The sequence below is a fragment of the Leopardus geoffroyi genome, chromosome C1, assembly GCF_018350155.1.
Source record: "Leopardus geoffroyi isolate Oge1 chromosome C1, O.geoffroyi_Oge1_pat1.0, whole genome shotgun sequence".
In the NCBI taxonomy this organism is placed as follows: domain Eukaryota; kingdom Metazoa; phylum Chordata; class Mammalia; order Carnivora; family Felidae; genus Leopardus; species Leopardus geoffroyi.
The window spans coordinates 165,694,858-165,938,650 of record NC_059328.1 but is presented as its reverse complement, the minus strand read 5'-3'; the positions used below and the strand labels follow the sequence as shown (position 1 = coordinate 165,938,650).

Here is a 243,793-nt window from a genome sequence, read left to right as displayed (position 1 = left end):
AAGTCAGAAATCATGATGCAAATAATGACTTCTCTCTCTGGAGTGAGGAATTCATTAGTATTAGACGTAAAGTCCTGCTGGGGCCCTGAAGCACTTGCTTTCACAGCCAACCTTACAGGCCACACAGTATTCCATTCCATGAATTTGAGAGTTGAAGCCCGTGTCTGTTTAATGACATTACTGATAAGTGAACTGTATTTTTTGGAGATGCTTATCTTTTCTCTTTGCTGCCAAACTGTGTCAAATCCAACTGACCTGCAAGCCAATAGCATTTGGATGTTTTCTTCATGAAAGATGTTATAGATGCCACTAGTACCATTTCTAGGCCAATCCTTTTCTTCTCTCTGCCTGCTTAACCTTTAGAGCATGCTCCCAGGTTCCTCTCTGATCTTCCCATCATCCTTGGGTGCTACCGCAAGGCATGTGCCTGACAGAAGCCATCTTCCCAGAAACCTTATTCAAAGGCTTCAGTGTAATTAGAGGCTCTCTCCTTGCAGATCCAACCTTAGCTTATCTCTCAATCCTCATTGGCAGCCACCAAACTCCTTGAACAAGTCATGCTCTACCTTATTTCTGGGCCTTTGCAAAGACTGGTCACTTGGGAAGAAATACCCATATGTTAAGGTCAGCAAGGGCTGTCATAACCAAATACCATAGACTGGGCAGCTTAAACAGACATTTATATCTCACAGTTCTGGAGGCTGGAAGTTCATGATCAGGGTGCCAGCATGGTCAAGTTCTGATAAGGACTCTTTTCTTGGCTTGCAGATGGCTGCCTTCTCACTATGTCCTTACAAGGTGTAGAGAAATCGCTTTCTCCTCCTCTTATAAGGAAACTAATCCCACCCGGAGGGCCCTCCCCTCATTACCTCATCCAACTCTACCTCCCAAAGGCTCTGTCTCCAAATACCTTCACGTTGGGTCTTAGGGCTTCAACTTATGAGTGTTGCAGGGACACAAACATTCAGTTCCTAACACCATTCTACTATCAAATAGGCTTTGCTTCAGGACTTCACTTAAATGCTACCTCTGCTGGGAGTATTTCCCAAAATGCCCAAGGCTATGTTCTCGTACATCATCCTGTGTTTATCGTGGTACTTCTCACACTGTAATGCAACTGTTGGTATACCTATAGGTCTTCTGCCAGGCTGAACTCCTTGAGGGCAGAAACTGAGTATTATTCACTGATGGATCCCTACTACTCAACATAACAACATGCATACAGTAAGCATTTTAACACCTGTTGCCTGACTGCATTAGTCAGGATCATACTAGTTGTTTCAAACAACAATAAAATGTAGGACAAAGAAGTGTATTCCTCGTACATATAACAGTTCAGTGCAGTTGTTTGGCAAGAAGCATTCCATGGGGTGATTCAGGAACTCAGGCTCCTTCCACCTGTGGCTCCACCAACCCCTAACTAAGGCTTTAGAGTGCTATTCTAGTCAGCAGATGGGAAAGAAAGGATGGAAACAACATACCTCTTGCCTAATCACTTCTGCCTGGAAGTGACATGCTTCTCTTCCAATCACATCCCATTGGTAACAAGTGGCTCCAGCCATATACAAGAGGGGAGAGGGCAAGGGGAGCAGACTGATAAATATGGTCTCTGATGGGCAGTTGCTTCCAAACAATCACTCCTTATTACGGAATGAATGAATAAATGAACAAACAAATGAATGACATCAAAGACACAGTACAATGGAAAGAACACATGAATGTTGGGACCAAGAGGCAATATATTAAATCATCCAACAACCTGATTTTATAGGAGAAGCAAGAGATTCAGAGGAAATGACTGGCCCCAAACTGTTTAGTGGAAGACCTGGGGTTTGAATTCAGGTAACCTTGGTTCTTGCCCTAGTTTATTGAATGGAAAAGCCACCCTCCCCCACCCCCCACCTCTCTGAACTTCAGCTTTGTCATCTGTAAAATAGTATTGTGCTAAATGCTTCCTAAGATCCAGTCCAGAAAAGGGGCCACAACAAAGATCTTGAAGGTTTGTTCTGAGAATGGTATAGTTCAGGTCCCTGGGATCACACTTGACAGCCAAGAAATAAAAATGTGATCTATTGATTGGTTGTTTGACTGAACATCCTCTGTTGATCAGAAATAATCCTTCAATGAAATGAACTACATTGTGAAGGTATTTAGAACAGGGTGACAGAACACTATCCTCATACCTTTATTCATCCATAATTAGCCTGGATTTGCACCTGAGGTCAGTTGAGCATGGCCTGAAGGTCTGTGCCACTCCTCAGGCAGACCTTAGACCATCACACAGTGAGAATGAGAGTGAGACTGTTTCTCAGTTATTTGAGATGAGAATTTGACATCTGATGGTATTCTGATTCTTAACAGCAATCGTGTTCTTTCTTTGTAAACATTTCTAACCATGCATTTCATGCTATTCAGATGTGCTCTAAATCTCAAATTTTAAAACAACTGGGTAGAAAAGATAAAAGAGGACTGAAAAGCATGCTAACTTCATTAGGAGCCTATTTTAGGAAATAAAAATAATAAACTTGAATGACAGTTTTCAAAATGAAGTTCAAATGGGGATAAACTCAACTAATCATTTCTGAGAAGTTACTGTGAAACTTCAAATGTTTCTTAGCCCCAAGACTTTCTTTTAGCTATAATGACTTCCTAGACTCTCATTTAGCTAAATGACTTAGGCTTAAATTCTCAAAGTGCAAATCAGTAAGAAAGTGTCCTAGAACTCTTACAAGTTTTTATTTTCGTTTAGACCATTACATTGCCTCCGGGAAAAATAAAAGGCATCCCCAAAGTTCTGAAACTTTGTATTCCCATGCATATGACTCAATAAACATGATCACAGCCTCCTTTATACCTCCCAAACTCCAGGTCCTCTCACTGTGAAATCCTGTTCTGACTTATATGCCTTACCTCCTGTCTTATTACCCTCCATAAATCCCTTGGGAAGAATATCCCCTTCCTGAGGGTGGCAAAAGGGTAGCATAGAAATGATGCTGCTTTGAGGGTTACCGGCAAAGCACTTCCTAGGCTCAACTTCACGAGGGAGGCCTCCCCACCCTCCTCCAGCCCCACCACTGCCATTTCACACAATGTACCTTCCACCCCAAATCTGGAGCACTGATCTATAAAGAAGAAAGGGAAAAGAAAGCTGTCTAAAGAGTCTTAATTCTTCTTCATGGAATAAAGCAACATGTTACTGTGGCTTTTGACCTCCAGGGGTTGGATTAGATGATTTTCCACATGGTTTATTGTGAAGGGTTTTATTGCACATTCACCTCACAGATCCCCCCAACAATTTAATTGCCATAAAAATAGCTAACATATGTGGCAGGTTTTAAAAATGTCCGCCCGCCAAATGGATTTGCTTTCCGTGCAGCCACCCAGCGCTGGCAGCTTTTCCTCCACACACCTCACTAAGGTTCTAAGCAACAGGGTTAGAGTCACCCTGAGGAGCTGTAATGAATGTGGCTCTCAAAAGAGAGGAGACAGACTCCCTGGTCCTATGACCCTCAGAGACATGTCTTGGTTGTCATTTGTCTTTTTCTATGCTGGTGGGAGTTTTGTTTGCTTGTGTTTCTTCTTTGGGAGGTGACTTTTTAAAGAACATCCTGGGAAGGTGCGTAGGGGGATGGGCTAAATAGGTGATGGGTATTAAGGAGGGCACTTGTTGGGATGAGCACTGGGTATTGTATGTAAGTGATGAATCACTGGGTTCTACTCTGGAAACCAATACTATACTGTATGTTAACTAACTTGAATTTAAATAAATAAATTGAAAAAAAAAAGAATATTCTCTGTGGAACATCAAAAGTTTGTATAGTCCTTGATTCCATGAACATAGAATAATCTAAAAGGGCCCATGGTCACTGTCTTAGTGGGCTAGTCCATCATATTCTCCCAAGTGTTTTCATTTGTATGCCAGCAACATTACTAACCTATCTGTTAAAAACATAGAGAAAGAGGGGCGCCTGGGTGGCGCAGTCGGTTAAGCGTCCGACTTCAGCCAGGTCACGATCTCGCGGTCCGGGAGTTCGAGCCCCGCGTCGGGCTCTGGGCTGATGGCTCAGAGCCTGGAGCCTGTTTCCGATTCTGTGTCTCCCTCTCTCTCTGCCCCTCCCCCATTCATGCCCTGTCTCTCTCTGTCCCAAAAATAAAATAAACGTTGAAAAAAAAAATTAAAAAAAAAAAAAACATAGAGAAAGAAATCTATCATAATCTACTAAAAGTAATGCAATCATTTTCTTAGTAGGAAGTCACATCCCATTAGCTAGTAACAACAATACTAAAAAAAAAAACATGGATGCGGGGCGGCTGGGTGGCTCAGTCAGTTGAGCATCCGACTCTTGATTTCAGCTCAGGTCATGATCTCAAGGTTCCTGAGATCCATGCTGCCAGCACAAAGCCTGCTTGGGATTGTCTCTCTCCCTCTCCCTCTGCCTCTCCACCGCTCATGTGCATGTGTGCATGTGCTTGAGTGTGCTCTCTCACAAAATAAATAAATAAACTTAAAAAAAAAAACAAAACCATGGATGCACTTCTCTTTACATAACAGATGCTACTTCTTAGAGTAAGGCTGCCTTCTGAGAATTCCTTCTAGTTAATTAATGTTCCTCTACAGACCCAATAACCAGGTATGATTTCTCCCTTGACCTGTCTTGTCACTTGCCATAGTGTCTCCTAGTTATTACTGGGCAATCCAAAAGGCATCTTCATAGAAGTCCTAGAACAAGCCTGTTAACAGCAGTTCCCCATCCTTCTTCAGTCATGGTACCCCCTTCAGCTGCCTATGACCCAGGCTGAAGAGGACACTGCCCATCAGAGGAATGCCATTGTATGTCCCTGGGTGCCAGCAAGATTTCTTAAGCTCCAGGTATGAGAAGAAAGTTGGGGAAGATCAAGCAAGCCCTCCTCCTGTCCTGTCCCCTCAGACCTTCACCTTATCACCTGTTTCAGGCCCAGTGAAGTCTCTCTTGGGCAACTCCATCAGCTTCTGATCTCAAAATTAACCCAAAGGACCACAGAGGATCTTTCCTTTCTTTATCCTCCTGGCCCAACAGACATTTTTTTTTAATCCCCTCCTCTTTCCCCTTTAGTAACAGCATCAGAGAGAGGAATATTGTTTTAGGAGCCAGTAGCAGAATTCATCTGGTGGAGACTTATTTTTTTTACACCAAAACATCTGGATAAGCCACTTTGGCTGTAGCAGATGGGCTACAGAAGATGGTCCATAGGAGATGAGCTGAATGAGACAAGAAGGTTTATAAAGTGAGAAGTTTTGAGTTTCTAGGAGCAGTGCTGGAAGAAGATGGGGCCTGAGAAAGGGGAGAAATTAGGAGAAATGAGAAGAGGTAATGTGAAGAGATGACCCAGGAAGAGAGCAGGGAGTCTGTGACTCAAGAGAAGCCAAAGTGAGTGAGAAACCCCCAGTGCAGAATATGACAGATGGACTTTTTAGAATAGGAATAGCTAATCTTTTCAATATAAAGTTGTTTATTCTGTCATGGACACCAGTCTTATATTAAAAGGAGCTGAATTAAATCCATTCAATGAAACAAGCAGTAGGTTTAAAAATAATGAAGATCATTACTAATTAATGAAGACCATTTTAATTAGCTCAATATATCAAAACATGTCATATATATAGGCACCCAAATAAACTGAAATTCTTTTTTATACACAGCTATACATTGTACCTGGGGTAAGAAATAGGGTTTAACTGCTTCTCTTTAACACAATCATTCTCACATACATCGTCTTAGCCAATGTTACTCCTACTCAGTACCTAGTGGGAATGGTACGGGGGAGAGGGGAAAGAAAATGAGTGTCTTCCATATTTGTATAGCTATTAGATCTAAAGAGAGGATATGCAATGAAAAGCAATAATTGAAAAAGTCAGTGGAAGTGAAAAATCTGAGGATGAAACATTGGGGGTGGGTTAGTCAGTTGAAATCCAGAATGCCCAGTTAAATTTGAACTTCAAATAAACAGGTGACTTTTCAATATATATCCCAAATATACTTCTCCTTATACTAGATGTCTTCCAGTTTTATTTGCAAAAGCTGGCAAACCTAGAGTAGGGGGATGCTGAATATGTTAGCAGGAAAAACCATTTTAAATGGCACAGAAGAGTATGATTTGGGTACAGTGAACATCTGGGTTAAATAATATTGTATAGTTTCAAAGGTACTGAATTTAGAATCAGGTTCAAAGCCCTTTAACTATGAAACACATAATCTGAATATATCCTTGCAACATCAACACCAGCTATGAGACCATCAAGGAGGTCCTAACATGACTGTCTTAACTGATATGTCTAAAAAACAGCTATTTTATCTTTCAAGGGAATTGCTACTTAGACCCTTAAGCTTAAAGAAAAACCAATTCCTAGAGAGGCAAGTCAATAGCCTCTCCTTTGACTTCCTACCTTTAGGATCAACAGAATGAAATGCAGCCTGGGGACCCTACCTACCAAAGACTGCAATTCTCAACTAGCTTAGTCACCAAATAACCAAGTTGGAGGCCCTCTCCCCACTCTCCTACTACCTAGCCTTATCAGGCAACAATCATCACACTATTAAAATGTACAAATTTTGTTTTAAAAAAGATCTAAGCCATCCACAGAGGCAAAGTGAAACAATAGGAAATATTTCCCAATTAAAAAAAGGTTATTACAAAGGTGCTTAATAAAATACAAGGTAAATGCACTTAAATTCATAGCTTAAAGTGAAATGTGGGGAACCTATTTCATTTTTATTAAAGCTGGATTTATTGCTTTGGTTTATTGGTTTATGTTCCCAGAATTTAATTTAGTCTCTAGATGATTTGCCCAAAGGTAAAGCAGATGGGTCAGCTGGGCGTTAGACTATACTAGCCAAGGGGTTGTGATATAGGTACTACCTCTGGCCCACGCCAGCCACTCCCAAACAAAACGCATTCCAAAAAATCTTTCCAACTCACTCCCAACTTCATCAGGATGAGCTTTTTAAAAACATACCTGTGCTTTTTACCTTTGCATTGGAACCCTACCTTTCTCTCTCTCATATTTGCAAACTTAAATCCTACCCATCCTTGAAGGCTCCTTGATGGCATCACCCCACTTCCCTAGCCTGTCAGCCCTCAGTGGGGGCTGCACTACTCTAAGGGGGCATTTTGAATATCTGTGGGGATGTTTTTCTGGTGTCGTCATGGCCTAGCATTTATATGTATATTAAACTACATACTGTTTTATAGAAATAATTTTCCTTTTATGTCTTCTTCATATTACAGCAGGAACATTATGTTGGTAGTGTTGATTTAAAAATTAGACATATAAGAAAAAAGTAAAGGACCAAGAGTAGCCATGACACTTCACTTCTGAAAATGGAAAGTACAGAAGGGGTATTTACCCAGCCATATTTGGATTTATGATGGAACTGTAGACAATGATGCATCAGTCCAAAACTTGATAAACTAACAATGGAATAGAATAGAGAGCCCCAAAATGGGCCTGTATACATATGGAACTTTGTATACTACAGAGAAGGCATGTCAAATTGAGGTAAACGGAGAGAGTGTTCAATAAATGGAGCTGAGACCAAAAGGTTTCCATTTGGAAAAAAATCCGAGTCTCTACCTCACATAATGTACAAAAATCAATTCCAGATGCATTAAAATTTTAAATAAAGAAACAAAACTTTAAAAAATATATATGAATAGGGGCAGTTATGTGTCTGACTTTGGCTCAGGTCATGATCTCACAGTTCATGGGTTTGAGCCCTGCATTAGTCTCTGCGCTGACAGTGTGGAACCTGCTTTGGATTCTCTCTCCCTCACTCTCTGCCCCTACCGTACTTGTGCTTTTTCTCTCTCTTTCAAAATAAATAAACTTAAAAAAAAAATACACGTGAATATAATGTAGCCATGAAATAAAGAAGTTTTAAAAAGAAGTCATAAAAAGCATTGACTATAAAAGATTAATAAATCTGACTACATTAAACTTAAGTACTATATCTTTAAAAAAATTTTTTTTTATGTTTAGTTTTGAGAGAGAGAGACAGAGTGTGAGCAGGGGAGGAGAAGAGAGAGAAAGACACACACACAGAATGCAGAGCAGGCTCCAGGCTCTGAGCTGTTAGCACAGTGCCTGATGGGGGGCTCAAACTCACTGACTGTGAGATTATGATTTAAACTGAAGTCAGACGCTTAACCGACTGAGCCACCCAGTCACCCCTAAGTACTTTATCTTAAAGAAAGTGAAAAGTTACAAACTGGGAGAAGAGGCTTGCAACTCATATAACTGATAAAGGATTACTATCATAGGTATACAAAGAACTCCTAAAAATCATAAGAAAAACTAATAAGCTAATTTAAAAAATGAGCAAAATGTAAGACTGGGCTTTCCACAAGAGAAACTATAAATGGCCAATAAATATGAATTCTGACAATATGAAGTATTAGAAATAATGTGGATTTCTAGAATCTCTTATATGCTGTTGTGGGAATATAAATAAGACCAACTATTGTAGAAAACAGTTTGGCTTATATACTAACATTAAATATCCAAATACTCTAACAACACAATTCCACTTCTAGGCATATATACAGAAGACGTCTTGGACACGTACACCAAGGAGTATGCATCAAAATGTCACAGCAGCACTTTTCAAAACAGCAAATATTGAGAAACAACCCAAATGCCCATCAACAGGACAGTAAATGAGTAAGCCATGGAATGTTCACATAATGGCATACAACAATGTAGTTGAAACCAGTGAACCACAGTGACACGTGCAACAATATGGATGAATCTTAGAATTATAACATTACAAAAGAGATACATGTGAATCTTTTTCATAAAGCTAAAATAAAAATGTGCTCAAGAAACTCATATAGATTCAATGAAACTGTATAAAAATGGAAGCAAGACAACACCCAACATGGGATTCAGGTTTTGGCTAATCAGGATGAGAGACAGGAGGATGGTTTGGAAAACCTCTCCAGAGTCAGATGTAGATTATGGTAAAGGTCCTACCTTTTATTTTGAGTGGTGGCATCACTGGTGGTTTTTACTTAATTAAAAATAGCTAAATAAGCAGAAGACTACAAGAGGACCATGCATGGACCAATAATGGAGATTGTGTGGGTGATCAAGGATTATGACTGATCAGTTCATGAACCTAAGGTTTTTTTTTCCTTAAAAGAAGAAAAAACACGGGGTGCTTGGGTGGCTCAGTCGAGTGTCCGACTCTTAATTCCAACTCGGAACATGATCTCATAGTTCCTGAGATTGAGCCCCGCATTGGGCTCTGTGCTGACAGCATGGAGATTGCTCGGGATTCTCTCTCTCCTTCTCTCTCTACATGCCCCCCCTTGACCCTCCCACGCATGTGCTTTCTCTCTCTCTCTCACTCAAAATAAATAAAAATTAAAAAAATAAAAAGAAGAAAAAAGGGAAGGAAAGAAGGAAGAGAAATTATGTGCATAGGATGCTATATATTGTATATAAATTTCATTTCAAAACAAAAAAGAGGGCCTTGGAAAATATTTGCTATAAAAGGGAGAAGCAAAGTACCTAATACAGTTATAAACCACCGCCCTAGCCAAATGCTGGTTTGTTTTTACTATAAACTCTGAACCTCTATGTCATGTTTTACCACTCATGAGGCACTGCACATATTGTCTGGGTTGTAAATTTTTAATGTACTTATAGTATCTCCCCTAGACTATAAGTTTCTTGAAGGTTCTGGATTCTCCACAATGCACAGCGCCTTGGGTAAAGTAAACACTCACTAATTTGATGAATGAACAAATTGTACTATTAAATCTGATGCTTTAATTTCTTAGAGAAGCAGGTTTAGTGAAGAACAACAGATAATAGCTCCTCCACTTTCTGGAGTTTATCAGGCACTCTTAGGAATACAGCATCTGAAATGTCAGGAGAATGTCCACTCCTGGATGCAAACGTTCAACTTAATAGTTTTGACCTATAGTTATTTAAGCTTAAGATACTCTAATAAGAATCCCAAGGAATCTCAATATCTCCATTTATGTAACAAAAACTGTTAAAATGTATTAAGTGCCTACTATGAGCCAGATGCTTTGTATTATCTTGAACAAAGAAATTATTTTGGTCCCTGTATTGCCAATAAGGGAACTGCAACTTAGTGAGGTTAAGAATCTTTTCCATGGCTATATTGTTGACCATGGAAGGACAGGTATTTGACTTCAGATGGTTTTATGCTGAACTAGTAGCCTCTTTAAACTGTGTTATGCCACCTGGGGACCTATTTATGTCTTCATTCAGTTTTTTATTTCTTTGTTGCTGTTTTTGTTGCTGTTGTTGTTTTTAAGGGTACTTTACAGATAAAAGGCAAGGTCTGCAGGGTTCCATTTGCTGAGGCTAGAGAAGAATAAAATCATTTCTATAGTCACAGAAAAGTCAAAGAACCCCTCTATGCACAGAAGTCCAGAGGTAAGAAAAGCATTTGATGTGCTTATAAAACAAAATAATGTTATTAAATTATTCAGTAGGAGAAGGTGATTAAATCAATTGAAGTTCTACATCATTCTCAACTTCTACTACCACATGTAGCAACCATCCCTTTCAAAACCATTTGGAGTCTCAGTCCCAAGACATTCCCCTACATTCAGGCAGCAAGAATCATTAAAATGAATGACAACACTTACACACCTGAGACAGAAACTCTGACTGAGGAAGCAAAGCCCGTGGGAATTCTGTTTTGCACAAGGAGATCCCCAGAGTAAAACCCTTAATAAAGAAGGGAGATAAAGTGCCTTGAAATCTTTGTAAGGGCCCTAGGAAGAGATGAAGGGAAGTCATTTAGGAGACTTGTTGCAGACCTGGAAGAGAGATGGTGGTGGCAGAAAGCAGGGCAACAGTAATGGAATTTGGAGAGAAATATACAGAGTTAATATATTTCAAAGGCAGACTGTCAGATGTGTACTTATTGGATATGGGGAGTTTGGGAGCAGGAGGCTTGAAGGAGAGGCTGCGTTTCTGAGTTGGGTCTCCTAGTCCATCAGCACAGGCCCTAGGAGTACATTCCACAACTTTCTGCAGAGAAAGCCTTAAAAAAGAGTACTGTACTTTTGAACTTTTGAGACAATTGGATGGCTGGTTGTCAAAACCATCATGGATGGCTCCTGGTAGAAAAACAGTTTGGAGGCGTTGCAAGTCAGAAAATGTGTTCTGAGGCTGATAACAACTTTAAGAATATCATCCTTTGAGGGGCACCTGGGTGGCTCAGTTGGTTAAGCGTCCAACTTCAGCTCAGGTCATAATCTCACGGTTCGTGGGTTCGAGCCCCGCGCCGGGCTCTGTGCTGACAGCTAGCTCAGAGCCTGGAGCCTGTCTTTGGATTCTGTGTCTCCCTCTCTCTCTCTGTCCCTCCCATGCTTCCTCTCTTTCTCTCTCTCTCAAAAATAAATAAAACATTAAAAAAAATTGAAAAAAAAAAAAGAATATCCTCCTCTGACCATTGACTTCACAGACCTTTCCCATTCAGTTTAAATGCTCAAATGAAGTGATGTGGGCACGAGCCCCAGCAGTGCATTCCACATCACACTCCAGCTGTGGGGAATACATTTTTCAATGGCAGTACCACAACTGTGTCTACTCCACTAATTCCTTTTTATAAACCGTGTTATTGCGTTCTGCCTAATAAATTAGTTTGGATAATAACACCATAAACCTCAAAATAGAAACTATTTGATGAAAAGAAAGATATATGAAGAAGAAAACATATTAATTACTATATAAAATATTAATAGAGCTGGAGCTACCAGAGAAAAAAGATTAAGTCTCATTGAGGTTAAATTTCTCACCATCTGAGCATGTATGTTCCCCAGTGTGGATTCAGCATACAATCTTTTCCAAACGTCTTAAAAGATTGAACAGATGCCCCTAAAGGTCAGTGAACTACATTGCAAATTTGGCAGTAATTTATTCTTTTCTTCCCTATTTACAGATAAGAGGTGAGAGGTGGTAGAAAGAGGGTCAGTTCTATCATCATCAATAGACACAGAGGAACAAAAAAATCAAGCTGGACTCTAGAGGAAGCAAGGAATCTGAGCCTCTCAATCTGGCCATCCTGCAGAAAATGGCCTGGAATGGACGGGAAACAGAAATAATAACTTGGCAAATGGTTTTGCAGACGGTTTTCCTTCATTAAGGAAAATGTTTAATCAGAGCTAAGGTTGAAACACTTATAAATAAAGTGTTTACTAAGAGGAAGTGGCTATTTTTACAGGATAAATAAGAAACAATCATTTCCAATTAGCTTTACAAGAGAATGCCAATAGAGATGGGATCTGATCACCTCTTGTTTTGGCAGGGAGAAACACAAGCATATGAAGAACCAAACATCATGCTTTTAGCTCCTACACATTTTGCCTGAATGGAATTCTTCTATATGGTGAACATGCTGCCCTTTATGTAGCAAAATCCACCCTGAGTCAAAGCCTAAATCCTTTCAATAAGGCACTAAATCATTTCATTGCAACCACCAAATGCTTTCTTATTGCTAGGAATGGTACGATACACTTACTTTTTGATACATGCTCCAATTTTTCAAGATTTTGTTGGAAACAAAACGGTCCTTTATGACATTTTATAATATTCCACCCCATTTGTTGCTTTCCAGAATTTCTCTCATTAATTAAAGGGCCTTCTTTCACTGCGGCCCCTCCCCCCAAACTAATCTATTCCCCAACTGCCCATCATAGACTAAATAAAAGTCAGTCTATCACAGCAGCAGTGATGGTCATGCCAATTTCACAGTGTGATTTGTGCATTCATTTCATTTTGAAAATGACCCTGCCCTCCATCTGTCTAAGCCGAGTGTCCTGCTTTTTTCAAGCCAGGCCTCAGGAACAGCAGCACATGAAATAAGGGGGAAAACATAGGATGGCATCCCTCTTGCCCCCACTAGCTGCCACACTCACAGATAGATACTGACACAAAGAGGGGACCGCAACTGATGCCTGAAGGGATCAGAGAAATTTGGGGAAGACAGTTCTTCAGTTTTTCATACATTTCCAAGAAACCATTTGAAGGTGAATGCTTTCATGATACAACTCTGAAACAGACTAAAGAGATAAAAGGCAATTTCCAATTTCCATGTTCTGTCATTTTACCTTGATTTAATAGCAAATTACCAAAGGTAACAGCTTAATACATAAGAATTTAAACTACATTAGGATTTTTAAATATTGAGTCTTGTGGATGTTAATTTTTTTTCCCAAGAGGTGTCAATCAGGCAGTCATAAAAGAGAAGGCACCCTATTTCCTGATTACTCAGGCACACTAGCTAGCATCCCTCAAATCATGTACCTCCTTTAGCTGAAGACCAGAAAAGACTGCAGCCAGAGATTGTGTTGGAAGAAGTCTTTGAGTAGGGTTATACTGGTCTTCCTCAGCTGCTTTCTCTGGAAATCTTGAGTGGCCCAGAGTCCCCCTCAATTCCTCTGAAATGGGTGGAGTTTGTCCTTTTGTCAGTACTCATGCAGTAGAAGGCTCCTCATCCAGTCCCATCTAGAAGAACACAAGTTTGACAAACTTCTCAGCAAGGGAGAATAATGTATAAATAGATGAAATCAGTTTCTTGATAGTATAGCATCCAGATGCCTTATTGAAATCTCTTTTTAGCTATAATAGGTGACTAGAAACTATGCTGCCATCCACCAATCACTTCTTAACATCTACTTACAGATGCATCTCAGGCCAGGAAGTTCACACTTTACTGCTCTAACCAAGGTGGCTTGTTTTTTGGGTTTTTTTTAAAATGTTTATTTATTTTTGAGAGAGAGAGAGAGTGTGTGTGTGTAAGTGGGGGGAGGGGCAGAGAGAGAGGGAGACACAGAATCTGAAGCAGGCTCCAGGCTCTGAGCTGTCAGCACAGAGCCTGATGTGGGGCTAGAAATCACAGACCATGACATCATGACTTGAGCCGAAGTCGGACGCTTAACCAACTGAGCCATTCAGGAACCCCAAGGTGGTTGTTCTAATGGGAAAATAACAACCAAAAAACCAACATACTAGTATTCCCTTAAAACTAAGCCCTTAAAGGGGAACCTGGGTGGCTCAGTTAGTTGGGTGTCCAACTTTGGCTCAGGTCATGATCTCACAGTCCGTGAGTATGAGCCTTGCATCAGGCTCTCGGCTGACAGCTCAGAGCCCAGAGCCTGCTTCAGATTCTGTGTCTCCTTCTCTCTCTGCCCCTCCTCCTACTCACACTCTGTCCCTCTCTCTCAAAAATAAAATAAAAACATTAACAAAATTAAAAAAAGAAAAACTAAGACCTTAGCTAATAAACATATATTGAATTAATTCAACAGTCACTCTTTCCTAATAACTTAGCTTTTGGATATCATGGTCCAGTTGTTTCTTTTCTCTATCTACTAAGCAGAATACAGGGTGCTTATTAAGCTTAGAAAAAATATATGTAAATAGTCTAATAGAGTGCTCTATAATATGGTTGATATTGGCACCAAAATTTATTTATAGAGAAGACTTACGGGCTGCAACACTATTGAGGCAATAAGAGATTTGCATTGAATTCTTGAATTATATAGCAAAGACACGCTTTTACCTGGACTATGTTTATCTTGGATTGTACCAAGGCCAATGGAAATCTGAAAGACTGTGGAAGGCTATGAAAGAAAACCCCCTTACCTTAGGCCACCAGCAGAGGCACTGCCTATTATATTCATAAGTTAGAGCTAATTTTATTATCTTAAGAACTGCCACTACCTGAATGGGATAAGCCAGTTTTGTCTTCTGCTATCTTGTCTACTTTTCTAATTCTTGACTGATAAAATTGTGTTCATCCCCCACAAATTTTACAGTCTCCACATCAATCTAAATTATGGGTATGTTTTTTATTAGTAATCCATTATAACTTTATAGAATAACTAAGTCCCTAGTGTTCCACTGTTCTATGAGGGGCACCATTAAATTCAAAAGGATTTATACAAAATAGCTCTGAGGCTGTAACACAGAATCTAGAGCATCTATTCCAAATAAAGACAAAGTAACAAAAGGAAATTCAGAATTTGTGTGGTGTGTGTGTGTGCAGTAGCAAATTTCCAGAGATCTTCAAACTAAGAATCTGAGGGGCAAAAATTAAAGTGTACGAAATTTTCTTTTTCTTTTTACTAAAAGAAAATCCAATTTTTATCAGTTCAGTGATATCCCAAACATCATTAAAGCCTGACAAGTACAGGCTGGATGGATCTCTCTCTCTCTCTCTCTCTCTCTCTCTCTCTCTCTCTCGCCCCCCTCTATCACACATACACAAGCACACACAAACTAAGTGGGTTTGGAGAGTTAGAAGAGAATACTTTTGGTCGTGCTTTTATTCCCACTCCACCTTGGAAAAGACTAGGTCATGGATTTTTCCATTGTCTCCATCTGGTAGTGAAATTTGGAGTAAGGCAAGGTGTAGGGCCAGGTTTAAACGCTAATATGTGCTTAATAATGTTTGTCGTCGTGTAAAAGGGGGAGTAGCGTAAGAGGGAGACACTTGGAACTAAAGGCAATCCTCCCCAGTACCAGATAAGATCCACAGCACTCTTTCCTTCTGTGAACCTCTGGAAATAACAAAATAAGGACTCCTGGTCGCTGCACTATTTTGTTCTTATTACGTCCTCAATGAGGCCTGAAAACTGAACCTTCTCTATTTGGAGAATGCCAAGTTGACATTCCGCCTTTTCAGTTCCCGTTTCTTTCACTAAAACAACGTGCAACGAAACTACTGATATACACCACATAGTCTATAAAGGATCAAAAACGCAAGGGACTTCAGCCCTTAAACCTTCCTCTCCGCGCCAGAGACCTAAGTGACAGAACAGGGAGCCAGTAATCCTGCTGTCTGTAGAGAGAAAAGGTCCCTGAACTTTCACCTTCTGACGACCGCAGGTCCTTCCGGCAGAGACTACGCCTCCCAGCATGCAGCGCGGCAGCGTCCTGGGCAGCTGCGCGATTGGCCGGTGCATGCCGGGAAGTGGAGTTTCGGTCACTGAAAACCGGGGGAATTTCCTCTTTGCTAACGCCGCTCACACTCTGGAGTCTTCGGGGACGAGTCCATATATGAGACCCTCACATTAGTGATTCCTTTCCAACCCTAGTCTGGTCTTCCCCCAGCAAAGTAACTTTGGGAGCACGCAAACCAACAAATATAAACCCGGAATAATCTTTGTGTCTTCCGTTTCCGGTGGGCTTGTTGCCATGGTAACCAGCACGCACCACCAGCTTGGTGGTTATGGCCGGGCTGAGCGGCGCGCAGATCCCCGATGGGGAGTTCACTGCCGTCGTGTACCGGCTCATCCGGGATTCGCGCTACGCCGAGGCCGTGCAGCTGCTGGGCGGCGAGCTCCAGCGGAGCCCGAGGAGCCGCGCCGGCCTGTCGCTGCTGGGCTACTGCTACTACCGCCTGCAGGAGTTCACGCTGGCGGCCGAGTGCTATGAGCAGCTGGGCCAGCTGCACCCGGAACTGGAGCAGTACCGCCTGTACCAGGCCCAGGCCCTGTACAAGGCCTGCCTTTATCCAGAGGCCACCCGGGTCGCCTTCCTCCTCCTGGACAACCCCGCCTACCACAACCGCGTCCTCCGTCTGCAAGCCGCGATCAAGTACAGCGAGGGCGACCTGCCCGGGGCCAAGAGCCTGGTGGAGCAGCTACTGGGCGGGGAAGGGGGAGAGGACAGTGGGGGCGAGAACGAGCCCGATGGTCAGGTCAACCTGGGGTGTTTGCTCTACAAGGAGGGACAGTATGAGGCCGCGTGTTCCAAGTTCTTTGCGGCCCTCCAGGCTTCGGGCTACCGGCCTGACCTTTCCTACAACCTGGCTTTGGCCTATTACAGTAGCCGGCACTATGCCCCGGCCCTGAAGCACATCGCCGACATTATTGAGCGTGGCATCCGCCAGCACCCGGAGCTAGGTGTGGGCATGACCACTGAGGGCATCGATGTTCGAAGTGTTGGCAACACCTTAGTCCTTCACCAGACTGCCCTGGTGGAAGCCTTCAACCTCAAAGCAGCCATAGAATACCAACTGAGAAACTATGAGGCGGCCCAGGAAGCCCTCACTGACATGCCACCTAGGGCAGAAGAAGAGTTAGACCCCGTGACCCTGCACAACCAGGCGCTAATGAACATGGATGCCAGGCCTACAGAAGGGTTTGAAAAACTACAGTTTTTGCTCCAACAGAACCCTTTTCCCCCGGAGACCTTTGGCAACCTGCTGCTGCTCTACTGTAAGTATGAGTATTTCGACCTGGCAGCAGATGTCCTGGCCGAGAATGCCCATTTGACTTACAAGTTCCTCACACCCTATCTCTATGACTTCTTGGATGCCTTGATCACCTGCCAGACAGCCCCTGAAGAGGCTTTCATTAAGCTTGATGGGCTAGCAGGGATGCTGACTGAACAGCTCCGGAGACTCACCAAACAAGTACAGGAAGCAAGACACCATAGAGACGACGAAGCTGTCAAAAAGGCAGTGAATGACTATGATGACACTCTGGAGAAGTATATTCCTGTGTTGATGGCCCAGGCCAAAATCTACTGGAACCTTGAGAATTATCCAATGGTGGAAAAGATCTTCCGCAAATCTGTGGAATTCTGTAATGACCATGACGTGTGGAAGTTGAACGTGGCTCATGTCCTGTTCATGCAGGAAAACAAATACAAAGAAGCTATAGGTTTCTATGAACCCATAGTCAAGAAGCATTATGACCACATCCTGAATGTCAGTGCTGTTGTGCTGGCTAACCTGTGTGTTTCATATATTATGACCAGTCAGAATGAAGAAGCTGAGGAGTTGATGAGGAAGATTGAAAAGGAGGAAGAGCAGCTGTCCTATGATGACCCCGATAAGAAAATCTACCACCTCTGCATTGTGAATTTGGTGATAGGCACACTTTATTGTGCCAAAGGAAATTATGACTTTGGTATTTCTCGGGTGATCAAAAGCCTGGAGCCTTATCATAAGAAACTGGGAACTGATACCTGGTATTATGCTAAAAGATGCTTCCTGTCCTTATTAGAAAACATGTCAAAACACACGATCGTGCTTCGTGACAGTGTTATTCAAGAATGTGTCCAGTTTCTAGAACAATGTGAACTTTATGGCAGGAACATACCTGCCGTGATTGAACAACCTCTGGAAGAAGAAAGAATGCATACTGGAAAGAATACAGTCACATATGAATCCAGACAGCTAAAAGCTTTGATTTATGAGATTATAGGGTGGAATATATAGAGATGCCTGATAATGTCTTTTATCATAATAGCTTTATATATCTATATTTGGTATTATTTTATCTATATTTAGCCATTGGCAGGGCACCTGGGTGGCTCAGTCGGTTAAGTGTCCGGCTTCAGCTCAGGTCATGATCTCGAGGTTCCAGAGTTCAAGCCCTGCATTGGGCTCTGTGCTGACAGCTTGGAGCCTGGAGCCTGCTTTGGATTCTGTGTCTCCCTCTCTCTCTGCCCCTCCCCTGCTCATGCTCTGTTTCTCTCTCAAAAATAAAAAACAGTAATAAAAAAAATAAATATATGTAGCCATTGGCATTTTTACATTTGTCATATGTTAAACTTTGTACATTTGCAAATCATAAACCTTATTTTTAAAATCTTCACAAATACTGAAAATTTGAAACCTAGAAAGATACGAAAAATTCAAAGCTGAATTGGGACTCTCTGTTTATTAGAATTTGTAGTGCCTATGTTCCCTCTCCTTTGTTATCATTTGTGCTTGGTTGTATTTGGAGAGTCCCTTGCACACGGATTACAATTTACAGGGACTTGGCACTATCAAGTCCAGAACAGAGTAGTTAACATATAGGATTTCTAGGCATTTAAGAGGTTTAGAGATTGTGCTCTATTCTCACTATTTATTTGGAATGCACACATTTTGCAGAGAGTGTAAGATGTTTTAGCAGGGTTTTTCTACATAGAGGTAACACTTAATGTAACCCCAAATTCCTTAGGTGGTAAATGTTTGGGTTCCTTGTTTTATTTTTTTAAAATGCAAGATTCAGTGGGCAGTCTTGTGCCCTTAACAAAATTATGGTGCTATGGTATAAAGACAATAAACAATTGTTTAAGAAACAACTTTATGTAGTTTTCTTTTGTTCCATTTGTTAATAATTTGTACATATGAACAAGATGTACTGTTACTATTTTTCGTAACCATGCTCTCATTTATCTCCAAATAGCAACTAATAGCAGAGGTAACCTGAGAACTTAGTTCTTAATTCCTACTTTTGTGTTTGCCACTTAGGATAGGTTAATGCTGGAGTTATTTCTGTGTTGTCACCACTCTGTTATGGAAAAATCTACCTTATTCCCATGACACCACCAAACTTCTACCTCTATTACAGATGAAAAGTTCTGAAACCTTCTCTGGTAGATTCAGAATGCTGGTTTCACACCTGCAACATTCCCAATTAGAACTCCGCTCATTCTGCTTAGGCATTTTATTTTCTGAACTATATAAAAACTATTTGCTCACCTACCCCCTTTCTCTCCATAAATGTAACTGTGAACCCCAACTTGACATGGCTTAGAAAAAAACAAAAGTTTTAGGTTGAAGTATATGAAATTGCTGATCTTGAAAGTTACCGACCTACAAAACTAGCAATTTCTTATGGTTCAATCTAATAGCTTTCTACTGATAGTGAACCCCTCCCATAATGAGATGATGATTTTTTCCTTCAAGGAGAAATCACTTAGGCATGTAGGTTCCCAGACAAGTTATGCTCAACATAAATCCTCTAGCATGAACTCCTGGGTGCTCAAATTCTGTCATATCAGAAAATCTGACTTATCATGAAGTCCAATGGTTTTGAATTTCTAAGCATTTTTAGTCTTTATTATGTACACTGATACCATTCACTATTTACTATTTACTGCTATTTACTATTGACGTTTGATCCCATGTTTGGAGGACAGTGTTTAATGACCTCTTCAGTGTATCCCATAGCACAGTTCTATCTCTGGGAAATGGTCTTTGTTTAACAACTTTTGTACTGAAAGTGTTGCTACTTCTTTGTGCAGTAGTAGCTCTATGCCCCTCTCAATCTCCATCACTCCTAGGATTTGGAAAGTAACTGAAATCTCATTTTCAACAGCCATGTTAAAATTCTGATTTTTTTTTTGCACATTTCCTCTATTTTCTTTTTCTTAAAAAAATGCATAAAGTGTAAGTAATGTTAACCACCCAAAAGCAAATGTTTTCCAGATTCCCTTTTGCAAATAGCCTGGCCTTTATTCAGCCACATTTTATTTACCCAGGTGCTATGTGTTTGTGGTTTGCATGTATGTGTAATTTTGCTCTCCAGAACATAAAAAGCTTTTCAGAACTGTTTTTTAACCCCTTGCCGCTGGGCAGCTGGGATTTCCTGGTTAGCAATGAATCAGGAAATCCTGACTGCTCCTAACACTGAGTACAGGGATAAAGGTCAATCAAGGCATTTGTCCCCTTCCTTACCCATGCTCTCTGGAGAGGCACCCCCTCAGATTGACAGACTGACTGTTGCCTAGCAACAGCAAAGACTCCTGAACCACACCTACGAAGCTGCCTAGCCTTCTGAGTCCTTGAGGAGACTGAAGGGTGAGGACATTCCTAACTCTCCAGAAACTTATTGTCCTTTATTTTTAGGATATATTTCTTTTAAACTCACCTTCGGAAGTACTTAGCTCTGCTTTTTGATACGATGATACTAACAGACTCTATATTTTGCCGTTTAACCAAAGGCTTTCATCCCTAAAGTTCTGATGAAAAGCTTTTTTCTATGCTCCTAGAACATTATGTGTTCAGTGCTAAGGCACTGTTCTTGACAAAAAAAAAAAGATTTCTGTGTATTTCTAAAGCTTTTACTTTTTCATTCTATCTGCATGGCGTCTTTTATTTTTATTTAATGTTTATTTTTTAGAGAGAGAGAGAGAGAGAGCACACACAAGTGGGGGAGGGGCGGAAAGAGACACAGAATCTGAAGCAGGCTCCAGGCTCTGAGCTGTCAGCACAGAGCCCGACGCAGGGCTCAAACCCATGAACCACGGGATCATGACCTGAGCTAAAGTGGGACGCTTAACCAACTGAGCCATCCAGGCACCCCTGCATGGTGTATTTCAAAGGGATCAAATATTAAATCTAGTATCTCGTGATCTTAGTCAAACCCCCATCTTCACACATGTCCAGAATATAAGCATGTGTTTGTAAACAAGTAGTTATTTCCATTTTCTCAGACATGAGTAACAATTTGATCTTCCCAGGACGACGAGCAGAGACTCCTGTGATCAGTAACAAGACTGTCAAAGGATTCCTATTCCTCCAGCCAGCCCTTCTTTGAATTTGGCCTCAGCTGTGGCACAAACGTTCACCCTAACTCCATCTGTGAGGTCAGGTGTACAGTGGCCATCCCTGATCCATTCATAAGGAGCAGACAACTGGGAACTGGGAGTGTGGGGACTGAAGGAGTGGGGTCATTGGGCAATGAAATCCTAGATGATACTCCCTTCTTGCAGGGTGAAATAGGAATATATAGGTATGGCCTCTCAGACCTCAGAAGAGCACCTCAGATGGAATCCATGTAGAACTGCCAGTGATAGGCGTGGCCCAAGATTATAACAATTTGTTTGTTTGTGTATGTAGGGCTATGGGGGTGTGGGGTGATGCCCAAATAAATCAGCTTACTAGGAAATGTGAGATAAGAAAAGGTAAATGGCTTGGAGGGGAAGCTTTAAAGGAATAACTTTCTGAAAGTGAAATCTTTCATTTCAGGTGAACACCAGCATTTTTGAATGTAAGTTTTTGTCTTAGGTTCCCTCGTCCTTTTCTTAATGGCTATGGGTGATCTGGAAACATGTGGGAGACTGTGGTTTCGTGATGGTATTCTCTGACACACGGAGTAGCTTCCTAGAAATGGTGTGACTTACAGCTATCTACCATTCCCTAACTGCCTTTAGCTTTTGTTGACCTACCACTGGGACTAAAGTGACATCTGGGCTTTTTTGTATTCACTTATTGGGCTGTACCCATAGTATTAGTCAAACAGCACATTTTGTGACATGACCTCCTGTCTAGGGTTAAATGCTCAGCACAGTGTCTAGCTAATAAAGAATGAATTAAAAAGATTATTAATGCAATAGTCATTTTAGGGTAGTATTCAGCAAAAATATCTAAACTTAATCAGAATCACTGAGACCAAATTAGAAGGAACCTTAGAGATTTTCATTATAAAAAAGAAATCAGGTCCAAAAGAGAAAAATGGAGTACACCCAAAATTCTAGAACTCTTTCCATTGTGTTCTTAGACTTTAGAACTCCATCTTCTCTTATTTTACAGCTTCATTGTGACAAAATTTGTTTTTAAGAAGTACCTTCCCAGGTGTAATACGGACGCAGTGAGATACCAAAGATGCGACAGAATTGTGTAAGAATGAATTAAAGAGCTTGTCCATCAGCCAACACTAGACCCAATCAACAAGTCACATCAGAAAATGGGTTTATGATTACTATTGCAAAGAAAGAGACATATCCCTGAGGCCAAACACAGGCAAAAGTAAATGTGATTGGCAGTAAGACCTCATTTGCTTTCCCGATAGGGTAAGAAGCTGGACCAGCAAGCTTTATCAAAGGATTTCACTCTGGCAGCTGACAGTGTTAAGTGAAACTGCATGTTTAATGTTATCTTTTTTTTCAACGTTTATTTATTTTTGGGACAGAGAGAGACAGAGCATGAACGGGGGAGGGGCAGAGAGAGAGGGAGACACAGAATCGGAAACAGGCTCCAGGCTCCGAGCCATCAGCCCAGAGCCCGACGCGGGGCTCGAGCTCACGGACCGCGAGATCGTGACCTGGCTGAAGTCGGACGCTTAACCGACTGCGCCACCCAGGCGCCCCATGTTATCTTAATAGTTGATTCATCATTGAGAAAAAAGGGCTTATCTGTGGACAAAATGTAAACATGTAAGTAAGGTAGACAACAGCATGTCAAGTGGAAGAGCAGCTGCCTGAGCCCTGAATGCTCTCTCACGGACGTGTTGTTGGGCAGGCCCTTGTGTACCATAGCTATCTGCCATTACTGGCAAGGGAATCCAGACATAACATGTCTCACTTCCATGGACCTAAAACTGGATGGGACAAAAAATATTCTGGAGAAGAGTCAAGATTCTAAAGTTTTGAAAATCTGGAAATAAATCCAGTAAGACACAAATTTTAGTAAGGATATAGGTAAGGGGGCTTTGAAAAATCAGCTTCCAGGGAGGTGTGGCCAAAATGGCATATGCAGAAAAGACAAGCTTTGTGAAATTCAAGTTCAGTGTGAGGTGATAGTGCAATGTGTCCATCAAAAATGCGTTTATTAGTGACAGAAAAAGGGAATCATTGGCTCTACTCTGGCACATTCAGGCCTAGATACCTCACTTTAAGGACATCAAAGAGGCACATACAAAGAGCGATTGGGATGGTGAAGGATCTAGAACTCATAGGAGCAAAGGTTGGAAATGTGGGGGAACATGAGCTGCCTTTAAACACTGGAAGAGCTGCCTTTCATTAGAGCAACTGGACAGTAACTTATGACTACAGAAGACAAAAGTTACATCAATGGATAGAGGAGACAGATTTCAATCAAATAAACAAAAACCTCAACACCTCTTTAATACCTTAAAACCTCTTAAGATTTCAAGTTGGAAAAGGCTTCCCAAATAAGCAATACACTCCCATTTGGTCACAACAAATGTTCAGGAAGACTAGTTATCTGTGGCCTGGGGGATAGGAGAAAGTAGTCAATTATGTTTGGGAAAAGATAAGATGAGATGATTTCTAAGGGTTTTTCAGTCCAAGTTTATATGAGCCAGGAAGAAAATTTCTTTAATTAATTACTGTAAGAGCCAAAATCTTAGTGACACAAGTGATTATTTCAATGTACCAAGGAAGACTAGGTTCAACACAAAGTTCAGTCATTTCAGAGCCCAGAAAACTACAAGCCGCCCTCTAGCATAGGAGCCACAGGCAGGGACAAAACCAGTATCTGTGCACATGTCCTTCACTAACAGAGAGGCTACTCATGGGTACAGATTATATTCTATCCATTCTCTGTGAGTATAGCATGATGCTGCCAACAAAGGTTACATGGAATTAACATGAAATAAGCAACAATTTCTGTAACAATGAGTGGTTTTGGTATTGTTTTATTTCTTCCCAGCACGTCTTAAAAATCACACATGGGCATTTGCTTATAGAACAGTACAGTCTAGGAAAAGCAATAAAAGGAGAATCCAAACATACACCAAAAGCACAGTATATAGACCATGTGTTGAGCCCTTGTGGAAAACAACATGGCTCAGTCTGAACTGACAAAACTATGTTGAGATCTCTCAGGAATTTCCCTTTCCACTACATACCAATGTTTAAACCATAAATGTAAAGAGAAGAACTGTTTGTATGCATTAGTTACAGCAGTATAATGGCTTACATACAAGAGCTTACCCACATGTAGTTCCCAAAAGATTACTACAGTACTGGCAGGAATATGTACTGCCTTGGAGGAAGACTCAGGATAAGATATTATTCAAGTCAAGTTGTATCAGAGCCAAAGTATTCCACAGGCTTAGCTAAAAAGGACAAAAATTAAGAAATATAATCTACACATATTTCTCATAAGATTTATCATTGTCCAGGAACAGAGATACTCATTTTTCTGAAGGCACCATCACAGAAAAAAGGACTGACACGCAACATAAGGAATAGAACCCCCCCTCCCCCCACAGGCTCTGCTCCACAGGAGCTGTGTGAGCAAACATCCAGAAGCATATAGTGGGTGTCTCAGGGACTGAGTGAGTATGCCACATCCACTAAGCCACATCTTAGGGCTACGAAGTTGGGACAGTAGGAATGAAAATCTAAGAATGAAAGTACATATAAATCCCATTGACTGAACAGATATATGAGAGTACAGGTCCACCATATAACTAGTGAAACATACTAGAATAGGTGATCCAAACCCACACTGTGGAAAGGATTTTCAGTGTTTCTACCTATAACTACTTAATTCCTGACATATTCTTGAAGAGGAACAGCCCTGAACTACTAAACAATCTCAGTCTTTAAACACTTACCCTCTCCCACCCATTTTAAATAATGGCTATTTCATGGGGAAAAAAAAAAAAATCCCAACAAGGCACTGTGAACTTTTGGGGATATTCTTTAAGTAGCCCAAAAAATAATTATAGAAACCGTATACCAGTAGAAGAATTTCATGTCCTTCATGGATATGTGAACAAGGTTACTTTAAGGATTAAACAACACGTTTTCAAGGGTGCTCATGTTCATGAAAAACACTGCTAACAATAAGATGCCTGAAAAACAGGTATGCATGCTGCTTAGAAATCCACACTAAAGCATTTTCTTCCCTTCTCTTTCCTCTTTCCCTCTTAGATTTGGAAGTTCAGTCTCTGAAAAATGTTCTTAATGATGCTTAATATATTATTTTCTTCCTTGTGAGAAAAAAATGTGTAAGACAATCTCCTTTGGGAACCAAAGAAGAAATCTTTTTATGTTCACTGAACTAAAGTTACTTTCATTCTGTGATGGTTCTTTGGCTTGAGTGTTCCATCATCTGTCAGTGGTCCTCATTGACGTTTGTTAAGGAATTATTGTGGTCAGAAGAGCACAGTGCTCATTCTCTGAGGAGCTTTCTAGGTTCAAACTGGAATGCTTCAGGTTCACAGGAGACTAAACACCTCCAAGAAATAGAACACTGATTTAAAAAATAATTAGGGTGATAAAACCTAGCTAACAATATACTCTAAAGGGACTTGATTATGCTTCATCAATAAAATTATAAAAATTTTGTTTTCAAATCAGAAATATGAAAATGAAAAATTAAAATTGAAAGAAAAACCCATATGCAAACAGAACAGTGAGCTTCCCACTCCCTTTGAAGAAAACAAAATCTCTTAGACCCGGGTGCATTTTATTAGTAATATATGTTAATATAACCTGTTGACGTTACAAGTAGTTTTTACAAATTCCAAGCTAAAGACAAACACTGTGGCTTAGGAAGCAGAAAGCCGAGTAACTTACATCCTTCATAGTAGACACCCTATTCAATAGTTAAGAAAAAGACTTACATTTTCTGAATTTTAGCATCAATGTATACATTAATTCAGGACACTGAAATTAATAAGAATCCAATGAATATATTGACATATGGCTCATTTGGAGCCTTGAGCAAAGCCTCGCTTCCCTAACTTGTAAAGCCAAAGGTGATTCTGTATTCTTCAATCTGAAACTGGCACTTGTTTTCAGCTTTTCTCCCACCATGAGTTAAGCCGTAATTAAAATCAAAGTTACCAAAGATCAAGTGGTAAATGAAAAGCTATTAAAGCTGTCCTTAATGCCCATCTCAGTATTTCTTAAAATGTAGAGAACACTTTCCACAGCATTCCATTTTGGCTGCTTCACGTACCAAGCACATGCAATTTGTGAATCAATCCATAATAAATAACTATTTGTGTTTCTACATTTATAATAGATGTTCAACCAAACCCAGTCCCATTTTTAACAGCTGAGGTTACACACTTCAGCTTGAGACTACAGGACTTCTTTGATTAGCTATGGTTAAGAAGTTGTAGCTATGAAAGAGAATGACGAAGAAATATCTCTGGAGCCAACATGCAGAAAGGCATTTTCAAAAATGCAAGCTAGGACTTAGCAGTTACTAAGGAAATACTCTGAAACACAGGTTTCCTTGCAACCATCTGTATCTGACACAGTACACATACTGATGGAAGCTCATCCTTTATTGCACTTTTGTTTTCCAAAATACGTCAACACAACTATGTGCACTAGAAAGCTTCCAGCTTCATAAATAACTCTTAAGTAATAGTGTAATCTGTAAGCAGTTAGGAAGCAAACGCCCAATTCCTCCGAAGAGGAAAGAATTCAATCCTCTTTCTCTGTGGTAAAATGCTGGGCACAATAAACATGTGGCTTCTACAATTCTTATGAAACTAAAAAAGCTCAAGTTACTCATTATAAGACAAAATTCACTTGTGCCTGTACTTGTGCACCAAACATTAAGGCAACAGTTTCTCTAAGGGTCAATAAAGCCTGTTCATACTGAGTCTTTAGTATTCAATGCCACTTCTCACTAGCAGCAAGTTCCTAGTCCCACTAAAACCTCAACCCAAATGTGACATCAATGAATTATTAGAAATATGACTGATTTAAGAAAGACAAGTCAACGTTTATGCAGTACTAAAAACCAGATAGGATATGAGATTTTAAAATTTTAAACAAACTTATTCAAAATGAGTTTAAAAGCCTCACATAAACCATGTTCTCCAGGCTTTAACTTTTATGAAGCCATTTTCAGATATTTCAGAAATACGAGGCAAGGTTTAAGTGCTTCTGTGCATATTCAAGAACTCAGTTCTCCACGGAAACTAAGTACATGCCGAGGTACCTCTCAGAAGCAGGTGTGAGAAGTGGGGAAAAGGCTTTCTGGTTTACTAAATCAGAGGGAAACAGCACTGGTGAGTGTTTGTGTGTTTCAAAATGATCCCTGTAGAAATGATTCCAACAACAGAATGTAGTCATCACTATAAAATCAAGATTGGGGAGTTCTGCATACATGGAAGAAGAAAAACAAAGACATAAATCACTAATTTCCGTAAGGTTCATGTAGAACAGTGAACACAACTTTCAGCTGTGACATTTATAGTTTCCTAATACCAAATACAGATTTCTGAGGTTGTTGAAATCTGAACTCCCTGGGAAAGAATGTTATAACAATCACTTGCAAAGGAATGGATCTGCTTATGAATCTGTAAATTTTATTGAAAAAAAATTACTCAGAAACAAGTATACACTTCAGTGAGATATTAGTACTGTATTAAATTTTACATTTTGATCACCAGTTAGAGAAATTACCTTCATGAATAGATCCATTTTATAAAGCTGATATTTTTTTTTATAATTCTAGAGGCAAGTGTAATTTCCTCATCAAGCATCCAACTATTTCAAATATCAAGGGCTTTTAATGCTAAGATTTGCTGGAATTTTTATAACTAAAAATAAATCACCAATGAAGAGAGGCAGCTTCTAACAAATATTTAGTTTTTGTTGTTAAACTAGTATTTAATTTTGATTTGCTTACAGATTTTAAGTTTATTAGTTTGAGGCCAATTTTATTAAAAATTGCTTATCATTTTGAAGTCTTAAAAATACTATTTTGTCAATTTAAATTTTTACTTTTCTGGTTAAGTATACTTCAGATATAAAAGGTATCAAACTGCCCCAAAATACTTTGGAGCTGTTGCTACATAGACAGACAGTGTGTCCTTTTAAAGGATCGTCTGCATCTTGACGTACATTATCTGATCAAATATTAATTTAAAAAAATTATCAAAAGTTAGGTATTGCATTAAGAAAAGAATCCATTCCGAAATGTGAATCATGACATGAACCTTGACAGATAGTGATTCAAAGTAATCATTTCACTTCTTGTAACATCCAGGCTTGAATGTAAAAATGTTTGTGAAATGTGATTAATGTTCTCCCTATTACTTAAGAAATATGATATTTCAAACTTTTGATTATGGTTTGTGTATTAATACATTACATATTTTCAAAATTTAGGTTAAACCAGTAATTCAAAAAAGGCATTAAACCACTATTAAAAACTAAATTGAAACTTTACTTTTATATGACAATTTATCAGGTTGTTTGGGTTAATTAAAAAAAAAATTGTCATTGAAACTCTTGAGGTTTTCAAATTCAACAGCTAAATGGTAAGTGTGTTTCATTAGTCAAACAATTCTTCAAACTGGAGACATTAAGTGTAAGGAGTCTTCCTTCTTCTGCTCCGGTTGCAGTTTCTTCTGCATCTCAGCAACAAGAATGTGAAATCAGAGACATTAGGATTCTAAGCTGAATAAAGGCATTCATTTCATGGTAAACCTGCTGTTCACATACAATGAGTGATAAGTCAGCTTTCTTACAAAACATACTATGAAGGAACTAGGATATAACAAGAAGTTATCTCGGTGATACACATTCAACTCATACCCCAGTAGAAACAGAAACGTGGAGAATAGAAACATGTCCCCTAACAATAACTTTTTGCTCATCTCAGGTTTTATAAACGTATACTAATTTCAAAGAAAAATGTAGGCCAAGCATCTCACCGAACTGAAGGCATCCTAAATAACAGGTTGCCTATATTCTTTCATTAGTATTCTTCTTAATGACCTACTCACACTAGAATGCACTCTTAAAAAACATACATGTGTTATCACTCCTCAGTGGCATCCTTCCCCAGATGACTGCTTTCCAGAAACGTCCTTAAAAGGGAGGCTAGATAAGCAGTGGATGACACCAAAATCTCCCTTTGTTCCCAAGGGGAAGCATCAACACGAAACAGCTGGCAGCATCTTCCTCTGAAATAACAACTAGCAGCCCTGTGCCACCTGACTAAAATTTGAAATGACAACCAGTTGGCTGTAAACTGATGCACCTACAATGAGAGAGATTTAGGAATACCATCTGTCAATCCATAGATGTAGAAACAAAACAAATACAGAAACAACTTATTTAAAACCAACAAAAAAATTTTGCTGAAATACAATCCATGATATATTTGATTACTGGTATAACCATAGTTGAAGACTTAAAAAAAAAAAAAAAAGTGACATTTTTTTGTAACAACAGTAATGGATTTATAAAAGGTTTTTGTTTCCAAAGATGTTATTGGGGTCCACATATTCCTTGACGGACTTCAGCATCCCAAAGCCGACATCAGAGATACTTTCCTTTAGCCACTGCTTCCGTAACTTGCCCACTGGAAAAACAAAATAAAAAATGCTTCAATATACACTATGATGCTGGGAACCAATCAATCTTGTGACCATGAATGAACAAACACTGTGTGATAAATGCTTTTATTCAAAAATGAGAAATGTTTTGCTTTATTTGATTTATTGAGCCCACCAGACTATCAAGCTCATTAAGCCCAGTGTATTCCCAGGGGAAGCCTGTGCTCCAGTGTCTCCTTTCTCTAGAAACTATGAAATGGAGATGAAGGAAGCTTGGGTTGAGATTGCAGCCCATTTTACAAATAACAAAATGAGAAAAACATGCATTTCAAAAGAACCCACCCCCTGTCTGAACTACCAAAACATGCCAAAGTTTCAGAGAAAATGAAGTTAACTAAAGAAAAACATATCCAGATGAATTTGTTGGGTATACTATAGCAAAAATGGCAGGATATACATCCACAAAATATTTTAAAGCTTAAAATAACGAAGAAAATCTGAACCTTTAATGGGTTTAAGAAAAAAATCTGGTTATAAAACTTATTTGCATTTTACTTTCATATTACTTTTAAATAAATTTGCATGTTCCCAAATAATTCTTCCTATTATTTTTCCAGGATTAGAGATTCTTCCTAGGCACTAAATAAATCAAACACCTAATCCATCTTAAACTTAATCTTCTACTTTTATACATTGTATAATGTTCTGCTTCGTTGTTCCTAGCTCTTGCTAATTTATTGAGAATAAATTAATATTTTATTGAGAATATAATGGTCCGTAGCATAAATTATATTTTAAAAGGCACCCAATAAAAAAACAAACTTTTCTAAGTAGAACTTTCATAAGAAAGGATATGTACTTAACCTGTAAAAAAAAAAAAAAAAAAAAAGTGAAATGTTAACCTGCTTTGGCATTATGCAAAGCAATGTGCTAATTTATCTGTGGCAAAATGGATAAATCTTTTAATTTACAGATAGGATTCTTTGTGGCTACTACTTTTCAAACATATTGTAATAATTGAATTCAAGTGGTCATTTTCCACAAATGTTCATTAATGATCCAAAGTCATCAACAGTGATTTACTTGGACAACTGAAATGGGAAACCTTCTTTCATTAAAGTATTCTGCCTGTCATTCTAAAACGCACTGCCATTTATCAGGCTGCAGTGATACACTGTAGCACCTGCCATCTGGAACGTTAAATACCATTTCAGGCTCAACTCAAATCATCTTTTGTGTCCAGTTCTCCAGGAAGCCATCAAATTGTCATTAAAATTATAGCATGAAATCCTTAGAAAGCAAGATATTTCTGCTTGGCTTCTAGAAATAAAAGAGTTTGCTGTGTTAATATTTGGGGGGGGGGCGCGGAATGATGTACAGAAGAAAAGAAATCTTAAATTCAAAAAGAAAGTAACGTTTAAAAGAGCTCTCAAACTGGAAGCCAAACAGAACAAATTCTTACTCATGCAATCTCTACCACCTACAAGATGTTCTACCTGGTCCTCCTCCTGTCTCTCAAAAGGACAACTCACCACAATGCTCTAGCCTTGGTTTTCTCATCTTCAAAGGGACTGGAGTCTATGAAGTCTTTCACCTCAAATAGCCTATGATTTTAAGCACCCAAAAAAGCTGCAAATCAGTTATTTCCAGATTTGCTCCAAGGGATTAAAAAAAAAAAAAAAAAAAGCAACTACTCTCTGAGTGACAGAAGTGGCATTATTACTAGCTACCCACAATGAGGTAGCTCAAGAGACAGGGGTGAAGAGCAGTCAATGCTAGTCTCCACTGTTATCTGTAATATAGTTTCACTGAATGTGTCCTGTTGTTATGGATGTAATTGTCCTGAAAAGACTGCAAACAACTGCTCCAACAAGATGGAGCACATTAGAACCTCAGCAGGATGCCCAACAGCTAGCTTGTCTGCCTGGTTTTACACCTCTAGTAATAATGCAATTCCACAAGGAACTGAACCATCGGCTGAGAAGCCACCCAACAGCCATTGCATATTTAATGAAGTTGCTCACCAAGCGCTGGAAAACAGAAGGTGCTTGGAGTGCATCATTAGTTCTGTCAGAAGGATAATTTACACATCTATCTTGTCAAATTTTCTATGGTTTATACTTTTACAATAATCAATCTAACATACATTTGATTAGTGAACTAGAAAGTAAAAAAAAAAAAAAAAAAAGACAAGACAGTATAGGCAGCATGGCTGTGGCCCCTCATAAACATATTTAATGGAAGAATTTAACCCCTTGATGGCAGAGGTTTGTGAGCTTCCATCAGTGATAACTGAGGTCAGAAATCATGGCCTATGTAATAAAGCAACTAGGAATCTTTTCAGTTTTGCTTGACAATTTAAGTCAACTACAGAAGTGCAGACAGAAAACACAATTTAAGTAAAAATGCTTCAATGAGGCTTTTAAGCCTTTAAGATGATTATCAGAAATAGTCTTCACAAGGGTGACTGGGTGGCTCAGTCAGTTAAGCATCTCTTGATCTCAGCTCAGGTCATGATTTCATAGTTTGTGAGTTTGAGCCCCATGTCGAGCTCTGCACTAATAGTGCAGAGTCTGCTTGGGATTCTGTCTGTCCTTCTCTCTCTCCCTCCTCACTTGTGCTCTAAGTGGGTAAATAAACTTGAAAGAAAGAAAGAAAGAAAGAAAGAAAGAAAGAAAGAAAGAAAGAAAGAAAGAGAGAGAGAGAGAGAAAGAAAGAAAGAAAGAAAGAAAGAAAGAAAGAAAGAAAGAAAGAAAGAAAGAAAGAAAGAAAGAAAGAAAGAAAGAAAGAAAGAAAGAAAGAAAGAAAGAAAGAAAGAAAGAAAGAAAGAGTCTTCATAAAATGCTAAAGAACCTTTGGTGGCTGTCTCTGATGAATCAATAAACTGTAACAACAGCAACAAAATACCAAAGACCCTAATCTCAAAGAGAGAATCCCACTTCAAAGTAGAAGACCTTTATTCTAGAGCTAAATAACAATAATAATGCCCTTTGTACAATCCTTATTTGCACTTATAGGCATTTAGACATTAGCTGACTATACCGATCTAGATACGTGTAACACCCATGTGTGTACAACTATATTGTAGCTCCAGAGCTACAAAAAGTTAAGACAGGGATCTTGTATTCCACAATTCACAATTATTCTAAATATATGATGCCCAAAGTACGTAAGCCAGATATTTAAGAGCGTCAGATATATTTTTAATTTTTTTTTTCAACGTTTATTTATTTTTGGGACAGAGAGAGACAGAGCATGAACGGGGGAGGGGCAGAGAGAGAGGGAGACACAGAATCGGAGACAGGCTCCAGGCTCTGAGCCATCAGCCCAGAGCCCGACGCAGGGCTCGAACTCCCGGACCGCGAGATCGTGACCTGGCTGAAGTTGGACAATATATTTTTAGAGATACAAAAAATATAGACCAAATACTGAACATTACAGAAACTAACAGGGGGAAAAGTTCTTTCTCTGCTTAAATTAAAAGTAGAATTCATCTTTTTACAATTTAATATCTAACAATATATATATACATATTAGACAAATATTTTGTGTTCCTCCACAACATACAGTACATTAAAAAAAATTACTTTTGGAACAGAGGAAATGGATGCTTCAGGGATAGTCTTTGAAATCACAGGTTCAACAGTCCCCTTTGGATGCTAACGGCTTCAAGAAAGAACACCTGGCTTAAGTACTTTGGGCATCATATATTTAGAGTAATTGTGAATTGTGGAATACAAGATCCCTATCTCAACTTTTTGTAGCTCTGGAGCTACAATATAGTTGTGCACATGTGTGTTACATGTATGCATTTTGTGGTACGAATGAACAGATGTGTACGGGCAGTGATGGGAGTGTCGGGTGTGAGATATGTGGACATGGTAGCCAACCTAGTCACCAAGAATTATCTGGAGCTACTCTTTGTGGTCTAAGGGACTGAAAACTTAGCAGAAGCTACCAAAGAGTCCCGTTTTAAAAGGGAAAAATCTGGGGTCTGCTAGCCAGAGTTCTTTTTAGCTAGATAAATTAAAAACCTTTGAATTTGAATTATGAATTTAATTATAAGGTTGAAAAGATTATATGCTTATTTAAAAAACAAACTATGAAACAGATTATATATTTTGATTACCAAAGCTGGAGCTCAAAAGCAGAATTTAGCCAAAGCAAAAAGCACCTAACCAATATTATAACAACTACAGTTTGAAAGTTCTAGTTTGAGTATCCTGGATATCACTTTAGCACTATTTTATCGGTCAGATTTTATTTTTTTTTAATTTTTTTAATGTTTATTTATTTCGGGGGAGGGGAGGGAGGGAGAGGGAGGGAGACACAGAATCCGAAGCAGGCTCCAGGCTCTGAGCTGTCAGCACAGAGCCTGACGCAGGGGTCGAATCCACAAATCATGAGATCATGACCGGAATCGAAGTTGGATGCTTAACCAACTGAGCCACCTTCTCAATAGGTGCACCTCTATTGGTCAGATTTTAAAAAGACAATCTAGACTTAGCTGCTTGTATGAGTGATCTGAGCATTAACTTTGTATTTCAAGATTTAATTGATCCAACCAATTAAAGTTGGAAGGACACCCAACAACCTCTTGCCAGATGAGGTTCTGGCTCCATGATACTTGTTAGGTAGTGGTAAGAACAGAGAGCATGGGTAGTTTCCACTCTTTGAGGTGATCTGACTGCAATGATGCTTCTTCAGAGGGAGGTTTCAAGCTGAAAAGAGGATGTAGCTGTCCATGTGTTTGTGCTCTACAGCACATTTTTGTATGTTTGGTTCTGGTAGGGGTACATGCTGAATGTTGGCCAACAGATCACCAACTCAGGAATGCTAACATCCAGGCTTTAAAGGCATATGAGTTGGGACTATACCTACCTAAGAGTTTAATTTAGTGCTTCGTGGATGCTTAAAGTCATGTTTCCATTTCTTTACTAAGTCATTTGACTTATTTTCTACAAATGAAATTTCTGATATTGAGATGACAAATTCATGGCTACAACAGACTTTAACAAAACAATTAAAATCTAATGGGATTTTTATCTTATTAAATAATTTAAAATGTCAATTTTCTTCATGCTAAAATTTCACCTGTGCAGTTCACATAATAGCTCTAAGATCTTATAGATCCTTGAATAGGTCTTTAATGATTATGAAACAGAATAAAAATTTGAATTACTAGGGCAATCACAGGAGATCTGTCATCAGAACACAATGAAGTGCTAATTCTGCTACACGCCCCAAAAGATGGCTTGACCCACTTGATATTTAAACCCAAGTGGCAATTACTGCATATACAACAGAGTAAAGTAAAAAGCAAGTAAACAGGTGAAATAACATGCGATAGATAAGGACAGAAAAGGATAGACAATATCATATGCTCCCTGAAGCCTAGAGCCATGTTTCACTCATTCTTGCATTTCAATTTCAAGACAGTATGCCACACAGTAAGAATTCAATAAATGTTAGTTGAACTAAAAAATATTGAGCCATGGTTATGTAGAAGTCATGTTAGATAAGGAGCAAAATTCAAATATCAAGGAAAAGCAATGTGGGTTTCCTTAATTTCCTTTGCTTCTATTTGCCTTGTACTCCCTGTATTCTGACATTATCTGTTGGATATAATCAGAGCTATTTTACAGTAGCTAAAACAGAAGGTATGGCACAGAACCTAAAACTCTTTCCTTCAAATCTCTAGGACTCTTTGGACTATATCAGTCGTTCTCAATGGGGGCAATTTTGCCCTCCAGAGGACACTTAGTAATGTCTAGAGACGATTTTGGTTGTTTATAACTGGGATGATGTTACCAGCATTTAATGGGTAGAAGAAGCCAGGGATGCTGTAAACATCCACAACAAAGAATTACCTGACCCAAAATGTCAACAGTGCTAAGATGAAGGAATCCTGGACTATGTGCTTCCAAAGGGCTATCTCTTAGAAGCCCAAACAATTTCCATAAAGGCAACATACCTTCACTTCACTGCTACAACCAACTAAATTAGCAGCAAATGGCTGACTGCCATTGGCAAGGTGAACTTGCTCTAAATCGAGGCTACTGACCAAAGAGGGGAATTCTGGAGAAAGTGGTAGAGTAGATAAGAGTTACATCTGAGAACATCAAGCATTAATGACAAATGCTACTTTATTTTTTTCAAATGCTACTTTATTTTAAAAGTTAACTCCTGGGAGCCTGGGTAGCTCAGGCAGTTGAGCGTCCAACTCTTGATTTTTGGCTTGGGTCATGATCTCATGGTTTGTGAGCTCAAGCCCTATCTTGCTACATCAAGCTTGGGATTCTCTCTTTTCCTTTCTCTCTGCTCCTCCCCTGCTTGCTTGCAAATGTGCTCTCTCTCTCAAAATAAATAAAATAAATGTTAATTCCTAAAAACTTGAATTTAGTATCTACTGAAAAAAACTTATAGGTCATTTTTTGGGCCATTTTTCTAGACAAATGGGTGAATATAAATATGAATATGAATATGAATATATATGTTCACATAAATATATGTGAAATAAAGCTTCACAGCACTATCCAATATAAATCTCTATGATGACAGAAATGTTCTTTATCTGCACTATTCAACACAGTAGCCTCTAGCTGCATGAGGATATGAGCACTTGAAATGTGGCTAGTGCAAGTGAGAAAATAAATTTTTAATTTTAATTAATTTTAACTGACTTAAATTTAAATAGCCACAGGTAGCCTAGTGGCTTTTGTATTAGGTAACACAGAACAACATTAAAAATAAATTTTGAAATAAATAAATTGTAACTAAAGTCACTTTTTATAGATTCACACCTGAAAATATCTATTAGCATTATCTGTTTACTAATTATTCTCTAACAATATAATAATGTAGTACAGACATTCTTAGAGTAAACAAACATCTTACTGAAAAGAGTCTTGGACATAAAATTGCTGGGAAGAAAAGTTCTCTTTAGAGGTCCAAGATGCTCAACATCACTCCTTATCAGGGATATACAAATCAAAACCACACTCAGATATCACCTCACGCCAGTGAGAGTGGCTAAAATGAACAAATCAGGAGACTATAGATGCTGGAGAGGATGTGGAGAAATGGGAACCCTCTTGCACTGTTGGTGGGAATGCAAACTGGTGCAGCCGCTCTGGAAAACAGTGTGGAGGTTCCTCAAAAAATTAAAAATAGATCTATCCTATGACCCAGCAATAGCACTGCTAGGAATTTACCCAAGGGATGCAGGAGTGCTGATGCATAGGGGCACTTGTACCCCAATTTTATAGCAGCACTCTCAACAATAGCCAAATTATGGAAAGAGCCTAAATGTCCACCAACTGATGAATGGATAAAAAAAATTGTGGTTTATATACATAATGGAATACCATGTGGCAATGAGAAAGAATGAAATATGGCCCTTTGTAGCAACGTGGATGGAACTGGAGAGTGTTAAGTGAAGTAAGTCATACAGAGAAAGACAGATACCATATGTTTTCACTCTTATGTGGATCCTGAGAAACTTAACATAAGTCTATGGGGAAGGGGAAGAAAAAAAAAAAAGAGGTTAGAGAGGGAGAGAGCCAAAGCATAAGAGACTCTTAAAAACTGAGAACAAACTGAGGGTTGATGGGGGGGTGGGAGATGGGTATTGAGGAGGGCACCTTTTGGGATGAGCACTGGGTGTTGTATGGAAACCAATTTGACAATGAATTTCATATTTAAAAAACAAAAAACAAAAAACAAAAAAACCAAAGAGAAGTATTAGTATCTAAGCCACTTCTTCTACTCCAGTGACACACCTGAGGCTGGAGGCTACTACAAGTATAGCACATGGACAACTGTAATTGCATACGTGGAAAGGTGCAGGGATTAATACATTTTTAACAACAGATTTTCTGTCAGTTTTCAAATCTGTTTATCCTAGGATATAGCTTTAATAGTTAAATGTTAAGCTAAATTATGGGTTAAATTGGCTTTTATAGTCTGCTCTTGGAATCTATTTACAACACTGCTTCAGTGGAAAAATATAATCAACTAATACGTTTCGTGAGAAAAAGCCAGCCACAAAGAAGAAACCAAAGGAAAAAAATTAATTTAAAGGACAAAACAAACTTTCTGCTATAATATGGTAATCTGATATTCAATATTGGAAAGGCTATACTCATCTGGTAGGCATCAAAAGATCAAAATCACAACCAGGATACTGATATTGATATAGTCAAATACAGAACAATTCCATCACCACAAGGGTTCCCGTGTTGCCTGTTTTACAGTCACCTCTTCTCCACAAGGGACTCCTGGAAACATTGTGTTCTCTATTTCTGTAATTCTGTAAATCATTTCAAAAATGTCACAGAAATAGAATCACACTGTATGTGCTTTTTTGGGATTGGCTTTCTTTTACTCATCACAATTATCTGAAGAGTCATCCAAATTGTTTCATGCGTTGATTGCTGGTTCTTTCTTATTGCTGAGGAGTTGTCCATGGTATAGATGTACCACGGTTTGTTTAGCCACTTACTAGTTGAAGGATATCTGGGCTGTTTCCAGTTTGGGGATATTACAGGTAAAGGTGCTCTGATTATTCATGCACAGGTTTTTGTGTGAACACAAGCTTTCAATTCTCTGGTATTCAATTCTCTGGTATACACAGGAGTACAATTGTTGGGTTGAATGGTAGCTGCATGTTTGATTTTATAAAACACTGCCAAAGTCTCCACAGAGTGGCTGTACCACTTTACATTCCCACCAGTAATGTATTACTAATCTAGTTTCTTCATATCCTCAATCAGCATTTGATATTGTCATTTTTTAATTTTAGTTTTCTGATAGATGTGTAGTGATTTTCCTTGTGGTTTTAATTTGCATTTTCTTAATAGCTAATGATGTTGAACCTCTTTTCAAGTGATTATTTACCATCTGTATATCCTCTTCAGTGAAATGACGCTTCATATCTTTTGCCCACTTTCTAATTGGACTGTTTTGCATCTTACTCTTGAGTTTTGAGAATTCTTTATATATATATTACATATAGGCCTTTTGTTGGATATGTGGTCTGCACATATTTTCTACAACTCTGTAGTTTACCTTTTCATCCACTTAACAGAATCCTTCACAGAATAAATGTCTTTAATTTTGATGAGATCCAACTTATCAATTTTTCCTTTAATGGGCTGTACTTTTGGTGACCAGTCTAAGAACTCTTTGCCTAGCCTAGCTCTAGACCCTGAAGATTTTTTCCTGTTTTCTTCTAAAAGTTTAATTATTTTATGTTTTACATTTTAAGCCCATTATCTACTTTAATTTTGATAGAAGATTTGAGATTTAGGTCAAGGATTTTTTTGTTTGTTTTGGTTTTTTGAGCCTATGGATGTCTGTTTACTCCAGCACTGCTTGTTAAACACACACACACACACACACACACACACACACACACACACACGCACACACACTTCCTCCCTTGGATTGCTTCTGTATTGTTGTCAAAATCAGTTGGACTTCTTTGTGGGGGTTTTCTATGCTGTTCCATTGACTGATGTCTCTCTCTTCCAATAGCACAGTAATGATTATTGGAGCTATATAATGTCTTAAAATCAGGTAGATACATTCCTATGACTTTAGCCTTTTTTTTTTTTTCCATAATTATTTTGGCTATCAAGTTCCTTTGCCTCACCATATAAACTTTAGAATCATCTTTTCTATGCCTACTAACATTTTTGCTGACATTTTGATAGGAATTGTATTAAATAAATAAATCAATCTGGAGAGAAATGACCATCTTCACTATGTCTAGTTTTCTATCAGTCCATGAACACAGTACCATCTCTTCATTTATTCAGGTCTCTTTTGACTTTTTTCATCAGCATTCTATAATTTTCAGAGCACAGATCCTGTATATATTTTGTTATATTTATGCCTAAGTAGGTGCACACTTTCTTAGATATATGCTCATTTCATTTTCTTTGGAGCAACTGGAAATGGTATTGTATTTTAAATTTCAGTTTCTATAGATTTGTTCTTAATAATAGAAATGTGACTGTTTTAAACTCTGCAATCTTGCTAATTTTGTTTTTGTAGATTCTTTGGGATTTCTACATAGACAATCATGTCATCTATAAGTAGCAACAATTTTATTTCTTCTTTTCCAATATATATCTTTTATTTCACACTACAGGTTTTAACAAATGGCTTCAAAGCCAATATTTTCCTCATTCTTTTGAGAAGTCTCTTTTTACTTTTAAAGTTTCTGATACTACTGGATTTCTGTTAATATTACAAAAAAAGTTTGGAGAGGAGGCCTATAATTATTCTCTGAACAATAAAAAATAATTTTGGTTAGGCAAAGACACCAATATTTAAACTAGGGCTGGTTATATCCAATCAAAGAATTTTACTCTCTGACAAGGACTTAGGTATAAATTTAGCCAATGAACAACTTAAAAAAGTCATAAATTGAAATTAAATACGTGGCTGATATAAACTCTGCTCTTTAAACTGACCAGCTCGTCAGTTACATAAACAAGCACTACGAAGATTAAGTTAAGCAGGCTTTATATTTCCTATAGCCTCCAGTTCCAGACTACATCTGTTTTCTTTGATACACAAAACCAGAGTTAAAATAGCTCCATTTATCACAGCATGATTGTAGGCAGACAAACCAGCCTGTCTGTTTCCAGATAGTGAAAGCAACTGTTATTAATCACAATTACAGGCCAAACCCTCTAAGAGAAATTGCATCAATATTCTCCCAACCCCCAGCCCTTCTACTCTCAAACTCAAAAATGGTACTGAGAATGTCATGACACTGCCTGAAGGTCAGTAAATAAAGATGACACTAAGAGGTCAACTTGAGTTTTCAGTTCCGGATGCAAATCAAGGAAAATCTTTTCTTCACATAAAAAGAAGTGATCTCTCAAAAGCTCTAGCATTAGTTAAGTTTAGCAGGACAATTAAACCCATTCTATTTCAAATTTATATAGAAAGGTTTCTGCTTTATGAAACTATACTGAATAGCACAGGGTATTTGACATTTACAAATTAGATGATTAACTTTAAGCAGAGAGGCATTTATGAAAATAGACATTTTCTATAGTATATTTTGTAGCCAAGAGTGTGAAGGAAATTTATTTCTCTTTCATATATATAATAATAGAACTTCCTATAGAACGAGACCAACTGCAGGTTACAGTTGAAAACATGTTAAGACAATTGTATCATATCCCTTGAATGTATGAATCTTTTTCATATAAACAGTAACCTTTTCTTCAATGGTTAAGAATACAAGCCAGAGTTTCCACCTGGAGTTGTCTATTGTTATTTTTTTTAAGCTACTGTGTTTTTTTGTTTTGTTTTGTTTTGTTTTGTTTTGTTTTGTTTTGTTTGAGTACCTACAACATGCAAGGCACTTTAGATGCTCTACGTACACTATTACATTTAATTCTTATAATAATATACAAGGTAGGTACTATTATTCCTATTTTGCAGAAGAGAACACCAGCTCAGAGAAGTTATTTCCTTAAGGTCACAGAGCTAGTTAAGTGAAGACACAGGAGTCAAATACAGATATGATTCCACAGCCTATGTTCTTTCCCCTTTGTGTATAAGCCTCTTGACCTTTTATTTGCTTTAAGACAAAGTCTGAACGGGATCTTACATACATAATGCATCTATGGAAGAACACTAAAATGGCTGCTGTTGTGCAGTTGTAGAGAAATGCACATTATTTTACCCTATTTTTCTACTGAATAACTGGCTCTTATATACTTTCTCAGAAATATTATGGGACAAACTGAGCCTTTCCACGATTAAACATGACCCTATATTCAAACAAGGCCTGATTATTAAATGTTTGAAGCTAAATTAGTAATGAGACTTACAGCCATTCCAATATGAAAGACTCAGAGCTGCTTAAGAATTTGCAAAACTGCCCCAAATTCTGTGAACACCTGGGCCCTTACCCACTCACTTAACATATTCATTGAGCATTTCCTATATAGAAAGAGACAATCACTGTTCTAGGGACTGGGAAACACAGTGACAAATAAGATAAAGTCAGTAACCTCATCGAACTTATTCAAATGAGAAACACAGAAACTAAACAAGAGAACAGGGAAGACATCTCAAAGAAGGTGACATTTTTATCAGGGAACTATATCATGGCAAAAGTGAGCCATACAAATATCTGGGGGGCGGGGTGGGGGGACAAGAGAACGAACATCAGAAAAAGAGGGAACAAACACCAAAGGCCTTAAAGAGGAAAGGTGGTTGGTATGTCTGAGGAATAGCAAGGCGGCCAATGCCGCTAGAGTAAAAAAGTAGTAAGAGATACAGACGGATAGACACATGTATATCCTTGAAGGTCTTGATAAGGAGTTTGGATTTTATTCTGCCTTGTGAGGAGAAAACACTGAGTTTTATAAAAAAGATTACTCTAGCAGTAACAGAAATGGCCTGAGGGGAGCAAGAACGAAAGCAGACAGACCAGTTAAGATGCTGTTGCAGAAGACTCAGCAGGAAGAAATAGTGATTTGACCTAGAATGTCGTGGTGGTGATGCTTTCTGGTATTTGAAAGTCATCAGGATATACTTGGTGTTTTAAATCCTGGGAATGAGGTAATCACTGAGGGAGTGAACACAGAAGAACAGACTGGCTCAGCGCCAAGCCCTGGAGCCCACCAATATTTACCAGTTTAGAAGAGGACAAGCTGGCAAAGGGAAAGCATCTTCATTTTACCAGCACACATGAAATATATTTTGTATTTAGGCTTACCTAGTTTCTTTTTCTAGGCAATGGAGGAAACCAGGTAGTTTAGAGTTCGTTTCTATGCAGTTATATTTCTGACCACATAGAAAATAAAAATATGAGAAATACAACAGAAGTAAAAGATTTCTATTTAAATGAGGCAGAATTTCTTAATAAATTAATATGCAATCAAACCTAGATACATTCAAGTTCAAGCCAATAATTTCTAAAAATATATCATTTCATCAAACTTGGAGTCTTCAACAAATAAAGACCAATAGGCCTAGAAACTGAAAATGCACATAAGTTTTAGAAGTCTTATCATAACATGATCTGACCTATATTTGTTTTATTACCTGATACTGCCAACATGTTAGAAACTTACAACCAGGGAGTATAAAAACCACCAGAAAGTCAAACTGATTTACATGCAAGACAGAAAAAAAGGAAAGGTCTATGATGCAAAAATTAAAATGTTGACTCATTTCTGTTTTAACATCTAAAGCAGGGCAAATAATTAACTTCGTTTCTAAATTAAAGAAACAGAGGTTTTATACTCGAAAATAAAAATGGTAATGTTTAGTATTTCTTCTGTTGGTTACTACCACAACTTAGGCTACCTCAGTAACAGACATAAAAACTCTCAAGAAATATCAAGTGCCTTCAAATTACGTACTATGGCTCTCCCCAACATTTTATCAAACCAATTATTTTTTAATAGTAGGTACAGTAGAAATTCTACCCCCAAAAAGAATACCTCCGTGGTGATGTGAGAGGCTCCCTCCATTAGCAAGGATTTCTTCTCTAGCAGCTGCCTGTATTTGGAAACAACACAACAAATAGTTGCTACTTAGGTTTCACTCTGAAGTGAAAGTTAAGACCAAGCCCCCAAGGAGGCATGTCCTTCCTAGGTTAAATTACAAACTGGATTTCTAATTTTCCTTTATCTTCCTTTGGTTAAGTACATTTAAAACGCAATTAAAATATGCAGCCTAGTTTTATACATTTTTTCTAGTGAATGGTCACAATGTCTACAACAGTCACTTCAAGATTCTAGAAAAGAAAAAGAAGATAAAATGATCAATTCAGCAGCACAGAATCGTTAATAGTAAGTTTTGTGAAGATAGTCAAGTCTTACTCTGAAGTAAACACCTCTCTACACCAACAAATGTTAGTAACTAACATGTACTGACTGCTTATTTCATATGCAGAAAAGTACTAAGCAATTTACCTGTAGTAACTTATTTATTTTATACTATAGCCTTGTGTAATAATTGCAATTATCCTTATTTCACAGACAAAGAAAATGAGGCTTAGATGTTTAAATTACTCCCTAAATATCATAAAGTGGGTATTGGACCCAAAATTCCTTGCAAAGCTATCAGAGATCAACCATAAAAACCCTTATGGAGACCATTTCTTAGGTCAATGTCTTGGAACAAGTTACTTGTCAGACCGATGGATATCTAAGTGTAAAAAAACAAACAAACCTTATTTTCTCCTCCTAACATGTTAGGTCCTAAGCTCCTTATAAAGCAACTAAGGTTAGAAAAATAAACACAGCAAAACAGAGAATGACTAAAGTGAAGAGTGGAAAAAAAAAGGGGAACAGAAGTAGAATTACATTCAGTTCATGAGTATATATCAGCCATGAGGTGAAGTATCTAGAGTGCCTAGAACCTCTCAATTACTCAGGTGTGTATACAGGAGTTAGACCAGGGTGACAGGGCTCAGGCAGGACAGATGGACCACATCTCACAGCAAAGTAACTTATATGAACATTCATCACTTAGGATTTAGGGTTTTTCAAATGAATCAAATATATGCCAGTGTTGTACCTTCTAACAAATTATTTTAAATAACATTATTTTAAATTTAATAAATGACTGAATTAAACAAATGATTTTAAACAAAGCAACAATTACTTGAAATTAGTAGTACTTAGAGAATGGCAGTTTGGATTGGGGAAAAAGGAATAATCTCACTCTTATAGTAGTACAGGGCCTTTGAATACAGGCCTTTGAGTAGCCAGGGGTCAACCAAAACACTGAAAGGCTAAGCTGATGGGGAAGTAAGTACTCCAACTTTTGAGGGTGACAGATATGTTCATTATTTCAATTGGAGTGATATTTGATTTGGGTGTATACATATGCAAAACTCATTAAATTGTACACTTTAAATATGTGCAGTTACTTGTATTGCAAATATACCTCAAAAAAGCTGTAAAAAAAAAGGGGGGGGGGATGAGGCATAGGAGGGAGCCAACCAAACCCTGTCTGTGCTTTGAGTCTAAAAGCACATTGAAATCACCACATGGTGCTGCCTTTGGCAGGCATGCAATAACATTAAGACACTAGGTTTTAGACACTAGTTTAAACACTAGGACACCTGAGGTTTTAACAAACCTCAGTCTCCTCCCAGTTCCTCCAGTCCAGTCTGTCTCTTCAACTTTAGGCATACTTACAAGAAATACCAGCAAACAGAAGGCTTTATAAAAACTGGAATCTTAAGGCCAGTTAAGGAATGTAACGAAACTAGTAGCAAATGAACCTCTATAGTCTATGTATAGCTATAACAATCAAACAATTATAAACCCAGAATGAGGATGTTACAGCAACACAGACCAAGAACATTAGGGCTGCTGACCTCAACTGCAGCGAGCATCTGGAAATGGGTGAACTGCCAAAGTGATATCAAGAATTCCTATAGTCCTTTGTTATTTAATACGGTCTTACAAATTGTAAGTAACAAACAAAGAATCACAGGTTACAGAATATTAATTTTAGAATCTTAAATCTAATATCTATAGATAATATTAATTTTAGACTCACAAGTCAATATACGACTCAATGCAACAAATATGTTTCTAATTTCTATTGACTTATCAACCAGGTAAGTCATTGAGTGATTAAACAGAGTTGAACTAAAATTCATAAATTGATAGGAAAGTTTATTTAAATAAAAGAATGTAAGAATACATTCATGTATGCAAAATTACCTCGGTTTGTTCAAACACAGTCAGTGGGTCACTTATTCCCCTGTAGTTAAAGGCAAAGTAGAAATAGATACATGCACCTGCATCATAAGTCTGCGTCACCCTAAAAAACAAACAGACAATCCCCAGAAGGCTTTAAGTTAAGTGAAATCAGATTTAACATCTAGAACTTTAAAGGCAAAATCATCTGATTTGCTTAAACCATAATCTCATTCTCTACCCACCTTCTTAATTCCATGGAAGGAATGTAGATTGGCTGGCTGAAAGAAATACAGGAACTATTTGTACTGTTTTTAACAACTTTTTTGAGGTAAGTCTGGATTATTACCCAAAGAGTTTAAAGTTTTAAAAACAATGTAAATGTTTCTCTAATTGGCCTGAAACAACCAACCTCCTCAGAGGATTTTTTTTTTTTTTTTTAATGAAATAGATAGCAAAGTTAAAGAAGCCCCAAACAGACTAGATGGGACATTATAAGTCTTCTAAACTTCGTTGAGTCAACAGAAATAGGCATGAGGACTTCAAACTCAGAAACAAGAGAAATGTTCAAATATCAAAAATGATCAGGCTGGGTAAAATAAATAAAGCATCTTCTCCAACTTCACAGTAATAATTACTAAGGACTTTGGAAACAAATTTAATGATCATATTAAATGCAGCAATATGGCTTTAAAGTACTGTCTCTGAAGGTTTTACACTCTGGGCCCCATACGTGTGCATGTTGTATGTGTGTTTACAAAAGACATCAAGATCATTAGATTATTAAATCATATATATGATATATACTTGGGCTTTCCAAATGCAATTAGGTGAAGCATTTAAGAGAGCCTCAGGGGCATCTGGGTGGCTCAGTCGGTTAAGTGTCTGACTTTTGATTATTGGCCGAGGTCATGATCTCACAGTTCATGAGATCAAGCCCCATGTAGGGCTCTGCACTGTCAGCACAGAGCCTGTTTGGGATTCTCTCTCCCCCTTTCTCTGTCCCTCCCCAGCTTGTGCACATGCTCTCTCTGTCAAAATAAATAAATAAACATTCGAGAAAAAATGTAGAAGAGTGCCAAAATAATCATAGTCAAATCTGTGAATGCAATTTACAGAGGTTCCTACGAAGAATTTAATTTAACAGAAGGAGAGAATACAGAGGAAATACTCTTTTTACTACAACAATACAAACAGAATCTAATCTAAAATTTTAATGGCCTTTTAGGCCAAATGTTAGGTGCCTCAGAACAGAAGAAATGAACTGTTTAACAATGCTACTGTCAATTTGCCAGCTGTGTTTTTCTTCTAGTGTTAATTCACACTCATAAAAAAGATCCCTTGAATGTTTACATTTTAAGTACCAGATTTACAAAGTTTAAGAAAAACTGGAAAACCATCCTAACTATGAGGGCACTATCATTTAGGAATAACCAAATATAAATAAATTGAAAGGATACCTGAATGAAACAAATTTATTTATTTTTTATTTTTTATTTATTTATTTATTTTTTTTTTCAACGTTTATTTATTTTTGGGACAGAGAGAGACAGAGCATGAACGGGGGAGGGGCAGAGAGAGAGGGAGACACAGAATCGGAAACAGGCTCCAGGCTCTGAGCCATCAGCCCAGAGCCCGACGCGGGGCTCGAACTCACGGACCGCGAGATCGTGACCTGGCTGAAGTCGGACGCTTAACCGATTGCGCCACCCAGGCGCCCCTGAATGAAACAAATTTATAGCAAGTAGTAAAATATATATCACTTATATTTGAATCAATATCAATAAACAGAAAATGCAGTCAATATTAAGAAAGCATTGCTACCTTCCAACAAATCCAGGATGTATACCAAAGAGTTCAGTTTTCAATAGATAAGCAGGCTTTTATTTTTTTTTATTTTTTTAACGTTTTATTTATTTTTGAGACAGGGAGAGACAGAGCATGAACAGGGGAGGGTCAGAGAGAGGGAGACACAGAATCGGAAACAGGCTCCAGGCTCTGAGCTGTCAGCACAGAGCCCGACGCGGGGCTCGAACTCACAGACTGCAAGATCATGACCTGAGCCGAAGTTGGCCACTTAACCGACTGAGCCACCCAGGCGCCCCGATAAGCAGGCTTTTAAAAGTCACAACAAAGCTTCAGTGATCAGTATCTCAAGAAAAGATAAAGTAAAAATAATACAAAAACATTTTTGGGAAAACCTCAATTTGGGTGTACTTCAGAAAGTGACTCAAATCCAACACCTTTTAATAGATCAGTTTTATCATTTAAGACCCTTACCACCAACCTCTTCCAAAAATCATCTGGACAAGTGATAGCATGGCTACCAAAGTCATAGTATTATTCTTTAATTTCTAACAGGTTTTTGGAGTACTTTACTTATGTTAGACACACTAGCTAGAAATTCCTTCCCATAAAACTTCTTCGGAAAATTTGGGTTAGAATTTATCTTCCAATATACAAAATACATTTTAATAAATGAAAATGAAATAAATGAACTCAATAAATGCACCCTACAGCTAGTTATTTTCCTTGGGATCTTCAATTTCAATGAGAGTTAGAATTATTTCAAGTCAGTTTTGGAATAACTTTTTAAAAACTAGTTTACAAAATGGATTTCACACATTCAACATTTATACTCAACACACAATAACCTCCTTGGCCACACTATTAAGCAGCTCAAATCAAACTAAACTAAAATCAAACTCTGGTGAAATGTTAGTTTTTATCAAGTATGAGATGTAAGAACTATATTTAAAGCTCCCATTTATTAAAACCATTGAAATAACTAGACTGTGTACATTCAAAATTTTGGTTTTATAAAATGATCATAAAAGCTGAGTATATAAGTTTTTATCAGAAAATCATTCTTAAAAAATAGCTACTGAATAAAAGACATATCTCAAATTTACTCTAAGTCCATCTACCTATAATACATAATGAAGATCCTTATTTAGACTTTATGAGCTCCTTCTGAAAAACCAAGACTTGTGTTGTTATAGAAGGTGTCCTGAGGCAGAATATTTTACTTCCCAATAATGTTCAATAAGTACTGGTTTATCACAATGATATTCTGATAATGGAAGGGGGGGGAGTCTGGAGAGATAAACAGGGAGATAGGGCAGAAAGAGAAAGTGGGGATAAAATCTGTTAAATTGCTATTTAATAAAAAATAAAAAAATCCTCAGCTACACAAAAATAGATTCTACTATTTAAAATGTTTCAAATTTTACTTGTAACAAATGACTTGGATTATTAGGCCTGATCTGTTTTCTGAACTATAGTAAAGAGGCCTGACAGACTAGACTGTCAAAAGAAGAATTAAGTATCAATTTGGGTTCATAATAAACAAACACAAAATTTTTTCTTAGACTTTAAAATAAAAGGTTTATTTTTAAATATATCTCCAAATTAAAAAAGAAAGAAACAAAGAAACAAAGAACATGTACATTCTTACACCTTTATTTGGAAAGGTTCTCTCCAAGATTAGTCCTAAGCCACCAGTAGGTTTACCAAGTTATAAGCTTTTTGTTGTACAGAACAAGACCCCTATTTTCTTTTCTTTTTTTTTCTTTTTAACTGGCTTTATTTTTTATTATTTTTTTAAATTTACATCCAAATTAGCATATAGTGCAACAATGATTTCAAGAGTAGATTCCTTAGTGCCCTTTACCCATTTAGCCCATCCCCCCTCCCACAACCCCTCCAGTAACCCTCAGTTTGTTCTCTGTATTTATGAGTCTCTTATGTTTTTGTCCCACTCCCTGTTTTTATGTTATTTTTGTTTCCCTTCCTTATATTCATTTGTTTTGTCTCTTAAAGTCCTCATATGAGTGAAGTCATATGATTTTTGTCTTTCTCTGACTAATTTCACTTAGCATAAAAAAAGACCCCTATTTTCTCATCCTTCAGATATATCAAACGACCAGTCAATAATCTCTAAGTCCACATTTTTAGCTTACATATTCTCAGATTCAACCTCAAATATACTTGCTCCAAATGTTCTTTAAACCCTGACTGTCTCTCCCACACAGAAGCAAAAAACACAATTTCAAAGAGATCCTTCTGGTTGACATGAACAGTTAATGTATACGAAAGATGATTTCCTCACATTTGTTAGAGTTTTGCTCTCTTACTCCAATGGAAGCACAAACATTTAGCAAATTCTAAAAGGTATCTGTCCCAATGGGGGCAATAAGTAGAACTAAGAAACACAATATGGTACCAGGGAAGTACAAGATGAGGGTGTAAAAGATAGAAGAAAAAAAAAATCAGAAGAGACAGCAGTTTGAAGAATATAGAAACATTTCTGGTCTTGCAAAGCAAATACATGCAAATTATCATGCTATATGAAAATATCAAAGACTTAAGAATTGGATACCTTCATGAGGATTTGTCATTGGAGAAGAAAAATATTCAGATTTCCTTTACTAGCTCTAGTATAGGTTGTCTACCTCAAGTTTAATGTAATGACCTCACAATAATAAAATGACATTCATACAGCCCTTCATATGCTTTCTCAATTCATTCTCACAAGAGTCTCATCAGGTAGATGGTATTACCACTGCTTTACTAATAATCAACTTAGAGCTCAAAGGGATTAAATTCTTTTTTTTTTTTTAATTTTTTTTTCAACGTTTATTTATTTTTGGGACAGAGAGAGACAGAGCATGAACGGGGGAGGGGCAGAGAGAGAGGGAGACACAGAATCGGAAAGAGGCTCCAGGCTCTGAGCCATCAGCCCAGAGCCCGACGCGGGGCTCGAACTCACGGACCGCGAGATCGTGACCTGGCTGAAGTCGGACGCTTAACCGACTGCGCCACCCAGGCGCCCCGGGATTAAATTCTTAATAAACAGCAAAACAGTGCTTTCACTTTTCAGACACATATAGTATTACAAAACAAAGAAATTCAAAAACTAAGCAGGCAGTTGCCACAGTAATACAGTAGGCCAGCAAGGCCTGGTTCTTGGGCTGGAAGAGGCCCAAGTCTGCCCTCTTAGGCTGAGATTAAGTGATCCCAGGCAAATCAGAACAAGCATCATGAATAGAAATACACAGAAATGCCATTTTGGTGAGGCATATCTGCTGTTTCAGAGTCAGCATCTGGTGCACTTAACAATAAAGATATTATATTATTTCCCAAATTACTTAATTTGCATTTGTGCTTATATTGAAAATTTTTTTTTTCTACAAATTAATTGAGTTATATTCTTGAAACCCCCTTCCCTGACACATGGGGGAAAAAAAAAAAAAAAAGAAGCAGTTATACACACAGAATGTTTAATAAATTTTAAAGTGCTAGATTATGACTGAACCATCTACTTTAAAGATCCCCTTCACATAATCTGTCCTGATTTCCCTTTATTCTCCATTCCAATTAATTCTATAACTTTATAGATAAGTCATATGTTTGATTTAATCTTGATACATTTAATCTTCTTGTGTTTATACAGGTCTTTTAATTATCAGGTGATTGAATACAAAGTGCTCCTTCGCAAGAAAACCTCCTTTTGGACTGCTGCCATTTAACAAAGAGGACAAGATTTGCAGTTAACTGTCCACTATGGAAGACACCAGCTACATGCAGTGTTTTACATTTAAATTATTAGAAATTAAATAAAATTTACAATTCAGTGCCGTGGTCACACTAGCCACATTTCAACAGCCCCACAGCCACATGTGGCTTGTGGCACCAATACCAGACAGGACAAATAAAGAGTATTTCCACTACTGCAGAAAGATCTATTGAAAGCAAAGAGTTAATCTTCATTTGCATATTTTGCTCTACTCATTCCTTTACTCCATGCCCATTCATTGAATCAGTAACTAATAAAGTGGTTAAAGTGCTTTTTGTCTATTGAAGAAAAGGCTATGTTGACTATGTATTAAATTATAGTTTCCTGAATATATACATGATTTATAATTTCAGTGAATTAAAAGGCACTCCTTTACTTATTCCTGGGGCTCCAAGGTTTGGCTTTTCACTGTCCTGCTGTCCTGAAGGGGTAGAAGGCTCACTTATGGAAGGGTATTCTACTCCTAAAGGGCTCAGGACTGCTCTAAAACCCTAGTGGCACAACCCTAAGAAGGTGGCAAAAGTGAAGTTTAGGAAAGGAAAGCTTGCTAAATGGAACAGACTGAAGCTATTCTTCTGGTGGCGAATTACATTTCTCCATTAATTAAAACATGTTTTCCCCCAGAATAAGCAGTAAAAGAGCAACAACAACAAACAACCTCACCTGCATGTAGAAAGAGGAGCAAACTGAACACCCTTCTCTTTGCATTCCCTTGTTATTCGTTCTTTTACATTTCTACAGAGATCCACAACCCTAGAAAACAAAATTGAATACAATATTAAGTTTTCAAATAAATTACAAAATTCTAACAAATGCTAGTTTATCTGGCATCCTTCAAGTCAGAAATTCTAAGAAACTTTCATACTTATTCCGTCAAGAATGAACAAGAGCGTTGATCATTCAAATGGAGTCTTCCATTCATAGCTTCAAAGGGGCAAAGTTCTCCCTTTTTTTGCCATAGAAAAGACAGAAGTCAGAAGAGCACACTCAAGCTTCCTGAAGGCAGTTTCCTACACTTAGGTAAACCCAATTTCAAAATTAATTTAATCACAAGATTTTAAAAGCTTTTTAAAAAAGCTATAATGAACATGTTAATGAAAATTCAATTCTGGGTTTACAGGAATACCAATCTGTGTCCATGTCTAAGATATTTCCCTTAATATAAAAATAATTTAGTCAATAATCGTGAGGTTATACCAAATGTTCAATAGCCTTTTGTCAAGCTCTGAGCTAAAATCTACTTTAACAAAGACTTACTGGATGTTAACTGGATGTCAGCAATGTATAAAGCTGTGCTAGACTGGTATTAAGAGTCAGTGAAAACAGATAAGTAAGAAATAGTTCATAAAGGGAATGGGGGGATTGATAATATTTAATAATATTAATCCTTTTTCTATCTTTTAAATAAATTTTTATTTGAAATAATTTTATTATTTTTTAAATTTTTTAACGTTTATTTATTTTTTTGAGAAAGAGCATGAGTGGGGGAGGGGCAAAGACAGAGGAAAACACAGAATCTGAACCAGGCTTCAGGTTCTGAGCTGTCAGCACACAGCCTGACGCAGGGCTCCAACTCACAGACTGCAAGATCATGACCTGAGCCAAAGTCAGACGCTCAACCGACTGAGCCACCCAGGCTCCCCTTGAAATAATTTTAGATACAGAAAGTCACAAAGACAGACAAAGTGTTCCTCTTTCCCTGATTTCCTCTAATGTTAATATATAACCATGACAGATTTGTCAAAACTAAGAAACTGACTTCAGGACATCACTATTAACTAGAACACTTTATTTATATTTCACCACTTAATTTTGAATCCAAGATACCACTGTTTTAAAATATAAAGGCATCTGATTTCTTTTGTTGTTTAGTTTTTGATATAATTTTTAAGGCCCTATTTTGGAGTGCAAGAGATCTAATAGTGATGCATTCATACTTTGGGAACATGCTCAGGAAAAAGTTCTAAAATGGAAAACAGATGTCAATCAGAGCTTCTAGGCTGGAGATGCAGAGACAAAAGATTTGGCTGACAAAAGATAAATCTATTTTTTAATGTGAGCTGTAATATTTTGTTATTACTATATATTGTTTCATTTGGAAAATAAAACTCCTAAGGTACATATAAGCCATCTTATTCTTCAATAAACATCCTGACAACATACTGACGCTGATTCTGTGTTTCAAATCTTAGTCTGTTTAGAATCAGGAGAATGGAAAAGGTAACAAAGAAGCACAAAAGACTGGGCCATCTCTAGTCTAAAGACTGATTTGACTGTGTGAGAGCCAATTGGATAAAAGCCATAACATTTACATGGATTATGCTTTGTAAGACACATTAAAGTTATCCATATTTCCAATAAGAACAAAGATTATATGGTTAAAATATAAATATGGAAAGGGGTTTAATGGTTTGTTAGCTATTTTATTAGCATGTCAAATTTTATTTTTTTAATATATGTGTCTGAAAGTTTTATAAATTCTAATTTTACAAATCAATTCTCTTCAGTTAAATTGTGCTTAATTCTATGAGAGTGTAGACAAACACAATTTATCAGTGTTATTTATGCCTCACCTATGGAATGGTAAGGATGCATGTTTTTAAAATATCTCCTACTAAAGTATTTAGATTATTGGAATTTATTGTGTCTTTATTTTGAAAATCCAACTTGTAAAACAAATACTTCAAACACAAATAAAACCTACTAAGTAAGCTTTAATAGCTACAGGGATTAATGAATATTATAAATTTATAAATAAGTTCTTTATCATGACTCTAGAAAGTGGAATTTAAGTGCTACATAATAATATATGATAATTTACAATAATAATGAGGAGGAGATGGGACAAACAACATGACCAAATAGTTAAAACCCTTAATAGGATACTTTCTAGAAATGATTTGTACAGAGGATGTTCTTTTTTTCTTAATTTTTTTTACTTGAGAGAGAGAGAGAGAGAGAGACAGACAGACAGACAGACAGACTGGGGGAGAGGGGCAGAAGGAGAGAGAATCTTAAGTAGTCTCTATGCTCAGCACAGAGCACAATGCAGGGCTCTGGTCATGGTCATGGGATCATGACTTGAGCCGAAATCAAGAGCTGAATGCTTAACTGACTTCAGATACCCAGGTGCCCCCAGAGGGGAGTTCTTTAAGTATTCTGGCATAGAACTTGTACGAAAGCCAACACAGTCCACTTGGACCAATCATTCTATGTAAGATAAACATAACTGTGTATACATTTAACTTTTCACCTGACCTATTGGCAAATTTAACCCTGTTGACAATTTCCTACTTGAAAAAAATTTTCCTGGGCTTCTTTCACATCACTGGTTTTCCTCCAAATCCTCTAGATATTATTCTCTTTTGCTAGCTCTTGTTTGTATATCCAAACAAAATAAATTTTGGGGTTCCCTGGACTTCCTTCTTAGGTCCTCTTTCTTTCTTCATCCATACTGGCTATAAGGGTTTGTATCTACTTCCTTGGTTTTAATCACAAGCCTCATGCTAATGTCTCCAAAATCTTTAAATCTCCAACTCAGACTGTTTAGACAGCTATTTTTATAGGCTACATTCTTACATTATTCCCAAGTTCATTCATAGGAGTCTATTCAGAATATTCATTGTGCACTCAACAGATACAGTTATTTTGGTAGGACTACTGAGAAATACACAAAAACTAGTAAGGCAAATAACCCCTTAGGAGACTTATACATGAAAAGGCTAAGCAACCTAATAAGGTGTGAGACTTGAAGACTCTGACTCCATGGGTTTCTGCTAAACATGGTCTCTACCTAGGTAAATGTTAGAGAGAAAAAACAATTTGTTAAATGGGTAACAAGTAAAGTTTCTATCAGGAATGTAGCTGCTTTCCATTCATTTTATTTATGAAAACTTTAGCTGATGAAGTTGTTTTAATTGAAAAGAAACCAAATATATAACCTGTATAAAACAGTAAGATGTCAGTAAGTTGATAATTTTTTTTCTTTACAAGATTTATCCCCTTGTTAAAATTTAGTTATCAAAAATTGTGAATAACAGATACTATAAACTGTTGTTTTAGAATGCATGGAATATGAACATCAATGCACCAAAAGTCATAACCCATAGTAGACAAAGAATGAATGCAGAAAGTAAAAAGTCCTCTGGGGAAGGGAAAAAAAGAGTTAGGGTAGAACAAAAATGTTAAGATATGTAATATCTAAAAGGTAGATTCATGGGAATTTGTCATGTACTTTATTACTGATTTAATTTGTAAATTTTATAAAGAAAACATAAAATGTAAGGCATACTAGAATAAAAATGTACTAACAATCTTAACAGCTTTTATTACTGAGTTAACTCATGAGTCCATTTAAAAAAAAAATTTTTTTTAACGTTAATTTATTTTTGAGACAGAGAGAGACAGAGCAGGAATGGGGGAGGGTCAGAGAGAGGGAGACACAGAATTTGAAACAGGCTCCAGGCTCTGAGCTGTCAGCACAGAGCCCAACGCGGGGCTCGAACTCAGGGACCGCAAGATCACGCCCTGAGCTAAAGTCGGACGCGTTACCGGCTGAGCCACCCAGGCGCCCCTCATGAGTCCATTTTTAATAAAACCACTTCACATTTCCTCATCGGTTTTTATTATTAATTCCCTAACCAATATTTGTATACCAACATTTGTGTATATGTGTATGTGCATAACATAAAAATAGAAATTATACATAATATCTTAAGTTGGATTTCTTATAGAAATCACTTAAATACAAGTTAAGATCTTGCTTAATAGTAACCATCCAAAATCAAAAGCTAAATCATATATTACAAAAGAAGTTTAACACTGGGTTTATAATTTTGGGGGATGTTCTAGAGAACCTTCAAACATATTAAGCACTTAAGAATTTAAATCAAAGCTAGTAAAACTATAGACTGACACTTAAGTTTTCACTAAGATTCTTTAAAATATAGACTTCAATAACACCTTCCTTCTATGGGACATGGACAAATCTGTCTAAATAAAAAAAAAAAGCTGGCAAATATGACAATCTGATGAAGGTGTTAATCTAAATAAAAGTGATCACCTTGTTTCAATGTTTCTTTATAAAAATTTTAAAATTTGTATATTTGTGCACAAAGATATATTATTTCAACAACTCCTATAGCATAATATGAGACATTTTATTATATTTTACCTGTCCCAAGGAGCAGAAGTCTCAAAAGACTCTCCTAATATATAGTATTCCAAACCCAAGTCCTATTAAAAAAAAGACACAAAAATCAAGAAATTACAACAGATGCAGAAGAATCAAGAATACTGTCATATTGTTAGTATTTCACATAATTGTTAATATCACATGTTTCTAATTTAACCTCCACTGTTCTTTACTCTCCACCCCATAAAAGCAATGGAAAGTGGCCCTGAGTGTGAGCTACAACCTCCAGGAAGACAGGAACTTTGTCTTGTTCTCTTTTGTACCTCTGGCACCAGGCAGTGTGCCTGATACATGGCAGGAACTCAAATATTTCTCCAAGGAATAGAGCCTCTGAGAACTGTCTATGTACATGTAGAGGATACTAGCAGAACAGATTTTTTTGGAGCCTAAATAGTAAATTAAACAACACTAAAACGTGGTCATCAGGATGGAAGGACCAGGGCAGCAGGAAAGTAGGAGCAGGGGGGACTAAAGGAAGAAGGTAGATCTCCCTTTCCTGAAATCAACTTTTCTTTAAAAAACAAATTAGAAAACATAGTGCCTCTCTTTGTAGTAACTAAATAAGATAGGATATCTGGAAGCACTTCTGCTAGGAAAATATATTTTATAACACATAAGATATAATGCTTATATGATAAGTAACTTATAATACCCAGAATACAATTCTGTTTTAATATCAAAACTGGAAAGAGCAATTCATAAGCCACCAGAGATGCAAAGATAGAAAGAATATTTTATAAGCAGAAAAATCAATAAATGTTAAGTTTTCACTTCTAGTAAAATGATTCACTTCAACTCTACCACTGGTTGGCAGGAAAAATCCCCAAATTACTGATCTAAAATGTGTCGCTTTTTTCTTGTGCATTCATTTATGCAGTAAACACATATGTGGTGACAAAGGTATTAAGCACTGGGAAAATAAAAAATAAAACAATCCCTCCCATCTCAATACTGCTTCTGATTCAGTTTTAACAGTGTGTAAGCTGTATTTGTTACAGTTACACATCATTTTCTAGAATTCTGAATTTAGTAATATGGGAAAATGGTCAATATACTTAGAAAATGCTCAACAAACAAAAACTTGTGGATAACCAAAATGCTTACTATGGGAGACCCTGGGGTAGTAACAGTCTAAGGAGGTAAACATTATTATAATACCTAAAATCATCTATTACTTTTCATGATCTGTAAATCTCTTAATTACAATTTTTAACATAGCAAACAAGCAATAAATGTAATTTCCCTTATCAGCGTGGGGGAATGGAGTGCCCAGAAAAATGCATATACTTCAAATTCACTGCAACCTAAAATTTAGATCTTACCTAAGATTAGTTTTGAAATAAGAATACAATTCAAGCTTTCTAGAGAAGTAAAAACAAGTTTTATATAAATTTATGTAAGTATTTCCTTCAGAACAATTTCCAAGTGAAAAATTAGAAAATGCAGTATTTGGGAAAGTCAAATTCTCAATAGGATATCTGAGAAATGATGTTTTAAAATAAGACCTTTCAAATTACATAAACAAGCAATATTTAAAAAATATAACCCTAACAATAGCAGAAAACAACTAAGAAACTTGAGTTTATTACAGCCAAAGTAGAAAAACAAAATAAGTAAATAAACTTTTGAAAGAATACTTTCATATCAACAAGTATAGTAGACTCTTGGACTAATAAAGTTTCTCACAAGGAGAAAATGTGGAATTAGAAAAATTTTAGAGCCCAAATACAGACAAATTATTTCTTTAATTCTACATAGTAATCATCACCAGTGAACCAACTACTACTTAGAATCAAGTTAAATACCAATTTTTAATGAGTTAAAGAAAGATTATACATATTTAAAACTTGATTATGAATCAAGTGAGAAATGGTGCTAAATAAGACAGCTCGATTCTAACCAAGCAATGTTAGGAATGGCATGTTCAACTTCCAGACAGAGAAAGTCACCATTCTTTTAAAGAGGAGAATGATCTATATAATCTTCAAATTCCTCAAAAGCAATATATGGAAGATTTAATTGGTTTTCTGAAGGTTTGTGGCTAGTCCTACATTCATGTCAAATGATGTGCTACATCATACTAGGTTAAAACTTAAGAAAATAATTTTATTCATTCAAAGTAAGAAAAAGGATTATTTGCAATATAAACTGACAAGGAAATATGAGATAACTTACTCGAATATACGCAATGACATAGGTCAGCAAATAACCTCTCTGTCCATTATCTTCTCCAATTGCCAACCCACTGTAATTAAAGAACAAACTGTTAATATATTTCATATGTATTTATGAAAAATATACAAAAATAACCAAACTAATATAACACCTCAAGGTAACTGTTTAACAGATTAACATATATTATACTGCATCTCATTTTTATTGTAATCTAATTTATCAGAAATGTATCAAAGAGTTGTCAAAAGAATAAGCTTGGAGAACAAAAACCTAAAGATACTTTTAATATTTCAGTTTGGTCATTAATTTCAAACTTGCATCCATCAAACTAATAAAACTGACTCACGAACTCAACTACTTCTACCAACATTGACAAAAGTACAGAGAACTAGCCATGAGAAACAAGCTTAAGTAAACTTTAGTAATCTTTACAAGCATACCAAGATACTTAAAATACTTATTTTATTCATATATTTTATCCATATATTCATGTGTTACTATAGCCCTATTCATATTTAAAGATGTATAATGATTGACTATATCTTCCAAATACCAAGAAGTTTTCTGAATACCTGGGTACATAGTATATGAAGTATTAGACACACTGTTTATTTTATGAAAATATGAAAAGTATGACAAAACATACTTACACAGAAATATTAAAGTTTATGAAGCAGCATACAGATAAGTACCAGACAAACAGGTAAGGTTTTATTACTATGAACACATCAACTATCCATTTCAATTTGAAAGTAGTTTTATCCACAGAAATTATATTTGGTGATCTAATTAGAACTAATCCCATATAACATATAATTCAGTCCAAGCACTTTGCTTTGTGAAAGTCATTCTTATGTTAAAAGACTAAAAATGATTATTGATTTTACTACCTTCAGTAAAGAGCTTTTAATTTTGCTTGATTTCATCATCAGGCAGAAATTAAATTTTAACTATTCTTAGTCAACTAAAGAAAACTTACCACAAACTCCCAAAGTATCTACCAAAAAAAAAATCCCTCAATAAAACCAGATAGAAAACTGTGACTTTCTTGGGTCATAATGGATGGTTAACTTCCATGCCTCTCCCCTCAGTACCCTAGTTGCTCCTCCTTCATCTCAGTATGCTGAACCCTTAACCATGGTGTTGCCCAAGACTCAGGTCTTGAGCCTCTGTTAGTTACACCTCTTCCGGAAAAATCATTTTTCTTATTACTTCAGTTAACACCTATGGTGAAGTTCTTCCCTCCCCTGAAGTTTTGCTTGGATTTGGCAGTAAGTAAACATAGTAAGTGAACAACATAGATGTGCCCTTGTGCTATACAAATAATGTAAGGCAACTGTAGGCTAGGATGTATAGGCCAAATCAGATATCCTTATAGCTGCATACACACGAATCAGTATCACCCAGAGAAGTGGCAAACACTTGATGGAAGTGGCTCTAGTCTAGAACCACTTGGAGATGGGGTGCAAAGAGATGAAACAAGAGGAGTTGTTTGTATTACTAGAATGTTAATGAGAAAGAAGACAGAACCTAGGTCAAGCAGTTGCGAGTGAAAAGTAAGAAGCAACAATATAATTCTGGGTTGGATACAAATGGATTTGAGGTGAGAGGTAGGAAGTCAAAGTTCCAAAACAAAAAGGCAACTAGTCAGAAAATTGCTGTGGCAAGCACGGGGAGGAAAATATCTGAGCCTATACCTCACATAGATACGAAGCAGTCAGATACTGAGTCCAAGAAAGAAAAAGCACTACTGAGCTGGGAAATAGGAACAATTCATTCTGGGCCTAGTGGTAAAAAGAGAGTGAAGACTAGCAAATGGTGCAAGAGACCTGCGCTGGGAATCCTTGAGAAGGTGCATTCTAAGCGGATATTTGGTGAGAAATAACAGATATGAACCTTCAGTAGGCTTCTTTTATATTGGATGAGAAAAAGTCCTTCTTGCAGTTCCAGGTCAAGCCATTTTTCTTTAGATACTCTTCTAGAATCTCTTGGAGCAGGGAGGGGTGGAGCAGTTCCACTTTGGAATTCAGTTCCACTTTGGAATTCAGTGTGACAAACCACACAGAAACATGCATTTTCTTATCCCAAACAGGAAGAAATTGATGTTCATTCTAAATTCATAAACCCCAGGGGCGCCTGGGTGGCTCAGTCAGTTGAACAACTGACTTCGGCTCAGGTCATGATCTCACGGTTTGTGAGTTCGAGCCCCACGTCAGGCTCTGTGCTGACAGCTCAGAGCCTGGAGCCTACTTCGGATTCTGTGTCTCGCTCTCTCTCTGCCCCTCCCCCACTCATGCTCTGTCTCTCTCGGTCTCAGAAATAAATAAACATTAGGGGCACCTGGGTGGCGCAGTCGGTTAAGCGTCCGACTTCAGCCAGGTCACGATCTCGCGGTCCATGAGTTCGAGCCCCGCGTCGGGCTCTGGGCTGACGGCTCAGAGCCTGGAGCCTGTTTCCGATTCTGTGTCTCCCTCTCTCTCTGCCCCTCCCCCGTTCATGCTCTGTCTCTCTCTGTCCCAAAAATAAATAAACGTTGAAAAAAAATTAAAAAAAAAAAACATTAAAATAATAATAATAATTAATAAATAAATAAATAAATAAATAAATAAATAAACAAACCCCAAAGGAGAAGGAAAGTCATTCTGGGCTTGCTTTTCTGAATCATAGGTTTCCCTGCAAATTTAGCTTTTTGTAACTTCTTTCTCACTTATTCTCTGTCTTACATTTTTAACTTTCAGAACTCCATCTTCTAGACAGGATTGCCTTAAAATACAACATGTAAACAATAGTAGGGCATTGAAATTAAATGCTTCTAAGTTGCCAATTACATAGCAGCCACTCCAAAAAGGTATACGAAGATTCAAACTGCTTTATGTTAAAGTAGCAACATCGATTCCCTACTTTCTGCTCCCCGTCGCAAATTTCAAACATCAATTAACAAGGTTCTTAAATTTAAACCTGTTTCATGAGAAAGGGCTGGGAAGACTAATGAAAGAGGAATGAGAGACAATCTTTTTATATAAAAGAGCCATCTGGTGAACCTAATCACTCTCATGTTGAATTACATTAAACAACTTAAGCACACACTTTAAAAATAACAATAACACATTACCTTAAGTTCTATGGTAAATGTCAGTACATCTGTCATGACTGCTGACAGGGAATGTTCATTCTGTTTAGCTCTTAGAGAAGTTAAAGTATATTACTAGCAAGCATAGATAAACAACCGAAGTATGATTACTCAACATTTGCCTATTATTTTCCACTGGATCATATGTATTCAAAGGTATTTAACAGTGTTAGGGTAGGGGTGGAAGACAAGGAGGAAAATGGCTGAAATGACGCATAAAAATGTCCTAAACTGTTGGGAGTAGTTTATTTAAAAACAATCAATTCAGAGTTAATGAGGGGGTAGAACAGAGGATAAAACTAAAGAACAGAAAATAAAGGATAGATTAATAATGCCCTAATTCAAAATAAAATACATGAGCTAAACTAACTTATGAAACTTTAGCAGAAAGGAATTCTCAGTGGTACTTTCCTCCTTCTAGTTATGTAGAAGAAATCATTGGGGAGCAAGGGTTGGCCCAGTGGCATCATAAGTAAGAAAAATATGTCTGACGGACTTCCAAGCTGTATTACAAAACTGTAATAATCAAGACCGTATGGTACTGGCACAAAAACAGACACTCAGATCAATGGAACAGAATAGAGAACCCAGAAATGGACACACAAACATATGGCCAACTAATCTCTGACAAAGCAGGAAAGAATATCCAATGGAATAAACACAGTCTCTTCAGCAAGTGGTGCTGGGAAAACTGGACAGTGACATGCAGAAAAATGAACCTGGACCACTTTCTTACACCATACACAAAAATAAACTCAAAATGGATTAAAGACCTAAATGTCAGACAGGAAGCCACCAAAATCCTCAAGGAGATCCTCTTTGACCTTGGCCACAGCAACTTCTTACTCAGCATGTCTCCAGAGGCAGGGGAAACAAAAGCAAAAATGAACTACTGGGACCTCATCAAAATAAAAAGTTTCTGCACGGTGAAGGAAACAATCAGCAAAACTAAAAGACAACCAACGGAATGGGAGAAGATATCTGCAAATGACATATCAGATAAAGGGTTAGTATCCAAAATGTATAAAGAACTTATCCAACTCAACACCCAAAAACAAAACATCTAGTGCAGAAATGGGCAAAAGACATGAACAGACACTTCTCCCAAGAAGACATCCAGATGGCCATCTGACAAATGAAAAAATGCTCAGTTTCACTCATCATCAGGGAAATACAAATCAAAACCACAATGAGATATCACCTCACACCTGTCAGAATGGCTAACCTTAACGACTCGGGCAACAACAGATATTGGTGAGGATGTGGAGAAAGAGGATCTCTCTTGCACTGCTGGCGGGAATGCAAACTGGTGCGGCCACTCTGGAAAACTGTATGGAGGCTCCTCAAAAAATTAAAAATAGAACTATCCTATGGCCCAGCAATTGCACAACTAGGTATTTATCCAAAGGATACAAGGATGCTGTTTTGAAGGGGCACATGCACCCCAATGTCTAGAGCAGCACTATCAACAATAGCCAAAATATGGAAAGAGCCCAAATGTCCATCGATGGATGAATGAATAAAGAAGATGTGGTATAGCTATACAATGGAGTTTTACTCGGCAATCAAAAAGAATGAAATCCTGCCATTTGCAACTATGTGGATGGAACTAGAGAGTATTATGCTAAGTGAAATTAGTCACAAAAAGACAAATATTGTATGACTACACTCATATGAGAACTTTAAGATACAAAACAGATGAACATAAGGGAAGGGAAGCAAGAATAATATAAAAACAGGGAGGGGGACAAAAACATAAGAGACTCTTAAATATGGAGAACAGAGGGTTACTGGAGGGGTTGTGGGAGGGGGATGGGCTAAATAGGTAAGGGGCATTAAGGAATCTACTCCTGAAATCATTGTTGCACTATACGCTAACTAACTTGGATGCAAATTTAAAAAATAAATTAAATAGGGGTGTCTGGGTGGCTCAGCAGGTTGAGTGTCCAACTTCAGGTCATGGACTCGCGCGGTTCATGAGTCCGAGCCCCACGTTGGGCTCTGTGTTGACAGCTCAGAGCCTGGGGCCTGCTTAGGATTCTGTGTCTCCCTGTCTCTCTGTTCTTCCCATGCTCGTGCTCTCTCTCTCTCTCTCAAAAATAAAGATTAAAAAAAAAAGTTAAAAAAAAAGAAAAGAAAAATATTTCTGAATATTTCAGTGATTAGAACCAAGAACTAGTGTGTACAGAGAAACATGAGGAAAACCAAGAGTGCTAGAAAACTACATGGAGATATTTCCAAGTATCAAATCAAAATCAAAATAGCCCTAAGCCATCTAATTACAGCCTGGATTATCAATACAGAAGATTTCTGCAATCTAAATGAAGGAAGACAGGATGAAAGCATATTAAGAAATTATAATTATAACATAACTAGTAAGTAGCAAATAACAATAGCAAAAAAAATGAGACCTCAATCAGAGTCTGAGTTTTAATGCTTTGCCCCTGCTTTAAATAGGTATCTCATTTACTATAACCTATTTTTAATGGATGAATTTGATATAAGTTTTGTTTGGTATAAACAAATTGCTGGAATTAAATCAAGAGTTCTGGGGCTTCACTATCCGTATCCAGAGAGACCTGGATTCACCTTAAAGAAGTTCATTCTTACTTTTAAGTTGTAAATGTCTGGAATCACTTGAGAAAAACAAGACTTACATTACATGACAAGGGAGTTCGTGACAGTTGGTGGCTCAACTTAAAACTGACAAAATGGCTCTAATAAATACCTAAAGATTAAAATATGCTCTTTTAAGGGTGGCACAGCAGTTAGACATAAATGAAATAGAATTTAAAATGTCAGGGAATGACATTCAGCTTCATTAATTCTTTCAACAAATGTTCAATTAAGTGTCTAGTATATACCAGGCATCAACAGTGATGTCCAAGAAGAGACAGTTGAAGAATTACGTCTTACCTCACACAAAAAGGCATTTTGTCATCATCCTACCCCAGTCCAAGAGGAAACGTAGCACATTACTAACTAGTAATGATTTTGTTGGCTACTCTGAATTTTAATTACAATTAGAGATACTACAAAGTGGAATTTCTCTGCATCTGTATGCATGTGTTGGTGTGTATGCTGGAGGCAGGAAGGGTCACTGGGGGGACTGAGGTGAAACTAAGCAAATTTAACCTCATATAAAGTAATTCAAATATTATAGCATCCATTTCCCTACAAGTGCTCCTGAATAATTTTGACATCCCAATTAAATATTTCAATATATAAAAAACAATTTTTAAAAGTTTCAGCCTTTAATATTTAAGGCTATAACAGAAATTAAAAGATTTAATTTATATATAAAAGATTTTAATTTAAATCCCCTTAATTATTTCTAATACCATGGATTTTAAGAAAAATGTTTTAAAAATCAAATTATATATATACTTCACATAACTTAGAAACTAAAAAATAGGTACATGTATATTTCAAAAATAAATTCAGAGATTAACCTGAAATCTAAGTCTTCTGGCTATTAAATGAATTTTTATGGCACAATTACTCTTAATTAATTTAGTTAAAAAAATCAGTTAATTCCCAAAAAAGGTACTCTGAGAGAGGAAAAGTAAAAGATTAGTGAATTTCATCTTTTACTAATTCGACTTGCCAATTTCAGAATAAGGTAAGAATAAAACTGAGAGGCTGATTTGCAATACTCAAACACAGTACCAAAGTAAATCAAAACTTAAGCCAAAGATTAGATCTTTTTCTAAGAATTCTGCACTTTAAACACAAAGTTCAGGAAATCCTAAAAATAAAGAGCTGAATATCATAGTGAGAAAAATATATAAAAGTGAGGCATTCTAAAACACAAGGCTACAAATTAAGTGCTCATTTGTTCTCATAAATAGCAAAAAAGGGAAACTAAAGTAAATATTTACAAAGAACTCAGATTAAGCATACATACATATTTTATACTCTGAAATTATAATAAAATAAGAAGAAGAAGAAGAAGAAGAAGAAGAAGAAGAAGAAGAAGAAGACGACGACGACGACAACTTGTATCCAGGAAACTTAGTTTACGTATTTAAAAAGGGAAGGGAAAAATGTAGTCCTGATAAATGGCGTTTTCACTACAGTTCTCATCGATCAATCTCATAATCCATCAAGCAGACAGACAGAAACCACCCAGTCATTATTCAGTTGGTTATATATGTGAAATGTTTTCTGTTTCTTTATACCAGCAGAAAACAGTAAGTGACAAGGGGTGGAGTATAGATAATTTATCAAATTCTTTTGTTTAAAAAATTTCCTTTCACAAACATACTAATAACATGTTTTATATATATATATACTATTACCATTAAATAGTAAGATGACTATGAATTTTTTCATATTTTACTCTAGCATAACAAAAGCAAATATTATAAAATTAATGGAAAAATGTAATAAAATATTTAATATATCCTAATATATATGCTTACACAAGTAAGAGCAACATACCAATCAAATTTTCTGCAAATTTTGGAAGTAACCAACACAACATTTTAAGTTGACTATCATATATTGCTACAAATTTAATCCTTTAGGGGTGCATTAACAACTGCTTACAGATACCAGAATTTTCGATTAACATTCTCTTGGCATTATGAACTTAGAGCCATACCCAAATTTTGCAGCAATGTCATACACTTGTTTTTCATGTTGAAGAACCTTCTCACGGTCCCCTTCAAATAGTAATGTAGCAACAGTTAACTGATTTGGATCAAATCCTTTAAACTACAAAAAAAAAAAAAAAAAAAGACATATACTTAGATAGATAGATAGATAAATCTTTACCTGCGAAACAGTAAATCAAAAACATTTTGCTCTTTTTGTCCTTCTGACCTGGGCTCAAACATACCAACTCTAAAAATCGAGCTTTGGAACTTCACATGTCAATCAAAAAGAATGTTTAATATACCTGTTCAGGTTGTTATAAACAAAACTACAGAAAATACCTAATTTCAAAGTATGCCATGGTGTCAGTAGAAATGACATATTGATATGTAATATAGCAAATAACTTGTAAGAATTATAACTGCAATAAAGAAACAAATAAAAATACCAAAATAATAGAACATAATGAATTAGCAAGATATAGGATGTAGATAAAAGTAAAAACTAACAGGGACCATTTCTTCTCTAACATACCAACTATAACTTCTTAATAACATTTTCAAAGGAGATCTTACATATAAAATTAAAATGAAAAATATCTGAGAATAATCATAAAAGAAAATATATAACCTCATTAGGAAAATGTGTCTAAAATGTTCTAGAATGCCTGAACTAAGTAAATAAATCTGTGAATTCTTGCTCAAACTAATATACAGATTTATTCCAATTCTGATAGAAACCTTAACGGATTCCCTAAAATGGTGAAGAGTTTTTAAAAGTTTTCTATGTTGATAAACAGGTAGGTAATGATGGGTAACAAGAAAAATTCTAAAAACCAAGTAGATTTATAGTAATTAAATCCACTTAATTTTTCAAGAATAAAAACTCATTTTAAAAAAGTGATACCTTTTTTAAAATTCATTTAAACTAAAAACAAAAACAAAAACAAAAACAGTTCACCCGCTCCTTCTACCCCTCCACCCCTGAAAACAAAAAGTTTGCCTTTTTCTCTTACCCTTCACCCCATCTCTGGCAATCACCAGTCTGTTCTTTGTATCTATGAACTTAGTTTTTTATTTTTTTTCTAGATTTTATGTATAAGAGATCATACAGTATTTGACACATTAAAATGGGGTCCACTTTTTGAAAGTACATAAGAAGATGTCTTAGACATGACAAATCAATTGTAAGCAAAGTAAGGAAGTTAATGGTGCTGCTACAACTGGTTAGCAACTGGAGCGGAAAGTGAAGTTTAATTCAGATCTTCGTCTCACACCGTAAAATTGAAATAAATTCAAATAGTAACAAAGATTAAAAATTTTAAATTCATACTTAAGAAAAACCCAAGAGAGAGAAGAAATGGTCCCAATTATAGCTCTGGAGAAAGGGAGACTTTTCTAAGCTTACAAGTAATTAAATAGGGGTGCCTGGGTGGCCCAGTCAGGTAAGCATCTAAACTCTTGATTTCGGCTCCGGTGATGATCTTGCGGTTCATGGGATGAGATCTGCATCCAGCTCTGCACTGACCACCCAGACAACGAGGAACCTGCTTGGGATTCTGTCTCTCCCTCTCTCTGCAAACCGCCCTCCACTCCGCATGTGTGAGTTCACTCTCTCTCCCTCTCTCTCTCTCAAAATAAACAAACATTAAAAAAAAGAAGTGATTAAATAATCACAGAAAAATATATAAAAACTTGAAACTTTTGCACCAAAAAGAAAAACTCTTACTAAAAACAGAGTCACTTGGGGGCACCTGGGTGGCTCAGTAGGTTAAGTGTCCGACTTCAGCTCAGGTCATGATTGCACAGTTCATGAGTTTGAGCCCTACGATGGGCTTGGTCCAGATAGCTCAGAGCCTGGAGCCTGCTTTGGATTCTGTGTCTCCCTCTCTCTCTGTCCCTCCCCCGATTGTGCCTGCACTTGCTCACTCTCTCTTTCTCTCTCTCTCTCTCAAAATAAATAAATAAATATTAAACGAAATTTTTAAAAAAGGGAGTCACTTGACTCAATTATTTACAACATTTGTAACAAAGGCATCTAGCAATTCCATTATTCAAAGGGTACACAGCAAAGCACCAAGAAAAAAATACCATGAAGCTGCCACCCCTGGCAAAATAATCACATTCAACTACTTCACACAAAAACTACATCCAGGAAATACAAGGAAATGATTAAGTCTCATTGGAGTTTCAATGAGAAACATTAAAAATACCACCTTTCCCCCTGCATTCAGTAAATCTGAAACAACAAAAACAAAACTCCTACATGAATAGCAAGGATGCAACAAAGAAACAGCACCTGTGTATCATGAGAGTGTAAGCTGGTATAACCCTTTAGAAAAGGAATTCAGTGAAAAAAAAAAAAAAAAAATCCATACTCTTAGTACACTAGATATCGACATCTACTATAAAAAAATCAAACTATAAAAAATTGTACATGCATGAAACTGTTTAATGTACTGTTATTTTTAGAAACTTCAAATCTGGGGAAAAAATGAAAATTTCTGAAATTAAATGAATAACTGATTTACTCAATAAAATATTTATTCCAACATGAAAAATAATTATGAAATTTACATTCATGAAAAAACATAATAATAGGTACATGTGAAGGGTGAGAAGGCAGGAGACAAAATTAGTACCATAAGCATTTAAAATTTTGGCAGTTAATAAAAATTCTTACCTTTGTAATATAAAACTTTTTTAAGCCATCCAAAAATGATGTAAAAATAGAGGAAACCTGAGGTTTAAGAGCATGACCTAAGAAGAGAAAAGTTCATATTTTAAATTAACAGCAAATTCTGTTTTTCAGAAGATTAAGAGGCTAGTTTAATTTAGTTTCCTAAAAAAAGTGAATGTTTCATGACTCCAAATTTTTAAAATCTTCCTATGTTTTATGTATAACATACTGATATTAAGATTTACATCTTTCATCTTTATCTTCTTTCAAAAGTCACAACTATTTGTTTATTAAACCTCTCATTTCTTTTTGAACTCAAATTACCACATGTAATTAATACTACATATAGTTTAGGTTATCTTTCAGTGGTATAGTTTATACATAGTAAAATCACTTCATTAATTTTTATTTCATTAAGAACACCCAATGGTGGCTGGTTTTACTTTTATTTTTTTTAATTATGCAGAAACCATTCAGAACTATAACCAAATATGGAGTCAATGCCAAGTTTAAGGTTGTTTCTTAATTAATTCCTAATTCTTCCAGAATTCTTGGCATAAAACTAGTAATTGCTTCCTTAATCACACCCAGAGAGTTAAAATTGCCAGAATAACATAAACGGTGTCTCAGAGTCTGTTAAATTAACATCTTTGCCTGCGGATTGAGTTTAATTGAGTGAAAGTCTTTTACTGTTTTCTCATTGTTTTCAGAGCAACTTCTTAACTCCCGTGACTGTTAGATTTAAGAGTCAGATACATCTGGCTTTAGTGCTATAAGGCCAATTCAGAAAAATGGGGCATACCATTTATATAGAATTTTTATAAAGAATTTTAAAGTCTCTAGTAAATCTGAAATTATCTCCAAGTAAAAAGTTTATTTTTTTAACAAGCTTTAAGATTTGGGGATTTTGTTTGTTTTTAAAGTATAGATCTGTTCTTTAAGATTGGTGCAAATAGCAAACTAGTTTCTTTGGGGGTGAGAGGGTAGATTTCTAGGGGGAAAAGACTATGATTTGTATGTAGTCTTCCCCCCCATTCTTTTTTTTTTTTAAGTTAGATTCTGAATCTGTAATACTTATTGCATTTTTACTGACTACAACAGGAAACTGTGTGATATAAAAGACCAAGGAACATAAGTCTTAACCAGAGATTAAGAGTTAGATATCCATGCTATAACTGAACAAAACAAAAAACAAAAGACAAATGAAGGCCAGATTAGATAGAGATCAACCCAGAAATCTTTTTGAGTACCTGGATCACAAGCAAGATGTTTGGAAATTTTTTTTCTTTTACTGTAACCTGTCAAAAAATGCTTTCCCAACATAATCAGTGCCTTAAGAGATACCATTTCTAACAAGTATAAAGTTAGAAATAACATATCAAAATATTCACTTCCTGTCCTAAATAGAATTCTTCCTACTTAAACAACTGGAAATACATAAACATCAATGTATGAGTGTGTGAGTTGTGTTCTTGCAAGAAACTGGTCCACAATTGATCCTTCTGATCCACACATCTTTACACCATGTATGAGGACTCCAAATGTTACTACACTGATGTGGAATAGTCCTTAAGGGTAAATGTTCGTAACACATGGAAATTCATTTGCACAATTTCCATTAACACTAGTGGGACTTAGTCACCTGTATCCCAAATATAGAGTTGACACATTAGCTCTGAAGAATAATATTATAAAAGTGATACTAACTTTAAGTGGGTCAGCATTAGTATTAACCTAAGGGAATATTATTATCTTTTACTTATTAAATTAACATTGTCTTTCAAATTAATTATGTTCTAAATATATTCTGACTACTGTGTTTTATTTTTTATAGTAAATGAAGGAACTAAGTTTTCAGATTTACTAAACAGTATGATTAGTAAATGCTGTGTTGTTACAGTGTTACTTTAAAAATTTTAAATTATTGGGGTGCCTGGGTGGCTCAGTCCGTTGAGCGGCCGTTCAGCTCAAGTCATGATCTGAGTTTGATCATGATCTAAGTTTGTGACTTTGAGCCCCGCGTCAGGCTCTGTGCTGACAGCTCAGAGCCTGGAGCTTGTTTTGGATTCTGTGTCTCCCTCTCTGACCAATCCCCCACTCAACACTCTGTGTCTCTCTCTCTCAAAAATAAACATTACAATTTTTTTTAATTTAAATTATTTAATAAATATCTACATTTCAAAGAAATGATCTCAAACAGTGGCAAAAGTTTTGGGCCTTGGAGTCCGACAGATTTGGGTTCAACTCCTGCTCTACCACATATGACCTGTGGGCTGAAATATCTAGCCTTTGAGTCATCTCTAAACTGAGAATATTACTTTTAGGGACAGCTGTAAGGAGTATTTGATAAATTGTGCTATTGACATTGTGCTTAGGACTACACTACGTGCTCTCCAAGATTTATTCATCCTCTTTGGCTAAGTAGATGATTAAGTCAATCAACATGTCAGTACCTGTCATATGACAGGTGCAGGGGATATAAAAATGAATAAAAAACATCCCCTAAATTTGACAAAATTTAGTGTTTCAGAGGAAATTCTACAGATCATTTCAATATACTCAATGATACCTATTACTTCAATACACTGAAAACAAATCATTTCAGTATAATGAACTAAGGGTTGTGTCAAGAGGTAGGAATGAAATTTAAAATATTAACATCTAATAATAAGACTTGTGATTTGTTAAGGAGTATGGTACAAACACTGCCAATAAGCCATATGGCTGGTACAAAGTCCTGGACATCCCTTGCTGTGTTTAGCTGCGTGATCATGGAGCCATGGCAAGATATGTAGATGGCAAGGCTTCAACAGGTAGTGAGAAATCAAAAAGGTTATAGATAGCTGAGAAGCAGGAACAGATCTGTCTTTCCAAAGAATCACTTTGGCGGCCAAGTAAAGGGTGGAAGGAGACAAAAGACATAGTCAAGATAGAGAGGGTAGAGCCTACCTTACAGCATGTTCCTAGATACAGCAGTGAGAATGTGGAACAGGGATGAGAGATAGCCAGAAGGACATTTTCTTTAAACCTTCATCTTAAATTGCTATATATCCCAATTATAAATAAAATCTAGTCAAATTATAGTTAATTTTACAAAGGTGTTTATGACTATAACTCACTATAATAATAGCATATAAATGGGTAAAAGCATTATTAATCAGATACATGGCTCTCTTAAGACCTAGATCTCTAAAGGCAGGCCAAAACACAGTAGGCTTGATTTCCATTTAACTATTTAATTATTTAAAGGATGTACTTATCTTAAACTTTTACCAGTAGTATAGTATTTTGAAAATAATTTACTTAAAGAAATAACAGCTATGACTTAAAAGAATCAAATTTTAAAACTAACTCTTGATATATTATGAACATGACTTCCATAAGCTTCTTTAAAAAAATTATTTTTTAATGTTTATTTATTTTTGAGAGAGACAGAGTGTGAGAGGGGGAGGGGCAGAGAGAGAGGCAGACACAGAATCCGAAGCAGGCTCCAGGCTCTGAGCTGTCAGCACAGAGGCCAATCTGGAGTTTGAACTCACAAGGCGTGAGATCACAACCTGAGCCGAAGTTGGAATGCTTAATCAACTGAGTCACCCAAGCACCCCTGACTTCTTTCAGCTTCTATACTATATAATCACTCTTCCCTAAATTAAAACCTAAACTACTCTTAAATAGAACAAACAAAAGTCTGCCTATCTTAGCCATTATTGTTTACTATTGAGCAATCATTCCTATAATTTCAGGGACTGTTCTGAAGATACTTAAATTCTATAAACGTAAGTTCCAAACTCAATTTCAGCATATGGAAAAAAATATAAAAGCAATAAAATGAGAATTAAAAAGATGATAAACAGAGTCAGAAAGTTTAATACTTTAACGCAAAAAGGGGGAAAAAGAAACATGGTTACCTGCTACTCAATTCTCTACCTGAATATTCCAACAGTACCTTAAAAACAACCCATTGTAATGTCTCTTCCCTCAAATCATCATCTCTCTCCTAGACTGTTCATCAGTCCGCCCAGTCAAATCAGCAATCTTGGAGTTGCCCTCAACCCACCTTCCACATCTAGTTGGCAAACTGAGCTCTGGGAAATCTATGCCTTACTCTCTATCTCCATCGCTGCTTCCTTGATCAAAGCCCCCAAAATTGGCCTCTTGAACCATTTCCACTCCTCTTCCCCGCCTGCACCATTCTACTCCACCCTGCATAATGCTAGCAGAATGGAGCATTCTCAGATGTAAATCCCTTTGCTGACATGGTAAAATCCAAATCGATCCTGCAAAGCCCTATTCCACCCATCCAGCTTCATCTCTTGTAACAACTCTCACCCACCCTCTATTTGAGCCACATCGAACTACTTGAAGTACAAAGATGCCACTGAGGTCTCACAATTTCATATTTTTTTCCTGATGAGTGAACAAATTTGGTAGGAGGGAAGAGGAAAACATCCCAAGCAAACTTCTATTCCCCTTAAGATTTAATGTAAGCATTACCCTCCTTTAAGAAGCCTTTCCTAGGGGAGCCTGAGTGGCTCAGTCGGTTAAGCATCCAACTACAGCCCAGGTCATGATCTCGTGGTTTATGAGTTCGAGCCCTGCATCAGGCTCTGTGCTAACAGCTCAGAGGCTGAAGCCTGCTTCAGATTCTGTGTCTCCCTCTCTCTCTGCCCCTCTCCCACTTGCACTCTGTCTCTATCTTAAAAAATAAACATTAAAAAAAAAAAAAAAGCACCTTTCCTGAATCCCCATATTGACATCCAGCAAAGTCCAGCAGGTTCAACCATTCCTTCATTTGCACCCAGGGCATCCAGTGCACTCTTCTTTCATAGCATCTCTAACAATCCTGCACTCATTCATTTCTGTAATTGTCTGTCACCATTAGACTAAGGGCTTCCTGAAGGACAGGGACTATGACATTCATCTTCCTAGCTCTGTATTCAGTACTCTTCCTGGCATGTAACAGCTGTTTCGCAAATTTTGGGGCTTCATGAGCAGATTTTAAAATGACCATTCCTTACTTACCAAACTGAAACTGTTGGTTGTCCATGAGGCGAATAGATGCAGGAGCACATCTCTATTTTAAAAAGAAAAAATGTGATACAAATTTAATACTGTAAAGAAGCTACACAGGTAGAATGTAAATGCCATCTTTCTGTATGTGACATCAAGAGCTTAGTTCCTAAGAATATATACAGTAAAAAAAATCTTAACTTTTTATACAATTTTAAGATGATAAAACATCACTGACTTCTATAAAGTATTTGGAAGAGAAATCTATATATATAATACACATACATATATGTTGCCAGATCTTTGTCAGCAACAAGATCTTCTCAATGCCTAGCAAAGATCTATGGAAATACCTAAAAGAAATATTGGGCCTTGAAGTAGATTATTTTAGAACAAAGTAGAAATTTCAAAGACTACAATCAACATTATACCATTTGTGAATTATAATGTATCTTCAGATTCTTATATACTTTTAAAATGAAGAAGATGATGGTAGAATTTTTCTGAGCAAAAACACCTCAAAAAATTATCTGTGATGTCTTCATACATAACTCTAAGAACTGTTGTTTTCCTTTTATCCCTTTCAATAATCCATTTTAAAAAGAAAAACTATCAGTGACCAGAATTCTAAAATCTTTCAAGGCATGAAAATAGCAACAAAATTCTGAAGGGTAACATTATATATCTAGAACTGTACCAGTGTTAAATTTAATCTAGTCACCACACTAAAAGCTGCAAGGAAAGAAAAATGAGAACAGACAGTCATATAAATTTTGTATGCTGAAATACTACAATACAAACACTAGCAAGATTTAAGTTAGCTACAGCTTTTCCATAGTATTAAAGTGAGCTGCACCCTAACGACAATTTTATTTTCTATGCAAATTTTTAACATGGTTAAACTTCTACCAAGAGGTTGCTTTCACATGACAAAATTTTGACTGTCATAAACTTTTTAAACATTTATCTTCTGCTAATAACATTTATAAATAAAATTTGTATCCATACAACATTAAGATATATGCAGATCATTCAAAAGAACAAAACACATAACTGCGCATTACAACATTTTTGCTATCATTTACTTTTAATTGAACAAATAATTTTATAAAACCACTCACAATACACATTTTATTTCATCCAACAAAATAACTGAGTAGATTCTTATTTTGAGCACTACACAATTTACTCACCTTTGGTACTAAACGTGATATTATTCAATCTATATTTTAAAAAGTCACTGCCAAATCTAAAGAAAACAGTATTAGGTAATTTTACATATATACCATAACAATAACCTATTGCCTTACTTTTATAGAATCTTGTGATGTCCAGGTTGTTTTCACGTCTCTAATATAAGAAATAACCCCATCAGGGTAGCAGAACTGGTGTTATCCCCATTTTTCAGATGAGGACATAAGAACCAGAGAGATTAAAAGACTCGTCTGAGGTCATATGACTGTTAAGTAGACAAACTAGGACCAAGATATCTTGACTGCTGGATGAGGAATATTTCAAATAGACCACAAAGCCTCCCAAAAAATCACCTAACACACACATACATACATCACACACACACACAACACAAAGAGCTTTAAAGTCATACCTGAAACAAAAATTACATGAAAACTATGTGTTATACAGTTATTATACACACACACACACACACACACACACACACACAACCTGAGTAATTTCAAATCTTGGTATAAGGGTATCTTTGTAATTAGGCTGTGCTTCTAAAAGCCAAACCAGTTTCCAAAATACTACAGAAAAATCAATTTTCGTAAAATGCTCTTATTCAAACAGGTGTATCAACTTCTAATAACACATATGATGCCTAATTAGACCAAGTTTCTTTTCTGCATGAAATAAACAATATCATATTACATACATATTTATATGTTTTGGCTCAAGCACACCAGTAACATATGCGAAAGAATTCAGAGCCCTTCTGTCATTCTTAGAAAAAAACAAAAAACAAAAAACGAAACTTTTTTTTTAAGATTTTATTTTTAAGTTCTCTATACCTAATGTCGAGCTTGAACTCACAATCCTCACTCTACTGACTGAGCCAGCCAACCATCTACCCTCCCCAAAAACAACTTTTAAATTTGTACCAACAACTTGTAAATTCCATCTCCTACCGTCACCTAGTTTCTACTACCCCTGTACCTGTATCAAGTGTTATTAGGGAAAACATTCAGCACAGAGACACATATATCAGAAAATGGGGGAAAGTATGTTTAGTACAATAAATCTGTAGTGGAAATCAATCTCTGAAACAACTAAAATACAATAAATATGCAGGCCTTGATAAAAACTTGGTTTGAAAAGACTATCCATAAAATACATCTTGGGTAACTGAAATAATCTGTTTATAGAATGAACACTGGATGTCATTAAAGAAATTACTGTTGATTTTCTTCGACATGATAACAGTATTGTGGCTGTGAAGAAAAACACCTTTATTTTTAGGAGATGTATGTTTAAATACTTAGAGATCAAGTGCCATGATGTCTGCAACTTAATTTTAAATGGCCCAGAAAACACATACAGAAACATTTAAAACAAACATAAGAAAAAGTCAATTGTTGAATATACAAGATAAACATACAAGTGATCGCCATCCTCTTCTTTCAAAGTTTCTGTATGCTTAAAGGTTTCAAATTAAAAAGTTGGAAAAATAAGTAAGGAAGCTTCAGGACACTTGGTACACATAACAACAAATATTCAATAATATTGAATATGATTTTAACTTGACAGCTGAGTCATATAAAGCTGAGTCAGTCATGGACTGTTCCTATTTGTACTGAGGCAGAGTAGATGGCTACAGACACTTATCAAATGAGAATAACTACTAACACTTATCAAAAAAGAATAAAAAGCTAAAGAGAATTTGTTGTATGTAGATAATAAATATTAGTTTTCATTACTGGCTTTTAAAAAATGATCAAAATGAAACCACAGCTTTATTAAGTCTCATGTTTTAATAGTGTCATTTTTTAAAAAGTCAGTAAATGAGTATTTTAGTTATCATCACAAGAAAATTCTCATAAGTAAAGCACCCAAATTAAAGAACAGCATCTAGATTGTTTTATGATCCTCTGGCCATTGATTATTTGCAAATCACTGTGCATCATTCTAAAAAAAAAAAAGCAGAAAAGTCTCTTAGAATTTTATATGAAAACTTGCCAGTATCACTAATTGTAAGTTCCTATAATCGAAAGACCAAAATAATGTTTCTATTCTTAAAAAACAACATTCAATCTGGGTAACACTACCTATGGTTAAGACTACATTATGTTTCAATTGCTATGAAACTAATTTGAAAACCTAAAAATATTTCCTTTAAAAGTTAGAGACATCACAAATTCGGAGAATTTGAGCTCTAAATTCACTCCCATGCTTTTCAATTATACTGAGTATTCCATAGATGAAGAAAGGGGGAAAAGGGTTCTTGAGTTAAAGTGACCCCTAGTGGTATGGGACCAGAAATAACCTGAGAGAGAATAGTTTTACCAAGTAATTTTTTTGGTGGGTTAATAATACATTCAGGGAATTTAAGGAACATCAAACAAAAACTGTTTACTCAAAATGGAGTTAATAAAATAACTGATTTATTTCCTACTATGATAAATTTATTTTTACTAGAATATCTAATGTCATCTGACTTGTACCCAAGTATACTTTATATATAATAAGTAGTCTGAAAAGAGATGAGAAACTCATTATGGACCTTAAGGAAATATCAATGATCTTTGTTTTACCCAAGGAAAGAAGAAAGAAATAATCACATTGACCTCAAAGCACTAGTACGAGACTAAGTCAAACTGCTGACAATTTCTTCCCTTTAATGATGTTACAACCAGGAATTTAATATATAAACCTGAAAAATAAATAACAACCACTCTCATTAGTCTTATTTAATTCTGAGTACAATTCTCTTTACTAACAACTTAAAAAAAACAACAGATTTCTCAATCTAACCATTTTCTCCAAAAAAAAAAAAGTCCCTATAAGAAACACATCAAAAGATTTCTGCAAAATCTGTTTTTATGGAACTAATTCGTATCTCTTTCTTATCACAGAGAAAACCAGAACTTGCACTGCAGATGTGACACATTATTTGTGAGGGTTTCCCTTAGTTTACTAAATACTAGCAAAAGAAATTTTAACACCTTTGAATTGAAAAGGCTTGTTTCTTCAAGAAGTAAATCACACATTCAGTGTAGACTCTAGAACAGCCCAAACTCCTAAACCTTGAGTCTATTTTGGACATAGTCTAGTAACCTCACACTATATCAGAAGCCAAAACTCCAATACCAAACTCCTTGTACCTAGCCATACAAAAGTTTAAACATATAAAGTTTATCATGATATGCAACATCTTTAGTGATTACTAGAAGACAGGAATCATGTCTATTTAACTTACACAATATCCAATATACTTTGTTGAATATAAAGTTAAGAGCACACTATCTCACATACAGATAAACAAAAAAATGTTTAAAAAAGGATATGTGAAAAGAATTCTGCTAACTGCAAATTTCTATATATAAAAACTTAAAATGTAGACAGATAATTGGTTCTTCCTCAGAGCTGGTACCACAGATAAAATCAGACAGTATTTAAGGCTATTCGTATAACTGGTTAGTCCTACTGGAAGTCACATACTGGCTTACAGCTACATATTATACAGTAGATATTTCCCTCCATTTATTTAAGGGAAGAGCCAATAATGCCAAACAGTCTCTAGTTCATCATTTTCATTTTTCACTTTGTACATGTATAATGACTTGTTCTGAGTAGCTCCTGCTTAAAAGCATGTCTTGTAACTGTCCTCAAGTTTAACACATTCTGCTGGATCACATAGTAAAGAATCCAATTAATCAAACTTTTGGCTAGGGGCTAGGTTATTTTCTCTGCCTCAGAGGGAGAAAAGCATCACACACACACACACACACACACACACACACACACACGTGCATGCACACACATAATGATTTAAAATAACAATGCCTTTTTCTACACATAACAAATTATTATTTCCAAGAATTACCACTGAATATAAAGCAGTTTTAATTATTTTATAATGTAATTGCTAAACCTAACTCCTTTCAATTTATTTCAACCCCTCCAGGATAAGTCAAGTTTAAGACAGAATAATTCAGAATTGAGACATAATAGTCTGAGGTGTCAAATATGAACTATGTATTTCTTTCCAAATTATGGTCTAAACTCTCTAGAAAAAACAACAACACCCTATCAGTTTAAACTGTTTAAAATAAAAGTGATGGTAGGTAGAATGGGCCACACCTTGCCAAAAGACAGGGAGAGAAAAACCTCCCTTTTCAATCTGTAATTCTACAAACCTAGTTCTGATACTGAGAAAGACAGTTTTCGGAGGAATGCATATGGAAATGTGCCACACATACAGTGTTTCCTCTTAATGGAACATATGGTCCTCCCTCAATACTACAGGGCATAACTCTTAAGTTTTTACTGGGAAGGGAAAATCCCAGACTTCAAAAACTGCTCAATTTGAGCTTATTTCAACCCTTTTTCCCTTAAAACTTTATAAAGATATCATTATTTCTAAACAAACAATAAGAGAATAATAAAATATACCTGAAACTGATATTCTGATTAAAAAACAATATTTCCTCTCCCCTGAGAGGCTACAGTAAGAAATCTATTTTCTCAAAGTCTTAAAAATCACTTACTTACCCATCTACTGAGTTAAGATGGAGATTATACTGGACTGCCATTTATTAGATAGAATCACATTAATCTTCTACTAAATCTTCCTTTCTAGCTCCTCACAAGGCAGTGAAGTATTGAAAGAGGACAATCCTCACGTGGACAAAGATTAGATGAGAGACCTTAGTAGAATCCTTCTGCTGTCAGCATAAAGTTGCTTAATTTATTTCCTTCAGTAAGAATAGTGATGAAAATATACAAAGAGCCCACTTTGCTATTTGTAAACAATCATGTATACTCCTTTCCAAAAGATACATATCCAAAATACAGTTTCCCATTTCAAAAGCAACTTGAGTCTGAAAATACCGTAAAAATGGAAGTGCTATGAAGTGACAGTGAGGAATTACAACCAGCCAACTCATTATTCAATCAAGAATTTGGCACAATCATAAACCATGTATCATCTATTTTAATGGATCTTAATTCTCTTCCTATCAGCTGAAATTCCAAATTGCAAATTGAACAACTAGTGCCAAAATCTGATCATTTTCTCAATTTTTCTGCCTGAGAATACTGTTACAAAGCAGGGCAGCACACGTCGTTCCATTCTTGACATATGAGATTTGTACATTCCGTAAACTAATATGTAAATGTCTCTAAGCCATAATACAAGCATTTGCCCATTTCCAGGGCAGGTAAACATTCATACTTATCTATCTGTGCAGAAGTAAAATATATATGTTCCTCAAACAGTGGAATATCTCCAAATCACAGTAACTATTCTTAGCAATTGTTTCATTCATACAATATTTGAAAATAAAATAGTATCTATCTAGGCTTTTTAATCAGTTTCAAGAAAGACAAACTTTCTAGTCACGTGGTATGTATGCCTTTAAAAACTGTCTATTACCAAGTACACAGAACCAATTTATTAAAACTATAGATTAGAGGGGAGCTTTCCTTTAAGGTCTTTAACCACAGGGTAGCACTTTCTATCAGCTATCACCTTTGTTTATTCCAAACTACATACCCAATACAGTTTTGTGTAGTCAATTTAGATTACAGTCACTGGTGAATATCCAAAGAATTTTTTAAAACGAGTAAAAGCGCAATTTTTACTGACTTATGCAAGGGTGAAGGAAAATTTCACCCCCTGCTTTTCATTAGCACAAGTAGTTCTCTATTACTTTCTATCAGGGGCATATATTAAATTGTAACAAAAACTGCATCAGATTATAGCAACTATGTTTAAATCCAATATTTCCATTTTAATAAAATTATAAATTTAGGATTCTGATATATTTGTACATCATTTCTCATTAATGAAACCTAAGATATATTTACATATTTACAATGCAGAAAAGAGAAAAGCATAAATATGTCTACCTTTACTTCCAAGATCACCTAGCAACATTTTTTCACAAGTCTACTAAATCTGTGTTCTACAGAGTGGAGAGCTTGTGAAGGGGCAGATTTGACCAACATAGACTGAATGTGACCTCATCAAAGATCTTTTGTTGAAAATACATATAAATCAGATAGTTTTATCGATTCTGTAATTATTTTTAAAAATCCAATGTGGCATTCTTGCTTATTTTGCCATAAAAAATGGAGACAACAATAGCCAATTAAAAAGATGTCATATTCAAAACTTGAAAAAGAGAGCTACTACGAACTATAAATTTTATGACAAAGTTTTTTGGGGAGGGGAAATAATAAAGCTTAACAAAGACAGAAACAAATAAAAGTACTTAACACCAAGAATAAATTATAATACAAGGTGAAAACACTTAAAAAAAATCATTAAGGGAGATTGAAATTGATAAGAAAATATAATCTAATAATGGGAAATGTTTGGTTTGTTTTGATTTTTAATAGGCGAACTTACTTGCAGTAATTTTCTAAACAAAGCAAAACAAACAAACAAAAAACAACATGAAAACTTAGCTTTCCATTCTTCTAGGTTTTAACTCACAGGCAAAACCATAACACTTTGCAATTAGTTCTTTTATTCCTTAACATCTAGGCTATCTTAAATTTGAAATTGTCTTCCTTTGCCTTTAAATGTGGAAGGTTTTAGTGACAAGTATCAGAACACGCTTGAACTTTACTACTCAGTGCTCAGATATCATGTCAGAATAACAAATAGTATTTACTCCTGAAACTTATTTCCACTTCTCCTTTATTCAGTAGTCCTGCTTTTAAATATAATATTTAATATTACATTAAATATATGATGTATATTGATATTTAATATGTAATGTATATTACATATTTATATATTAAAATAATATTAAAATATTATATCATCTCATTATTTTAGCAAATAGCATAATACTTAACTATATATTCTAGCACCCTAACCATAACATAATATCCCCAAGGTTCTAGGAATTAGGAGCTCTTCTTGTAAAAGTTTCAACTATTAACATTTGTTTTTGCTTTACCACCACCAAAGTAACCTGCCAGTAGTTTAAGAATGTTCATTCTAGGACTATACTTCTTTTTTAAATTATTCTCCCACCCAGCAGGAAGACAATCAAGACTAAGGGGCCTATGGTTAAATCTTAATGCAGGAAGCAATTTAACTGATAAGTAACTGAAGCTACCTGGAAATTATAGAAATTATCCTTGTCAACTGTTAGATTAAGTGACATATAGCTGAACCTCCTCCAAGCAGAAAACTAACGGAAAAAATGAATGTCTCAGAAAGCAAAACTGAATATATGAAAGAAAGAACCCTAAAAATGGTAAATATGTAACTGTGAAATATTTTTGCTTATTTTAAATTTCTTTAAGACATTTATGTCGTAGAATGGTGGGAAGATAAGACTCTTGACCGCTTTCCATTTCCGTACTTGAAAGAGTCCACAATGAATATGGAGCATTTGCTGGATATCATTCCTTTGCCTCAGCAGATCCTCGCTTCACTCTGCTCATGATATACCTGGAGGCTGACCTATATGGGTCAGGTTGGAAAGGTCCCTTGCCTCAAGATTCTAGTTGCATATAGCTGATGGGAAGTACTAAAGAACTCCAGGAGTTTGGAGAAAGCAAGAAGAAACAGGCTGCAGTATACTCCCTTGATTTCCTCCCCACTGTGAAATGCTGAAATGAGAATTTTTCACAAACCATCGTAGTTCAAATAATGAACCAAATACCTAAAGAAATGCAAGAATTTCTACACTGATACACAGAATACAGAAATAAAATTACTTGATACGACCTAGTCTTTTAAAAATCCTTAATATTATATCTTTTTTTTAAATAAGGGAACAGAAAATGGGAATTCTTCTTAACTTATAGCTAAATATATTATGTTATATTATGTTATTTAACTTAAGCTATAGCCTAGGTACTATTATAAAACAAAGTAGGGTCTAGTAGTAGCATATTCTAAGTATTGATAAAGTTTGATTACCTATATTTAATTTCTATATTTTTGATCACTGACAATCAGCCATTTATTTTAATTTCAATAAATGTCTTAGTTTAAGAAAAATTATATATTACTTCAAATTAATCACAAATATCTTACCTAAAAATAATTTAAGAAAACATAACATTCATTAAAGGCAGAGTCATTCAAAGCCATCAACCCAAGTATATACCTTACCTTGGCTTAAAATCACACAGCACTCTTTAAACCAAGAAATAAAGAAATAGCAACTGCACTTACAGGGATGATTTTACATTACCTTTTCATACAGAACTGGGGAAAAACCACATATATAACACAACTAAATATGAAGATTATATGTGACATACAAAATCAGTTACGCAGAATTTTTAAACTATAAATATATATGGGTGGGTTTTTGTTCTTTTTTGTTTGTTTGTTTTTACCTGTTTTGCAATTTCTCTTAAACAGGCTACTCCTTGTTCAAAATTAGGGAAAGCTACTGAGCCATACTTTTGGTATTCAGGGATTGGTCTGATTTTTATTGTAGCTTCTGTTATCACACCAAGAGTTCCTGAAAAAGAAGGGGGAATAATCCAATATATCACATGCCAATTTTCTAAGTCATATTTAAATCTATTTTATCTATTTATTCTATTAATTTATTCTATTCATATTTAAATCTATTTAATCTATTCTATGTGGGGAATAATGGCTACTCAAGTCTTTTTAGAAAAACAAACATTTTATAATTTCTGAAAAAAGTTTTTGGAATACATTTTTCTTATGTTATATATAAATACTTTAAGACATTTTTAAGGTAACCCTTCTCCAAGGTTACTTTTAAATCATTTGAAAAGCATTACAACCTACTAAAAGAAAACAAATTTAAAAACAACAGGTTTTTATATCTCATATACATTCAGACAAAAGTATATTTTGATATTTGTGCCTACTTTTACTGTGAGAACAATTTACTGGGGCAAAAAGAAACCTCTATGAGAATTTAAAATGATAGAAGAAATTAGAGGGACTATTATTATCTCGCCTTTTTTCCTAAGAATTCATACAATGACAAAGGCAACACTGGGATGCCCTTGTAAAACAGAAAACAAAAAACAAAACAAAAAGAAAAAAAAAACCAGATATTTCAGAGACAAAATAGTTACTATAAATATCTAGCACAAGAGAACCACTAGTGAAACAAATGCTCTTTTCTTTATTACACAGAGGAGAGAAAAATCAAAGAGGAAAATAGCAAGTTAAATATAAACTATATTCTACATGATTTAAATAACTATACTAAAATATTTGAAGAGACATGGTTAAAAATTACTATATTCACCATGTCACACTTTTCAAATCAGTGATTTCTGATGTACAAATGTTAGAAATTATTAACACTAGCAGTAAATTTTCTGAGAATCACAAAAAAAGAATAAAGACGGAAATCTTTAAATTGGAGAACTTAATGACAACACTAGAAATAAATAAATAAATAAATAAATAAATAAATAAATAAATAGTATCACAAAAAAAGCGTTCAATAAATTTATAATATACTCAAAATGTCAGTATAGAATACAAGATAGAAAACTATGAAACTTTTTACTATGTAAAAAGTAAATTACATTAGATCACAATATGTTCCTCACGTATACAAATGACTGGCTATGGAGATAGCAAATATGACCCCATTATGACTTGTAAAATTACAGAAACTCTGCAAGTTTGGCCTGATTAGTATTTGAATAAAAAGTAGATATATCTTGTAAATTTTAAAAGATAACAAGTGACTAGACTTTATCTTTTATTTTAGCATCTTTATTGAGATATAATTCATAGACCATAAAATTCACCCATTTAAAGTGTAAAACTCAATGTTTTTCAGTATATGCATAGATATATACAACTATCATTAAATCTAAGTTTAGAACATCTTCCTCACCCCAAAAAAGAAACCCCATATCCATGAAACAGTCATTCTCCATCACCCCCCCAACCCCACATACATATTCAGCCCTAGACAACCACTAACTTCTATAAATTTGTCTATTCTGAATATTTCATATAAATGGAATTTTACAATATGTGTTTTTTTGTGACTGGCTTCACTTAGATAATGTTTTCAAGGTTTATCCCTGTTATAACATGTATTAGTACTTCATTTTTTTAAAATTATGAACTATTACTCCAATGTATACAGAACTCATTTTGTTTACCCATTCGTTAGTTGATGGGCATTTGGGTTTCCACATTTTTTTTTTACTAGCTTGTCAATGTAATATAAAATGATACTACTCAGGAAGAGTTAAGATGAAAAAAAAAAGAGAGATGCAGAGGGCAAAGTATGGTGAAAGGGGCTGAGTTTCCATGCCCTTTCCAGATGCACCACCCTCCCAGCACTTTCATGTGTTAATCAACATGGAAGCTCTCCAAAACCTGCATTTTAGTAATTTTTATGAAAGCTTCATCACAGAGGCATGACTGATTGAACCACTAATTCAATGTTCAGTCCCTCTCCCCTCGCAGAGCTGAAAGTTCCATAGGTTTCCACATTTTGCCTGCTATAAATAATGCTACTGTGAACATAATATATACAAATCTACACACATATTTTTGTGTGGATGTGTGTTTTCTTTTCTCTGAAATATATACGTGAAGACTTTTTTCATTTCAGAAAAACCTGTGATCCTTTTCCATATAACAACACTGCCCTCATCTACCTTTTCCTAAAGTTACATTCCAGGCACATACCACCAAGATGTGGGAGAAGTGGGGAAGAGATTGGCTCACTTCTAGTACCCAACCTTAGCTGGTGGGGCAGAGGTTCTACTTGGAGTGTTACACTAATACTGGGATCCCAATCACCCTTGGCCTGGCTTGCAAAGAGTTGGTATCTTGCCAGGAGAAGCGAACCAAGATGATGTGTTTTCCTTCTCTCTTCTCCCTAGCACTGAGCTACTAAAGCAGGGATGTCCTCAGAGAAAAGCATGCCATTGCTCTGCTGCTCCTCTCTCCTCCCTTCGCCTCCAGGATCAAGGCTCAGAGATTTTACAGGAGTGGAGGAGGGAGAGGGTAAGGGAACACAAACCAAAAAATAGCTCCTAATCTCTTTCCAAAGAAAATTACTTTGTTTGCAACACAGCATGAAGAAGCTCAAGCCTAAAACACTCTCAAAACAGTGGAGGATTTGGTAAAAGGCAACTGGGAGGACATAGGTTAATTTATTGAAAATAAAGGCAATACTGTAGGCCAGTTAATTTGCCTGTATAGAAACAGTGGGAAGGACCCCAACCATGCTCAGAAAAGACTCTCAAACACTAATCTCAGGAACTATCCCTGCTAAGGGATACACTTTAAAATGGGTGAATTTTATGGTTTGTGAACTGTACTTCAATAAAGCTATTTTAAAATAACCATTATAACTTAATTCTCCAAATGAATTACAAATGAAACTTCAGAGTTATTTCCTTAAATAAGGAACTAACCATCATGCATTTTACAAATAGAAAAATTTTAAGAAATAGATATCTTAGACTATAGAAAGAGTCTAAGAGAACTTCTAAACCTTTGCCAAAGAGGCAAAAGGCTGACAGGTAAACTATTAATACTATGCTGTCTCCTCATCCACCAGCACAGAATTTTCTATCATACCTGTTCTTTCTTACCAATACAAGTAGTACTACTTTAATTCTTAATGTTGCTAATCTTCCTACTACTACAGTGACACCATCACTAAACTTATTTGTAATTCTTTCAACTCTTTTCAACATTTTTAGAAGCTTCTATAGCCTTGGAACTAACATCTGATGTTAAAAGTTCTTTCTACAAATAAATTGAAATTTGACAGGCATCGTACTCCTAAACACAGGAATCATCTCCTCTATTTAATCTGACCACAGATTACAGAAAACTTTAATAAATACTTGCTGAAACTCAACAGTCACCAGATTGAAATTCATTAAGGAAAAGGTCAATATAAGCCTTGACTGTAGACAGGAAAACATCTATTTAAAACTAAACTCCAAGTTCCCAGGTTTTTGTGAAATATTTCCTTAACATCTGACAAGTGAAGCCATTTGAAAATATTTCTTTGAATTATAGAATATAATCTAAACATAACCTAAATATAACCCAGGAAAAAAAGCCAGAAACCATTTAAATGCCAATCAATGAGGGTCTGGTTAAATACATCGGTATACACTCAAGTAGCTGTCAAAAAGAATCAAGTGGCTCTAAATGTAATGATACTTACATGGACTCAGCTTTATAAAATGAAGTGTAAAGCAAAGAGTAGTAAACTCCTGTTTGTGTTTTTAAAACTGCATACATATATACTGATATACAGCAGTTAAGTGTTTACTCTGAACAAGGGAGATGCTTGGAAGACAGGGATAGAAGGCAGATTTTCCCTTGTACATCCTTCAGTACCTTTTGAATTTTGTACATTTGTCCATATTTTAATTTTGTACATGTAATTATTCAAAAAGTTGATTTTAAAATATATATACCTTTACATTAGCAAACTTCCTTTAAAATTCTAATTCTACATCAAAATTCTAAGGTACCAGTGAAAAGTGACTATGCCTTAAACCCCTATATACCTGTACTGCCTCGTATGTAGTAGAGCAGGCACTCTGAAGTAGTAAAATCCACCATAACATTATAAGTTAGGTTAAAAAAGATGAAAATCAGTAAAGTGAGACTTTGCATTATTATAAGGTTAGTGAAATGCCTAAGGTGAGTCTCTGCAACTATCTAGCTATTAGCTCTACAGGGGGTCCCACTGTGAAAGCAAAATCATCTAGGTCTCAAACACAGTTTGAAGGAGGGCAGCTTCCATTCAGATTTACATTCAAATTAGCCCATCACAAATGGATATATCTAAATTCACTTAATCAAAACGCTCATTTCTGTTCTGTTTTATTGTATTTATTGATTCTTTTGTTTTGGGAGTATTGTCAATGGAGTGATATGAAAGACTTGGACTACTTATCACTTGATTATATGTACATTATACCACTTTATACACTTCATATTTTGTATCTACTTAGTATTATTACTTATAGATAACTCCATGGCAAGATGACATCATAGAGGTTTATATATCATTCACTTTTCTTTCTCTTTTATCCAAAATATGTTGCAATAAATTTAAATATCTTCTGTTTTATAATTTTCAAATGTAATGTTTGTTCTCAAGAAAATTAAAAGCTTCAATTGCTACTTGATATAAAATGCAAGTATTTGATTAAAGTAAATAAAATCTTTTGTAATTTGAAAATATACTTTCAGGTAACTTCAGGACTAAGAAAATGGCAGTCATTTGATTCTGAAACTTCTCCCCTCTCTACTCACCCCCCCCCAAAAAAAACCCCATAAAAATCAACAAGTAAAACAAAACCACAAATAATGCTGAAATAAAACCTTCATTTTTTTGGGGGGCTATCATTTTTTTTAAATATATGAAATTTATTGTCAATTGGTTTCCATACAACACCCAGTGCTCTCCCAAAAGATGCCCTCTTCAATACCCATCACCCACCCTCCCCTCCCTCCCACCCCCCATCAGCCCTCAGTTTGTTCTCAGTTTTTTTTTTTAACGTTTATTTATTTTTGAGACAGAGAGAGAGAGAGAGCATGAACAGGGGAGGGTCTGAGAGAGGGAGACACAGAATCTGAAACAGGCTCCAGGCTCTGAGCTGTCAGCACAGAGCCCGACGCGGGGCTCAAACTCACGGACTGCGAAATCATGACCTGAGCCGAAGTTGGACTGCGAAATCATGACCTGAGCCGAAGTTGGCCGCTTAACCGACTGAGCCACCCAGGCGCCACTGTTCTCAGTTTTTAAGAGTTTCTTATGCTTTGGCTCTCTCCCACTCTAACCTCTCTCTCTCTCTCTTTTTTTTTTTTCCCTTCCCCTCCCCCATGGGTTCTTGTTAAGTTTCTCATGATCCACATAAGAGTGAAAACATATGGTATCTGTCTTTCTCTGTATGGCTTGAAATAAAACCTTCAATACTACTAGGAGACAAAAACCACTCTGACCTTCACATTACCTGTGAAGTAGAAATCAAGCGAAAAAATTCCAAAAGACCTTCTACGGCCTTCTACTTGCTGCAAGTTTGTAAGGGTAGAAAATAATGGGAGGCTTAAAAGATTTCATAAGAAAGGGAAGAGGGTATCAGAGGACCTGAAGAAAGCATAGACAGAATCACAGAAAGCAAAAGTGCAACAATAATGCCAAAATGCTATACAGGCCCTGGCTATGGAGAGGGGATTGAAAATGGGAGGAACCAGAAATGGCAGCCTTAGAGAAGCAAGGGGAGCATGATATTCAGAGAAGCATGGTATTCCTTGGAGAAAAGGTAATGAAGGGAAAGTATAATAGAAAAAATTAAAGATCCTAAAGAAATAAGAGAGAAAGAAGACGTGCCATCATGCCTTCTCCCACCAACAATACCACCATCCAAAAACAAGTAGCACAAAAGAGAGGAGGAGTGACAGAAAAGGACATTTCCAAACTAGGAACCCTTTCTAAGTAATAAATAGCAACAGAAAAAAAGCACACCAAATCCACAAAAACTACTGCAGTAAGTCAGAAAATATAAATAAAAGCTTTTCTGCTAATAAAAAGTCTCTCCCCTAAACCAACCACGATCCTGAAGAAAAAAAAAAAAAAACGTAAAACAACATTTCAAACTGAATTAAGTATTGTCAAGCAAGCATTTGGGGATATTAAAAACAATACTTGAATCAGAAATACAACATTAAAGGGGCGCCTACATGGCTCAGTCAGTTAAGTATCCAACTCTTGATTTCGGCTCAGGACTTGATCTAAAGTTCATGAGATCAAGCCCCATGCTGGGCTCTGCATTGAGGATGCAGAGCCTGTTTGAGATTCTCTCTCTCCCTGTCTCTGTCCCTCCCCTGCTCGTGCACATGCATGCTCTCTCTCTCAAAATAATATACTTAAAAAAACACAAACACTAAAAACATAAATGGACAAAAAGCAAGAAGCAATGAAACAAGAGATGAGCGATCTCAGGGAAGAAATAGAACAGCAGCAACAACAGCAACAAAACATATAAAAAATGAAGGCTAAGTTATAAGATATTCAAAGGAGAACAGAGAACAGATTCAAATGAAAACTTAATAAAGGGCATTGAAGAAAAGCAAGAAAATAACCAAGAGAAAGAAAATGAAATAAAAAGTTGAAAAAAAGGTCAGAGAAATAGGGGCTGAAATAGAACTTATATCCCTAAAGAAGAAAAATCAAAACACTGGGAGAAAACCCCTAATCATTGACACCACAATATAAAAAAACCTTTCCAAAATAGAAGACCTAAATATAAACACAGAAAGGGTCCCATGGGTACCACGCGAAACAACCTAGGACAATCAACTCTGATCTATAAAAGTAGTAAACTTCAATAATAAAGAAAAAAATCCTCAGGACACCCAGGCAGAAAAAAAAAAAAGGAAAGAAGCTACAAGGCAAAAGAGCTAGCATTACATTTCTTTAAAACAACATATAAAACCAGGCAGCACTGGAGCAGCATTTTTAAGAAACAAGGAAAGAAAGTGCAACCCATGGATGTTATATCCACCCAAGCTGTCCTGCTGGTATCCAGGTCAGAGGAAAACAGTTTAAAACATTCTAGAACTCACGAGATACACAATGTGCCCTTCTGGAGGAATCTAGTAAAGGGTTAGCTTTATTTAACCAAAAGGTGACTAGTAAAATTACATAAAAGGACTGATAGTAAGCATTTTACTTATTTCAACACAGAGCAAAGGCTAAAACAAGGGTGCGTCATGGGTTAAAAAATACAAATGTACTTTTAACCATTTTCCAAATACAAGAGCAAGCTATTTGAAGTTACTAGTAAATTCCATACACCAGAAAAAAAATGCAAAGCACTTCAGATGCTTTGACTATTTATTATAATTTTCATTATATTGATCACATTCTAGCATCTAAAATGGGAAGAAGCTGCTTGTTGAAAAAAATCATTATGAAAAATTCGTAACTCAAAACGACAAAAACGTTAAATTTAACATGGTTAGTCACATGTACAACTTAATAGGATCAGGAAAATACATTTTTGAATGATAATACTTTCAAGGCTGTCATCACATGATTTAACTGTAGCAAGAAAAAATGTTTCTAAAGCTTGAGGAAAAGCTTATGACACGCTTAAGGCAGCAGGTTATTATTTAGATAGTTCAAAATAGTAGATGAAAATACATATTATAAAAGAATATGAACTTGTGATGAGCACGGGGTGATACAAAGAAGTGTTGAATCACTATATTGTACACCTGAAACTAATGTTATACTGTATGTTAACTAACTGGAATTTAAATAAAAAGATTAAAAAGATAAAATTCAAAAATAAATAAATAAATAAAACTTAAAAAAAATGATTTCGCATAAATTTACTTTCCCAATCATGCTGTCTCCTGGCCTATATTAAGATGACTCTATATCTACATACAAACAGAGATGGAGATTAGGGACTATAAATACATTGGAAAGATCACTGATGCCAAAGTAATACACAGCAACAATAGTAATAAATTTAACTTACTAAATGCTTATAGACTGCTTATCATAATCTCATTTAATCCTCACAAAAAGCTTATGAAGATGGATTCTTTTATTATCCCCATTTTATAGCTGAGGACACTAGCATAAAGAATTACCTAACTGACACAAAGTCACAGAAATGTAAGTGGTGGAACCAGGACTGAAATCCAGATCTGAAAGATTTCATGTTATGCTTTTAGATCAGTATGGCATTTTACATGTATATTTATAATAAGATCTCATTTAAATACAGTAATTTACCCTAGCATATATGTTTAATAAATCATATTTCTTATCTTACTTTATTATTCGTTTACCTTCCTTAAATTCATATGATAATTTACTATTGAGAGAGGTAGTCCAGTCTTTTAGATCCAGTTTAAACTATTTTAAAAGGCATGAAAGACCAAATTATCTCTCCAGCCACCCTATAATCCTTACCACTCTACCCCTAGACCTGCTGCCTACTCCACCCTACAGTTGGATCTTATGTTCCAGTTATATTGAAAAATTCACAGCTTCACAAGGCAGACATAGCTTGTTCTCACTTTTGAGTCTGCCATGCAGTTCTCTCTGTAGGCAACTCCCTCCCCACCTTATTCCCTCAACTCCTTATCAACCTTCAACGACTGCTTTAGGTAAGGCCCCTCTGGAGAGGTCTTCTAATTTTTTTTTTTTTTTTCAACGTTCATTTATTTTTGGGACAGAGAGAGACAGAACATGAACGGGGGAGGGGCAGAGAGAGAGCGAGACACAGAATCGGAAACAGGCTCCAGGCTCTGAGCCATCAGCCCAGAGCCTGACGCGGGGCTCAAACCCCCGGACCGCGAGATTGTGACCTGGCTGAAGTCGGACGCTTAACCGACTGCGCCACCCAGGCGCCCCTGGAGAGGTCTTCTTAAGCATCCATCAATGCAAACTTTGTCTATATTTCTCCTATATTTACTTCTATCACACAATTTATCATACTGTATTATAAAGGTCAATTATTACCTGTGTCCTTTAGTGTGCCAGCATAATACCTAGCAACCAAAATTTTTAAAATACTAAGTGATGGAAGAAAAACAAAATGTTTGATATGGTTACCTGAAAAGATAATATATATGTATAAAGTTGACTCCAATTGCATCAACAGTATAATTAATAACAATCACTTTTGGTGCCTGGATGGCTCAGTCGGTTAAGATCATAACCATGATCTCATGGTTCGTGGGATGGAGTCCTGCATCGGGCTCTGTGCTGTCAGCGCTTGGGATTCTCTCTCTCCCTCTTTCTCTGTCCCTCCCTGCTCACTCTAGCTCACTCTCTCTCAAAAATAAACATTAAAAAAAATTATACAAAATATATTTTTAAAAATACCTATCAGTTTTAATACCTATTTGTTATTCAATTTGACACCTGATAGCAAAAAGTTACATATTTTAGTTAACTTTTAGATGTGTTAGTATGAAAAGTTGTAGAATATTTATCAAAGAATTGTATTATTTTAAGAGAATTTAACATTTTTTATTAAAAATGTAGTTCTATTGTTTCATAGAAGAGTATACTTATCAGAAAAGGAATGAGAGTAAACTGTTGAGACATCTTGACAAAGGTTTATCATTGATTATTATGAAAAAATATCTAAGCTGTACCACTGGTCATCAAATCAATGGTGACCTCTCCCATGTCACTGAGACACAGTTTAATTTTTTTCCTCCTTGATATTACTATCAAAAGATAAAATTTATGCCCTTTCACCTTAGTTTATTATAATTGCTCTCGTATCCATGAATAAGCTAAATGTTTTGAAAGTCTATCTCTTTTTTAGCTTGTACCACCTTCTAAATTAGTAATGAGTTCTTCCATTAATTTAGAAATACTAGTTTTATCTTATTTCTCTGAATTTAAGGGATATCCCTCTCTACCATTCTACAAATTGAAAAATAAAGACTATGTTCATCTTATCCATAAAATTCACCACATAACAGTTAGTTTGCAATATAGAAGGAAGGTTAGTTTCTTCCTGATCAGTACAGGAATGAAATGTTTTGTATAAGATAAAGAACTACATTCTAGTTCACCCAGCATTAAGTAACCAAGCAAAGAATACTAGTTAAGTAGTAAAAAAAAAACAAACAAAAAAAACAAGTTTTAAAAGATATGTAAATCAACAGAATTTTAAATTCCACTTCTTCAAAGAATCAAATAGCAAGTAACAAAAGATACAACTACAGAAAGACAAGACACTAACACAATACTTTCTCAGTCCCTTCCCCCCTGATAATTCAGACAAGAATAGAGAATAATATAAAATTTTAAAGCAAACATTTTAAATCTTAACAGCTACTCTTCCTAAAATCATGGACTGAAACGTCTAAAATAAAAATAAAATACCAAAAAGACCAAGTTATCTCTAAAACTATAAAAAACCAAAATGTAAAAGGATGTTTAATAAGATGTTCTCATAATAAAAACTACTATGAAGTACTAAATTAAAGTAATAAAACTAAAAAAAAATCACCTTTAAATACATAAAACATGCCTTTCTTTCAAAGATCTTATATCACAATATCACAGATTTTCACAAAACTAGTCACTAACCTCTATTTTTTCATAATAAATTTAGTTATATTTACCTTCAGATCCCATGATGAAGTGATGGATATCAGGGCCTGTTGACATACGAGGTCCTTGACAGCTTTTTTCTATTATACCTCTAGGTGTTACCATTTTTATATGAACCACCTGTTTAATACAATGCACGATATAAATTCTACATATTTGTCAGTGAATGGTGTGTGTGTGTATACACACGTCCATATATATTTTAAAAAAACTCTACTTTTAAAAACATTGGATTAAGTGATAAATGATGACACCCTTCAGAATTCTAGTACCTTCTAATAATTCTTAGACTAAAAATAAGTTTTATATTACTTTAAAAGGGGGGGAAATCATTCTAAGAATATTAATGGTTTGGGTATATTCATCATCTTAAAAAATGAAAAGCACTTTTTTTTTTTAATTAAAAAAAAAATTTTTTTTTAACGTTTATTTATTTTTGAGACAGAGAGAGACAGAGCATGAACAGGGGAGGGGCAGAGAGAGAGGGAGACACAGAATCGGAAACAGGCTCCAGGCTCTAAGCCGTCAGCACAGAGCCCGACGCGGGGCTCGAACTCAAGGACCGTGAGATCATGACCTGAGCCGAAGTCGGACGCTTAACCGACCAAGCCACCCAGGCACCCCGAAAAGCACTTTTCTTTAAACCAAATTTAGTTTGGTTTAAAGAACTAAAGGATGAAAAAAAATAAGCAATGGTCATATTTTAACAGGTTCATTCCTTCACTCGTTTAACAATATTTATGAAGCACTATTATTCACATCAAGCACTGATCCAGATGCTTAGAATTCTAAGAAAAAATTTATTCTTGCCTTATTCCCACCCACAACGTATTTGCTTTGCCCACTTAGTAGAAAAGAGTGAAAAGAATGAAATATTAATTATGATCAGGTCAAAAATGGGATGAAGAGGGAGATGATGTGATTGAATTAAAGAGAAGAAAAGAGGGGTGCTTGGGTGGCACAGTCAGATAACCATCTGACTTCGGCTCAGGTCATGATCTCACAGTTCATGAGTTCAAGCCCTGCATGGGGCTCTGTGAGGACAGCTCAGAGTCTGGAGCCTGCTTCAGAATCTGTGTCTCACCCTTCTCTGCCCCTCCCCCACTCATGCTCTGTCTCTCTCTCTCTCTCTCTCCCCCCCCTCTCAAAAATAAACATTTAAAAAAAAAAAAAAGAGTAGAAAAGAGATATGTGTGTAGTATAGGTCTCACACCACTAAAGAAGTAAGCATATTGAAGGGTCACTCAAAAATAGTTCCTGAGATCCAAATCAGGAAATGGTTAAGTGAAAATCCAACACATTTTTGCAATGCCTTTTTGACAGATAAACAAAAATAGTCTATTTATTATTTAAGGAACTGAGCAGAGGACATCAATAATTCACAAAACAAAAACTAAAAATCACCAATAAGCACACTTTAAAAGTTTACGTTCAGAAGCAATTAAATAAATAAAAAATTAAAAGACAAAAATATAAATAAAAGGTCCAGTAAAATAAAGATTCTCATAATGCTAGTGGGAATGTTGATTAACAATTTCTATGAAGCAACTTGGCTATAAAGACCCAAAGACACAAAAACATAAACATCTTGATGCAACAAATCAAGCTCTAGGAACTTGCCCAAAGAAAGTGATTAAAAAGATGTATACTAAAGAAATTACTAAAAAGGATACTTTCCCCTTTATTTTTTACAATTTTAAAATCAAGAATAATTTAAACATTCATTAATAGGGAGTTACTTTAATAAACTATGAATTATTGGTAAAAGAATTATATGCATTCTAAAAATGATGTGTACATCTATGTTCATTTATAAGTTAATATATTGATAACAGTTTAAAGAGTAGATCAAACACAGCATCATTCTTTTTTATATTAAAAGCTAGGTATACACATGCAAATAAGCACATTAGGATATGTGCTTATAATTTGTGATCTTAAGGATTTTCAAAAAAAGGATTAAAATAAATTACATGCTTTAGCAGTACTAAATGTTTGCTTAACTATGATAAAGTTTTTAACAATCCAATAGCAAAAGGATTAAATTCTCTACTCTGAAATTGAATTTGCAAAAAAAAAAAAAAAATAGTGATTTCTAAAATATCCTCAATTAAAAAAAAACAAGGTAGTGCAAACATTTTAAGTGTTTATAATACACACTTAAAATAATTCTGTGCAGTGAATGTCATTCTACTTTATAGAAAAGGAAACTGAAATTTAGAAAGGTGATCCAATTTGTACAAGATCATACAACTACTCACTGGGAAAGCTACAGATGGAACAAATGATACCTAATCCCTAGCCAGGATGTCCATAGTTAAATTATTATCACACTAATTCCAAGACCACTGGTACCAGATGAGCTAAAATAAAATGGGGTGCACATAAACCATTATTGGTGATATTGCCACCTACTAGGACATTTTCAATCAGGCTCTTTAATTGTATACAGAAAACAATTTTTAAGAAAATTAAGTATAAACTCTCCTAAGGCACAAAAAGAGTAGTAGTGATGAGATCACCTAAATAGACTAAAACCTTGGTAGCTGAAGACTGAGGCTCCATGAGGCTTATAAAATAATATTTATACATTTTACAACTGATACTATGAAGCATCTACAAAGCTTAAATATCAGTCACTTGAAAAGGAGCACTCGTAAATAATGACCACATTTATCTTCTAACTGCCTCCATTATACATAGTCAACTTTACTATAATCAAAAAGGGTATACTTTTGGTAGGGCTCTACCATCCAACTCTAAAAAAAAGGCTTTAATCACTTTATAATAATAGACTAATCAATTATTACATAATAACCAGAAAAAAATTTACCAGGTCCTCAATATTGCCATAGATATTCTTTTTCATGCCCGATGCCCGAGTAGATACCCATCCTCCCACAGTGCTGAATTCCAGGGAATCCGGTTCATGACCTGTACAGTAACCACTTTCTTTAAGCTGAAAAACAAAAAAAATGTAATATTTTACTAGTGAAAATGATCCCATTTAACACAGCACTCAACACATTAACTCTTCACACTTTAAAATGTCTACTTGTCACTGGTATTTGGACTCATTAAAACCTATATAGAAAAACAAATACTTTTGTCATGCACATCCAAAACAATTTTTAAGCTTTTGCCTAGTGGAACACCTTACAAAACTGAAAAATGTGGACCAAAAGACAATTCCACAGGTTTGCTAGCCAATCTTCTTCATTAGATCCTTTTATTTTAAAATACCAACTACTCTCCCTACTTTGTTTTTAACCACAAAGACACAACTTAAGTACTTATGGAGATCAGATTATGCTTAAATAACTGCCAACTTCACCTAAACACTTTCAATAAATAAAGCACTTAATCTCCTGATCTCCCTACCCTAATATAATATGCAGCAGGCCTGCACAAAATCTAAGCAAATTGCCTGTACTTAATTCTCTCAAGGAGTCATGTGTTTTAATGTACAGCCATCTGGCTAGGTTTCCTGTATGTAATACCATCATTTATTTGTGATGCAGATCATGCATTCCTGTACATTAAATAGTCACTTGTTTCTCATTTTTCTATATTAGCTTGGCTTTGCCATCTGCACAGCACCTGAAGTTGAATGGATGCCCTTTACTGCAACACCACCAAAGCCATTCCACTGAAATCATTTTAAAGACTCAGCCATCTCATGTCAAATGGTACAGACACCACCATCTGCACATCCACTGTCTACTGCACTCAAGCCCATCAATCTGTATTGACCGTTTTGATAGTCATCCAGTTAAGCAACTGCTTCTATTTTTCAAGTAAGCCATGCAGAGATGTAGAATATGTCAGCTATGTTTGTATCTGTTAAGTATGGTGTAAAAGTTGTGATCCAAAGTGAGAGAACCTGGTAAGTTGCAAATTATTTATCTTTTCTAATTGTTTTGCTAGGAAAAAAAGATTTAGAAAGACATCAACTGTTAATAGATTATTTTCACTAAATATTCAAAATGTTTATTTAATTTTAAGAGGTTATTAACTACTCACAAATAAGGAGCTTAAATACATGAATGAACAATTTTAAAATGAAGATTGTCAGACTGTTATTTTATATTTCTTTCTAGTTCCCAATCTATATTTGTACTATTTACTCTCAAAAAAAAAAAAAAAAAAAAAAAAGACCACTATTACTCAATTTTTCTGAAATTAGAAGAAAAAGAAAAACATTCATAGAGTGCCAGAAGCCAAGCTATCCAACCAGCCTGATGGCAGGGCCCGGGTGTGGACGGATCGGGACTGCAGGGCGGCCCACCGACAGTGAAGCTTCTTGTACTCCTGCTTTTATGTAACTTGGCCTTAATAAAAGTACCTGGGGAATTGTCTGTTGGGGAACTGCCCTCGACAGGCTCCCTGGGAAAAGAACCATTGGGGAAGGAAATAAGGTTCCGCAAGGAAACTGTGCGGCCCTACATCTAGCCCTTGCCACCCCCTATGAAGACTCCTCTACCTAAAGGAAGGATAGCCCCATACATTTCCCAGCCAAGGAAGGAATAAATGGATTTAAAAGCCCCACTCCGGCAACTAAGGAGTGAATCTGTGGGCACAAGATACTCCAACCCCTAGGCCCACTTGGCCCCCAGGAGGCATTCCAGATGATGACTGAACCTAGTCGGTTAAAGTACAGAATGGTTCATTAGTTCCTAGGTGCATTGTCTCTCTGAGAATGCATAAGGTGTGGGTTCCTAATGCCCTCTTGGCCTCCTCCTCACACTCGGACCGAGGCGAACACTTGTTACTCAACCACAAGTGGTTCAGGAAAACAACTAAGAGGTCATGTCCTGTAACTGTTCCACTTGAGGTGTTGAGAGATAGATGACCTTTCATGAAAACAACAAAGCAAATGCTCTATAGATTATAGATAAACATAGATACATAATGAAAATAAAGTAAGAAATTAATCAATAAGCAAAGGGCAGGAGGGAATGTTATGAGAAAATAACCATGTTATTCCTTAAAGGGTGATTACACATAGGAACATTTTTAGAATTAGATAATGCTAGAAAACATAGATGGCGCATGCTACAAGGAAATTGCTAACAAATATAATGCCACGTTTGCCACAATAAAGTGGCCTGCTTTCATAAACAACACACTGCTGTTGTCTGTGTTCACTTTTATTTTTGTTTTGTTTTATTTTCACTTTTTCGCCAACGCCGTTCATCCTTCGGGAACCTGCTGGAGCTGGACTCGGCAACAGAGCCCTTAGATGCCCTAAGCACTAAACAGGGAGTTTTCACATATTCTCATGACAAAATCTCCATGTTACCTACACCAAAGCAAATTAAATCTATACTGCTTCTGTAAGTACATCAATATTAGATGTAATAATATGCCTCTTATGTCTGGTAGGCTAGTTCATTACCTTCTCCAATCATAAAGTCATGTAAAGCTATGAAATGAGGATAAAAGAAAGAAAGAAAGAAAGAAAGAAAGAAAGAAAGAAAGAAAGAAAGAAAGAAAGAAAGAAAGAAAGAAAGAAAGAGAGGGAGGGAGGGAGGGAGAAAAAAGACTGTCTCTATGCTCAGGGAACTCTACCCAGCACACCATTTTAAATCTACTTCTTTAAAACCTAACAACCTGCCTACTAGGTAAGTGAATAAGTGAATGGTTAAGAAGCTGAATTTGAAACGTGTCATTTATTATTATGCTTCCCAGAAAATTTGCACGCTACAGTACGCTAATAAGAAACAATTTTTGGCATATAGTTAAGTGCTTAATTAATGGTATCTCTGATCATATACATTCAGCCACTTCTTTTAAAAGTCTGTGCCTTTGCTATGTCTTTGTTAATGCCATTAGCTGCTAAGAAAAATCTGAAGAAAGATTTACAGATTTAACTCATACAGTTAACCAAATATCCCTTTTAAACAAAATCACCTCTCCTCTCCATCTGTATGCCATAAAAAGGAATAAGAATACTATCTTACTTCTGTACCCCATTCAATATTAAGACAACAAGTATTTACTGACTCCTTATGCTCTAAGCCTCAGAAATATTACTAAGAGCAAATCCTAGATTGTAGAGCTTGTTATTATACAAAGAAGGGACTGAAGTTAACAAGAAACATAATTAAATTAAGACAGAACAATTAGAAGTGTAATGAAAAAACTAAAAGTACAGCAGGGACATCTGCCTCTACCCAAGTTGAAGCAAAAAGGAACTAGATTTACCCTCTCACATGAAAAAAACAAAAAACCCCAAACAAAAGTCTTTAAACACTGGACATGAGGTAACAAAGGACTGCTTATGAGAAAGCAAATAAAGGAAACGAACACTATGACTGTCCCTGGCTTAACTCCCGGCTGCAATGCAGAGAAAGGGAATCCAGGCACAACTCTGGAAAACACTGTGAGGTGAGGAGATGGGAGTTTGGAGTTGTGGAAAACCAAAGCATTAGAATTCACAAGACAAAGTACCAAAGAGAAGAGAGCAGCACAGAGAGAGAACCCTGGAGACTGGCAGATGGTCCCCCTCAAGTAGTCAGCAGAGCAATGAAAAGCACATACAAGTGAGGAATCTACCCAGGACCCGAGGAAAAAATAATCCAAACTGATTACAGAAAAGTACCAGGACTCATACAGGGCCAGAAACCTGTTCCCACCAGCCTGACTTGGAATACTTTTCCTTCACAGAACATGAGGTAGAACACCCAGGATGGTCATTCCTCACTAATGAGGAATGATTAGTCTCAGATTGAGCACTTCTCTGAATCCACCTAAAAGATCATAGAAGCAATAACTAAAGGATCAAACTATTTCCAAATAACTACATCCCAGAAAAAAGCTAAAAAATACTTTTTATAGAATTGAAAAATATCTAAGACCTAGTAAGATAATATTCATGATGTCTGGTACTTAATAAAAAAATTACTAAGCATACAAAGAAGCAGGAAAACACAACCTATAATGAGGAAAATAATCATTATGAGGTGAATAATCAAAACCAACCTAGAACTAACAGAGACGTTATAATTAGCTGACCAGGACATCAGAATAGTTATTTAACTGTATTCCATATGTTCAAAGAGTCGACACAGAAAACACAGAAAGACCCAAATTAAACATCTAAAAAAAGTAAAAAATACAATGTTGGAGATAAAAAAAAAATACACTTGATGGGGTTAAGAGTAAAATATACTCAGCAAATAAAAGATTGGTGAACTCTAAGACATAGCAAAAGAAACTAAAGAAAAAACTGAAAAGAGCAGCAGTGAGCTGTGGAACTTCAAACAGCCTAATGCATGAGTAAAGAGTCCCTAAAGGTCAGGTAAGGGAGGGAGGGACAGATATTTGAAGAAATAATAGCCAAAAATTTTCCAAATGTGATGAAAACTATAAACCAAAAAATAAAGGAAGCTCAACAAATCTTCAATATAAGAAACACACAAAAAACTACACCAAGTCCATCACAATCAAAATATTCAAACCAGAAATAAGAAAATCTTAAAAGCAACCAGAGGAAAAAAACACAGAATGTACATATGAACAAAGATAAGGGTAACATCTAATTTCTTGTCAGAAACAGTAAAGTGAGACAAGAGCGAAGCAACATCTTTAGATTACTGAAGGAAAAACACTGTCAACTTACAATTCTACACTCAGTTAAAATATCTTTGAAAACATAGGTGGTGACCTCGAACTAATAAGCAATTAAAGCAAGATTACAGGATACATGATTTATACACAAAATTCAATTGCTTTCCTATATACCAACAAGGAACAAGTGGAATTTAAAATTTAAAACATAATACCATTTATATTAGAGCCCCCAAAATGAAATACTTAGGTATAAATCTAACAGATGTGTACAAGATCTATGATGAAAACTCTGATGAATAAAATGAAAGGTTTAAATAAATGAAGAGATATTTCATATTCATGGAAGATTCAACATTATCAAGATGTAAGTTCTTCCCAAATTGATCTATAGATTCAGTGTAACAATCCCAACCAAAATCCCAAGTTATTTATAGATATTGACAAACTAATCCTAAAGTCTATATAGAAAGGCAAAAAAGCCCAGAATAGCCAACACAATTTGAAGGAGAACTAAGAGCCAGGAAGTAGACTGTCACTGCACAACTTCAAGAGTTACTACAAAACTAAGGAATCAAAACAATGTGGTTTTGGGGAAAGAACCAAAAAATAGATCAATGGAACAGAACAGAGAGCCCAGAGATATACTTAACTGATCTTAGATAAAAGAGCAAAGACAAGGGGTGTCTGGGTGGCTCAATCAGTTGAGCGTCTGACTTCGGCTCAGGTCATGATCTCACAGTTCATGAGTTCGAGCCCCGCATTGGGCTCTGTGCTGACAGCTCAGAGCCTGGAGCCTGCTTCAGATTCTGTGTGTCTCTCTCTCTGCCCCTCCTCTGCTTCATGCTCTCTCCCTCTCTCAAAAATAAATAAAAACATTAAAAAAAATTTTTTTAATAAAAAAAAAGAGCAAAGGAATACAATGGAACAAAATAGCCTTTCAATAAATATTGCTAAAACAACTAAACATCCACATGCAAAAAAAGAAATGAATCTAAAAACATCCATTACAAAAATGAATTCAAGTGGATCATAGATCTAAATGTAAAATGCAAAATTATAAAACTCCCAAAAGATAACAAAGAAGAAAAGTGCAATGAACTTGGATACGATGTTTAGATACAACACCAAAGACACAATCCGTGAAAGAAATAACTAATAAGCTAGACTTCATTAAAATTAAAAATGTCTGCTCTGCAAAAATAATATAAGGAAATTATAAGACAAACCACAAGCTTGGAAAAAAAAATTGCCAAAGATAAAAATAATAAACCCACCTGATAGAAGATGGTTATCTCAAATAATACAAAGAACTCTTAAAACTCAACAATAAGAAAACAATCCAATTTAAAAATGGGCCAAAGATCTTAACAGACCTCACCAAAGATAGCAAATAAGCCATAAGAAAAGATGCTTCACATCATATATCATCAGGGAAACAAAAATTAAAACAATAAGATATCACCTATATGAATGGCCAAAATCCAGAACACTGACAACACTAAATGCTGATGAGGACATGGAGCAACAGGAACTCTCATATAATGGTGGTGGGAATGCAAAATGGCACAGAGCCTCTATGGAAGACTATCTGGTGGTTTCTTACAAAACTAAACATACTCTTACCATCCAGAAATTCTCCACTTTGGTATTTACTCAAAGGAGTTGAAAACTTATGTCCACATAAAAACCTGCACACAAATGTTTATAGCAGCTTATTCACAAATTGCCAAAACTTGGAAGCAACCAAGATGTCCTTCAGTAGGTAAATAGATAAATAAGCTATGGTAAATCCAGACAACGGAAATTATTCAGTGCTAAAAAGAAATGAGCTATCAAGCCATGAAAAGACATGAAGGAACCTTAAATGAATTATTACTAAATTAAGGCAGCCAATCTAAAAAGGCTACATACTCTATGATTCCACCTATAAGACATTCTGGAAAAAGCAAAACTATGAAGATAATAGAAAGGTCAGAAGTTGCCAGGAGTAGGAGGGAGAGAGATGAGTTGAGGATTTTTAGGGTAGTGAAAATATTCTATATAATATTATAATGTTGGATACTTATGTCATTGTATATTTGTCCAAACCTATAGAATATACAACACAAAAGTGAACCCTAAGATAAACTATGAGCTTTGGGTAATTATGATGTGCCAACATAGGTTCATCCTTGGTAAAACAAACAAACAAAAAACCCCACCATTCTGGTGAATGATGTTGATAATGGGGAAGGCTATGTTACGTGTGGGGACAGGGTACATATGGAAACCTCTGTACTTTCTTCTCAATTTTGTTGTAAACCTAAAATTTCTCTAAAAAACCATAAAGTGTTAAAAAAATGAAATGAAGATTTTTAGCAAACAAAAGTAGAAAGAATTCATGAACAGCAGACTCACACTAAAAATATTTAAAAGAAATCCTTCAAATTTAAGAAAGAAAACAAAGGAACAAAGAAAAACCGAAATGAACCAAAAAACAGATTCTTAACTATAGAGAACAAACTAATGGTTACCAGAGGAGAGGTTGGTGAGGGAATGGGTGAAACAGGTAAAGAGTATTGAGAGTACTCTTATCATGATGAGCACTGATTAATGTACAGAACTGCTGAATCACTGTATTGCATCTCTGAAACTAATATAACACTGCATATTAACTATACTGGAATTAAAACAAACTTAAAACAATAAAAATAGAGGGGCGCCTGGGTGGCTCAATCAGTTTATGTCCGACTTTGGCTCAGGTCATGATCTCGTGGTCTGTGGCTTCAAGCCCTGCGTTGGGCTCTGTGCTGACAGTTCAGAGCCTGGAGACTGCTTCAGATCCTGTGTTTCCCTCTCTCTCTACTCCTCCTCCCCCCCCCCAAATAAATAAACATTAAAAAAATAAAAATAATAAATAATAAAAGAAGGGAGCGCTTGGCTGGCTTAGTCAGTAGAGCATGCAACTCTTGATCTCAGGGTCATAAGCTTAAGACCCATATTGCATGTAGAGCTTACTTAAAGATAAATACAATGCTGTCACAAAAAATAATAAAAGAAGTCCTTCAAGCAGAAGGAAAATAACATCAAATGGAATTAAAAACATTGGAAAGGGTAACTAGATGGGATAAATATATAAGATATTTTCTTTTATTATTTAAATATCTTTAAAATAAGATAATTGATTATTTCAACAAAAGTAGTAATAATATATTGTAGGCTTTATACCATAGGTAAAAGCAGAATATATGACAACAATAGCACAAAGTAGATGAAGGGAAAATGAATATAATACTGTAAGGTTCTTCTACTAAACTCTGAAGTGGGGTGTTATATTATCACTTGAAGATAGACTGTTTTAAATTAAAGACATATACTATAAACCCTAAAACAACCTTTACAATAAAACAAAACAAAACGTTATAGCTAATAAAGAAACAAAACAGATAAAATGGTATCAAAAAACATGTTTAATCCAAAAAGTTAGTAAAAGTGGAAAAGAAAAAAAAAACAGATGGAAAATACAGAAAACAAATACCAAAATGACAATTTAAACTGAACCACGTCAATAAACTACATTGAAGGTAAATGGTCTAAATATCCCAATTAAAGGTGGAGACTGTCAGGTTAGATAAAAAGGAAAAGACCCAATTTTATGGTGTCTACAAGAAAATTTTTAAATATAAAAATAAAAATCAGTAAAAAGAATGGAAAAAGGAAAAGATATCCCAAGTTAACAACCATCAAAAGAAAACTGGAATGGCTATTTTAATATTAGATGAAGCAGATTTCAGAGGAAAGAAAATGGTTCATTAATCAAAATGAAAAGAAGAAAACTGACAGAACTGCAAGGAAAAAAAAAAAAGACAGGTCTACAATGATAGGTGATAGGTTAATTCTCCTCTCTCAATAAATGATAGAACAAGTAGACAGAAAATAAGAAAAAATACAGAAGACCTAAACAACACTGTAAATCAATTTGACCTAATCAACAATTGTAGACTACTCTCAACCAATAGCATCAGAAGACAAATTCTTTTCAAGTATAGATAGAACATTCTTAAGACAGACCTTACTGTGGGCCATAAAAGAAATATCAATTAAGTTGAAAAGATTCGTATCATATAAATGTTTTCTGAACACAATGATATTAACATGGAAATCAGTAACAGAAAGATGCCTGGAAAAATCCCCCCAATAATTAGAAATTAAATAACTTGTAAGTATCCAATGGTCAAAGAAAAAAATCAAAAAGGAAGTAGAAAAATACAGTACTTTGAAATGAATGAAAATGAATAGACATATCAAAATTTGTAGAATACCACTACAGCAGTAGTTGGGGGAAATTTAAAGTAATGAAAATCAGCTTTATTTATTTATTTATTTATTTATTAAAAATTTTTTTAATGTTTATTTATTTCTGAGACAGAGACAGAGCATGAACGGGGGAGGGTCAGAGAGGGAGACACAGAATCTGAAGCAGGCTCCAGGCTCTGAGCTGACAGCACAGAGCCTGACGCGGGGCTTGAACTCACAGACTGTGAGATCATGACCTGAGCCAGAGTCAGAAGCTCAACCAACTGAGCTACCCAGGTGCCCCAAATCAGCTTTATTTAAAAAGAGGAATGGCCTCAAATTACCTTATCTTCCCCCCTAACACACACAAAAAAAAGAATTCGACAAAATACAAAATCCATTCCTAATAAAAACTCTGAAAACTAAAACAGAAAAAACTTCCTCAACTTGATAAAGGGTATCTACAAAACCAAAGCAACAACAACAACCTATAGTTAACATCACACTTAATGGTAAAGGACTAAATGCATTTCTCCTAAATCAGGAATAATGCAAGGATGTCCACTTTCACTTCTTTTCAACGTTGTATTAGAGCACAAACCACCACAATCAGGTGAGAAAAGGGAATAAAGGCATACAGATTGGAAGGAAAGAAGTAAAACTGTCTTTATTAAGAAAGGACATGATCATATATATAGAAAATCCAATAGGAGCTATAAGAAAACTTTTAGAATTCATGAATTTAGCAAGGTTGTTAGATATAAGATCTGTACACAAAAATCAATTGTATTTCTACACTTTTTTCTTGTGTACTTTTTTAGTAATCTCTAGACTCTCAAATGTATTTACACATATTAATAAAGAACATTCAGAAACTGAAAAAAAATTTTTTTAGGCTTATTCATTTATTTTGAGAGAGACAGAGATAGCACGAGTGGGAAAGGGGCAGAGAGAGCAACGGGAGGTGGGGGGGAGAAGAGAGAGAGAGAGAGAGACAGACAGACAGACAGAATATCCCAAGCAGGCTCCACACTGCCAGCACAGAGCCTAATGCAGGATTTGAACCCATTAAGCCGCAAGATAGTGACCTGAGCGAAAACCGAGAATCAAACGCTTAACCAACAGAGCCACCCAAGTGTCCGCCCCCACGCCAAATTTTTTAAATACCATTTACTATAGCATCAAAAATATATATAATACTTAGGGATAAAGCTTATTTTAAAAAACATGAAGGTGGGGCGCCTGGGTGGCGCAGTCGGTTGAGCGTCCGACTTCAGCCAGGTCACGATCTCGCGGTCCGTGAGTTCGAGCCCCGCGTCAGGCTCTGGGCTGATGGCTCAGAGCCTGGAGCCTGTTTCCGATTCTGTGTCTCCCTCTCTCTCTGCCCCTACCCCGTTCATGCTCTGTCTCTCTCTGTCCCAAAAAATAAATAAACGTTGAAAAAAAATTTAAAAAAAAAAAAAAATAAATAAAAAACATGAAGGATTTTACAAAAAAAAAAAAACACAAGATACTACTAAGAGAAATTATAGACATAAAAAAAAACTAGGGACATACAATTTCATGGGTCAAAAGAATCGATATTGTTAAGAGGTCAGTTCTCCCCAAATTGACACAGAGTCAATGCAATCTCAATCAAATCTCAACAGGCTTTTTTTGTTTAAACAAAAGTTCACAGGTGATTATAAATTTCATAGGGAAATACAAATAACCTAAAATAGCCAAAACAACTTTGAAAAAGATTTATGATACAGCTGCAGTGATCCAAACTATCTGGTACTGGCATAAAGATATACAAAAGATCAATGAAACAAAACAGAGCCCAGGATGCACACATATATGGACAACAAACTTTTTATGATGGTGCTAAGTCAAATGAAAAAAGGGTAATCTTTTCAACAAATGGTGCTGAAATACTGGATAGCCATATGCAAAAAAAAAAAAAAAAAAAAAAAAAAAAAAGAACTTCAATCCATCCTTTGCACCATACATAAACATTAACTCAAAAACCTTCAAAACTCATCAGAAACTTGAATGTAAAATAAAAACTATGAAACTTAAATGGGAGAAAATCTTTGTATCCTAAGCTAAAGCAAAGCATGACAGCAACAGCATGATATATAAAGTAAAAACTTAAATATGTTTTGAAACTCATCAAAATAAAAAACATCTTTTCTTCAAAAGACTCTGTCAAGAGAATGAAAAGACAAGCCACAGACTGGGAGAAAATATTTCTGAAGTATATACCTGCAAAAGGACTTATATCCAGAATATGTAAAGAATTCTCAAAACTCAACAATAAGAAAACAAACAACCCAATTTAAAAATTGGGCAAATAACTTGAACAGACACCTCACCAGAAAAGATATATGGATGGCTAATAGTACTTGAAAAGATGTTCAACATCACTACTAACTAGAAAAATACAAATTAAAACCACAATGAGATACTGTAACACATCTACTAGAATGCCTAAAACATTAACAAATATTGGAGAAGATGTAGAGAAATTGGAACTCTTACACAGTGCTAGTAGGAATATAAAATGATGCACTCTGGGAACATGTTTGGTAGTTTTTCAAAAATGTAAATATGTACCTACCATTTGATTTAGCCATTTTATTTTTTGATTTTTTACCCAAGAGAAATGAAAGTATACGTCAATACAAGGATTTGCACATGAATATTCATAGCAGCTTTATTTGTAACAGCCTCAAACTGGAAATAATCCAAATATTCAACAATAAGTGAATGGATAAATAGTGGTATATCTATATGATGGAATACTACTGAGCAATAAAAAGGAATAAACTAATTGATACATGCAACAATATTCATTAATCTCAATTATGCCTAGCAAAAGAAGTCATACCCTCAATCTACCCTCAAAAAGAGTGCATGATTAGATTTAGTACAACTGTAGCACATTTGAACAAATCTACAGTGATAGAAAGCAGATCAATGACTGCCAGGGGTGGGGGTAAGACTGGGATAGAGAGGATTATAAAGAAGCAAGAGTAAATCTTTGGGTTTGGTACATGTGTTCATTATCTTGATTGTGGTGATGGTTTCATGGTTATACTTGTGTACCAAAACATATCAAGTTGTACATTTTAAATAAGTGGAATTTATTGTATGCCAATTATACCTCAGTGAAATTATTATAAAGTGAAACAAGAACAAATGACTCCAAGGATATTGCCCCAAGCTGCACAAGAACTGAATTCCCATCAACTGAGAATGAGAAGGATAAAGAATAAGCAAATTGTGAAGGGAAAATGGAAATTCAATTTTTAAAATATTGAGTTTAAAATGTCTATTATATATGCAAAGTGGAGACATCAACAGGGCAACTGAAAATATAAGTCTCTATAGAGTTCAAGAAAGAACTCTAGGATGATGTTATAAATATAGAAGTCTTTGGCACATAAAAGGAATATTTAAAGTCAGCTGTGCTTCAATGAAGTACAGATAGTGCTCAATAAAAATTAGTGAAATGAATAAAAGTTCTAAGCACTTTACATGATTAACTTATTTCTTCCTAAAATATATATAAAGTAGGAATTATTACCTCTATTTCATAGATAAAGAAACTAAGGCACAGGGAAACGAGTCCTTGGGAGTAAAAACGTAAGTCACACATCCCCAGACTATTAACTAATAAAATACAGTAGCCAAAACTTTAATAAGCCTAGAAACAAATTCCCAAATCCACAATTGACATATTAATGACCTCTCTTAAATTTTATATATATTAAAATCAGTGTAAATCTATAAGCTGAAGAGATTAAAACCTGTGCTACCCAGCTACTACATTTGTGTCATTTAAGAATTTCTAGAAGGAAAAAGCAGGATGTTTTAAGCTGGTTACCTCAGCTGATTAAGAAACTGAAGGGTACAGAAGTTTAATGAGGAAAAACTTGAACTGGGATTGAAAACAGCTATAGAAACTACATTACAGTCTACTGGAGGCAAAAAAGAAAGTTCTATATTGGCATTTAGGGAAATGAACTAGTAGGTAAAATATCAGAAGTTCCTAGTCTAGGAAAATGTCATTTAAATTTCAAGGAAATATGTTCGTTGAATTTTAATTCTAACCTTTAAAAAAAAAACTTGGAAAGGTTAAAATACTACATCAAATGCTATAATCAAAGACATAAAATTAGAGACATGAAAGGCCACTTTTTGTTATAAAAAAATTGCTGTGTTGCTAGGGCCTCATTCAGACATAATGGAAGACTAATACAGGACTTTTTACAGGTTTTTTTTCATTAAATGCTATTATTCTGCCCCACTTAAGTTCATTTTGTGTGTGTGTGTGTGTGTGTGTGTGTGTGTATTAAGTTCATTATATTATAAACTATAGTAATTAACAAAGGTAATTACTTTGACTTCTATAAAACCTTGGCTTATTGAAGATCTTTAACACTGCCTCAACCAATATGTTCAATTTCATCCAGTTCTTAGTTCATTAAATCAAAAATAAAGATAATAATCTAATATTTTTTTCAAAGCCTTTCATCCAGAAATGGTCAGTGGCATACCAATTTCATTCAACTTTTTACCAAGAAATAAGGAAAAAGACAATTAAAAAAAGATCGACAACCATCTCATCTCCATGTCCCATTAAAATGTAGAAGGGAGGAGTCTCTGTAACTCAAGTAGAACAAAGTGGTCAGTATTATTAACAACAAATTAAACTTTCTGATTTTTATTTACAACAGCTGAGTTATAGTCATCCTGACCATGTTTGCAGAGGTTGAAAATCAATACATTTTAATAATTACATGCTTAGAATCCATGAAAGGAACCTCAAGCTTTCCAAAAATTCATTAGGATACCAAAAAGTGTTACAAGGTCTCCAAGAGTTTCACCAATTCATGAGATGGGCAGTTTTCAATGAAATTAGGCACTGAAAAGTTCAATTAATAGCAAATACCAACATCTACCCAGTTGATCCAATTTATCATCAACTTCTGAGAATTCTATGTCTAATATGTTTCACTTTGCTCCATTTCTACTCTTTTATTGTCACTATCAGTTCTTGCCTGAATTATGCCAGAGCCTCTTACCCACCTTCATGTGCCCTTCCATCTATCCTCCACACAGGAGCTAGCCAGAACTACCTGAATACAGAGGTAAAGTTCAAACTTCTAGAAGGGGCTTTATAAGGCTCCTTTATAGTCTGATCTCTTCATGTTTTCCTGGCTTCATCCTCTACCACTGCTATACATACACCCACCCAACATATAGAATGTGTGTTCTCCCACACACACACACACTAGACCTCAGCCACACTCAGCTGTCTGCAGGTCCCCAAGAGCAACAGCTGCCCTTAAAGCCTCTGCACCTGCTGCTTTCTCCGACTGGATTGCTCTCTCCACTCCCATTAACTTTTTTGCTTTCACTCATCCTGAAGTCTCATTTTAAAAGCTGCATTCTCTGCAATACCTTCTTTGTCCAGTTCCTTCCCTCCTAACCCCATTTGATGAGCCATAACACCCTGCATTCAGCCTTCACCTTGCAATTCTCATTCTGAATCATAAGTGTCTATTTATCTAATTTTCTATTGTAATGTAAGCTTTCCAAAGGTAAGGGATGGTGTCTTATTCACTACCATCTAGCTCAATGCCTGACCCACAATAAAAGCTGAACAAATTTGCTCAGTGAATGTACTGTGAAAGGTACTCCATTCATAGAGAGGACATACAGCAATTTTGAAAATGTTAATTAAAGGAAGTAACATACCTGTCTTTCCAAATCCTGTCCTGTTATACCAGCCTCTACATGAGCTGTCAGATTGTTCTCATCAACCCAGAGGATTCGATTCTGTTGCAAATGAAGAAAAAATTCTCATCTCCATGAACTATTGACATTTTCTCAGGAAATATAGCTTCCTAATTCAAGGTAGCAAGTTACAAGACAGAAAATAAGCAAGTAGGGTTACCCTCACTACAAAATTCCATTTATCCCAGACTATAAAACATGACAGACATAGCAACTTAGGCAGTATCTCGCACAAGAGTTGGTTTAAAAGATAGACTCTGTCTTTATTCATTATCAATTTGAATTAAACTGTACTTACCTTACGCAAATTATTTAACTGTCTACTTTTAGTGCTTCCTCATTGTACAGTGTGAATAGTAATACTACTCATAAGGTTGGTGTAAGGATTAAATGAGATGCTGCACATAAAAGCTTAGCATATGGGGGCACCTGGCTGGAATAGTTTGTGAAGTGTACAGCTCTTGATCTTGGGGTTGTGGGTTTGAGCACTCCACACTGGGTGTAGAGATTACTTAAAATAAAATCTCAAAAAAAAAAAAAAAAAAAAGTCTCAGCATACAAAGTTCCTGGCATTCTGTAAATACCATCTGCACTACTATTAATAGTTATAAATCATATCTAATTTAAGAATATCAGAAGATAGCCACTGTGAGATTAAAAAAAGACATGTGCATATAGTAAATGGCATTCCTACTATATTTTTAATCCAAAATAGGGCCAGAGGCTCTGGGTAGGAAACAAAGCACACCCCTGCCTCCTACTTGAAAAGAAGAAACTGAATATCATCTGGCTCAACTTACAAAATGTTTACAGAATGTTTTTAACATTCTTATTTGACCTAATTTTTTATATGTATGAATTACTTTGTACTATTAAAGTCAGACTTCTTTTCCCTTCTATTTGGCTGAGCAAACAGATTAACATATAGACCTTCTTCTGGATCCCACAGAAGCTTTCTTTGCACTTTGATATTTTCAATTTCATGGCAATAACTAATGCAGGTAAGTCTAGCTAATAACAAAAAGGAAAGAACGCAATAGACAATATGAAAATTGTCTGCTTATAGTCCAAATTTGAACACATACAAATAACTGCACTGTTTAATTCACAGGATTATGATAAACATTAAATAAGATGACATATGTGAATGTAATTTTTGTTTTATGTTATTAAAGCTATCATTTTAATTATACTCTCACAATAAGACATAGTAATTTCAATATAACTATGGCAAATGAGTCTTTTGGTCTGTACTAAACTGTAAGGTAAAAAGACAGAATCCAGTAATCTGAATAACTTATACACTTCTCCCCTAGTAGACTGGTTGTTAAAGTGATTACATGCTTGTGGTAATTATACACCTTGTATCTACCAGTGGTCCAAACATATTTTTGGTAGATCAAAGAAACTGAAAGGAGGCAAAGAAAAACAAACAAACACCTTTATGGGCACTCATAGAGAAACCTATAGAAAATATATAGGATACCCTATTATATCTAGTATACACTACCCAATACAAGTTAATAATAAAATAAAAACTTTGAGATCAATAGGTCTTAGTATTATTGTAGATATTTAAGTAGAAAACTGGCATTACTAATTATATTTTGTACACATTGTACCAGAAGTACTCGTGCAAAATCTTGCACACATACCTTATCAACTTCAAAGCAAATCACAATGATAAGTACCACCCATCCACTACAATATTTAGGAGAGTTTAACATTAAAGGCAGTGAATACACAAGGTTTTTCTACAAAATAAATGGTTAAAATTCTGCCATTTAAAATTCTGCTACAGAATTTTCAGCATCTAACTACTCAATGTAAAGACTTTTATCTCATTTAATCTTCACAATTACTTTCTGTATTATTACTATTTTACAAATTCAGTAACAGATTTAGTGGTAAATTTGTACACAGTACACAGAAATTCAAAAACATTCCAAAGTCTATTCCAGAACAGGCTACTCTTAGGTAATCTTCTAAGGAAGATTCTTCTCTTAAACTCAGAGATAAGGACAAAGGTTAATGGGAAACTTTACAGAATAATCAGCCTATCACCATCTGAACCTGCTGATTAATTTTAGCAATACTTAAAGTGGACAAACAGATATTATGTGTGATGTGACATGACATAAAAAAAATATGTCATCATCTACAAGATATCCTTGCTGAAAAAAAATTTTAAAGCTATGCCTGAATCTAACTAGACTTTATATCTAACTTCCAGGTCAGAGGACATACAAAACCTAGAGGAAGAGTTAAATGATACCAAGATGAAGTGACAGGCAAATTCAAAATATGATATAATTTATACTACAAATCACCTAGTTCCTCCAAAAGTCAGCAATATTCAAAAAAGAAGAAAGATAAAATGGGACTTAAGGAAACAACCAAAAGCTAACGTGGGTCTTGTCTCAATCCCCATATGAACAGATGAAGTATAAAATAAAAACAATTTTGAAACCACTGTAAAATCTGAATGTGAAACTCTATGTTAAATGACACAAGGAACTGTTTTTAAGTTTGACAGGAACAACAATAATGTAGTGAGAAAATGTTCTTTTAAAAACAGATACACAGAATAACTAAAACTATCATTGTTTGTGGGGGTGTAAAATGGTGCAACTACTCTGAACAAAGACCTGGAAATTGCTTGTAAAACTGACTATGTACCTACTATGATTTAATTCCACTCTTACATATTGACCTAATAGAAACGAAAGCCTATGTTTACAAAAACACCTATTCAAGAATATTCATAATAACTTCATTTATAAAAGCCAAACCTGGAAAGAGCATAGGTGTCCATCCATAGAAAAATGGATAAACAAACTATGGTATAGTTATATAATACAGTATCACTCAACAGGAAATAGAAATGCACTAGTGATAAACTCAGGAACAGAGTAATCTCAAAAACATTATACTGTGTGAAAAAAACCTGACACCAAAGAGTATGTAGTATATGATTCTGTTTATATGAAGTTCTAGAACTAAAAGTGATTTACTCTGGGTGGTTGAAGAGGGCTGGGGATTTGTTCGGAATTTTCTGAAGTCATAGAGATTTGACTAGCACAGGTGTAGACATTTGTCAGAACTCACGGAAATGTACGCTTAAGACGTGTGTATTTTATGTAAACATGTCTTTTACCTAAAAAAAAGAATTATAAAAAATCATAAACTTTCGATCCTAGTAATGATATACATGCCAAAGTATTTGGGGGGAATGGTAGTGATGTCTACTACTTTAAAAAATATCCAACAATAAGATAGGTTCATGGATGGACAGAGGGAAAGAATGATGGTGGTGGGTATATGAGTGTTCATTGTAAATTTTTTTCAACTTTTCTGTGTGGTTAAACATTTTCATAATAAAATGTTACAAAAGGAAAAAAACAGATACACAGAAATATTTACTTGTAAGTAGCATAATATCAGGATTTGCTTTTAAAATAGTAGAAAAACGGGGGCACCTAGGTGGCTCAGTCAGTTGAGCGTCCACCTTCGGCTCTGGTCATGATCTCACGGCTCTTGGGTTCAAGCCCAGTGTCAGGCTCTGTGCTAACAGCTCAGAGCCTGGGGCCTGCTCCAGATTCTGTCTCCTTCTCCCTCTGCCCCTCCCCCACTCACACTCTGTTTCTGTCTCTCAAAAATAAATAAACATTGGGAAAAAAATAATAAAATAAAATAGTAGAGAAACAAAGGAAGATAAAGCCAATATTACAAAATGTTAATAATTCCTTAATCTAGAAAATGGATATACTATTTTACTTTGCCATTTGAAAAATATTTCTAATTAATTAAATTTTAAAAACCTGTTTATACTAATGAAGGAATATGCAACCATGAATACTGTTGTTCATATAAAGATTAAATTCACGCGGTCCGTGAGTTCGAGCCCCGCGTCAGGCTCTGGCCTGATGGCTCAGAGCCTGGAGCCTGTTTCCGATTCTGTGTCTCCCTCTCTCTCTGCCCCTCCCCTGTTCATGCTCTGTCTCTCTCTGTCCCAAAAATAAATAAACGTTGAAAAAAAAAATAAAAAAAAAAAGATTAAATTCATACCCAAATTAAAGCTTTAACATGGCACAATGTCCAACTCTTGGACCACCATCAGCCAACATGTCACAAAATAATCCTATCATTCAAATTAGCTCTTTATTCTTCCACAAGCAAAAATGCAACAGCATTAAAATTTGGGGGGACAGGAGGCACCTGGGTGGCTCAGCCAGTTAAGCATCCGACTTCAGCTCAGGTCATGATCTCACAGCTCGTGAGTTCGAGTCCCGCATCGGACTCTTCTGTGCTGACAGCTCAGAGACTGGAGCCTGTTTCATTCTGTGTTTCCCCTCTCTCTCTGCCCCTCCCTGCTCATGCTCTGTCAAAAATAAATAAACATCTAAAAATATTTTTAAAAAATTGGGGAGACAGGGGTGCCTGGTTGGCTCAGTCAAAATCCAACTCTTGATTTTGGCTCAAGTCATGAACTCATGGTTTGTGAGGTCGAGCCCTGTGCCTAGCCTCGGGCTCTGTGCTGAGAGAGTAGAGAGCCTGCTTGGTATTCTGATTCTCTCTTCCTCTCTCTCTCTGCCCTTACCCCCTTTCTCTCACAAAATAAATAAAGAAAATAAACTTTAAAAACAAATTGGGGAGACAAGTTTTGGTGTTCCAAATTAACTTTAACCAATATTATGTGTCTTGCTTTTAACAATACAAATCAGGTCATCTACTATATCAATAGTCCAATCCATGACTCTCAAATTATCAATTTCTCAGGCTAATTTGGTAGAAACCACCAATATCTGTGCCTAAAAGTGAGTGAACTAAGCTTTCTGGGACCTGAAGACAAGGGTGAAATATAATGATGAAATAAATTTAAAACAAAATGAAAAATATACCTTTATAATGACAACTAAGACTGAGTCATAAGGAGTTTTTTAAACCAAACATTATCTTCAAGTAAGTCTAAAATTTTCATATACCATTTGTGAAGTGTCCAAAGAAATAATTGTTCTTGTCTCATCTGCAGGACACATTAAGCCGTATGATACACTTGTTCCTCCTGCCAAAATAGGAAACAACAACGCTATGTTTAATATTCTGTTTTTTAAGCTAAGTTTCTAGGGCAAATTCCTAATACAAAGTATACAAACAGGCCCACTAGAAAAGTAATACCTATTTCTACTTTGCAAAATGTAATTTGCAAATGCTAACACACTAAAAGCAAACTCACCTTTATTTTATGCTGCATGCCAAAATGAAGAAATATTATGGAGCTGAAAGCAATGGGATATGGCTCCATCCCCTGGGCACACTCAAGTGAAGCCCCTAGCAATTTGTGAAACTCCAAAAACATGATTAGAAAAGTTCTAAGCTAAAGACTACTGTGGAGATATCGCTTAAAAGAAAAAATACCCTTCCTAATTCAACTAAAGACACCTTACCTTAATTATGAGATTCATTTATCATTTGAAATAATATATTCTCATACAAAAAGACTTTAATAAACTAGAATATAAACAAGTTAAAGTTGCCTAGATTACACAATATTCAAACAAATTTATATGTCAATAGTGAAAAGATGATTTTAATATAGAATAAATAATATATAGAAGTATGTAAACAAAGTACTCCTGTTTTACACTAACATTTGTTATCAAACGAAAAATGCTTTCTTAATACCAGTACAAAATAATACCTTGTTCTCAGTAAACACTATTTGCTTATCACAGTCCTTTGATATCAGAAAAATATTTCCCTGAAAGTGACACTGTAGGGCCTTTTCTCCATGAATTTAATTCAACCCAAAGTATAAGCGGAAGAAGGAATCTGGAGCTCCTGATTTGTTGGGGTCCCACTTCCATTCCATCAATGCTGAGTTAGTGAAGGCAATTTCCTTTGGCTTGTGTAAGTTATTAAAAAAATGTGGTTCATAAAAGATCAAGAGAGATCAAATTTGTCTTTAAATGCAAAGCAATGCTGTTTTTCAACATTAAAAGGTATTGTGATCTGATCATCATTGCCTTAGTCGATCTTTCACACTGCATAGCATTCCTCCCCAAAAGTATACACTGGGTATATTTAGCCTTTGAAAAATAACATTCTCTCCATAAAGACAAAGGTTATAAAGTAATTGCTAAAGTGGGAACATTTTCTTGTTTAAGCATTAAGTCACAGCGTCAACTAGCATCCACATGGGAAAGAAGCCATGAGCAACATGTCTCAAACAATTCAGGTAAACAGACCTACTATAAAATGAGCAACATAAACCAATTTTTCAGAAAAAACCTATCATAATTACAAGAATGTTTGCTTTCAAAGGGATGGCACAAATATTTAGAATATAAATATCTTAAATTTAAAACAACACATTTACATAATATTAAAATTCAAAAGGCATAATACCTACCACCAATTGGTATGATACAAAGGTTATATTTGCACGCTAGATTCACAATCTTAACTACATCATCATGACATGCTGTTGAGAAAAGGGAAATAAATTAATCACAGGGACATGAGTAAACGCTAGGTAACCCTGCAAAATGAGGGTCTATTAAGTTCTTTAGTGTCTTTTTCATCATTTATGTACTCTTTAACACATTAAGTGGCTATATTAAAACAAAATGTTTATTATTTATCTTTTTAACTTCTTGTTTTGAAATGATTTCATACTTACAAAAAAGTTGCAAATAAGGTACAAAAAATTTCCTTCACCCAGCAGCCACAAATATTAATATCTTACATAACTATAGTTCAATTAACAAAACCAAGCAATTTACACTTACACGATACTATTAACTAATTTACAGACCTTATTCAAATTTTGCCAATTGTTTCACTAATGCCCCCTTTTCTGGAACTGCCAATCACACACTGCATTTAGCCGCCACGTCTCCTTACTCTTCTTTAATCTAAGACAGTTCCTTGGTCTATTTTTGATTCTCATGATCTTGACACTTTTGAAAAGCACGGGTCAGTTATTTCATAGAATCTCTCTCAATTTGGGTTTGTATGTCTCCTCATGGTTAAATTCAGGTACACAGTTAGGCAGGAATTCCACAGAAGTGATGCTGTGCCTTTCTTAAGAGCTACATCTAGAGGCACATGATACAGACAGGTCTCATTTCTGGTAATGTTAACTTTCATCATTTGGTTATAAAGAAATCTGCCCGGTTTCTCTACTATAAGAATGCTTTAATTAGCAAGTATCTTGTAGGGAGACACTTAATCTATATAAATATTTCTCATCATACTTTCACCCACTTATTTTTGCATTCACTGATGGTGTTTCATGCTATTTTTAAACAAATTTTAAAATACTATACATAATATACCACATATATTCCTTTCTATTGTACACAACTGGCAGAGTACTCTTTATCAGAGTGTAAGCTATATAAGTAACAAATACCTGACAGCAGGCGACTTTAAATACAAAGCATAAGATGCTAAACCTCAATTTGGCTAGCAAGAGGGCATTAAGCCAGGGAGCTGGCATGGCAAAGAAACTCTCTGAGAAGGATTAATCTCCTGATAACATGGAATGGCAAGGAAGAGAAAAAGACTTGAGGCAAGGAAATTATGCAAAAATCAAGTATTATTTGCTAAGGGATTGAAAGGGAAATTTAAGGATGTAAAATATACAAATGAATATCCATTTATGAAAGTAAAAATACTGGTCTATAAAAGTTATCATTTCTCAGGTTTGTTTAAAGCTAGGAATATGTCATTTGTATCATTCCAATTTTTAATGAAGATTCACTTTCAAGCTTTCAGATTAAATTTATAAAACTTACTATTTGTGGTAAAAAAATGTATTAAATGGAATCCTAGTTTATTAATAACTAATAAAATACCCAAACATGACTATCAAAAACCTTTAACAAGGCAAAACTACTTCTAGGATTGTCAACTAATCAAAAGGTTTCTTTAACCACGTTATCTGACATGGCACTCCTTCATCCCACTGCTCACCTAGATTCTTGAGGTGTGAAACATGATGATAAAGGGAATATTTTAGAAAAACTAGCCTCTCAAGAATATATATAGGGTGACCTGGAAGAACAAGAAACTCAAGGTATGAGAGAGAACATTATAGACTGCTGCGAAAATTCAGCTATGCATTGATAAGGGCCTGGTTTGAAAACTAACATGGAAAAAAAAAAATAGAAGGACAAGGTTGGTAGGGACTGCCATACAGAATGGCTTTTATAGAACAAAGAAACTTTTGTACAACAACTAACTCTGCATGTTTCCTAAATCTGGATTTTTAGAAATATCTGTATTTTCTAAAGTAAGACATACATTTTCATTATGGTAAATCCTCAGTACTTTAATATTCAGACACATGAAGAACATACCTAGAAAGCACACTCCAAGTTCTACTTAAGATTTATCAAAAGATTGTCTATTAAGGTTTCCTATGATAAACAAAAATTGATAAATTTTGCTTTCATTTTTTTCCAGTAAAAAAATGGAATAAATCTTGCCCAAATCTTGGTAGTGAAGTAGTCTAAAGCTACTAAAAGAACACTAGAAGAATATACCCCACAGGTATCAACAAAGTAATTTAATCTCAGCTACACAGGCTCTTGCATTTTCCCCCTACATATGTCACCTCCCTCCTACCTCCATATTAAAGTATGCTTTTTTTCCCCTCAGATATTCCCTGTGAAGTAGAGGGATCACAACTAAAAACAGATGAGACAATATTTTGAAAAATAAAACACTCCCTATACTCCTTTATGGAGTTTGAAGAGGAAAAAGGATCAGATCACTGGAACTTTTGTAAAAGGTAATTATGGACAGTAAGGTACAAATATACCAATTCTACCTTAAATTTTCTACTAAAAGAGATGGGTACAAAAATCATATATATAAATATACTGCCTAATCATCAGCAAGAGCAAAATAACAACACAAAGCTCATCCTTCTTCTATCTCAAGCCAAAATCAGGGATGAAATTAATGTTTCAGAATTTAACTGTTTATATCAAAGACAATGGGTATCTTAAACAACTTGTTTCACCATTTGAAGACAATGCTTGTTAGCCCATGAAGTGATATCAACAAATTACTTACTAGTTTATAGTAATCAATAGTTAAGAGTTTCTTTATATCTGAATATTTATCATTGATCAATATTAATTTCAGTAAGCTTTCAAACTAACCAAAAATACATTTTTCTACCCACCTTCCAATATGATATTTACGTTTAAAATGAAGACTTAATCAGCAACAAAAGAATCAATCATTAAAACCAATAGTTCAGGATGATCAGATCAAGAATTACACAACTTTTGGTACACTAAAAATACAGTTACCTATACTTTTTACAACTCCTATGTTTACAAGTATGTATTTCCAAAACTAAATTTATTTAAGATTTCACAATACTAAATTAATGATGCAAAGGAAAAAAAAAAACTTACTTGGCCATAAAACTATATCAGGAATTCGCTGAAACATTCCTTCCCTGAGCAAAAATATCTCATGAAGACAATGACCTGTTTTGTATTTAAAAAAGAACATGTTAAAAACATCTTAATTTATAAGAAATTTTAAAATTAAAACCACTGCTTATATAAAGTTGCTTACCATGAGCTCTAAATACTCGATCATCTGCTTCTTGTGAATATGAAATATTGGTTTCTTTAAGGTCATGAAGAAAATCTTCATTTACAATAGAAGGAGGTGTATCACTAGGATTTAAGGATGCCTAGAAAATAAAATTGGTTTCTTTGACTTATTTCTAGAAAAATAACTTTTGAATACCTGGTTAGAGACAGTGACCATAAAATGTAACTGAGACAAAAGCATGGAAAAGTAACAACCAACCCATACAGATACGAACTCTGTGACAATAACAAATTACAAATGGTCTGGTTAATCATACTCTGTATAAGTAATAGATGCCTTATGTTTCCTCTTTCACATCTTTGGCCCACCTTCTCATTATTTTTGAAGATTGCAATCAAGAACAAAGAAGATGGCAAAGTCTCAAATCTTCCATTTTAGATCAAGGAAACTGGGGAAAAGCTACTTAACTTTTGCATCATCTACATTTTCACCTGCAGATAAAATTTTCCATTTCTTAGATTTCAATTACCATTTTAAAATGATCAACAAGAAACCTCGTCTATTTTTATAGAACTGCTTTAAAACTCACAACATAATTATAATTTGATACTTAGTTTCAACTAACAGGTAACCTGAAAAATAAATCTTCAACTTTAAAGCTATGTGACACTGGGCAAATCACCCAACTTCTCTGAGCCTTGGCTTCTTCATCTGTTAAGTGAGATTATCACCACTAAACTTATACAGCTACCATAAGGAATTAGAAAGGTCAAAAGATGGTAATTTTTGTGAAAAGCACCAAATACCATGCCTACCACAGAGAAAAAAAGGCTGGCCAAATAAAATCTGCTATTAAAAAAAGCTATGATACAGTATCTGGAAAAAAGAAAATATAAGAATATGTAAAAGAGGCACCTGAGTGGCTCAGATGGTTAAGCAGCTGATTCCTGATTTCGGCTCAGGTCATGGTCTCACAGTTCCTGAGATCAAGCCCCACCTCGATCTGTGCTGTCAGTGCAGAGCCTGCTTGGGATTCTCTCTCTCCCTCTCTCTCTGCCCCTCTCCTGCTATCTCTCTCTCTCTCTCTCTCCCTCCCTCTCAAAATAAACATTTGATAATAATATTTTATAATAACATTTAAAAGATGTGTAAAAAATACATATTTATGTAGTGTTAGTATCTTATTAAAGAGTCTGTATTTAATATCCAATTATATAAGAAATATTTATTGAGTGTGTGCTATATACTAGGCACTATTCTAGGCCTTGGGGATATAGCAGTGAGATAATCAGGGAAAAAAATCCTTGACCTCATGGAATTTACATTACAGTGAGAGGAAATGACCAGAGAACCCCAACAAAAGATACACTGTTATGATTTTATTAAGTTATTAAAAATTGAAAAGGGCTCAAAATCAGAAAAAAGTACATGGAAAACTGGTGAAATTTCTGAAAATGGTATACATATTACATCAATGTAAAAAAAGATAATTATAAACAGCCAAAAGAAAGAACTGAGGAAATAAAAAAGAAATCTTGTAAGAAAAGTTGAAAGAATTTGGTTTTGGAGGGGTAGGAATTAACTGTTCACATAATTTCTTTAGTAGAATGACACGTAACGGTGCATTTATAAATAAAGCAAACAAGTACTCACTAAATACCTATAGCCCTCAATAGCGTGTTGGATACAGCAGAGAATATAGCATAGAGGCACCTGGGTGGCTCAGTCGGTTAAGTGTCTGACTCTTGATTTTGGCTCAGGTCACAATCTCACAGCTGTGAGATTGAGCCCAACATTAGGCTCTGTGCTGACAGCACAGAGCCTGCTTGGGATTCTCTTTCCCTCTCTCCCCTCCCCATTCACACACATGCACACTCTCTCTCAAAATAAATAAAACAAACTTAAAAAAAAAAAAGAATACAGTGTAACCCATAGTCCCTGCACTTATAGAACTTAAACCCAATTTAGAGGGACATGCAGAATACCATGCCATAGAAATAATAACAACAAAAAATAATGAAAATCATAATAATATAGAGAAATGCTACTTCATTAGTTTGATATGAATACAGTTTAAAGTTTTTTAACCTCAACTACAGAAAAATGAAACTACATGAACAAACCAAAGTTCTCTATCACTCATACCTTAATCAAATTTTTACTTTTTTGTAAGTCTTCTAAAATTCTGAATGCTTTGATATTAAAAGTAACATTACATTTTTATTTCAAATTATCCTATATTAATCCTGGATTACTGTCAGTTCATTAAATATCCTAAAAATGATAGCAACTTATCCTTTTATAGCAGTCCTCTCACAGAATGCATTCATTTGCACTTCACTACCACCCTAAGAGACATAGAACAGACAGTTATTATTCTCACTTCTCAAATTAAGGTAACTGAGCCTCAGAGAACATAAAAAGTTTGCCAGGCAACTCTCAGATAAATTCTGAGATTAAGATCTATATCTGTGATGCTGAAAAGCCATCTCTAGAAAACCTAACAAGGCATGGGGCGCCTGGGTGGCGCAGTCGGTTAAGCGTCCGACTTCAGCCAGGTCACGGTCTCGCGGTCCGGGAGTTCGAGCCCCGCGTCAGGCTCTGGGCTGATGGCTCAGAGCCTGGAGCCTGCTTCCGATTCTGTGTCTCCCTCTCTCTCTGCCCCTCCCCCGTTCATGCTCTGTCTCTCTCTGTCCCAAAAATAAATAAACAGAAAAAAAAAAATTAAAAAAAAAAAAAAAAAAAAAAGAAAACCTAACAAGGCCAATTAAACCAGTAAACTTCTTAACAAAAAAATTACAACAAATGCATTAAAGCAATTATAACAAATTACAAAGATAACTCTAACTGATTTAGGATTAAACACATGCACGTGCACACACACAGAGGCACAACACAGAGTTAAGTATGCTAGTAATCATTCTTATTTCTTACTTTAGAGGTAGTTCTATGCTCCAGGCTTACTCCAAGGGTATTTTGGATCCAGTCTCTAAAAGTTGGTAAAGTCATGCCACTAAGAGGGTACCTAAGATTACAAAGAAAATAAAACATTGGAGTAAGGTATCTTCATTTAAATTTAAATCTTAAAATTGGCTTCTAATAATGGTCAAGTAGTTCCTACCAAAATGACCCTCCCACATATAACTATAAACTCTGGACAAAAAAAAACAAAAACAAAACCCAACTCTGAAGGCAGTACAGACAGACAAAAACAGGCAATAGGGGATAAAGGGGTGTGATACATTTAGAAAAGTATACCTTCCAGATGTTTTTTATTTTTAAAACAAGTTTTAGCCTGAGGGACAGCCCCCGCTGGTGCCATAACAGGAAACAAAAATACAGAAAACCTCTAGTCTTCCTGCCTTGAAGAACCAGAAGGCAGTGTTTGCAGTGAACACAACAGCTGGGAAGAGTATAGAGAAATCACAGGAGAGGAGAGAGTCAGAGAGTGATGTATGCATAAACTTTCCCCAGGTGTCTGACTGACGTATGGAGCAGACAGACTCGAGGCAGTCCAACTAAGTTTAAAAGAACCCAGCTGCTCACCACCACAAAAGGAAAGAAATGGGAATCTGAGGAACAGTCAAGTTAATTACTTGATGTTAAAAAAATAAAGCCTCTTCGGAAGAATATAATGGAATACAGAGTTTCTACAACATACCATTAACAATGTCCAAGATGTACTCCAAAGTTACTAGACAAAGACAAACAAGAAAGTATGATCCATAATCAAGAAAAAGGGCAATTAATAGGGACTGACTCTGACGATCTAAGATACTGGAACCAGCACACAAGCATTTTAAAACAGCTATAACTATGTTAAAAGGCAAAAGGGAAACTATGTTCCCAGTGAGTAAAAGAAAAAATCTCAGCAGAGAAACAGAAACTATAAAAAGAACAAAATAGAAATTCTATAATTAAAACTCTTAAAAATTCATTGGAGGAACACAGGGCAGATTGGAGATGTCAGTGAACTTACAGACAGAGCAATAAAACATATACAATCTGAAGAGCAAAGAAAAAGATTGAAAAAATAAACAGAGCTTCAAGGACCTATGGAACAACAGCAAAAGACTAACATACATAAAACATAACATATACATAACATACATATAGAGTCCTAAGCAAAAGAAAAAAAAGGGAAAGGAAATAAACAGTATTTGAAGAAATTAATGGCAGAAAGTTTCCAAATTTGACGAAAGACATAAATTTACAAATTCAAGAAGGCCAGAGAACACTGAGAAGATAAATGCCAAGAAACACACTACACACATCATGGTCAAATTGCAATATAAAGAGAGAGAAAGAGAAGGAGGATAAAAATGTTAAAAGCATCTAGAGAAAAATGACACATTACATACAGTGTAATAACAATAAAAATTATGACCGGCTTCTCATCAAAAACGGTGAAATCCTGGAAATAATAAACAGCTGTAAGGAGGGGTTCCTGGGTGGCTCAGTAGGTTAAGCATCCGACTTTAGCTCAGGTCATGATTTCACGGTCTGTGAGTTCAAGCCCTGCGTCGTGCTCTGTGCTGACAGCTCGGAGCCTGGAGCCTGCTTCGGATTCGGTGTCTCCCTCTCTGACCCTCCCCCATTCATGCTCTGTCTCTCTCTCTGTCTCAAAAACAAACATTAAAAAAAATTTTTTTTGAAGAAAGAATAAAATAAAATAAAATTCTCAAATCAGTCTTTCTTTTTATATTATTACTTTTTGTTTCTTTCCAAGATTTAATTTAAATTCAAGCTAGTTAACATATTGCATAGTATTGGTTTCAGGAGTAGAATTTAGTGATTCATCACTTACATATAACACCCAGTGCTCATCACAGGCACCCTCCTTAATGCCCATTACCCATTTAGCCCACCCCCTACCCACCTCCCCTCCAGCAACCCTCAGTTTGTTCTCTACAGTTAATAGTCTTATGGTTTGCCCCCTCTATGATTTTTTTATTATTTCTTTTTTAAGAGAGAGAGCACACAAGCAGGGGTAGGGGCAGAGGAAGAGAGAGAATCCCAAGCAGCCTCCATGGTCAGCACAGAGCCTGACATGGAGCTCCATCCCACAACCCAAGGATCATGACCTAAGACGAATGAAAAGCTAGACACTCAACCTACTGACCCTCCAGGTACTCCTTTGTCTGTTTTTATCTCATTTTATTTTTCCTTCCCTTCCTCTATATTCATCTGTTTTTTAAAATATCAAACAGGAGTGAAATCATATGATATTTATCTTTCTCTGACTTATTTTGCTTAGTATAATACACTCTAGTTCCATCCACATTGTTGCAAACGGCAAGACTTCATTCTTTTTGATGGCTGAGTAATATTCCATCATATGCATGTATATGTGTATATACATATATACACACACCACATCTTTTATCCATTCATCAGTCAATAGATATTTGGGCTCTTTCCATAATTTGGCTGTTGTTGATAGTGCTGTTATAGACATTGAGGTGCATGTGCCCCCTTCCAATCAGTATTTTTGTATCCTTTGGATAAATACCTAGTAGTACAATTGCTGGGTCGTAGGGCAGTTCAATCTTTAATGTTCTGAGGAATCTCCACACTGTTTTCCAGAGTAGCTGTACAAGTTTGCATTCCCACCAACAGTGTAAGAGGGGTTCAAATAGTCTTTACATAAACATTAACAAAACAAAAATGACAGTGGAAAGGAGAAAAAATACATAAGGAACACATATGTTTTAATTAGTTAAGTTTCTTTTCATGCTAAAAAAAATCACAAGTGCTAAAAATCAAACTGAACGGGTATGTTTGAAGTACTATAATATGTTTTCATAAATCTAAAGAAATTGGAATGGAAGAAAGTATAAGACTCACAGCTAAAACAACTAAAGATAGTCATTCAGCATATAAAATTTTCTTCATTTCAGCTGAGGTAACAGTACAAATTCTGGAAAGCTGGTTATAACAGATATGCCACCGCTATGTGTTAGTTATATTCCCCAAAAAGACCAGTTTGGAACTATTAGGTTTTAATGCTGGATCTTTATATGTTAAATGTACAATTAATTTGAGTCCCTGTAAAAGTTATTAGAACCTTGATATTCATGACAGAATCAGACCTTTGTGAATCCCTTAATTAACAAATAACACTACCCATAAAATAAAAAGGTGACCACCTTCAAGACACTTGAATTAACAGATAAGTTGGTGTTACTGTTCCGTGTAAAATTTAAAACTACATTCTACCACTAAGATAAACACAATATACTTCTACATCTGAATGCACAGTATTTCAGACTTTGAAGAAGTATCTTGCACCGAATATTCTATTTAAGATTTTGCTCCATTAACTACAAGTCCAGCACAAAACATACAAGAGATCCGTGTCAGAATATAAATTTTTCAATTGTATTTTTTCTTGCATCTAATGCCCTAGGATTTGAAAAACAGTAAAAGAAACCTGACTTCATAATCATAAACCTAGCATACTGCCAAGGGTTCCAAAAATCTCACAAAAGATCATGAAGTAAAAATTAAAACTTTGAAATCAAAGAAGTAAATTGACTGAAAAGAAACATTATAAGAAAAGTTAAAGGAATCAGCAGTATTTAACTGAAGAAACAGCTATGGAACAACTTGATTATTACAGTAAAATAGTTTAGATATATATCCAGAATTATAAAAAGCATATAACACTCATATAAGACTGTACTGAGCATTGTAGGACACACAGAATTAATATTATAACTTCAATTCTTAAGAAACTTACAATCTAGTTTAGTTAAAGCTACAAAAACACTTAATTGATAGGATGAATATATGGGCAAAAAATAGGAAAATTTTGCCAGAAATGTGATAAGAGGAAAGCCAGGTGCCTGTACCAATTATTGAAACAGGGTGACTCTTAAATGGATCTTTACTCATGGCTGAAGATTAGTTTGAAAACTTTACGAAATGGTTCTTGTTGGGGCACGTGGGTGGCTCAGTTGGTTAAACACCCAACTTCGACTCAGGTCATGAGCTCAAGGCTTGTGAGTTCAAACCCTGCGTTGAGCTCCGTGCTGACAGCTCAGAGCCTGAAAGCTGCTTCAGATTCTGTCTCCCTCTCTCTCTGCCCCTCCTCTGCTCATGCTTTGTCTCTCTTTCTCTCTCTGTTTCAAAAATAAACATTAAAAATAAAATTAAAAAAAAAAAGAAATAGTTCTTGTTGTAAAATATAAGGTGAGATCAACTCACCACCTTTCCTCAGGACAGAACTGACCTATATTGTAGAAGATATAGAACCAGGGGAAGCTTTTAAGACCAAGAAATCACTGTGTGGAAAGAAAATTCTGTGAACATAAATATCCAAGAATGAAGTGTACATCAAGATTTACTGTGACTAAAGACAAAGTCCTCTCACTCTGCGGCAGTGCACAGAGGCAGCAAAATATTAGTACACACAACTATCTATGCCAGAGTAGGTTCCACAATTGCTAAGCAATTTAAAAGTCTTTTATAATCAGATAAAACTTTAATACCACTGAAAATATAAAGTACAACAAACCCAAACAAAGTCTCTCCATCTAAACACTAACTTGTGCTTTGTAAGCACCAATTAATGTATAATACCTTTAAAGTCCAAGAAAAATGACACTTTTCAAAAATTTTAGTTTGTAGAAAGCTACAGCATTAGCTCTGAAGTATTGCCTTCTGCTGCTTAAACCCATGAGGACTCAATTCATCTATATCTAGAAGGAGTAAGAATAGCAAGATTATAAATCTAAGGATTTAGGGGTACCTGGGTGGCTCAGTCAGTTAAGCCTCAGACTCTTGATTTTGCCTCAGGTCATGACCTTATGGTTAGTGAGTTCGAGCCCCGCATGGGGTTCTGTGCTAACTGCGCAAAGCCTGCTTGGGATTTCCTCTCTCTCCCTCTCTCTCTGACCCCCCGCCACATAAATAAATAAACTTAAAAAAAAAAAAAAAAACAACTAAGGATTTATAAACTAACAAATTACAAATATGTTCAAAAGATAAGACTGTGTTCAGGAAAAAACTTCTGATATTTCCCAAAGATCTAAAACAGCTTATAATAATTGCATCTTTGGCTGGGTTTGAAATGTCAATGTTGCCCTCCCCAAACTACATACAATCAACCACATTTGCTTATAAAAATTTATTTGGATCAGAAATAATGGAAATGGAATCCCCATAAATTTTCATTAAAACTCACTCTTGGTTTCTGGCACCCAAGAATTCTTTTTCCCCAGCTCTGTTTTATTTCATTCTTGGGTATTTTATTCATGTTTTCTATGCAGTTATAGAGGGCAAAGATTTGTTCAGTTCAAATCAGTATTTTCTTATAACTCATCCTTTCTAGTCACAAATTCCATTTTCTTTTTGAAGAATATCACAACCTTATTTTGCTTATGCCCTGTGCCTTCCACTAGAACAACAGCAATTTTTGTCACAGGGTAATTTTTTACAAGATGACTAGCTTTACTGTGCTACTGTATAGGGGTAAAGAAGGCTACCATAAAGTGCTCCCAGAGTTTGGAGAGAAAACAAGATCAATACAATGAATGAGTATGGTTATCTGCAGAAGCACAATACAACAGAAACGGCACAAGAATGAAGCTTAGAAACATTTGGGTATCACTCACAACTTTCCACTGAGCAGGTGACCTCACGTAAGCTATTTAACCTCTCTCACCCTCAATCCCCTAATTATTTTTAAGAAAATATGACTACCCATCTTAGGATTATTTTAAGATAATTCAGTAGCCATTCAATTAAGAAATAGCTATTATTATCTTTAAGAATGTTTGTAAATGTTTTCTGATACAAATCAGAGAAATCTACTAATTCAACCATTATCCCCAGGAAACTAGACTAGGTTAACAGAAAGCTATGATCCAATTCAATCCAGTTTATTATCCTCTGTGGTAATGGTACTTCTGGCAGCACTAAAATGGGAACTGAATATTATTTAGTTATTGGCTTTCGTTATTAAATAGTTTATGTAGTACGTATTTAATCCTAGAGCATTTAAATTCCATTTCTGTATTTGGAGAGCTACCCTCCGGATGAGTCGTAGTGAGGAACAAAGGCTACCTTCCACTAAAGCAAATGTACCTGATATCTACTTAACTGGTCTCCCTTCTAGGCTCTGCCAGTTTGATGCACCCCATTCTATTCCCCTTTCTCCCACTGGACCCAACTCAGGAGTTAATACAAAGAAATGAGGCCTTTAAGGAACTCATTCTGGTTAGAATGGCAGCAGCAGCAATCTTCCAAAGTCTGAAGCCAAACATAAAATTCTCCGGTTCTATTACAACCTGGATAAAAATCTCTCTTAAGACCACTGAATCTCCTTTGCTCTTAATCTATGCTCTCTGAACAACATCTGAATTACAAATTTTGTATTCTATATATCTTAAAATCAGAAAGGGCATTAACAAGTGCTCTGTACACTGAAAAAGGAATGATCTAACCATGAATAAATACACTGGGGTTCTAATGTTTTTAATGAGTGTACCATGAGTGTGGCACATGTCAGACCTCTAAAACCTGATCCTCTCTGTGAAAACTGACAAATCAAGTGTCAGAACACCAGAAATAAGAACTAGATTCTGAACCCATGGCACTACTAAAATGTAATTACTTGAGATATTTTCTGTGACTAATCATTCATTTCACACACATACGCTTCCAACACAAACCACTAAATAGCCTACAGTACCCTACAGAAGTAAGTGTCTAATGCTTTCAACAGCACTGTGCATAAGGGACTATTTGCCCTCTCCCATAAAATAAAGATGCTATTCTCTCAAGATCCAAAGAAAGGAAGAAATGAGGACAGTATCTGAAAGGAGAGGAAGTTGATTTTCTAAGTTCAGAAGATTTCTTTTCCCCTCAGAAGATTTGGCAAAGCCAGCTTCTACACTGATAAGTTTCTGTATTAGACATTATTCTATTTAAAACATGGGACTTTCAACATTTAGAACACTGGTAAATTTAACTTTAACCAGAAATTCCTCCTACCCGAATTATACAATTTCCGAACTAAGCCTCCACCAATATGCTTCCCAGTCAAACTTAAAGATGGGAATGAGAATACGTATAATATTTATTTTTCCTATTAAAAAGCAAGTGTCAAATGTACATTTCACACCTTCATTACAATTAGTTCCTAATTACTACTCCCGAGGTTTTGTTCAGTTACAAAGTATGTTCAAGTCAGAAAACTGGAATGATTATGTTGCAAAGAAAAAGAATTTCTCCAAAGGAATAAAACATTTCTCACTGGTATTTCAATATATTGACATACCATGTAAGTTTTAAGAATATTAACCTAATCGGGGCGCCTGGGTGGTGCAGTCGGTTAAGCGTCCGACTTCAGCCAGGTCACGATCTCGCGGTCCGTGAGTTCGAGCCCCGCGTCAGGCTCTGGGCTGATGGCTCAGAGCCTGGAGCCTGTTTCTGACTCTGTGTCTCCCTCTCTCTCTGCCCCTCCCCCGTTCATGCTCTGTCTCTCTCTGTCCCAAAAATAAATAAAACGTTGAAAAAAAAAAAAAAAAAAGAGTATTAACCTAATCATATTGATCCCCAATAGATTTTAAGTCAAAACACAATCCTGGAACAGATTAAAAAAAAATCTGATCCTATTTTTTACCTACTCTCAATTTTTAATTTATAGAGCCAGCATTCAAATCTTACGTGTTTATACTAACTGTCCTTCCAAAACGATTTCAACAGACAAACCCAAAATACCAGCTTTGGCAGGATTGGTTCTTAAAATCAACTAAGAACTTACTTTACAATTCTGTCTGCATCTGGAACAGTAACAATACAAATATTCTTTAGAATTCTTATCAACACATTCCCAAAAACATTTCAGAAATGTGAAAGTTATCACACAAATGATTGTTCTTTCTTCACCACTTCTTCCCTAATGTGTCTCAGAATATTAATTTTAAAAATACTATTTATATTCACAAAGACCTAAAATTGTTCACCATCCATAATAACCCACACCCAAAAGTAAATTCCCAGTCTTTTTAAAAAAATTTTTTAAGTTTACTTATTTTGAGAGAGACGGAGACAGTGCAAGTGGGGGAGGGGCAGAGAGAGAGGGAGAGAGAGAATCCCAACCAGAGCTTGACATAAGGCTTGAACTCACAAAACCACGAGATCATGACCTGAGCTGAAAGCAAGAGTCAGACACTTAAGTCACTGAGCCACCCAGGTGCCCCTAAATTCCCAGTCTTAAGCTGGGAGTTACTTTGAACAAGTCAGTGGCATGGAAATTGGGTGGTAGGATGATTATAGTCATTTTTGGGATCCTGATTCAAACTACCTACCTATAAAATGGCATTTTTTTAGATATCAGGGGAAATGTGGACTGGATAATCAGATATTATAAAATTATCTTATTCTGGGAAATATGATAATGATATTATTATGATTAGCTAATATTAGATCCTTACACTTTCAAAGGAGACATATGTAAATATTTAGAAGTGACACAATGGAATTTACTACCAAAAAAAAAGGAGCAATTATGTCAAAATGTTGATAGCTTTATTTACTTTTTATTTTTTTAATGTTTATTTATTTTTGAGAAAGAGACAGAGTGCAAGCAAGGGAGGGACAGAGAGAGAGAGACACAGAATCTGGAGCAGACTCCAGGCTCTCAGCCATCAGCACAGAGCCCAATGCGCGGCTCAAACCCACAAATCATGAGATCATGACCTGAGCCGAAATCGGATGGTGTACCAACCGAGCCACCCAGGCACCCCAAAATGTTGATAACTTTAAATCGAGGGAGGAGTCATTATATTATCCTCTCTATGTATGTCTGTTATTTAACATGACATACATTTGTTATTTATGTTTAAAATTTTTTATAGAAAGAAAGAGGAAAAAAAGGAAAAGAATAAACCAACCAGTTACCTTTTCCCAGTCAACTCAACTTGGCCTTTCTTATTGAAGAAGAACTTGGAATCATTATATCCCCATCCATTCCATTTCATAACTTCTTGCCTAATAATAATTTAAAAAAATACATAAATTAGACTACATTAAATATCTCAAAACTGAATAGTATATCATTGATATTAACTTTCACAATCATTTAAAAGACCTGATCCCACTAACAGTGTATCAGTTTAAACAGAATGAATATGCATCAAAATGTCCATGTATTAATTAATATTTCAAATATAGAATCATTCTGATGAGCAGCACCTGCTTCACAAAGGGCAACAACTAAATTTAATGAATTCAAAGGAAAAAGAAGGAACAAAGGAGAAAAATATAATTAGAGTACAAATATGCTTCATGTTGTACATGTTATTAGTTTACATAATAGGACAGTCTAAAAAATTCTGTAATTAAAATAAAACTCACTTGAATAGGAAACAAATTTTTGCATATATTAGAAAAATCACAATTATTAATCTGCTATGATGAAAAGATCAATTTACAGAATAAGTTCACTAATAATGGCACAACTAGTAGTAGACACTTAATTAAAAAGTATATAAAAAAATCTGAGATGCGTTTACAAACATTCTAAATCCTTCAATTTCCATGTAACCACCAATCTCTACCTTGACCTACATATTAACGTAACAGTTAATGACTATACCAGTTTTTAGTATTCCAAAACAATATGGTATTTTGAATTTCACTGTCTTAAAAAGCATTTTCATCCAAATCAATAATTGATTCAATTCTGAACATTACATAAGATCTGGACCTGTGCAGAACACAATAAGCAACCACACTGAAGTACTGAAGTACTCTGTCAGCATTTATTATTAATGCTGCGTTTTAGAATGGTGCCCTAGTATATCTGGGTTACTGAAATAAACTGATAACAAATCTTATTGCAAATTCAATTATGCAGTCTATGCTGAAGAAAACAAAACTCTTCTCTACACAGAAATTATTTGCTGCATTAAAATTTCAAAATAGGGGTGCCTGGGTGGTGGCTCAGTCAGTTAAGCATCTGACTTCAGCTCAGGCCATGATCTCATGGTTCGTGGGTTTGAGTCCCACGTCGGGCTCTGTGCTGACAGCTCAGAGCCTGGAGCTCAGATTTTGCTTCAGATTTTGTGTCTCCCTCTCTCTCTGCCCTTCCCTCACTCGCACTGTCTTTTCCTCTCTCTCAAAAATAAATATAAACATAAAATAAATAAATAAACATTAAAATTTTTTTTAATTAAAAAAAATAAAATTTCAAACTACATCACAAGAAAAAACCTGTAAATATGTGTGGTGATGGATGTTAACCAGACTTACTGTGGTGATAATTTCACAGTATATACAGATTTTGAGTCATTATGTGGTATACCTGAAATTAATTACATGTCAATTATATCTCAGTTTTTTTTAATGTCAAAATAAACAAAGATTTACTCATTAAAAAGCATTTTAATTCTCTATAATTCCCAAGGAAGAAGAAAATGACAACTGACAAGCAAATTTTTTATTACAATCATAATTCTTCATCCAATTCAAAGGCTTTTCACACAAGTAGAACACCAACATAACAAAACTGAACCAAGTAAAGGTCATACATAAGATTAAGAAAATTAGAGACCAGGCATAATCTTGTTAAAACTAAAGTTGCTGGGGCGCCTGGGTGGCGCAGTTGGTTAGGCGTCCGACTTCAGCCAGGTCACGATCTCGCGGTCCGTGAGTTCGAGCCCCGCATCAGGCTCTGGGCTGATGGCTCAGAGCCTGGAGCCTGTTTCCGATTCTGTGTCTCCCTCTCTCTCTGCCCCTCCCCCGTTCATGCTCTGTCTCTCTCTGTCCCAAAAATGAATAAACGTTGAAAAAAAAAATAAAAAAAAATAAAAAATAAAAAAAAAAAACTAAAGTTGCTATCAATAAAAATTATAGTCCCTATATAAAAACAAACTATTCAAAAATATCTCAAGAGTATCAATCCAGAGACTGGATTTGTAGATGAGCCTGTTATGAACTGTTGCCCAATATTTTCTTCTAATTTCACATTCCTCATTGTAGAGGGAGGTTATGGAAGAAAGCTTTGGAAAAATCTCTACAGAAAAACCTCATGGCTAATATCACCACTAACATACCCATTTTCTTAAGATTACATTTTCTAAAAACTGAATAAGATATCATCTGTCTACTTTTTTCATAATTCTCTTCACTTTTATGAAATATAATTCACTTAATATTTTATTATATTTCCATAATAATTTACATGAAGATGATATATATGTACATTTTAATTAACATCTTTAATGTTTTTTTGTAATTTTTGTAAACATTTATTTATTATTGAGAGACAGAGAGACACAGAGCGTGAGCAAGGGAGGGGTAGAGAGAGGGGGAGAACAGAATCTGAAGTAGGCTCCAGGCTCTGAGCTGTCAGCACAGAGCCCAACGCGGGGCTCGAACTCACAAACTGCGAGATCATGACCTGAGCCGAAGTCAGCGGCCTAACCAACTGAGCCACCCAGGTACCCAAGTAATATCTTTAATGTTTTATAATATGTGCATAAATTTTCATTTCTGAAATGCATTTTAATACTGAATTTAAACATTTGTCATGAAGGCTGTATTCTATAAAACAACAGTTTGGTATTACACAAAATAAATGCAAACATACCAATATAGTTCTTTTGCTTTGGTATTACAATCAGTAGGCACTGGGAAATTATTTCAGTACAGATGTTAAATTTGGCATGTTTACATAACTTAACAATGAGAATCCTTTGCCTTAAAATTATGTGTAGAATTTTAAACAATTATTCCCATATGGCCTCAAAGTAAAAAGCAAAACCTGACTACATGTGTTCACTCTTGGCACTGCACAAGAAAAATGAATCAAGGGAAGCAGGAAATATCTGCTGCTGTGCACTCAAAAATGAAAAGATTTACATTCTGAAGAATCACTGGCCTTAAATTTTCAGTTGGGTAATATCCCAAAGAATTCCCAAGTTTTCAACTATAGGCTAAAGCTACTTTTTTCTCTCTTTTCGTCTCAATTAGAAAATTCTGCCCATGATATGGGCTTACCATATTTATAACAACTTTTAGAGCCATCCCAGAAGTTGAAATGTAAGCATTTGGAATCCATTTGTACCCCCCACACTCCCAAAACAGTGTTATGTTGCTTAAAATAGTATATATTTAAAATCTAGGTTACCCCAAAATCAATCTTCTGATATCTTCAAGTACCCCATGTGTTAAATAAAAAAGTAGGTGAATTTCCCGGGCTTCTGGTTTTAAACTTTGGTACACAGGTATCCCTTCAAATTACTAATATATTCTATGACAGTTAAACACAACTATGTGATTACATTAAACTTTCAAAATAACTTCTTATACAGAAAATATAATGAGTAACTTGAAGGGCATTATAGCATTAACATTTTAAAAAAGTTAAAAGTAAAACCTCACACAATCACAGAATTCTAAAACTAAAAGAAAAAGATCCTGAGAAATCACCTAGTTCAATTGCTCATTTTTCAAATGAAGAAACTTGTGCCCAGAGAAGCTCTCATGATTACACAGCTAAGCTAGTTGTAAGCATCAGAAAGGGAACCCCCAGTCTTGTGACTCTTCCTCTTTAGAAAGGTAATGTCTTAAACCCACCAAATCATGCCCTCAAGTAACCAAAATGATTTAAAGGAACCCTTTTTCCTTGACATCAATATTTTTCAAAGCACTATTACCTGTTATTATTATAGCCATTCTTCTGCACTTGATCTTAAGGGAAACATTTGAAAATCAAGGACTATGGTGACGTCAGGAACCCCAGTGCCCTCACTTCCTTTATGTATAGTATATGAATTCTGGCATTCAGAATAATGATCCCAAAACCATGGCAAGCACTAAAATGAGGAATGATCAAAGAAATATCAACATTCCATAAGATTCAAATAAAAAGATTCAATTTTCTACTGACCCCAAAGATCAATTAACCAGACTGATCCCTCAGACTTTCCAATTCTTAGAGCTAACTTTACACTAAATTTAAGGTCTTCAAAATATAAGACCCTTCCATCTGCCAAGAAAAAAGATAAGTCCGTTTGATTTTGTTACACGAAAAAAATAAAACAAACGTTTTAACCATTTACATATCTGACCACAGTACCAAATGGTGAAGAAGCACTTTGTTTTAGCTGGCATAACAAAAGAAAATGGAGACATAATGTAGCATCATGTATACACAAGGTGGCAGTATTCTCCCATGATATATATATTATTTCCCAGTGCTGTGGTTTGCACAATTTTTAGCTGAAGTATTTAGATTTAGCACTATTATTATGAAAACCAGAGATCTTTTCTTAAATTGGGAGATGTTCACTTAAGTCTCTATATACACATAGATTACTACTCCTTTAATACTAATAAATTTCAAGCATCCTGATATAAATGCATGATTTCTACCACTGCTATTTCTAATTATACTTTTCACTAGAAAAAAAGGAAAAGGAAAACATGCTTTAACCTAATTTTATTTTGGCTCAGCAGTAAAAAACTCAGTTAAGTGATAACTAAAAAAAGAATTTTTCCATGTAATTCCAATAATCAAAATTCTAATAAAAGATAGTTTATTAGTATAAACTAATAGAACTAATAAAAGATATATTATTAGTATAAAATAATAGAACTATTACTTAGTTCTGATGAAAATCAAATTTTTATCTATCATTTCTAATTCAAACAATGAGAAAAAGGTACTATGATCTCAGAGCTTTTAGAAAATAAAAACTGAAGTATGAAACTTAAGCCTCGATGCTGGATTTCTAACAAACCATGCTCAGCATCAGATAAATTCAAATTAATCCCACATGTAGTACAAAATGTAGAAGTTAAACATTAAAAAAACTTTCAGGATTTTTTGTACTAATTAAAAATCCTTACTATCAGGTTGTGTGCTTAATTACCTTAGGACCAAGATAACCTAAAGGAAATCATGAAAGTGAAGTAAATAAAGAGTTGAGATACCAAGAACTGATCAACAAATATATCCCTAAAAAGATCTTTTACAAAAATATCCCTACAAATGAAATAATAATCCTAACTTCTTTTATTAAAAAAAAAAATGAAGCTAAGTTACCATTAGAAATATAAAGGCCTAATGAGGGAGAAAAACTATGGAACACGAATTCTAAATTTAATTTAAAATATACATGTTTTAAAATAAATTTAAATATCATGTCTATTCTATAATTCCTACAAAATTATTTCTAAAAATTCAATAGCAAAACTATGTAAAACCATTTACAATACTTACTGCCTCAATCTAACAGTGCAACTAATTCTCTTTTGTTAATCTAAGTAACTTAGTTATAAGTATAATAATTTATGTATACTATAAGAGAAAGCCCCTTTACAAAAAAGAATAAAAAAAAATTTTTTTTTTTAAAAGACATAGAAGGGCCACCTGGGTGGCTCAGATGATTAACCTTTGATTTTGTCCCAGATCATGCTTTCCAGGGTTCGTGAGTTCAAGCCCCACATTGGGCTCTGGACTTAGAATGTGGAGCCTGCTTGGGCTTCTCTTTCTCTCTTTCTCTCTTTCTCTCTCTCTCTCTCTCTCCTGCGCCCCCCGTCTCTCACAGAATAAACTTAAAACAATTTTTTAAAGGTATGGATAAATTATCGTCACTTAACACTGCTACAAATCTCATGACTCCAAGACTATTAAAACATTTGACTTAGAAAATAGATGTCATCAGGCTTCGATAGCTTGATACAATCAAACATCTGAATCACAGAATACTTCCTTTTGCCCTGATATAAAACTCACCAACCAACTCTTCTGATTATATTTTATTTTCTACCAAGAAAAAGTGGCCAACTGAACCAAATAAACCAAATAAATTACCAGGTTTGATAATTTTGCTTTTTCACCATGAATTAGTCTATTGGCATTCTAATTAACTTTGGTCACTAATGAAGATAGTTTACACAAGACAGACCACCTGAATATGATTGACTCTGGTATCCTGACAAGATTACGTTTCTGGACAGTTCAACAATATCCCTTACCTCTAGACAGTATACCTTCTCCTTGCAAAACATGGACATGATTCTGTGACACTTTAAACTTCAACATGAATTTCAATCTTCCTTCCACATCCTCATTATAAGTTTTAAATCTCTAGTGGCCATAATAAAAATTTGGTCCTTGCACGTGATAAATTATTAATCAACTTTCTAATTTCTTCCAATGTGATAGTGTAAAATGGACTAAATATAAGATTTATGACAGAGAACACTGTTAGCAAGAACATGGAGAAGGAAACCCAAATGCATTACTGATAAACTACTCCATGGATCAATCGTGTGCTAAGTTTTCATAGGTAATGCCATTTCTATGACCCAGCTATACAACTCCTGGGTTTATACTCAGGAGGAATTCACAGACAGTTCCATAAGGGAATAGCTTTGATATATTCTCTGGAGCATTATTTGTAAGAGTAGCTAGAGGCATCACTAAAGGAATGGATAAGTGTTAAGTAAATTCTGTGAAAGAACATGCAGCAACCAAAAGCAATAAGGAAGATAGATACATATACAGAAACATAGAAAGGTTAAACAGCAGAGAACACAAAAGGAGAAAACAGGTAAAAGATCTACAACATACTATTTTTTTAGTTCATGGCATTTGTCTATGAACAAAAGAGGCCTCTCTTTTCTTTTCCTCCATCTCTGATTTCTAATCCTATCTGCCCCCTTCCATGGGCATCCATAAATGTTCTCGAGTATATGTGTATGTGTTTTGTAAAATATGCAGTGTTACTTTGTGTATGTATTCTTAATTTGATTAAATAGTGTTATGCTACTTTATTAGCATTTTATTAATAGTATTATACTATTATGCAAATACCATGGACTAAAAAGGTATGATTACCGCAACTCTGTATCTGAAGCAAATATGTTGCTCAGCCCTTGAATCTCAGTGCAGTTTCTCTTCAAGAAAACAATTCTTTCTTTCACATATACATAGATATTCCATGATGGTTTATTATAAAACCCACTGTTGGATTTCTTAGCAATCCCCACAATTTTTTTTTAAATAATAGAATTCCATTCAGAATGAATCAGCTTCAAATATTCAGCAAACAAAATATGTATTTAACTTGCTACAGTCAACTCTTTAGAGTTCACAAAAAAGTGGTACTTCTCAGAAGAAACTTTTCAAAACCTGAATTCAAAGGTCAAAAATTGTGTCCCCAAGGTTGAAATCCTATTACATTTGCTATGAATCAATGAATGGAAGAAAAAGGAATGTATAAGTATGGGGGAGAGGGGCAGGAACCTTATAGACAGAGACACAAAGAAGCAGGGAAAGAAGGGAGGCCTGGGGCAAATAAGGCAAAGCCAGTCTTACACCTTGACAGAATAATCTGGCACTCACTACTCACTGAGGCTCCTGGGATGACTTCCCTTACGCCCCAATCTTTCTTCACACACACCAAATTCTAACTGGAAATTCATTATTGTTTGAAAAATCTCTTTAAAAAAGAAATTCCAAGTATTTCATGCTAGGGCAGTTATGTTATATAAGCACATACTCCCAAAAGCCTGGTACCTGCCATTCCGAAGGCCTAGAAAGACACAACTATCCTGTCTTTTACCTTCATGTCTTAGTCTATGTAACAAGTACAAAAGTACTAATTAGTATCAGGGAGTTGTCTTGGCAAAAGACAAAGAACAAGGATGTACACTTCCCTTGACCACGTGAGCTCCCTGATCTATACTTTAAATTATTCCCTCTACTGTCCGCTTGAAATCTAATCAATATGGCGATTTAGGCAGAGAATTCCAGACTGTCTACCACCAGCTGGAAAATGCCAATTCACTTTTATTGTTTTCCTCCCTGTTTGCTAGTAATTGGAATAGGAATTGTATCACAATCATGTTGAATTGACCAATCTGTAAGTGACCAAAGACCATTTCTGGTACAGTCTTACATTTCTGCAAACAACAAAGAAACATGAATATCTCCAAAAGTCTGTATGCCATTTTTCAACAGAAACCAAGCTTCTGAGTTTCCTTTTCCAGCTGTCTTCCAGGGTACAACCCAATAATCTTGACAAGACTCTAAAAAAGCCAAGACTAAAATCCATATCTGCTTGATATAGAGTATTCTTGTAACAAATGTTTTCTGTTTGTTTTTTGACTTAATACAATAGTAAGCAGCAGCCCCTTCTACTTTAAATGAACAGGTTGTTGGAGTTTTCACCTTTGCTTCTGAAAAAGCCACAGGAAAAAAATGAACCCCACAAAGTTCGGAGGGAGAAAAAATATATATATTAAAATCAAGGCCCAATCACAATTACAATTGAAATTCCCAATCGTCTTGGGAGTATAAACATCACCTTGGGAATTCATGTTAAAAGCAGAGTCCTGGATGTCACTCTAGACCTAGCCAATGATTAGAATCTTTGAGAGTGAGGCCTTAGAATCTAAACCTTTTAAACAAGCCCAGCCAGAAAATTGTGGGGCAGGTCATCCACAGACTCTAATTGTGCAAGCACTGCCTTGAGGCACGAGGTCAAGTTGACAGCAGAAGCCTCATCTGTTGAATAGCCACAAAGAGATACAAAGCATTAATGTAAATGGTTTATAAAGTTGCTCTCACCCAAACTCTATGAAAATTAGAAGGGACTGGAACTGCAGGGAAAGGGCGATAACTTTAAATTCACTGCACGATAGGACAGGATGGACCAGTGTGGAGTTCTGTGACAAAACAAGGCAGCAAGAGGGCAAAGTGAGAAATGTGGAAGACAGGGGAAAGAGGGTAACAGGAAATGGAGATTCGTTTTCCATGAGAGCAGAGGTAGACAGGTGCGTACCCAATTTTACAAAGGATTATCCAATAAGGGCGAATGAAGGCTATATAGAAATAATACTTTCTGATCCAAAATGTAGAAAGTCAATCTGTTATGGAAATGTTCCTAGTTTATACATGTTAAAAGGGTAACAAAACTAAAAAGGCGATGGTTTATCGAATAATTTATCTCTAGCACAATTATGTTTATTCAAATTTCAATACATGTGTTCACCAACGCCACACACCAAGTAGAACTGAAGAAGGCGTGCAAATGCCAAGTGGCAAAATGGTGACTATTGTGTACAAGATACTGACAATCAGCGCACCCTGCAGTACAAGCAATTGCTAATTCTCTTCATTCTTTGCATTCTTCCTTTCCTCCCTAACACATAAGGTGGTATTAATTAGAAACCTGTTCTCAATATTAAAATGTCATGGCTGTCATTGAGGACCTCCAACTTCTTATGCTTTCACCTTCAGACACTATTTCAGCACTGGATTTTCCTTATGCTTTCTATACAGTATACTGCAATAGAATATACTGTATAATACTATAAAGCTAAGGATTTTACAATCATTACTTCATTTCCTTTTCACGTCAATGTTTGTGAGATTGATGATGTAGGTGTTATTATTCCTATTTAAAACATACAAAAGCTTAGAAAAACAGTAGCTTGTCCAAACAGTACATGACACAACTAGGATTTAAATCTTGTTCTTCTGGCTTCAACACTCCTTAACTACTAAGCTATGATTTTAATACACTTGCTGATTGCCACACGTGGAATAAGAAGTATTACAAGAACTCAGAGAATATAGTGTTCATCTCTAGCTGAGAGAAGAAGGCTTCATTCTAGTTGCTTTGGAAGATGACAGAAATTCAATAATCAAGCAGAGGCAGAAAAGCACAAGGACTTTCCCATGCTAATAGCCCAAATTGGCTGAAGCATAGAACATATGCAAGAAAGTCATGGAGAACAGCAGAGATGTCAAATTATAGGGATTAAGCCTTATTTCATCAAAATAGTATTTTCTATGTACCATGCTGTCACCAAAAGTAAAAAATCTAACAGTATCTGGGGCGCCTGGGTGGCTCAGTCAGTGGAGCGTCCGACTTCAGCTCAGGTCACGATCTCACGGTCCGCGAGTTGGAGCCCCGCGTCGGGCTCTGGGCTGATGGCTCAGAGCCTGGAGCCTGCTTCCGATTCTGTGTCTCCCTCTCTCTCTCTGCCCCTCCCCCGTTCATGCTGTGTCTCTTTCTGTCTCAAAAATAAATAAACACTAAAAAAAAAAAAATTTGTTAAAAAAAAAAAATCTAACAGTATCTGCTTTAAAGTTGTGCTGCTCTCCAGTGTGGATGAAATTCTAATTCTTTAACATAGCATACAATGTCCTTTACAATCTGGCTCCAAACTACATTTTCACCTTCCTTAACAACTACTCTTCCAGCCACACTAAAAGTTATCACAATTCCTTATACACACCATGACCTTTTATGTCTGCCTGTCTTTGCATATATACATATATCCCTTGTCTGAAATGCCTTTCTCTCTCTAGAAAACTACTATTTATCCATCAAGAACCACTCCAAAAGTTACTCTTCCTATAAAGCCTTCCTATCTTCCTCAGAAAGAATTTATGGTTCCTTCTGCACACACTGACCGTAGCATTTACTATGTCATACCTTCTATATATCTATCTATGTATCTCTACTGAACTGTCAATCAGTTTTGCAGTGTCAGAATGTAGCACAGCACTAGCAGGCAGCATGCACTCACACTTTCTCTGAACAAAGATTGGTCTGGTAATGGAATGGAGAATCATTTGAAGGGGAAAAAATAAAGGAAGACCAGAACAGATGTGAGACAATTTGAAGATTTCATCTAGGGGCGCCTGGGTGGCTCAGTCTGCTAAGTGTCCAACTCTTGATTTTGGCTCAGGGCATGATCTCTCGGTCCGTGAGCTCTGCATTGATAGTGTGGAGACTGCCTGAGATTCTCTCTCTCCCTGCCCCTCCCCCCTGACTTGCACACATGCACACACGCTCTCTCTCAAAATAAACATTAAAAAATATATATTTCATCTATGTTGGCATCTATGGGAGAAAAACAAAAGTGTCTTGACAATCACAAGTAATAGAATCTACCTGATCTGGGGGCGCCTGGGTGGCTCAGTTGGTTGGGCATCCAAGTTCAGCTCAGGTCATGATCTCGCAGTTCGTGAGTTTGAGCCCCGCATCGGGCTCTGTGCTGACGGCTCAGAACCTGGAGCCTGCTTCGGATTCTGTGTCTCCCTCTCTCTCTGCCCCTCCCCTGCTCATTCTCTCTCTCTGTCTCTCAAAAATAAATAAACATTAAAAAAATTTTTTTTAGAATCTATCTGCTCTGTCAACAGCGTGGATGAGGGAGAGGGAATGGAGTTCAGCAAGGCCTTATGACTGAGACATTGGGCTTGTGTATTTCAATAACAGTAGAAGTAAACAGAAATAATGGAGTAGTAGGATTGAGGGCTAAAATAACAGCCTTATACATGTATACTAGATTGGAGAATTCAGCAAGATAGTCAGAGAGAAATGTGCAATAATTTAAAATGTGAAAATGGAAGTTGACAGAGTTAGAAATATTAACTTAGAAGTTCCCCCAATAGTGGTAAAAGCTAATACAGTCTGAGTGGATGAAGTTATTAAGGAAGAAAATGTTTAAAAAAAAAAGGACTAAAAATTAACCTTAAGAATTTGTAAATATAGGAAGCAGAAGGAAGAAAAGTCAGCAAAATCATGGCCAGTAGGGTGGGAAGAAAACCAAGATAGTATGACATGGGAGCTAAGGAAAGAAATATTAGGTACCAGGTATTGGGAACTGGTCAAGAAAATGACTTAAGGATTTTATACCTAGATTATTGATGGCTTTTAAAACAACTGTTTCACAAGAGTGTTATAGGCTGAAAACAATTTCAGTAAGTTATTTGAGTGTGTTTTTAAGAAGCAGGCAAAGTCAACAAAGAAAAAAAACTGATGAGGTTCTGGAAAAAATGGCTAAGTAGGAGGATCCTGAGTTCACCTAGTCCCATGGACACACTGAGATAACAGCTACCAAAAGTGCAACTAACTCTGAAAATCACCCAAAGACTGGCAGAACAGACTTTCCACTGTTAATTGTAAAGAGAAGGCCACATCAAAAAGGGTAGGACAGGCAGAGATGTAATTGGGAACCAAACTCTGCTCCCCATCCCCACTCCTTCTCCTCGACCCTTCATCCTCTCCACCATCCCCACCAACCCATGTCTCCACAGACTAACCACAAACAGGAGGGACATCACAAGCACAGAGAAGTGGAAGGATCAGACCACACCTGGCCCTAAAGAGACAAATCCTGTAACATTTGGCTTTGAAAACCAGTGGGACTTAATTTAGGAAGTTTTTGCAATCAGCAGGGCTTAACTCCAGGTACTTTAAAAATAACTGGGTTTAGCTATAGGAGACACCCAGAGGGAGATTAAAAAATAGTCCCCACCCTTAAAGAGACAGCATAACAAATAACCCAACAAGATACAACAATAGAAGCAGCAGCCTGAAAAGCACCTGGCATATACTGAAGGAGGTTTATTTGCTAATCTCCGAAGTGCACTGGAAAGACAGGGATACTTAGGAGAATTCTCTAAGAACAAAAATGCTGGCAGGCACCATTTCTCTCCCCCTGCGCAAACCTAGATAGCCAGACACTTGCAGGAACCGGCATGAACACTCTCCATCTATCCTGTTAGCACTGGACACCGTGTAAATGTTCTCCTTCAGATCCACCCTACCCAACCGGACCCAGTTGGCAGGTGTCACTTCAAAGCACTCCTCCCCTAAGTCTTCGTACAAGCAACCCCAACAGGGACCAGTGTTACTCCAAAGCGACTCCTACCCTGGGAAGAGGGGAAGATAATCACATACATGTGTGCCTGCAGTCCTAGCAGCAAACTTTATAGCTGGCAGTGCAGAGAATGTGCCCTCCCAATTAGTCCTGGACTAGGAGCAGGCATTTGGTCTGACAGCCCACCCTGTGCACAAATGAAAGCTTCTCAAGAGAGAATACAGGGAAAACACCCTGCAGGTCAGTATGACTGCAGCCCCAGCAGATGGGCTGAGGACAGGCATCTGGTTTGACTGTAGACATTACCCACCACAAGCCTACAGTGGCCCCAGACTGGCCCCTGAGCAGCACAGGGGCCGAACGCTGCCCAGTGCACCCACAACAGGCAAAGTGGACCACTGCAGCCAACTGAACTGAAGGTAAATGTGGATCAGTCACAAAAGGGCACGCACAACCCACACAGGAGACACCTGAAGTGTCTGGTTCTGATGAACAAGGGGCATTCAGCTGCAGGGCACCACAGGACCTCTTCTTCATAAGCCTTATGAAGGCTCAATATCAGGAGACATAGGCTCAATATCAGGAGACATAGCTGACTTGCCTAATACACAGAAACAAACACAGAGAATTAGATAAAATGAGGGGACAGAAGAATATGTCCCAAATGAAAGAACAGGACAAAACTGCAACAAAAGAGCTAAATGAAATGTAGATAAATTATATGCCTGAAAAAAAAAATTCAAAGTAACAGTCATAAAGATACTCACTGGATTCAAGAAAAGAGTCAGTGAGACCTTCAACAAAGATAGATAGATAGATAGATAGATAGATAAAAAGAGATTAAGAACTGAGTAACTGAAATTAAAAATATACCAAGAGAGTGTATTCTGGCTGGTTCAGGCAGTGGAACTGTGACTTCTGATCTCAGGATTGGGAGTTTGAGCCCCAAATTGGGTATAGGGATTACTTAAAAATTAAAAAAAAAAAAATCTTAGGGGTACCTGGGTGGCTCAGTCGATTAAGTATCCAACTCTTGGTTTTAGTTCAGGTCATGATCTCGTGGTTTTGCGAGTTTGAGCCCCACAGTGGGCTCTGACTGACAGTGCAGAGCCTGCTTGGGATTCTCTCTCTCCCTCTCTCTCTGCCCCTCCCCCACTCATGCTGCCTATCTCTCTCAAAATAAATAAACATAAAAATGATAATAATAAATAAATAAATTGATTTTAAAAATACACTAAAGGGAATCAACAGCAGATTAGAGCAGGCAGAAGAACAAATCAGCATTCTGGGAGACAGGGTAATGGAAAGCCACTAAGTGGAATAACAAAAGAATAGCAAAAACTGAGAATAAGTTAAGGGAACTCAGCAACATCATCACATGTAATAACCTTTCCCGTATAGGGACCCCAGAAGGAGAAGAGAGAAAGAGAAAGGGGAAAAAAACGTATTTGAGAAAATAATAGCTGAAAACTTCCCTAATCTATGGAAGGAAACAAACATCCAGATCCAGGAAGCACAGAGGATCCTTAACAAGATGAACCCAAGGAGGTCCACACATAATTAAATTGGCAAAAAAGTAATGATAAAGAGGGAATCTTAAAAGCAGCAAAAGAAAAGTTACATATAAGGGAAACCCCTAAGGCTATGAGCTGATTTTTCAGCAGCAACTTAGTAGGCCAGAAGGGAAGGGCATGGTGTATTCAAAGTACTGAAAGGAAAAAACCTGCAACCAAGAATACCCTACCCAACAAGATTATCATTCAGAATAGGAGAGATAAAGAACTTCCCAGACAGACAAAAGTTAAAGGAGCTCATCACCATTAAACCAGCCTTACAAGAAATGTTAAAGGCAATTCTTTGAGTGGAAAAAAAAATGGCCATAATGAGTAGTAAGAATTATAAACGGAAAAAAATTCACAGGCCAATGATAACATACAATAAAAGTAGATTAGGGGCGCCTGGGTGGCGCAGTCGGTTAAGCGTCTGACTTCAGCCAGGTCACGATCTTGCGGTCCGTGAGTTCGAGCCCCGCGTCGGGCTCTGGGCTGATGGCTCAGAGCCTGGAGCCTGCTTCCGATTCTGTGTCTCCCTCTCTCTCTGCCCCTCCCCCGTTCATGCTCTGTCTCTCTCTGTCCCAAAAATAAATAAACGTTGGAAAAAAAAAAAAAAATTAAAAAAAAAAAAAAAAAAAAAAAAAGTAGATTAGTAATTTATAAAATCACTATGGAGGTTAAGCAGTTAAGTCAATTATAGCTACATAAATCCACCAAGGACTTCACAAAATAGTAGGATGTATAGCATCATATAAGTAAAATGTGCGGGGCGGGGGGGGGGGAGTAGTAAAATTTACTGCTTTTAGAATGGGTTCAAACTTAAACGACCATTAACTTAACACAGACTGCTACACACATAAGATGTTATATGTAAACCTAAATAGTAACCACAAATCAAAAACCTTTAATACATACACAAAAAGTAAAGAAAAAGGAATTCAAACATAACTAAAAGAAAGCTATCAAAACACAAGAGAAGAGAGTAAAAAAAGAAAGGAACAGATGGACTTTAAGCTGTATTACAAAGCTGTAATCATCAAGACAGTATGATACTGGCACAAAAACAGACACTCAGATTAATGGAACAGAATAGAGAACCCAGAAATGGACACACAAACATATGGCCAAATAATCTTTGACAAAGCAGGAAAGACCATCCAATGGAATAAAGACAGTCTCTTCAGCATGTGGTGCTGGGAAAACTGGACAGCAACATGCAGAAGAATGAACCTGGACCACTTTCTTACACCATACACAACACTAAACTCAAAGTGGATGAAAGACCTAAATGTAAGACAGAAAAGCATCAAAATCCTCGAGGAGAAAGCAAGCAAAAACCTCTATGACCTTGGCCACAGCAACTTCTTACTCAACACGTCTCCAGAGGCAAGGGAAACCAAGCAAAAATGAACTATTGGGACCTCATCAAAATAAAAAGCTTCTGCACAGAGAAGGAAACAATCACCAAAACTAAAAGGCAACCAACAGAATGGGAGAAGGTACTTGCAAATGACGTATCAGATAAAGGGCTAGTATCCAAAATCTATAAAGAACTTATCAAACTCAACACTGAAAAAACAAATCATCCAGTGAAAAAATGGGCAAAAGACACGAATAGACACTTCTCCAAAGAAGACATCCAGATGGCCAACCGACACATGGAAAAAATGCTCAATATCACTCATCAACAGGGAAATACAAATCAAAACGACAATGAGATACTACCTCACACCTGTCAGAATGGCTAACATTAACAACTCAGACAACAACAGATGTTGGTGAAGATACACACAAAGAGGATCTCTTTTGCACTGCTGGTGGAAATGCAAACTGGTGCAGCCACTCTGGAAAACAGTATGAAGGTTCCTCAAAAAATTAAAAATAGAACTACCCTACGACCCAGCAATTGCACTACCAGGTATTTATCCAAGGGATACAGGAATGCTGTTTCGAAGGGGCACATGCACTCCAATGTTTAGAGCAGCACTATCAACAATAGCTAAAGCATGGAAAAGAGCCCAAATGTCCATCGATGGATGAATGGATAAAGAAAACATGGTATATATATACAATGGAGTATTACTCAGCAATCAAAAAGCATAAAATCTTGCCATTTGCAACTACACAGATGGAACTAGAGGGTATTATGCTAAGCGAAATTAGTCAGTCAAAGAAAGACAAATATCATATGACTTCACTCATATGAGTACTTTAAGACATGGAACAGATGAACACAAGAGAAGGGAAGCAAAAATAATATAAAAATAGGGAGGAGGACAAAACATAAAAGACGCTTAAATATGGAGAACAAAAAGAGGGTTACTGGAGGGGTTGTGGGAGACAGGATGGGTTAAATGGGTAAGGGGCATTAAGGAATCTACTCCTGAAATCACTGTTGCACTATATGCTAACTAATTGGATATAAATTTTTTAAAGAAAAGGAAAGAAGGAAGGAAGGAAGGAAGGAAGGAAGGAAGGAAGGAAGGAAGGAAGGAAAGAAAGAAAGAAAGAAAGAAAGAAAGAAAGAAAGAAAGAAAGAAAGAAAGACTACCAAAACAACCATAAAACAAGTAATAAAATGGCAATAAGTACATACTTATCAATAATTACTTTAAATGTAGGGGAACCTGAATGGCTCAGTCAGTTAAATGTCTGACTCTTGATTTCAGCTCAGGTCATAATCTCCTAGTCATGAGATTGAGCCCCACTTTGGGCTCTGCACTGGGCATGGAGCCTGCTTGAGATTCTCTCTCTTCCTCTTCCTCTGCCCTTCCCCAACTTGCGCATGTGCATGATCTCTCTCTCTCTCTCTCTCAAAAAAAAAAAAAAAAAAAAAAAAAAAAATTGCTTTAAATGTAAATGGACTAAATGCTCCAATCAAAAGACACAGGGTTAAGTATGCTGTAGTTTTTTAAATTATAAAAAAGCAAGACATAGGGTGTTAAATGGATAAAAAAGCAAGATCCAACTATATGCTACCTACAGGAGACTTACTTCAGACCTAAACGCACATGCAGATCAAAAGTGAAGGGATGGAAAAAACATTCAGCATACAAATGGAAGCAGATGAAAGCTGGGTAGCAATATTTATATCAGACAAAATAGACTTTAAAATAAAGCCTGTAATTGAGGTGTCTGGGTGGTTCAGTTGGTTAAGTGTCTGACTCTATCTCAGCTCAGGTCTTGATCTCAGGATTGTGAGTTCAAGCCCTGTGTTCATCCCAGTGTGGAGACTACTTAAAATTTTAAATAAGTAAAATAAATAAATAGATAAATAAATAAACAAACAAAGACTGTAAAAAGAGACAAAGGATACTACATAACAAGAGAACAATCCAACAAAGGGATATAACAATTACATATATCTATGCACCTAATATGCTAGCACCTAAGTACATAAAGCAACTATCAACAGACACAGATACAAAGGAAGAAACTGACAGTAATAAGATAATAGTAGAGGACTTTAACACCCACTTACATTAAGGGATAGATCATCCAAACAGAAAACCAAGGAAATGTTTTAAATGACATCTTAGACCTAACAGATATATTCAGAACAGTCCATTCAAAAATAGCGGAATGTACATGAAACATTCTTCAGAACATATCACATTAGGCCACAAAACAAGTCTCAATTTTTTTAATGTTTATTTTTTTTATTTTGAGAGAGAGCAAGTGAGCAAGCAGGTGGGGAAGGGGCAGAGAGACAGGGAGAGAGAGAATCCCAAGCAGGTTCTGTGCTGTCAGTGCAGAGCCTGATGCAGGGCTTGAATTTATGAAACATGAGATCATGACCTGAGCCAAAATCAAAAGTCAGATGCTTAACTGAATGAGCCGCCCAAGTGCCACTCAATAAATTTTAAAAGACTGAAAGCATATAATGCATTTTCATACCACAATGGTATGAAACTAGAAATCAATCACAAGAAAAATATGGAAAGAACACAAATACATGGAGGCTAAATTCACATGCTACTAAACAATGAATGGGTCAACTAAGAAATCAAATCAAATCAACTAAGAAGTCAAAGAGGAAATTAAAAAATACATAGAGACAAATGAAAATGAAAACAGAACAGTCCCAAGTATTTGGGATACAGCAAAAGCTGTTTTTAAGAGGGAATATTAGAGGAGCACCTGGATGGTTCAGTTGGTTAAGCATCCAACTTCAGCTAAGGTCATGTTCTTGCAGTTCACGAGTTCAAGTCCCACGTTGGGTTCTATGCTGACAGCTCTGAGCCTGGAGCCTGCTTCAGATTCTGTGCCTCCTCTCTCTGGCCCTCACCTGCTCATGCTCATGCTCATGCTCTGTCTCTCTCTCTCTCAAAAATAAATAAAAAACATTAACAAAAATTTTAAAAAAAGAGGGAAGATTACAGCATTACAGGCCTACCTCAAGAAAGAAACAAGAAAAACCTTGGGGCACCTGGATAGTTCAGAGTTCAAGCCCTGCATCATGCTCTGTGCTGACAGCTCAGAGCCTGGAGCCTGCTCCAGATTCTGTGTCTCCCTCTCTCTCTGCCCCTCCTCTACTCATTCATATTCATTTTCTCTCTCTCTCTCAAAAAGAAATATTAAAAAATGTTTTAAAAAAACAACAAGAGGGGCGCCTGGGTGGCGCAGTCGGTTAAGCGTCCGACTTCAGCCAGGTCACGATCTCGCGGTCTGTGAGTTCGAGCCCCGCGTCGGGCTCTGGGCTGATGGCTCAGAGCCTGGAGCCTGTTTCCGATTCTGTGTCTCCCTCTCTCTCTGCCCCTCCCCCGTTCATGCTCTGTCTCTCTCTGTCCCAAAAATAAATAAACGTGGAAAAAAAAAAAAAAAAAAACCCATAAAAAAACAACAAGAAAAATCTCAAATAAACAGGCTACACTTACACCTAAAGGAGCTAGAAAAAAGAACAAAGCCCAAAGCCAGTAGAAAAAAAGAAATAATAACGATAAAGGCAGAAATAAATGAAACATAGATTTTAAACGCAATAAAATAGATCAATGAAACCAGGAGCTGTTTCTCTGAAAAAAGAAACAAAATTGATAAATCTTTAGCCGGACTCATTAAGAGAGAGAGAGAGAGAGAGAGAGAGAGAGAGAATGCACATGTGCTCAAATAAAACCAGAACTGAAGAAGAAATAACAACCAACACCACAGAAATACAAGGGATTATAAAAGAATATTATCAAAAATTATATGTCAACAAATTGAACAACCTAGAAGATATGAATAAAGTCCCAGAAATATATAACCTTCCAATACTGCATTAGAAAGAAGAAAATTTGAACAGAATGATCACCAGCAATGAAATGGAATCAGTTATCAAAAAACTTCCAACAAACAAAAGTCTAAAACCAGGTGGCTTCACAGGTGAATTCTACCAAAAATTTAAAGAAAAGGTAATATGTATTCTTCTCAAACTATTCCAAAAAATAGAAGAAAAAAAGAAAGAAACATTCCAAATGACACATTACCCTAAAACCAGATAAAGACACTACAAAAAACAAAACAAAACAAAAAAAAGAAAAAAACCCAGCCAATATCTCTGATGAATACAGATGCAAAAATACTCAACAAAAATATTATCAAATCAAATCCAACAATACATTTAAAAAATCATTCACCCTGATCAAGTGGGATTTATTCCAGGGATACAGGGGTGGTCCAATATTTGCAAATCAATCAACATGATACATCACATTAACAAGAGAAAGAATAAAAATCGTATGATCATCTCAATAGATGCAAATAAAAGTATCTGACAAATTACAACATCCAGTCATGATAAAAGCTCTCAATAAAGCAAGTTTAGAGGAAACATACCTCAACATTATAAAGGCCATATATGAAAAACCCACAACTAACATCATCCTCATGGGGAAAAATTGAGAGCTTTTCCTTTAAGATCAGGAAAAAGACAAGGATATCCATGTCCACTCTTACCATTTTTTTTATTCTACATAGTACTAGAAGCCCTAGCCACAGCAATCAGACAACAAAGAGAAATAAAAGGCATCCACATTGGTAAGGAAGAAGTGAAACTTCCACTGTTTGCAGATGACCTGATAATATATATAGAAAACACTCAAGGAGCACCTGGGTGGCTCATTTGGTTAAGTGGCCGACTCTTGATTTCAGCTCAGGTCATGATCTCTGGTTCATGGGTTTGAGCTCTGCATGCAGCTCTGCACTGACAGTGCAGAGCCTGCTTGGGATTCTCTGGCTCCCTTTCTCTCTGCCTCTCCCCTATTCATTCGTTCTCTCTCTTATTCTCTCTCTCTCTCAAAAATAAAAAAATAATAACATTAAAAAAAAACACTCAAGATTCCACCAAAATAAATGAATTCAGTCAAGTCACAGAATACAAAAACAAAACAACAACAAAAAACTTGCAATTCTACACTATAGACTAATAACGAAGTAACAAAAAGAAAAATTAAGAAAACAATCCTATTTATAATTGCACTAAAAACAATAAAATACCTAGGAATAAACTTAACTAAGGAAGTGAAAGACCTGTACTCCTAAAACTATAAAACACTGATGGAAAAAAAATTAAAGATGACACAAACAAATGGAAAGATATTCCATGTTCATGGATTGGAAGACCCAATATTTATTTATTTTTTTTACATTTATTCATTATTGAGAGATAGAGAGAGACAGAGCATGAGCATGGGAGGGGCAGAGGGAGGGGGAGACATGGAATCTGAAGCCGGCTCCAGGCTCTGAGAAGTCAGCACAGAGCCTGACGTGGGGCTCAAACCCATGAGCAGTGAGATCATGACCTGAGCCGAAGTTGGACGCCTAACTGACTGAGCCACCCAGGTGCCCCAAAAGACCCAATATTTTTTAAATGTCCATACTACCCAAAGCAGCCTACAGATTCAATACAATCTCTATCAAAATACCAACATTTTCCTCTTTTTTAAAAAAATTTTAATGTTTATTTATTTTTGAGAGAGAGACAGAGCACAAGTTGGGGAGGGGCAAAAAGAGAGGGAGACACAGAATCTGAAGCAGGTTCCAGGCTCAGGGCTTGAACTCACAAACCGTGAGATCATGACCAGAGCCGAAGTCAGATGCTTAACCAGCTGAACCACTTGCCCCAAAATACCAACATTTTTCAAAGAACTAGAACAAATAATACTAAAACTTGTATGGAACCACAAAGACCCTGAATAGCCAAAGCAATATGAAGAAAGAAGAACAAAGCTGGAGGTATAACAATCCCAGATTACAAGATATACTACAAAGCTGTAGTAATCAAAACACTATGGTACTGGCACAAAAAGAGACATACAGATCAACAGAATAGAGAGCCCAGAAATAAATCCATGCATATATGGTTAATTAATCTATGACAAAAGGGCAAGAATATACAGTGAAGAAAAGACAGTCTCTTCAACAAATGGTGCTAGGAAAACTGAACAGCTACATGTGAAAGAATGAATCTGGACCACTTTCTTACACCATACACAAAAATAAACTCAAAATGGATTAAAGACCTAAAATTCTGACCTGAAACCATAAAACTTCTAGAAGAAAACATAGGCAGTAATCTCTTTGTCATTGGCTATAGAATCATTTTTGTAGATACGTATCCTCAGGCAAAGGAAAAAAAAGCAAAATTAAACTATTGTGACTACATCAAAGTAAAAAGCTTTTGCACAGCAAAGGAAACTATCAACAAAACAAAATGGCATCTACTGAAGATATTTGCAAATAAGATATCCAATAATAATATCCAAAATATATAAAGAACTTATACAATTCAACATCAACCCACCGCCCCAAATAATCCAATTAAAAAATGGCCAGTGTACCTGAATAAGTATTTTTTCAAAGACATACAGATGGCAAACAGACATGAAAACATGCTCATCATCACGAATCATCAGGGAAATGCAAATCAAAACCACAATGAGATATCACCTTACACCTGTCAGAATAACTAAAATCAAAATACCAAGAATTAATCAATTAATACCAAGAATAATCAGTGTTGGCAAGGATGTAGCAGAAAAGGAACCTTCGAGCACTGTTGGTGGGAATGCAAATTGGTGCAGCACACACTTTGAAAAACAGTTATGGAGAGTCTTCAAAAATTTTTAAATAGAATTTCCATACGATCCAGTAATTCTACTACTGTGTATTAACCTAAAGAAACAAAAACACTAATTCTAAAAGATATATGCACCCCTGTTTACTTAAGTATTATTTACAATAGCCAAGATATGGAAGTAACCCAAGTGTCCATCGACAGATAAATGGATAAAGAAGATGTGGTATATTATTACAATGGAATATTACTCAGTCATAAAAAAGAATGAGATCTTGCTATTTGCAACAACATGGATGGACCTAGAAGGTAAAATGCTAAGTGAAATAAACCAGAGAAAGACAAATACCATATGATTTCACTCATGTGTGGAATTTAAGAAGTAAAATGAACAAACAAAAGAAAAAGGAGACAAACAAACAAAAACAGACTCTTAAATACAAAGGACAAACTGGTAGTTCCCAGAGGGGAGGTGGGCAGAGGCATGGATAAAATAAAGGGGCTTAAGCTTATATTTATCTTTCAACGTTTATTTATTTTGGGGACAGAGAGAGACAGAGCATGAACGGGGGAGGGGCAGAGAGGGAGGGAGACCAGAACCGGAAACAGGCTCCAGGCTCTGAGCCATCAGCCCAGAGCCTGACGCGGGGCTCGAACTCACGGAAGGCGAGATCGTGACCTGGCTGAAGTCGGACACTTAACCGACTGCGCCACCCAGGCGCCCCAAGCTTATATTTATCTTGATGAGCACTGAATAACGTACAGAATTGAATCATTATATTGTACACCTGAAACTAATATAACACTGTGCTAATTATACTTTAATTTTAAAAATATTCATCAACTAGGAAAAGGAAAAAAAAAACTGATGACACAAGGGGAAAGCAAAAGGATAACTCATGGAGTAAGATTCTGGGGAAGGAAGCATCAAAAAAGATAGATGATCTGGCTGTGACATTTTTCAAAGCATGATAACCAGAGTTAGTTCAGCTCATTTAACTGCCTGGGCAGCTATTTTTGTACTAAGATCACCACCACTCCTTTCCAAGCAACAGCTGATTAGAACAATGTAGGCATGTGCCCCAGTTGTTGGGAACAAGAGGGTTCAACTATTCATTGCTACTGGTTGAATATCCTGGAGGAGTGGAGTTGCCATATTTTACCATTTGGACAGAAGAGCCAAAAAGGCTTGTCTGCTTAAAGAAACATGCAGCAGACACTAGCAAGAAGTGATGCTAGCAAGAAACCTGACGGCTTTCTGGTTTTTAGTTCTAATTTCATCCTGAGGCCAAGCTCCACTCCTGCCCTGGAGTTCTTTGGTGCCCCTGTACTCTTAAAATAAATTCCCCCTGTTTTCACCAAGCTCAAATTAATTAATACTTATAAACAAAAGTCCTAATTAACACACATTCTAACAAGAATTCATTCTTTTTTTTTTTTAATTTTTTTTTTCAACGTTTATTCATTTTTGGGACAGAGAGAGACAGAGCATGAACGGGGGAGGGGCAGAGAGAGAGGGAGACACAGAATTGGAAACAGGCTCCAGGCTCTGAGCCATCAGCCCAGAGCCTGACGCGGGGCTCGAACTCACGGACCGCGAGATCGTGACCTGGCTGAAGTCGGACACTTAACCGACTGCGCCACCCAGGCGCCCCTAACAAGAATTCATTCTTAAGAAAGGTTACCATTTGTATAAAATCTAAACATAGGCATAGCAAACTAGAATGTACTTTCTGAAAATAGTAGCAGGTGGCAGGTAAGAACTTGGAAATAAAACCAAAATCAGACTAGCGGTCTAATAATTATGTTGTGAAGCTACAAATATTTTGTGAAGACACAGCAAACAAAATACTATCTGGAAAGCAAGACCAATATATAAGAACAAAAGTAGAACTGTTTACTTCAAAAATATAGATTTTTAAATTTTTACTTCAAGAAGAGATTACCACCATGTCAAAACACCAAGACATTCCCAGATAAAAATGTCCAAATAATTGAAAATGTGAAAATGGAGACTGAAGAGTTAGAGGTATTAACTTAAAAGTTCCCCTAATAGTAGTGAAAGCTAATACAGGAGATTTTACTTCAAAAATGAAACTATTAATTTTCTTTAAAATGCATCAAAAAGGCTCAGTCTGTTGGAACGCCCGACTCTCGATATCAGCTCAGGTCACGATCTCATGGTTGTGCACAGAGCCCCGTGTTAGGCTCTGCATGGATCTGCTTGAGATTCTCTCCCTCAAAATAAATAAACACTTAAAAAATAAAAACATAGTTGAACTTTGTAATGTTTAAATTTTTTTCAAAATAGTATGTTAGAAAAAGAAAACTACTCACATTATAATCCTCAAGGTACATCACATCATGTAGAAAGATATGACCAAACAGCACGAAACATCTGAACAAGCACGCAGTGTACAGTACCTACTTTTAACAGTAAGTGGTTTGAACGGCACATTGAAGCCGGCCGCCTCAGCTCTCTCCCCTGATCACCTCCAAGGCCCAGGCAAAGTTAAGCAATATTTCCTAGGCTCTCTGTGGTCATGTTTTGGTTTTCCCTTAACAGCTCAGGCCAAAACATCTCATTCCCTTTTATATGAATTTCTGAAAAGATGCGTTCCTGAATTTTAAGACATAAATCTGCTCAAACATGATAGCAGTCTTTCTCCTGGGATTCCAATAATTTCCATTTCTTTATTCTTGGTCAAAATTAAATACAAACAAGCAGCTGTCCTTTATTGCTGCCTCTGCCCACTGAGATGAATGAATAATGTATTCCAGTATGCTCTTTAATTCATTAAGCCCTTTTTAAACATATGCCTTAAGGAAATTTTTAGGCTTTTAACTGTAAAAAGTTTATCATAGTATTCTTTATAATAGGAAAAGACTGGAAACAATTAAAAGTGATACTGTACTGATTGAACTTGTAGTACCTACATATCATGCAGTCACTAAAGATGAGGTTGCCCATTAATATTTCTTGACATAGAAAGTTATTCACAAGATAGTGAAAAATGGTAGTTTCAACACATCATTACAGCATATCTAAAAGATGCCAAGATGCTGTAGTGGTTACCTCTTAATTACTTTTGATGTAAATCTTCATTTTTATTATTATTTTGTTTTTTCTTCAATAAAAACGTATAACATTTCAGCATCAATTATTTATCCTCCCATTTTTTTTTTTAATGGTAAAATAACTGCCATATATCCTGCTACCAGAGTAAGACTTTTAAAAGCTATCCAGGTAGCTGAAGGTCCCCATCATCACTATAGCCAAAACTTTATTGTCCACATTCTCTTATTATAATCATCTGATTCAGTTCTCATCCAAATGCTCTCATCAATGTTTTTACCTTGAGGTTTAAGAATTTTCACATAACATCGTAACATAGAATAGTACTCCTCAACCCTTCTCATCTATGTTTCTTTGAAATGACAATGCCCTTCCACTGCCGTACCAGTCTTCATTCCCCTCCCATGCCTCTGGTATAGCACTTAGCACCCTGCAGTAACAGAAGACGAATCAGTCTTCCTTAGTAGACCTACAAGTCTCATAAGGCAAAAACTATGTGCTAATCATCCCCAGTGCTTAGCACATAGAAAACACTGAATAAATTGCCAACAAACTTGGGTAGATGAAGTTTCAAACAGGAGAGAAGATGCCAAGAGGGTATCTAGCTGACTTAAATGAATTAAAGTCTCCAGGCCCAGATACTATATTGCATGAAACTTAACAATGATTTTAGAGTTACAATTCATAATATGAGAAATCATGGGGAAGAGGCAACAGACAATAGCCCAATATCACCTCTTCTGAAAAATAAAAAGAGGGGCTCCTTGGAGGTTCAATTGCTCACGTGTCTGATTTGGGCTCGGGTCATGATCTCACAGTTCGTGAGTTCAAGCCCTGTGTCAGGCTCTGTGTTGACAGTACAGAACTTGCTTTGGATTCTCTGTCTCCCTCTCTTTCTGCCCCTCCCCTACTTGCACTCTCTCTCAAATAAATAAACATTAAGAAAAAACTATTTAAAAATAAAAATAAAAGATCCCCAAAACAACAGACCCTGAAGCCTGGTGTCAAACAAGCAAGGATCTTCCAGAGAGTGGCAAAAGAAAAGTTGTGGAAGCTAGAAAATGTAGCATGGATAAGAGACCTTAACTAAAACATGAGACAGGTGAATGAGAAGCTGAGATTTCAAAGGTACACAGTTTAAACTGTGGGGCTGGGGGGGATTAGGAATTGACTCCAGCTACACTTGCCACTCTCCTAACACAACAAACATGTACCTCCCCTTCGGGTATTTGCACACACTATCCCTGTGCCTGGAATGCTCATCCACTAGATATCCATACAGCTCAACACTCACCTTCAAATATTTGTTTAAATGTCATGTTTTCCAGTAATATTCTACTTAAAATGTGAACCCTACCTCTTTACTGTTCTTTTTCTTTTTTCCATAGCATTTATCATTTTCTAACACTTAATAATTGACTTATTTATTATGGGTAGTTAATTATCCGTTTCACCCATTAGAATGTAAGCTCTATGAGACAAGAGATCTTTGTTCATTTTGTTAACTGAAGTAGCCAAAGCACCTTGAATACAGCAACCAATCAAAATTTGTTTAATGCACAAAATGTATGAGAAAGATTGTGAAGAAAAAATGACCAGGATTGGTGATATCAGCACAGTATCAAGGAAAAAGCTCTAGACTTGAGATAAAAGATCTAGATTCAAATCTAGGTTCTGCCACTTACTAACTAGCTAGCTAGCAAGTGACTATTTTCTGGCAAACATCTACGAACTTCAGTTACTAATCTGTAAAATGAGTGGTTGTGAAGATCAGATGAGATAAGTATAAACGGAAACAAAGTAACTACAGAATTAATTACTTGAACAAACTAATTCAAAAGGGAGTTCTACCTTCAAAGAAAAAAATGAAAAGAAGTTCAAGAGCAAGGGCTGAAGAATGTGACCATGGGACTAATACCAACACTAAGAGAAGTAAGAAAACTCAGAAAAGTAACTTCATTTGGAAATGAGAAAGGGCAGATAATGAGTTAGATTTCAATCTACAGCTGTGCTATTCAACATGGTATAACTAGTCACATGTGCCTATTTAAATTTAATTAAAATGTAATAAAATTTAAAATTCAGCTACTTGGTCAAAATGGCCGTATTTTAAGTGCTTAATGGCCGCATGTGGTTGGTAGCTACCAATTTTGGACAGCAGTTTACAGAAGATTTCCATCATCGCAGAAAGCTCTAGTGCAGTGCTGATTTATAAACTTTGAGTTGACACAATAGAATTCGAGCGACTGTCATTTTAATATTCCTGATTCTGAATTCCTGGAAAGTTCAGGATGAAGAAATGCAAAACCAACCACATAAATAATCTGAGTAGGGATTGTAAACTGTGAATACCACAAATGAAATTATTCATATTATTTGACTACAAGGTCCTGGAATACATGAACACTCCCCAGTTGATGGTATGAGGTCACTGATATGGCAACTAAAAATAGAGTTTGGAGAGGCCCAATGAAGTTGCCGACAAGAATTTGGTCAGCATCTTGGCTCAAATCTCTGGTTAGTAAATTCAGATATGCCACCAAGGGCAAATACTACATGCAATACAATAGTTTTCTTAGTGAGTGATAAGATACCCAGAGCTCCAAATCTCATCCAAGAAGCAAAACTCCTTGTCAAAAATAACTGCAGTTAGCTAGAATGGTAGCAGACTTCCTTAATGAGTACACATATTTCAACTATAAAAAGATCTAGAATTAAATATACAAATTCTTAAGAAGGAAATCAAAGTCAGATGTTAATGTTTTTGTTTTAAGAAAGCTATGCAAAAATTGATCTTTTATATACTTACAAAATTTAAGAGGATCTGTCTTATGACTGGCTTGTAACAAATTTAAAATGTGTAACTAAGTTACAGATTTAGACTTGTGATTTTAAGCTGAAATCTTTTTTTTTTTTTAAGTTTATTTATTTATTTTAAGAGAAAAAGAGAGAACACAAGCCAGGGTGGGGCAGAGAGAGAACAAGAAGGCTCTGCACGATCAGCACAGGGCCTGACACAGGACTCAAACTCATGAACCATGAGATCATGACCTGAGCTGAAATCAAGAACTGGACGCTTTACTGACTGAGACACCCAGGTGCCCCTAAGCTGAAATCCTGTAAGTTCATAAATAATATTTGAACACTGCAAAGACTTACACGTCATGGTATTTAAAAAGTCAATTTAATGTTTACATGAATGATTTAGTACCTAGAAGCATTTTATTACCTCAGACAAGGGAAATACTTAAGAAAATTGAACATATTATATACTAAATGCTATTTTAATTATTTTAGCCTATTTCTGTACAGCCATATCTATAAAAACACTAGTCAGATATGTACTCCATATTAAAATCAATAAATAACTGTTCAGACCTAAAACTAGCAACCACCTAAATGTTCATCTTTAACAGAATGGATAAATTGTGGTATATATCCACCCAATGAAATACTATTCTGCAAGAAGGATGAAAAAAATACAACTACACATAAAATGGATGAGTATTACAAATATGATGATGAGGGAAAGAAGACATACACAAAAGAATACACACTGCATGATCCCATTACTATTAAGCTCAAAACAAGCAAATATAAACTTCAGTCAAGGGAGTGGTTATCCTGGTGGGAGGAGGCATTGGAAAGGCACGTGAAGAAGTATTTTGGGGACTGGTAATGCGGTTTCTTAATCCAAATACTGATAAGATGGATGTATTCACTTTGTGGAAAGTAAGCTGAAAACTTATGATTTTCACATTTACTTTCTCAATAAATTAATAATAGTTCAATAAAGTTTTGAAAAAGTGAGTATGTATACAAACACTTATAACTATCCAAGTGAGATTGTAATCATGTACCACCCCAAATTATCCCAGGACTATCAGTGCCATGTACACTATACTTTCCAAACACTAACATATCAAAGAAAGAAGAGGGGAAAGGAAGGGCATGTCCCAGGAATAGCAATAATTCCGGGGTGTAGCTAGAGTACATAGTAGATATCAAGGAAATAAGGGGCCTAGAAAGCCTGATTTGCTCTCCTGGAGGACGTTAGACAATGGGGATGAGACATGCAAATTATAGAGGTAGAAGACTTTTTACCTACTACAAAGTTTTCAGCCCTTTCCCTTAATTTCTCCAAAAATATACCAGCAATACCTCCATTCTCTGACATCCAGTTTCCAATCTGGAGGGACTTCAGAAGAGTAACTATCCTGGCCACCTCTCCCTAACCGTCACACAGTCATCCCTTCCCATGGGAGGAGTGATTTACCTCATTAGTAACTTCTGAGAACAGGCACCAAGTATCTGGAATCAGCCTTTTCTCTCTCCTTAGAATTCATCTATAGAGTGGTTATACTCCAGTCTCTATCAGGGCCATGCATAAGGCTTACTGGAGCTGGCTCTGCCCTCCCAGGGGAGGCCTTCTGTGGTTCAGCACTACCTGTCACTGAGTCTATTCAATTCAGGGTAATTATTAGGTACTTCAAATCTAAGCCACATTCTTCAGCCAGCTTTATTTGTAATAAAGCTGACATTTTTACCTCCATCTATCTATATTCTGTGTCTTCTCAACAGATTCTGAATTTGGATGTGAGACAGTGACAAAATTAAATATGACTCCTAAAGCCCAACAAATAAAGAGAGTACTAATGAGGGGAGTGTGATTAGTACTTTATGTCAAAAGAATAAACTCTACTCAGGATACTTTGTTTTGGTTTAGAGTTGAATTAACACACTAATCTGTCCAACAACAGAAATTCTCTTCTTAATAATAAGAAAACAAAATTGACAGGAGTAATATTTGCTTAGCACTTGCTTTTAAAGTGTTCCATAAAATATCTCCTCTGACTACAAGAGCACTCCATTTCTCTGCAGCCTAAAAATAGATCACTTATTTTATTTCTAGATATTTTTATTAAGTGACTGGGGTAGGTGGCTTTATACTAAGTAACTTCCTGACATAAAGAAATCTATTTGCAGAAACTGTGGTCTATCCCAAAATTATACTTGCTGCCTGAGAGAAGTTTCTCTTTTATTCTCAACATTGTTTTCTCCTACAAATCAAACAGCAAAATTCACTCACAGAAGGAAATAGGTTGGTCTATTTTTTAAACCATGCATTACATTTTCTTAAATTATGAACTGCATTTTGATAGGATCAATATTTTATAATTCATTAAGTACAATATAAACTAATGCCTTAACTATATGACACTGTATTTGATCATGATCTCTTTAATCACAAGAGGTTGAAACCTGGCATGACAAAATGTTCTTAGGAAACATTTAGAAGAGGTTAACTCAGCCTTTTTCCTTCTGGAAAGCACCTACCAAGGCTTCTGGTAGATGTTAAATAATACATTATTTTTTAAAGAACTGTGTTTATAAATGGCAGTATAAGTAAATTAAACAATTAGTAGCATTCTTAATCAGATCTTCTTTTGATCTGAACAGAAGAATTTATAACCTCTGTAAAAATTGCCAACAGTTCTGACTAACCCAAACCACAACTGGGAAAGCCGTTAACAGTGAGGACAAACGGATGTCACAAGGGATTTTTTCTTCTCTTTTTCGTAGCATTACAATAGCTTTTTTAAAAACTGAAAAAATCCAAAACCAAGGCATAAAAATGTCACACACTTAATTGGTACTTACAATGATTTTTAAGAATCTAAAACTGCATCCAGTAACAAGACCAAAAAGAATTTGTTCATGGAGTAGCGTGCACTTAAAAACAGAAGGTCCAAAAGTAAACCATCACTGTCAAAACTCTGCTCAGTAATTTCAAATAATACGCATATATGTTCCCAGATAGAAGCAATCAGAACCAACTCGCAGGAGACTAATGTGACAAGTACAACAGGTTGCGATCTTAAATATCCACATTTGTCAGGACTCTTATCATCCCTTTTCGATCTTCATGGTCTCCAAATTCCCCTGGCATATAGTCACATAATGTTAAGTATCCCCTGATGCACTAATTTCCAAAACTCAGATCCATCCTCCCTTCTCTATTCTCACGGCCACCATCTCAGTTTAATACTTCATTATTTCTCATCTGTACTGCTACAACGGCTCCCTAACGGGTCTTCCTATGTACATCCTTATCTTTCTTCAATCCATTCTTAATACTGCAGCTGGATGCAAACCCAAGCCCAATCTAGTTGAATCTCTTCCCAGCTTAACTGCCTCAAGGGTTTGCCATTACCTAAACCCCCTTCGCTGCTTCATTTTTCTTCATTACATTTATCACCATCTGACATACCATATTACTTGTTTGTTTTGCTATCCCTGCTCCAACTAAAATATAAGTCCATACGGGCAGAGTTTTTGTTCACTGCTATGTTGCACAGTAAGCACTGAAATATTCACACGAGTGAATACGTGAGTGGATTAACTGACTGATGACCTACAGGCCAAAGGCTTCCATGACCTGCCAGCGCCTTCCTCTGTTTACTTCACTCCCACCTCTACAATATGAATTGTTTAGTTACCTAAATACAATACGCACTTTCATGCCCCTTGCTTTGCCATATGCTATTCCTTTTGCTTGGAATTCTCTTCACCATCCAATCAACCTGCTATATATCAACCGTATTTTAAAACCATCTCCAGAAAGCTTCCCCTGACCCCATGGATAGTTGCTCTTTCTTTCCTTTGTGCTATATCTGTACCTGTATTTATAGTAGCTCTATTCAAAATGTACTAGAATGTGTATCTCCCTTACTATTGTGAATTCTTTGAGGCCAAGGATTATTATTCATCTCTCTACTTTCAGTGTCTAGGACAACACTTGTCATAAAGCAAGTATTATATAAACATTAAATAAATTAACATATGCATGAGTATCCTATAAAGAAAATGAAAACATGAAGTTTCAAGAAGTCACTCATCCAATTCCATGATGGCAACCAGTCATAAGATAGAAGAATTACAACCAAGGACATCATCTAAGGTAATCAGAGAGAAGGAGTTACACAAATAACATACATCACCAAATGCTTCCAAAATAAGTGACATACAGTCACACTCACACTTTATTAGATTTACATGCTGGCTCTTTGCTCCATTTATCTTCCCTTTAGACTCAGCTTTGCTGCTGGCAAACTGAGGCCCACCTAAGCAGGAGGGAGTAGAAGGGAGACCTTGGTTCCCCATTAACAATACATTAAGTAGATCACTCTTCGAGGGAGCTTTTGATGTTCCATTTAATGAAAGTTTTTATGTTCCCTCATATATTGAGTCAAACTTCAAAACAGTTATACAGGACTAGATTTTACCACTAGCCACACCTAAGTCTGAACCAAACCTATGCCAACAAGAGGTTACAGGTGTGTCTTCTAAGGAGTAGTCACAGACCAGTCACCTTTAGCCATGGGAACTCTCATTTGTTAGGCCAGTGTGCCTTATAAACACTACTATTTTTCTCTGACTGCTGCAGACCAAGGCCCCTAAATCCACCTGACCTACCTACTTAGTTCTAAGAATGTGAACATCATATCAATGTACAGAAACATACAAAGGAAGCCATTGTTACATACACGAAGCCATTTAGGAAGAAAAAAGTTTTAAACCCAATGACGGCTAATACAACATCAAGTGAAGCCTGATGCCAAGATGGGATCCTTGATTCCTCCCTTCCCCCACTATTCAGTAACCAAGTTATAAAAAACTTACGTCCTAAATTTTTTTTAACAGGCTTGCCTACTCCCAATATTATGCCTTAGTTCAGAATCACAGTAATTCTCATCAGAATAATAGTCTCCTAATTTGTCTCCTTGTCTTTGGACTCCATGAAAATTGCATCTACCATTTCATTTTGGTGAAGGGTTATATAACCGACAGTGCACTAAGCACTTGATCACTTAACTCTGTATTTTTGAATTCTCACAGCAATAGTGCAAAACAGGAACTACTGTCCTCATTTTCACAAAGGACTGATGCTCTAAGAAAGGTGAAGTGATTTGTCCAATGTCATGCAACTGGAATTATGTAGTGGAAATTCAAACTCAGGTCTTCCTTTCCAGCTATTACATGCTAAACTGCTTAACCTTCTTCAATTCAGCCCCCAATGTGACCTTTCTAAAAGGTAAATGCATTCAAGTTTTCCCCACATAAAATCCTGCAAACAAGACTGGCCACCAGCCCTCTTCCTCTATCATTCTCACCCCGTCCTATCATACTGAACTCCCAACAGTTTTCTAATCTGTCTTTCACTGCTTTACCTGTGAACACACTATTTTTCTCCCAAGAACACTTTTCTCCTTTGGCAGGTTACTTCTAACCCAAACTTCAAGATTTACTCAATTCTTACTCTGGGAAGCCCCCTCCCCTTTACAAATACATACCTAAAACTGGGTTAACTGACCATTTGCCATGGTTATCAGCTAAATATCTTATCACAGGCTATTAGTTCCTTAAATAAATACTGTATTTTGCATGTAGCAGAGGAAGGGCTCATGAACGTGGCATTAGTGAATGAATTCACCATAAACAGTGAAGGTTAAGAACTTAGCCCTAAAGTTAATATGATGTGCTTTGGAATTCTAACCTGTACATCTGCAGCAGGCTTCTAAATCTGTTTTATTTCTTCATCTGTAGATAACTGCACCTACCTCAGACTTCGGAAAGGAGTAAAAGAAATAACTGACTTAACATGGTTTCTGGCACATTGACAGAACACATTAAACATTAGCAACATTTTTTTTCACTCTCGAACTTCATCCACCTGACAAAGCCACATCTCAGAAAAGTTTTTCCTAGTAGCTTCCATCAGCACTTAAGATTTCTCCAAAAAACAGGAAGTCAAGATCTCCTAAAAACAACCTCATCCACAGGCAAGGGTCTTTCAGCTTCTGGTTACACCAGAGCTCAGTAGCTAGCACCACCGCCTAAATCAGTAACTAGTGTCAAGTTTTTTGTTTCTTACCCATCCCTTTCCCCCTTCAAAGTCAAAGACCATGCCCCTGAGCAAGCAGAATCATTAACTAGTGTCAAGTCTTTTGCTTCTTGCCCATCCCTTTCCTCCCTCAAACTCAAAGACCATGCCCCTGAGCAAGTGGAAACCTGCCCCTTGCAAACCGGTCAATACCTTCTTCTAAAAACCATCACTTCTCCCCGCACCGCATCGAGACTTGTGTAAATTAGAAGAGATTCATCATCTAGTACAAACTCAAATCTTCTTGGAAGATCATAATAGAATCCTTTCTATCCAATGGAAGACCTTATCTCCCAAGTATTAATTCAAGATAATGAATTCCTAGCATTCAATAAGAATCCAAGAAAAATGGTCCCCTTAAAGCCTTCCCCAGTGAGAGTTCTTCATATTTATTATTCTCAAATAGTGACCAAAACCCACCATTACATCCCCCTTCCTGCCAGGGTCCAGGGTCTCGTCCACTCCCTCCAGAGATGGGTCTTCACTTTCAGCGAACAGAGTGCCTTCCTCCCACCCGTGTCACTTCCCTTTCCACCTTGCCCATGTCCTCCTGCAGCACAGGCCTGGCCTGGTCCCCCGCCGCCAACCAGCGCCACAGAGCCGCTACTCACCGTTTCTTGGGGATGGTGCCCGACTCCTGCGCGGCGGGAGTGGCAGTGGGAGCCGCCGTGGCCGCCGACGCGGCTCTCCGCGCTTTGCACTCATTGGTACTCACAGCCTCCTGGGGCCGGCCCAGCAGATGACCGGAGAGAACCCGGAGCCTCCGCCCGGCACGGTCTCGATCCGGGTCCGGGTCTCGGTCCCGGTCCGCTGCAGAACAGCAGCCTGTGCCCACGCCCGTCCCGCCCGCTACAGCCGCCGCCTCCGCCATGGCTTCCGCCTTGTGCCGCCGCCCGGGACCGCTGGGCGCGGGTGAAAGGTCAGTTAGAGCGGCGGCCCGGCGCGACCATTCGCTGCGGCGCATCCCGGCAGCCACCGCGGCGACTGGGCGGCGGGTGCCATGCGCCGGGAGCTTCACATTCTCTGCTCCCGCCCACCACATCCGCCCGCCCTCCGCGGTCACGCCTCGGCCGGCGAGCACCTGCCAAGCAGGTGAGTTTGAGCTGCACCCGGATTGGCTCAGACGTAGCTGGGCTGGACCAGAATCCCAACCACAAGTGTCCGCGAGGTGTCCAAATACCCTGGGCGGTGTCGTTGGGTGTCCCCTTGGCCTCTGGAGTAGGTTTCTGGGGCAGACGCCTAGGACCAGGGTGCTGCTGGACCTGACAACTTAAGCAGGGCCATCCTTTTCCTGAAGGAGCTCCTGCTGCTCCCCTATGTTCCCCTCCCTCCAGACTCGTTGTCTGTAACCATTTGAGAAAATAGCTATCATTTTCTCATAGCCTACTTCGCGCCTGGAGATTCTCATGTAATTTCCATTTTACAGTTGAAAAAACTGAGGCTCAGAGACAAGAACTTGCCTGAGGGCGTAAAGCTGAGTTGCAACGGAGATTCTCTTTCATTACTGAATGCTACTCCCTTATTTACCTTATTGGAGGCAAAGTTTTTTATTGCTACAGATAGAATTACCTAACAGTTGTTCTTAGAACTTCTCGCTTGTCTACAAATTAACTTTATGGAGAATGGCACTTGGTGAAAATAGGAGGATCTCAAAAGGCCGTGCTCCACAACCATCTTCAGCCAGTGGATTAGGTAGACTTTTTATAAGGCACCTTAAAGATCTAACCATAGAAATAAAATACCTTATTGCATAATGTGCAATTCAAAAATGAGTCTTGGGAACGGTAAGAAAAAGGGTTGTCATAAGCTTTCCAAGCCCAATAAAGTCACCTTTCCAAATAATCCCCTTTATAACACAGACTCTATGAAATACATTCCAGGAGTTAATTTGACTAATACAAAAGAACTATTTAATAGTTCTGAAAAATTCAGGCAACAATGAGAAGGACTTGATTTGAATGCCAGCTTTCCAGATCTTAAGAGATAGTTCAGCATTAAATATCCAGTCTAGCTCTAGAATCACTGAGCCCCACTCTTGTGTAGCTGCTACTTTTCTCCATTGGCTATTTCAGATTGGGTTAGGAGCTAAGAAAACAGAAAGGAGGAGTAAATTGCTGAGTGCCTGAAAGAGAAAGTCTCCTGAAGTCTGAGAGTTTAGCCACTTTAATCCTCAAGCTTCTTACACCTTTTTTAGATGTTACTAGAACAGCGTTGAAATACCAACTAGCACATTTGCTTGCAATCGCAAAATTCATATTTTTCTTGCCAAAATGCTATTATAAGCAACAACTTTCTCAGAATTGTTTTAGAATGAGACTGGTCTATTAATTTTTGCTTGACTCCCAGAGAGCTTAGCCTAACACTAGTGAATAGCTAACTGACTTCTTCAGTGTTGTCCAAATTAAAATATGAATATGCTTCTCACCAACTCTCAGGAGGCAAAATTTATAAATTTTGCACATATCAACAGAATAACAAAAAGCCTTTTCTCCTGGGTGATGAAAAGGTTGATGTAAATCAAAATTATATACCAGTGGAAAAACTACTGATTTTTTTTTCAAATATGTATACAGTAATGAAATACAGGCAGTAACAGCGTTTGTTAAGAGCCTATTATGTACCTAATTCATTACTATGTGCTATGAGATGGAAAGTATGTAAGTCAATGCCTCATCTACATGGCATAACCAGGCTGATTAGGAGTTGGGATATATGTGTGTGGGGGGGGACTATATTATACTGTTGGATGAAATAAGTGTGATGTGGGTGACCTTGGTGAAGTATTTCCTACCCCCACCCCCACCCCCTCTCCTTACAAGAGCAAAGGCCAAGCAGAGTGTCTTGAAATTTATTTTAAGGAAGGAATGCTTCACATGAAGTGTGGTCCATTGAGATGTTTGTGATTCCCACATAAAGCAAAACTTCAGTGAGTATAACATTCAGGAGGGCCATCTCAACACACCTGTTCCTTCTGAGTCCTGACTTAGTCCTTAATAACATGGATCCCAATGGAGAGCAGACCACATGAGCATGGTGAACCCAAGAACGTGAGGAATTTTAAATGGAATGACTTATATTTGCATTTATGACATCTCTTCCAATATGAGGAAGAAAAAAAGTCTAAATAGGACAGATTAGCATCTGAAACATGCACCATATTTCTTTACTGCACTGATTTCCATTACTTCCCTACAGAGCTATCCCCAAATTATCCCCAAATTAAGGAATTCTTGCATTTTTATACATTTTTATTATAAAATATAACAGACAAGTGAACCAAAGCATAAATTATCACAGATTGATCACCCATGTAACTTCCATCTAGTTCAAGAAACAGAACTTTTCCAGTATCCTGGAAATCCCTGTTATGCCCTCTCAATCTCTTTACCCTCCCTACCTGCCAGAGGTAAGCACCATCCTGAATTTTATAATATACATTTCCTTGTTTTTCTTATGGTTCTAACAATTAAGCATACATCCCTTACTTGTTTTTTGAATTTGTATAATCTTACAGTATGTTCTCTTGTGTCTGGTTTCTTTCACTCAACATTCTGTTTGTAGTATTCATCCACATTGTGTGTAGCTGTAGTGCATTCTTTTCTTTGCCACATAGTATTCCTTTAAATATATATACCAGAGTTTATAATTAATGGACATTCAAGATGCTTCCAGTTTGGGACTATTGTGAATAAGGTTGCTATGAACACTTTTGCATATGTCTCTAGGTGGACATGTAGATGAATTTCTGTTAAGTATCCATTTAAGAGTAGTATTACTAGGTCACCAAGTATACATTTGTTTAATAGATAATGAAATGACAACTGTATTCCAAAGAGATTGTACAAAATCTACCACAGCAGCATATGAGAATTGCCATTTTCTACTATATACTCTTGTCAGTATAGTTTTAGCTATTATATAGTATTATCTTAATTGTGGTTCTGATTTACATCTTCCTGATTACTAATGAGATCAAGGGTGTTTTCTATATGTTTGTTGACCATTTGGATATCATCGTTTGTGAATGTGTAATGAAGATACATCTCCTAAGTTGCCTTTTAGAAGCCTTATTATTTTTCCTTTCACATTTACGCCTATAGTTTACCTGGAATTGATTTTTATTTATGAGGTAGAGATCAGGTTTCATACTCCATATGAGTAGCCAACTGGTTTAGCACCACTTGTTGAAAAGTGTTCTACATTAACCATCTTTGTCATAAGTCAGATGTCCATATAACATTAGTCTATTTCTGGGCTCTGTATTTTATTCCATTGATGTATTTATCTTATGCTAGTATCACACTGTCTTAACTATCATATATTCTTTTAGATCTTCTGCATAAGATTATATCATTTGTTAATGACAATAGTTGATTTATTTCCAATCCTCATACCTTATATTTCTTTGTCTTGCCTTACACCAGCTGATTAGGACCTCAAGTACAATGTTGAATAGAAGTTGTGAAAGTAGCATCCTTATCTTGCTCCTCATTTCAAAGGAAAATCTCTCAACATTTCACTATTGTTCAAAGTGGGTTGCTGGTTTTTCTTTTTTTTCTTTTTAACCTTTTAGCAGATTAAGGAATTCCTTTTCAAATCCTAGTTTGTTGCGAGTTTTTATCATGGATGGATATTGAGTTTTGTCAGACATTTTTTCTGCATCTGTTGAGATGATCAAATGATTTTTCTCTTTTATTCTGTTGTATAGTAAATTACATGGATAGGTTTCCACTGTCAACCAACCTTGCAGTGCTAGCATAAGTCCAATCTAGTCATGAAGTATAGCCCTTTTTATATATTACTGAATACTGAATACAATTTTGTTGAAATTTTGTATATAGTAAGGTTGGTCTATTATTCTTCTAATAGGAACAGGTCAGCTTTTGCTGGCCTCGTGAAACCAGGCTCCTTTGTTTTATAAGTCTCAGGAAGAGTTTGTGTAAAATTGGTCATTATTTTTCTTAAATGTTCATTAGAATTCACCAAAGAAATGGTCTGAACCTAGAGTTTTCTTTATGGGAAGGTTTTTATTTATTTAAAAAAAAAATTTTTTTTTTTCAACGTTTATTTATTTTTGGGACAGAGAGAGACAGAGCATGAACGGGGGAGGGGCAGAGAGAGAGGGAGACACAGAATCGGAAACAGGCTCCAGGCTCTGAGCCATCAGCCCAGAGCCTGACGCAGGGCTCGAACTCACGGACTGCGAGATCGTGACCTGGCTGAAGTCGGACGCTTTACCGACTGCGCCACCCAGGCGCCCCCGGGAAGGTTTTTATTTATAGATTAAATAGTTTAATGTTATTCATATTTTCTGGTTCTACTTGTTTCAGTTTTTGACAGTGTTTTTGTAGGAAATTATCTGCTTCATTTACTTTTTCAAAGGTATTGACATAAAGTTTTTATAGAATGTCCTATTACCATTTTAATGGCTGTAACATCTTTAGTAATGTCCCACTTTTCATTCCCAACATTAGTTATTCTACTCTTTTTTTTTTTTATCAGTTTGCCAGACAGTTATCAGTTTTATTACCTTTTTAAAGGACCAACTTTACACGGTAGCAGCATTGTAGTTTATCCATGGTGTGATTATTGCTAATCGAAAATTTTTCCCAATACTTTTTTAAGGGGCCAACTTTTGACTTTGTTGATCCTATCATATGTATGCTTTCTCTTTCATTAATTTCTGCAAATATTCCTTCTTGTTTCCTATCCTCCACATTTTATTTTTTAAATTTCTTGAAATGAATGCCCTACTCCTTGCTTTTTCACCTTTTTTGTATGTTTTCTGATATATTTGTGTTCAGGGCTATGAATTTTTCTCTAAGTAATTAATTTCATTCATGTTTTGATAACAGTATTTTCATTATTATTTTGTTTCAAGTAGTTTTTATTTGTCTTTGAAAAGAATGATTTGTATTTGCTCTTGTTTGGGGGTACTTGTTTCCCAAATACAAATTTGACCTAATCATTTGTATTGTTCAAATCTTTGATATTCTAACTGGTATTTTGTCTACTTATTTTTATCAGTTATTGAAGTATGTTAAAATCTTCCACTATTATTATGGATTTATCTAATTATCCTTGTACTGCTGCTAATCTTTGCTTTCTGTACTTTAAAACTATATATTAGACATGGCAAAATTATATTTTCCTGATGAATTGAACCTTTTATAATTATCAGATATCCCTTTTTGTTTCTAATAATGATTTTTGTCTTAACTTTAGTTACATTAGCATGTGTTGTGGTCCTATCCTTTAACTTTTTTTAAAGTTTATTTATTCATTTTGAGAGAGAGAGAGAGAGACAGAGTGCATGAGAGAGAGAGAGAGAGAGAGAGAGAGGAGAGAGAGAGAGAGAGAGAGAGAGCATGAATGGAGGAGGGGCAGAAAGACAGAAAGAGAGAATTCCAGGCAGACCCTGCACTGTCAGCATGGAGACCAATGCAGGGCACGAACCCACAAACTGTGAGATCATGACCTGAGCCGAAACCAAAAGCCGGACACTTAAAGAACTGAGCCATCCAGGTGCCCCCCTATCCTTTAACTTTTAATCTTTCTGTATCTATATATATTTAAATATGTCTTCTGTAAACAGCTTAGGTGATTTCTTTTAAGCAGTCTGAGTATAAAATATTGGGTCACTTAGCCTATTTAAGTTTAATTGACTTACTAATATATTTGGTATAATGGCTGAGAGCACTAGCCTCACTGCCAGACAGACTTGAATTTGAATATTGGCTCTATCATTGAGCAGATATGTTGTCTTGAGCTTGTCATATTAAAATCTCTGGGCTTGGCTACTCATCTAATAAAACTGGAATGGTAATGACTACTTCCCAGGGGTATTAAAGGATTAATGAGCAAAAATATAGTGAATTTTAATTGCTATTATAGAAGTGAAAGATAGGCTGGTATAAGGATGACAGTCTTCCTAGAAAATACAATAGGTGTGAGAGGAAGAAAAAATAAGGTTGAATGGGTAATATAAGACCAAATCATCAGAGCATTGAAAACTTAGTGGAAGAGGGGCACCTGGGTGGCTCAGTCAGTTGACCATTCGACTTCAGCTCAGGTTGTGATCTCATGGCTCACGAGTTTGAGCCCCATGTCGGGCTCTGTGCTGACAGCTCAGAGCCTGTAGCCTGCTTCGGATTCTGTGTCTCCCTCTCTCTCTGCCCCTCCCCTGGCTCACACTCTGTCTCTCTCAAAAATGAAACATAAAAAAAAAAATTAAAAAAAAGAAAATAAAACTTAGTGGAAGATAAACACTTGATCTGGTGAGAGCTATTATAAGTTCTTGAGCAGGGGATTAGCATGGGAAAGTCTACTACTTTGGAATTCATTCTCAAGTGGAAGTCAGCCTACTGGGTATACCTGAAGACCTGTTGGCAGTTGTAAGAAATGTACCAGCAAATGATGAAGACCTAAAGAACTACAAAAGAGGTTAACAATGTTTCTGAATGACAGGAAAGCATTGGGCTATGGTTAGCTGTCTGCTCCATTAAAGGAGACTGACTTAGCTCAGGAAGTGACAATATTTAATGTGAAATAGGCTTCCAGTGGTTGCATGTATGTTGCAATACTTTTCAGGATGTCACAATCTCATTAAACAGGTTAAGGAGAAAGTGACTTAACTAGCCAAATCATTAAGGTAGAGTTGAACGTACTTTATATTCTCTTACTCCTCCGAATGAATGAAGTTACTTATCTTACTATGCAATCTAAAATTGTTTCTTGATTTCTTCATATTACAGGTAGGAGTAATTTTTAACCTGCCTACCTCTCAGATTTGTTGCAAAATAATAAGTGCGCAAACATTTTGGAAACCAAAGTCAAAATCACTTTAAAATAATTATTTTCTTTGGCTGAATGGGTGACAGGCAATAAGGAAGGCACTTGTTGGGATGAGCACTGGGTATTATATATAAGTGATTAATCACTAAATTCTACTCCTGAAACCATTATTATTATACTATATATTAACTACCTTGGATTTAATTTTTTTAATTGGCAAAACATAAGTAAATGAATAAAATAATTATTTTCTTGGGTACATATAAAATTAAAATCTGATAGTTATCAATTAATGCTCTAAAGCAGTAAACTTTTAAAATTTTAAGTTTTTAAGTAAAGTATCTAGGATTTTTTTATGATCTTTAAAATTGATATCCCCCCAAGAGTTTTGTTTATATGTATATTTTTAAATGTTTATTTATTTTTGAGAGAGAGAGAGAGCAAGCAAGCACAAGCAGGGGAGGGGCAGACAGAGAGAGGGAGACACAGAATCCGAAGCAGGCTCCAGACTGTCAGCACAGAGCCTGATGTGAGGCTTGAACTCATGAACTGTAAGATCATGACCTGAGCCAAAGTCGGACTTAACCAACTGAGCTACCCAGGTGCCCCTTGTGTTTATATTTATATCTACCTACCTATCTACTTATACCATATTAGATATTACAATTGAAAAAATATTTAGGGGCGCCTGGGTGGCGCAGTCGGTTAAGCGTCCCGACTTCAGCCAGGTCACGATCTCACGGTCCGTGAGTTCGAGCCCCGCGTCGGGCTCTGGGCTGATGGCTCAGAGCCTGGAGCCTGTTTCCGATTCTGTGTCTCCCTCTCTCTCTGCCCCTCCCCCGTTCATGCTTTGTCTCTCTCTGTCCCAAAAATAAATAAACGTGAAAAAAAAAAAAAAGAAGAAAAAAAAGAAAAAATATTTAAAATATTGATTATTTTATGATAAGCCAATATGTATGAGTCTAAATGAAATACTTTTATTAAAAATAACTGTATTTCCCAGAAAAAAAACCTGAGAAGAATGGCATTCCTTTACAATTTTGCAAATTTCTTTAATACCTAGCTTAATAGAAGACAGCTGGATTTTCCTATCTGCTTCTGAATTCGATCCATTGAAATATCCTATGCCATGTAATTATTGGAAAACTCTACCGTTGTGAGACAGTGAGAGTGAAAAAGACAAATAACATCTTAGTCTTACTATGAAAATAATTTTGGCCCTGCAAGTGTTTCAGGGACTCACAAGGGTTTCCAGACCACATCTTAAGAACTGCTGTTCTGAAGTACAGTATTTCTGTAGATGTCTGCTAAAATCTTTGCTGGGTAAGCCCTAGACAACTGGATGTGAGAAGTAGTTCTATTGCCATAAAGTAATATGCAGTGCCACTGTTGGTAAAACAAAGTTGTCAAAAATATTTAAGTCATAATTTTATATTTTGATACATTCCATATGAAATATATATTTTTAAATTTCATACAATAACATTTTGAAAGTGATCCCTACATTTTAAAATCAAATTTTGACATCCAATTCATGTGTGAGCAGAAACTTATTTCTTATGGGGCACCTGGGTGGCTCAGTCAGTTAAGTGTCCAACTCTTGATTTGGACTCAGGTCATGATCTCATGGTTCGTGAGTTTGAGCCTCACATCCAGCTCTGTGCTGATAGTGTGGAGCCTGCTTAGGATTCTGTCTCCTTCTCCCTTTGCCTCTCCCCCACTTGCTCTTTGTATCTTTCTCAAAAATAAATAAAAATAAAACTTAAAAGAAACCTAATTCTTATAACCGGGGTAAATTAATTTAATGTGACTTTGTGACTAATGTGATTTATTAGTTAATCATTAATTTGATTAATTAAATTATTGATTTACCTTGTAAATTCAGGCTCAATCCTAATTTTAGGCTTACGCAGTTATTTTGATCATTGCATTTAGATCAGTAGTAAGGGTGTCCTGGGCCTATTGTTCCCAAGGTATTTTTTTTCTAAAGCTGCAGAGATCATAGCTTGGAAATTGGAAATTGTTGATTTGCAAATTCTAGCATTTGACCTTTTCATACTTCCAGGTTTCTTAAGCCTTTCTCATTAGCCCATTTGTGTGTATGAACAATATCAGTTAAGCACCCAGGAGCAAGAGATATTATCAAAGGAAAGTCTTTTCTGTTGTAATTCAGGTATGGTGGGAATTGTTTTTTTTACATTGCTCAAATATATTCTTTGGGGATAAAGAAATGAAGTAAGTCTTTGAGTGCACTAACACTCCTCCAGAACCCCAAAGAGAGCCAGGTTTGAGGCTATTGTGGCAAAAGTCAGTGGTTTCCAGACACCTGTAACTCAGCTAAGTTACCTTTGGCTGCTTCAGGATTGTATACTTTTTTTAGGAGTCCCTACTCCACATTCAGAAGAACTTATAGTGGAAATAATTTTCCTGGTTACCCCTCTATATGTGTCCCTCAGCTCTCACTCTCTACTCAACCCTGTCCCATTATTTTCTTTCCTGAAAGGGGAAGCCATCTTTACCGCCCACTGCCTTAGGTTATTCTGTAAGAAAGCTACTGTGAGTGTATTAAGGATGTACACACCTCTAATGGTCATCCTTTCCTTACCCTTTTACAGTTAAAGAAGTTTTCCCTCTAGTCTTACTGAACCATGGCACTACCTCCCAACACCAGCAATCACATCTCCTTGAAGCCTGAAGAGGTATGGAAGCTACTTTGAATCAAATACTTAAATTGATCTTCTAACTACCCATGCAGTGATTCCACTGCACCCCTAATATGCTTTTAAAAGAGCACTATCTGTTTTTGAAATCTGCTTTTTAAAATGTTGACGTATTAAGTGACTGTGTTTTCAAACAAAGATATTTGGTAGCTTCTTCGTGCTCTTATTTTTTGTTCCTAATTTTTTAACAACCCTCTTTGTATTTTTTTCTTTCTTTTAAAACCATCTTTTCTCTTTTGTTTTTCAACTTAAGTCAATATAATCAGAGTTAAAAAGAAGTTCGGACACAAAGTATTCAGGTCCAGTAAAATGAGAAAAAGTCATGGGAAGATAACCAAAGCTAATGTCAAGAGATCCCCCTAAGAGAAATGAAGTCAGGAAACACACCTCAAAATAGAGCCCTCAGTAGAACCGCCAATAGACTGCAAGGCACAAATGTGAGGATGGTTGTTTGGAGGCCAACTAATTCTGTTAAAGGAGGACTTTTTAAAATGTTTTCTTTATTTATTGTGAGAGAGAGCACACTCATGCAAGGGAGGGGCAGAGAGAGAGAGAATCCCAAGCAGCCTCCGCCTGCTGTCAGCACAGGGCTCAAACTCAGCAACCATGAGATCATGACAATCGCCGAGCTGGAGATCGGAGTCAGACACTCAACCGACTGAGCCACCCAGGCGCCCCCTAGAGGGCAACCTTTTTAAAATACACTCTTTAAGGACATTGTCTGACCCTCTGAATATAGTCCTCAAATGTATCCTCTGATCCAGCTTGTTTTAAGCTGGTGTGCAAAATAATGGTGCATTTGAAATGTTAGATAATTTCCCATTTTCCTTTTGAAGGGATTTAAATATCAGAAGATGGTGATTCATTTCTTATTTCTTAAAAAAAAAAAAAAAAAGAAAAAGGATAGGAAGAAAAAGAAAGAAAATGGCCAAAGCTACTGGATCAAAAGTAATTGCTTATGTGTGGTTGAGGATGGGGTAGAGTTGAAACTCACATAACTGAAATTTTAATTGTAGTCAGTTCTGGCCCTTTATTTTTATGGCGAGCCATATGGTTCGTAAGCAGCTTTTAAGTCCATCTATTTAATCACAGTTGAGGTTAGAAGAGGTTGCCTATGTAGAATAGGGTCATAGGGTGAGCCTCCAGAGAGCAAGCAGGAGGCTGGTAGAGGAGTGAACATCAAGAACCCTCCTATAGGGAGACAGTGCACCAGCTGGAAAAACATGACACCAGATGTAATAATAATCATGAAGACATCTAGGCCCTGCATCAGCCTAAGGGAGGTGAAGATATTTCAGTGAATGAGCTACTTTGTATGCTAGTTCTGGATGGTGATTTTAACAGGTCAGGGAAATCAGCCTTCAGTATCTGAAGAAGTGCCCACCAATTTGCCCTTGGCTACTTAGCTACAAGTACATTTGTAGTCAGCATCCCAAGTTCTATCCGTGATTTTCTAAAGACTACTCCATCATTGAGGGAGTTTATTTATTATAACCAATCTATGATCTTAAAATGCAGGAAAAAATTTCAGAAACCCAGAATTACAGATATGAATACATAAAGCCACCATAAAATATGTGAGAATTTCATTTTGCCTTACAGGAATTCATAAAATATAGGTTACATAACTTGCTTTAAAATAAAAACATATTTCAGCTAAGGCACATTTTTCTTAGAACCAGTCCATAAGGACAACAGGTAAATTTCTGCTTCCCAGCTTTGAAATGGGATTATTAAAATTACCTTGTCTTGGGGCACCTGAGTGGCTCAGTTGGTTGAGTGTCCCACTCTTGGTTTTGGCTCAGGTCATGATCTTGCTATTCGTGAGTTCAAGCCCCACATCAGGCTCTGCACTGACAGTGCAGAGCCTGCTTTGGGATTCATTCTCTCTCTCTCTCTCTCTCTCTCTCCCTCTCAAAAATAAATAAACAAACATTAAAAAAATAAAAATCTTTAAAAACAAACAAACTAGGAGCTCCTGGGTGGCTCATTTGGTTGAGCATCCGACTTTGATTTTGGCTCAGGTCATGATCCCAGGGCTGTGGGATCGAGCCCTGCCTTGGGCTCTGCACTGAGGGTGGAACCTGCTTGAGATTCTCTCTCCCTGTTTCTCTCTCTCTCTCCCTCTGCCCCTCTCCCTGCTCACACACACTCTCTTTCTCTAAAAAAAATAAAATAAAAACTAATACTCAAAAGTAACTCTAAAATTGATAAACTGTGCAAATCAAAGAACGATTATTTAACTATAGTAGAAGAAAAATGGACAGATGAGTGACATCTTCTCACTTTCATAATAGTTATCATGAAAGAAATAGGTTTTATGATAATTTTACTCATCGGTAAAAGAGACTTAATCATTTTTACAATCATTTGAATAATAAACTCTTTTTAATGGAATGAGTTTGATGCATATGACTATTCATTCTGAATCTAATAGTCACTATTAATCATTATCTCCTCCCAGTCCAATGGTTCTCGCGATATCCTACAATTCTGAGGTACAGATTCCTTTTTGAGTCCTCTTGATGTTATCAGAACATGTGGAATTATATTGTTGTATATTGAAGATATTTTCTTCCCATCAGGGTAATTCATTGGTATCTCTTTACAGGAGATTTGGGGTTTCTGTTGTTGTTTGTTTTGTTTTTTTGGTGTTTTTTGGTACCACTCTAAGAATAAGGTATTTACTACATCCCCCCCCACCCATGAAATATTTTTTATTCTTTAACAGAGAATTAAATAGATTAGGATAAAAAGACTCTCCTCTCTGATTTATACTGTATGCATAACTATGTTTATGCAGCCAAATTATTTGGGTTTTCCTCTTAGGTTCACTTTAGCAGACACTTTTTCCCAGGGAAAAACAGTGTTGTTGATCATAGCAGTAGGTCCAATTCCTTTCTCATGTGTTTATTTTTGAAGAACTCCCACAGACTGGCTTGTCCTTAACCATAGGTAGAAGTTTATTCTATACGATTTGTGTGTGTGTGTGTGTGTGTGTGTGTGTGTGTGTGTGTGTGAAGTGACAATGAGGGTAGCGTAGGAAACAAATCTTGTTTTAAACAAACATGAAAGAGAACCCTCAAATAAGGTAGGTAACATCTCACCAGAGAATAAGTGGTTAATATCAGATTCTTCCTAACAGCAAATTTTGATAGGTCAGAAATAGAGATACCACAAGCACACAGACACCTAAGAGGGTGTTAAGAGGTCAGGTAGAACATACCTACATCTAAGACCAGTCCTGTTCTCTTATCCAGGTTCTGCCTAAGGACAGAGCTCCCCAAAGACTTCCAGAGGAATCGAAATGAATATATGCAAATTTTCCTTCATCTTATGACTTCAAAACTATTGTCAACCCATTAAAACTGTTTTCCTTTGTTTTTCATTTAATAAAACCTAATTGTAAAGTCAGTTATATTTTAGGTAATTTTCTCTGATACCTAGACAAGACTCCTTGAGGCTGAGCTGCCTGAATAACATGAAGGATGGTTTTCATTTTATTAAAAAAAAAAAAAAAGATGAGAGAAAGATAAGTAAGAAATAAGATGCAATTTAAGGGGCGCCTGGGTGGCGCAGTCGGTTAAGCGTCCGACTTCAGCTAGGTCACGATCTCGCGGTCCGTGAGTTCGAGCCCCGCGTCGGGCTCTGGGCTGATGGCTCAGAGCCTGGAGCCTGTTTCCGATTCTGTGTCTCCCTCTCTCTCTGCCCCTCCCCCGTTCATGCTTTGTCTCTCTCTGTCCCAAAAATAAATAAACGTTGAAAAAAAAAATTAAAAAAAAAAGATGCAATTTAAAATGGATATAAAGAGGAAAAGCATTCTTCAATTGTATATATTAGAGGAAGAGAGAGGAAAATCTCACACATACTCCCTAAAACAAAGAAGGAAAAGTGATTATAATTGACCATGTTGTTTTTCTTTTTTAATGGTTTCTAGGTGGTGGTTGCTTTATCTCTAAATCTTAAAATAATTTAGTTAGGTACAGCAGTTGGCTTTGGTGAAATAGAGTAGAAAGCAAACATTAGATCAGGGGTGGCAATGGCTGATGTCTATTTTTAACTGCTGATCATATTTAGCATGAGGGTCTGATGTTATACAGCTGGCAATACTAGAGAGGGAAAGAAACGTGTTTTTATAGAGATAACTCAAAACTCTGAGTCAGAAGACCTGGATTGAAGCTCCACGAGTACTGCTTGTGCTCTCTTCTTTTCCTTATCTTTACTCACAGTACTTACCTTTTGGGTAGAGATCTTAATCTTGTTTCCCTGTTGGGCTATTGTTAAATTCGGTTGAAGTAGTGCAAATGAAAGTACTGTTCAAAGTTAATAGTCCTGTAAAAATATCAGTATTCCTAAGAACATGTTGTTTTCATTCTATTTTACCCCTTGGAAGATAAACAAGGCTTCCTAAAACTAGCAAAAGGCTATTAACGCTAAAAAGCAGAGAAAGGACAATCCCAGTTTATTTTAGTTTTGATATACATAAAAATACTAAAACTGGGTGCCTGGGTGGCTCAGTCCATTAAGCGTTTGACTTTGGCTCAGGTCATGATGTCACAGTTTGTGAGTTCGAGTCCCCCATCAGGTGAGTACAAGCTCCGCTTCGGTGAACACGAGTCCCACTTCTCGTGCTCTCTCTCTCTCTCTCTCTCTCTCTCTCTCCCTCTCCCTCTCCCTCTCCCCCACTTCCCCCCCCCCGCCCTTTGTGAGATTCTCTCTCTCTCTCCCTCTCTCTGTCCCTTTCTCACTTGCTCCCTCTCTCTCAAAAAAATAATAATACTAAAACAAATCAATAAAATAAAATAATATATTAACCCATCAGGAAAGTACCGATTCCTTGCTAAGATAATAATTAAAATGGCTTCTTCAAGAGAAATGACACCAAATAGGTTCATTTTATAACATAATAACAGGCTATCCAAATAAGAGAAAAATAACAGGTAAGTCTGCTTCAGCCACAGTTCAAATGCTCACAAATATTTAATATGATTGTAGAAAAACTAATAAAGCTTTATATTCTATTTCACATTCCCTTTCTCAGCCTATGACTAATAATTGCTAATTGGTTTAGGCAAAGCTTTTGGCTTTAGCCTTAAGCTAGAGTGTTGAAGTATCTAGAGTGCTAAATGGAAAAAAAATTTTTTTAATGTTTATTTTTGAGAGACAGAGAGAGCGCGCAAGTGGGAGAGGGGCAGAGAGAGGGAGACAAAATCAGAAGCAGGCTCCAGGCTCTGTCAACACAGAGCCTGATGTGGGGCCTGAACTCATGAACCGTGAGATCATGACCTGAAACGAAGTCGGGACACTTAACTGACTGAGTCACCCAGGCGCCCCTAAATGGGAAATTTAATATAAAATATTTTTTAAGTTGAAGATTCCATACAGTTGTAAAGTACACACACACACACACACACACACACACACACACACACCAAGTGTATTGATAAAACTGTCTACATTGAGTCTGGATTCCTTCATTCTCCCCTAGAACTAATTAAATAGGTGACCATTCCAGTTTGGTAGTTACACATCTGGTTCTGGTGCCTGACTGAAAGTTGGCCCAACACCAAACAACCATTTGGCATTTTCCAGAGGCCTATGGAATGTTCTACATTTTTCCCTTGGGCAGAAGAGGGGAAAAGAATGTGGATTGCAGGGATCTGCCACTTTGGAAATTTAGATAGTTGGAGGTTTCCCAGTGTAAATTCTGTAGGATGCTAGTTCTTCTGGGGACAGAGCATGTTTATATAGTTCTCCTGTCATAAATTTGGGAAACACTTCCCACTATAATTCTGCTGCCTTGAAAAGTCACATTGCCCATTTACTTATTAAAGGTTCTGAAATTCTTTGCAACTTTGTATAATACAGTGTGTTCATCCATAGAATGATTTTCCCCGACACCTACTTATATCCCTTTGGGATACATTGACTTGATTTTAAGGTCCTATAGAGTAAGTGCTCAAGATATGAATAACCAAGGCCAGCACCCAAAGAACAGTGATCATTAATGAATAATTTGGTGAATGGTGGCCCAAAATGGTCAATCTGAAGTGTAATTATTAATGTCCTGGATGAAGGTCATGGGAGCATATTCTTAACATTTGAATATGAGACTAAAGCTTAATCTGTCTAATCAAACCTTTTTCTCTTAGCCATAAATTCAGTCAGTTGTGCATAACTGACCCTTATAAACAGACCTAGAAAACCTACTGCACACACTCAATGTGCACATATAAATTCAGTGTTTCTGTACATGGAACCCATAATCAAGATGGCTGACCAAGGTTTGTGAGCTCATTCCCTGCATGAAAGAACGAGAATTAATGATATACAAATGGTAGAACAGAAGAAACAACGAGTCCATTACTTCTTGGTTAGGATGAAGGGAGGGTAGGGGTGCAGATTTATAAGAATGTTGGAAAAAGGAAAGGAAGGAACTCAGCACATGGAAAGAACTACGATGCTTCCAAAGGTACTCCTGTATTTCTCATTTGAGAAGATGATAGGAAAGTTGTATATGGTGGAGGATGAGATATTAACAGCTCTGCCCTTGATATTTTACTTGAATTGGCAACAACATTATAGACAGAATTGAACACAATGTCATATTTGTATAAATATGACAGATTTGTATAAATAGGACAGATTTTATACGTAAATTTTATGAGTTTAGGCATAAATTTCCCACCCTAGATTTCATGAATAATCCTCACTATCCTCTTTCAGCTTTTTTTTAATCCAGGAAAGAACCATCTTTGTGCATTTTTCCATTTTTTTTTTTAGAAGTGACCTTCTAAGACTGCATCCTTGGCATGCTCTTAGTGGGTGTAAGCATGCTGGGGGTGTTCAACAAACGATGAAAAAGAAGCTTAGATGAAAAGCGCAAAGTCAGAGTTAATAAGGTTCAATTCAGGACTCTGAAAGTCTGAGTTTCCAGCAAAGCCAGACCTCACTTGCATTGCTTTTAACCTGTGTCTTGGGCTTTGAAACATACTGGTTTTTGTTTCATTAATTTACTCGAGTAGTTCTGTTAAGTATTAACTTACAGTGCCAGCAGATTTCATTGTACTGAATTATCCTGGAAATACCAAGTATTTTGAAGACATATCCGGTCAAGACATGTTTTGTTCTATTTATCTCTCTCCTGGCTGGGGAGACAGAGAACTTGCAGCAAACAGCAAGATTAGTGGATCACAAAATGGATTACTACTTGCTTATGTGAAATCATGAACTGTTTTCTCATTACTGTTTTCATGGTTTGTCATGCATAACATTTTTAGCAAGCCTGGTCTGAAATTTATGCCAGCTATTAGTCATTATTTTCTACAGACCTTATCAAGTCGGTGATGTCAGCTCACTTCTTGGATATACTCATTACATTTACAATCTCTGTATGGTCTATACCTTGTATAGTAATTAGTTTTACAGTCTTCTCACTATATTCTAGAGTTGCAACTTCCAAGTGCATGCATTGGCTGCACCCGCAATAAATAATTTCTTCAAATCTGCTGGTGCTGCCACTGTTCTTCTCAGGCTCAGATAGAAACCTGAAAACCATCTTTTACTTGTCTCCAGTCCTTCCACTTCCATTCTAACCATCACCAAGTTATAGCAGCAAAGGAATTGCCTTTTCTTCACTATTCCCACCACCACAGTTTATGCTGGGCCACATCTCCTCACTCCTGGTCATTATAACTTTCTCTAGGTGCCCACTTTTTAATTATTCTTACCTACATTACTGCCAGAAGAATCTTACTAAGGTGCCATATATAAAACCCTTTAGCAACTCTGACTTCTCCAGACTTCAGTGACCTCTACAAACTCAGAGTACCCATAATACTTACATCCATACAGGTTAACCCTTAAATATTTTCACATGGCTTTATTTGAATTTATTTTGCCTTCCTTGAGGAAAGAGAGTTTGTCTCATATTTTCTTTCAGCTGCTATAGCCTTTAACACAAGACTCATCCAAGACCAACCCTCAGGATCAAGTACTGCCCAATTAGTACCACCTTCAATGTGCTGTATAATATTCTGTGCTACAGGAGGAAGAAGTATGTTACCATCCATTCCTGCATCATTCACTCATCAGGTATTTTCATGCAAACTGTGTGCCAGGCACTGTGCAATGGATACAAAGAGATACAAGTATTGCCTTCAAGTTGCTGGTGGGAGATTCCAAGAAGTACAGTGTGGTGAGATTAGAATAGAATGTGTGCAAATGCCTATGGGCACCCAGAGGAAAACACCGATAAATCAGACTGGGAATAGTAAGGAATGGAACATCATTCAAAGTGTGCTTCCCAGAGCACTAGTCTGCAAGACTCTCCAAGAAAGAAAGAAAGGAAGAAAGAAAGAAAGAGAGAGAGAGAGAGAGAGAGGAAGAAAGAAGAAAGAAAGAAAGAAAGAAAGAAAGAAAGAAAGAAAGAAAGAAAGAAAAAACAAGTTTTCATGGACAAATAAATGAGAAACCCTGGACACTGTCATTCCCTCTGCCAAAGAGCCACAAAGCTCATTAGCACACTGATGTCTTAGAGGAGTCGTGTGGTAAAGAAACCTGTGGAGAACCTCAGATGTGAAACAGAGATGTTCCAGTCATCAGAAGAAAAGTAGTGGCTGAGACCTCTAGATGGGTGAGGTCACTGAGGAATGGAGGGAGAACAGAGGACGGGGACCAAGAACAAGGAAGATACTCCATTTAAACATGGAGTAGAAAAAGAGTGGCCCACAGGGAAACTAAGGTGAACTGGCCAGGGATGTGCAAACCCCAAACAAAGTGGAAAAACAGAAGCAGAGGGAGAAGAGAGAATTTCAAAGATGGGTTGACCAGAAACATCAGAACTCCAGAGGAAGACATTAGAATGCCCCCAGATTTAGCAATCATGAGGTTGTTAGGGACATTGGCAAGAGTGTTATCAAGGAAATGGAAGGAATTGGGATTGCAGTGAATTGAGACTGTCAGGAAGTAGAGACAGTAGGTGTAGACTGGCCTTTTGAGAAAATTGGCTGGAAAAGGTTGGGAGTAATATAGGGAGGGGAAAGAGTTGCAGCATTGAAGGAGGGTTATTTTATGATGAAGAAATTGGAACCTCTTTGTATGTGGAGGGAGAAGTCAATAGAGAGGAAAGATTAAGAAACAGGGCAGTGGGGTGATAGGTGCTTCATAGCTGAGAAGACAGAGTAGGGAACAAATCACAGGTGAGGTGGAATTAGCCCCAGATAGAAAGAGACAAAAAGAAGAAAAGATGGGCTAAGAGAAAAAGTTGTAGGTGGTAAGAAAGAAAGTTATTAGTAGCAACATTAATTAATATTCACTGTGCCGGGCACTGTGCTAAGTAGTTTAGATAGGTTGTCTCATTTAATCCTTAAAATAACCATTTAGAAAAGGCACTAATATTATCTCAATTTTACAGATGAAGAAATTACAGTACAGAGAGAGAGAGAAAAGGCATCTCATCATATAGTAAAGATGCACAGTTGGGTAAAAAAAAAAAAAAAAATCTCTGGCCTAACGAGTACTGTCAAGGAAGGAAGTTTTTCCTCAGTGTTCTCAATTTTCAGAATGAAGGCAAGGCTATTTCCTGAGAGTAAGCCAGGGAGTGGCAGGTAGGGATGTCTAAAGAACAGCATACTCACAATCGGAATACCTGCAGAGAAGAATGGGGGAGAGTTCTTCCTAAGGACACATTTGAGAGCCTAGCTAAGTTGAGGAACAAACTTTACTAGAGACTAATTCCTATAACCTGTGACACTCCAGCCATTCCATCAGCTCCCCCACTTGCTATACTAGGACCTAGATAACAGGGCAGAGAAAAGATAGGTTATGTCTTGCAGGCTCTTTGAGAAGAGATGCACACATCCTCAGAAGTGACCACCAGTAGATACAATTCGGTTTGCTCTCCTATAGATCTGAGCAAAGGGCTCCAAGGTACAGAGGTAAGAGAGCAATTCATTCCAATTGAGGGAATTGGAGAAATCTAGGGATATGAGGGAAATTTTGGAAATATGGCTCTTGCTATATAAAATTGAGCAAATATCAAGCCTACTCTACTGAGAAATGAATTGACAGACCACAAAAGGAAGATCAAGTTTGGGTGAAAACCATAAGTCTAATTTCCAGACATGTTGATTTTGGACTTAAAAGTTATCACCTAAAGGCAATAGTTCAAGATTGTACACACCAAGTTACTGGCACACAGAGAAAGTAGAAAGAGAACACAAAGCTATCTCACAGTTTCCTACAAATACGGGCATAAAGATAACACAGCCACTTGAGGTATAATCAGAGTAACACAATGGTACCACTGGGCACTGGAGCACAGTTCTCTGGCAGTGAAACCACGATGGAAAAGGAGAAAAGGCCTAAAATACTTTTAGGGCATGGAGTGGGTAAAGGGTTACTTGGTAGAGCCCTTAGGAGTGATTAGGAGATTGCATAAGGGGTCTAGAAAGGATTTCTGGCTATATAGAGGGAGGTAGTACCTGGAAAAACTACAAAATAACAAACGTTTCCTTCTTTCTCAAACTTGCCTGGAGCCAGCCTCACAGATTACAGCAAAATTATTCCAGGTTCAATATCTGTCGTAGACTCTGGGTCTGGAGTTCTCTCTTGTCCAGCAAGAGAGCAGACGCAGGATTGAAATGCAAGAGAGGCTAATATCCAGGAGGAGACAAGAGCCCCGAGTAAGGGTCCTTGCTCTGTTTTTATTAGGATCAGAAGGCTTATAAGCGTGATGGATGTGCACAAAGAGACAATGATATCGTGAACATTAACTCATGCGCGTGGGGGAAAGGGGATTTTGAACATATGCAATGTTAGGGGTTTGGGTCAATACAAAACAAAGTCCTGGTGCCAGGCAGCTGGTTGTTTACTGCAGGCATGAGGTGCCACATCATTTTATTTTAGCTAGTCTAGGGGACAAGACAGAGCATGCTACCTCAGGGTCAACAAAGCACCTTTCTTTTGCTAATTAGCTCTGCTCTGGGCAACTTTGCCCTTCTGAGGTCTATAGCCCTGTTTACCTGTTTGCCTATTTTGGTCCCTCCTTCCTGTGAAAGCAGCTTTCTGCTATTGTACTAAGTTGCTGGGGGGGGGGGGGGAAGGGGGGAGGGGGGGTGTACTTCCATCCTTAGTACCTAATCTTGGTTACCTAATTTTGGATGTTTCCATCCTGAGATTTCTTATTCCTATACCTTTGTCCTATACTGGGGACCTCCGCCCTATTCACCTAATCTGTTTTACCTAATCTGGGATGTGTACATCCTGTGGCTTTCTATTTCTTTATGCCTTGTTAACCCATTGGTGCAAGCTCAGGGAATTCCTAAGCTTTTTCCCCACACAGTAGTAAGGCCAAGATGATTGGGCAAGACCCTGAGGCACCAATGCTGTCTCATAACTTTTTCTAACCTCTGCCATCTTCATTGTCCTTCACTCACTGACATTGCCTCACTTATGCCTCTTTGCCCTAAAAGCCTATTTTTAGCATAAAGAAACCCAAGAGTAACAAATTTGTAATATATATATATGTATATATATATATATATACATATATATATATACATATATATATGTGTGTGTGTGTATATATATATATATATATATGTATATATATATATATATATATATATATATATATATATATGTATATATTATTGTTTTATAGTAAACTCCATTCCCTGTGTATGTTTTTGCCTGATTAAATCCCAGGCTTCCATCTTAAAACTCGAACATGTGTGGCACGCCTGGGTGGCTCAGTCCAGTATCTGACCTCAGCTCAGGTCATGATCTCACAGTTCATGGGGTCAGGCTCTGTGCTGACCAAGCTCAGAGCCTGAAGCCTGCTTCAGATTCTATGTCTCCCCCTCTCTCTGCCCCTCCCCTGCCCATGCTGTGTCTCTCTTTAAAAATTAAAAAAAAAAAAAAAAAAAAAGCCTCAAACGTGTAGAGGCAACCAAAGACTACTTTAGGAATAGCCTATAGAGGTGAGATGAGACAAAAGCCACGTCAACCACATCTGCCAAGTGTATAAAGAATTGTTGGTTAGGCACCACTTCCTTTATCTACATTTGCACTTATTTTTTAAACACAAACCTTTTTTCTTGGACACCGCTCACCATAACTTAAAATTACAGTAATCCAGTTTCAACTCCATCTAAAAGAAAACAGCTACCAGAATTCAGGTCCTAGTCCCAAACTTACTGTTAGCTACCTGTGCTATTATAGGCAGGCCAACCTCTTGGAGCCTTATTTCTTCATCTGAAAAATAGAAATAATACCTGCTCCCCTTCTTCATAAGGTGGCCCTACATCAAACCAGATATATATCAGATGGAAACATTATTTTATGAGTATCATGATATGAAAATAAGGAATGGTTATAGTTACAATAATTTTATTGGTAGCAGTGGTAAAAATTGTTATTAACAGTTGTAAATGTGAGGAGTTTATTTTCCCACAGTCTCATGGTACAATCCCTGAGGGCTATATACCAAGATCTTAACATTAAAGGGCCCATCCATCTGTTACATCACTAAATTCAATAGCAGGCAGGGAGGGAGAAAGGGAGAAAAGGTGGTAAAAATGAAAGGAGCAGAGGGAGAGGAGAAGGAAGAGGAGGAGGAAGAGAGAAAGAAAAATGGAGACAACAGATGGAGAGACAGGGGCACAGGGAAGTGGGAGACATGAAGGAAAAGCCTTCCCTGACTGCTTTGGGCCTCCTGAAACCCCCTTTCTTAGAGTTACTAAGAAGTGGCTTTCAGAAGCGATTCTTCCAGAAGAGGTTGTTAAATTAATGTTCAGTATAGAAAAATTGGAATGTGCCAAAAAAGACAAGGGAGAAAATAAAAATAATTTATAATTTCACCATCCAGAAAGATATGCTGATAATATTTTGTTGTATTCCTTTCTAGTATTTGTTTTTTCTTTAATGTTACACTGTTTGTTCAGTACAAGAAAAACAGTGTCATTTGATAATTTCAACACTGCTGAACAAGAAATGAATAAAACATGCAAAAATAGAAGAGAAACAATAATTGCACCCAGTTAAACTGTGGGGAGTTGTACCAGCCTCCAGAACTTAGTATTTGAAGAAAGAAAGCAGTCGTGAGCAATCAGCAGAATGGAGTGGAAAGTACACACAGGAGATTTTGTCCTACTACTGTCTTACTGTTACCTAACTCTGTGACCTTAGGGGTAGCATTTAATTTCCCTAGCCTTCATTTTCTTTATCTTTAAAGTAGGGGACTGTAACTCAGCAGTTCCACAAACATTAGCAGGTGTTTTGCCATGTGGTGGAGACCAGAGATGACACGTAGGAAGTATCTAGTCTAGTCTTCAGGGTTTTACAACTTAGAAATGAAATTCAGGTAAAATTCTGTGATATCCCTGAAATGCCTCCTGAGATTTAAAAGAATAGAATTTGCAAATTCTTGGTTTAATGGAGTAGACCAGATGCTACCCAAAATTCCTCATTCTGAAATTCTGTAATATAATGTCATCAAGAGCCAACTGCATCTTTAAGATCCCACCCTAAACCAGTGTTGACCATTCTCATGCTGAGAACAATCAGTAAATTTCTTGAGGGTCTAAGAGGACCCCACTTTCAAAGCAAACAGAAACCAGAGCTGAATACTCTGTCAATTCAGTTGTCATTATATATTCCCTAAATGCCAAAGGCCAAGCTTTCACAAAATTGAACAATAAAAACCTATCCTTACTCCATACCATTCTTATGATCCTTCTCTTCTCAATCGTTCCACCTCAATCTAGGAATTTAGTAACTTTGAATTTTCTCTTCCATTTCCAATGGTAGATAGGAGTCATTACAGCTTAGAGTATTTCTCCCAAGGATATTTGTACTAAATCTTTATATGTAATTGTTTAATAAAAGCTTTTTCTCCCTGTTGAAGGAACATACATCAATAAGTAGGTAGAAAAGGCATATTTAAAGCAAGACAAAATGATCTTCTGCAGTTCCCTAAATTAATACAAGGTACAGAGAGCCTTTGTCCGGGTGTCTTTCAAATTCAGGAACAATGTGGATTATGTCTTTAATATGGGCATTCCCCAAGCTTCACTAATAAGGACTACTTCTCTCTCTACTTAGAGCTACATTTGAATATAGTTTTAACTTTTTAACAACTTACAGAAAGACCATTCCAATTACTACAAGCCTTAGAAGAGATACAATATTAATGAACCCTTTTAAGAGGTGGAGAGGTGCTTTTTTCAGTTTTTGTAGTGAGGCTAAAAGTGAGGCTAAATTTAAATGAATTACAGGTTGAATTAGTAATTGATATATTTATAAATAAAGGATTCTTTTAGATCAGTGCTATCCAACAAAACTTCTATGATGTTGGAAATGTTCTATAACTACACTGCCCAGGAGTTAGCTACTAGCCCCATGTGGTTATTGGACACTTGAAAAATGGCACTTGAAATTCAGAAACCAAATTTTTAATTTTTATTTAATTTAAATAGCTATATTTGACTAATGGATATGATATTAGCACAATTCTAGATGATTTTTTGTGGAAGCTGATTTGGTGCCAAATACCTTATTCTGACCTTGACAAGAGAACTTCATCCAAGTAGGGTGAATATGTCTTTAGAATTTTAGGTCCATTGTAATTACATTAATTGTCAGCTCAAAGGCAGTTGCTATTGACAAACCAGGAAATTTGCAGAATTGCCATGGAAACCCAATTGGAAAAACTTAGGGCAAACCAGTATATTGCTACTTAACTAGACTCCAATAGGCCTGATCCAAATAAAGCCAGTTTAATGCTTTCTGGTTTCTTAAATTTGTGTCTACTGGGAGTTTTTCATGTTTCTGTTGTCAACCCTCATTGTAGAAGATCTTGAAAGGATTTCTGATGACCAAAGATGCCCTGCAATCATAATTTTTTCTGACCAATGGAATGAGGAGACTATGGCTATTGTCTATTCTTTTTTTTAAAGTTCATATTTATTTATTTTGAGAGAGAGAGAGAGAGAGCTGGGAAGGGGCAGAAAGAGAGGGAGAGAGAAAATCCCAAACAGGCTCTGTGCTGTTAGCCTGGAGCCCGTGGCGGGGCTGGATCTCAAAAACCCATGCGATCATAACCTGAGCCAAAACCTAGAGTTGGATACTTAACTGATTGAGCCACTGAAGCACCCCATGATAATTACATTTTTACCTAAAGGCTCTTTGTCAAAATCCCTTTTTGAGAATTATGCTTGCTGACTTCTAAGATAAGAGTTTCTATTTAAAAAAATCAGTTAAGTGTTGGACTTTGGCTCAGATCATGATCTCATGGCTTGTGAGTTTGAGCCCCGCATCAGCCTCTGTGCTGACAGCTCAGAGCCTGGATCCTGCTTCAGATTCTGTGTCTCCCTCTTTGCCCCTCCACCACTCACAGTCTGTCTCTCAAAAATAAATGAAAAACACTTAAAAAATTAAAGAAAGAAAGAAAGAAAAAAAAAGATAAGGGAAATGCTTGCCCGTTAGTGTTTCAAATAAAAAGGTTATAACATGTTACCACTAGCCATTAATTTCTACCTTGATGAAATATTAACTGTTCTTTTGGAACAGTTAAGCTTGCCAGGGCCTCAGTTATCTATTACTTGTAGCCTAAAGCCCAGTGAGCTCCCCTAGCTACAGAGGCCACTGTTTTCAAGAGCAGATATGCATAGAGATCCCTGGCCAGTTTCACCATACCTGTGCTCATTCTCACATAGAATAGAATTCATTAGAAATTATAAAATCATGTTTATTGCTAAAGGTTAAAAGAAAAATTTCCCCCTTGGTCCTTAAAGACTGATGTGCCTGGAAAGGAGGCTGGAGGTTTGGCCACCCTGGGTAAGGGCACAGGCTGTACAGAGCTGAAGAAACTGAGATGGACCCAGGTCCTTGGCAAGGAGGCTGGGTTTCCTGTGTTGTAAGGAAAGTTGTTGGGAAAAAGGACTTTAGTGAAGTGAAAATACTTGTTTTAGACAATAATAGCTGCTGGTATGAACAAAAACAGGTAACAGGAACCCCTTCCTAGTCAGGGGTCCAGAGAGAGGAATGAGCACTTGAGAATTTTGAAATGCTGGAATGTGCACTTGAGCATTTTGAAACGTAAGAATGCTCACTTGAGGGGTGCCTGGGTGGCTCAGTTGGTTGAGCGTCCAACTTCGGCTCAGGTCATGATCTCGCGGTTCGTGGGTTCGAACCCCACATCGGGCTCTGTGCTGACAGCTCAGAGCCTGGAGCCTGCTTCAGATTCTGTGTCCCCCTCTCTCTCTGCCCCACCCCTGATTATGCTCTGTCTCTGTCTTTCAAAAATGAATAAACATTAAAAAATTAAAAAAAAAAAAGAATGCTCACTTGAGCATTTTGAAATATAGGAGGGAAACCTTTCTAGTTGCCTCCAGTAACTGGTTTGCTTTCTTTTCTTTACCCTCCCCAATATAGTGAGTTTTGGGGCCTTCTTTTCTGTACTACATTAGACTAAACATTACATTTAGAGCCCATTTGATATAATCTCCTTCCTTTAAGAAAGCAAAGACACAGAGTTGGTCAGCTAGTTATTACTAGAACTCCTGGCCCAAAACTTACTTCATATGCCACAAAGTTCCTGTTACCACAACAGCAACCAAGCTTCTATGTGTTCCCTATTTCCTTCTCCTTTCTACCATAAAATGATGGGAGTTGAGGACTGTAAATTGTGCTGAGAATATATAGCCTTCAGGATCTTGGGGTAGCCTTTACACTTTGTTGTAATCATGCTCCCATTCAGCAAATATTAACTAAGTGACTACAAGGTCCAAGCCTAGTACTAGGTGTTGCTCCAGCAGATAAGAGCCTCAACCATGGTTGCAGCTAACATTCCCTCTAAAGGGTGATTTCATCTCCGCTCAAGACAGGGAGGCTGGGGAACTCATATTAATATATTTTTCCAACTCAGTGCATTCAGTTTACCCACATTTACTTAGCTTCTGTTTTCTTTCTAGCTGATCGCAGGTTTCCTTTTTCCTCTTATATCTTCCTAGCATCCTTGACTATTGCTTCTGTTTAAAGTTGAGCACAAAATTGAAATAAGTCAGAGAAAGATATATATGTTTTCACTCATATGTGCAACTTGAGAAACTTAACAGAAGACCATGGGGGAACGGAAGGGGAAAAATTAGCTACAAACAGAGAGGGAGGGAGGCAAACCACAAGAGACTCTTAAATACAGAGAACAAACTGAGGGTTGATGAGGGGGGCAGGGGAGAGGGGAAAATGGGTGATGGGCATTGAGGAGGGCACTTGCTGGAATGAGCACTGGGTGTTGTATGTAAGCGATGAATCACAGAAATCTACCCCGAAAACCAAGAACACACTATATACACTGTATGTTCTTCAACTTGACAATAAATTATATTAAATAAATAAAGTTGAGCACAAGATTCTGGGAAAGGAGTGAGAAAGCCTAGGGTGTGACTCCACAAGCCAAATCTTGCACAGTTTCTGTATATGGGGATTAGGAAAAGAATGACTGATTCTTGAAGTTCTGGTCTGACTTGAGGGCTCTTTGGGGAGTGTGGGGATTCTGGCATGAAGAGAAGGAGAGTATAACTAAAAACAGTGCAGACTTGATATAAAATCTGGTCCCAACTTATACACATACACTATCTGACCTTGTCAAGCCATGCTCTCTTCAGATCGTGCCATCCTCCTCCCTTTCTTCTGGACTCTCTCTCCATCTCACTGTCTCTCACCCTAGTCCAAATCACCCTCATTTCTTTGCCTGGGCTTTAGCAGGCAGGCCTCAATAACCTGCTGACTGGCCTTTCTACACCTATTTGTCTCACTTTGGTCCTTTCTCTATTCTGCACTCAGAACGACCTTTCAAAAATGCATTGCTTCCTGGTGTGCAAGGGTAATGACCCAAATCATGGTGTGGCCCCCAGTGCCATGCACAAAGAGGCTTTCACCCACCTCCTTAGACTTCTCACTGTGGGCCACCCACACTGGTGCTACCACCAGTCTTGTTTCCCCCTGCCCTTAACCCTAACCCCAGCCCCCACACCCCTGCTTTTTCTTCAGGGTTCAGCTCAAATGTCACTTCTTCGGGACAACTTCCCTAATACATAAGGGCCCTGGTCAGAAGCTCTCCTAACATCTTGCACTTCTCCTTCACAATGCTTATTACAGTTGCAATTCTATGCTTAGCTGTTGTTTAAAGACTGTCTCCTTAGTCAGAATATAAACTTAGTGAAGTCAGAAACCATGGTGGTCTTGTTCACTGCTCTATCCCCTGTATCTATCACAGTGTCCAGCACAAGGAGGGGCTTGTTAAATATTTGTTGAATGAATGGCCACACTTGTGTCCTACAGATGGACATAGCACCTTTCCTGACACACTAGTTCTGAGCAGAGAGAAACCACCCTGTTCTTATTGTATCGTCTGTTGTTATTACTTTTTTGTTTTCAAGAAGTCTTCACGCCCAGCACAGAGCCCAATATGGGGCTTGAACTCATGACCCTGAGATCAAGACCTGAGCTGAGATCAAGATTTGGACACTTAACCGACTGAGTTGCCCAGGCACCCCTGTGTTGTTGCTCTTAATTTCGATTTGGCTTGCTAATTTTTACCCTCTGTGCTTTATATTTTGTTTCTAAAAGGCGAGAAAGAGCCCTCGGGTGGAATTGCAGCTGGCAGTTGCAGCCATACCAGTGTTCTCAGAGCGCACACGGCCATTTCCCAGTTCTTTATATACTGAAATCACTAAGAGTTTTGGGTGGCAGGTCTTGAATTCTGATTCTCAGGCAGATGAAGCAAGGTCTGTCACGATCCCAATCACATGCCACTTTCTCTCTGAAATCCCACCTAATCTTGTCAGAGCTTCTCTCTTCTTGCCAAAGCATTTTGTATTTACCCCTGTTAGGCAGTTGTATTCTGGTTTTTTTTTTTTGTTTGTTTGCTTGTTTTAATCACAGTTGTTTTGATACCCATCTACCTAACCTTCTAAATTCTGTGCTGAGGGCAGGTACACTGAACTAAAATATTGTCTGAATCCTCTCTGTATCTCAGTATCTATCTAACACAATGTTAGGTGTCTATTAAACTAAATTGATCTTTTCCATTGTGATAGACTGGGGCAAAGTTCTTTAGCCTTATCGATTCTGTTCATCAATTTCATCATGTGTTCTCCTTCGCTACTACAAAGAGCTGCAGAGAATAGAGACATCCTGTCCTCTTTGCCCTTCTTACAAACGGTTGCCAAAATCACTAGGTAAGAAGAAAGAAGTTTATAAAACTACAGAACAAACCAAGTATGCCAATAAATACATAACATTGGGTGTGGTGCATGTTTAAAGTCCCATGGTTCTTTCCCAAATCAGATGATAAGAAGTTTTGGGGTGCCTGGGTAGCTCAGTTGGTTAAGCATCCGACTTCAGGTCAGGTCATGATTTCACAATTCATAAGTTTGAATCCCACATCAGGCTCTGGTCTGACAGTTGAGAGGCTGGAGCCTGCTTCGGATTCTGTGTCTCCCTCTCTATCCCTCCCTGGCTCACTGTCTCTCTGTCTCTCTTTCAAAAATAAATAAACATTAAAAAAAAAAATGACAAGTTTAAAATAGCAGGGGCATCTGCTAAAACTAATATCTTAAAAAAAGAAGGAAAAGAAGTAACCTGTGTGCTAATAAATTGAACATGCCTTATTGTTGATTCTTAGAAGGATAATAATGCGCATGGTATGCTTTGCAATGGAAATCATCCTCCTGCCGGAATCCCGCTCCAGCAGGTCCAAGGGTTCCTGAAGGATGAATGGCGTCGGCAACAAAGTGAAAATAAAATAAAATGAAAAAAAAATGGACACAGACAACAGCAGTGTGTTGGACTGGCCACTTTATTGTGGCAAACGTGGCATTATATATTTGTTAGCAATTTCTTTGTAGCGTGCGTCACCTATGTTTTCTGGCATTACCTAATTCTAAAAATGTTCCTATGTGTAATCACCTTTTAAGGAATAACATGGTTATTTTCTCATAACGTTCCCTCCTGCCCTTTGCTTATTGATTAATTTCTTACATTATTTTCATTATGTTAATTATGTATCTATGTTTATCTATAATCTATAAAGCATTTGCTTTGCTGTTTTCATGAAAGGTCATCTATCTCTCAACACCTCAAGTGGTACAGTTACAGGACATGACCTCTTAGTTGTTTTCCTGAACCACTTGTGGTTTGAGGAACAAGTGTTCGCCTCGGTCCGAGTGCGAGGAGGAGGCCAAGAAGGCGTTTGGAACCCACACCTTATGCATTCTCAGAGAGACAATGCACCTAGGAACTAATGAACCATTCTGTACTTTAACCGACTAGGTTCAGTCATCATCTGGAATGCCTCCTGGGGGCCAAGTGGGCCTAGGGGTTGGAGTATCTTGTGCCCACAGATTCACTCCTTAGTTGCCAGAGTGGGGCTTTTAAATCCATTTATTCCTTCCTTGGCTGGGAAATGTATGGGGCTATCCTTCCTTTAGGTAGAGGAGTCTTTATAGAGGGTGGCAGGGCTAGATGTAGGGCCGCACAGTTTCCTTGCGGAACCTTATTTCCTTCCCCAATGGTTCTTTTCCCAGGGGGCTTGTCGAGGGCAGTTCCCCAACAGACAATTCCCCAGGTACTTTTATTAAGGCCAAATTATATCAAAGCAGGAGTACAAGAAGCTTCACTGTCGGTGGGCCACCCTGCAGTCCCAATCCGTCCACACCCGGGCCCTGCCATCAGGCTGGTTGGATAGCTCGGCTTCTGGCATCCTCCCTAACGTGTCAACATCTAAAAATGATATGTTCACTGAAACCAAACATATAGACCTGGAACACATTCTAATCCCTTTTGCCCCTGTCTAGCACAGTGACTTGGGCAAGTCAGATTACCATCTATAGTTAGTTGCCCCATGCTACACGTTTTAAAATAGAAAGCCTCCTAAAGGAACTTCTTTTATTTAAACCAGCCCTCATGGAATCAGGTGTGGACTTGTGGAAGGACTCTGTCAGGCCATGACTGTCAGGTGAGAAACTACATTTTGCCACTATCAAAGATATGATATATGATATGATAAGATATGATATGATATCTGGAGAAATAAATCTTTTTCAGGTAAAACTTCTTGTCAATTCCCAATTAATTTCTATTTTGGTGGTTTTTTTTTTCAGTTCAGCTTGTATTTTTTTTTAATTGTTTTTAATATTTATTCATTTTTGAGAGTGAGAGAGACAGAGCGTGAGCAGGGGAGGGGCAGAGAGAGAGGGAAACACAGAATCTGAAGCAGGCCTCAGGCTCTGAGCTGTCAGCACAGAGCCCAATGAGTCTGTGAGCTCTAACTCACAGACTGCGAGATCATGACCTGAGCTGAAGTCGGACTCTTAACCGACTGAGCCTCCCAGGTGCTGCTAGTTCAACTGGTATTTATTAAAAGACTGTTACTCAAAAGAAATAACGTAATATGGCAGAACTATCAGGAATCATGTGCTCTAGATCTGACTGTGCCACTACAAGCTGTGTGATCTTAGGTGCTGTAAGTGACAGTTGCCACTTATGAGCACCTACTCTCTGCTCACTGTGCTAGGCACTTTACGGGTATGATTTCCTTTAATTCTCACAAAACCCTTCATGATAAATTTTATCAGCATTTTATACAGATGACAAAACTGAGATTCAGAGAAGTTATGTAACTCACCCCATGTCACACAGCTAGTAGAGTAAGTGAGATGTTTTTTCCACTGACTGAATTCTCTAGACCTCAGTTTGTACCATCTGTAAAATTGGGGAATTATGTGACATCCATTGATAATATTAAATAATTTAACTTATTTGTTGACTCTTCATTATGGAAATTTTCAAATTGGCCCAAGAGTCGAGACCAGTGACCCATCCCCCAGCCACAATAGTAAGCCCCTCACAGCCCCTCCCCTTCATGTGTTCTCTACCCACTTTCCCCCCCATCCCTGTGCCCACTGGATTCTTGTGGAACAGTCTAAATATATTATTTGATCTGTAAGTCATTCAGTATTTATCACTAAAGAGAAAGAGTTTTTAAAACATAGCCCAATACCATTAGCACATCTAAGATATTTACAATGATTTCTTTTTAAAAATTTTTCTTATTATTATGTTTATTTATTTTGAGAGAGAGAGAGAGGGAGAGAGAGTGAGAGTGGGGGAGGGGCAGAGAGAGAGGGAGACAGAATCTGAAGCAGGCTCCAGGCTCTGAGCTATCAGTGCAGAGCCCAACACGGGGCTTGAACCCATGAGTGTCAGATCATGACCTGACCCCAAGTCAGATGCTCAACTGACTGAGCCACCCAGGCACCCCTCCAGTGATTTCTTAATATCATAAATACCTAGTGTTTAAATTTCCCTGATTTTTTAATGATTGGTTTGTTTAAATCAGAAACTGAAGTCCTCATATTGTATATGGCTGCTGTGTGTTTTAAGTCTCTTTTAATGTGTGGTTTCCTCATGCCCCCCATCTTTGTTACCCTTGCAATATATTTGTTGAAGAAACTGGGTATTCATCCTAAAGAGTTTCCACATCTGGAGATGATTGCATTCTTGTGGCATTGATTAACATGTTTCTCTGTTCCCTTTCTCACCTGTAACCTTCTAGTGCAGTCTAGAGGCTTGATTTGGTTCAGACTAGATTTTTTTTTTTCTTTACAAAAATGCTTCACAAGGGTTATGAGTATCTCCATCAGGATACAGTGATGTCTAATTGTCTTTGTTGTTGTTGATGTTAACAATCCTTGATGCTAATTGCCTAATTCCGCTATTTCCATCAGGGGTTTGCAAAATAGTAGTGTTCTAGTTATATCTTTTCTTCTTCATTTAATAGCTATACTATTTCTATAATATCTATTTCTATACCTTTCCTGAACTCTACTATTTCTATAATATCTATTTCTATACCTTTCCTGAACTCTACTATTTATAAACATGAGATACAGTTTATAAAAGAAAGTGAGGTTAAATGCTTGATTCTCTCTCTTTACTAACCAATTTTCAGAATAATGAGTTGGTTCATTATCATCTTCCAAGGTGACTGATGAAACTATTTTTTTAAATACCATTATGATCTCAGGAGTTTAACACATTTGATCTGTTCGATCAGTTGCAGTTATTCTTACTGATGCTTAAATTATAGGAACCTCCTCAAGTTGGCTCCAGAGTCCTTTGGCCTGGAGTAGTCTTTGCCAGCTTCTTCACTTTTTGTATGACAAGATGTCCAGCCTCATCTTATACATTTCTTGCCCCAGATTTCAAATCATACATTTCTCTAAGAATCCCTAAGGATCACAATCTGGGCAGTAATAGTATTCACTTCTATGGAGTTGTTCACTTCTGGGCCTCTTCAGTGAACAGAAATAGGAAAATGCATTATGAGTTCATACTGATATTTTCAATTCAAATTTAGGAATACAGAGTTTTATTTCTTTGATTTTCCAGTTGTATTCCTTTCTTTTTTCTAAAAATGTTTGTCCCTCCTTTTAGAATACTTTAATACTTTCAGAATTTTTATGGATAATTTGGTTTTTAAATTTTTTTTTTCAACGTTTATTTATTTTTGGGACAGAGAGAGACAGAGCATGAACGGGGGAGGGGCAGAGAGAGAGGGAGACACAGAATCGGAAACAGGCTCCAGGCTCTGAGCCATCAGCCCAGAGCCCGACGCGGGGCTCGAACTCCCGGACCGCGAGATCGTGACCTGGCTGAAGTCGGACGCTTAACCGACTGCGCCACCCAGGCGCCCCGATAATTTGGTTTTTAAAGATAATTTGAAAATTTTTTTTGTAGGTTTTTTGTTGTGGTGGTGTGTTTGTTGTTGTTGTTGTTGTTGTTGTTGTTGTTGTTGTTGTTGTTTTGTGGGGGGTTTTGGTACTATATTCCCACCAGGAGTCATATTATACACTGTGTTTTAATATCACTGTGTTCAAAATATTAAACAGCCAGCTGGAACCAGTCATCCCCCTACTATACCATGATATAAGCCTTTAGTTGTTGGACTGTGGAGAGGTGGTAACGGGATAATATCTCAGGGCATGAGCCATTCACCAACCCATATAAAATTGTTCCAACACTTTAAAAACTGGGAATGCCATATTCTGCATCCTGGCTTGTGTTAAGCTTTGGTATCTTGTATCTGAGTTCCTTTCTAGCTCCAACAGGAAACTATACATCACTCAGTTGAGATACCCTTTTCCTGGTTCCTTACCCTGTTAGACTTTTATACATATATCTGAAAATTTTATAAATTTTTACAGTGATTATAGAAATGATTATTTTATATGATTCTGGAAGCTCTGGCCTATAAAAGAAGCAACAAAACAGAAACACAAGTTATAACTATTAGGAAATAAAATGAACAGTATTTGAAACCATTATGATTGGATACCCTAAACAGAACAAACAGAAAATCTTAGATAGAATAAGCAAATTAGGAACACAGATTTGTAGGCAAGCAGGCCTACAAATGGTGGAGCCAGCTACAGGCCTAGATCAGTTAGTAATTATAATTGAAGTTCAATGTAATTAATTCTACGATTTTCAGCTGTTTTGATTTAATTCCACTCAAAGCACTGAAGAATTACCATAGTGGATGTCAGTGATGCTGCCTTCCCCAAAAGTTCTTTCCTAAGAACCGGTATCCCCCTTCCCCACTACCATTACATGGCTATAAGCAGAAGTTTTTTTGCTACCTGACACCACTCCCCTGGTCACACTTGATGGGTCCAGGGATAGGCAGCTGGCCTCAGCCAGTACATTCAGAAGCTTTCCTGTGGATTTTTCAAGCTGGAGTCAAGAAAGAGAGTCAGTTATATGGTTTTTAAAAGATACTGGCCCAAAGACCTGTTATCCATGTTTTCTGGTTTGGGGGGAAATCCTGTCTGCAATGAGAGCAGATGGAGCTGACACACAGAGGACAGCCGAACCAACTGTGAAAAGGAATTTTGACAGCAATGGAGTTCCTGCAGTTGTTCCTGGGGCCAGCGGCAGCCTGCCCATCTCTTAGGTTAGCTTCATAATGCTTCCTTGGCATCCATAAGCCAATTATTTCTAATTTTCACCAAAGCTAATTGAAATTAGATTTCTGTCAATTGCTATCAAAAGAACTCTCACTTCTTTGACAAAAGGCAATACATAGAGTAAATTTTTTGTAAGTAATAGATTTATATTGGAGTAATGTCAGTTTTATTACACTACATATAAATCCTCTCAGTTCCCCACTATCATCAATTTAAAAAATTCAGAATGTTAATGGATTTTTGATTATGTGATTTTTTTTAAACTTAGGTTTTCTTAGTCTGGGATGTGGTAGAAAGGCAGGACATAAGTCTGGAAAAGGAGACTGAAATTAGAACATGTAGGGCCTTAAATGTCATGCTAAGAAGTTTGGACTTCAACTTGTAAGTAGTAGAGGTCTAATTGGAAGGTTTTCAAGCAGGGAAGTGATGCATTTGGATCTTTGGGGTATCCTGGTGGCAGTGTGCAACTTCATTTAAAATGGGAAAGTAGTTTCCTAGGTCCTTATTCTGGAAACCTAATCACTTAAAGGGTATTCCAGATATCTGAGGCCAAGTTGATAAGGGACTCACCTGGTTGAAAAAGGGAAGAATTCAAGAGAAATTTCAGGAGTAGACGTGGCACTACTGAAGGACCAGTTGGACACAGGGAATGAAAGTGAGGAAGTATAGAAGGACTGTGAGTAAATGGAGATACCATCAACACAGGAGAAGGCAGAGGAACAGATTTGAGAAGACACTAATCTAACAGAACATCACCACTGACCTTTATGGTCCATTTTAGAAGATGTGGTTGCTCTGTCCCTATGTAACACTCACAATCTCTCTCATTTCAAAGACAATCATAGTATGATTATATCTTGGCAAGTTGTTTGTATTTTATTGGAATCCCTCCACAAGGTAGGAGGCCAAGAAAGTCATTAAATTCTGGAAATTTAGGATTCCTATTTGGTCTCTGATAAGGAAGGCATTAACCGTGGTCTTGTCATGCTGGTGTGTATTGGAATAATATATTTTATATGTAATATATCTAAGATAGTATATTCTATTTATTTATTCGTTTTACTTAGTGAATTTAACTAAAAGAATAATTATAGCCAACCTAAAATTTGTATATCACACATCATAAAGAATCCCATAAATTGATTGTCTACTCTGCGTTCATGGTTACAGGCAGACAAATTAAAATTTTATAGTGAAATAAAATTGGAAAGAATATAATAAACTGATATGAGGCTCAAATTTTCAGTGTAAATATTTCTATGTTCAAAGCAATTAACCAGAAGGCACATTTTCACTATACCTTCCCAGGAGAGCTAAAGAGCTCTTATCTACCTGATTTCTAAAGCAAAATTATCAAATGCCAACAATGTAATCTGTTCTGTGTTAAAAACAGAATTAGACACTGCCCCGACTTGCTCACTGCCATGCCAATATTTTCTGAAAAGTGCAGGATTCCAATTTGTGAATGGCAATTTTGTCAACAGTAAAATCTCAGCAGCTCATAGACTTAGGAATTGTAAGAAGTAAGTGAGATGATTAATTTTCAGAAATACAAATAAAAGCCGTGCTGTCTAGTTAACAATAGGTTTACAACTTATTGGAAATATGTATGAACCACCACCCCCCAAAATGGAGTCCCAAGTCCTTAGACACTTCAGTTCCTGGTTCTTCTTCCCCTCTCCATTTCTCCGGCTTGTTTTCGAGCGCTTATTTTCTCCGGCTTGCCAATGAGCATGAGCCAAAGAACTGAAGTCTGCATCACCTCAGTGAATGTACTTTTTGCCCTACATGGGCATAGGCGACTTCCAGGTAAGGCTGTAACCTCTGCAGTACTTAGCCAATGAGGAATCAGGGGAGGGACTTGCACACTAGGAGATAAATTGCCGGCTATGACACCCACTCTTGCAAGTATGTAGGTTAAAGCCTCGTTTCACTGTGCTCTGAATCTCCATGTCTCTCCTTTGATTGGGTCAGTGGGCTTATTTCTCACAGGAATAAACTGATATCTTTAGAATTCTGACAACTCTAATGAACTACCAGGAACTTTGGGCAAATTCCCCTCGGTTTGGTTTAATTTCCTTATATCAACATTGATCAAGAGAAATTAAAGCAAACTATGTATGTAATTTTAAATTCTCTAGTAGATACATTAAGAAAAAAGTAAAAAGAAATGTGTGAAATTAATTTTAATAATATATTTTATTTAACCAATTTTCCCAAAATGTTGTCATTTGAACATAAAATCAGTATTTTTTTTAATGTTTTTATTTTTGAGAGAGAGAGAGAGAGAGAGAGAGAGAGGGAGACACAGAATCGGAAACAGGCTCCAGGCTCTGAGCTATCAGCACAGAGCCCAACACGGGACTCAAACTCATGAACCGCGAGATCATGACCTGAACCGAAGTCCAATGCCTAACCAACTGAGCCACCTAGGCACCCCTACAATTAGTATTTTTAAATTACTAGTGAAATGTGTTACATTCTTTTTTTTATACTTCAAAATCTGGTGTATGTTTTACATTTACAGCGTATCTTAGTTCAGACTAGCCAAATTTCAAGTGCTCAGTAGCCTCATGTGGCTACTGGCTATCATATTGGACAGTACAATCTTGGGTAAGAGAAAAGTTACAACTGGAGACAGCATCTTTTAAAAGACTTAATCTGCCTTCCCTTTAAATTACATGAGGACTACAACATGCTTCGCAGTGTTTGCCACTTATAGCTGGAAGGCCATTTCAAGTCTGAGGGGAAAAGCTTACATACATATTATAAATATGCATTCAAATATTTCATCTTTTTTATTCTGCCCCTGCCATTCTGTTTTCCAGTTTTTAAAGAATGGTAAATGGTGGTGCTTTTCTGTCATGACGAGTTACAGATTAGGTAATGGAGAAGAATGGAGCAGCCACTAAATGGGACTTTTCCCAATTACAGAATTAATATGCTGTTCTGGAGAGGCACTAACTTAAAAGGCAGACTGAGTTTCATCTTGGCTATGCCACTAATGTATGGCCTGAGACAGGTCAAGCAAATTCTTTGGACATTTTCTCATCTCTAAAATGAGGATGGACTAGATTGGTTTAGGGGATTATAAGAGAAGAGTGAGGAGGAAATAAGTGATATTTTCCACACACATACACACACACCCCCGCACTCAACTACTGCCGGATCAAGTTTGTTTCAATTATTAATCTTCAGTAGAAGCTCCAAAGCTAATTAAAATTTTACATATTATAACCAGGGAATTTAGTCATTTCTACTTCTGTTTTCAACTATATAGGATATATTCATATCTCCTGGCCCATTCCTAAAGGTCCTTTCACATACATTTTTCTCAAACTTCCTTGTCACCAGTCTTACTCTTACTCCTCCCAAGTTGCTGGTCAGGTGACCAAATCGTTAGCCACTGATGATTCCAGGCAAATTGAACAATGAAGTATATTAGTTCAAGTTCTGCCCATTGTGAGGATTATCCTTTTCCTTTATCCTTCTGGTGTCTGAGTGAGCTGTAAATGCTAGAGTAATCCACCTCAAGCCAGTAAGTAACATTTGTAAACCATGGTTTTAATTTTTTCCACCTAAGTTAATTGGTCATTGTGACTACTCCCATGAGGTGATATATGTAAGGGACAGCATTCTGACATGAGTCAGTCTGGCCAGTCAGGCCTGGTTCTATGTTTACGTTTTCAACTTGGGCCAGGAGTCTCAGATAACACCTGGATCATGACGAGCAATTCAGATTGCAGTCACTTGGTGTCTCAAGGTTAATTGTTGCACAGGGACCCAGTAGCAAGCCTCTAAAAATCCAAAGAGGTCCACCAAAATAGTGCCTCTTCATATTGGTCAAGGGCTCAGGTACAATGCTTTCTCCCTCATTTTATTTTTATTTTTTTAATGTTTTTATTTTTGAGGGCGAAAGAGAGAGCGTGAGCAGAGGAAGGGCAGAGAAAGAAGGAGACAAAGAATCCAAGCAGGCTCCAGGCTCTGGGCTGTCAGCAGAGAGCCCAGTGCAGGACCCGAACCCATGAACTGTGAGATCAGGACCTGAGTTGAGGTCAGACACTCAGCCGACCGAGCCACCCAGGCACCCCTCTCTCTCACGTTAGAATCACAACCACACATATTCTGTATACCACTGGATCCTTGAAAATTTTCCACTCTCTTGATCTTACATGTTTTTTCAAGATTTCAAATATGTATAATACTTTTACTCTTTTGCCCCCAGTCTGCCTAGTATTAACAATCTAGTAGTAAGTCAGTGTGATGTCCTGTAAGGAGGAAATAAGCAAGCTTTCTGTTTAATTGTGGCCCAGAGCCTCAAAGGTGATATAATCCTGTGGCAAGAAGGTAAAACTACATACACTATTGCCCATATCAGATGAAAGCAAACTTTTTCTGCCTTATCATTTACAATTACCATAATAAACGGCCACATGTCCCTTTGCATGGCAGAAGGAAGATTCAAGCAGGCACTTCAAGGGTACTCAGATTTTTTTTAAACTGTGCCTGAGAATGGATTTATGTCTGGAAATTGGATAATGTCTCTCTTTTCTAGACCTGAGGGGTTTTGTTTGCTTCTTTGATATATAAATCCAGAAGGACCTTAGTGGGCTGCCCATCTACTTCCGTCTTAGGGACTCGGTAACCAGCTAGTCACCTATGGCTTACATCATTCTGATTTTCACACTGACTCTACTACTTTCAAGTTAGCCACATGCAAATATTAAATGCTGCTACTTTGACCATGCCACTCTGGGATCCTCCTGTCCCATGTAACTCTGTAAGTCAAATTCAGCTCTAGCCTCTTTCACCATCATTCCTGGTCTACAGGGAACATTTTCCAAAGCCCATTCAACAATGCTGACCTCCCCTTATAGATTTGTTTCTAAAGGCCTTTGTGAAGAATGGCTTTGGACCTTTTTGAAAGACACAGGTGAGGTGAGTGGTTGGGTCAGAAATGATCAATCCCTGCCATCATTCCTGTCTCCTGAAATTGTTGAACTCATTCTTTTACATTTTATTGAAGAGATTTGCATCTCAACTTCATTTTATGTGAGTCACCATTATATCCAGATTTCAGTTAACCTTTAGCAGAACAAATAGAATTACCTCCAGCTTCTCAAGCTAGAACAGTTAATCCAGAATCTTTTGTGAGCCCTATTTGTAAAATCCATCCATGCTATAATTGTGTCCTCTTCTTCATTCAGCATTCTTAAAATCTATTCTAATCCACATTCCACAGATTAATTAGCAAAACTTTTCCAATTCCTTTGGTGCTTGAGCCACCTCCTCCTGAATTTCACTTTGTAATTGGCCTCTTGAAACATACTAAAATTCAACTCGAATTAAAGATCTGCAGATATGCAGAGTAAGAGTAGACATAAGAGAACTAGCCTCCTCTTAAAAGGTAACTCCCTCAAGCTAGAGTGCTTTAGTATCATCAGACAAAGTACAAACAGCCTCATAAGCAAAAGGAGATAACTGCTTCAGCCAACAAGGGAGGCTCAGTGGAGTTTAGGGGTGACAGTTATCTAAGTTCTCCGAATTCTCTCCTACGTAGCATTTTAACTTTAAAGCTGTAACTCTTTCTGGATCAGCACCTTAGCATATGTTCATATAACACAGGTAAGGAGGTGAATTCAACTGATTTGTAAGCAATCAGCAAAAACAAATATTGGTTTACAGCTATCTCAGTCCTAGGGCTATAAGAATTTCCTTTAACAAGTTCACAGTTTGGGTTTCATTTCATGTTCTTTTTTTAATGTTTATTTCTTTATTTTGAGAGAGAGAGAGAGAGCATATGAACAAGCAGGAGAGGTGCAGAAAGAGGGAGAGAGAGAGAATTCCAAGCGGGATCCACACTATTAGTGCAGAGCCTGATGCAGGGCTTGAACTCATGAACCATGAGATCATGACCTGAGCTGAAATCAAGAGTCAGATGCTTGGTGCCCTTCAGTTCATGTTTTAAAAATGAGCATCTTGAGGTTTCCATTTGTCATTCTCTTCAATGGAAACAACTAACCTCACCACACAGCTCTTGAATTCCTCATATTCTTCATGCTGTTCTATGGTAACAACAGTTAGGTCCTCCATGGTCTTGTCTTCAATGCCCACCTTAGTCCTAATGTCAACAGACATTAATTTCCTTAGCTGTTTCACTATAGCAAGCCATGGACTTCCAGCATCCCCTCTCTGAATTTTAATTGGGTTTTTATTATCTTCAAACATAATGAGTCTGCATAACTAGTGTCTCATCATTTCCTCAAGAGTCTGTTGTTTTTAACCAACTCCCCATCACCTGTTTCTCTATAAGTCAGGATTCATATTTGCAAGCATTAGTAATCAACTCTAGGTAGCTTAAACAGAATGGAATGTGATGGAAGAGTACCATGGGCTCACAAAATCTATGGGAAAGTTAAAAACCAGGCTCAGAAAACAGATAGAAGCTAAAAGAGGCTGGCAACAGAAAACTCAGCCAAGAACCTCTAGGAACAGTCTGGTTAGAATGCTGCCAAAGGTTGGCCAAGTGTTGTTACAGGAAGAGGCTAGGCAGAATGTTTTCAGTGACACTGCCACCGGCAGACACTCTCTTCTCCTGGATGATTGCGATCACTATCATTTCTGTAAATAACTTGCTAGTCCCTGAACCTTTGTATCAGTCCTTTTGGATTCGGTGTCAGAATCCCATTCAAAAAACCTCAGCTACATCCTGATACCTTTGCTGTATAGAAGAGTAAAGATCTGCTCTTTTTCAGTTCCATACTGGGAAAAGTGTTGGGATGGTAGATAGCTGACACATGCATGCGCGTGTGGGCGCGTGCGCGCGGGCGCGCACACACACGGCCAGGCCACCATACTTGAGTTTATTTCTGGACTTCCTATTCTGTTTTATTGAGCTGTTTATTTTGTTGCCACTATGACACTGCTTTAATTGCAGACATTGTATAATATGTTTTAACATCTGATAACTCAAAAGGTTAGAAAAATTTTCTTGGCTCTTCTCATTTTAATATTTCTCAATAAATTTTGGAACTCTTTTATCAAGTTTCCAAGAATACCACATTGGGATTTTGAATTGGAATTGTATTATTTTTCTGAATACATTTGGGGAATAATTTAAAATTTTTACACTGTTGAATCTTCTTATCCAAGAACATGGTATGTCTCTATTTTCTTAAGCCTTCTTTTATACTCCTGGATAATTATATAGCTGTCTTAACTCAGATTTGGCACAATTCTTAAGTTTATGTCTTTGTTGTTAGGGTGGCTAGACTTTGTTCCATTTAATTTTCCTTTAAGAGTTTCGAGGCCCTTCTTGTGGCTCAAGCAAAATCTCAACATCTCATAATTTTATGATGCAAATCCTTCTATAATTCCAATTTTCCTATTAAAATTACGAACCATTGAGCTAAATCCTTCCCAGGTTTATCCAGCATCTATTACTGAATTCAATCATATACTTTGTAGTATAAATTTGAGTTTGAAAGTTAAAGGTAAGGAATGTTTCTAAGGGGAGTAAATTCAAGAAAAAATTACTAGAATTGGATAAATTGGAAGATGGTAGCCACTGCACAAGTACTACAGTGCCCCCTAGTGGACACAAAGAAACATGGTCTTGCTTAAACCAGGAAACAATCTGAAGAGGCTTTAGTGATCAACTTAGGTCAACACTCTAGCTTCCAGATAAGCAAACTGAGAAACAAAAAGGAGAAATGATTGGCCCAAGTTTACATGGCCAAACCAAGGCCAAAATCCAAGATTCCTAACTCTCATTTTTCTTTCTCTTCAACATCCTTTTATCCCCTCCCCACCGCAAGGCGGTCACGTGCTTGCTTGCTCTCTTCCTTCTTTTTCAACATGTGCTATACACCTATTATGTAGCAGGGCACTAAGAATACAAATATAAAAATATTTAGTCTTTGCCTTCAAATCTAGTTTTCTTTCAAGCCCACTAATTTTATCCATTTTCAGGGACTGGATTTGTTAGACTGACCGTAAACCATGCCAGGATAGGTTCTCAGTCATCCACAAATTGACTCACAATGTGATTAATCAATTACTGAGATTTGATTGGAAAGTACATTTGCAAATGTGTTTACTGCCCTTGACCAGGTTCAGATCATTCCATGAAAAGAGAAGACTTTACAGACCCATCACTGTGAATTCTTTTGCAAAAAATGACAATTGGATATTGAAGGTGTTCATGTGTGCCTACCACCCAATCCCAAACGTTATCATTTGTGTGTACTTCATTGAGCAAATCTTTATTGAGGACCTATATGCCAAGCAGGTACTGAGCACTGGGTTTAGTATGGTAAAGAGAACAGATATGCTCTCATAAAGCCTACAGTGTCATATATATGTATGTGTGTAATTTTTAAAATCACAGGAAAACTTTTTCCCATTTAAGTTTGGCAAGCCATATTTTTAGGTTATGGAAATCAGGGTATGTAAACGTTTTCTAAAATTACTCTGCCCCACCATAAGGGACATAAACAATTAGAATTTGGGGCAAACAGGACTGGAATTGAACCTCAACCCCACAATTTATAAGCAATTAGACAAACTGATTTCTGGGCCCCAGTTGCTTCTATTAAATGAAATAATAAGTATCCCTTGTGAATGATGACAGTTTATCATTATCCTTATTAATACCTAAACAGAGGCATTACTTCTTAAGTCAAAAGCATGAATTATATATTTCTTTTCCCAAAGTGCAGAAAAATTTTCGGAAGAGAAACATTGATATTGTTCACTTAGTTTCACCAAGAATGTCACTTTTCAGAATTAATACAGAAATACACTCATGGCCACTGACATTTTAACTGAAAAAAAATAATAATAAAGGGGCACCTGGGTGACTCAGTTCGTTAAGCATCCAACTCCTGGTTTTGGCTCAGGTCATGATCTCACAATTCTGTGAGTTCAGGCCCCACGTCGGGCTCAGTGCTAACAGTGTAGAGCCTGCTTGTGATTTTCTCTCTTCCTCTCTCTCTGTCCTTCCACACACTCTCTCAAAATAAATAAATAAACTTAAAATAATAATAAATAATAATAATAAGGCAAAATCCTCTAACAGTGGATGCTACTATAACAGTATTTCTTTAAGGCTCTTTTCTTCTATGGGGGAACATGTCCTTGCTCCACAGAGACAAAGCCCTGTTATTTCAGTTATGATGAATAAATCTGGTATAACCATTATTTATAAGGGATCTTTTAGTAAATTGTATCTAACCTTATCACTCCACCTGTGTAATGGTTTGACAAAGACAGGAATCATGTTGAACTCAGCTTTCCCTGTTCTCTCCACCCACTGGTACTTTGCATAGACTTAGAGCATGCTAAGTGTGGCTAAGAAGACCATATCTTATTATGTGCTATTTGACATATAAGCTGCAAGAGAAACTCTGGCCTAAATTCTAGGTAAACTTACTTTGTTTCACCTAGAAATAGCAATTATCAAACAAATTCTACTCCTATAACATTTCTGCTAGGAAAAAAAAAAAAAGTTAAATTCCCCAATCTCTACTCAAGCCAAAGCAAAGCTTCAAGAGTATTTAGACATAGAGAAAAGGAATAAGGCAGATCAGGAGAGAATGGGTATGTTTGTAAATGGTGTGCATGCAGCAGGCCAACTTCCTTTCTCTGCTGGAATATTTCCTAAAGTTTGCTCCACACAATGCCAGTTCTAGGAAAAGCCCAGGGTTTCAAGGTCAAATAACTTTGGGAAATTTTGCCCAGCATTTTCCTGTCTTGAAAGTTCACAGTGTACATTGGTAAATTAAAGCTTACCAGAAGTCCTGCCTATAATAAAGAAAAGTGTTTAAAATTGTTTACCTACCATTCCCCTGAATTTATCTGGCGAACGTTTCACATATAAGCAGAACTAGTAGTTTCTATGGAACACACTGACTTCAGGAAACTGCCCCACAGTGTTGAAAGGACTTCCTTACCTTGTTGATTCACACACATACAAAAATCCTGGCATTTTATCTCTAAATCCCACAGGACTGAGAATGTGAGCATTTTCTGGAATATTTTAACTAAAGACACCAGTCTGGAAGTACCAGAAAGTTAACACAGTTGAATTTTACTTATGTAAGAAGTCAGTTTGAATCCAGGAAGTGGTTCCCCAGCAATGCCTGGAATGTCATAAAAACCAATCAACAGATATCCAAGTCCTGTTTTGTATGTGGGAGGGACAGAGAAAGAGGGGGAAAAAAAACATATAATCATCACCCCCAATGTCACTGATGTTTCTTACAGTTTTCTACAAATTAATACACAGAATCCATTTTCCTACAACTCCATCTTGGGACTTCCAGTTTACCTTTGTGTATTTCTAATTCTCCTCTCTAGATGGCAGCACAGATGAAAAAATGCCAGAAAAGCTTGGAGCCAACTGACTTCCAGAGCAACAAGCAGCTATCAACTGCCTGCCCTCAGCTCACCCTTCTTTTTTTTTTTTAAAGTGAAATCTAAGGTATGATGATTACACTTAATCTTTTTAAATAATCAGTGACATGGGGATGTAAAGAATTAATGACAAACTGATATCAGTGAATGAGGAACTGACCACTTAGCAACATCTCTCCCATATAGTTGTATTTTCTGTATCTCAGCAATAATGTCATCAGTGTTCCTATGTCATGCAGAATGTCATATAAGCATGGTCATTTGTGTCATGACACTGGGCATCTGATACAGCCAAGCTCCAAGCCACCTGCTTTGCTGTGAGTACTGGATTCATTTAAGATATAAACAGTGCTATTTACTGACCCTTTTGTCAACCGATGCTTTGAATCTGCTGTAAAGTGATCACCATGTCACCAGATGCTGCACTGAAGCTTAAGAAGTTAGCAAGAAGGTAACACTTCATTAAAAGCATGCAACTTATGGTTGAATTAATAATGAAAGAGAAAAGAATGGAACAGACCTTTATACTTTACATCAAAGCCCCACTAAGGTTTTTTGAAACATTATTCCTCATGGTGTTAAAAAAACAACATTCACATTCAACTGAGTAAATTTAAAGATCAAGTTAGCTTTATTCAACAATTCATGAATGGGCAGCATCCCATTTAAGCAAATAGAGAGGAGCTCTGAGGAGCTATACAAAATGGAAGGCTTTTGTAGGGGCAGGGATAAGGAAAAGGCAGATTACCTTATCTTTCTTTGGCGGGGTGGAAGGGGTCTATCAGGTGGATTACCTCACTACTGCTAACCAGGAAATTTCAGATTGATTGATTCAAGATTACATTCCTGGGAGAGGCTGAAACTGCAGTTAGGTTAGGTATTAAGTATTGGTTTGGTGATCTAGGCTTAGCACAAATGACTCCATTTTGGGCCTGCTGTTTCTTTTTTTTAACAATGGGGTCTACCAGCAAGATGTTGATAACAAAAAAACATAACATAGGGAAGGTGCCCCTTCAACACATGGCATTTCAAGGGCTCAAGAGTACACTAAAGAACACTAAATTGTTCATGTGCAATGACCTGGATAGAAGCTAAAAGGTGACCTGTGCCTTTAAACAAACAACAACAGGGGCACCTGGGTGGCTCAGTCGGTTGAGCATCTGACTTTGGCCCATGGCTCATGGTTCACGAGTTCAAGCCCCGTGTTGAGGTCTGTGCTAACAGCTCAGAGCCTGGAGCCTGCTTCAGATTCTGTGTCTCCCTCTCTCTTGGCCCTTCCCCAGCTCACACTCTGTCTCTCTCTCCCTCTCTCTCCCTCTCTCTCAAAAATAAATAAATAAATAAGCATTTAAAAAAATTTAAACAAACAACAACAAAAAACTCTCACCATGGAGAGTGAACATAACTATAGTACATAAATAAACCAACCTGAGGCCAAGTAGATTGTCATTCACATCCAAGAAAAAAATCTATTTGCAGTGTATCAGAGTCCTTTTTATTTATTTTTTTTAATTTTTTTTTAATTTTTTTAACGTTTATTTATTTTTGAGACAGAGAGAGACAGAGCATGAATGGGGAAGGGTCAGAGAGAGAGGGAGACACAGAATCGGAAGCAGGCTCCAGGCTCTGGGCCATCATCAACCCAGAGCCCGACGCGGGGCTCGAACCCACAGACCGTGAGATCGTGACCTGAGCTGAAGTCGGACGCTCAACCGACTGAGCCACCCAGGCGCCCCAATCAGAGTCCTTTTTAAATTCTTCGTCCTCCTCCTCCTCTTCCTCCTCCTCCTCCTTCTTCTTCTCCTTCCCCTTCTTCTTCCCTTTCCCCTTCCTCTTCCCCTTCTCCTTCTTTTTCTTCTTTCTTAATGAAAGCAAACATTCCAGAAAATTACTCTGAACACCACATCTTTCCTTGAAGGAATACCTTTTACTATTCCTCAGGTTATAATCAGTTATGATGAGTCTCCTGGTGCTCTAAGGTTACTGAATGCTTTTCTCTGGGCTGTAGGTTTAGAGACAAAACTGAGTCCTAAAATGACTAGATGGAGAGGTACTGAGGTAATGCAAAACATGAGAGAGTGAAGGAAGTTGGCATATTGAGTATGACCCAGTCACTGGCCTGCATACATCTCAAGGGCCACACCATCCCACACCATCCAGAGCTGCAGGCCAACAGCCCTCAGCTCTGGGACTTTCCGTGTAGCCAAGACCCAGGTTACTCCTTCTGAGACCCAGGACTCTTGGAGGTGTCACATACCCAGCACAAAGATGAATCCTGAGAGTCCTGACCCATTAATTCTGTTGCATCTGTACAGCCGCCAAACCCGCCATTCCTGAGACCCTTGATATCCTTGATGTGCGCCCAAGAGGGAAGCCCTTTCAAGGAGTTACAACCTCTATGAAACATCGTCTTCATACTTGATTCAGCTTCCAACTCCTCCTTTTCCTCCTAAACTTCTCTTCTGTGACCTCAGAAATCCCATTCATCATCAACAAAAACCCTGATACTCCTAACCTCTTCACTGGACATTCTTTAGCTTTCTAACCCTAACCTGGCTTTCCCTGCAAGCTCACTGCTTCCCCTGCAGCCCTTACAAGTGGAGGCTGCTGAGTTGGGTTCTTTCTGTCACACACTGTCATTTCCAGGGGTCTCAGTTCTCTGCCCTCTGAGACCCAGACCACATAGCTATCAGGTCACACTCTCTACCCCACCTGTCATCTACTGACTGCCTAGCCATGCCCTATGTTTCTTAGAGATGTTAGCAACAAACCCCAGTATCCCTTTTCATTCCAAATTCTGCTAACAGTCTAGCACATTTGGTATGTCCATGAGGCATAGTTGACCTCTTTCAATTCCTTGATTCCATCTCTGGTTTCCTTCCCTACTCTGTTTCAGTCACCCAATCCCATGACCACTCCAGACTTGGTCATCAAGAAACCATAGCACCTCTGAACCCATGACTTTCTATTCCTCTAGTTCTTCTCCTTTGGTTATTTTTACTCTATTGATTTTTGAAACTTACTAAGAACTCTGTTTTCTCTTTATCTGTCATCCATTTGCTCTCTCCTTTTCCTTCTCTATCCAGAAAATATTCCATGCTTTCTAATCTTAGCCCTATGGCCTCAGTCCATTACTCCATTATTCTTTTGTTTCATATTCCTGACAAAACTTGAATCTAGTTGTTTGCCTTGGCCATTCTTTTGCCTGGGCTGCTGGACACTGCTGGAGAAAACCACATGGTCACACAGATCGGGCTGCCCTAAATTCATGTTCAGCAACCTTAAGTGGGACTTCAGTACTGCCTGCAATCCTACCACATTCCCCTGACCTGCTTGCTCGTTCTTTCTGAGTCACCAGAGCAGCTATTTTGAGAATTCCTCTCTTTCCAAACCCCCATGCTTGCCTTCTTTACTATTCTCTGCAGGTGATTTTGTTTTCCACTTACCAAGGGGGTGAAATAGAAGTTATGAGATGGGAGCAGCCTCAGTGTACCATGACAACCTATCAACTTGCATCTTTGCCCACTTCACCTCTTTCTTCAACCTTGCCTCTTTATGAAAGATGTGCCCTCCCCCCTTTAGGGCCCATCTCTTGGCCCATGCTCTGGGTCCCGTCTCCTTCTGATTTCTCAGTTATTTCTTCTCACTCTTTTCTATATATTCAGCTTCCTCTCTACTGGTTCCTTCCTCCTCAGGTTAAAAAAGAAAAGCCACATTCTCCTCCATCTATAGCCTGCTCTCTCCTTGTCAGCTAAACTTCTTAGAAAAGTTATCTCCACTCACTGTTTCAACTTCCTCACTTTCCATTCACTCTCCCAATTTGCTTTCTCTAAGATAACCAGTGATCTCCCTGTAGCTAAACTCAAAGGACACTTGTCAGTTCTCTTTATTTGACCCTATGCAGCATTTGACATGTTCTTGTTCTTGGTGCTTTCTCTTTCTTGGGCATCTGTGACACCACCTACATGCTCCTGGATATCTCTTTAACCCAGACCTTTCCCTTGAGCTTCAAACCCAAAGAGCTACCTTTTAGTCAGCTTACCCTGTGGGTTCTACTGGCACCTTAAAGTGAATTCATTTTCTCTTCAAACATGTACCTCTTCCTGAATTTCCCCTATGAGTGGTGAGCACAGACTCACCGATGCAGCCAGAAACTTGTGTATCATCCCTGACTGGTGGAAAGAGGATGGACGGCCATGTATGATTGGCTGCATATTGTCATGAAGTCTAAGCTCTTCATCTAGTCTCATCTGGGTGGTCCGAATGCTGGCATGAGTTGTTAATGCCACTGTTGCCTACTCTGTGAGTACCAGAAGGGCCCAGTGTGCCCTCTAGGGTTTTTTTTTTGTTTGTTTGTTTGTTTTTTGCAGGGCGGGGGGAGTGTTTTGTTTGTTTCATATATACAAGTGGTTTTCTTTTAAGTAGGCTTCACATCCAGTGCCCATTGCAGGGCTTGCACTCATGTCTGTGAGATCAAGACCTGAGCTGAGATCAAGAGTTGGACCCTTAACCGACTAAGCCACTCAGGTGGCTTCCCCTCTAGGTTTTTGACCCTGTTGGCTCTGGTGGATGGTGATGGGCTGGTGGGGTGTACATACAGGCCCCATGTAGCTTCATCTTGCAGAGGGGCAGCCACATTCCCCACAACCCCGGCAAACAATCCAGAAACATCTCTTCCTTTTGCCCAGCATATCCCCTTCCATATCAGGTTACTTCTTCTCCACTCATAGCACAGATAAGAAAAATCGATTCATAATTATCCATTTGTATAAAGTGTTTAATCTCACTCACTCACATGTGTGAATTGCATTAATCTCAAATAATAGAAGATTATTTAAATCTCTCTCAAGTTCACTTTAATCTCGGAGTTTAAGAGGAGAGTCCTTTGTATTTCATTTTTATTATGTAGAGTCTGGGTCTCTCTCAGCATCAGATTATCTCCACAAGAATTAATTTACTAATAAGAGTCTGGTGGTGGTAGTGGTGGTGGTGGTGTGTGTGTTTGTGTGAGTGTTGGTTTTGTGTCAGGGTACAGGTTGGCAGCCCAGCACCCAAGAAGATGAGCGGAGAGAGCACATTCCATTAATACTTCACATATCATCCTATCACGTGTTCTTTCAAAATCATAAATCTGATCAGGTCATTCACTTGCTAAAAGCCTGTCTGTACCTTCCCATTGCCTTAAGGATAAAATCTCAACTTTTAAACTTGACTTACAAGCTAAGATCCGTTCCCAGCTTACCTCTCCCAATTCATTTCCCACAATTTTCCCTCTTCTTTCAGTTGCTCACCATGCTCTCTTTTGCCTCTGGACTTTCTCACATTTCTATAAGTTTTTCTCCAACTTTTCTCTATGCCTGGTTAATTCCTACGCATTCCTCTGCTTAAATGCCAGCTCCTCAGAAGTCCTCCTTGACCTTCCTCCCACCCCTGACTTTGATGTGTCACTTCTGTGTACTCCCACAACTTTGTCAGGTCATAGCGCTTACCATATTTTAATTTTTTTTTAATATTTCTGCTCTCTGACTAGACTATAAATGCTTTCAAGGAAAGATTGTTTCTATCTTGATCACTGTACACCCTCCAACCCCTAACATGTGTCTGATACATGGTAGGTGCTCATTAAATATTTGTTAAATAACAAACGAATGAATGAATGAATGAATGAAGAATAAATTGAACTTGCAACCCAGATAACAGCTGGCTTCATGTGTACTGTTTTTCACCTTAAAGCAGGACTCAGTACTTCATTGTGTTTCTCTAAACATAAGCCAACCCCACAAAGCAGAGGTGAGCGATGTAGATTTATGTAGATTTGACTGAAGACTTTATAGAGACAGAGTGGGTTTAAATGGCAGGCATTTCTAGTGTCCCCTCAATGTCTCTCTTTGATTTCCACATGTTGGGTCTTCCTCCCTTTTGACTCTCCCTTCCTCCCTGCTCCATCACCCCCAACTCAGCCTCTACTTCCTTCTCTAAGGAAATATCCCTCTGGGGAGATTTTACAGGATGAATTGGAGAGAGATGAGGTTAGTATCAGTATACCATTTAGGAGACAATTGAGTGAGGCCAGGAAGAATTGATGAAGGCCTGAATTAAGAAAATGACAAAATGAGGAGGGGATTATGGGTTTAGGAAATGTTTAGGAGGGAAGCTCAACAGAATGTGGTTACTAATTTGATTGGGGTAGAAAATAAAGAGAGGAATATAGAGTGCATTCCAGATTTTGGTGAATGCAAAAGAAGGGAAGGAAGAAAGGAAGGAAGGGAAGAAGGAAGGAAAGAAGGAAGGAGAAAAAAAGGGAGGGAGGAAGGGAAGAAAGGAGGAAGGCAGAAAGAGAGGAAGGGAGTAGGGAGGGGAAGAGAAACAGAAAGAGGAGGCTTATGTTGTAGAATCTTAATTTCTTCCATTAAGCAAGATGGGAGGGTGATATGCAAGAGGTAGGATTGGCACTTGAGGGAAGTAGGAAAGATTTAGAAAAGGAGCAATGGAGAATGTGGTAGAAAGGCACACACCTTGATTAAAAATTCAAAGAATCGCTGTTAGTTATAAGGGCTGAGCTGGGAGCAGTCACCTGACATAGCTTGGATCAGATTTCTAAATTTTCTCCAGTAATGTCTTCTGCTTGGGAGCAAATACAGAAAATACATGGTGGATTTCATCCAGGGTAGGGATTAGGAAGACAGGAATGAATGAAGGGCCAAAGGGATGAGGGTCACTGCAGAAATCATCAAAGCTAATATCGGGCTGAGAGGAAGACAAGGGCTGATGGGTTCTTGGCACTATGAGAACAGTGGTGGGTGAGAGAGCAAAAGTCACAACATGGAGAAGGACAAACAGAGAGTTCAGTGGCCCTTACAAAAATAACATCAGAATCTTCCAGACATTTTCTCCATAAAATGAAAAGTGAGTGCCTCTTTGAATCATTAACTAAACTGGCATTCAAATCTGGGCAGACTCTCCCAGGTTGGATTGTTCTGTTTTGCCAAGAATTGATAAGCTTCTGTGAACCCTCCAGGGTGAGTGAGGCATGATCCATCTTCCCTGTCTGGACAAGCTTGATCTGGCCTCCTTCCTCCTGCTGAAGCAGGCCTGAGGTATGCGCCAGGATTCCGTGTCTTAGACTAATTATCACATTCCACAATGTGGAGCTCCTGCTGATACTGCCTTTCAGCTTCTAGAGGGCCCTGCTCTGACCCTTCCTGGCTGAGCCCCCCACCACAGAGCAAGGAGGCTAGGACCAAGGGGACGTACCCACTCAGAACTCGTGTTGATCACTACTAGACCACAGTCTGGATAACTTGGACCATCTTAGAATTCCTTGCCTCAATGCCCCAAGTCCACTTGCAAGGCCTGCCTACTCTTCTCCACTCTTATCCTCCCCAGGGATACCACTAGTGTATGCACTCCCCAGCCTGAAGGCCGCCAAGCAGAGCCTCAGGGATATGCACAGAGTGTGGATATGTGGGCCGGGGCACACACACATGCCTGGCAGGCCTTTCTCAGTCAGAGCTGGGGATGGGAAGAAAAGGGGAGCAGCTTCAGCTCTTCCCATGCCCTCATGTCCTGGTGCAGAATTCCAAGGTGTCCAAGAATTATATATTCACACTTGGCCTTTAGGTCATTAGGGAGACAAAGTTATCAAGTTAGGAAAACAGAACATAAATTATTTATAACTTTTATGTAGTTAGACATATGGAATATGGACCTCCATTTGTACTCTTGTCCTTGGTCCCACAAATTTTAGGGGCGGTCCTGGCTCCTGCAATATATTACGTACCTGTTGTGAAGTATAGCTCTTCAAAATTATTATTCTAGGTTTATTTGACATGATAGGTCCAAAATGTATCCCAGATAGTAAAAAATAGAAATCTATTAAAAATCCTGTCTGGATTTCTAAAAAGTTTTGGTACCCTAAGCACTTTGCCCAATTTTTGATATCATGTGAAGTCATTTGATAGAGTATCTTTCCCTGATTTGCTAATGTCCATATTTAGGGTAAATTTTGTAAAAAGAATCAGTGAATGTTTTTAGTATATTTACAGGTAGGTGCAGTCATCACCACAGTCAATTTTAGGACATTCTCTTGACACCCAAAAGAAAACAAGTCCCCATTAGGAGTAACTCCTAGTTTAAGACCCTCTGCCCCAGCCTTAGGCAACCACTAATCTATTTCCTATCTCTTTAGAGTTGCAAGTTCTGGACATTACATATAAATGGAATTATATAATATGTGGTTCTTTGTGACTAGCTTCTTTCACTTAGCATAATGTTTTCAAGGTGCACCCGTGCTTCAGCATGTATCGACACTTCCTTTTTATTGCCAAATAATATTCCATTGTATGGATATAACACATTTAATTTTTCCATTTATCAGCTGATGGAATTTGGGCCTTTTCCACTTTTTAGATGTTATGAATAATGCTACTGTGAACATTTGTAGGCCAGTTTCATACGGACATATGTTTTCATTTATGTTGGGTTATATACCTAAAAAGGGAATTGCTGGATCATATGGCAACTCAGTGTTTTAGCCTTTTGAGAAACTGCCAGATGGTTTTCCTAAGTGGCTGCATCATTTTACATTCCCTCTAGCAATGTATGAAGGTTCCAAATTCTGTACTTCCTCATCAACACTTGTTATTAGCTGTCTTTTTTATTCTAGCCATTTTAGTAGGTATGAAGTGGTATCTCATTGTGATTTTTACTGCCATTTTCCTGAAAGTTAACGATATTGTGCATCTTTTCATATGCTTATTGACCATTTATATATCTTCTTTGGACAAATTTCTATCCAGATCTTTTGCCCATTTTTTAAATGTTTATTTATTTACTTATTTTGAGAGGGAGAGAGCAGGGGAGGAGCAAAGAGAGAGGGAGAGATAGAAAGAATCCCAAGCAGGTTCTGCACTGTCAGCATAGAGCCCAACGCGGGGCTCAAACTCACAAACCATGAGATCATGACCTGAGCTGAAATCAAGAGTCAGATGCTTAACATACTGAGCCACCCAGGTGCCCCATCTTTTGCCCATTTTTAAATTGGTTTGTCTTCTTATTATTGAATTGTAAAAATTCTTAAAGTATTCTAGATACAAACCTCATGTCAGATACATGATTTACAAATATTTTCTCCCATTCTGTAAATTTCTTGTTGGTGTCCCTTGAAACACAGTTTTTTAATTTTGATAAAGTCAAATTTATCTATGCTTTCTTTTGTTGCTTGTGCTTTTGGTGTCATATCTAACCAACTATTGACTAAAGTCGCAAAGATTTATACCTATGCTTTCTGCTAAAGTTTTAGAGTTTTAGATCTTACATTTTGATCTTTGCTCCATTTTGTGTTAATTTTCATATTTGAGAGGAGGTAAAGGTCCAACTTTCTTTTTTGCATATAATATTCAGTTATCCCAAACTATTTGTTGAAAAGACTGTTCTTTCCCCATTGGATTATCTTGGAACCCTTGACAAAAATCAATTGACCCTAAGTATGAGGATGTATGAGTTTTTAAAATACCCCTTTTCTGAGATCTATAATTTCTTTTCTAAAGATATATGCAATAGGTCATATCTCAGATTTCTATGACTCTTTTACATCAGAAGGTTTGCACTAAAAACTACTTGCGTGGTGCCTGGCTGGCTCAGTTGGTGGAGCATGTGACTCTGGATCTTGGCGTTCTGGGTTCAAGCCCCATGTTGGGTGTAGAGATTACTTAAAAATAAAATCTCGTTAAGAAGAAAGAAAGAAACTACTTTAACAATTGTTTTGGCTCCCCTAGAGCTATTTAGAAAAGTCTACTTGCAGCTAAAACATTCTTTCTCTTTAGAGGCATTTTACCCAGACAGGAAACAGAGATCTTTTAAACCTGGAAACTGAGGACACACTAAGGATCTTATTTTCTCCTTTTTGTCCTCGTTTTTCTTTTATCCAGAAGAGTAATATTAACCATTTACAAAATTCATGGAGATTGATCATCTCTCTAGTATTTGGGGCCAGAATATATTTCTTGGCTCAAAGATCTCTTCCCCACACTTTTTTTTTGAATGTTTATTTGTGTGTGTGTGTGTGTGTGTGTGTGTGTGTGTGTGTGCGTGAGAGAGAGAGAGAGAGAGAGAGAGAGAGAGAGAGAGCAGGGTAGGGGCAGAGAGAGAGAGAGGGAGACACAGAACTCGAAGTAGGTTCCAGGCTCCATGCTGCCAGCACAGAGCCCAATGTGGGGCTTGAACTCATGACCTGAGCCAAAGTCAGATGCTCAACCAACTGAGCCACCCAGGCGTCCCTTTCCCACATTTTCACAAGTTGGAAGAAATTAAACATGGGCCTCTACTCTCCTACATGAGGAACTAGGGTTGTTTCCTCAAATGAGACAGGGTTTGGGATGAGAACATTTTTGGATTGAGATGGTTTTCTTAAACCCAGTTAGCTTCAATTCTAGGCTTATGTTATTGTTTACTGTATTTTGTTCCCATTTATACTGATGAATAATGGATTGAATTGTTTTCTATCATTTATATCATAAATATTTCCTCTAGGTTTGAGTACTGTGAAGTTCTCCTTTAAACTTGCTTAGGGATTAAACTTGGCGATGATTTAAGGTAATTAATTCATATGTCAGTTGTTAGCAAGGTCCAGTAATTAAAGTCTACTTCAGAGTAAGTTATTAACTCTCCAATAAAAAAAAAAATACTTTATCAACTTATCAGTTTTAGCTATTTATTCTAGTTGACAGATGAGATAGGGAAGTTATTGACTGTACATAATCACCTTGTACTTTTACCACTTAACAGTGGGGTCAAATGGAAGTCTAGGTTGTTCAAGGTCCTCGTTTAAATCTAGAATAAACCAGTTCAGGTTGATGGGGGTGGAAGAGGGTGCCCTTGGATCTTGTTTCCTTTGCAATACTGTCTCCTTAAATTTTGCAAAGTCCATTTTTGCTCTGTTCAATTCCTCAAACTTCTAAAATAAAAACAGCCTAGACCAAGGATTTCATATTGAGATGTGAGATATTAAGTTTCCTTACTGTTTACATTTTTTTTTACAGTTTTAACTATAATCTCCATGCTGTGCATTGTATCCCCATGACTAATTTATTTTATAACTGGAAGTTTGTACCTTTTGACTCCTTTTTATAATACTTTTTAAAATCCTCATATAATCTTTTTAAAAACTATTAAATGCTATATGTCAATTATATATTAATTTTTCAACAGGTAAATTTTTTTTAAAAAAGTTAACCCTTTAGATGCTCTCCTTATGAACAAGGCAGAGGAAAAACTCTAGTTCAGTGTAAATGCCTAAGACACAACAGGAACAGGCTTTTTATTTGCAGACATAAACTAGTCACGAGTTTCCCTCTCACAATAGCAAGTTTCCTTTTATTCTGCTTTGTTTCTTGCCTGACATCTGGTTGTAGTCACACAATTTGAGGGCGCCCCATATGTGCCCTTTGCTCTCCCCTGGTTGGCTTGTGATGAACAACTACCAAGGTCAGTCCAGGTCTGACTACTACTCTTTCATGTAGTCGGCATAACTGTAGTAGTGGTTCCTAAGCCTAGCTGATCATCAGAATTTCCTGGGGTGGTTTTTAAAGAGTCTTCAGGCTTCGCCGCAAAGGTACTGAATCTGGAACTTTAGTGTAGAGCCAGTGAATCTGTATGTTTCAAACCTTACCAAGGTGATACTGATATTCAACCAAGTTTGGGATACAGTCCAGGATTCTCTCCAGGAGGTTGGAGGTCCCATGGGTTTGGCCTCTGAGAGGTAGCCATCTACTTCCCAGAAGATTCTAAAATGATCAGGGATGCCTATCCAGAAGATTCTAAAATGATCAGGGATGCCTACTTAATGACTATCTCCTACCTTGGCGAAGAGTCCTGTGTTCCTTCTCTGTCCACTCTCACTTCCCTCAGACTGTCCTTGTGACTTATTTGCTCCTTCAAGCTGCCTGGTAGTGGCATTAGTGGAAATAAGATAATAAACTTTGGTCCTGATAAATCTGCCATGGACTTTTGGCCCAGCCTCTTGTGAACACCATTTGCCTCATCTGTGAAATGAAGATAATATCATCTTCTCAAGGATGTTATGAAGACCAAAAGAATATATTTACATACCACCTAGAACATAGTGCACCTTGCGTTATGCATTATTATTTGTTTGGTTTTACTTGTCCCCCTCTATGAATATGGTGGCTTAATGAAGCTTGCTCATTAGTTTTCCCTGATTGTAGCCCCCTAGATTGCTCTAAGCAGTATTTCTCAAAGTAAGGGACACAGACTAGCTGCATCTGAATAGGAGGGAGAGAGGACAGAAAGTTACTCTTATGCAACTCTAACTTTCTGCACTTTATTTATTCATTTATTTTTGAGGGGAGGGGCAGAGGGAAGAGGAGAGAGAATCCCAAGCAGGCTCTGTGCTGACAATGGGACTTGACGACGTGGGGCTCCATTTCATGACTGCAACCTGAGCCAAAATTGAGAGTTGGATGCTGAACCAACTGAGCTGCCTCGGTGCCCCTAACTTTCAGTTCTTTAAAATTTTTTATTGCAGTATAACACACACTTAGAAAATTATTATTTTTTTCAAAAACATTTTTTAATGTTTATTTATTTCTGAGACATAGAGAGATAGAGCATGAGCAGGGGAGGGGCAGAAAGAGAGGGAGACACAGAATCCAAAGCAGGCTCCAGGCTCTGAGCTGTCAGCACAGAGCCCGACGTGGGGCTTGAACTCACAAACCGTGAGACCATGACCTGAACCGAAGTCGGTCGCTCAACCGACTGAGCCGCCCAGACGCCCCTAGAAAATTATTTTTATTACAAGTGAACAGCTCAGCAACTTTTCATAAGCTGAACACACCCATGTAACCAGCACCCAGATCAAGAAACAGAACATTACCAGCACCCCAGAAACCCTCCTCCACACATGAACTTTCAGAACCATGTGAAAGTTAGAAAAGCCCAGTTTTGAAAAGCCCAGCAATGCAGCCCTCTTTACCACAGTCCCACCTTTCTCTCGTGGACCCAATCTGCATGCTGTGTGAGCCCTTCCCAATCTGAGAGGTTGGGCCGGTGGCCTCACATGCCCCCTTACTAGTAATGTGACTTTCTTTGTAAGAAGGGTCACAAAGGGTGTTTCCATCATTTATATTCCTAGCATACACCCTAAACTGTTTAAAGTAAATGAATTCAGATCCTGGCCAACAAGGAGTGGAGATCAGTCATTGCCTGAAAGCATCAGCTTATTACAACACTCCAGCATTTTCTCACGGAAGGGTGAATGAGGTGGATTCTAGCGTAATTACCTTTGTGTAATTGAAAACTAAATCACTGATGACTGCATAGTTTAAATATCCATTTAAATACTCTCATTTTATTGCACTTATTTTTTGCAGGACATGCTACCACCAAATAGGCTATTAATTTTTCTAGGGAATTAAAATCTGAATGGGTACATTAAAAACAAGCACAGCTCAAATAGATGCCTCTTTTTCCAGAGATCATTAGTTTTTCTTTTTATTTAATCCAGCTTTTCAAATAATGTATTGGATCAGGACCTGTAATAATACAGGTCTTGCCCAAAAGAGATCACATTTTGTATGTAATATGATTTAGGCAAGATTTTAAATAGCAGGACAAAAATCTGGGGCATCTTTGCCTATACAGTATCTTCTCAAATACTCACATGCACACAAATTACATGGGGGTCTTATTAAAATGCAGATTCTTATTTGGTGGGGCTTGAGGCCTGAGATTCTGCATTTCTAACAAGCTCCCAGATGGTGCTGATGCTGCTGGTCTGAGGACTACACTCTGAGTCACAAGAGTATTCAGAATAAGCACTGACTAGAAGCCTGAATACATATCTGAGCTTCAGTTTCCTAGTATATACAGACTATTTCTAAGGTCCCTTCTAAATGTATGAATCCACAATTAAATAATCCGTCTTTGCCTGTTAGCTAATTTTTCTTTAGCCTCCTGATTCTCATTGTTTATAAGTGGTTATGTTGGATATTGTTCTGTATTAGAAAGCCAGAAAAACACTCTTGCTTAAGGTTGACAGGTTTTATTTTTCAACCTTCTACAAGTCTATATCAATCCATGGAAAATTTTGGCTAGCAGTAACTTACTATCAGACCAGAACCTAAACTTGAATCAGCAGTGTAAGACTTTGGTCCGATAAGCAAGAATGAACCTGAGAGTATAACCAAAAGAAAGGGACAGCTAGTTCCAGTTCAAGGTGATGAAATAAGAAGATCCTGAACCCACCTCTTCCCAGGGACACACCAAATCTACAGCTGTATATGGAAAAATTGGCAGATCAACCCCTTCACGTCAGGCAAACAAGAGGGAAACCACATCAAAGGGGGTTAGGAAAGGCTGAAACACAATCTTGCCATAAACCCCATCCCTGCTATAGCAACCCACAACTGGGAGTGGACTAAAACCCAGAGCTTCTCCCTGAGGAGCAAAGAGTTCAAACCCCACAAGAGGCACTCCGACCTTTTAGACGGCACCTGAGAGATGAGCGTCCAAAACACCTGGCTTTGAAGACCACTGGGGTTCATGCCCAGGAGGCCCATGGATCTGTGGTAAACTAAGAAACATCTATTAAAGGGCCTACATGCAGGCTTCCCTGCCCAGGGCCCATGGCAGAAAGAGCCCGTTAAAAAGGGCCCAGACTTTATGTGAAAGAGACTTATTTCCTAATTTTAAAGCACTGGTCTAAGGGACAGGGGCCTTCTGGGTTACTCTCCATGGTTGGAGGCAAGTGCCATCTTGCACACTGTCCCTCTACCTTGCTAAAACCAGTGGTGCCATCTTTTTTTTTTTCTTTCCTTTTTTTTTTTCTATTTCTTTTTTATTTTCTTTGTTTGCCCTTTTTTTGGCAGGTGCCATCTTTGCATTTTCCATCTGCCCTGCTCCAACCAGTGACCACCACTTGGCACTCTCCCTCGGCCATTCTCCAGAGTGCCAGTATCTCCCAGCAGGGAGATACTACACACATCTGATGCCCCAGTTTTTATATCCAGTGACCTGGTTTTTGCATCTACCACCCAGGGGACACCCTTTGATTGTCTGGATCTAGATGCCAGGGGGGCTTACATTCCTGGGTCTCACAAGGAAAATTAGAGGTCAATATCCCTGATGGACATAAATGCAAAAATCTTCATGAAAATATTAACAAATTAAATTCAACAATACATTAAAAGGATCATACACCATGATCAAGTGGGATTTATTCCAGGATACAAGGATGGTTTAACATCCCAAAATCAATCAGCAAGATACATTACATTTAAAAAATGAAGGCGAAGAAACAGACACTTTTTGTTTTATTTTTTTGAACATTTATTCATTTTTTGAGAGAGAGACAGAAAGAGAATAAGTGGGGGACGGTCAGAGAGAGAGAGGGAGACACAGAATCTGAAGCAAGCTGCTGGCTCTGAGATGTTGGCACAGAATCCAACATGGGGCTCGAACAGTGAGGTCGTGATCTGAGCCTAAGTCAGATGCTTAACTGACTGAGCCACCCAGGTGCCCAAGAAGAAATAGACTCTTAATTATAGAGAACCAGAGGGGAGGTGGGTGGGGGGATGTGTTAAATAGGTGATGGGGATTAAAGAGCATGTTTGCGATGAACACCAGATGTTATATGGAAGTATTGAATTACTATATTATATACCTGAAACTAATATTACACTGTGTGTTAACTAACTGGAATTTAAATAAAACCTTTTTTTAAAATGAAGGGAAAAATCATATGATCATGTCAATATATGCAGAAAAGCATTTGACAAAATTCAGCATCCATTTGTGATAAAAATTCTAAAAAAAATCTCAGTAAAGTGAGTATAAAGGAACATCCCTCAACATGATAAACGTCATATATGGCAAGCCCACAGCTAACATCATATTCACCAATGAAAAGAGGAAAGTTTTTTTTCTAAGATCAGGAACAATACAAGAATGCCCATTCTCACCACTTTCATTCAACATAGTACTGGAAATCCTCACCAGAGTAATTAGTCAAGAAGAAGAAAGGACATCCAAGTTGGAAAGGAAGAGTAAAACCATCACTATTTGCAGATGACATGATACTATATATAGAAAACCCTAAGATGCCACCAAAAAACCTGTTAGAGCTAATAAATGAAGTCATTGAAGTTTCAGGATACAAAATCAGTATCCAGAAATTTGTTGCATTTATGTATGCTAATAACAAAGTAACAGAAAGAGAAATTTAAAAAACAATCCCATTTACAATTGCATCAAAAAGAGGAAAACAATTAGGAATAAATTTAACCAAGGAGGTGAAGGACCTGTACACTGAAAACTGTAAGACACTGATGAAAGAAATTTAACAAGACACAAATAAATAGAAAGATATGCTATGCCTATGGATGAGAAGATTAATATTGTTAAAATGTCCATATTACCCAAAGCAATCTACAGATTCAATGCAATCCCTATCAAAATTCCAATGGCATTTTTCACAGAAATAGAACAAACAATTCTCCAATTTGTGTGAAAACACGAAAGACCCTGAATAGCCAAAGCAATCTTGAGATAGAAGAACACAGAGATGGGGGGTATGAGAAGGGAAATAGGTGAAGGGAATCAAGAGGTACAGACTTCCAGCTATAAAATAAGTAAATCAGGGGGGATATAATGTACAGCATTATCTATAGTTAATATTTTATTGCATATTTGAAATTTGCTAAGAGAGTAAATCTTGAAAATTCTCATTACAAGAAAAAAAATCTGTAACTGTGTTTGGTGACAGATAACTAGAATTATTGTGGTGACACTTTCACAATATATACAACTAGTAAATCATTATACTGTATGCCTAAAACTAATATAGTGTATATAAATTATACTTCAATTTTTAAAAAAGAAAGAAAAAGAAAACGACAGCTCATTCTACCAGAATAGGCAGTCCTTATATGAATACTTAATTCAAATGGCCACCACTGGAAAGAGCTGCAGAATGTTCAAAGAAAAGTTCAAAGAACTGGCATTATTTAGCTTGTGGAAAGGGGACAAAGGATACCTTAAGAATCATTTTCGAATGGCAGCATAAAGCAGCATATCAAGGCATCAGAATGGATTTAGGTTAGCTCTAAAGCAGATCTTATGGGGCGCCTGAGTGGCTCAGTCAGTTAAGCGTCTGACTTCGGCTCAGGTAATGATCACATGATTCATGAATTTGAGCCCCACACTGGGCTCTCTGCTCTCAGCACAGAGCCTGCTTCGGATCCTCTGTCCCCCCTCTTTCTTACCCCTCCCCCATTCACGCTCTTTCTCTTTCTCAAAAATAAACAAACACTTAAAAAAATAAAGCAGATTCTATGATAATGATGATCCTAGGTGATAGGATTGCCAAGGAAATTTCGTTTTTCAAACATCTTTAAAACCAACCTGGACCCTACATTGCCTATCAGCTGTGTTATGAGTTCATGTATCAACTGGGGGTCGGCGCAGACACCACTCTAGGTATTGAATACAAGGAATTAGATGCTTACAAAACAGATGGGCTGGAAAAACAGAGGCTAAGAGGGCTGCCTTTCCGCTTCCAAGTCAGACCACACAGCAACAACCTAGCTAGAGATCAGGAACCTATGGAGACCACACAGCTGGCATCACAGCCACTTCTCACCAGTAGAATTGGTGTCACTGCAGAGGCACAGAAAGTCTGATCATTGAAAATCACGCCTCATGTAGCATGCTCATCAAAAACTAACAAAGGAGGGGCGCCTGGGTGGCGCAGTCGGTTAAGCGTCCGACTTCAGCCAGGTCACGATCTCGCGGTCCGTGAGTTCGAGCCCCGCGTCAGGCTCTGGGCTGATGGCTCAGAGCCTGGAGCCTGTTTCCGATTCTGTGTCTCCCTCTCTCTCTGCCCCTCCCCCGTTCATGCTGTGTCTCTCTCTGTCCCCCCAAAAATAAATAAACGTTGAAAAAAAAATTAAAAAAAAAAAAAACTAACAAAGGAAAACCAACAGGCAGGGAAAATAGCTTCCATTTTGCTTTTACCTTCCAGTCTCACATCATTATACCTGATTGGCAAAATGTAAATTGTATACAGAATCCCATTAGCAGGGAAGTCTAAGAAACGTTGTTGGGGTTTTCTAAAGTCAATTTTTTAAAGTAGGCTCTACACCCAGCATGGAGTCCAACGTGGGACTTGAACTCATGACCCAGAGATCAAGACCTGAGCTGAGATCGAGAGTCAGACGCTTAACTGCCTGAGCCACCCAAGCACTCCTTCAAAGTCAATTTTTATTGAAGTATAACATAATTACAGAAAAATGCACAAATCACAGTCAGGTACAGCTTGATGAATTTTCATAAAGCAGATGTACCCATGTAACTATAACCAAGATTGGACAACAGAAATCACTTACACACCAGAAACCCTTCCTCATACTCATTTCTGGGCATTATATTTCCAGAAAGTAGCTGCAATCTTGGTCTCTCACACCATAGAGCAATTTTGCCTGTTTTCGAGCCTTAGACAAAATGGGATGATGCAGTATGTACTCTTTTATGACTGGCTCTTTTCACTCAACTTTATAATTGTGTGATTCATACATTGTATATAGTGATAGCATCTTCATTTTTATTGCTATATTGCATTCTTTTGGATAACTATAACATTGGTTGTACATTTTACTGCACATGGACATTTGGGTCATTTCTATTTGCGGATTATTACAAATAGTGTTGTTATGAACACTGGTGAATATATGTATACACTTCAGGTAGATATATAAGAGTGGGATTTCTGGGTTATAGGGGATGCGTATGTTTAGCTTGATTGGACACTGGCAAACAATTTTCCAAAGTGATGGATATGCCATATCCTTACCAAAACTTTGTATTTTCTTCTTTTACATTTTAGCTATTCTGTTGAAAGTCTAATGCAATGGATTGAAATTGTATTGTGGTTTTGGTTTTTATTTTCTTGATGGCTAACAAGTGAAGCACCTTTTCATATGTTTATGGGCCATATGGGTGTCTTCTTCTATGAAATGCTTGTTTTTCACCCAATTTCTTATTGGCTTGTCTGACTTTTTCTTCTTCTTTGTAGTTCTTTATTCTAGGAGTCCTTTGTTGAACTCCTTTTGTCACTCCATGGCTTGTTTTTTCCATCCCTTCAGTAATGTCTTTTGATGAAGACGTTCATAATGTTGATGTAGTTCAGTTTATCAGATGTTTTCTTTTATGGATCATTTATTTTGTATGTATCCAATTTAAGAAATCTTTGCTGACTCCAAGATCACTCTAGTATTTTCCTATGTTTTTTTGTGAAAACTTTATTGTTTTACTGTTCACATTTAGATTTACAATTCATCTGGTATTGATTTTTGTGTATGATGAAAAGGAAGGGGTGCCTGGGTGTCTCAGTCAGTTGAGTGTCCGACTCTTGATTTCAGCTCAGGTCATGATCTCATGGTTCATGAGATCAAGCCCCGCATTGGTTTCAGGGCCTGCTTGGAATCCTCTGTCTCCCTCTCTCTGCCCCGCGCCCTGCTGTCTCTCTCTCTCTCAAAATGAATAAATAAAACTTAAAAAAAAAAAAAGAAGAGTAAGAAATATAGTTTTAAGCCTTCCATCTCCTGTAATATTGCAGAATGGGAATGGGGTGTCTATGGAAGGTGGCGAAAATGAATGATGAGTGCCAAGAGACCATGTCTGACACAGTGAGCTGGTGAGTTTTTACACTGTAAAATAGGTAGCTCCAGACTGAATTTTCCTGAACCTCTTTTCAAATGTGATCTTTTATGATAGTGATTTCCCACATTCCACCCTTCCCCAATGTTAGCGATCCACCTCAGGCAGTTGCTTTGCCTCTCCTTTCTTACCCCGCCTCTTGGAATGTCATTACTGTGATCAGAGCACTGTGATCTTTTTCAGAAATTGTAGCAAGACTTGATCTGCTTTCAAATAAATGAAAAGAAGACCAGACTTAGACTTGGTGGGTAAATGTGAATGTCAGTATACTTGTAAAGAAATGTAGTTTTACTAGCCATTCTAAGAAAGTGTGGTCAAGTACAGGTCATTGTTCTAAATGGTTTGGGGACATGGAAACAACTTAAGAGTTCATGAACAGGTGAATAGATAAAAAAATAAAGTTGTGGTATAAATATACAATGGAATATTATTGAGCCATAAAAACTGAGAAATCCTACCATTTGTGACAGATACAGATGGACCTAGAGGGCATTATGCTAAGTGAAATAAGTCAGAGAAACAGGAAGCCTGGGTGGCTCAGTCAGTTAAGTGTGTGACTTCAGCTCAAGTCATGATATCACAGTTTGTGAGTTCCAGCCCCATGTCAGGCTCTGTGCTGACAGCTCAGAGCCTGGAGCCTGCTTCAGATTCTGTGTCTTCCTCTCTCCCTGCCCTCCCCCACTCACGCTCTGTCTCTGTCTCTCTCAAAAATAAATAAAAACATTTATAAAAAAGTCAGAGAAAGACAAACACTGTATGATCTCACATGTACAATCTTTAAAAAAAAAGGCCAGGGGACTCCCGCGTGGCTCAGTTGGTTAAACATCCAGGTCTTGATTTTGGCTCAGGTCATGATCTCTCGGTTCATGGGATCAAGCCCCATATTGGGCTTTGCACAGACAGCACGGAGCCTGCTTGGGATTCTCTCTCTCCCTCTCTCCCTCTCTCTCTGCTCCTCCCCCACTTGTGTTCTCCCTCCCTCCTTCTCTCTCAAAATAAATAAATAAACATTAAAAAAAAAAAAAAGACCTCATAGAAAAAGAGATCAGAGGGGGCACCTGGGTGGCTCAGTTGGTTAAGTGTCCGACTTTGGCTCAGGTCATGGTCTCGTAGTTAGTGGGTTCCAGCCCCGCGTCGGGCTCTGTGTTGACAGTTCAGAGCCTGGAGCCTGCTTTGGGTTCTGTGTCTCCCTCTCTCTCTGCCCCTCCCTTGCTCTCTGTCTCTCTCTCTCTCAAAAATAAACATTACAAAATAAAAAAAAAAAAAAAAAAGAAAAGAAAAGAAAAAGAGATCAGACTTGTGGTTACCAGAGGCAGAGAGGGAGGAGAGGGGAATTGGAGCAAGGTGGTCAAAAAGTAGAAACTTTCAGTTATAAGATCATAAGTACTAGGAATGTAATGTACAACATGATGACTGTAGTTAACACCCTGTATGATGCATATAAAAGTTTTAAAGAGAGTAAATCTTAAGAGGACTCATCACAAGGAAAAAATATTTTTATTTTTTTATTTTTTTTTTTTATTTAAAAATTTTTTTTTTCAACGTTTATTTATTTTTGGGACAGAGAGAGACAGAGCATGAACAGGGGAGGGGCAGAGAGAGAGGGAGACACAGAATCGGAAACAGGCTCCAGGCTCCGAGCCACCAGCCCAGAGCCTGACGCGGGGCTCGAACTCACGGACCGTGAGATCGCGACCTGGCTGAAGTCGGACGCTTAACCGACTGCGCCACCCAGGCGCCCCATTTTTATTTTTATATTTTTGCTTTTTATTACATCTATATGAGATGATGAATGCTAACTAAACTTATTGTGTGATCATTTCACAATGTGTGTAAGTCTAACCATCACGCTGTACACCTTAAACAATGATGTATGTTAACTATATCTCAGAAATACTGAGAAAAAATAAATAAAAGACTTGAATAAAAGTGGGTTCTCCCAAGTGGGTTAAACAAGCTCCTTAATGCTATTACCTCTCCCTGCTTATAGGCACAACCACTCTTGAAGTTTGTTTTTTCATGTAGAGCAATTGATGTCTCAATCTGATATATGGTATTATACAAAGGAGGTTTTAAAGCCAGTTCCCTAGCTTTCGTACAGTCAGATTTCTCCCTGTGGGGTCCTTCTCTGGAAATTATGGGGTGGCCACTAGAACAATAAAATATGTCTAAAGCAAAATTCTCAATTACCTTGTGCCTGAATCCCTGCTCTTCCCTTGACGTTTGTATATATCCTTTGTTCCCTAATAATATCAGGTGAAGTGGCTTGTGAAATACGACTCTTTTATTATTCAGCTCAACTTCTATTTTATGTCCTAATATCTATGGACCATTAGGAAAATTAACACTGGTCATTTCAAAACACACTGAAATGGTCATTTCCAAACCAGACTACACAGTTTCAAGATCTTACATAGTGCCGTGGCCCCTAGAATGGGATGGGTATCTTAGCTGGTGCTTAATTAGTTCACAATGATATGTCCAAGACTGATATATGTTGTAGGTGTCCCATGGCTCCTTTATGTCTAAGAAGCTTCTGTTGTTTCTGGGTCCCCTAGAGTTTTAACCAACTGCATAGATGCACCTGACAGCCATTCTAGGTTCTTCCAATTCCCATTTGCCGGGCACTCCTCTAATTACTCTATATGCATTGTCCTATTTAATCCTTATAATAATCTAATATGATAGTACCTATTTTTATCCACATTTTACAGATGAGGACTTTGAGGTTAGGTAATATGCTCAAAGCTCTCCTATCTTGTTAGGGGTAAAGCTTTCTCTGCAGATTGATTCTCTTTACTCTTTTGTGTGAATTCTCATTAATAATTCATTTTCCCACTCTTTTTCTGCCTCTCAGATCTGAGAGAAACCTCTTGCTATCATTTCCACTTGCTTTCAAATTTATCTTTGCAAAGACCCAGCACAGCAAGACACGCCAGTCATCTTAGTTAATCTCCTTATTCAATTCACGAAGCAAGTATTTCTAGGCAGCAGCTATATGTTCAACATAAATTCTGATGACTAATGTGCAAAAGAAATACAAAAGTCCCTTTCATAGGAAATACAAATGTAATTTAATTTAATTAGAAAGAAACCTTAGCTCTTCAATCGTTAACTGTTAATTTGACACTTGGGACTCAAACATACAAACAGCTATTGTTGTTTTTGATGGTTCTTTCTTCTGGGTCATGTCCCAGATGTAGCATAACTCTCTTATGCTCATTTGAGAGCTACTGAACCCCAAAGGGCCCACCTCCATCCACAGTCCTCCTCAGGGTCCAGTGGGTCTCAAGTCTCAATTTCCCATCTCTCCAATATGCTCAAGGTTTCCATAGGGATTAGAATGAGGATGAAATCTTTAAGAAATTCAAAGTGCCATTTTAGAGTCAATGTAGTTTTGATAGGTTTTAGGGATGACTCTGGAACCTAACCACTAAATATAAGCTCTTTATGGAAAAATATGAACATATTCCCCCAAAACAAATTTGGAATCCAATCTGGTTACACTCCTTGATTATAAACCATGTTAAATTGTTTGCATTTCTCGGATACCTTAAGTTGTAAACCTGGCCACTTTATTTTTTTTTTAATTGTTTTTTTTAATGTTTGTTTATTTTTGAGAGACAGAGAGACAGAGTGTGAGCAGGCGAGGGTTAGAGAGAGAGGGAGACAGAATCTGAAGCAGGCTCCAGGCTCTGAGCTGTCAGCACAGAGCCCAGCGCAGAGCTCAAAGTCGTGAACCATAACATCACAACCTGAGCTCAAGTTGTACACTTCTTTTCAAATGTGATCTTTTATGATAGTGATAGTGATTTCCCACATTCCACCCTTCCCCAATGTTAGCAATCCACCTCAGGCAGTTGCTTTTCCTCTCCTTTCTTACCCCGCCTGAGCTCAAGTTGGACACCCAGGCGCCCCTAAACCTGGCCACTTTAAAAGGAAACTTCTGATATTTTCTCTATTCTTAGACAGAAGTAGATATTTTATTCTGGACACCAATTCTCAACTTAAGCGAATTAGTGCTTCTAGCTACTTCAGGGAAAACAGAGCTCTCTGGTAGGAATCATTTAAGACTTTACAGAAGTGTTTTACAGAGTTCTAATTACACTTATTTATCTCAAAAGTAATCCCCAGTTAGCTGAATGTAAGGTGATCTACTGTGGAAACTAGTTTTACTGGAACATTTTATTCTGTATTTCTGTGACCATGAGTTTAGTCCTAGGGAAAGGAAACTCAGAACCATTTGCTTCTCTCCGTCATGTAGGTCTGGTTCAGGAGCCTGCTCAAATAGTCCATGATCCTGATGGAAAGCAGAATGTCAGGGCTTTATAAGAAGAAACATAAAATTCCTGATCCCAGAGAGTGATCAGTTCATCTTATTGCTTCCTCCTCAGATGAAGAACAATTTCAGTAAGATGAGATCCCTGAGCATAGAATCTGCAGGAAGGGGAGAGTACTGAAATGGATGATAACCTTAAACTTTGTCCTGAGTAATTTTTAAGTCTCCATCCACCTCAGTTGTGTTATCTGTGAAAGGGGGTCTTGATACCTATTTAACAGGAATATTATAAGATCAAAAGAGTTATGTGAAACTCCTCCATGAAATTTAAAACAGTATATGCCACTACAGATTTTGAAAATTCATTTTTATATTTCCTTTGCTTTTTAACCTAGAAAATGCACTGACCAGCCATAATGACCCCATTACCTATTTTAAAAGCATTGCTAGACTTTGATGATGGTGGGAGATAGTAGCAATAGCAAGAAAAACAGAAAGAGGAGTATGAGTGGTGGGGTATGTGTGTGTGCTGTCCCCTGTGCTGGATTTTCTTTGTGTCGCAAGACTTTCTGTGAAAGCTGTCCTGTGTTCAAAGGGAAATGAACACAAATTAGATGGGCAATCTACCCAGCTATCAGAATTCACATTAATCTTACCACCAAAATAACTGTCCATTGCAAGTTCAGTTCACTTTTTTTTTTTTTTTAAAAAAACAAGCTCTGGCTGGTTTTATTAAAGAAAAATTTTTACAGGATTTACTTTCCACCAGTCTGTTCTGGCATGCTTCTAATGATAATACAATCACCTGGGTCAATGATAGCCAGTGTGCATACTCTGTAGTATTTCCCACATGTTGTGCCCAATTCAACATTATTCCCACTGTATTTGTGGCCAACAGGCATAATATTCTATTTCAGATTTCCTCAAGGCCGGGCAGTTGTTAGTGAGGATGACCAGTTTCGCTTTGCCATGTCTGACTGTTCAGAGTCTGCTTGTACCCCAGCACATACTTTCCACTTTCCATAATGAATTGAAGCCTAGAGTTAATCACCTCCACTGATTTTGTCTTCTTGGTGGCCACCATCTTCCTGCTTTAGGTGTGGGATGGCCCCAACCGAGAGCAGCAGCCAAGATGGCTGGGAGTGAGAAAGGGTCATTATTATTTTCTGAAATAGCCATTTTTATTGCTAATAGTTGCATAGACTTGTGGAGATTTCATTTTGCTTTGTTAAATTGGTTAAGATATCTTAAATTAGCCATTAGATAAGAGTTTACCTTAAGAATGCTATTTTAAGAGATGAGATAAGTTCCAATCTGGAACCAAGAGTGACCTAGAACAGATACATCTTTCCAATTCCAATCCAATGGAACCCTTAGGCTGAATTCTACCTCTTAAAAAAAAAAAAAAAAAAAAAAAAAGGAGGGGATATAAAGGTGGAGAAAAGAAAGCTGATAAATCACTCCCTCCAGTTTTTGGAAGGAGGTAGGTCATGCTTCCACTCCCACAAGGCTAGTGCTGGGAACTCCCCATTTTGGAAGATGAGGCAGATCTTGACATGAAAAAAGTTTGAAGTAGTGTCCCACCCTAGAAAATAAGCTAAATTAACTTCTTAGAGTACACAGTTAAGATGTAAAAACAGTAAATACCCAGCACACTCAAAGGCTTTAGAAATGCACGTATCTCTTGGGGAGCAATTTAAATTTCAGAACTCTGTCTTTAGAAATTGGGGTGCTGGGGGGCTCAGTCGGTTAAGTGTCAGATTCTTGATTTCGGCTCAGGTCTTGATCTCACCATTGGTGAGTTTGAGCCCCGCATTGGGCTCAGCACTGGGCCTGGAGCCTGCTTAAGATTCTCTCTCCTTCTGTCTTTGCTCCTTCCCCACTCACACACGCACACGTGCTCTCTCTCTCTCTTTCAGAAGAAAGAAAGAAAGAAAGAAAGAAAGAAAGAAAGAAAGAAAGAAAGAAAGAAAGAAAGAAAGAAAAGAAGAGAAAAGAAAAAGAAATAATTAAGCATATATGCAAAGATTGAACTACCAGGCAGATCATCTCAATTATGTCCAGTATTTTTTGCCATAAGCATCTTTGCCAAAGACATCTTTGCCACCAACATTTTTGCCCTGTAATAATTGGCTATAAGGCAATTTTGCCATGAAAAATAAAATAACTGGTTGACAGTTTGGTTTCATTTCTCCATTGGCAAAGTTTCCAGTTTTATATTATATAAATCTTGGCTAGCTCTCATAATTGTCTGAAGAGTGATGGGTAGACATAGTGGTCTTAAGATAGTAGATGATAGGGGCGCCTGGGTGGCGCAGTCGGTTAAGCGTCCGACTTCAGCCAGGTCACGATCTCCCGGTCCGGGAGTTCGAGCCCCGCGTCAGGCTTTGGGCTGATGGCTCAGAGCCTGGAGCCTGTTTCCGATTCTGTGTCTCCCTCTCTCTCTGCCCCTCCCCCGTTCATGCTCTGTCTCTCTCTCTGTCCCAAAAATAAATAAACGTTGAAAAAAAAAAAAAAAGATAGTAGATGATAAATACATACATCGCCTTATTAGAAAATATGGTAACAAAACTTACTAGAAGTGTGAAATAAGAGAGTATAAAGCCAGACTGCACGCTACACTACTAGGAAATGATTACATATCAGTTACAATGATAACAAAGTTCAGTTACAAATGCATCCCAGAGTTAGCATTTCTTCCACATTTCCCATGGAACTTTGGAACATCCATCAAGGGACGTGTGACAATAGGTGAAGAATGAACATCCATGTAGAAGGCTTTCACAACCCAATACAAAGCTCAGTTACAAATATACATCTTAGTGTTTGGAAAACCGATAACTCTCTTAAAGAAGGAAGAAATTAATACATAATTTCATTAGTTTTTTCATGTTTCATTATGTCCTTTTCAATATCCCTTTTTTCTTTTTCATTATTTTATATTTTATGACAGAATTGCCTTATAGTCCATTAGTTATGCAGTGAAAATGTTTGTGGTAATGCAAAGATGTCTCCAGCAAAGATGTTTATAGTGAAACTACCCGGAACACATCGAAGCAATATGCACCATACAGGAATAGTAAAAGCAACTACATATCCAATAATAAAAGTTTAGTTAAATACATCCAGATGATGTGTACTATTTGTATTTAATGTAATGCTATAGATAAATATTTATTAATGTGATAAGGATTTCTAAAATTTTTTAAAGACAAACACAAGTGACAACCAATATGTACTCAATGGTTCCAATTTTATAAAATAAATAATGTGTGAATATAAGTTTGGTTTTAAAAGCTCTTAAAGGACTTCTGGTTCAAGATAGTAGACTGAGAATATGCATTTAATCCCCTCTTGCTCTCCAAATCCCACAAAAATTATTTTATTTTATTTTAAGCTTATTTATTTATTTTGAGAGAGAGAGAGAGCGAGAGAGAGCACGTGTACAAGTAGGGGAGGGGCAGAAGGAGAGGGGGAGAGAGAATCCCTCTCTCCTTGAGGGGCTCAAATTTACAAACGGCAAGATCATGACCTGAGTTGAAGTTGGATGCTTAACCAACTGAGCCACCCAGGTGCACTTTTTTAAGTTTATTTATGTATTTTGAGAGAGAGAGCGCGCACCCCATTAAAATAATTTTAAAACGCACATTCACAAAGAACACAGTTTATAAGAGTGCAAAAATACCCCCTGCCCCCAGCTTCATTTCCAATGGGCTTACTCCTTCTCTCAAAGTGGAAAGAATCCAAGCAATGAGATGAGAAGATGGAAAAAGATTGTTACTTTTCATTTCATACTTTCTGTACTATTTGAATGTTTTCATTAATATGTATGTATTTTTATAATTCAAAATTACTGAAGGATAGATGCAAGTGTATTAATACAGTAGCATCACATTTAGCATTTACCTCAGCCAGGATTCACCTAAACTTAGTAGAGTTGGTGGTAAAAGAGAAAGAATAAAGGAAAGAGGGAAAGGAGAGAAGGAAAAGAGGAGGGGAGAGTAAGTGAGTACCTTTTAAGTGGTACGGTGATTTCTGCCTTACCTTCCTTTCAGTTAGCTCAAACTTAACCCAAAGTAAATATGAAGGAAGTAATATGAATTTGATCCATTTCTGGTCTCATGTGCTTTTCATGCGTTGAGGATCTAGTCATGCTGAGTGTGATTCTAGTGTTAACAGAACCTTTTATATTTGTTTGTTTGCATTTAAATAACATGGCTTATAAACACAACTACTTCATTAGCTGCTCAACTGAGGAAGCAACATTCTGTTCCATCACTGAGCGACTTAGGTTATTTTTCAAGGATAATTATCATTCCTCCCTGAATTTAGAAGTCAATTCCCAAAACTATGGAAAACTACTGCAGAAATTAGTAATCAGTGGTGGTAGTAAGGTGTATTTTGTTTTCTCCCCCTCTTTTGTCATATTTTCTATTTGAAATATGAGAAAGTCTTCCTTTTTAATAAGGAAACTGTATTTGAAAAAAATTGTAACAGTACCTAGCGCTCTCATCCCACCCTCACCTGGCTGGTGGGCATCCAGTGGCTCCTCTTTCCCAAAGGCAACAGGTTTCATGACCCAACTTGAAGAGCTATCTCCTTTCCTCCTGCTGCCCCAAATGGAGCCCTTTTTTAGTAATAAGATGCTATAACATACTAATTTTATGCCTTACAAAACTCACTCAACTGCAATCTGCATCAATGGTATATGTAACTAGTCCCTCAATTTCTTTTTCCTTATATAAAGTGCTTCATGAAATTCTAAGAAACTCAAATTTATATTCATCAGTAGGAAAATTGTTTTGGGGGGGATTTGAAAAAAACATAGAGAACGGCATTTTTAGCAGAAACATTCAAGAGGCTACTACTTTATTTTATAAGTTAAAAATTCATCCAAGAAACTTCAGATAGCATAGAAGAGGAACTCACATACCGATGATTAATCTGTTGCTTCTGCCTACAACATTGAGCAATCAGGGTTGGGCTGTCCCCAAAGAACAACTTTGAAATCCTGGAAGGGCAATCAAGCACTTATCTCAGAGGCCTATGGGATTGCCAAATCCTTTGGATACTTTAGAAGTTAGAGAGGAAGAAGCAGCTGAGCACTGTCTGCTCTTTCAGGGGGCCAAGCCCTGATGAAATCTGTCCAAACTGATAGCCTGGCCAGGCTTCAGGGTTAATGGTTCGGGTCTGTAGAAAGCAAGACTCCAAGACTGCATGTTCTCTGTGGAGGATAGGTACTTGGATAGGTACCTAATTGCAAATCAAGGATCCAGTTTTAATCCTTATTCTGTGATGCAAAACACTTTGCTTTAATCTCCTGGACTCCTTTATTTTTATAGATTTAAAATGGAAAACATACTTTTTATTTATTTTGCATATTGAGAGGCTCCTTATGGGTAGATAGTGCTGGAGTCCCAAGGTACCATAAGCTTTAAAATACATATTTTAGAAAAAGGATAGACCACTCTATAGCAAAGTTATTGGGCTTTTGTAGTGTGGGAGGTAGCAGACAAGGAGTTCCTGATGAGCCCAGTGGGAAGCAAGCCTGGAAACATTTTCATGTTCCTCTTTAGCATTTTGCAACTTGTTTGCTTGTTAAATTAATACCTTGGCAACAACAATCTCATTTTTCTTGCATAGAATCCATCTCTAAGAAAATGTACACCTAGAAACCGTCAACAACGATTTGCTTACCAGGTTAGAGTGAACCCATTGACAGGGTTGGCACGGATCAGCCTTAATTCTTTCTCAGGGCATTGAAGCAAAAGACACAGGGGAGTAGCTGTCAGGGGTGTGCAGGTGAATCCCATTCTGCCTGACGGTCCACAGGAGGCCTGCACCACAGCCACCTCCCCTGTCATCTGAGGTTAGGACTATGGGGAGTGCTTTACAGTCAGCTCAACTGAACCATATTCGAGGAATCTCAAACAGCTACAAGTCCAGATAAAAGTCCTGAAAATCCTTCTTGAGACAAAAGTCTCTCTCCTCAGATTTACTGAGATTCCTGACCACACCCCAACCTGGGCCTCTTTGTTTGCCACCTTCAAGATCTCAGACTTGCTGCTAAACCACTTACCTAGTACCCACCCACACCCCCATACTCAATACATCCTGTCTAGGGCATACCATCTATT

At 37.0% G+C, this 243,793-nt stretch overlaps 2 protein-coding genes and 1 pseudogene across 3 annotated transcripts; 1 reads left to right on the top strand and 2 right to left on the bottom strand.

Moving 5' to 3' along the window:
* The first annotated feature begins 16,141 nt into the window (after nucleotides 1-16,141).
* On the top strand, nucleotides 16,142-19,111 carry TTC30B (tetratricopeptide repeat domain 30B). Its single transcript, XM_045480302.1, has one exon. It carries the CDS (start codon nucleotides 16,260-16,262, stop codon nucleotides 18,255-18,257), a length of 1,998 nt encoding a protein of 665 aa, XP_045336258.1. The 5' UTR covers nucleotides 16,142-16,259; the 3' UTR covers nucleotides 18,258-19,111.
* Nucleotides 19,112-24,176: 5,065 nt separating this feature from the next.
* Nucleotides 24,177-168,695, bottom strand: AGPS (alkylglycerone phosphate synthase). Of its 2 annotated transcripts, XM_045480298.1 has the most exons (20): nucleotides 168,294-168,695; nucleotides 133,322-133,411; nucleotides 124,346-124,436; nucleotides 121,430-121,550; nucleotides 121,264-121,338; nucleotides 118,239-118,310; nucleotides 116,812-116,891; nucleotides 111,788-111,868; nucleotides 97,023-97,148; nucleotides 94,201-94,309; nucleotides 83,433-83,560; nucleotides 73,896-73,947; nucleotides 68,877-68,953; nucleotides 66,202-66,314; nucleotides 58,466-58,535; nucleotides 56,270-56,331; nucleotides 51,760-51,849; nucleotides 45,543-45,642; nucleotides 43,302-43,359; nucleotides 24,177-29,846 (listed from the first exon to the last, which is right to left on the bottom strand). In XM_045480298.1, the coding sequence occupies exons 1-20, from the start codon at nucleotides 168,644-168,646 to the stop codon at nucleotides 29,725-29,727; spliced, it is 2,070 nt and encodes a 689-aa protein (XP_045336254.1). In that variant the 5' UTR covers nucleotides 168,647-168,695; the 3' UTR covers nucleotides 24,177-29,724. The 2 variants fall into 2 exon arrangements, with proteins under 2 accessions (XP_045336254.1, XP_045336255.1); XM_045480299.1 differs by lacking the exons at nucleotides 24,177-29,846; nucleotides 43,302-43,359 and having other exon boundaries at nucleotides 45,559-45,799.
* A 68,603-nt stretch (nucleotides 168,696-237,298) lies between these two features.
* LOC123599132 lies at nucleotides 237,299-239,380 on the bottom strand (annotated as a pseudogene).
* Nucleotides 239,381-243,793: the final 4,413 nt, after the last annotated feature.

Bases quoted from the DNA above. Each gene is read 5' to 3' on its own strand.
- TTC30B (XM_045480302.1), top strand. From the start codon at position 16,260: ATGGCCGGGCTGAGCGGCGCGCAGATCCCCGATGGGGAGTTCACTGCC.
- AGPS (XM_045480298.1), bottom strand. From the start codon at position 168,646: ATGCGCCGCAGCGAATGGTCGCGCCGGGCCGCCGCTCTAACTGACCTT. The intron at 111,869-116,811 runs GTATATGAAAAT...CATTTGCAACAG, and splicing joins CTTTGGACACTTCACAAATG to AATCGAATCCTCTGGGTTGA. The intron at 97,149-111,787 runs GTATGTTACTTC...TTTGTTTTTCAG, and splicing joins GACAGGATTTGGAAAGACAG to CTTAAAGAAAGTGGTTACTG.